The 226470-nt window shown below is 36.0% G+C and overlaps 3 protein-coding genes and 1 pseudogene across 6 annotated transcripts in view; 1 reads left to right on the top strand and 3 right to left on the bottom strand.

Annotated features, from left to right (window-relative positions):
- Positions 1–7056: 7056 nt before the first annotated feature.
- On the top strand, positions 7057–43315 carry LOC149798992 (uncharacterized). 3 transcript variants are annotated; one of them, XM_089957918.1, is made up of 8 exons: positions 7057–7177; positions 9584–9699; positions 10144–10270; positions 27829–27941; positions 38356–38425; positions 38908–39036; positions 39247–39273; positions 42921–43315. In XM_089957918.1, the coding sequence occupies exons 1-8, from the start codon at positions 7150–7152 to the stop codon at positions 43028–43030; spliced, it is 720 nt and encodes a 239-aa protein (XP_089814044.1). In that variant the 5' UTR covers positions 7057–7149; the 3' UTR covers positions 43031–43315. The 3 variants fall into 3 exon arrangements, with proteins under 3 accessions (XP_089814044.1, XP_089814043.1, XP_089814045.1); XM_089957917.1 differs by having other exon boundaries at positions 38356–38470; XM_089957919.1 differs by lacking the exons at positions 7057–7177; positions 9584–9699; positions 10144–10270 and adding an exon at positions 26359–26763 and having other exon boundaries at positions 38356–38470.
- Positions 43316–43843: 528 nt separating this feature from the next.
- LOC149798990 (gamma-tubulin complex component 3 homolog) lies at positions 43844–175316 on the bottom strand. 2 transcript variants are annotated; one of them, XM_089957914.1, is made up of 26 exons: positions 175149–175316; positions 173518–173563; positions 159257–159318; positions 153579–153646; positions 138213–138293; positions 130300–130526; positions 128028–128110; positions 122929–123009; positions 115209–115327; positions 106729–106854; positions 106033–106101; positions 102671–102800; positions 86935–87029; positions 77939–78121; positions 74760–74862; positions 73577–73704; positions 72511–72575; positions 71614–71749; positions 69524–69592; positions 67664–67799; positions 66823–66911; positions 65180–65311; positions 60632–60661; positions 53783–53923; positions 51470–51589; positions 43844–48596 (listed from the first exon to the last, which is right to left on the bottom strand). In XM_089957914.1, exons 1-26 carry the CDS (start codon positions 175231–175233, stop codon positions 48444–48446), a joined length of 2757 nt encoding a protein of 918 aa, XP_089814040.1. In that variant the 5' UTR covers positions 175234–175316; the 3' UTR covers positions 43844–48443. The 2 variants fall into 2 exon arrangements, with proteins under 2 accessions (XP_089814040.1, XP_089814041.1); XM_089957915.1 differs by lacking the exon at positions 60632–60661.
- Positions 163611–168663, bottom strand: LOC149798991 (uncharacterized; annotated as a pseudogene).
- Positions 175317–210317: 35001 nt separating the features above from the next.
- Positions 210318–226470, bottom strand: part of LOC149798989 (uncharacterized) — a 34247-nt gene continuing 18094 nt past the window's right edge. The window contains exons 4-8 of the mRNA XM_089957014.1: positions 214812–214914; positions 213315–213520; positions 212612–212779; positions 211705–211803; positions 210318–211255 (exon numbers count right to left, since the gene is read on the bottom strand). Coding sequence (XP_089813140.1) covers positions 210546–211255; positions 211705–211803; positions 212612–212779; positions 213315–213520; positions 214812–214914 — 1286 coding nt within the window. The 3' untranslated portion in view covers positions 210318–210545. The remainder of the gene's footprint in view (positions 211256–211704; positions 211804–212611; positions 212780–213314; positions 213521–214811; positions 214915–226470) is intronic.

Here is a 226470-nt window from a genome sequence, read left to right as displayed (position 1 = left end):
GAGAAAATGTAGTCGAAGAGGAGAAAGTGAGAAAGAGGAGAAGGATTATAGAAAAGTCGAGGAGGAAAAGGAATTTGGAGAAAGTCGGGAGGAAGAGCAGAAGGAATTTGTAGGAGCAGGATAGAAGAATACACAGATGAGTAGAATACAAGGACAGGTGGAAAGCTATCTCACACTACTAATCAAATGATGCAATAGGCTATTACAGGTTCGAGCGGTAGGAGAATACTTGGGAAATTTGAATCATTTGAATATTGAATTGTCATTAAAGTTGTATTCGTTGAATTTCACTTTTTGTATATTCAATCATTTAATCGTCGGCATTGCTGACTGGGGGCTAGGCGCTTTACATCTATCTTTCACTAATTTAACTTCCAACCAAAATCGAGCCTGGTTGGGACTTCTATAATAATTTAAATAAAATATGGAGAGCACCCCACCCCAACCATAACAACCCTCACAGCTGGACTTTACCTTGTCCAAAATTGAGTTCATTTTTAAATGACCTGAATTGACTTTATTCTGTAAGCAACTAATACATAGGTAAATTATTCTCTATGCGTATTGGTTTAAAATCAGTATTATTATTAATAGAGTAATTATGTTTATTTAGGTCTGAGTTGGAATTTCCTTACTATTTTACATAGTCCAGGTTCCGGTTTTTATTTTGTTAACATTATAATCATTCTAGAAGGTCTCTTCCATTAGGCAGTAGTTGTTTTTAGAATATGCTGATTGTAACCATAGGTCAAGTTGAAAACTATATGATCTTGTAACGGAGAGTATTTTTCAGTCGTTTTTAAGATCTAGCACTTTGAAGTTTTATTATATGTTGTGTCGAGTATTTCATTTTTGGACTGGAAATTTTAAATTTTTCAATTTATTGAATTTAAGTGGATTTTTTTTCTGGAAATACAAAAGTGCTCTGATAAAATTCTTGGATAGAGACATTCGCTGGAATTTATAGTGAATTCAAACCTGGAATTATATTACTGTGATTCAACAACACTCTATAAGCTACCACAGACAAATTATCGCCTTAAGTTTTAGGATTTATTTTCGACTTACACTGAATTTTATTAAGGACTTTAAATTACTAGAATTTGTATCTGTAATTAATGGAATATTCTGGGGATTAATTTGCAATACCGAAAGTTCTTTCTCCTCATTTTCACTTTGTATTCTAGGGAAATAAATTATGTGTTGAATTCTATAAAGCTTATTGTTTTTTCACTCTTTTCTATTACATATTTTAAGGTCATAGGCCCCTCACAATTATCTAGACCAGATATAATCATGTTCAGTACATGTTGAAAAGTACACTGAGAACCTTTCATCCCAAATAGCATTACTTTATATTAATTTAGTCCACCTGGAGTTACGAATGCCGACATTTACTTTGCTCTTTCCTTCAGTGGAATAGGCCAGAATCTTTTCAGAAGGTCAAATTTGGTGAAGTACTTCATCAATGCAGTCATCGAATCTTCGCATGGACATGAATCTGTTTTGGTCACACTAATCACTTTTCTATAGTCAGTGTACTGGCGGAAACTATTATCTGGAATCAATACAAGTATACATGGTGAACTTCAGTTACTTTTACTTGGTTCTGCAAAATTATTGTCCAGCATATAATGAATTTCTTTTTTCAAACATTCTTGTGTGAAAGTGTCCATCCAGTACGGATGCTATTTCACAGGTGTGGAATCTACAATCTCAACGTCATGTTAGATTTTATTTGTTCGTGTTGGAACATCTGGAAACAAGAGTTCACATTGAAGTATCAGCTGTTTTAGTTCATTCCATTCTTGCTGCTGTAGGTCTGAAAGTTTCTGGTTCAGATTAATCATCATGTCTGAATTCCGAAGATTAGTTACACCAAAGTCACTACAGTCTAATTGTATTCCATCGCTTAAATCTTCACTATGTAGGACACGAACAACTAAACTGATTAGCCTGACTATCTCTACCACTTTAACATATTAATATGGCAAAGTTGCTTTTTCTTGCTTCCTAGGCATATTAATGATCTAATTTAAACCACTTACTTTGTTTTCAACTGCGTAAGGACCATAAACTAATTCAAAGGGACTAAATTAAGGGTCTAAAACACGCTGCCCACGAGCCACATACGGTCCGCCAAGCCGTATCCTGTAGCCCGCAAAATGGTGGGCGTTACAAGGTGTCATGAAAGATAACACAGGTGGTGTGGCCCTTGGGCCATCGAAATTGTCTTCATGCGGCCCTCAGGGTGGTTTGAGTTAATGATCACTGAACTAAATCCTAAATATTCTTGAAATGATTCCCAAACAGCATACAACATTAAATGAACACCTTCGTCCCATCCTGTATCGGTAGCAGAACAATATGACCGTATCATAGTTTTCAGAGTTGGATGAGATCATTCTAATGCCCCTTGGATTTAAGGATCCTATGCATAACTTGCTGGAAAATTCCAGATATACAATTTAAATTATGATAATAATTTGAAGATCAGGGCGGGCCATACTGAGTGAAACATTTTATCTAAGCATTTACGATTCTTAGAGTTTTAATATTGCCTCTTGGAGACTTATAGACGAACGCATTTGGTCAACAAGTATTGGTTACCTGACCTGGTCTTAGGAATGGGACCTAAACAATCTGCCGTTATTCTGCTAAATGGTTCGCCAAATGCAGGCATAGGTTGCAGATGAGCCTTAGATACCTTCTGATTGGGGGTTCCTACCATTTGACAAGTGTGACAGCTCTGAAATATTTGAAAACATCAATTTGAATTTTTGACCAATAGAAATGATATAAGATCTTGTGATCCCTAAATTGACCGCCAATGATTGTCGCTTGTCACCCTGATTAAAATAAAAAGAATGTCCAAAACATGTGTCAGCTAAAAGAATAATTTCCTTATCAACATCTTTCTCAAGAGCTTTCTTCGCCATAGCTCTAGTAACTGCACAAGCTGGTTTAAATCGCGGATTTGTTTTTCAATAGGATCGACTTTCTGATCCAAAGCAGGCTTGTCAACTACAAGTGATTAATCACATTCGTAACTCCAGCTATGTCATTGCCTAGTAATAAATTAATATCCTTGATCGGTAAAACATATACTGTTCCGACTGTTACGGATCCTGAGATTAAGTCTGAAGACAAATTAACACAACGGAGATGAACATTTACAAAGCCGCTCTCTACTCTAAGAACACTCTCGTTAGAAGAAGACTTCTCAGAACAAAGGATAATAAAAGACTCTGAGAAGCTCCTGTGTTCTTTAAAGTTTTAATAGAGATAGAATTGTCATAATCACTCAAGAATGGTTCATAATTCTCCATAATAAAATCAAACTGTGGTTTGTTTTACCCAACAAATGTTTTGCTTTCAATACATGACCGTGACCTTGACCTCATAGAAATAACAGCATTTGGAATAGCTCTGTCTTGATTATTATAAATAACGTGCCCTTCCTATTTGCAATAGGTGCAAGTATAAAAAGATAAGGATTTCTGATCGATTTTGTCAAAACGTTGATTCCTACAAGTTGTGCCAGATTGAGATTTCAAAAAGCTCGTATTATACTGATATAGCTTTTTACCATAAGACTGCTGAGTGGAAGACTTACTGTTGAAATAAACTTTATGAACTAAGAAATACTCTTCTGCTGTACGAGCTGCATTTTCTAAAGTTTCACTCTCGTGCACGTCAAGGTAAGTCCTAAAATCGCCATGGACGCAGTTCGTGAACTCTTCGACTAATGAGTAGTCTGAGGTTTTCGTAATCTTGAACAACTTTCTTGGCTAAACATCGCCTATCAAATAATTGCTCCTTTTCTCTTGCACATTGAACGTGAGCTTGTCCAGTTTCTTTTTCATAGTTCCTAAATTGTTGTCGATAGGCCTCGTGTAACAACTTATAACCCTTAAGGATACATTCCTTAACCAGATCATAATAAGTACATTGCCGTATTGACAGGGAAGTGTCGATGTTACGAACTTTGGCAAAAAGTGTACTTTGTAATAATAAAGTCCAGTGCTCTCTTGGACGATTGGAATTTTCAGCAACTTTTTCAAAATGATAACAAATAATTATTCTACTTCTTTTTACTTTAAAAGGGGTACTAACCTAGTATTTTTGAAAACATCAAAACCTGAATTAATGTGTAAAGTGAGAATGTGCTTTTCACTTGACAGCTGCAATTCTTTTAATCTAAACTGAAATTTCCTTTCTTCCTTTTCTCTTTGTCATTGAATTTCTCTCTATCTCTCTCAATTGCAATTTCTTTTTTATCTAATTGCATTTGTCTTTCAACTTTCTTTGATTTTTTGCATTTTTATTTCAATTCCATAACTTTTAAGTTAGAGACAGATGGAGACTAAGTAATCAAATCCAAAGCACCTTTATCCAAAACATTGTTTTCCACCAAATAGTGGGCCAAACAACTTTTTTAATTTCTTGCTACGTTAATGAAACCTTTGTCTCAGAAAGATCATATTTCATGGCGAGCTGGCGCAATTCATCTTTTTTCAAGGAGTCTAACTGCTCCTGGGTAAGATTGAAATAAAGTTCTCCAATCTCGATGACAGTGTAAAAGCTTGTTGGTTTCATTTTAGAATTCTAATATATAAAATAATACCTGGACTAAAAAAAATTCCAAAACAAGGTTTATTTGAATCGTAATCAAATTTTTCTGAAATAGTTTAGAGAAATTTGTACTCAGGAGCAGAACCCGAATTTCTATTTAGACTCTGTTGTCTTAAGTAAAGTAACCAAAAAGAGCGAAAACCAACATGTTTTGCAAAGTATATAAAGCATAAAAAGAAATTTCAGTATTGTTTATCGTGGTATAAACTGTCAGTTGCCGAATCAAACAGAAGATGAATAATTCTTTCTTTAATTATGCTTAAAAAATAAAGCTGTGAAACTCAAAATCTGCTTGTTACAAATAAATTTAAAATATAGGTGAATGGATACGGGAACTTGAAGGAGAGGGGTTCAAATACAAACATTATAGCAATTACATTCACAGTCCTACCTTAATTGTTACGGTGGGGAGGAGAGAAATCCCACTCCTTCCCTGTGGTAACTGTTATGGTCGATGTCTTGCACGGTTTGACTATTGGAGCCTCATCACTATAACCATTTACCAATAGTCTTAATTTCATTTGTAAGTAGCTCCTGAACGTAGCCTAAACTGTCAATGAACACGAAGATAGACTTAAATAAACGAAACTTGATTACTCACGTGCCTGTACAATAACGATTCGGTTAAGTCACAATGAACTCATGAGAGCATCACATCCAAGAGTCATTCGTATGTCAAACAAAACAACACATCCTTTGCTTTGAATATTGAACTTCTGCTCAGATCACATATGCCAATTTAGATAAATGATTAAGACCATGCTGTGCAATGTTAAACACCTTAAATCGCCTACCATTGATAGAATTATTTGTTTGATGCTGACGTAGCTATTACGTTTTAGATGGAGAACCCATGTTCTATAAATATCTACGTAGCAAACGCCTTCAACAAGAATTGATACGCTTAAATAAGGATCTAAACCTGATAGGAAATATCTTTAAAAAGACCATAAAACAATACCAAAAAAAGGTTTTAAGGAATTGCAATTATAAGAGTTTAATTTTATTTTCTCTGAGTTTATCGTGGTATAAACTGTCAGTTGTCGCCTTTTCGTACGTTAGTTGCTGTTTGATTCGGCAACTGAAAGATTATGATAGACTTAGAACAAAATCCATTATACTCTTAAATGATTCTAGAATTTCTAGAACAAGTCCTAATGATGAAAGTTCAGAATAAACTTTAGTGGTATTCCGAAACAAATCCAACGCTGGAAAAAGTGGCTATGTCCTAGAATGGCCTGTGTCGTAATAATGTGCCAACAGTCTTTTGTTGAATCACAAAAATACAATCCAAGAATATATCCTTATTAAATTTCATTATAAATCCAAGTATCTGTTCTCATAATGTTACTATTATGCATATTTTATTTCCAGAGAAGAATAATTTGAATTAAATACTTTGGATAAATAAATTCCAGCCCAAATGAAATTCAGAACACAAAAATAACACAAGTGATTCTGCTCATATCTTAGAGCATGAATAAATACTTTCTAGATAAAAAAGATTATATAAGCCTCTAATTGACCTCAGGTCACAATTAGCATTTTCTACTAAAATAAACTATTACCGATTGGAAAATTTCATTATGGATGCTTCACAGTTATAATCTTATTTGCAATTAGAAAGTTTGTCATTAAAATTAATATATAAAATGTGGTGAACATCAGGTAGACCTGATATTTCATGCGTAGTTTCCAACGTTCTGGACACAGATTGCGATAAACGTGTTGTTTAAAAAAAAATCAATGAGTCAGGTCAGGTAGAAAATGAACTTGATATGGGACAAGGTCAAGTCCAAAATATAATTATTCATAGCATATAATGAATTTAAAAAATACAAATAATCCAAATGTAATATACATAACATTATATATACGTCTGAAACCTTTGGATGAACGTAGCAAGACAATGTTATTAATTTATAATTTTGCTAAGTTTAACATCTGGGGACGGAGTACCATTTTACAACAACAAAAACACCCAAAGAAATGTTTGCATAAAATAGAAAGAAATTGACATGCCAAAGCTTCATGCATACCAGAGGAGTGTATGATTGATGTTTAAAAATAAAATAAAAATAAAATATATTTTCTTTATAATGTATTCATCGCAAGAGAACTACTTGGTGAAAAAATACAGAATAGAATACTGAGGAAAGAATTCTCTAAACAATAACTCTTTTCTTTTGTTCATATCTTTGACTATAAAAACATGTTTTAAGTTTAATTTAAAAAACGTTCTCTTGACAATCAAGACGCAGAACAAGAACATCAATCATCGAAACGTCTCTAATAGAAATTGACGTGAGTCACGTAACTGTCATGTCCATAGATACATATTCTATATCAGACACTAACGATCACGTTACAGGTTTCAGTTTCTCCATTATACAGACCAACGGGACAGTAAGTGCAAAGCTTTGTTCATGTGTGAAGCGTACCGTTACTAACCAAACTGCAATGTTTGTAAAGGTGTTACACAGGGACACATGAATCATTTTATTTCCTTATATCATGAATCGGATAAAAAGACCACCTCAAGGTATGTACTTATTGAATATTTACCAGCAACAATATATATCTGTCATTGTACCCTTAGATCTTCATATATCTTATCTGAATGATTCTATTGGCACCGGGTAGAGCAAGATGTCTACCCACTGATCCCTCATGGTTAAAATGGATGCCTACCCATTGATTCCCTGGGTGGAAATAATGCCTAACTATTTATCCTCGCTTTGTAATTAATATATACTCATTCATTCTAGCAAATTCTAGGTGAATGGCGCCGGTAAAATATTTTCTTGTTCGAACATTAGCATTGTCCAACACTTTCCGATCTTCTTTGTTACGAGTTGTCTGCTACGATAAGGGATACAACCTTCCAAACTACTGTTAGAAAACATGTTTGCTTTCTCAATAATGTGATTATTCCTTATCTGCATCCAGCCTACTATGCCAATCTCTGAGGAATTTGTCCTTCGGTGGCAGCCAGTTTAACTACTTTCTACCCTTATGTTCTTCCTCAACCAGAGTCCCCCTCCATCCATCTCTCTCTCTCTCTCTCTCTCTCTCTCTCTCTCTCTCACACACACACACACACACAAACACACACACACACAAACTAAGAGTAAAGAATCATGTATAGGTGGTGTACATGGGGTTCAAGCTTCAGCACAGTTGACAAACAATGAAGTTTGGGTGAAGACCAAGTTTTCATTTAAGCAATTACACAAACATGTTATTTGTTTTTAGATTAAAAGAAATTAATTATTTTTCTTCAGTTTTTATTACAGTGATTTTTTTTACAGATTTTTACAAATTTGATCCTGGGCATGCGATAGTTCTAAGCAACCTATCTATTGTTTCCCTTGTTTGTGCGTATGGCAATGTTATCTCAGTCTAGGAATATTCGTGTCTTGTATTTTATTTTTAATACATTTTAAAAGATTTTAGCATCTTTACCTTAGATTGCGCATGACTACATGTTTACGTTTATTTTGGATTTATTTTCCTAATTTGTTTTTCAACTTTTACTTTTACATTTTTTGAACTTATCCTTTATTGGGCATATGACTGACGGAAGTGTGCTGTTAAACCCCATACCCAGCTTTTTAAAATTATTTTTTTTATTTTTTTTTACAACATGCGGTTAAATATTATAAGTTCTGAGAATTGATTTCTACTTTTCATGTGTCTTTTACGCTCTTTAGTCAGGCAGGCAGTTTTATTAAGTAAAGCATTCCTCTCTTTTTGGATGCCAGCCTGTTACCTTACATTGCAGTAACTCCTCTTCATGTTAGCTAGCATCTGGTTCATTTCCATTCTAAGCATCCTCATACTTCTCAGCAAGGCGTCCATTGCATGAACCACACAATTTTTATTCGTCTCGTGTGTAGATGGCAGCCTGTTGAATTACTCTCAGTGAATAGTTTTCAGTCTCAGCCTGCAGTTGATTTAATTACCCTGATTACGCTCTTCAAACGCCAGTTAAATTACCCTCTCTCTCTCTCTCTCTCTCTCTCAGAGATAGTCTCAGAATACGTCTCAGAATTAATACGTCGCAGAGCTGATATGTCGCAGGAGCTATTTCCTCCCCTTTGCTTTCAATGTTCCTCGCTTCTATCGCCAAATTTGGTCGTCGGTTTTCCTTCGACAACAGTCCTCTTGGACAACAGTTTTACGAGAGAATTTCTCCCAAATTTCTCTGCGTCTTCTTTACACTTGTTTTTCTCTTGCAGAAAAGCTTAGACTGATTAAAATTTTCAATGTGGGCGATATTAAAACAGAGAAATTTAGTGTGGGTAACATGCACCTTATTTAGCTTAACCAATCAGGATTGATTAAGTATATTTGCCGCCTCTTTCCAGAGGCGCCAAATCTGGGGTCAATTTGACCTTCTACGTTGCGACTACTGGTCAATGGAAATTTGTGACAGTTTTACCATGAAATCAAAGTTTACCGTGTCCCTAATAGTCCGTCTGGCTGCTGTATAAACAAATGCCTAATTTAGAATAAAATTCTCCCCTCGAAAAGACATTACCGATCATGGCAGTATGGCGATTTGATACGCGCCTGTCCCCATAAATCTAATGAATTGTTCTCTGGTCTCAAACTAATGTGTTCTTCATAGATCGCCAGAAATTTGCCCCTTCACAGCCAGCCACTCCATAATATTCATATTCTAAAGAATATACAAATTACTTTAAATCAATACCAAAAATGCGTAAATCTAATTCACGCAGCACCGCCAAATTCATGAAAGTGAAAACATGCTTCAAATAGATTGGGACTTCATTTGTAATACTGACCCATAAGTAATAATTATGACTCCAGTCCACCTGCTCACAACCATAGGCTGTCACTCCTAGTCAACTACACGATAAAACAAGTAAAATTATGACAGACAAGAGGTAATGTAGTTAAATTATTTCCATGTGTTCTGCAGATTTGCTATGCCGATGGTGCAGTCAGTTTGTGGGCGTGGAGAGACGTTTTTGCAGCATATTTTGTGAGTCCAGGTTCTCCAGAAGTAAAAGACGGAGAATCCCACACGCAAACAGGGTATGTTATAGCACTGTGGGGGCTTTTTACGTTTTAATATATCTCTAGGTAAATTTTACAAGTCAGATCAGAATACGCATTGCGAAAACCATTGTTGTGTTTATACCTTATACAATGATTCCCGCACAAATTCAGGTCTTGATTGTATAAATCGTTTATCATATATTTTCACTGTTTGCTTGAATTTGCATCAAATCAATTTTAAAATCTATTAAACTGTTAAAGTGAACTGATGAGCTTGCAAGTTTATTACACTTCTTGCAAGTGATGACAGGACACACACACACACACACACACACACACATGGTATTATTCTCTATACTATATAACACTTAACCTAACCAAAATGTATAAGGACTGAAATATTATTGGAGCAATAGATGCAGTGGGTTTTCTTTCGATAAATAAAATACTTATGTCATATATTGTTTATATGATGCATAGGAGACTATGTCTGCAGACAGAGCTTACGAATCAAACGCAAGAGGATACGAGTACGAAATCAGAAAAGACAATAGATATAGTGAAGAACCGGCCGCTTTTACCTCCGACTTAGACCCACTATTTAGTGGTAAGTGTAAAACCAAAAGTGTCATTATCCTAAACTGGGGGACTTAACATTTGATTTGTTTTTGCTTAAGATTCAAATTTTAACGTTTTTCGAGTTTGAATAATGGTATGCACGTACGTACGTACGTATGTATGTATGTATGTATGTATGTATGTATGTATGTATGTATGTATGTATGTAAATAAGAAAGTACGTAAGGCAAGGTGGATGAAGAATGAATAAATATGAATACGTTTATGGTTGTGTATAAATCTGTATGACAGAGAAAGCACCAGAATGTGTTGTTTCTTTATACTTAGATCTTAAAGTTTATGTTAGTGACGTCTTTTTACAGTCATCATTTATGGCAGACACAGACAGATAAACAGGCACATTGACAAAATGACGGTCAATTGATACGTACGACACTACAATCATTCGTGCTATTTTGCCAGAACGCTATCTGGAAGACTATATTTACTGCCAGTACTGCACCAGACCTCTCGTCAAAAGAGGGTCTAAATACTGTGATAAGGCTTGCGAAAGACGGTATAGAACGTTGAACTGGAAGATAGATAACCTGGGTAAGAACTCACTTCGTCTGTCTGTCTGTCTGTATGTCTGTCTCTCTGTCTCTCTCTCTCTCTCTCTCTGCCAATCCATCAAACACACGTGTGCCTCAAGAAAATTGGCATCTGATTGGTCAATTATCGGCTTTGTTTAAACACCCACTCAGTTTCGAAACAGTATGTTTAAACCTAAATATATAATAAATACTATATGATAATATTTTATTAGAGTAAAAGACATTTAAATAGCAACGTTTCGTCACGTATGATACTGATTTAGTTTTGAATCTCTGCCACTGACGTGAACCTCAGAAACACGACACCGTGCCCCCACCCCACTTCATTTGCATTTCAATATTTATATTTTAATACTTATGTTGTTGTTTCACTTATAAAAGTTTCCCAATGTTCTGATATGAATATTGGCTTTATTAGCTGAACGCAAAGATGTCCGAAGTATTCCCAATGCCCGTGATGTAAGATGGTGAAATTACGTCAATCGGACACTGGGACTGGTACCAACTCTTTCCAACATAACAACGGCTACTATTTTAATAGAAAACAATTACTTGTATACAGAGGCGGCCTCTAGTAGTTGCAGCAACTTGAGCACCAGGTGAACCATGCAATACACCCTACCCCCCGTTAACAATTTCTCCTCAAATTTGGCGCCCGATTGAGCTTTGCGTCCTTGGCAACCTCCTGATTCTCCAAAATGGAGGAGCCATCCCTGCTTATATATTTAAAAGAGAAAGGATAAAGAAAGGTCTAGGGTATAATTGCGGAACATTTAAGAAACACGCAGTGTCCAAGTTTTCAATAATTGCAACAAAACAATGAAAATATTAAAATATTGTGTTAATCATATATTGATGAAAGTAATATGCTTATTACCAAAGTAAATTCTTTAAAAAATTTCGGTGTTCTTTATCCAAATTTCTATACCATTGTAAATCATGTTAAATGCATATATATTTTTAATAATTCAAGACATAAAATGGATACGAAGTCTGTTTCGCTATCTGATCAGTGATTGTCGTGGGCGTGTTAGGGTCACGTTACTGGCAGGTGAAAGTCATTTGATTTGACTCGAGCCTAAGCTTGCAGCACTGTGATCTAACAATTTCTCAAATTAAATATAGGAAACGCTTGGGAATAAAATGCTGGCATATCGTTAAGACTGGTTTTAATTAGCAATATGGAAATAAGTACCGTGAAAGTAACATTTTAAAATGAGGAAACAAACGCAAAAATGAATGGTGTATTGAATGCGAATGATGACGTAATAGTAAAATTATGGAACGCTGCAAACATATAAAAACGTTAAGCATGAGATGCTATATACTTCAGTATCTTAATTTCCTCTTTTTATTTTTCTTCCACAGAACAAAAACCAGAAGATACTGGCAAATGTAAGTACTTTTCTCAGTGACGTTATTTTGACATTTTTTAAAAAACTTTTCTTTGAAAAATAGTCGCAGACAAATTAATTATTTCAGTGAAGAATGATGCATTTGTATAAACATTATGTGTAGCACATACTATACACAGAATTAGAAACAATTTCTATTCATTATGAAATGATTAAGCTTCCAAACTGCCTGCTTAATAGATTAATAGATCGTGCATTTTAATGGTTACTGATATTTATAAACGATATTACAAATACTGCAATCGATGAAGATGCTGGATGATTATGCTGTTGAAAATGATGACAGAAACAGTCTAATAATAATAATAATAATAATAGCAGTTTCCTTATCATTAGTAGTAGCCTCATTAGTAGCTGCTTGTTGGTGTTGTTCTTGTCACCCTTTTCATCAGCAGCAGCGGTACTTTAATGCTTTTATTAGTGTGGTATTGTTATGATGCTTCTTCTTCTTCTTCTTCTTACTATTATTATTATTATTATTATTATTATTATTATTATTATTATTTTCAGTTAAATCTTTTCAAGTAATTGAGAGAAATATATTTCCGGAACAGATACGTCAGCCTTACGTTCCATCCTGGAGAGTGTGAAATGCAGGTTCCACGCGTAAACATTACAGGGTACAGTCTATGCAAACATCAGTGTATACATACATACATACATACATACATAGTCCTATCAAATGATTGTAACACATGAACATTAATAACATCAATGTTATAATAGTCAGGTTACCCTAGCTACTTTTGTAAAATTTATTTCGTTGACGATGAATTAATCAGGATCTCGACTTCAGGAAACTGACGACGAATAAGACATGATATCGACTTCATGAAAGTGACATGACTGAGACTGAAATTTTGGAGATGAAATAAATCAAAAGGTATTAGTGTTACTTGCACAAGTGCCTCCATTTACTACTCTGATAATATAAAGTAGAAAGAAAATAAATCCTCAGACTTCTGAATGTTTTCACGTTAGTGTAAAATGAGATTTTTATTTAAATAACATATATTTTATTCGCTATTTTTATATATTCAATTCCAGCTTGATATATTTGAAATTGTATACGATATTTTTCAATGTATGCAGTTTTGGACTTTAAAAAAGTAATATTTGATTTTTTACTCAAAACTTATTTTTTGTGTTTGCTACAGATTTGCCTTACTGGTAGACAATGCTCTGCAAACAAAGTGAGAAATAGCACAGAAAAGCAGGAAAACGTCGTTATCTGCAGCCTCAGAAACTACTATAAATTTCCGTTCGTCCGAGTGTCCGCTTCCCATACAGTGTCTATTCTACAAATTGCACATGCAAATTATTATGATGCCTAATCTGCCGCACAAACGTTGTTCTATATTCTCCATATGCATGTATGTATGTATGTATGAATGCATGTACTTGTATGCATGTCTATAATCATTTTGTTTAAATATGATTTTTTTCACTACGCAACACATGGAAGACGACCTTTTATTTATTGTCTCATCTTCGTCCAAGATCAAGTATGTAGTAAATGTATGCCATCAATTATAGTAAATACTTCAGTTTGACTATTTTTGTAGCCTTGTAAAATATGTCCTTCTGGATTATGAGTTTCAGATCATATTCTGTCGTGAAAAACATAAAAGATATAGAGGAGATTGATGTTTTTGTTATTTTGGACAAATAATACCAAGAATACTTGGGCCGCCGCCTCTAGCCCACAATCAAAGCATCGTTTTATAATGTGTTATCCTGACCCAAAAGATCGAGCATGTCGCAAAATAAAGTATCTGTACTTCATAATGATTCATGCCAAGTATGAAGAAAACACTTTAAGGGGTTTAAGAAATATAAGCGGAAATAATGAACTATAATAAGGGCGAGCGAGCGTGTTTAATGAATTGATTTAGTACCCTTAATGTTCCAGGCCATAAAAGATCGAAGAATCTTTCTTGGGGGTTTAGGACATATCATCATCATCCATCATTTCTCCCGTAACCTGGCTGATCGTAGTGGGGCCGCTGATGACTTTGCGACAATATCTCTCCATTTTGCCCTGTTCTCAACTATTACTTGGGACTTTGCGAATTCCATTGCTGTCCATTATTAAGAATTATTTCCCCATCTCTTCTTCTGTCTGCCTTGTTTTCTCTCTCCTCTCACTGTGCCATGTAGGATTGTCTTTGACAGGCCAGATGAGCGTGAGACGTGACCATATCATCTTAGTTTGCATTTCTTTAAAGTGATGAGCAGATATTAATGTGATCCAATTGCACTGTGGATTCTAATGTGCATTTTTTCATTTGAAACGTGTTCTAAGTATGAGATTTTCAGGATCCTTCGATAATATCTCATCAATAAGACATAGATTCTTCTCTTTAGTTCGCTGTCAGGGTCCATGTCTCACGTGGGTACATGAATATGGACATGACAAAGGTGCGCATAAGCTTGATCGTAGACCCAAGCGTGACATTGCTGTCCTTTCAAACGGGCTTTAGCCTAGCCAACACAGCTGCACAAAATCCTTGAAAGATCCTTAGGTTTTGAACTTTCATCAGAGGTGATAGCACCAAAGTACTTGAACTTGTCATTGTGTCCAGTTTCTATCCATTGATTCTTATTTCCTTTAGGATGCCAATACCGTTGTTTGTCATTATCTTGGTCCTTTCGTCGCTGATCTCCATCCCATACCTATGTGATGCTTGGTTGATACGGTTAACTAAGGTTTCCAGTTAATCTGCTAAGCCATCCATATCATCAGCGAAACGCAGGCTGGTAATTGTTATTACTCCAACACTAGCACTACCCTCATGTTCTTTCAAGGCATCAAACATGATCCTTTCCAGGTAGATGTTGAAGAGAGTGGGTGAGAGGAGGTATCCCTGTCTGACTCCGAAAGTGGCTCTGAATCGGTCTCTTACATTGTCATTAACGAGAACTGTGCCAGTCGCCTTGTAATACAGGTTTTCCATGGTGCTGATTAGTTTTGCGTTTATGTTGTTGATGCTCATGGTGGCCAAAAAGGCTGCATACCATACCTTTTTGAGAGCCTTCTTGAGGACAATGAAAACGTGATGTAGGTAATGTTGATGTTGTAGATACTTTCACAGATGATTATAAGGTTGAAGATCTGTTATATAGTGATACGTGCTGCTTTGAAATCAGTCTTTTCTTTGGCAACGATGTGCTTTACTTTGGGTTTCAGTGTATGACCAGAGATTGGATCCATGGGATGGGCCATTCTTTTCTTTGCCAGATTTTTGTTGCAGATTATTGTGAGGACATCAATCAAGAAGGTTCCTCCTGCTGGAGCACATTCTGCTTGTATATTGTCTTCCACAACTGAATTTCCTTTCTTTAGTGCCTTAACTGCAGCCTCTATTTCTTCCTTGAGTGGGAAGTTTAGTACAGCTTGGTCTCCAGAAGTCTCCTGGTTGTAAAGGCCTGAACAGTATTTCGTCCATCTGTTAAGGATTTCTTGATCTTCTGTGAGACTCTTACCAGCTTTGACCTGGATTGTGGTAGATGTCTCCTGCTTCTATGTTGTCAGGTCTTTTACTGACCGGTATGCCATTTTACTGTTATTGTAGTTCAGGCTTTTCTCGACTTCCTTACATTGGTCATCCATCCAGTTTTCCTTTGCTCTCATTAAGCTCTTCTTAATCCTATCGTTAATCTCCCTGTATGGTCTGTTTATTCAAGGTATCCTCGCTTCCTTCTCAGTTTTATCCTCACATCACAGAGGTCGATGATATCTGCAGTGATCCATGGCTTCTTTATCATACGATGATTGACGTATTGAAGGTGGGGATCAAAGAGTCAAGGTTTATTTTTTCAGCACCCATAATTATGAACGGTGCAAATTTGCCTCCTAGTGATGCCTCAGATGCTTGTGCCACGCATGGATCTTAAACGTTTTCAAGTTCAAATCTGATACAAACCTTTCTTGGTTTCTTCCTCTTCTTCGTCTTCCTCAGACGAAGTTTGATTAGTCATCATCAGCAAGTCAAGGTCGCTTCCAATGACAGATCCTGGGAAGGTAAGTGTTTTGGCAATGTTAACGCTAGACCGGAAGCGCTTCCTCACCAAGATGTATTCAATCTGGTTGTGGTGCTTTCCGTTTGGACTGTGCCATGTCCACCTTCTAGATAATATTTAGGGGCCGAGAATGTTCTTAAGCACCAGGTTATTGTAGGTGAAAAAGTCCAGGAGCTTCAGTCCTCTCTCATTGGTGTGTTTATTAAGGTATGAAACACAGACTTCCCGCCAGTCTGCCTGTGCGTCTTCTCTTACCTTGGCGTTCCAGTCTTCTTGATAACTAAAATATCCTTCTTGAGTGTCTGGTCAATGAGGGTTTGAAGCCGGTCGTTGAACGTATATACATCTTCGACATCATGGTTAGAGGTTGGGGCATAAAACTCTATGAGGGTGATTTGAAAGGATGGTAATAATTCAGTTAGACACTGGTTGACAACCCATAGCTGCACTCACAATGTCTTTATGTATCATGTCCATCATCATGTCCACTGAAGAAAATCCAGTGTATTTCACCATTTGATCTCTCTCCAAAATTATTCCAGCGCATCTCGCATAGTCCATTGATGAACCATTGGTTTCTTCCATCTCATGGGTTAGGTCCTCGAGTTTTCCTACTGCTCTTAATATCTTGACATTGCACGTTCCAATGTTCATGCTATCTCTTGCCCGTACTTTGATGGTGGTTGCACCAGTAGCAACTTATCGCCTCCGTGCTGGTGTCCAGCGGATGGTAACCCAGGCTGCAACCGATCCTGCATGGAAATCTATTTATTGTCATTTAGTCATCTGGCGTATCATTAGGCAGTTGCAACCTGGGTTGAGAACCCATAGCTGCACTACACCCTCTCCAGGATGTAGACCACAGCCGATATCCATGTTACCGCATAGCTCGTCCTAGTCTCGAACATGTGGCCGTTGAGTTCATTATGGAATCCTTCCACCCTGGTCGTTGACTTCAACTTGGAAGACGTCCTCCCTATGATGTCATGTTACCACAACCCTATTTCACCCATAGATAGGAAGACTCGTGGAAGCGGGAGTGTCTTAAATCTTTCCTTGCAGTTTTATCTTGCCTACTGACTATCCAGTCCAAGAAAGTTCTTAATGCTGAGAGTCAAGCGAGCTGAATACTGGTGCCATTTTTTACATCTTAAGGTGGCTTGGCCGGGATTCGAACCCGAGACCTCTTGCATACGATGCCAACACTCTAACTTCTAGATCGCTGGACATATAAGCAAATTAAACGTTTGACCAAAAACATTAACGTATAGTTTCTATCACTGTAACTTTCGCCTCAAAATAAAAGGAGCAAGCACGCTTGTCGAAGAAAGAATTGCCCTAGTTTCGTAATGAGTCTGGTCAAGGATGATGAAAATCTATTTATGGATGTCGAAAATGTATTCACTTAAAAACCTGAACCAAACCCACTCTTATGTTACGTACATTGGCCATTTTCTTATGCTACAGACAATAGTCCACTCTTTTATGTTGCAGACAATCGTCCACTCTTTTATGTTACGGACATTGGTCCACTGTCATGTTACAGACAATGGTCCACTCTTTTATGTTACGGACATTGGTCCACTCTCATGTTACAGACAATGGCCCACTCTTTTATGTTACGGACATGGGTCCACTCTCATGTTACAGACAATGGTCCACTCTTATGTTATGGATATTGGTCCACTCTCTTTATGTTACGGACACTGGTCCTCTATACTACGTTCACTAGAACCATCTTTAAAATAAAACTAATAAAACTAAATTCAACTAATATGTATCATTAGAACAACCTAACCATGTTTAATTGCCATCTGATGTGAACGAATGGTCACTGATATGGCCTTCACACGTGCCTAAAGAATGTTTGCCGTAATAACATGGCGCAAATGTGGAATAAAAACGGCTCATTGTAAGCTGCGTGGATTTTACGTGTCTTTCCTACCATCTTCAGTTCAAAATAATAAGAGTTAGTGTTGTTGTTGTTGGAGGAGTAGTAGCACCAGTAGAAGTTGTTATTGTTGTTCTTGTTAACAGAGTTGTTGTAGATGATATATTTGTAGTAGTAGCATCATACCGCGGATGTGGAATAAAAATAGATAATTGTAAGTTAAATAGCTTTCATGCAGTCTTAATTGGACACAGTGACCTTTATAATAAACAGTTTTGTTTGTTAGATATAAAGATGCATGAATAAATATCTCTGTAAGTAATCCTGTCCGTCTGTTTGTCTATTTTACCATTCTATGTACTATTACGAATATCTGACTTAATTTAAATTTGATTTAATGTAATTGTGTGTAAGTTTTTAAATCGTTTCATTTTTATTTCATTACATGTTCAGTTATGTAATTATGTTTACTAGGAATTGAAAATTTTCCAAAAATCCGTTTGACCTGACTTTTTTGTCGAAATCACCTAAAAATAGAACTTTGTATCATTATGCTGACCTAGTTCCTGGCCTTGATTGAGAATCAAGTAAACAACTACTCTTTTTTAATTCATTCTTAATGTGTGAATGACAATAGTGAAATCGAGGCTGACTGGGACTACGTGACTTTTAGACGTAAATACTTCTACACTGTTCTCGAAATACTGGAGGGTTGACCCTCATCCGGCAATCTGTTTTGCGTCTCAAGTTACTGCATAACCCTTGTCTATAGAGAAATAATCTCAGTCAGGCGTCTAAACACTGGGACGTAAGGTGTTTTGTTTTTTCTGTTGTGACCAGTTCAGTAATATTTTTAATTTTCTTCAAACTATTCGGATTCTAAAAGATTAATTATTTTTCCTGGAAATATTTGAGTGCACATACAGAATTTTTAGACAAAGACATTTCTTGAAATTTTATTCAAAAATTCAAACACCGGAATATTGTTTGTGAATCATCAAACAACTGTAGACACAACGGCAAAATACTAGCTACAGTATACGTCATCGCCTTCCATTTTGGAATTTTCGTCGGGACTCGTACTTAAATTCATTAGAACATTTCATAACTAGGACTTCTAAAATTTAATTCGTGAATTATTCTGGAATTATTTTTGAATTTGATTCTTAAAACCGTATGTTCTTATTTTTTTCATTTTTACATTGTTTTTTACTTCAGGGAAATAAATTATTTGTTACATTTTTCAAAGCATGTTGTTTTAACTCTTTCTTTGTTACTCTTTATTAGAGCCTAAACACGTAACATAAGAAACTGGGTTGCTCGTCCTCGGGATATTTGAATTTTCGCTAAATATTTCAGAAAACTTTGTTTTTTAAGTTTGGATTCCTCTAGTTTTGAATTTGTTTTTAAAAATTCCAAGTATTCTTTTACAATTTTGAAATCTTTAGTTAAATCGGCAAGCTTTTGCTAAAATGTCATCAAAAGTGGAAATATTTTTTCAAATCCTACCCAGGAACAATTAGATCTTTTCAAATAAGATAAATTAATTCAACTTGCCAGAAAATATGATCTTTCTGAGGCAAAGGCTTCCTCAACGAAACAAGAAATAAAAAAAATTTGTTGTTCAGTATTTGGTAGAAAAGAATGTTTTGGATAAAAGTGCTTTGCTTTCCATCAGTAAGTTTGCATCAGACTCTGACATCAAAGTAAAGGAATTAGAATTAAAAGACAAGATGGAATAGGAGTTGAGAAAGGTGGAACTTCAGAAAGAAAAAAAAGAAAAAGAAATGCAGTTGTAATTGAAGAAAGAGAAAGAACAAATGCAATTGGAGAAAAAGAAAGTACAAATGAAATTGGTGAAAGAGACAGAACAAGTGAAATTGGTTAAAGAAAAAGAACAAATGTTATCACAGAAAGAAGAAAAACAAATGCAGTTACAATTTGAAAAAGAGGAGAGGGAGCCAAGAACGAAAGAAAAACAAATGCAGTTAAAGAAAAACAAATGTAATTAGATAAGGAAGAAAGAGAAACAGCGGGAATATCAATTTAGAATAAAAGAAATGGAGCTGGCAAATGAAAAGCACATTCCCACTTCAAATACAAATTTAAGTTTTGATGTCGTAAAGAATATTAGGTTAGTGCCCCCTTTAAGAGAAAAAAATGTAGACAAATATTTGCTGTATTTTAAAAAAGTTGCTGAAAATTTGAAATCGCCGAGGGGGCATTGGACTCAATTATTACACTGTGTACTTATTGGTAAAGCTACAATGGAGAGAACTCTTGAGGCTGGTAATATAGTTCTGTCTCTCTTGCTCATTCTTCAAAATGTTCATCAGATTAGATTTAAATTATAATATTAGTGCTCCTGGGATCTAAATAAATTATAGGAGTACCAGTATATCAGTATATTGAAAGAGATAGCCAAGATAAACATGCAATTAATTTAGTTGTACCTGTCCCACTCAGTGAAGATTTAAGTGAAGGAATATCATCGGTTTCTACTGATATTGGAGTGACAAATCTTCGGAATTCAGAAATTATGACAGATCTGAGCCAGAAACGTTCACATTTGCAAGAGCAAGAGAGAAATGAACTTAAACGGTTATTAGTTGAATATGAGCACTTATCTCCAGATGTTCCTACAAGAACAAACTTTTCCATGACGTTGAAATTGTAAATTCCAAACCTGTGAAACAACACCCTTACATGAGGAACCCTCTCAAACAGGAATACTTGAAAAAAGAAATTCAGTATTTGCTGGTGAATGATTTCATATAGCCCAGTAAAAGTGATTGGAGTTCACCATGCATACTTGTTCCAAAACCATATAAAACTTTCCGTATGTGCACTGATTACAGGAAGGTGAATAGTGTGACAAAAACAGATTCATTTCTATTACCAAGAATCGATGACTGTATTGACAAGATCGGAAATGCCAAGTATGTCACCAAATTTGACCTTCTGAAAGGATTTTGGCATATTCCACTAACGGAAAGAGCAAAGGAAATTTCGACATTTGTGACTCCAGATGGACTTTATCAATATAAGTAATTCCGTTTGGGATGAAAGGGTCGCCAGGTACTTTTTAACGTCTCATGAATATGATTACCTCTAGTCTAGATAATTGTAATGCTTACATCGATGATGTCATCATCTACAACGTCACCAGGAAAGAACATTTAGTGACTATTCGGAAATTCTTTGACAGACTCACAGATGTAAGTTTGACAATTAATTTATCCAAAATTTAGTTCTGCCGTGCTAGTGTAACTTTTCTAGGACATATCGTGGGACATGGACAAGTTAAACCTATAGATGCTAAGGTCAAGGCTATCTCGGAATTCCCTGTGCCTGTTAATGAAAAGCAACTGATGCGATTTTAAGGTATGGCTGGATACTATCGAAAATTTTGTTCCAATTTTTCTATAATTGCTGAACCTCTGACAAATTTATTGAGTAAGAAAAACAAGTTCCTTCGGACTGAAAAATGTCAGGAGGCTTTTGATAAGTTAAAAGCCATACTTAAAAGCGTGCCAGTTCTCACAGTCCAAAGTTCAGCCAATCATTTAAATTGTCTGTTGATGCAAGTGATGTGGGGGTTGGAGCAAATTTGATTCAAGAAGACCAAAATGGTATTGATCATCCAGTGTGCTATTTTCTAAGAAATTAAATAAGCATCAAAGAAATTATTCAACAATCGAAAAGAAATGTTTAGCTTTGATATTGGCATTACAACATTTTAGTTCTGCTCCTTCTTCGATTATTGTGTTTAGTGACCACAACCCCCTTACTTTCATCGGCAAGATGAAAAATAAAAATTAAAGACTACTAAGCTGAAGTTTTTTGTTTCAGCAATATGATATTGACATCAGGCACATCAAGGAGAAAGATAATTTAATAGCAGATGTACTTTCCCGTGTATAGAATTGTATTATTTCATGTACACTGTGCATAATTTTAAGAGTTCTTCTTATGTATTTTAACCTCATGTATAATTAATCTATGGTAAAAAGAAGCTTTATCATATAAATCTTTCTTTTTCTTTATGGAGGGAAGTGTTATGTATATTTGATATTATTTTTATTTGATTTAATTTAATTGTCTGTAAGTTTTAAAATCTTTTTATTTTTATTTCATTACATGTTAAGTAATATAATTTTGTTTACTAGGAATTTGATATTTTCCAGAAATTAGTTTGACCTTACTGTCTTGTCGAAAACAACTAAAAATAGAATTTTGTATACTTATGCTGATCTAGTTCCTGGCCTTGATTGAGAACCAAGTAAACAACTATAGTTTTTTAATTCATTCTTAATGTGTGAATGAAAAAAGTGAAATCGAGGCTGGCTGGGACTACGTGACTCTAGACGTAAATACATTTACGCTGTTCTCGAAATTCTGGAGGGTTGACCCTCATCCGGCAATATGTTTTGCGTGTCAAGTTACTGTATAACTTTTGTCTATAGAGAAATAATCTCAGTCGGGTTCCTAAACACTGAGTCGTTAGGTGTTTCGTTTTTTTCTGTTGTGACCAGCTGAGGTATATTTTAAATTTTCTTCAAACTATTCGGATTCTACAGGATTAATTCTTTTTCCTGAAAATATTTGAGTGCACATGTAGCATTCTTAGCCAAAGACTTTTCTTGAAATTTTATTTGGAAATTCAAACACCGGAATACTGTTTGTGAATCAACAAAGGACTGTAGACACAACGGCACAATACTAGCTACAGTATACGTCATCGCCTTCTAATTTGGAATTTTCCTCGGGACTCGAACTTGAATTCATTAGAACATTTCATTACTAGGTCTTCTAAAATTGAATTCGTGGATTATTCTGGAATTATTTTTGGATTTGATTTTTAAAACCGAATGTTCTTATTTTTTCATTTTTACATTGGTTTTTTTCAGGGAAATAAATTATTTGTTAATTTTTTCAAAGCTTTCTTTGTTACTGTTTATTAGAGCTTAGACACGTAACACTACCAATATATTAAAGTTATAAATAGCTAGCAAGATGTCCATTCCGGAAAGCTAATTTGCCTAATGTGAATTTATCGAGATAATTTCCATTAACTAAAATGTCGTAAGCACAGTGTGTTAACTGACTCCAACTGTTGCTGTATTCCGAATAATATTGCAAATTCAAGGCCAAACACAAACAGAACATGGAAGAAAAGAAAACATCCTTGACATTCAAAGTTTGGGAAACGTTCATAAGACACCGCTGCGTTTATACACGGATAATATGCTTTGGAAGTAGGTGCTATAATAATACAATGAATACAAAGTATCGTTTTACATGATAACCAGTATTCCACTGCTTTTTGTTGGATATGAACATATTTACACTACATATATTAATGTACATGTTAAACGCTGATTTAGTGAAGATGGAGAGCTGAACTCAAAATCAAGAAAGGCGCGGGTTTTCAATTGTACCCACTTCACGCCACGCTTCTCTCTCTGTCTCTGTCTGTCTGTCTGTCTGTCTGTCTCTCTCTCTACCTGTTCCACAACAACAATAAATTGTGAAAAATATCATACCTTGTTAGTTACTCAGTTACCTTGCCATGAAAACTTGCATGCGACCAAAAGAAAAGTATCCAATCAATACGAATTGCCTATACAATATTTTCTTTTGTCACCCAGTCACCTGGAAAGGAGATCTGGGGAATAGTAGACCTCAAAAGCTGAACGACTGGAACGTAACAAGTAACTGATAGTGTCTCAGTATTAATACAAAGTATGTATCTACTGAATATATACTTTATGTATGTCTTTATCACCAAGAAATTCTCATCGAATCCAATATTCTGATGCATGGAAAATTGTCTAGATAATTTCGATCCATAACCATGCGTAATCTCTCTCTCTGTGTGTGTGTGTGTGTGTTTGTGTGTTTGTGTGTGTGTGTGAGGTCATATGTCTGCCTGTCCATATTTACCATTCTATATGCATTTTTGATAAAGTAAAATATATATCTTTTCTGCAAAGCTGTCTCGGTAGTATCGATTGTCTCGGTACTATCGATTTGTCTCGGTACTATCGATTTAACCAAAACCCTAAATGTGATAAGCATCTTGTTTAAACTGACTCCAGTGTTGTGGCTGTATTGTACAGTGGACTCGGTTACACTAAAATATAGCAGAGCAGAAAAGAAAAGAAACAATCGTTTAAATAAAAAAGTCAAGATGTGTGTATGACCTTAACCTTGTACTGATCATCGAGGCCATCACATGAAAATCATACGTTTTTGGATGCTGCTGATGAAGACTAATTTTTACCCTATACTTTGTCTGGTATATAGCACGACATTAATAGGTCGAAAAGAAAAGAAGAAAAAGAATATTGCGGACAAAGGAAGGTGTTGGTGGTGTCGGGTTTAACGCCATTTTTCAGCACAGGATAGACTATACATGGAGGCCAGTATAAATGGTGGAGGAAGAACCCTGGAAAACCCAAGAAAGAACCACCGACCCACGAAAAGCTCCTGGCAAGCTTTTTCACGTACCCACACTGGCCGAGCCCGAGACTCGAATTCACGCAGACAGTGGTGAGATTGCAGTGATTCGTAACGATGAGCGCTTTAGACCACTCGGCCATTCGGGGCACCACGAAGGAAGGTAAGAGCACTAATACTAGTACTAAGTGGTTTATGTGTCCAACTTGCGATTAGAAAAGGTGTTGTTTCGAATACTACACACTTCACACCATCTCTCTCTCTCTCTCTCTCTCTGTTGTACATGTCCTTTAACTGCCTTATATTTTGAATTGTATAATAGCTTGTCGGTTACTTAATTACCCGGGGCCCCGAGTGGCCGAGTGGTCTAAAGCGCTCACCGTTCCGGATCACTGCCATCTCACCTCTGTCTGCGTGTGTTCGAGTCCAAGGCTCGGCTAGCGTGGGTACGTGGGAAAGCCTGCCAGTAGCTTCTCGTGTGTCGGTGGTTCTTCCCTGGGTTTTCCAGGGTTCTTCCTCCACCAGTTATACTGGCCGCCATGTATAGCCTATCTTGTGCTGAAAAATGGCGTTAAACCCTAGAACAACAACAACTTACTTACCACCCTGCCAACCCTACTTTTACTTGCTATAGAAAATATGTAATGAATATGACTTCCCTGTAAATACTCTGTTAACCTTTCCCTTTTGCCAGCCAGTCATCTGGAAAGGAAAGGGGTACTAATGGGGAAAACACACCTCAATAAGTGTACTATGATGCCGTAATGGGTAGATTTTCAACCTATATCAATCTACTTTTACTGAAGATATTCCTTATTTATGTCTTTATCGTCAACGAAATTCTCACCGATTCCGAAATCAGAAATCATTTTCTGAATTAATTCAGCACACATCAAATTTTCACGTGTCTTGTCCTTGTACTGTAATTTATAAATGAATATATGTCTTTTTTGCCATATCATCTTCAGTTTTAAATAATTTATAAACTTTGTGATTACTAAAAATAGGAGTTTAGGAGGACGTGTATTACTACTGCGACTACTACATCTATATCTTGTTATTTGTAGGAGTCATAGTTGTCGTAGTAAGTTTGTTGTTGTTTTTATTGTTGCTGTTGTTTTTATTTTTTGTTGTTGCTGTTGTTGCCGTAAAATTTGTGGCAGTACTTGTAGTTAGTTGTTGACAAAGTTGATTTTTGTGCTCATTTTTACATCATGGGTGGTAGTATGTTTGTTTTTGTAATAGTATTAACCGCAGAATGTTAACCTTTGATATAAAACCATTGATGCTGGACGAGTCAGTCGATGCTTATATAGCTCCTTTTATTAATTTTATCAAGCTCAAGCAAGAATTTTCTACTTCATTAAAAAGTAAATAAAAATGAGTTGCGTTTTTTATGTCGATGACACAGTTGCATATGTATCTAACACTTAAATGGCGGCGGAAAGAATATGAAGGGCATTTTTCCTTGCAAATATGAGATTATTAAGACGGAAGAGGTGTTAAGATAGCATTAAGACGGAAGAGGTATTAAGATAACATTAAGACGGAAGCGGTGTTAAGATAGCATTAGACAGAGTAGTTGTTAAGATGGCATTAAGACGGAAGATGTTGAAGATAGCATTAGACAGAGTAGTTGTTAAGATAGCATTAAGACGGGAGATGTGTTAATATAAGATTGGACAGAGTAGCTTTTAAGAAAGCATTCAGACAGAAGAGGTGTCAAGATGTCAAATAATGCAGATTCTGCAATTTGGAAACTATTCTCTACATATACTAAAAATGGTAGCACCCACATACTGGTTAAAACTTAGAAGTCCACTACATATCAATTTCTGCAAAACACAAAATATAACTACCAAACAATGCCTTAAATGGACCAAAACGATTTGATTTCACAAGTCAATGTGTTATACGAATGTGCTATACAACCTGTTTAACAGCTCGTACATAAGTGTACATTGATTTCTAGTCTACGTTTTCGTAATGTCTGACACACTGCTTACATCCAGGACACGATTATTTAACGGAGGTTTGATGCCTAGAAGAATCAAAAAGGTTGACGAACTACGAGCAAATCAAAAAATATTTGAGGATAAAGTTTTTGCGTACGGATCCATGAAATCTTCACCTCTAGGTAATGTATTTGTATCTGCTGATGAAACACTTCGATTTATTTAACTATAAACAAATATACGCAAAAATACATACATTCATGCGTACACATGTATACTATAGACAGACAAGTAAATGACATATATACATGCGTTCATGTTGTGCGTGTGTTTATATATATATATATATATATATATATATATATATATATATATATATATATATATATATATATATGTATGTATGTATATGGGCCCCGAGTGGCCGAATGGTCTAAAGCGCTCTTCGTTACGGATCACTGCCATCTCACCTCTGTCTGTGGCGGTTCGAGTCTAAGATTCAGCCAATGTGGGTATGTGAGAAAGCTTGCCAGTAGCTTCTCGTGGGTCGGTGGTTCTTTCCGGGGTTTTCTCTGGTTCTTCCTCCACCATTAATACTGGCCGCCATGTATAGCCTATCATGTGCTGCAAAAAGGCGTTAAACCCCACACCAACAGCAACAGCAATATATATATATATATATATATATATATATATATATATATATATATATATATATATATATATATATATATATATATATATAACATGCATGTTGGTATGGTACCTACCAATAAACGACATGCACACCCAACTATTTAACTATTAAGCCACTTACCTACCTACCTGCCTACTTACAAAAGTATGGTAAACGATTCCGTTATCTTAAGTCAGCATGTAAGTGATTAAACACTAGAGAAGGCAACTATTTCCTGGATCTAAGTCACTTAAGTATGGCAACAGAAATAGTATCGTCCATTTTATTTCCAAAAATTTGCAGGTACGCATGGTAATGAATTTCCCTTTGAACATTTCGTAAATATGTATCTTACACACACTTCCCTTGAACATTTCATAAATGTCTCTCTTACACACACTTCGTTTGGAACTCTTCATAAATATCTCTTACACACACTAACTTGTGAAAATTTCATAAATATCTCTCTTACAAGCTTCCTTTGGAAGATCTTATAAATCTCTTTTACAGACACACCTTTTGAAAATTTCATAAACATCTCTTTCACACACCCTATTTTTTCTGGTCACAGAATTACTATGCAAATGGTGCAGGAGATTTGTTGGCTTCGGAGCCAGCTTCTGTAGCATCGCTTGCCATGCAAAGTTTACCCGGACCCGCCGTAGACGATTGATAACTCTCCGGGTAATTCTTGTATATTCTTCCTTTCTTTCTGTCTTTCTAACAGACAAAAAATACTATAAAAAAAACTATCAAAGCATGTAATAACATCCTAGCCCGGTTATTACAGATCCTTGTCAAATACTACCAAAAGAGACAATACTATCGATTTTAGTTACAAATACAGATTCTTATCACATACTACCAAAAGAGACAGTCCTATCGATTTTAGTTATAAATACAGATTCTTGTCATATACTACCAAAAGAGACAGTCCTATCGATTTTAGTTACAAATACAGATTATTGTCAAATACTACCAAAAGAGACAGTCCTATCGATTTTAGTTACAAATACAGATCCTTGTCAAATACTACCAAAAGAGACAGTCATATCAGTTTTAGTTACAAATAAAATGATATTATGCATTTTGAATTGCAGTATTCTCCAAACATGTTTATCGCATAATTAAAATCTATTAAATGCATTATATAAATTACGCGCATAAAGAATGCTTGATGAACCACGCAAGTTTATCATTTGTGGTCAGTTGTCCTTTATCTGCATATAGTAGATATTAACTAAAATTAATAAATTGGTTTAAATATGTAGTCTTTCATGAATGGGTGTCTTTTATATGGAAATGTCTGAAGCGGACAGATGAGATTTAATTGAAATTTTGCTCGTTTCTGATTCTGATAAATGCTTTGTTAACTTCACCAATGAATGTACAAGGCTAAAATCAACCTTATAATTGTTTTCACATGCATATGCATGTCGACTGATACAAAACAACATTTTTTACGTACTATTTATCGTGCGACATTAAACCCATATCCTACTATTGCCTGCATCATGTTTTTAACAAAAATACTCAAATTTATAATTGTTCATCATGCAGTCGTGCATCTAGAATAAGTTGTATACCTAATCAATGAAATTTATTCAGCCACATATATGCAGAAGTGTGAGACTGGGTGGGACATCATTCTACATGCCTGCGGCATGATGACTCAGTGCTAGACATCACCATAAACTGCCACACTGCAGCCATCGTAGCGATATGACTGAAAAATTGTTAAAGCTACTTTAAAAGTCGAAATCACACACACACACAAACACACACACACACACACACACACAGAGGTGTTAGAGGGAAATGCAACGAAGCATAGAGTTCTCTATTGGGTGGAGGTTACCATGGTTACAGTGAGTGGCATGGTAATAACATCAGCTAGATTTGGTGTTGCAGGAATAGCTACTGTATTTGTTGTTCCTTGGACTTTTAATGGGTTTGATGCAACATTAATATGGTCCATCGGTGTCGATCACAAGCACAGCTTCTGATGTTTGTTCTCACGCGGTGTGTGTGGAGATGACTGGTGAGGCCAATCTGGGCACGGAATTCTCTTCCGCATTTGTAGCACACAAGGGTTGGTGTAGAAGTAGAGGTGTTGACATCTTTGACATTACGATGGGCACGTTTTCTCTGCGCCTATGCAGTGTTCTGCTGTTCTGCTGCGTGGGCGCCAGATGTGATCTTGCTGTGCTAGGAGGGACGGACATGCGCAAGGGTCTCCCATGAAGCACTGTTGATATGCATATTTTTCAAGGACACCTGCAGTGAGTCCTTGAAGCGCTTCTTTAGTCCTCCAACATCACGCTCTCCCTCGCATATATAGGGAAATAAATGTTTGTTTGTAAGATTAAAAGAAATTTAAGGAAAAAAAGAGAAGGTTTGGAGAGTGGCTCCATTTTGTGGAAGCTTACAGCAAAGGTTTCAACTCCGAAGGCACGTTTCCTACAGCAAGGTTACAAACTGAACAGAAAGAGAAAAAAACATTAACAATAGGATCGGCTAAAATGTATCCACTAAAAATAGAAATTTATATTGCAATCGACAGTGGTTTGAAGAATTATGCCAAAGTTCATTTTGTCATGAGACAGACGTAAGCTACTCTCCAGTGAAATATGAAATATAGTCCATCACTGGCTTTTTTGTAAGGACGTGCTACGAACAGATAAGCAAATAATCATCGAACATCAAACAAAAACTATAATCATTTCAGTGAAGCCACAAAGTCAGTATGGGTCATAATGACCTACTCACACATTAAGGGAACACTCGTTCCGATCCGTCCCCTTACCAGCATGCATGCTTCAAGATGGGTCAGTACGTACATAGCACGCAAAACACGTTTGCTCATGTGCTAACGCAAAAACGTAATACAAACCAGCAAAATGTGAAACGTAGGTCGCAGTGCACATGTATCAATAATTAACAGTCTCGACAACTGTACATATACTGTATACAGTGCACATGTATCAATAATTAACAGTCTCGACAACTGTACATATACTGTATACAGTGCACATGTATCAATAATTAAGTCTCGACAACTATACATGTACTATGTACAGTGCACATATATCAATAATTAACGGTCTCAGAATTGATACTATACACAGTGCATCTGTATCAGTAATTAACGGTCTGATTTTATCTCGTTATTTGTTTTATGAGCCTGACAAATTCGTGCATTATCTATTTTTTTATTTATTAAATCAAACCCTGTAAATACATCATAAATTAATTTGGTTCATTTGATTTTCATGCACTTTAAAAAGAACACCAAGCCATCATTACTAATTGTTACCCTAGGAAATCAACAAATCAACTGCACATACTGAACAATGGTTCTCATTCCGAGATTCTCAATCTGTTCACTAAACACAGTGTTGTTCAATGATTTGAAGTCTTTTTTTCAAAATCACCTGCTATCTTTGTTCCAAACGTCTTAATTTAGTTCAGTGTCTTTTACTGGCTTATGACCAAATCATGGAGGTTTGTATGACCCTGATAAACAATGAATTATATTTAACCTAATATTTCAGATTCAGTATAATTTGTTCTTGCCATCTTTATCTATATATTTTCATGATCTTCTTCAACTCCAATCTTGATCACCGAGACTAAAATATAGACTAAAAGCTCAAGTTCTAATCCAGGAACACTGAAAAAATTATCAAGATCGAGTTTAAATCATTAATACTGACATTCCTAAACTCATCAAAACAATTAGCATCACGGTATCCTTTTGACATAATAATCATGTTGCTTGAAGGTTACATGACATTAGAAACATAGTGGTGTTCGTCATTTAATATACGTAAGTGATGAGTGCACAATTTTATTATGTGGTTTAATTGATTCATTAAAGCTTTCAAGACTATCGGTATATTGATGTAGATAATCGAAAGCAGTCAGTATGCCCGTGTCACGTTATAAGTGAGGAACAATAGCCAGATTGCAACATGTATATGCTAGACCCTGAGGCTAATTATTCGCTTCATAAATGTTGCGAGTGTCTGCCTTGCGAACAATGAGTGTCAAAGCGATGTGTACACAGCTGGCCGGCCGGCTTATGTTACGATAGTGTAAGACGACATCAAAAGGACGGGTGGGAAGCCAGTTGTTTATAACATGGCCATAGAAACTTGTTACTGGCGCCTTATTTGGCTGCGTGCGATTCACAGGTAAGTGGCATGAATTACCGGTGTTGGGCTCAAAGGAACATCAAGTGGGGGTCATAAATCCACCCTTGACAGACTGCAGGGGAGGGGGCAATGATTGCTAATTATGTAGACCATGGGTGAATCGACATCCACTCGGAATTGAGCAAGGCGTGGCCACCATTGGAATCGCAAGTTTAAATCTAGTGTCTTGAAACTAAACGTCAGTAGTCGTTAAACCATCTTGCGGGAATTACATAAGGAAGTTATAAGCTTGGGAATTATAAAGGCGCTTCGGAAAGGAAGCTTTTAGGGACCGGAGGAGCTGCTGTAAGAGACAGAGAAGGGAAATACCCTGGTACAGTTGGTCCAGAGTCTCTGGGAGACAAGAAAAGGAGAGAACGAAAGTGGAGGATGTGGAAGGGTGAAGGACGTGGCTGTTGGACTGAAGGGGTACTGGGTACCAGTCAAGAAATTCTACAGATGAGTAGAAACACAGGACAGGAGGAAAATCTAGCACACTAAGTCAGATGATGAAATAGGCCGTCACTTGGTCGAGTGAAAGACGAGTGATAGGGTTTTGAATATTGAATTTCATTTGAGGAAGACTATCTGTAATTGAATGGCATTAAATGTGTTGTTTATTTGAATTTCACCTTTTGTGTATTCAGTAATTTAACTGTCGGCATCGCTGACTGGGGGCTCGGAGCTTTGCATCTCCATCACTACTTCAATTTCTAACGAAAACGAGCCAGGTGGGTCTTCTGTAATAATTAAAGATAATACTGGGAGCACCCATCCCAACCTAAGGTAGTCTACGAGACCTTTACAGCCCGATTGTCATTTTAACACTTATTTCTTTTTATTCATTACTTAACCCATCAACATTGAAATCTTTGTGAAATAAAATATATTCCTCATCAGTGTTCGGTTTGATTTTTAAATCTCCATCTGGATCATTTTAACGAATGTTTTAAGGAAAACATGACTGCCGTAATCGGTAAAGTTATGAATGAACAATGGCATGTGTCGGGTATTTGTAATTAATATTACTTCCATACTTGTCTTTGAAATGAGCATAGTCTCGTACCTCGTGATCTCTCTCTCTCTCTCTCACACACACACACACACACACACAGAGCTGTAATATAGGTTTAACTCACTTGAAATGTTTCTTATCTTCCTCTGTAAACATCAAAGGATTTGCATTTTTGTTCCAATTCTTCATAGACTATTTTTGCAATAGTCAATAATTGAACACAACCAGTGTTTGATATCAACTGCAGATTAATCTTAAGTAACTAGATTGATTTAAGGTAAATACCAAACACTGCTCGAATGTGCTTAGATGCTTGTACTGTCCATATTTCTGCTTCACCGAGGTTATACTATGCACATTAACGTTTCATACACTTCTGCAGCTGTGACGAATTTTCGCTAAACATATTCAACAGTCTCTACGATATATTCTCGTGATTCAGACCTACTGACATTTTTTGGGATTTAACTTGCACATCGTATGATAAATGACATGTTTCTGGATTTAACTTACACATCATAAGATTGAGACCTAATGGCCTATATCATATAGCCCATCGTATCAGGCAGGCTTAATGTCCTTTTCTAGATTTATCTGATACATTTTGTGATTCATTTCTAATGACAATGTTCCTTTCTGGTCCATTGTATCGCGCAGGCTTGATTTTATTGTTCTAGATGTATCTTAAATGTTTTGTGATTTAGACTAATTGACGTGTTCTGGATTTATCTGACAAATTCTTTTAACTAACAAAACATTTTTAACCTGTACCGAGTTTCGAAGCACGGACCTTTCGATCTAAATTTTTGTAATATACACCCACACCAGAAGGACTTTTCAGTTACTGCTGTATGTTATGCAACATGTACTTAGCTGTAAATCTTTGCAGACATTTTATAACTTGTAATACGTCTGGTTGGGCTAGTGAATTTTTATTTTGTTTTTTTAATATTTACGAATCCAAATATGTCATAGAGACATTTTAATTTTGATTTTTTTAAAATATCCCCCATCAGGTCTCTGATAGTCATTAAATTTTTTGGGAGTTGGGGGTGGGGGTGTTGTTGTTATTTTTTAATGTTCTCATATCCATATACGGTATGTAAAAGCAAATAAATGTGACCGGTCTTCTGTCAACTTATTTTACTCCTTGTCTTTATAAAATTTTGATGCAACAACAACCGCTTCTCCTAAAAGTGTTTCATGGACATGTACAAAAAACAGTCAATTTGAGAAGGTCGTCATCATGCACCGAACTGGAAGCTGAACGCCTGGAATCTCTGTTCTGGGAGATCTTAAGAATTTTTATCGGCGATACCGTCAATAAAAAGGACAAGATAAAGACATAAAGTCACATAATGTGAACATAAATAAAAGAAATCAGGTATATCGATTAACAGATTAAAAAACTAATCACACAGGGGGTTGTTCCGAAAATATTTTCTATTGTAGATCATTCCAAGGATCCAGTTCATCACTCTATAATTATTTACTTTCCTTGCTCTTTGTCGTTCTCATTTCATTTACTCTACACATGCAGTCATGTTTTTAGTAACAGAAATGCTTACTGCACACATGCACATTGGAGTCATAAGAAGAAGGAAAAAAAAAAAGGGGGGGGGGTACAAACCATATGCTGCCATGAATTATCGTTAAAGAGCACCTCAGGTATAAAAAAATGGCTACATTGTGCCAATAAAACGTGCAGTTTTAAAATTGTAATTCTAAACAACTGCATAAAACTATATAAAAAAATCCTTCAAAAAATGCAAAAATAAAATACAAGATAAAACATCAAAGGAAAATTTGTTAAAAATATGTAAAAGTTATAAAAAGAAATATACAAGATAATGGTACCATGTAAACTCCTACAAAACCTATGGTCAGAATTTGATATATAATTCACATTCCCTCAAAATATGACAAGCTTTTCTATTGCAGTGTATCATAATAAAGTTTCTTCATCTGGTTCACCTTAAAATACCTCTGCCTTCAATTCTTTGCCTCAAATTATCTGTACCTCTGCCTCAAATTATCTATACCTCTGCCTCATATTATCTAAGTCGATACAATCGACACTGTGCAAGCCATACTTTATTATGGCCTACAGAAAGTTTTTAAAGAATCTTATTCATCTTTTTTCTCTTAAAAATTAAACGTTAATTTTTTATAAAAGTAGTGAAAGTTCATAACATTTTATCAGTGACTGAAGCCTCCAAATGAAAAATTTTGTGCCGCCAAAAGTTGTAGCTGACATATCTTTAGTACCAGTAGTAAAGAAGAAGCAATTCACAACATGACAACATTTCTTATTGTAAAACACGTATATCCATTGTAACATAAAGCTTTAAAAAGAAAAATTTAAATCATCTCCTTATGACATGCATATCAAACATCATATACTTAGGTCAAGCACTCTCTAGTTAAATAGCCTAACAACAATTTCATAACGAAAAGTCTCCGTCAAAACAAGTTCAAAACCTTTTTCAAAAATAATCAAGAGTACCATGAACTGCAATGATAAGCACGACCTGTTTATAACGGTTTCCAAGCAGGCAACAGTAGTGTATTGTTGACCTGATTACTGAAAATGGGTCTGAATTACCTTTGGTCAAAGCATCGTTTTGAACTAAATTTAACGTGCAGAAACAACCATTATTGTCCTATCTGACTTACAATTGTTGTGACCGCTGACATTTAGACCACAAAATCTATATATTTCTGTGCTACTCCAATTGAAAGCTATCCACGAAGTTTTGTCAAAGACGTTACTCTTGAAGAAAATTCAAGCAAAAAAACCATTCTTGCAGTTCCAGTGAGCTTGTCCTTTTGACACCAACGTGATGATGCTTCCTTTTTTACACAACGTGTAAATCATCCACAAACTTTGGTTGGTGAAGATACATGGTCGACAAATCAAACTTTTGTACGAAAACCATTTTCTTCTTTCAGTTGCTGTGAACCTCACTGGAGTTATTGTGCGGAAACCATTTTTCTTTTCAGTCTTCTAACCAAGATCTCGACATGGTCCGTCTTTACCCCAGGTGCAATCTATCCAGAAAGTTTGTTAACGGTAGATGGTGGAGAACTGAAGTGTATTTGTTAAGTCTAAATTGGTAACATATAGATGGATTGACAAGATCATAATATAGCATCCTCCAAGTTATGGTGGGTGTATAAGAAATGCTTTCTAGTGATGGAAATCTAACAAGGTCATTTACATATGCATACAAGCATGGATACCGCGTTTATGTCCACTTTTAGTTGGTGTTTTCTGTATAAGCGCAACAAGAATTTAAAGAAGGTACGAGAAGATTTTTTTATATAGTCATAATGGTATGAAAACACTGGACAACAAATTTTTACAAAAGTCATGTTACTGAAATAAAATTAGTCAATTCTTATCAATTTTTATGTGCTGAACACGAATATGACAGTCAAATTGCAAAATTGGCTCTAGTTTTTTTGTAATCTGCAAGAAATTAATGTTTACATAACGAAATGCATTCCAATAGTAAAAGGTCAACTGTAATAGCCTACCTATAAAAAATCAAGTCATTGACTACATCTTAGATTTCTTTGCCTGTCTCTTGTACAGCTGTTCGGGAGCATCTCTGAGGAGTGTCCAGCAGTAGTCAGCCAGCATTGTAGTGGACCATTTTCCCTGGTATCTTTGTTCCATTGTTGCGATATCTTGATGAAAACGTTCGCCGTGTTCATCACTAACAATACCACAGTTGCTAGGAAAGAAATCCAAATGGGAATGAAGGAAGTGAATCTTTAGAGACATATTGCAGCCAAGTTTCTTATACTTCATCAACATGTCTTCTACTAGTTCCTTATAGTTTTCTGCCCTAACATTTCCGAGGAAGTTTGTAGAAACTAGGCGAAAAGCATTCCATGCTTGTTTCGCGTCACCTTCCAGCAAGTTGTTGAACCGGTCATCTTTGAAAAGCTCTCGAATCTGAGGACCCACAAAAACTCCCTCTTTAATCTTTGCTTCGCTGAGTCGAGGGAATTTTTCATGCAGGTATCGGAATGCTGGCAAAGTCCGGTCAATGGCTTTCACGAAGTTCTTCATCAAACCTAGTTTGATGTGAAGGGGTGGTAGCAAGATTTTCTGAGCCTCAACCAGAGCTGAGTGTTGGATATTCTTCTCTCCAATGGCTACATTCTGCCTGTGAGTCCATTCCTTCCTCATGTAGTGCATTTCCCTTGCTCGGCTATCCCACTCGCATAAGAAACACATGTATTTTGTATATCCTTGCTGCAGTCCCATTAAAAGGGCAACTACCTTCAAATCACCACAGAGGTGCCAGCTGTACTTGTTATACTCAATGGAATTCAGTAGCTGCCTTAAGTTATCGTATGTCTCTTTCATGTGGACAGCATACGCTACTGGAATAGATGGAAGAATGTTTCCATTGTGCAAAAGCACAGCCTTGAGACTCAGTTTCGAAGAGTCCACAAATAGTCTCCATTCTTGTGGGTCATGAGTGATTTTTAAAGCATTCATGAGGCCCTCAATATCGGAACAGAATATCAGATTACTTTCCTTTCTGAAGAAAGGCTCCAATTGCTGGTGGCGCTTTCGATATGCAGTAATTGTGACATCTTCTTCTAGAAGATTCCATTGTTGGAGTCTTGATCCTAGCAATTCTGCCTTGTTCTTTGATAAGTCCAAATCACGAATCAGGTCATTTAGTTCTTCCTGTGTTATTCTGTGTGGGGTTGATGATGCACCACAGTGAAAATCTGGATCACTGCATGCTGATGGACCAGGAGAAGAACAGGTCGACTCACCTTTGTCTTCGTCAGATGAATCAAGAGAATATTCTGCTGGAGGTTCTGGAATAGGAAGTCCCTCACCATGTGGAACTGGTCTCAATGCAGACGGAATGTTTGGGTAGACTATTCTCGACTTCTTTCGCTTCGTTATTCCGCCGGAAAGAGGAGGAACCAAGCAGAAGTAACAGTCATTTAGGTGGTTGCTTGGCTCTCTCCACACCATTGGGACTGCAAACGGCATTGATGACCTTTTGCAATTCAACCACTGTGAAAGCTGTGTTGTACATGTAGCACAGCATATATGCGGAGCCCAAGGCTTGTCTTGGTCACCAACCTTGCATCCGAAGTAAAGATGATATGCCTTCTTCACTTGAGAATTGATACTTTTCTTCTGGTTGGCAAATGTCACTTCCCCACAAATATAGCAAAAATTGTCCGCGGTATTAACACACTTTCGAGGCATTACTGTTCTTTATTGTACGTAAATGGATAAAATAATAAGTTTTATGTAACAGTAGCTTGAACTGTCTCGCACAACGTCTAAAATATTTTAAATGCTGAACCTATCTGATTGGGCTTTATATAGTACACTGCTTACGTCAGCTTCAGCAGCCGCCTGGCATTAGTATAATAGGCCTACACATGTATAGTACACTGCTGACGTCAACTTACTTCAGCAGCCGCATGGCATTAGTATTGCATTGCATCAGAAAATGATGCAATCAACTGTGGATGATGTGAGCATGATGGTATTATGCAATGTTACATCATTATTCCGGATGTTGCTGCAGTCCTACTGGAGAAATTTACACAGTGAAACATAGAAAATGAGGTATATGAATATCTTCAAAACGAGAGCCAATACAAATTTGTCACGGTTATATTCGTGTTCGGCACACCAAAATACTACAGATTAGGGCCTTTTCAAGTCAGTAATGATTTCACTGTTGACCAGTGAAATCTGTCAGTTCATCTATGTGTATACAATAACGCCAGCCAAATTTCATTTGTCTAAGATCTTTTGTGTGTATATACAGGACCAAATGAAGATGGCCCTGCGAATAGTCAGGTGAGTTAATGTGTGTATATTCTATTACAGGACGATAAACAAATCAACACAGAAGTCACAAAGACTCTCAGATCCAACACACCCGTGACAGCCGATTCAGGTTTGGCGACAAAAACGCCAACAGAGTTACAAACGAACACAATAGGTGGATATATACCTACATTCAAACATAAATACATACATGCATGCATCCATCATTTACTGAGATATCTCATATATCTTAATATTTAAATCATTTTACATCAATGATATCTCTGAATGATACATTTGTTTAAATCATGTTACATCAATTATATCTTTGAATGATACATTTGTTTAAATCATTTTACATCAATGATATCTTTGAATGATACACTTGTTTAAATAATTTTATATTAATGATATCTTTGAATGATACATTTGTTTAAATCATATAATATCACTGATAGCTTTGAATGATACACTTGTTTAGATCATATTACATCACTGATACATTTCAATCATATTAGGTAACTAATAACTTGAAATATACATTTGTTTAGATATTACCTAACTAAAAACATGGAATGATCTGCTTGTTCAAAAATACGATACCATTCACAGTTCTTAAGCATCAGTCAAAATACCCGTTTGTTTGTGAGTACTGCACAAGACAACTCATTTATCCTGGGAGCCGATTTTGTGACCGAGCATGCGAAACAAGGAAACGACAACTAATAAGCAAGATAGTTGGTAGGTCTGTCTCGCTCTCTCTCTCTCTCACACACACACACATGTTAAATGACAATGCAATTCACAAAGTTATCTTAATACTTGTCCAGTTCATTGATAAAATTCTCATTAAATGTTCAGTTCATGAAAGTCACTCAATACTTGTTCCAAATACATATTCTGCAGACCAACTGAAAACTTCAAATTTATGTGAATATTTCTTACTTTCAGACCCAGGAACACACAGGAGAAAAATATGTGAGTATGCATACATTTTCGTATAATTTTATGTTAGAATCTGTTATATTAATTATTAATATATAATGATTCAGAAAAAAAAAATATTTACATACATACATACATGCATGCATACATACATACATACATACATAGTTTACATGAATCGTGTCCACTCTCAGTGACACAATGATGAGCATGAATTATCTCCAAAGAATTTGAAATAAGCACATGAAATTGAAGAACAAAATTGTACAATGCTTTTCATGAAAAAATTTCATTAGAGACAAAATCAAAGCATTGTTCAACATTCTCTCTCTCCTCTACCTCTCTCTGTGCTTATACATACATACATACATATATATATATATATATATATATATATATATATATATATATATATATATATATATATATATATATATATATAGACCGAAAAAATTATATAAATGAAATGTAATGCAGTTTTAGCTCATTTATCAAGTTCACAAAATATTCACTTTTCTTGCTGCAAATATTAACTCTGAAGCTATATTTAATCAAACATCCCTTAGTATGAAGTGGAATCTTGCATTTTTGCATGTAATGTTATGACATGTTTTGGCACAAGGAGGTCAAGAATTTAACAAATCCTAATATGACTATTCTGACATCATGGTTAGTGGGATTATGGTCGTGGGGTGACTACTGACAGAAGTTTAAAAGTACTGGAAATTTAATTACTTTTAGCTTCCTTAATTCTGTCTTGTACAGCACAGCAACACAACTATGTTATTTAGTGCTAAGCAAATTGGAGTACAAAGCCTTACCCAAGGATAAACCATGGTAGTTATCCTAAGGTAGGATTCAAACCTGGTTGCAAGTGGCACATAACTGCAGCTCAAACCTCTATTAAGTTCCACTTACAACATATGTATACGCACATTTGGTCTATTCTACACCCATCCTGCTGGTTGTTTGTATTTGTTGTAAGTATTATAAAGTATTCTATTGGTAATCTCAATGCTTATACTACAAAGCTTCGTGAGTTTTCATTATTGCAGCTGTATTTATAATGCATTTCCCAGAAGGGGTATACTTACACAGAAGTAATTAAAATGTCTCAATAATAGCTACTAAATAAAGGATATGCCCCAAAACGAAGCAAGGAGACAAAAAGAAGCAAGCAAATTTTATTATTTCATATCTCCCTGCCTCATATATTGGAGTCGCATGATAGATTATCATGACTAAATATAAATAATTTTCAATTTTGTCATATGTGAATGTGAGATACTAGCCAGTGATCTACATCATAACTATTGAACTTTGACAGTAGGATTTTACACATCTTGTTTTCAAGTTTACCTTGACCTTCAAAATCCTATGGTATACAATGTAGCTGCTGTTAAAGATACTTCTATAAGCAAAGTTTTGTCCAACTAGCTCTATAGTGTTGCATCTTTTCAATGATTTAATTATTGTTAAATACTTAACTGGGGCCCCACGTGGTCTAAAGCACTCATCGTTCCAGATCACTGCTATCTCACCTCATCTGTGTGGGTTCGAGTCTCAGGCTCGGCCAACCTGGGTACATCAGAAAGCCTGCCAGGAGCTTCTCATGGGTTAGTGGTTCTTCCTGGGAATTTCCAGGGTTCTTCCTCTACCAGTTATGCTGGCCGCCATGTATAGCCTATCTTGTGCTGAAAAATGGCATTAAACCCAACAACAACAAATACTAAACTGATGGCAACTAACAATATCAAATTTAATTTATAGGCTATCTTTTACTCACAAATAACCAATTAACAAAACTTAGGTGCTTCGTTTGCTTCATTGGTCTTTACTCTCCAATTGTACTTTTCATTTGACATAAAGATGCCATAGTTTTTATTGTTATAGCAATGCAGACCTCTTAATAAGCAGATTTTGTTTCATGCTTGTCAGAATGGCGAAAAGCATAGATGGGAGTTTATGTATGTATGTATGTGTGTGTGCATGCATGTCTGTATGTATGGATGCATGTATGTATTTAAGTACGAATGTATGTTTGTGCATATGTACATACATATGTATGGATGTCTGTGTGTATGTTTGTGTGTGTGTGTATGTATGTATGTACACTGATCCAGCAAGACCAAAAGTCAAGCATTCTCACCCACCCACCATCTGCCTTAAATGCCCTCCCATCTTCAGCAGCGTACCAGTCTCTCCCCACCACCTACATGAGTTGTCCCCGCCTGCCTCTCTCCAGATCACTAAAACACCTTATTAAATGTATGATTTTATTCATTCTATCTTTTTACTGGGAAAAATGCTATCTATTCCGAAAAGTGACCCTTCCTTCAGAAAACTGCCCCTATTTCCATCCCCTCTGTAAGAAATTCTTGGCTGGAACACTTAAACTGTATGTATGTATATGGTTTAATGGCATGTTAGCATAATCCTGCCAATAAAGTGTCAATTAAGCATACATGTATAGTTCTAAATGAAAAGTGAGAAACTGGGGAGAAACAAGTTAGAATAATAAACCTTTACAAATAAATGTAAAACATCAATCATCAAAGATAAAAAAAACAAAGATCTTAAAAAGATGAAAAATATGTTTAAAAATGCTGAAATCTTCATGAAGACAATCCTGCAGAAGAATTAAAATTAACACTTTCTCGTACAAGATAAAATATAAAAGATGCCAAAGTTCTGTAAAATGTATTTAAAATAAAGCAAAAATAACAAAAAAGTAAAAGCTTAAAATAACAAAATCAAAAATATAACTGCCATCTTTTAGAAAGTCAAAGCTAACTTTTTTGTATGATGTCCTGCCTGCAAAACTGTTTGCCCTTCTAAAAGAATGTAGTTTATATATAAAAAATTGACCCTATGGTTTAAGAATTTTACACTTTTAAACATTTTGTTCTTTTGTAGATATTTTTTTGGTCATCTTTTACCTTTATATATTGTTAAGATAAGTCCTTATTTTTATTTGGAAAGGTTTTCCTTGAGATTTTAGAAATTTTCCCCTTTTCATCCTGAAAGACTAGGCACATTTGCATTTATCTTGTGAACCGGTTTCTTTGCATCTTAATGGGCATCAGAATGATAGAGCTGAAAGGGAAGTCAGTAATGCCAGCTGTGACAGAGCTGAAAGGGAAGTCAGTAATGCCAGCTGTGACAGCTGAAAGGGAAGTCAGTAATGCCAGCTGTGACAGAGCTGAAAGGAAAGTCAGTAATCCCAGCTGTGACTGAGCTGAAAGGGAAGTCAGTATTCCCCACTGTGACCTTGACCACAAAAATATGACTCCTACTATATTATACATAACAAAAATAGTGTAATAGATCAATAACTGAACCAAATTTCATTCTAATTCATAAAAATAGATTCTAGTTTTTGAGTTACAGAATAGAAACAAACCAAAAATTAAAACATAGACTTTTGGCCCTGAAGATGAAGAAATCATCACAAAGTAATGATGGACAAGTGTGCCATGAATCATCAATTTATCTCTAATGGCAAACAAATTATAGTGTTTGGAAAGTGATGAACAAATAATAACACCATTAGGTGGAATGAAAGATGAGCATCAATGTGAATACAATGTCAAACACTTTCATAAAAGGTGGATTACAGTAACATGTCCCTTTTAATTATTTCATAAATGGTATGATGTTTCTTTTTCTTCTCCTTCTAGTCTCATCATTTGAAGTAGTGGAGGAAAATGTGACGAATGTCCCAAATAATTTCAACCCCTATACTCCATCCTGGAATATGCGGACAAAGACAAAGCAGAGGGAAAGATAGTCCTACAGACTACTGCATACTCAATATAAAGCTCACTGGGACAAGAAAATGTATTGAGATGTCCATAATTGTGAAATCTAAGGATCAACCCAATTTTCCTTAATGATCCACAATGCACTGGTAATACTAATGTTGACTTAAGTGAATGAAATGTATCTGCAACATTGAATGATAACAATCAGACAAAGACAGAGATAAACAAATAAAGATGTACAGAAGATCAAATTAGTTTTGTGAGATAATGCACTTTTTCTCTACTTCCAATAAATATTTGCTTCTCATATATACCTTTCTTAGTCTCCAAAGGTAAACAATGTAAATAATCAATCCTATAAATCCATTGTAAATGTTGCAAGGTACCCATTGTTCTTTTCAGTGTAAATGAAGACTTTTGTAAAACAACAACTCATGACCTACTGGTGGTCCCTATGTGAGGGTATTAAAATCCTTTGTTGCCAAAAGTAATTATTTTTAAAACATTAAATTATCATTGTCAAACAATAAAAATCTGAACTTTAAATTATCTTTGTCAAACATTATCTAACTTCAACGAGAGATTACAGTACTTAAAAAAGCCTCCTATTCTTCTATTCCAGAGCGCGAAAATGTTTTTTTTTGTATTGGGAATTTATTACATGTGTACTATAACTTACATTATATATTCACTTAAATGATGAACTGAAATGCAAACTTCACATACCCAGATTTGCTAAAGCATAATGCACCGGCAGATCAGGTTATATGTTGTTTGCAGTTGTATTCGACTTATAAAGAAGTACCTATGGTGCATGAAGAAAACAGACAAGACAGTAATCCAGGTTAAATATCTTTACTTAATAATTAATGTGCTTATTATCTGAAAATTAATACACATCACAAAACAATGACATGCTCCAAAAATATAGACAATGTATCATAATGGTCATTTCGTTGCTTTTCAAGTTTCCACTTCTTCAATACATTACGGATACCACTTGAACACCTATGCCAATTCTATTCTCATGTGAACATTTTTATTTTAAAAAAAAGATTATTTTGATTCCAGCTTATATTTACATTTTCTGCTAAGAAATTTACCATGAAACCTTGAAGATTTTGTAAAGAAAGTAAACAAATTCATAAATTCCATACACTCTTTCCTTTCTTTCACACTCATATATATAGATTTTTCTTGGCTGTAAACTGATAAAATTCAATAGATCCATTTAAATTAATTGGTTTTAATGGCACTTTCAAAACATCATTGGCTTTATCATGCCAAAGAAATGGGAGCTAAGTGCTTTTCCCATGGACACATCATGGCAGTCAACACAGGCTGACCTGGGTTGGTACTGATACCAAGACCTTTGTATTATTAGTCTGACATTGTACCAAACGAGTTACCATGACTCCCTGATTTATTTGAGATTCTTTTCTATCTTGTATTGTGAAAGTAATGCTTCTGTAATAAAATGCATAAGTATCCCAAACCACAGCTTCTAAACTGTAAAAAACAAATCCTATTGCAGCAAAAAACTATATTATAAAGAATGTAAACCTTAGTGGAGAAAAAAAATAAATGCACTATTCTTTTTACTTTCCAAGACATCACAAAACATAATCAGTGATTACTGCACAATTTTGTCTGACAAATATAGTTACTCTGTGAATAAAATAAACATAATTTTGAAAGATTTATTATTAGAACGTGAAAAAAAAAGACTGTAAATAATGTACCATAGACTGACCTGCAGTCAAATAAATATGGTTAATGCAAAAGAAAAATCTGGGTTATACGTATCTGCCTTGCCTGAATTGCTCTGCTTGTTTGTAGCACATAAACAACATCAAAAGTTATACCATGCTGGAGCAATTTGCTATACTATTTGAAACTGTATTGGACTAAACAATGAAGCACTATGCTCTAGCTGGTTTAATAATGAAAACCCTTCACTTTCAAGGTTAATGTATTATGTGACCTAATAAAGGAAAATCTTTACTTTTATCCATCTAAACATGCATACAAGTATAACAAAGGAAAAAAAACCCCCAAAACCCCAAAGTAATTATTGACAGATGCATCAGTATGGGCCCATCTCAACACAATTTGTTCCAAATGGACTTAAAAAGAGGAACCTCTGTTAGAAAACCAAAGTTTGGAGATGACGGGCATGCAAGGGCCACAGCTCATGTAAATAATGACATGAAATGTCTGAAATATAACTCATTCAAGGTCCCTACAAAATAATGCAAGCAACATCCCATGTAAAGATAAGGATCTGAAGTTTATTGATATGAACCATATCTCTGTCGAAAATGGAGAGACACATGGGTCTAGAAAACAATGATCACATCCACAAGAATATGTTTAATGGTTCTTGTACTGTGGTTATTACAGCAACATCCAATGAAATGATATGAAGCTGATCAACAATGCCCACAACTGCAAAATGGTGCAGACTAGACAAAAACCATAAAACACAACTAGGTGAAAAAGACAATTTCACCAGAATAAGTTGAATAGTTTTAATCTATGCGGATTTCAATTAACATTCTTGCAAATAACATACCAAGCTTACATGTGAAGAGTTGAATATGCTTATCAAGTGGCACAACTCTGTTCAAAATTGAGAACCTGAGACTAAGCTCCAAAAAGGTAAACATCTATTAGGGCATGTTCATACCATACTGCATTGGAATATTTTGCATGGCTATTGAACTAAGACGATTACATGCAACATCCCATGTTAAAGTATGAAGTTGACTTTCAAGGGCCATAATTCCATTGAAAATTGAGCTCACAAGGCAAAATACATAAAATTCAGATATAGGACAATAAGACAATACTCATACCTAACTAAATTTAAAGGACCACAACTCAAATCAAAATGGAGAAAATGAGACCAATCCACAAAAAGGCACAGCTAGGTCTACGAGACAAAGTATACATCAAATTGCATGAAAAATGCAAAATGGTTCCTGTGATATGCCAGTTAAATACATTTGCTGCTGGGGAGATTTAAAACGGACTGAGAGGTTACTGAGCTTTAGGGTTTATGATAAGTATAAAGTCAGATGCATGGACAGATAGGTGATTACCAAAAGACAGCATCTAACAGCTCAGTTAAATGTGTGTGTGTGTGTGATTTAGATTTTTAACGTAACTTTAACAATTTTTCAGTCATATCGCTACTGTGTCTGCAGTGTGACAGTTTACAGTGATGTCTAGCACTGAGGTATCATGCCGCAGACATGTAGCATGATGTACCACCCAGTCACATTATCCTGACACTAGGCCGACCAGTCCTAACACTAACTTCTTAATGCTGAGCGCCATTTTTGTAAGTCTTTTGGTATGACTCAGCCAGGGAACGAACCCACGACCTCCGGCATCCTAGATGGACACTCTAACCACTAGGCCACCAGCGTGGTCGCTCAGTTAAATACTTAAACAAAATAAGAAAATAAGGGGATGAAAAGACAAAAATTGTGAATTCACACTTTTGTAAGAATGTAATGTAAAAATTCAATTAGAAATCCACTGAGAAACAAATTTAATAATTATCTGATACTGCAAAGAACTAATACTGGTCTGAATTATTAATCATGTATTATTTCCTGTCTTTTATACAATGTATTCTTCAGTGCTGGTCTCTCAGCATTTACAACAAATAGTGATTTCACTGAATTAAGAGTGGCAATTTAACGTCTATTTGATTAATGGGAGATAACTCTACAAATTAAAATAAACCCAATATTTAGCACTTTACCAATAGAAATGCTAATAATCATTGTCATTAAAACATTTCCAACATCATCAGTTTAGGCACTATCAAAAGCTCTTTAATTTTTCGTAACAAAAAAAAATGGTAATAATTTCAAAATCACTATTAGATTTAAACAGCACTCCTGAAATAAAATTAACATATTCAAGAGGTATCCAAATGTACAACTTCTTGAAATATATTCAAAATATTGCGATAAAACTATTCAAGCCAAAGATTCTGTATGACAAGTTTCCCATGCATACAAAAACTGCACATCATACATAAATACAAGTAGATATTTACATGTGTATCTACAACAAGCAGGGTTTCCCCTACAAACCCAGCTATAATTTACTTACATTGTATCTACTGCATTCGATGTAATATATTGTGTGCAAACAAAATTACTTGGGTAAATTTCACGAAGTTTAAGCTCATCATAAGTGCACCAAAAAAATATGCAAAAAATCTATACTTCCATCATGCATATGTACATGCATTAGAGTTAACTACCATTTGCATTTTTTTTTTAATTTCTCAAAGCTGCAGTGTAAGGTAGCTAGTTCCAAGAAAACTATGAGGTTCTAACAGAGTTTTAGCAGCTGCTTCACATCCATTTGGCATGCCAGAAGCAAGCAAGTGTACTAATAACAACTGTATGTGTTTTGACTAAAAAGGGGCATGTGCACTTAGTAAACCTCAGAAATATAACACTGAACTTTAATGTTTATGCTGACTCAACAATATACAAATCAAACAAATTTATATGTGTATATGCAATCATTTTTTTAAATAAGTTCTTTTTTTCTGATTTTATAGAGTTTTTTTTCCCCCAATTTATATATATATATATATATATATATATATATATATATATATATATATATATATATGTACACTGATACACTAAAAATAAATGAATTCTGAGCATTAAAATATCAACTAAAAAAAGTTGAACTGCATTGTATGAAATAAGTGATTTTTATTACAACTGTATTTTCAATTCTCCATTTGCTCTTCATACCATTAAACTCAATGGTATATTAAAAGAAAATACTTGGCATTATTATAGATCATGCTAATTAATGGTGTAATATCACATATATGATTTTCTGACACCCCCACCCACACTAATGCCTTAAGATCTAGATTGTCGGTGAAAGTCAAATTTGATTTGTGTCATTCTGGCACTTATGCAGACCATTCTGATCAGACAGAAGATCAACATCATGTGAGCTTCTTCACTCTGGTAGTAAGGGGACTGCAATATTTTGGATCAACATCATGTGAGCTTCTTCACTCTGGTAGTAAGGGGACTGCAATATTTTGGATCAACATCATGTGAGCTTCTTTACTCTGGTAGTAAGGGGACTGCAATATTTTGGATCAACATCATGTGAGCTTCTTTACTCTGGTAGTAAGGGGACTGCAATATTTTGGATCAACATCATTTGAGCTTCTTTACTCTGGTAGTAAGGGGACTGCAATATTTTGGATCAACATCATGTGAGCTTCTTCACTCTGGTAGTAAGGGGACTGCAATATTTTGGATCAACATCATGTGAGCTTCTTTACTCTGGTAGTAAGGGGACTGCAATATTTTGGATCAACATCATGTGAGCTTCTTTACTCTGGTAGTAAGGGGACTGCAATATTCTGGATCAACATCATGTGAGCTTCTTTACTCTGGTAGTAAGAGGACTGCGATATTTTGGATCAGAGGCCTTGTAGTGTTCATTGAAATCCAGTCGAAAACTGAGGAATCGAAGACTAACATCATCATGACTCGTGACCATGGCCAGAAACTGCTGTACCATATCCTAGAAATAAAAGGAGGAAAAATGTTTACATCTGAACAAAGTTATAAACATATGCAAGCGAACTTAAGATTCTGCTCACAAAAAATAGGACACAATACATTTTTTGTTGTTTACTTTGATCTGAAGGAAATATTAGTCATTCATGATTTTTTCAGTGAGTTTTTTAAATCTGGGAACTTTGAATCTATCCAATTCATCTTGAAAAACAAAATACCTTAGTGTTTTAAAGTCATACATGTACAAGTAGAATTCAAACAAAAGAAAATTGGTTCCATAAAAAACAAGTTTAATTTAAAAGATCTTTTACAAGGTGATATGCTTGATTCTGTCAAAAACCTCAAAAGAATAAAGCTGATAAAAACGGTAAAGTTTTATAAAGTATGTTTAGGACAGTTTTAAAGAGTATGTCTGAGACATCAAAGACAGTAGTTTTATCGAGTATGTCTGAGACAGTATAGTTTTATACAGTATGTCTGAGACAGTATAGTTTTACAGAGTATGTCTGAGACAGTATAGTTTTATACAGTATGTCTGAGACAGTATAGTTTTATAGAGTATGTTGAGACAGTATAGTTTTATAGAGTATGAGACAGTATATTTTCATAGAGTATGTCTGAGACAGTATAGTTTTATAGAGTATGTCTGAGACAGTATAGTTTTATAGAGTATGTCTGAGACAGTATAGTTTCAGAGTACATAAAAGACAGTAGTTTTTTCGAGCATGTCTAAGACAGTATACTTTTATTGTATGTCTAAGAAAAGATACATAAAGCTGGGCTTGAAATTGGGAATTTTCTTTTCCAATGAGCAAATGATCACCATACAGTAACATTTCAACACTGCTTTGAAAGACTGCATCATAAAAACTGAGATCAACACCACTGACCTTTATTTAATCCTTTGTAACAAAACCACTTGGAAGGATCTGCATGCAAAGTAACAATCATCACTGTTATTAACAAGTGCATCACATAAACTGAGATGAATACCATAGACCTTTATTTAATGCTTCATAAACATGACCAATTAGAAAGGATTTTTTCTAAATAAAAATCACTCTGGCAACCAGTTTCCTTAAATCCACATATCTTGCAGGTAGTGTTGTATGTTACAGACTGTAAACCAAATTAAAGTACATGTCACTAACTGCCACTGTTGTTCTGAAGTCATGTAAATCTCCATTACAATTAACCCTTTGTTCTTCGAAGGAAGCAATAAAGGACATACATAGTCAACTCAGTGGTTTATATTCTTTTTTTCTTTAATAAAAAAACACACAATGCCAAAAATATCATAATGTGGAATCTTCTGAAAGTGCTTCAAGAGCAGTCCAGTATTTCCTTGCCTCTGGAGTCAATCCACAATGCCTGGGGTGAATTAAGTCTTTTCTTTGTCTTTATTAATTGTCTTTTGTTTTCTGGATTTAATTCATACTTAGGATGAGTAAGTGTTACAATAGTGAACTGCGCAATTCTACTACATTTGAACTCTCCAATTCAGGGAGCAGTCAAGTTAACTTAAGGACAAGAAAAATAAATATCACATTAGTTAATTTTCCAATTCATATGCTAAGTATGTATACCGCATCTTCAAAAATAAATGTTAATATTTATGATGGATATATATTTATTGCTATAAAAATTATTCTGAGATGAAATGAATGCAATATTTTAACGTATACTGTGAATAAAATGCATGTACAATAATGGTGGGTATTTTTCCTTTTGAAACCCTGTTTAATTTCGACCTTATAACTGGTCATCTTACACAAATCTGTTATGAATCCATCTGTCTTAAGCAAAGCTGATTTTGTTGTCAGGTCTGGTCTCTCAAGACAGGTTTTACTGTAATAACATTTTTATTCATCTTGCCTGAATTCTACTGATACACACATGCTTTCATATTTCTCTAAATACTCAGTGGAGACAATATACATAACTTAATTCCACATTCCCAAGTCATATTTCAATTATCTGTATTCGTCATCCCAGGAATTTGGTACTTTGTCACTCTCTTCTCTAGACTGTATTTACAAAAGTGCTCATTCTTGTCATCATCAAATTTCTGACTTTTGATGCTGGAACTTCCATATCTTTCCAGTATTCACCTCAAAATACATTGAATATTTTGTGTCAATAATGATCTAAAACTAAAACCTTGTATTCAGCATAACTGTGTATTATATTTATTGAGCCTGCTAACCATCTTTCTTTTCTAATTAGCCAAGGTTTGGTTGTTGTTGTTGTAGGGTTTAACGCCATTTTTCAGCACAGGATAGGCTATACATGGCAGCCAGTATTAATGGTGGGTGAAGAACCCAGGAAAACCCTCCGGAAAGAACCACCGACCCACGAGAAGCTACAGGCAAGCTTTCTAACATAACCACATTGGCTGAATCCGAGACTCGAACCCACGCAGGCAGAGGTGAGATGGCAGTGATCCATGGAAAGCGCTTTAGACCACTCGGCCACTCGGGGCCCCACCAAGGTTTGGTAATAGCCTGGAACCCTGAATGAGTAAGTATCAGCACTGAAACTTGTATGTTGGTCTGGGGTACCAGGCTGGCTGTTACTTATGTATGAATAACACATGGCCATATTTCACCACTAGAATTAAATGTACATTGTCAAATGTAGGGTCTTGGCAGGTACTCAATTAACAAAATAAAGAGATCAATTAACCATGAAAGAGCATATCATGATATGTTTTATTGGATACATGGATAGTCTATTTAACCTATGACAGTGACCAGCAGAAATGCATTTTGATCCAATGGATCTGTGAGGGCTTTTTTGATTGACAAATTTACCTATCTAAGATGAGTGGTTATTTCAAACACTACACGAAGCAAAATCATAATTGGACATAGTTACCTGGTAGGACTGAGCCAAAATGGCAAGCTTAGCACGAGTTGATGGGATAATTTCCTTGAGAAACTCTATTTTCCTGTGTCTCTCTTCTTCCTCCATTTCCTCTGTCAAGCCCCAATCTCCCTGGAAAAACAGAGTCCATGTAACAAAAGCACTGTGAGATAAGGGTGTAACATGGTATTCATCACTATATTATTATACAGGCACATAGAGCAATAGACAGGGTTTAGCTGGAACAGGTGTCACACCTGGGATGTCTAACAAATCAATCAGGCATATTTCACTGCCCTATCAGATAATCCATTAAAGGACTGTTCATTGCAACAATCTCAGAAAACAATGCAGATCAGTTAAACTACTTTACACCAACACCATGTTTGTAACTCAACCACAGAGAAACTGACACAGCTAAATTAATTTCCGTTAAACCCACACCCTGTTTATAACTGAACCAGCTATTTACAAGCTTCTTACCAGCTCCTTTCTTCTGTCTAAATGAGACCACATGATCTACAACACCTAACTGGTGGTATAGAGTCATACTAAATACATGCAATGATCTAAAATTCTTGGACGAGTTGTTTGAAGAAGAATGAAACAATATGCTCTACGAAGTTGAGCAGGAACAATTCATATTATCATTCTCTATAATTCAACATAATTTCCAAAGATGATCAAGACATACTTAAAAAATATCCTGTTAACACATTCTTGCAATCTGACATAAACAGCTTGAGAAGAGTTTATTCACATTTCATACATCACACAAGATTAAGGTTATCATTTCTTTAGAAAATTCATTTTTTAACCTTTCTCATTAATCAATCTTTCTGCATTTTGCACCAAATTATGATCTTGACTATGTAAACAATTCAGCTTATGTCAGCTCCAAGGTCTAACGCCACTCCAGATGCTCATAAACTGAGTAAATACTTTGACGTCTGAATTGAAGAAGATGGAGGAAACAATGCACCAAGGTTTCCAACTGCAGAAAGGCAAGGTTGCAAAATTTTACATGGAAGCTCACTTCCAAGGGAGAAACAGCTCAAAAGGGCAGAAATTTTGACAATTTGGAAGCAAAAGTGATGAACATGACCCAGATAAAAGGCTTTCAAAACACTGGAAATGGGCAGTTTTTACTGATCCCCAAGATGCACTGCTCCTGCTCTATGGAAAATGTACTACAAAACAGAAGAGGTTTCACCCACAAAGTGCAAGAGAGAGAACAAAATTAAGAAACTATCCATGTAGCAGGACTGCCTTTAGAAATTTGGAATATATTGTCCCAATAGAAAAAAATGTAACTAAAATATACCATAGTTTACAAACACAACCATGGGTAATACAAAGCCTATCCCGATAAATGAGGTACATATATTCAAGGTCCAAAAGGGAGGTGAGTAAAAAATCCCAGCATTATTTTACTGTGTGGGTTTTAAAGTGATAGCATGGTACTCAGGGTGCATTCAACATCATCCATATTTCAAGTGCATACAAACTGGTCACACCTGGACTGAGAATAACTCACAACATCAACAAACAAAAACCAAAAATGTCAAAGCTACACCCAATTAGTAAATCAGGAAGAGATAGCAGAATCATTGCATATGAGAGAGTGGATGAAAAATATGTCTGAAATGTGAAACCTACTGAAATCAAAGAAAATGTATCCTCCTCATGAAGGAGACAAATAACTTCAGGATAAAATGTGCTGATTTCTTTCTCACACCTGCACTTGATTTATCACTATCAAATCCACATAATCCCTCAGAAATATCTGTCAACTCCACATAATCCCTCAGACATAATTTTATCAACTCCACATAATCCATCAGACATAATTCCATCAACTCCACATAATCCCTCAGACATAATTCCATCAACTCCACATAATCCCTCAGACATAATTCCATCAACCTGACATAATCCCTCAGATATAGCTTTGTCAACTCCACATAATCCATCAGACATAATTCCATCAACTCCACATAATCCATCAGACATAATTCCATCAACTCCACATAATCCCTCAGATATAGCTTTGTCAACCCCACATAATCCATCAGACATAATTCCATCAACTCCACATAATCCATTAGACATAATTCCATCAACTCCACATAATCCTTCAGACATAATTCCATCAACTCCACATAATCCCTCAGAACCATCGTCACTACTGAAGGTGAGATTAAAAAAAGATAAGTAGAATATCTGCAATATACATCTACAGACCTCAGCTGCCCAACAGAGAAATAATTTCCTCCTGATGTCAAGCAAGTGGAATTGTTCCAGCCAGGGGTAGAAAATACCAACCTCAGTTGTCCTCTTTTCCTGTAGTTTTTTGTAGTGCAGTCTAGCCATCAGCTCTTTGGTGGCTGCCTGATAGAAGTCATCCTGGGCTGTCTGGAACTCAATGATCAAGTCAAATATAGTCCTTAGCTGAGTCAGAATACCCTGAAATGGAATGAGGAATATCAAAATGCAACTGCCATATAGCACATACAAAATGAACAACCTTGTAATTCTTGTGTAAGGCATTACTGATTATTGCTAAATGATACAAGCTGGCATAGAATTCCACGTTCTGTACTGCCAACAACTACACCCCATATTATACGAAAACAATAAGGTCCTTCAGTACTGCAAACAATTACAATCCACACCATAGGCACACAAAGAGGTATTTCTGGCCATTTCTTAATTACCTTATGTATTAGACTGATCTCTAATAGGCCTTACTGAATGTCATACTTCAATATGCTGCAAATCAAGCAAAATGTACACAGTGCATTGTAGCATGAATGCACCTTTCATACCTGGATTTTACAGTGTAGCGGGGTGTAAATTAGAATTGGAAAGAAAATGGTCAATGCACTTTGTTATGTACTGTAATCTCTTACAAAGAATGAATAATCATGCTATTAGACAATTAACAAAAACCATCGATTCTGCATTTGTTATTGAGTAATATTATAGATAAACTGCAAGGTAGATAAAATGCATGTAATATGTAGCCATGATGCAATTTTCACAAAATCCAGAAATATTACAACAAATGATCAAGTTTGTAAAAATAAATGGTAAAACTATTTTATTATAAAAAATAAGTCAATGCTAACTGCAATTTCTTACTTATGAAAATGTTTTATTCCAAGAAAAGCTGTAACAAAAATAGCAGAAGCTTGATACCACAGTAAATAAATTCCTTTTTCAAAATAAACAGAGTGATATATTGAATCAGAATTACCAACTTAGTGCCTGGGATCAGGTTAATTGGATACCTTTCAAGTAAGTGATGATACATAACTTTAAAGCTTTCAATACAGACAATACTATCCATCATATAATTAATACCAACAACAGATTAAGACCAAAATTTCAACATGAATTTGCACTTTTTTGATGGTCATATTGTAAAAACTTTGAACTTTATGTTATTATTAAAAGATATTGTGATATTCCATTGAATTTGAATGCAAGTTTCATTTTTCTTGGTGTTGACATTCCTGTTGAACCATTATCCATTATCAACTTGTGTCTAGTACTCACAAAAAATATGTATAGTCCTCATGTGCAAAAACTTGAAATCCTTCCTTATTTGCATGTATTGAAAATATCATGTTTTATAAAAGTATTGAGCTTCATACGGTACCTGTCCATACCTCTGCAACAGAATAAATAAAACACAGATGGAAAAATAGAATGGCACCAATAAGACACAAGCATATTTGCTCTTTATTTCTTTTACTTTTTAAAAAGAATGAATCTTGCAATTCTTATGCATATAGCATATATACATGTATGTATGTATGTATGTATGTATGTATGTATGTATGTATGTATGTATGATAGATAGAGAGATAGATAGATAGATAAATGTTGAACACAATTTAAACTCCCAATTTACAGCAGTAAAGTAATAGCTATCTCTCACCATGCTGATGTTGGTGAGACACAACACTTTTAATGATAACAATGCTACTGCTGAAATAAGCTAATTCACACTGGTGAGGTAAATTGGTCAATGTATTAATAAGAAAACATACAGATGGAGAAACTGAATAAAACTGAAGTGTTCAATGCTAACTTTACAATGGGATTTTCACACCCTTTGAGATACCTCATATATCACAAACTCATAAACAAACATGTGCATACATAATAGATCTTGGTGTCCAGTGAAGGATGGAAATGATATTCATTAATATATGGCAAACTTTAATGTACCCAAACCACTGTGTTTGATTAATATCTAGGAAATGTGTAACTAACATGTCAAATTCTGTAAAATGCATCTTTTAGCTGTTTAAACTTAATGTATTAACATGAATTGGATCTACCATATTCTGATTAATAAACACTCCTGCCATATTAAATGCTCCTGCCATAATAAACACCCCAGCATCCTGCCATAGTAAATGTTCCTGCCATAATAAACACCCGAGCATCCTGCCATAGTAAATGTTCCTGCCATAATAAACACCCCAGCCTCCTGCCATAGTAAATGTTCCTGCCATAATAAACACCCCAGCCTCCTGCCATAGTAAATGTTCCTGCCATAATAAACACCCCAGCCTCCTGCCACATTAAATGCTCCTGCCATTACAAATTTGTTGTTTTTTTTAATGCTCTTGCAACAGTCAATGCCCCTTCTCTCATTTCATTTAAATATATAAAAATGTCACGTAAATGCCATCTGGTTTTTTTGGTTGTAATTCTACTCAATATGTATTACATTTGGCAGGAAAATTACATCAGCCCATACTGTGTTAAACATCCTGATTTTGTTATTTTTATCCAGATCCAGAGGGGTGCACCTGAACAACTCTGAAAGTAAATTTACCTAAAACAGCGCTCAGAGAGAACAAGCTACTTTGGCTGTTGGGTCTTAAATGGGACAAAAACCCCGACCTGCACAGTTTTATTGTAAATAGAAGGATATTTAGTAGTTTGTGTATATAATCTATCACAACTATTCTTTTCTTTGCATCTCTTGTATTTGCACAAACATTTCATAACAAAAGACTGTCCTGTATTCCGAGATCAAACAGAAAGAACCTGCCCCGAACTTGTTAGCTCCCTTCCATACAAACAGGAAATGATGTCATTTGAGACAATTAACGTATAAAAGTCGTATTCAGTTTGTGCAGCGAACAGTCAAGTAGAAACAAGACAGTTCAATGCATAGCTCTAAATTGTGTGAATAATAGCAGTTCCGGACAGAAGATTAGTTTTTTTCACATTTCCAAAGGACCCTAAAAAAGGAGATCTGTATGGGCGATCAAACTAAAGAAAGAAGGCTTTATGCCAACTCAACACACCAGGCTGTGCCAGAGACATTTTGAGCCTGAATGTTTCTCAAAAGGCCAAAGATCATCGCCATTATCAGACTATGATGAGTCATGTTCATCTTTGTCACATGAACCTGTCTCTGGTTCATACATGTAAGGTTGGTTTTAATGGAATATTCTACTTCAGAAATGTCATCCACATCACTGTCATCACTGACAGTCGCCATAATTTAAACATTTAAGCACAGCCAACTCATAGAACGCTTGACTGCATTATCAACGGTATATGGAGAACTTGCCCCAACGTATCTGGAGAAGTTGCCCCAGAGTGGCTGGAGAAGTTGCCCCAAATGGTTTGGATAAGTCACCCCAAAACTTGTCATACAGAAAACCTATTTAATAGTTATCTTTGAAATAAATAAATTATTTGAAGGATAGAAATGTGTACCTTAGAACAATACTGTTAGCAGTAAAAGATGTTGCCACATGGTGGTTACCGAATTATTTTGAATACACGAATGATGTTTCTTATTATCTGGTATTGACTCTCCTGTAAAAGAAAGCAAACTCCATACCAATGTAACTCCAGATGGTTTCAGAAGAGAAACTGAAATGAAGTCAGACCCGGAAGCCAAAAGAAAAACAAGAAAGAATATTTCACTTGTGAGATATGTTCAAAAACGAAGAACTAAGTGTCAGTTCATTGTTGAATAAATGTTCTAGATCAGACGCTGCAACTGTATCCTAATTCTATTTTATTATGTTTGGCATTCCAACGTGATGGTGCAAAGGTCATCATGACAAAGTGTATACTCCTTTTTGGTCATTTGGTAAATTTTGTTAAGTTCACAGATATATGCAGTGATATCAAAATCACTGTCAAATTTGCTGAGATCCTTTTTTTCATCGGACATCTACTAAAACAACAGGAACACTTGTTTAAAAATATAAAATTCTTCAACCTTCCAAGCTGATTCGGACCATATGATTATGGTGTTGTTATATATAATAAAATAATGTAATCCTGTTTATTGTGCATCAGCAATTTAGTAGTGAAATATTTTTTAAACTTCTTGTTCAACTTTAAAGTTTGTTTTATTGAGAAATAATAAAATTACAAACATGGACAAAAATGAAGAAATAAATTAAATGATGGGTGTAGTACATGCGAGCTTTCAGAAACCATCCGAATTCTGCGCATTAGCCAAGATGTTGAACTCAGTAGCGACCGCATTTCCTGAGTAGGCATCAATGATGCTTTTTATGGAGTTCAAGTATCATTCGTCAATGGTTAGCAAATCTCAGTGAAAAATCAGATTAAATTGTTCAGTTAGAGAGATGATACTATAACCCTTTGGCTTACTGATGGTCAGCACCAATTCAGTCGATTTCGGGTTATAGCGGTCCATGCCATAAAGTCGTCTCAGGATGACTTTGGTTATTCGGTTGGAGCCCTTTGATATATAAAACTGCAGACATCATATCATGCTTACACCCATTCTATTTTTGCAAATAAAATGCATCTGACGATTTGAAGAGCAGAGCAAAAGGGACAGATAACACTTCTTTTTCATTAAGTACAGAAGTGGAGCTGATCAAATGGAAAAGTTGAAAAGTTGCACATTTTATAGATTTAATAAGTTATTAAGTTGAAGAAAACCAACAATAAATAAAGCCTTCAGAACCATGTGGCAGCATCTCAGAATTAGCATATATGATCCTTGGGGTGACTTCTCCAGGTGCAGTGGGGCGACTTCTCTGACCAAAATGGGTCAACTTCTCCTTACACCTGGGATAAGTTCTCCCAGAGCGAGTTCTCCATGGGGCAAGTTCTCCATAATTCATTATCAATAATGCCAGTGTGCACACAGCATCTCAAATGACATCACATCTGCTATTTGTTCAGGGGGAGGGAAGCGCATTGTTCTATTAAGGACGAATCTGGAGAGATGGTCGGTTTTTCATAAATTTCTTCATAACGAGTAAGAATGAAATGTACAAATTTTCAGAAAATGAACGTTATACATACAGCAAATTATATATGAAGTTTGCGCAAATTTCATTTTTGCATGTTTGTCCCCATTAAACAGACAAATTCCTCATTTTCTTGGACCAGGTATGTCTATCCAGCAGTACAAAGTACAACTTTTAAAAAGGGAGAGAAATTCCAAAAACATTATTTGACCAGCAATAAATAAAGAGTGCAGGCTGAGACCTCAGTGTGTGTATTCAAACACTATGGTGAATACTACCACTGTACTGTGTATTCAAACACTATGTTGAATATTACCACTGTACTATGTATTCAAACACTATGGTGAATATTACCATTGTACTGTGTATTCAAACACTATGGTGAATATTACCAATGTACTGTGTATTCAAACACTATGGTGAATATTACCATTGTATTGTGTATTTAAACACTATGGTGAATATTACTATTGTACTTCTTGCAAATGACACAGCTTGAACCACTTCACAATCACAATGACAAGATCACAATAAGAACCTAAACTACTTGGAAAGAAAATGCATATCAACTATTTCAATGTCTGATAAGAAAAGAATTCAGTCTAGTCTCATAAATCCAAATAAACTGTTCCCTTTCAATGTAGGATAAATTTTAACTGTCAGACAAATACAGGACCCTACAAGACACTTAACATGCAATTTATGAAACAAGTTGACTACCAAATGTCTGATTCTATTAATCAATAATAATAATAATAATGTTAAGCACTTTGCATTACTAAGATTACACTGTTCTGCTGCATTGGTTGTTAGGTTACAGCATAACAAACTATTTATATTAAGTGATGGCACAGTATGACATACTGTTTTTATGAAGCAACCACAGTGTTTCATACTGTTTATATGAAGTGATGTTACTGTATATGACATACTGTTGATATTATGGTTGTTGGTTTTAACAGCACTTTTAACTCATTGCTGGCTATATCATGCCAAGGAAATGGGAGCTAAGTGCCTTTCCCAAAAACACATCGAGGCTGCCATCTCTAACGGACCTGGTTGAGTATCAAACTTGTAATGATTGGGTTATGAATACAAACTCAGCTACCACAGAACCTTCTTATAAATAAAATGATGCCACAGTATGACATACCACTGTTGAAGTGAAATGATGCCACACTATGACCTTCTGCTGTTTATGTAAATTGATGTCACAGATGTGACACACTGCCATTTATGTGAAGTGATCATATTATGACCTACTGCTTTTATATTAAGTGATGCCACAGTATGACACACTACTTTTTGTATGAAATGTCACATGCTGCCATTTATATGAAGTGATGTCACAGTATGACATGCTGCAATTTAAGTGATGTGAGTGTGACACACTACTTTTTTGTATGAAATGTTAAAGTATGGCATGCTGCCATTTATATAAAGTGATGTAACAAGAGAATGTTATATGATAACTGGTTTAATTCTGAGACACCTAAAATAAGTTTTTCCAAATATGTGGATAAGAGGTCAGATAAACAAACTAGACTGTATACATATTGCATAAACAGGCTTTTTTGTTTACTCTACATCATCAATAGTAAATACAGAGACATAAAGGAAAAAAACAACATGAAAGACAAATGTGCATTGCGTCTTTTTATGCTACAATGAAAATTGGATGAGATTGAAATTAGGATAAGATATACTTTTTCTAACCCTTGCAAAGCAGTGAAGTAATTTGAAATTGGCAAATTTCATCTTCAAATTTATCATAAATTCTATGTAAACATGTTTAAAGTCACACCTTGTGCTTCTGCCTCAATAAGAATAAATCAACCACCTGACCATTGCCATCAAATGTGCAGTTATGCATGTGGAATGTGAAACATATGCAAACCTGATGTTTAGCTTTTCCATCTGTGCCATCCTGTTAAATTATCAATCAAAAATTTGATTTAGATCTTTCATGCCATTAAAATGATGAGAAATTGTTTGTAAAATACAAGTTGTAAATGTTAACATGTTATTCAAGTAAAATGGACTTGTACAGTACACAGCAAACAAACCTGCTCCAACCTAAATAATTCAGGTAAAAAGTGTCATATCATATGGATTATTCTGGAAAATTCTCTGCAATATTCCATCAAAACTAGCAATGTTACCAAGTATACATATATACAATGTACTGGGTAAATCTTCCACATGAATACAACAGCAATATTCCATCAAAACTAGCAATGTTACCAAGTATACATATATACAATGTACTGGCTAAATCTTCCACATGAATACAACAGCAATATTCCATCAAAACTAGCAATGTTACCAAGTATACATATATACAATGTACTGGGTAAATCTTCCACATGAATACAACAGCAATATTCCATCAAAACTAGCAATGTTACCAAGTATACATATATACAATGTACTGGCTAAATCTTCCACATGAATACAACAGCAATATTCCATCAAAACTAGCAATGTTACCAAGTATACATATATACAATGTACTGGCTAAATCTTCCACATGAATACAACAGCAATATTCCATCAAAACTAGCAATGTTACCAAGTATACATATATACAATGTACTGGGTAAATCTTCCACATGAATACAACAGCAATATTCCATCAAAACTAGCAATGTTACCAAGTATACATATATACAATGTACTGGGTAAATCTTCCACATGAATACAACAGCAATATTCCATCAAAACTAGCAATGTTACCAAGTATACATATATACAATGTACTGGGTAAATCTTCCACATGAATACAACAGCAATATTCCATCAAAACTAGCAATGTTACCAAGTATACATATATACAATGTACTGGGTAAATCTTCCACATGAATACAACAGCAATATTCCATCAAAACTAGCAATGTTACCAAGTATACATATATACAATGTACTGGGTAAATCTTCCACATGAATACAACAGCAATATTCCATCAAAACTAGCAATGTTACCAAGTATACATATATACAATGTACTGGGTAAATCTTCCACATGAATACAACAGCAATATTCCATCAAAACTAGCAATGTTACCAAGTATACATATATACAATGTACTGGCTAAATCTTCCACATGAATACAACAGCAATATTCCATCAAAACTAGCAATGTTACCAAGTATACATATATACAATGTACTGGGTAAATCTTCCACATGAATACAACAGCAATATTCCATCAAAACTAGCAATGTTACCAAGTATACATATACACAATGTACTGGGTAAATCTTCCACATGAATACAACAGCAATATTCCATCAAAACTAGCAATGTTACCAAGTATACATATACACAATGTACTGGGTAAATCTTCCACATGAATACAACAGCAATATTCCATCAAAACTAGCAATGTTACCAAGTATACATATATACAATGTACTGGGTAAATCTTCCACATGAATACAACAGCAGAGAAGTAGTATTTAACTGACTGGTACAATAAAGTGGCTTGAAAGATATAACTAACATTTGATGGTGAAAAAAATATTTACACAAAACTATAACAACCAAGTTATTTTTAGACTAGAATCCTGCTTTTGTAAATCAAATACAGACATGCTTCCCCCTTCTAAACTCCATACTAAAATATGAGACTCTAAGAGTAAGGACCGGCCTAACAGCAAATATCAGTTAGGTATATGCAGTTGTCTTTTCATGTCAAATAAATAACAACATGTCAAAGCTATCATCCAGAAGCTAAGGATTTACACTGGGCCATCGTTAGCTATATGTCTAAATTTAAATTTGCGTTTTCATTCCCAGCAAGTGTATACGCTGTCTATGTATCTAAAATATTTACAAGTGATGACCCGGAGGCTATGTTCCTGGGGGTAGGAATAGTTCTAGGGTATATGTCTGTAACTTATTTTGTCTTTTTATGCCCAGTAAGTGTATTTGTGGTCATAGGGAGCATATCTCAACAGTTTCTATTTTTTGACCATGAGGCTAACTTGCATGTGGATAGGAATGACCCATGTGCATGACCCCAGGATCCCGGTGGGATATGGATTGACAATGAAGTCATAGATCATACATACCAGTTCTCACACATTTCTGACAAATGACTCGAGAGTTATTTGAAATTAATGCAGAATCACTCCAAGTCACCAACCCCTACACCCAGGAGTGATTAAAATTCAATAATGCTGGCACAATCTATACCCACTGGACTATCACTGACCCAAGTTGCAAAGGCCTAGCTATAGGTATGTTGGAGGAGTTCAAGGTCATTACATGTGTATGAATATATGTACACACATGGCCAAGTGTGTATATATATATATATATATATATATATATATATATATATATATATATATATATATATGGATACACTATATCACAGAATCCTGGCACCTTTTTGAAAGTATGAGCATCAAAAGGCCTATAGCTAACAAGATCATTATGGATGCAGAAGTTTATATATCTGCACAAAGCAGTACAAGTCAGAAACAAAATGTTAAATAAAACATTATATCAATGATCTTGAAGCCAAATTTAACAATACCTATACATGGATATACTAATTCATATAATACTTCTTTGCTCTCTGTCACTTAAAATGCAATAATTTGGAATGCATGATATGAAGCATCTCATTTGTAACAATTAGATTCTGTGTAAATTGCCAAAGTGTTTGATATGATACTGAAAAGGCAGTAATTTCAAATGTGAATACATGCTGATAAAAACTGGGCTAGTTTACTGAACTATACTCTTCTATATATACTGTTATTGCAACGTTCCAATATTATGTGCCAAGTAAACAATAAATTCTGCAAAAAATCTAGAAAAGAATCTCATTCTGTGGAAGAAAGTATGTTGTTTAAATATATAAATCCTCATAAAAAGAAGCAATTTTAGTTTTGTCCCCAACTACTATGGTGATTATCATTATAAGTTTCCCATCATGAAATAAATGACCATTAATGTGTACCTGTAAAGCTGCTGAGCAACACTGAGAGTAACCAAGATTCACTGCCCTATCTTAAAGAGTACTAAAGGAAAAGTGCAGAAAAGCGGTATAAAAATGTTTACTGACTTTTATACATAACATAATGACAATGACTTCTAAATAAGACCCTCAGTGTAGTACAAAAAAACCCACCTGTGAAATGATGACAAATATACATGTACCAAATTACATCACTTATTTTTAACAAAATTAAAACTATACTGTGGAAAAGAAGATGTGATGGAAAACAAATAATGAGCTATGACCTTGAAGCTAGGACACCCAGTTGGTACCCAACAAGCTTTTCAGAGATAAGCTTTCTACTGATGATGTACATTTATGCCAAGTTTCGTCCCTTTACCTAAAACAGCTTTAAAGTTATACAGGAAAGTGTGATGGAAACATAAAATACTTAGCCATGAGCTTTAAATTTGAAGCATCCAATGTAACATGCAATACATCCTCTAGTGATGATGTACATGTATACCAAGTTTCATCCATTAATCACCTAAAACTTGTAGACTGAAAGGCAAAATGCAATGAAAACTTGTAGACTGGAAGGCAAAATGCAATGAAAACTTGTAAACTGGAAGGCAAAATGCAATGAAAACGTGTAGACTGGAAGGCAAAATGCAATGAAAACTTGTAGACTGGAAGGCAAAATGCAATGAAAACTTGTAGACTGGAAGGCAAAATGCAATGAAAACATGAAGTACTGAGCTGCATCATTAATTCTGAAGACAGGACCTCTAATATATTCATCTCTATCTCAAACAGCTTTCAAATGGTACAGAAGTTAAAAATTATGGAAAACAAAATATTGAGCTGTGATCTTGATGCTGAAGTTAGCATCTTCATCTGCTACCAGATGAACCTTATAGTGATGGATACACATACCCTTAATCTCCAATGGTTACCAAGTTTCATCCCTACTCAAATGGCTTTAAAGTTACAGAGTAGTCTGGAAAGTGCAATGGAAAACATAAAATGCTGAGTCATAAACTTGAACCTGAAGATGGCACCTGAAATATGGTACACAACACTCCTTCTACTGATTATGAAGAAGTAAAAAAAGTGTCATCGCTTAATTTGTGATGGTGATAAAGCTACAGAGCACTGGGGAAAAAGCTGTGACCTGGCTAGGAACAATGACATCATCAACAATTGTTCTAGTAACAATATATAAACATACCTAGTTTAATCCCTTAATCTCTCAGGCTTTAAAGTTAGAGAGTGAACAGGAAAGTGATAGAAAACATTAAATTCTGAATCCTAATGCTGTCTTTAAATCTCAAACAACTATAAAGCTGCAGAGTGGAAGAGAAAGTGGGGACATCTAGATGTACACACTGCATCACAGATACTATGCCCCCTGCTTGACTTCAAATGGTGTGGAACAATTATATTTGTATTTTTACACAAAGGCTAAGAACTTAAATCATAGGGATACTCACCCTGGACTGTTCATCCAGTAGACAACGTGAAATAACGGTGTCAAGAAAGGTTTGATGTGCCGAGATGATGTGGTCCAGATCTTCTGCTTCAGTAACCTTTGTTAAAAGCTCATCCCAGGAACACTCCAATACCTGCAGTCACAGATTTATACACTTCCAACTTTTTTCATAAAATGGGGACAAGGGTAAAATTAAGAGACCCAAGGGGGCCTGAAACTGCTCACTGGACATACACAACTTTAAAGTTGACCATTCCACTAAGCAGGCTTGTGTAGTACTGTAAGAATAAATCCTATGTAAGCCATCTCCCAACTTTAAATCAAGTTGATTTTACCTATGTTAAAAAATTTTTTTTACCCAGTTTCCTAGAAATTGGATAAGCATTAAAATCTTAAGTATCAGAGAGATATCAAGCTATGGCAATCAGATGCATTAATGTGCACAGTTTTCACTCATGAGAGACCCTGACTATTACAATCATAATATAAGCTTAAGGTGGAGCAAAACTGGACTAAAATGTATCTCCAGGGTGGCAACAATCTCGGTCAGATAATTTCATTAATATGTGTAGATCTCGCTCACAATCAAACATGCCCCATATATTGATAATATGTCTACTTAACAAGTTTAATCAAAATATGATTAGAATAACTAATAATTTTAATCTGAATACAGTGAGAAAAGAAAAAAAAATTTCTGACAAATATTCTACAATTATATTTTTACATTTATTGCACTTGCAGTTATATTTTTATTTATCTTAAATTCAATACCATCTTTTAGATTGTATGCATTTTCTATTCAATTAAAGTATTTTAATAAAACAAGATATCAAAGCATTTATTCTGTTAATATAATACTACCCAAAATGGAAATTTCAACTTTGAAAAATGATTTCCATATGAGCAAACGAATATAGAAACAATGAATGGAAAAGATAAATGCAAATTCAACATGCATTTAAGAGAATGTAAACAAACAAGATGGTAGCTGAAATGACAATGAAATGACTGTCAATGAAATGCAAATGTAGTAAAATTACCTCTTGCAATATATATATATATATATATATATATATATATATATATATATATATAAAAATAATAAACTGACAATGAACAGTGTGAAACTAATATCTAACTAGCCTGAGTGCTTTTGACTCTTTAATGAGTTTTTTTCACAGGCATATACAAAACATAGACAAGACAGACAAACAAAACAGAAAAACGGTTATGTTTGCAAAACTTTACATGGCTGTTTCTACAGAAATTAAACCTTTAACTTTATTATGTTTCAACTAGTTTATTTCAACTTATTGCTGATACTGGAAAATATTTTTATTGACCTAGAAATCTATGAGCCATAACTACATCTGTTATTTTATGTAGATTTATTTAAATGCAAATTATATCCCACATATTTCATTGTTATAGTAATTATAGGCTATTAAGCAAATTTAGAGAATTATTTAAAAAATGTGTTGAAAGCACTCAGGCTAGTTAGATACTAGTTTTGCACCATTCACTGTCAGTTTATTGCATTTATCTTAATCAATCCCTGACACATATGATCCCTTGCTGCATCCAGTGCACTTGAAAGGATTGTTATTCGCCATATGATTTGTATTCTATAATGGAAATTACCTCAAAACTGATATAGTACTGAGTTTGCTGTATAAAGTGTACCATCTTACTTCCCAGGACATGACACTGGTGCAGAATACCTGATAACTCTGTGAAAAGAAAAGAAAAGCAAACAAAAGAAGAAAATAACATTCCCATAGGTAGTATTATTAGTTATATTTAAAACAAAAACAATACTGGACAATGAATATGTTTGCTTTTTTAGCAGTACCACTGAAGTTCAGAAATGTATAACAATAGTTTGACCTGCAAATCTCAACTTTATTTTGCAATGCTTCTGCTACCCAAGTCTGCCTTATTCTTTAGTTTTAATAACTCTTTTCAACTGACCTTTTCACCAGCTAATGAATGTTCTCTCTTTCCCTCTGTTTTAAATGGAAGACTTATTCTCTTTAAAATATATTTCCATAAGTTTGAAATTTGTAAATACAATAATGAATAAACACATTTCCTGTTTGTGTCATATAACAAACTAATGATAATTATATTACTCTTGGCAAGCAAACCTCATCAAGGGAAGTAACTGCAAATATACTGGTCCAAATACTCAGTATTGGCCAAATCAAATATATTGACATGCTATAATATCTGAGCTTTCTTGCAAAAAAGGCTGGAAATACAGTAATATCCTCATTTCCTCAAGCTGTACATCTGCCTAGGTCTGTATTGTTCTTCATATACACAGTGGCTCTGGGAACTAAAACAATCATTCAAATAAAATTAAAAAAATTAAACCGGATCTTTCAAATCCATTCTCAGATCACTGAGCAAATCTGAAACATGGATCAAAAGCATCGAAACATAAATTTAGTTTCTACAACTGACTTTTCACAAAACATACCTGGTATAGCTCGGAGAAACCTAGAATTGGTCATTTGATTCTTCCAGATTAAGGCAAGTATGTATTCCATTCTTTTTGCTCTCCATAGGAAGTTAAACACCCTCAAGTACATGATCATGCACTCTGGAGTAAACACCTATAATGGAATTAATATACACAGGGTTAATAGCAATTTTCTTTCAAAATTTTTAAGGTTTCTTCAAGGTTCAAAATCATGTTTGTCAAGGTGCATTATTACATGAATTTTAAGGGATACATAAATGAAACTGTATGCAAACACAAGTTAATACTTTCTTACTCCAGATGAGGTACATTTCTTGCAAACTTATTTTTAAAAAACAAAAATAAAACATGAAGTCAATAGTTTGATCACTGATATCTTTCCCATTAATACTAAACATCCTACATCTGGACATTAGAATAATGTAGTCACCGAACAAAGTTCATTTTGCTCTGTCTACACTATACTATTTACAAAGTCCAAAATATTTTAGGATGAAGTTTTCAGTTCTTGTAGCTTGTCATCAAACTGTTTTTCAAGAGCTTCAAGATTAGCGATACTGTCCTTTTCACTCTTCCTCAAATTATTTTGATGTCATGATAAAGGGGATTTTCTTATGGATCTTTGTTTTCAATGCATAGTCATCAACAGCAGCTTTCAATTTCTCAATGTCTTTTTAGTACCTACCTTCTACTTAACTTATCCCCATAAACAAAAAAAGTAAAGAAATTTGTTTTTTATATTATCGCTTATTCAAAAACAGCGTATAGATATTTCAAACTATTTCATATTAGATATATTAATATTTCTCTCAGCTTAGCTGTATTTTATATTTTTAAATTTATCATGTTCATTGCAATTACCGTCTGTCCTATTTCCACTCAATGCCAAATTAAGACTATATACAGTTTCTATTTTACAACTTGAATCTCTGTGTTCACAGACATTTCTCTTTCATCAAAATGATTTCATGCTGAAGGCTTCTTGTTTTGCCTGTCTTAAGAGCCATTACAAGAGCTTGTTTTTTTTTTCTAGCTGCATATAACTGTGGAGCACTCTCTTCCACTGCATGCAACTCAATATCCTTCTGGCATAATTTGCATTTTGCAAAGCTCTCTAAGAAAGATCTCACAATCAAAACTTTATATTTTTCTTCATCTAGGCACCAAAGTTGGAATCGGCAGCCAGCCATGTCGAAGCAAATGATTCAAATTTAAACCACTGCTACATCCAGGCTTTGTACAATCGGAAGTTCAAAATGTACGATCGAACAGTGGCCAGATGTGGAAAAATTTTCATGATGGCACAAACTTACAGTGAGATTGTTTTTATTTTTCCCTTTTCTTTATATTTAATTCTGTAAAACAAAAACTATTTATTAATTTCTTTTGGTTTCATGAAAATCAAGGCTTTTCAAGGTACCCAGACAATATTTAGAATTTTCAAGGTCTTGAGGGAATTCATTTTTCAAGGTTTTCAAGGTCCCCTACGGACCCTATATACATGTGACAAAATTACAAAACGTGACCAAAATATGAGGACATGTAACTGTGGAAAAGTCTATGTGGTGTTCTAAAAATAACAAAGCACAAATGGTTCACAATCTAAGATGTAAATATATGTCAAATAAAGTTAAATTTTGAAGGGTGAAATCAATGACCTTTACTTATACTTAAAGAAAACAGAATGAGAATGAAATCACGGAATAAAAATTTATATTATAAATATAGCTCTCATTGCAGGCATTTTTAAAGAAATGCTAAAATGGTCAGTGACAAGAATGACACTGATTACTTACAAATTTCTAAATAACACAATTACACCTGAGATATTTTCTACTAGCTACACATAAAACTCACTGTTCTAATTGGACCATCAACACGATAATCCAATGAAAACACATCCCATCCTGTATCACCAGGAGAAACCTGAAAAAAATATAAATTTGGCTTTCAAGTAGTTTCAGAAGAAACAGGAGACATCTGCTAGCAAAATCAACTACTTAAAAATGTACTAAAACAAAAACTGGTCTATGTGACAAGGATACTCCCATACAAGTTGTCACTAAAAATAAAACTAGATTCAACATGCAGGGTCAAAGTGAGATAGCATCCCTAACCAGGCCAAATCCATATAGAATAAACAAAAAGAAAACACTCAAGCAGTATAATGAATTTTGATGTTATTCCATTTACGTCCTTCACAAACTAATTAATGGAACTGAAACTCTTGATGCATGCAAAACTCCCCATGTCAAATACAAAATTCTGAAAATTAAGCTTGACCTACTAATAATAAATTCAGTTACCAAATAATTTTTGAACCATTATGGTCCTTCAGAAGTTACAGAAATGCAATTAAATTTATGATATACGACAGATGAAACAAAAAGAAACAAGTAACACTTTCCACTCTCCAAGCAATATGATGGAGACATACAACTATAATAACCTGCTTTAAAGACATTTTTGTCTTTTAACTGCACTGACAGAACCTTTGTCATTAATTTTATCCTAGATATTAACAATACTGGTAAAATCCATTATACTGCAATTCATTATAATGCGATGGCAGCATGGCTCCCATTTTATAATTTAAGGTGACCTCTCTTTTTAACATCCTAAATACATGCTCTCGGAAAAGCCGATTATTCGTATCCCTAGAATATTTTTAATCCCCGCACAGCATTTAATATTACCTTAACTTCACCATGCATCATTTCCACTATATTGGCATGTATATAATTAAAAACTAAAGTATATTTGATTAGTAATGAAACCATGCAAACAAAACAAACGATATACAGTATGATCAAGATGTTAGTTAGACCTGATATTGAAATTTCAATGCACATTTTTTATTGGGAAGTTTTTCGAAAAATTTGTTAACACAATCCCGTTTATATCACGGTTATTCTTTGGACCCCGAGCATCAAATTATAACAGGTTTAACCTGTACATTTCAAGTTTATTAGGCCAAGAATTCTTCATTTTCTTTATAAAAAAATGACAGCAATCCATTCTTTATTTGAAAACAATACTTTAACAGAATGCTACGCTTCATGTGCTTGCCATCCCATGATGCACAAAGTCAATATCTGTCACTAATGCAAGACTAGTAAGTTATTGTGACCTCCTTGTTTAGTATATCACTTTCTATTTTGAACATGAACAAACTTATCAATATACAAGAGTCCAAGAAAATAAGCTAAATGTAAAAAACTTTCCATAATCAATGAAGTGTAGACTTATGTTGCTATTATTGCATTTAGTACATTCACTATGAATGTGTTATTAAACATAGGTTTCTCACAGGTAAATGGAATCTAAATTCTTTGACTTTCCTTGACTTTTCTAACACCAATGGTAAATTTTCCTCTACCACATGTTTCAAGTCAAATACAGACAAAACACATATTCTTCTGTTAAACATATAAAATAAATGATATGACCATATTTCATGAAATATAAGATGCAAAAGAAATCAAAAGTTGATGAGATTGGTGGGCAGAAAGCATCAATGCCTCTGTGATATTCCAAGGTAATCTAAACATTCTGCACTGTAGGAAGTCTAAAATCAAGCAAAGAAAAGCCATAGACTTTACACAATACATTTCGATGCATGCTCATCCACTGTAAAATTTCTCCGAGGGTCAAAAGATTTCCTGAATTTCTCTGACTTTTGACAAAAACTTTAATATCAGATGAAAACGCATAAAATTCTCTAAATTTTCTCAGACTGTCTTAGAAACATAAAATTCTATGTCTTGTTTTCAGATCCACGTGAACCCTGTCATGACTGTTTCAAAGAATTAATGTAAGCTGAACATTAGCACATATACCACATATGAATATATCTGCTATTGGTTATAGTGGGGGTTTCTTTACAACAAATTTGTGAGATTCAAATATGTCTATGAAAGACATCAGTGTTTCCTATCCTCACTGACCTCAAGAAGTCGGACATCCAGCCTTGCCAGGATATCCGAGTCATCAAACTGGGCATTGGTGGCCCTTATTGCTGTCTCCAGAATCCCTGTCAGGTTATGGAGGTACAGGTTACTGGCGGGCTTGGCCAGGTCCTCTCTGAAAGTATTTCACAATTACATGTCAAGAAATTTGCTTTCTACAGCAAACAGCATTTTCCTAACACATTTCTAAGTTAGTGATCTCTCCCTAAACCAATAAACACAGCTATATCAATGCCATGCCAAACTGAGGACAGAATAAATAATGCCCAAAGACAGATATAAGCAAATCTATAAACATGAACTTTCATCTGATTATATATTATATAGCATAACAACAACCTTTCTAAACAAACTTATCTTTTGTCAGGGAAAAATTATAGAGGAAATATTAAAGCATGGTGTAGCAAGTCAGAGAAATTATACACTCAATTTCAAACTTATCTATTTACATATGGTTTAATATATCTGATTTATCAGTATGAGATTTCTGAATTTGGTCTCATCATGACAATTTTGTAGTTATAATTATTTGCTTTTGTCATCTGTAGTATAATGAACAGGATCCATAGATCTTACAAGTATTTAGCCTAATTTTTCTGACTTGCTACACCATCCCCTGTCACATTTGTCTTACTGGAATGTGTCTTAATGGCACTGTCTTTTTTGAAAATGTTTCTTATGAACTAAGATATAACAGATTAGAGTTTAAAGAACAGTAATAATAACTAGTGAAACATAACAACCAATATCACAATAAAACATCTGTAAAAATATCTGTAATACATGTATTTGCAATAGCAAAAATATTTCATCGATTACGCATGCTAATATGATCAGACATTAAAATATTTATCATACAGAATCACATACACTTACTCTAGTAAGTCCATGAGGTGTCTAATAAAGTCACCTTGGCCAAGGAGGAGGTATCTTCTCATAGCCTGTTAGGAAAAGGAAATACTGTATAAAAATTGTTTTTCTCAAGAACACATTCCATCTCTTTGTGATTAAACGGAAAGATGAGTTCATAAAATGAAAATTCAAACTATATATCAGGAATCATTTGCTGACTTAAATAAGATTGGGACTGATTATCTGATTATTTTTTTCAACTGTTAAGAAGCTGCCAAAGAAAATACAGGGACTGTATTTTTACTATGTTTGCTTAATTGAGAGGGCATGAGTGCCTGCATAATCCTGAATGTGGAGGGCAATAGTCCTTATGCAATCCATTATCTGGAGGGCATTAGTGTTTGTATGATATTGTATATGGAGGGCATTAGTGTTTGCATGTAACGATTATATGGAGGACATTAGCATCTGAATAATTTGATATATGGTGGGCAATAGTGTCTGACAAGTAAGTAAATGACAAAACCAGTACAAATTTATAGACTGCAATATGTGAAGGTACTTATTACTATATCAATACAAAACAAATTCCAACATTTCAAAACTATTTCCTGAATTCCTGTAAAACTTAAATTATCTTGTTTTGCAACATATTTACATGTTCCCCATGTTTTCTGAACTAGTGATTCCACTCTGTCCTATGACGCCTGTCTCTGAGCACTGCCCACAATGGAAGAAAAAAAATACAACTTTGGATATCTACAAATCAACTTAAAATCATTTTAAATAGCTTGAGGCCTCAACCATAAATGCTGTACAATCTATGCACAATATATCAATGTGGAAACTTTGTGTTGTTAAATTTTCATCATTTTATTGTATTGGGACATCCTGCATTTTAATTTTTATGATTCTGGCACTTGGTAACAGAAACTGTTTCACAAAAACAAAACTCAGAAACTTTCGGATGTACAGGATTACCACCACAACAACAAAAATTACAAGTAATTTGACCAGCGTTACAAATTACCAAGTGACAGATGAATGGGATTTTCAAAAACAAGCAAATGTAAATGAATCAATGTCCTACCTTAAGATGGTCAAGGAACTTGTACTTAGAATGGAGGACATCAAGTAACTGTCGGCTGGTCTCCTTGTAGACTTGGTCAATCATGTCCTGAAATTCGTTACTTGTATCCTGGGTGAACATCCACTGAGCTGAAAAGACAATACTTTTAATACACTATTAAGATACCAAATATACTATTCAGATACCAGATACCAAATATACTATTCAGATACCATATACCAAATGTACTATTCCAATATTTATTCTCCCTTGCTCAACCTGTAACTCTAGCATAATGTTTTCCCTGGTGTAACCTGGCTATGGTCATAGATCCCTTTACAATGGATGATTTTCGTGAAATAACAAATTCATTCATTTCACTTAAATACAGTTTTCTGCTCATTAATATGCATTTTTATATGTAACATACCATGGTAAATGTAATGCCATTTTTCAGCACATGAAAGACTGTACATGACAGTAAGAATATTTGGTGGAGGAACAAGCCAAGAAAAACCACCAAAAACAGGAAGCAAATGGTGAGTTTCTCACATACACATGCTGGCTGAGCTCAGAACCAAATCCCCATGATTGGAAATGAGATGTGAGTGATCCGCAGAGGCAAGTGCCTCTGCCATTCAGTCATCACGGGACTTCAGAAATGCTTTAAATGAACATCCATTACGGACTTTTACTTTCAGTAACTGACACAGATGTTATCAGTGCAAAGAGACGTGCACACAATGGCATACCAAAAATACATCTTCATAATTTTTGTCTTTATTTCAAGTAAACCCCCATTTGCACATCACAGACTCCCAAATGTCTTATTTTACTCCCAGTTCTGACACCAAAGGCTTGTTTTTTTTAATCAATCAGACCCCAACCCAACTTCAAACATGATATATACTTTAAAAATTCAGATTTTACAAGTGTGTGTTTATTACTGCAAATAATCACATGGAGAAGAAGAAATTTCATAAAAGCCTATGTGTCCTTCAATAACCTGATTAACCAAAAACTGCAACACAAAATTCTGACTTTACCACTTGAAGTTTTCAGAGTTCTCTTGAATGCCAATTATGTAGCCTACATGAATGTTCGTGTGTCAAGCAAGAACCCTGTTATTGTTAATTTCACCTCACTAATTACAATGTACTGACTGTTAATGGTTACAGGTAAAGTACAGTGACAAATATCTCACCTTGACTCATGTCCATATTCATGGCAGCCTCCCTCCCCTTGATAGGAGTCCTATCTTGACACACCTGTCTCAGGTAATTAATAGACTTCCCAGTTTTCAGAATCTGGAATGAGTTGGGGCAACTTTACATATACAGTTCTGACTATGGACCTGGGAAGTTTAAACAATATAATAAAACAGCTGATGCATTAAAAACCGAAGTCAGATCAATGTGCGTGTTTTGAATTTTTAACATAGCCTTAACAATTTTTCAGTCATATTGCTATGATGTCTGCAGTGTGGCAGATAATAGTGATGTCTAGTACTGTGGCATCATGCTGAAGACATGTTGCATGACAACCCACTGAGGCAACTGTTAGTACCATTTTTATAAGTTTTTGTTATGACTCGGCCGGGATTCAAACCCGTGACCTCTCTCACATCCATAGCGGACGATCTAACCACTTGGCCACCAGAGCAGTAAATCAGATCAATGCAATGGCATCACAATCCATAACCTCATTTTATATATATATATATATATATATATATATATATATATATATATATATATATATATATATATATATATGTATATATAGATATATAGATATATATATATATACACACACACACACACACACACATCTTGCTCCCTGTCAACTGTGTACACTCTTAATACCTGTATCTGAATGATTTCCTATTTAGACAATCATGGATGAATCCAATTCATCTTAGGGACATAACAAGGTTGTTGCTTTTAATGTAATCACAAAGCATTTCATTTGCCTTTTTGTGAGGGACATTTCATTTGCCTTTGTCTTTGAGGCATTTTGTTTGCCTTTGCCTCCAGACATTTTGTTGATGACCATTCCATGTCTGACCCAGTTCAATGTGCTGTAGTTTGAGGGTTGCACTCCATACTGGGTGTCAATTTGGCATTCTCAAAGTAGGACATTTTCTGCAGCCCATTATCTGATTAGGACATTTCCTTCAACATATTAACTGAATAGGTCATTTTCTGCAGCCTATCAGGTACAGAAATCCAATGTCCATATTTTCCTAGTCAGAAAGTGTTTCATATGTACAAGAAACTTTTGCAAGGTTACTTGTCTGTGGACAAGTAAAATGTGGCCTGTAACTTGAAAGGGCAATAGTTCCTGTTTTGTCTGAGCAATGCTTACACAAGCATATATTGTACATTTATGTAGGGTATGCTGAAATTTATTGATTAGGACTGAAACCAGATGCAGCTTCTATTAGGCGATATCTTGTAATGGTTACATCAGAATGATTTTCATTGACAGGAGGATATGGCTTCCCTGAGGATCTGTTATTCTGAACCAATCAATGGACCCCTTTAAACCATTATTCAGGACTACACTGAATTTTCCCAGGAATGCATCTGGATGGATATTTTTCTAATAAAACTTTGGCTGAATGGTGACAAGTTGAATGAAAAGTCAACAAAACAAGCTCAAATGAAACTGGACTATGACAGGAAGTAAAATTGAAAGAGAAAATGGGAGTTCAAAGATTCTTGACTGTAAGGGTTTCTTTGGCTCTAGGCCAACAAAGATCAAATAAAATCACATCTTGTAATATACATAAGAGCACAGGAGTCTGATTTTTAATTAGTAAAATATGACTAAATATGTGACAACATGAAATAACCATATCTGTAATATAATGCAGGAAATAACCTTATCTGTACATAATTGAGGAAATAAAACCTTATCTGTAATATATAAACAGGAAATAGCCTTATTTGTACTTCAATACAGGAAATAATCTTATCTGCACTATAATACAGGAAATAACCTTATCTGTACTATGTGTGCGAGTGATTTGGATTTTTAACATAGCTTTAACAATTTTAGTCATATCGCTATGATGTCTGCAGTGTGGCAGTTTATAGTGATGTCCAGCACTGGGGCATCATGCCGCAGACATGTAGCATGATGTCCCACCCAGACACATTATCCTGACACCAGGCCGACCAGTCCTAACACTAACCTCTTAATGCTGAGCACCAAGCGAGGCAGCTGTTGGTACCAATTTTGTAAGTCTTTGGTATGACTCAGCCAGGGATCAAACCCACGACCTCCTGCAACCGAGTCGGACGCTTTAACCACTAGGCCACCAGAGTGGTTTTATCTGTACTATAATACAGGAAATAACCTTATCTGTATTATAATACAGGAAATAACCTTATCTGTACTATAATACACAAAACAACCTTATCTCTACTATAACACTTAGTATTACAATACAGATAAGATTATTTTGCATTGTCAGATTTCATCGCATTTTATTGCTACAAAGTCAGACTCATGTGGAAAAAGATACCCCTCAACTGCAGACAAAACCAATGGGTTGTTTGCAGGACAGGTTATCACATGGAAAGACATACTGTTAAGACACCAAAAAAGTACCATACATATCAATTAAACTGTGATGATGAAAATGAAAAATCTGAGAGAGAAAAAGACACTGAGGGTGATTCTGACAGTGATCAATAAATAAAATGTGAGCCAAACAAAGTGTTACAAGAAGCTGTTTAACATGGCAAATGCCAAAGCAAAAAGGAGATAATGTTTTTCATACTGAATTTTTCTGTGAAGTTCAAATCAAAACTGGAACTGAACTTGGAAATGATTACAGAGCTGCATTTAGGGGCCCAAGTGGCCGAGTGGTCTAAAGCGCTCTCCATTACGGATCACTGCCATCTCACCTCTGTCTGCGTGGGTTCTAGTCTAGGATTCGGCAAATGTGGGTATGTGAGAAAGCTTGCCAGTAGCATTGCGTGGGTCAGTGGTTCTTCCCGGGTTCTTCATCCACCATTAATACTGGCCGCCATGTATAGCCTATCATGTGCTGAAAAATCGTGTTAAACCCCACAACAACAGAGCTGCATCACAGCAAACTCTTAAGCATCAGATTAACATAATGCAATGAGAGAACTCCGGCATACTACAGTACAGTGTACTACAGTACAGTGTATTACAGTACAGTGTACTAAAGTAGAGTATTAAGGAAAAAGGCCCTGCCTACAATATTGATACCTAGAATAACTATCCATAATTTCAAAGAAATTTCCACTGAAAATACTGTGAAAATATAGAAATAAAAACTGGTTTTAAAACCTCATCTTGAAGAATTTCTTTTACCATTAATCTTGCACACATTTGCAAATATACCTTTCTAGCCTGATCCATGTTAATAAAAGACGGAATCATTGACTTCCTGAGACTGTACTTGTCATGCCACAATCTGTCATTTTTCACTGTAGGGTCTGCCGCAACAAAGAACTCATCATGTACATCCTCCAATTCACCATCATAAATCCAACGCAGAAGTGTGGCATAAATAGGCTGAGACACCTGTTAAAAAGAATGTAATATTATGTACTGCATATAATCCCTTTTAAGCTCAGTCCAACTATGAACAACATAGACCCTAATCTACTATTATAACACATAAGGGTCTAAGCTATTCATTCCACTGATTAATCCTAACAAACTGCATAGATCCTAATCTACTATTACATAACACATAAGGGTCTATGCTATTCATTCCACTGATTAATCCTAACAAACTGCATAGACCCAGAATCGCCAACCTGAGTAGACTTGTCATAGATTGCTTGATGCATGTCACCAATTTCACACTGACTAGGTAATACTGGTAGTAAGATAAAGATAAATCAAAAGCTTTCTTTGTCAAGCAAGTCTGGAGATAAAAGGTACTTCATTTAAATTTGTTTAAAAGCTCAACCAATTTCCCAAAACTCAAGCACTCACAAGCTGTGTTTACCATCTATTTTTTATATAATAATTACAAGAGACTAATACATACTTACTGGTTGACAAATAATTAAATGAATCAAAAAATAAGTGATGTAAGTATAAACATATTACAAAAAGCAAAGCTTTCAGTATTGCTGATGTAGTTGATGAGATTCTGCAAACAAATCAAAGGAAAACAATAAACTTCACATAATAAAACATTAAAATTAAACAGTTCTGTTCCTGGTTCTCTTTAATTTTTCAGTTCAAGGTCTTTTACCTAAACACCCTTCTATCTGAAAAATGTAGTTATTTCCAAAACCCTTATATATCCATTTGCCTACCTCTAAATATGTCTTTGATATTACAATCATATATGCATTCTAACCCTTCTTTTTATGGCCAGATGTGTTAGGGCTGTTCCAGTAAAACATATATCCCCCCCAGGGATGGCACTTTAAAAAAAAAACTTCTGTAGGAGGTTGTGTTTCGAACTATTTTGATTCTGACAGTGGATGGTTGGTTAGAAAAATCACTTCTGTTGTGGGTTGTGTTAACAAAATGAGAAATCGCTGGTGGGGTTGTCAGAAAGAAAGAAAACAAAAAACCAAATATATATTTAAAATAGCATCTAATCCCCTCCTAGCGATCTAAACGTGAATAAAATATTGGGTCAGAAAATGATGCCAGTACATGTCATTTGTACGAATTCGCGTACTTTTAAAGCAGTGATACGTGTTCGGCAAATTACGTCAACGTCGCGGATATAAAAAAAATATGCTTTGCGCAGTATGCAATTTTTATTAAACTTTTAACTTTAAAAGTGCATTTCATGACGTAATTCATGCTGCCGCAGCTGTCTCACAGCAGCCGATGCGACATCCAGATATCTGGATACTTCGGTTCGACATGAATGGTTGTTAAACTAAATCTGATTGGTTGATTGGCCCTAAAACCAGCATTTTATGGAGTTTTAGCCTTACTTTCATCATGGAAGTTTTACAAATGCATGTTTCCAATAAGGGCCACACAGGAAATCAAAATGGTTGAATCACAACACGTTTTGTCTTCAGACGTTTTCAGTCGGCAAATAATGGCTGGTGATAGCTATGATGACAATGAATTTCATGTATATCGGTCTGTTGGACATTGGGAAAAGGTCACTGGAAATACCAGTGTGGGATTTCGAGCCCATAATTGATGTTGAGTGCGAGTCTGATGTACGTGTTGGATGGACAATATGCCGGTTATATATATTCAAGATACCCATGTCTAAACAAGCAGACTATGGGAATGTTTGACTTAAAACCCTAATACAGCATTATGGAAGAGAAAAATCTGGCATAAGAGGCAGGAAAATACTGATTCAAGGAAGTGAATCTTTGGCAGGATTCATGTTAGTGAAAACTGACAGAGGTCTCGGAAATGCTTATAATCACATGTATTTGGACGCCATTTTTTTTTATTTAGGTGGGCGGTAAAATTCAAAGACTTGCCAGTCCTGCTTCAGTCACCTGCATAGTGGGAAAATGTGTTGATCAGTTAGCTGTGCTGATATTTACAATGACAGAATTTAGTGGTTGAAAGCCCCCCCCCCCCCCCCCCCGTCGTCACCATTATAAGAGTACATCAAAAGAACATGCTGCAATAGCTAAGCGGCAAGATCAAAGGCTTTGACTCACAGCTTGGTGGGAAAATCTACTGATATTTACAGTGCTTTAATTCAGAGGCAGAAATACCCAGAGATGTACATGTAGTCATTTATAACAGTACATCAGATAAACAACTTTACCTTTCATTATTGTGTACATATCCGAGTGTAACTGAATAAGCAGTGCACGTGACCTCGGAATCATGACATGTTGAGACTTGGACTTAAATGAGTATTTTGGGGTTCAACGGCAAACTGACGAAGATTGTGAGATTCAGGAGAGTGCTAAAGTTGCTAGAACTGATAGTTTGGAAGGGACAGTAGCCAAGTGTAAGAAAGTGTGATGCCTAGCTTAGTGCTTTGAATAAGACCTTCCTTGGATCGAAAAAATTCAGACTCACTCTGATGGACAAGCAAAAGCTATGTCAGTGTTATAAAGAATGTAGAAATTAAACTCTATGGCAACCAATAGTTCTTATAATTTGCATATTTTTCTGAGAGGGGACTGCAACTTTTCCTGGTGGGACTCATATTTTTTACCAAAGTGGGAGCCATGGACTCGTAGTTTTAAGATCCTAATGAGACCTCTAGTTCAAAACTTTTCTTTTTGGAACAGAGATATCCAATAGAGATTACCCATGGGGCTATACATGTGAGATGTTGAAAATTGCACAACCATAAAGAACAGTAACTTGTTCAAGCTAGTTATGAACATGCGTTTCAGACAGCAGGCAATTAAAGGAGTTCACAGCACAGAATAATATTCGTATACAGAGGAGGAGGATCATATTAAATTCAGAAATAATTAACAGATTAATGCTCATAGGGAACATCAGAGAATCCTCGTACAACATAATTAAGTGTGTGTAGATCTCAAGTTGGCAGAACCACTGAGCAACAAAAGAATAAAAAGGCAAACTTTTATATCATGCAGATGTATGACCAAATGATGTACATGCTCTCTATGTACAAACATTAAATGACATTAAACATAAGAGACTGACTGATCTGTGTAAACTCAAAGCAAGATGGATAAAATTTGTCCTGTTTGTGTTAGGTTCTTCCTGTGTATATTTTGATCATGGTGGTATTTTCTGCAGACCTTTTGACACTTAGTTCCAAGCCATCATTTGGTATTTGTATTGCAAAATGGATAACTAAAAATGTATAGTATCTAGTACAATACATTTTTAAGCAGTATCATTAACTGATGATGAAATTGATGAAAAAATACTTGATGTCATTCTGATATATGGATTCTTTACTACACTACTAATCTGTTCATCATCATTCTTTTTTTTAACCATCTCCTTTAGTCTTACTGGTACCAGTGCTTTTAATAAAATTGTACGTTCTATTTTCTTGCAATCTAAATATTTGTAATGATGTGTTATTGTCAAAAGGTAAAATGTGCTTAGTGTTGTAAAATCTAAAACTATTAATTAGCAAGGGACTAAAGTAAAAAGTGGACAGAAATTATTGCCATATTACAGTGTTGTTAGAAACAACAGAATAGTTGTACAAGATGTATTTTGCACAAATTTGTAGAACTAGCGCTCGTATTGTCACTACATATTCTACTTAAATAATTCTATCATTATTTCTGTATATTCCTATCAGTATTTTCCCAGTGGTAGTAATTTTCTGATCTGATGTTCATTTCTTGCGCAATTTTTACACATCAAGAATTCTCACTGTATCATTAAAACACAATGTAATCTGCACCAAATTGAGTTATTTGAGAAGAAATTTAATTTTTTAACCCCAAAATCACTGAAGCTACGAGTTCTTGCATTAAAGTCTCACATTAAAAAACATTTGAAGTAGCCGCAATAGTAGTTTAGAATGCAACTGTACCAATTTCACCTTTGGTATATCCAAATCTTGAATGTGATGGAGGAACATAGCTCCAAAATAAACACATCAATTTTAGAACCTGTTCAGTGACTATGAATCAAGTATCCGGGTCCAACTGAATTGCTAGAAATTTTTTAATTCTTTTGACAACATCGTAATTAGCTGTCTAATATGGATTAAGCCTATGGTCTTTATGCCATCCCAACCAAGACCCCACCACAACCATGTGACCATGCCCAATGACATCACAGTAATAATCGCTATACAACTAGAGATGACATCTCTTCGAGAATTTTGATTTCAGTAGAGCTGTAACAGAGTGGAACAGTAAGAAAGAGTGACAGATATTTAAGTGTTAGGGAGATATTTAACAATGGCTATTCCCACCGCCACCACTTGTTCATTGGAGATCACACACACACAAAACATAGAGTACATCCTGAAATCCTGGCAGCATCCCTGCAGAGGAGATAACTTGACTATTCGATTTTATTGGTCTCTGGTTATCCCATGGTGTTTCTGTTACTTGAACATTATCTTACAGTGTGTCCATTCAGCATGGTCGAAACAGGCTTACAACCATTGAGAGTTGTTCAAGGACTCAAATTACTACAGATGTGGAAGAACGAGAACCATACTATAAATCAGTGAAGATAAAACAGAGTATATATGGGTTTGACTGTCCCTGATTGGTTGATAATGAAAGTAAGATTTTAGTAAAAACAATCTTTTGAGAGCTTGTCCTACTTGTAACTGAAAAAAAGTGAGGGACATTGTTTCATTAACATAATTTCCATCCCTTTACAGACCCGAGTTTGGACGACTCATTACTGAAATCAGCAGCTGACTCTTTGGTGCAGTATTGAAAGCACACATTTCAAATCTGTATAGATCCAGAAAATGGTGCGGCTGTTACGGTTTTCTTTTCACAAAAGCTGTCATCATAGATGTGTCTATACTGATATAAATTTGATCATGAGCACTCAAAATTTCAAGTTACTGAATTTTAATATCATGGTGTTTGCACAAATTTATAGTGGGAACTGAATTAGTACAGAGAGTCCTGAATTCTTGAGTTTTGTGCAGAAATATGGAATCCAAGCAGAATACATCCAGAAATGTAGAGGTTTTCAATCTTGGATTTAGTCTCCCCATTGTGTTTCACACTGATATGCATATTCACAGAACATTTGTATAGTAGTAGTAAGTGAGAAATTTAGATGCATATCATAAACAAGACAAACAGTATGTGGGGGGAGAAGATCATAAGAACAGGTTGGAATGGAGAAGTATAATAAACACAATAATGAGTAGAAGTGTGCCTCATTTTTATGTGTGCAACATTATTTTCTTAGCTTCAGTTAGAAATTTCATCAAAAGGAAGACAATAAAGGGCATACAGTTAACTGAACCAATATGAATTTAGCTACTTAAAAGCTGTATCAAATTGATTTTAACCTTCTGGTCTGTTTCTGTCCATTCGGGTGATATGTCCACTGAATCAGTATGGTTGGAAAAAATATTTGGCAAATTTAAAAATTTAAAAATCTTTTGGCAGATTATGATTATACCCTACTTCTGCCTGAGAGATGTGAATAAATTTATTTCTTGGTTTGTTGATTGTGGTTGTTGCTCAATTCAAATGCATCATTGAAAAACATTGATGCATTCTCATACTTTGATACAAATATTTATTACAGATGCATATCTCCAGATATTGGTGAATATAGCTTGAATAAGTTATAACAGTTCTAGTTGGAACAATGAACATTGTTAAGAAAAAATTTAAATGAGCTAAAATGTAAACTTTTCGGCAGTGTGTGATGCAAGATTGCTCAAGACGTTTCCATCTAATATGCTCACCATGAAAAATCCATTTGCATCAACTGATGATGACTTTTAGGTAACTGTCAGAAAGGCATAATTGATGATATTCTAAGGTCTACAAAAATTACTTGAGTCAAAAGTTATAAACTCGTACAGCTGTGGCAAAAATGTTTGACTAGTACCTTTGCTGCTGTGGCCACAGTTGATTAGTTGGTTGATTCAGTGTGGTTTGATTTTGGGTTTTTTGGTGAATTTTTTAACAATATATTAGGTGGAGGAAGAACCCCGAAAGACCACCAACCTAAATTGGTTGATCTGTGACACAACTCACTCTGTAAGATGTTTAAGTGATGTAAAAGCAAGCACCTTAGTACACTTGGGCACATGGAGCCTCTGTTGATTTGACGTTTATCTCCAACAGCTTAAGTCATTTAGACGTGAGATCTCGGGGTTTCAGTAGATCATTATGGCCTTTACACCATTTTCAGATGATGAATATATATATATGGCAGCCAGTTTTACTGCTGAAGAAAATTCAAGTCCTTTTGAGACATCAAACACCACTTATGTAGAACCACTGACCTTCCACAAGTAACTGGCAACATTCTCATTAGCACATTTGAGGCAAGTAATCACACAACAAGCATCTTGTACCACTGCCATGGAAGCCCCTCTGATCTGTATCACAAGACAAGCATCTTATACCACTCTGCCATGAAAGCCCCTCAGGCCATAGGTATAAGTCTCATATGAAAGACTAGAAGTGGGAGATAGAACCTGTGACAACTGGATTGAAAGAGCAGAATGTTACTGCCAGGCCATCAGTGATGATGATGATGCTGTTGACAATACAGTTAACTGCAATGACACTGATTTTATGAGTGCTCTGGGAAAAATGATTCCTTGACTTTTATCCATTTTTTAAAATCTAACTTATGATATAAAAATGATTGACTTGCTATATTTTTTCATAACTTTATATTAGTCTTGCAACAAGGCATAAAAATAAGACATTGGTAACTGAAAAAGATGTTCTTACAAGAAATGATATAGTGTAAAAGTAGACAAATGATGCAACATCACTTCCACAGGCATCATTGGTTTTTGTTCTGACAAATCATATAAGTTTGCCAAAACATTTATTGGATAAAATAATAACATTGAATCATAGAATCTGACCATACATTTAAAGCAATACAAGATTTAACTTTTATTCTAATCAAGAGCAGCATGCCTGAGAACAAAGAAAAATAGCAAGACATAGTTATCACTTTTGGAAACACAGAGTTTAGTAAGGATACAAATTCATGATTTCTGTATTAGAACAGAAATATCTATTATAAAATCTGTATTCATGGATGTTAAATTAGTAGGTATTAAGGGACTGATCAATGACATCTACAAATAATAAGCCACCTTGAAAATTTGTGATTTCACAGTATCAGAGACATACTTGGCTGACAGACAAACAAACAAAAGGACAAAAGACTAATTATAATGAACGAATACAAATAAAAATATGCAGTAGATCATATGATCTATAAGAATTCAGTAGACTACCTCCAGCCAGCTGTCATTTAAATCACTTCTATCCCCAACCCAATATTAAAATCGCTTCTACCGACCACTAACCCATAGCCAGAAATTATGAAAAAAAATATACTTCTGTAGGGGGCAGTGTTTCTTGATTAAAACACATCTGATGGTGGATCATAATTTTTTTTAACTGCTTCTGTTGTGGGTTGGTTGAATTTGAAAGTGCCTTCCCCCCCCCCAGGGGGGGTATATGCTTTACTGGAACAGCCCTTATGTACTGCACTGTGATATATTGTGACTAACATAATATTCAAAACCATGTATAGTGGGCAATATCAAAATATGTTAAATAATGGTGTTTTTAAAAAGGAAAAGATGTAGGACTAAGTTTCACCTTGTTTTCTTTTAATCCTTATTGTGATAGGATTTTGGTCATGGTGTCCACAGTAGTGCCACATTATAACTGGAGGCATGGTCTAATGGTGAATAGCTATACAATCAATATATAACTTTAAGTATTGGCATACAGTTTTAACCTCAAGGAAAGATTAAAAGAAATCAAAAGTGAAATATTCGTAAAATAAGTATAACATTATTTCCTGAAAATTCACATATTTTACCTGAACTTTAACTTTGATGTCATACTTTGGGGCAAGCTCGTAAGTTCAAAAATATTACATCCATAACTTATAATTTTTATGAATTTTAAGTACATACTTTCTGAAAATAATGTTTCTAACCATCAGGTATTATCAAAAGTACTATATTAAAAAAAAATCTGCATGTAGTGGACATAATATGAAATTCTTATTCTTGCTTTTTAGGAAAAACTCCAAGATAAAATGTATGCCTTTAAAACATTGAGTTACCAAAGTAGCCCAACAGTATACAGATGGTATTTGATGCAAACCAATTACTCTTTTCATATAAAGCGGCTACTGACACTTGGTAGCACACCACTTAAACAATATAAATTGGGGGGGGGGGCACTGTTTAATTAACATGTATACCAAGTAGGATGTAACAGTTATGGTGAGACTGATCAACCTTTCAGCTACATTAAAGTCATTTTATTACAACAGTTTAACCACCTGCTGGAAGCTCTGGCCTGCATCATAGAAAATATTGTGCTGAACCTCACACTGCAAAATTTAGTAGGTCAATTGGGTAAAAAACTGCAATTTACTGCTCAGCAGTATGTGAATGAAAGCAATGCACAAATAATAAACTAAACCTAAAACATTTACAAAAACTCTCATGTCTGGGACCCTGGCCCTAAAGTATTAAGGCGGTGGCTGAGTGTGTCACATAACAAATTGTCCTTACTCTGTAATGAGACATTTCAAGTATGACGTTACTATTTGTATAGGCTGAGAAAACATCAGCAAATGCAAAACTTTAACAAAAATATTATTATTACTGGTAATCATGCTGATACTGTCAGAAAGTGACCATTGTTTTTTACTTCAACAAAACATGTAAGTACATGTCAATGTGTCATGGAAGTTTACACATAATAGAAAAGATTAATACATACCATTGTAAGAATGTGTTTAATGAGGTTCCTGATGTATGGATCTCCATGCTGCATGTAGGAATAAATAGTAGAAGCTAATGATCCACCCTTTTTACCTGAAAAGAATATCAGAAATTTACTGAATTGCATGTATTGGTAATTAATATTCATCATTCTGTGGACTTAATCTGAGAAATTTTATAGACCAGGAATCGAAAGTGTTCCTTGTCTCACCACCACACCTCCAATAGGCTTCTTATCCAAAGTGCAAGCCATTTCCAAAGTTAGATCCAAGTCTGTGATAGAAAATTAGTGTTATTGAGCAGCAGGGGGGGCGAATCCGACAACTTTTTCGACAAAATTTGATTGAGGCTTTAAAACGACAAATAGAGCCTTCCTTCGAAATCTCACTTTTCGAACAAAAAAAAAATAAAGTCTCCGTTTGGCAAATGGAGCCTTAGCGTTTTTTGCTCGAAAACGCTATATTTCGCGACAACATCTCGTTGGTGTTTTCCCGTGGTAATCATCGGGCGTCCCGCGTCGATGTCATCGGCCCCCCCTGCTGCTATGATCTTACAAACAGAGTGATCACTAACTCCTCCTCTTGTAGGTCAATTAGGTTATTTGACTGATCGGTAAGTCTGAAATTAATTCTCGTTAAAAATCGATTATGGCATCGCATATAGACCGGATTAATCGGACTCTCAACGATTAAAAATCCCGGAGGGGCTGTTGGTGAAAACGAATAAAGGATATATCCCTGTTGAGCTTGATTTGATTGCTTGGTATCCACCTGGTAACTCCCTTCGATAACATCACACACTAGATTGATCGCTATCACCGATGCGATATTTACGTTGTACGGGGCAATATGCCTACCACCATCTCCGTTATCGTGTCTGAGGATAGTTGATTGACCGAGAAAATCATTAAGAGACTTTCTTAGTTCTGGCGCGTTGTATCCTGGAAACCTAAAATCGGGTAAAACGGCTTCTGTGATATTATACTCGGTTAGGAATTTTTGTTTATTATCATCGCTGTTAGCGGATATTGTCCCGATGATTCGTTCATTGATATATTCCATGTCTGATATAAGTTGATTTAACACCTCAACGTGTTTTCGTTCTTTTGTTTCCCGTAGCTGTTCTAGTTGTAATTGGTAATAATAATCAATCTCGGCAAACATATTAGTGATATTATCTAAATCAATTATGAATGTGGCGCGCGATTCAGGAGTTCCCCTATGCCGAAAATGCCATTGCATGTTATTCCTGTCTTGAAATAAAAACCTGCCGGGTAATAACGCGTTTTTTGCGGTGGACAAAACACCTTGATACCGGGGGATAATTTCATGATACGATTGCGCATTCGTGTGCAAGTCCTCTGGTGGATTCTTAGGCCATCCTAGTATGGTTCTTATTGAACTGTTATAGATATCAACCATATACCCCGGTGTGCTTATTTCAATCGTCGACGATAACGTCGGTTCATGAACCGTAATAGCGATTTTTGATTCTTTTCCTGTGATCGATTTTATCCTGCGCTGAAATTCTCCATTGATTTGTTCTATTTGGTATGACCCAGTTGGTATTGTAACCTCATTCCAGTCTGGGGTCCCATCGGGCTTATTTGTCCACGCAAAAACCAGCGAGTTATTAGGTTGTTGTCCGTTAAATGCGTCCGCTCGGATATTAGGCCAACTGTGATATACTCGCAATTTTGCCAGCGCTATTTCCTTCACTGGAACCGGCGACGGGAAGTTCACACTGAATTCTGGCTTCGTTGACGTTATCGATATCATATTTGTTTGTACCGGAGTGGTGTTCTCCGCGATCCGCTGAAGTAATTGAGACCCTTCGGGGTTCAGCGACATTATTATTATTCGTTGTTTTTAGTGTCTAATTTCAACAACCAGGTGGTTCCGGCTTCCAGTTGAAAATCCTCGATTTTTGACATCGCGGAGCTATACAACTGGACCATCGTGGAGAATTCAACATCGGATATGAACAAATTATCAATCGATAACGAGATCAACCCGGATAATTTCGAGTACGCGTCGGATACTATTTGATGTTTTACTGTATACTCGTCGAGTTTTTTCTGAAAACATGATGATATCTTTTTAGTGATTGCGTTGGCGACTCCAGCAATTGTTGTCATCGCGGAGATAGCGACTGGAACAGCGATCGGGGCTATCGTGGTCACCGTGGATAAAATAACACCGGTACCGGCTACTATACCCGACACCGAGTACACGACCGCGTCGATGGTGGTTATTTTTCTGCGGTATTTTTTTATTTTTGCACGGTATTGTTCGGAAAGCGTTTTCAAATTCACGGAGAATTCTTTTGCGGTATCGAATCGATATTGATGTGACGTCGGTGATACCTCTGATTCAATTACCTTGGTGGTCATTTTTATTTTAAAAGAGCTAGTGTTTTTAATTACTTAGATCCACTACAAATTCCGCATACCATGTGATGTTTGCCCTAAATAGACTGCTATCAACGGCTTTAATTATAAACCGTTCGATTGTATCCTTGTCAATGATTGTTGATATTGTATTGTTAAACCCGGATGAACTCGGCGATGATATACTGAACTGCATCGCCGAAATCAATGTCAATCGATAAATGCCCTTAACAATTGCGGTGACATCTATTGCATTACGCGTAGGAGTCCAATCGAATGATCCGTATTGAACCGTGTATACGCCACTGCCGATGATCCCATGAGGTGTTTTCATTTTTTCGAGTTGCTCTGTCATTCTAGGTAGTCTGTCCTTAATCGCTTCAACATCAGTTTTGATTGTTTTTATTTCCCCTCCATACGCGTCTACATTTTTTTTGTTCGCTTCAATATTAGTTTCGAGTTGCTCTGTTATTCTCGGTAGTCCGTCTTTAATCGCTTCAACATCAGTTTTGATTATTTCTATTCTCCGCAAATTCGCGTCTATATTATTCTTGTTCGCTGCAACATTAGTTTTGATTGTTTCTATTTCCCGTGTATTCTCGGTCATACTTTTTTTGTTCGCTGCAACATCAAGTTTGATTGTTCCTATTTCATATGTATGCACGTCTATACCTTTTTTGTTCGCTGCAACATCAGTTTTGATTAATCCTATTCCCCGCCAATACGCGTCTACATTTTTTTTGTTCGCTTCAACATCAGTTTTGATTGTTCCTATTTCCTGTGTATGTGCGTCTACACTCTTTTTGTTCGCTTCAATATCAGTTTTGATTGTTCCTATTTCCTGTGTATGCGCGTCCATATTATTTATGATCGTTGTAACATCAGTTTTGATTGTTTCTATTTTCCGTCCATGCGAGTCTACATTATTTATGATCGTTGCAACATTAGCGCCGATTATTTCTATTTCCCGTTCATGCGCGTCTACACTCCTTTTGTTCGTTGCAACATCAGTTTTGATTGTTTCTATTTCCTGTCCATACGCAGTGATATCATTTATAGTTGTTGTAATCTCATCCGGTTTGACATTTTTTTTACCAAGGAATTTATCAACGGCGCTATCAACCCTGTTAAAATTTTTTCGTAACGTGTAAAATTGGCCCGACAGCGTTGTAAACTCCGAAATAGTATTTTTTATTGTTGCAAGATTTGGTTCGGTTACCGTCGGGGTCCCAAAAAAACTAGCAGTAGTGAGTTGTACATCGGTGACAGATTTTTTCACCTCGGTAACAGATTTTTTCACCTCGGTGGCAGATTTTTTCACCTGCGCGTCGAGTTCGATCACCAATCCATTCAACCTTATAAAACCGTTCTGGGCTAATGTTACCCTATCCATCACATCCAATATATTTTCGCCCAGTTTGAGTCGTCCGTCGCTGGTATACAGCGCGATAGTGCCCTCGGCGGCATCACGCTGTCGTATTAAAACGTCATCCAGCAACACATTACTGGATTTCAATTTACCCTGGCGGTCTTGAAATACAACTATTTCACCCGGGTCAACACTTGTTAGGTTCAACGTATCGGCGATTTCATCCTCGATTAGTTTTTTTATGTCATCGGTGGCGGGCGTTTCCGTGGATTTTTTCAGCGCCGAAACCGGTCGTCCCCAGATATCAATCATTATTATTGTAAATGTTATTCTCTAAAATCCGTTGAGCTTCTACGACCCCACTAGTGTATTCGTTTACAACCACATGAGGTGGTTTTCGCGATGATGAAATCTCCGCGAGTACGTTCAGTACCTCACGGCCACATATCGGTGGGTCACTTAATCGCTGTGTTGGCAGCGTGGAATAAAAAACCCGGGCTGAACACGCCCGGGCTGAACACGTCCGGATATACCGCATAAACTCGTTCGGCGGGGCTAACCCGTATGAATCAAAATAGACGATCGCACGCGGATCAATCGCGTACGCAACCCAATGAGTCCCCGCTCCGGAGGACCCATCGAGGTTAATTATGCCGGTTTCAATATTCCTTGGTGCCGCCGGTAATTGATCCCTCATAAAAACACCTCTGAAGTTTTTTATCGCTAACGTGTTTGCGGCGTCTATTAAATCAAAATTAGACATAGGAGTCATTGACCTCCGGGTCAATAAACGGTCCCCGGTAGTCTTAGACCCTTTCCCGAGTACCATGAATACGGGGTTCCCGGTAGTCTTAGACCCTTTCCGGCTACGGGTCGTTTTTTTTTATAGCCTTTCCCGGTTGCCTTTTTCAGTGCCATTCCCGCCGCGGTACCAACGGCCCCCAACGCAGCCGCCTTAGCCACTGCTGGGGCCGCCGCGGCAATCAACGCTGGAATCGCGGCTAACAACGGAAATATCCCACCGGTCTTTTCCATGTCTTTGATCGCTGCGGCCGAGAAATCTATTTGAACACCCTTTTTATTCTTCATCGCATTATTGAAATGTTTTATTTGACGCGCCGTCAACGATATCTTATGATTACCACCTGCCATCTGTGACGGCTTCAGCGTTATTGTGGTCCCGCATTGTTTAGCCGACTTTGATCGTAATTTCTTGACTTGACCATCAGTCAACTCTACACTGACGACATTATACGACATTTTATTGTAAACGCGTTTGTGCTTTCAATTACATGTTTTCCACTGGTGCATCAATGATTCTCATTCGTCCACCAACACCTTCCAACAGCATTGATTTATCGCTGAGAATGACAGCAACCGCTCTATATTCGGCAATACCACCAGGACGTTGCACACGAGCTCGGAAGTGTATATCAACGACGGATTGTCTCGTTAAATCGAGATGTTCCAACGAAAAATAATAAATCGGATACAGGTTTTTAAAATCAAGTTGTGATATTTGCAAACCAGTGTCGACGTTTTGATCACGACCCATATATGACAGCAATCGATGATACACACGTGCGATATGGTTGTCACCGTAATTGAGTTGTATATCCTCGGATGGTTCCTGCTGTCCGTTTATTCTCAACGAGACCTCATTGACACCGATTTGATCAAATATCATATGGCTGCGTTCTTGGGAGCCTAATCGCGCCTTATTCTGTAGCGCTACAAATATATGACGCGGGGCTGAAACACCCTGTTTGGATGCCAGGTGCCATGTAAATATACCATCCATATTATCCTCTTTAGCATCAGTGGTTACTGTGAGCCAACTCAACAGTGATTTACCACCTGTCTCCATGAATGAGAGTAATCGCTGTTCTGTGGTGATTGATGGGGTCATTACTGGCATCCACAATACTATATTCTTTATATTGACCTTACCGTCGGCAACACCAGCATCATGCCAGATTGCATCATTATCATTGCCCTTTCGCACGAGTACTACTGTATGCTTAGCCCCATAGATGACTTTTCTGACGTTTCTGCAGAATCCGAATATATGATGCAGTGGAATCGCGCATGAAAACTGTCGGCGTTGTCCTTGCAACATCCCTACTCGTGTTGCAAACCCTAGATTGTAATTAGTAATAACATTTATGACATCGAAGCTCCCAGCTGGTCTTACATACCCGGCCGGTGCTGGATCAACCGCGGTGGCATGTGTTGCCTTTACCCTAGAAAACTGATTGTGTTCAGCGTTATCGGTAGTATCCTTCGCAAACATCATAGACGGACCAGCCGACCTTGTATAATCATCTGAGTATCTCGCTAGCCCGATTATCGTCGTTGCAACATCAACATCGCGTTCTATTGATTCAATTTCTTGCCCGTCAATGAGATATTTTGCGCTCTCAAATAACGCCATTACGCCGTTGTTGACAAAACCAACTCGGATAGCCGGGTTGTTGTCGTATGGTGCATTATCGGCAGCATTTGTCACGAGTTCCCCCTCAATTTCGATAAACGCTTCACATGGCAGAAAGTATCTACTGGTATCTTGGACTTGAAGTTCAATTCGCGATCGTAGATTCGGTTGCGTTGCATAATAAGAATAATATTGATAATCACGGACAGAATCATCCCTGCGCACTGGGGCATCCATATCAAACGCGGGATCAGCGGTTCGCGCAAACATTTTATTATTTATCACGTTGATATTTTCAATTGCGATTTTTTCGTCGTAGACCACTTCCCGCTATCGCGTTCATGAGCGCGTTAGTGGATGACTCAGCCGCCAACGACTCTAGTTTTTCTTCCACGGCGTTATTTATTACTTTACTGACATTTGCAGGCATCACTGTCGTTGATGGCATCACCGGTGGTTTCTGTTTTTTTCTCGAAAATCCCCTGGATTTCACCAACGACATTAGTTTGTCCTTTGCTGCAGAAAGCGCCTTTCCGGCAACATCTCCAATAGCACTAATACCCTTATCACGAATAACATCAATAGCCTTCATTCCTAATTGTTTGGCTAACGGCGCTACTTTTGGAGCCATTCTTGTAAATAACCCCGCAATGGTGCTACCGAGACCATCTCCATAGTACGCGCGGTAAACAGGCAATCGCGAGTTTACCACGTAGACGAGTACTGGTTTATCGTGGTTGTAGTGTATGATCATCTTTATTATAAAAACACCGGTTTTTCAATTAGTGATTGTGATCACCACCCCCTTCCCACCGCCGTGTGGAAAACCGGAATAAATTTTATCAAAATTTCCTGGGGTTTTTGCCCTCGATAAAAATCCGGTTTTTTTCCGGTTTTTTCTTGATTTTTGGTCATTTTTGGTCGTTTTTTGTTGCCTATAGTCGTTTTTTTTTCGATTTTTCAGCAAAAACATCGATTTTCTCTAAATGATTTCCTGGGGTTTTTGCCCTCAAAAACCAACCAAAAACGGTCAAAAAATGGCAAAAAACGACCAAAAACGGTCAAAAAACGACCAAAAACGGTCAAAAACGGCCAGAATTAACAAAAACGATAATTTTTTTAATCATCCACGAGTTCGTCTATGAGCGTTCGATACGCACTAACGTCCATGATACCGCCCGTAAATAACCGCTTGCAAATATCAGCGGCCTCATTGATTATTTCCGGAGAGTTATTTCCGGCTCGTTTTCCTCCGATTAGTACCTCTAGCCGTGATATATCACTGAGAACACTGTTAGGACAGGTAACGCCGTAGGATTCTTTACCAACAGAGTATCCTTTTCCTTTTTTTGGTATTCTACTTTTTACTTTATTGTGGAATGCGTCGTAATCGGGACCATCACTACGTAGTAATACATCTTTATGTTTACTCGCTAAATACACTATTCTTGTCCAATCCTTTAACGACTTTATATTTTTCTCGTAACCGCTATTGATATGCTCCTTATCTCGTATGCTCTTAGCAAAATTGTTGGTAGCAAAATCAATTAATTCTTCCCTCCTGTTGCTGAGGTCTCTAATTTGATCCCTTGTGCTCTTCTTAAGTACATTACGGGGTATATTCCTCTCTTTTTCTTCTTCTGGTATTTCTTCTTCCGGTGTTTCTTCCGGTATTTCTTCTTCTGGTTCTCTTGCGGTAGCACCTAGTTCTTCTTCGTCGGCCATTGTAACATAAGGTTCTTGTGGTTCGGTTATAGCGAGTGGTGGTGGCCTCCGTGTTGTAGCAGCCGCTAGTGTTTCTAAAGACCTTTTTGTTTGTTCGGTCTGAGCCGCTATCTTTTCAAGCGCATCGAGGACGGGTACAGTTGCCGCCGTAACATCTTTGGTCGCTTTAGTTACCGGGGCAAAGAGTTGTTCGCTTCCAACAGTAAAATCGGTTTGTAGTTGCTGCCGCGTTTGAAGTTGCTCTCGTACCCTGTCTCGTAACGGTATGAACTTTCTAAGCGCTGCTAGCCGCTCTCTGGCTAGCCGAGTAGTGAGTGATTCACCTACCATTATTGCAATTGCGAAGCAATTTCTAATTTCCCGCCGAGTGTACCATCGGGGGCTCCACGGAGTTTTCGTCTATAATCCTTCTAATGTTTTTGATCTTGCTAGAAATCTCCCGGCGTCGTTCATAAACACGTCCGAGTTTTTTTCGTATTATTTCAACGGCGGTAAATAGTCCAATGAATGCATTTGCGTCATTGTGGTACAAGTTTTCATTGATCGTATGTTGTAATTGTTTTATAAAAAAATACTCGCGGGCCAGGGTAAAACGCCCCCGTTTCGATTGTTCGTTAATAATTTCATAATCGGATAATATTTTTTCACTGTCGAGACCATCAGATAATTCAATTCCTTGATTTTTTAATTTTGAAATCTCGGCTAATATATTATTGATGTCTTCGATATTCATTATTCTTATAAAACATCTTGTTTTTAAATTAAAAAAAATGAAACCCCCGTGTATCAATTCCGAAGGTGTTTAATAATTCGTTAGACGTGACCTCGTCAGCGCCATAGGCGCCGGTGACCTTGTCACTCGCTGATTTCTGTTATATATGAAAATCGAATTCTATGCCCGGTCTTTTTTGAGATCGCTGAATTCTGTATTCCCTCTGCAACAAATCGTATCGAGGCTCCACAAATGTCAAAATATTTTCCTGCCTCATTCATCGACTGAAATATTTTTTCCTCGTGAGTTGTTGTATCAAATGACTTTACGGGTTTTGCTTTCTTTGAGTATTTACCAGTTTGGCCTTTTTTATTGTTTTCACTCTGAGAGATGGCTTGCAGGTTTATAAGAGAATTATCAGTCTTATTATTATTAATATGATCAATCACAAGCCCATTTTCGATTAATCCGTTGAATGCTTCAAATACAATCCTGTGAACATAATAGTTTTTTCCTCCTGCAGTAAATTGCAAGTATCCCTGATTACTTATGGTACCAACCGGCTTCTTCAGTCTACGATTTCTAACAACGCCGTCGCGAGATACCTCGTAATTAACGAGCACAGGATGCGGCTGAAATTCTTGGTTCATTTGTATAATAATACTACTTGTCTAATTTATTATTTGGTTTAATTATGAATCTTTCAACGTAGTCCTGGGGGGTTTTGATGACGAAGTCTGCGGTAGGGTCAATGACGGCGTTTTTAATTCGCTTGTCATAATAACGTTTTAGTTCCCTGTATCGCTTTCCGCCACAATTGATACACAACTGCGATTTTCCTCTTACACCGACGTGACAAACCAAGCACGGGAGGGGGCCAAGAGAACCATTACGAACGCTTTGTAAATGATACCCGCAGAATTCACCTCTACATGATTTATTGCACGGGGTTGTCGACCCAATCATCAACCATTTGCAGTGATTCATTATACTATATTCTTTCATTTAAATACTTGTTTTAATTATATGGATGAGTTCGAGAGATTAGCAGCAATTAAGCCCTGGAAAAATATTAAGTTCAATCTTGATAGAGTCCTCAAGGACGCACCAAAAGCGTTAATAAACGATAGAACCCTGTTGAGTAAAATACGCGATTGTATCGATGAATTCAAGCGTGATGGTGCATCTCATAGTTGGTCAACATTTCGAATTGATGGCGTTGTTGATGCTACCATGAACGACAACCGCGCAGCAACGATAATATCACAACCTGACGGTAAAAAGTATTTCTTCAGAGTAAAATTCATTGTCCGGGTGGAATCAGGTGATTGGATGATACGTGATAAATTTGAACCAGTTCTCAGCGACAAGAAAACAGTCATTGTTAGCCGCGACTCCAAGCCGGGGTTGTTAACCGGAATTGACAGACCATACTATGAACGAGCGTATCCTGAAACAGCAGTTGTTTATGGAATATACCCGTTAAATAAGAAACCTGATATCGGAAAACTGAAACCAATGAAACAGTCAACGGGGATAAATTGTGTAGCAGAACGAGTAATAGAGCATTTTACAAATGCGTGTCGAGGAAACAAATTGACTGATTTACGACGTAGCAAAATCAACCAGTGGGAGGAGACAGTGCGCGAGCGTGGAGCAACCATCAGCGACATAGCGAGATTAGAAACGTCGTTGAGATTTCCAATAACCGTTACAACGATAACCGGTGAAGTATTATACGAATCGAAGTACAAATCAAATGGAGCCCCAATCAAAATTATTGATCATAACGAACACGCATGGACGCCCGCGATCACAGTGTTTCCACGGGATAGAACAGTAAAGTATATACCCGAAGAATTCCTGGAAGAGAACGGGTTTCTCGCGGAGAGGAAACTATTTGATGCTATCGCTTATTTGTGTAAAAACGACACTGTATCAGTGTGGTTACTTCGCAGCGCTGATACCTTTGATCAGTTTGTAAGACCAACCGGTGAATTATATCGCACTGAAGCATTTCACAGCAGGATGAAAAAAACCGCCATGGAATTTTGAAGAGCATGATGAACAACTGCTAACAAATTGTTTTACGATTCCATCGGTTGCAGCTCATGTTGCAGCGAGGAAAAATGCGTGGAGTCCAACACGCAAGGAATTTCTACCGGATGTACAATCCAGTTGTTTGGAATACTATCACGGTGGACTATGGAACACTGAATACAACCGCGACGCTATGATTTCCGTTGATATGGTTGCCTGTTATCCAGCGAGTTTTCTCGGGTATGGATCCGCCGCTGAGTATTTCAAACGATTTGGACACCCCAGACATGAAATGACTCGTGTTGCTATTAATGGACCACTGCCTGATTTTGATTTAACCGGATTCGCTCGCATAGTATCATTTGAATTCGCGGCAGGACTTCATCGCTGTTGCTATATTTGGATCGGTAGACACATGGCTGAAAAGAAGTGGTTGCCAATAGCGCTGCTACGGTATATGATTGATTGTAGCATGCTTGTATCGTTGATTGTCAGTGACGCGATTATATCATACCGAGCGCAGACTGAAGTCTGGTTACCAGAACCGGAGCGTCTAGATAGCATAATTGACGAGTCCAGAAAACACATCGATGCCGACGAGGAATATATCGTCGAATGGTCCAGGAGGATATTCAACCAACGAAACCGCGAGGCAAAAGATCTCGGTAGAAGAATAATCGGTAAGTTCACACAAGGTGGAAAAAACTGCGATTACAAACGATATTGCTCACGGCTGATTATAGATGACGCAGAATATGATTTCGTAATCAAGGACGCAGTGGCGAAAAATAGATACGTGAACTGCGAAACAGCTTTCTTGTCCAATGGAACAAAGTTGGGTACAGTTGTTACCTACAGCGATGGAGACAGCCCAGCATACCCGCATTTGAGGGCGTCTATGCTGGGTTACGCCGCTATCAATTTATTCTCGATGATAAATAGATTTCCTGACACCGTGGTTAGAGTAGCCGTTGATTCGTTTTATGTTGACGTAGCGTATAAGGAAAACGTAGCCGAGTTTACTAGTCCGGACGAGAGTTGGGGTACATGGAGAATTAAAAATGAAATACGACGCGATTATTCCCCGTCAGCAGATGTCGCCGTTGAAAACAATTACCTACGCGGTGATAAATTGTCAGAATGGTCTAATGCACCATCGTGTTCTGATCCAATTTGTAGACACAAGACGGTTTATTTAAGCGGCTGTGGCGGGTCAGGAAAGACGACTCGGGCAATTGAATTATTTTGAACGCGGGCAAGTATAATCGTGCTTACACCGACCCATAGACTAGCGCGAGAGATAAAACAACGAAATGTTGACGCCGTTACTTATCACAGCTTTTTTCGATACAGCGGCGGCGAGTGGACTCCTGATCGAATGGGTGAAAAATTTATTCCTGAAGTTATCATCTGGGATGAGATATGTACTGTTTCGTTAGACGTTTTACAAATGTTTCTTGAGTGGTTGCTGCGCGCGAATACAGCGGTAATCATGTGTGGTGACCATGGCCAACCACCACCATTTGTCGGCGAGGGTCCACATAATTGGTTGAGCGGGTTCGTGGACTATTATGAAGAAACCGATACTGATTACCGAGCACTTGATGAACAACTGCGCGAGGTTAAAAAATTAATCAGATTACAGCCGGATAGAGTTCAATGTGAAATAATCCGCGAGGTGATTCCGGAAACGCCGTTAAATGAATTCTGGGAAACATGGAGACCAAACGATTTGATTGTAGCGAGTAGAAAGATAGTCAGAGACACACTTCAGCGGAAGTTGTTTACGTTGCATAAGGAAAAGTTTCCAACGCGTCCAGTGCCGTTATATGCTATAGACCCGCGGATACACGGCGACAGAACATTGAAGTTGAAATCCCGGGCCGGACAGCGTCGGGGACAGAAAAACAAATTCTCGTGCTGAATGATATTGTGCTCGTTGATATCAGCGTCGTCGAGGACGCGCTACGTGCTGATAAATCCCCGTGGACGCTAGGATACGCAACAACAATACATTCCTCGCAGGGACTGACTATCACGGATACAATTGTTTGGATGGTTGATAATCGCATCGAATGGTCCAATCTAGTCTATCTTGCGGTGTCCCGAGTACGGAGAATAAATCAGCTTCGAAGAATTGTTATTGACGAAGCCAGTGACGAAGCCGGTGACGGAGTCACCATCGATGCAAGCGTCATTGATAGAAAACTCTCGGGTTACCGCCAACAGGATAAAAAAAAACAGCGGCGTTTTGATATTGATGCCGAATTAATAATCTCGCTACGACAACAACAGAATAATCACTGCGCGAGTTGTAATTGTATAATGAGTTGGCGTTATTCGGATAAAGACACTCGCCAATTTACCGTGGACAGGATCGATAACAGTCTCGGTCATGTCAAAAACAATGTGAGGTTGACTTGTCTTGAGTGTAATAGACGCAACGGCGCTAGTTAAGACCACGCGGGGGTAATTGAGTATCGTCAGGTATCACTTGTAGTTGCTCGCGTGTAAACCCCCGCTGTGGGGCAGTTGAATCCAGTCTATAAATCGGTGGTCTATTAGTTGATCGTATTATCGTTGATATGTTATGTGTGGTAACACTCCAGATAGGATCAGTAGCTCTTTTTTTACCGCCTTCAAGCTCTCCTGGTTCATACAGATATCTAACAGTGACATCGCCGAGAATCGGCTCGGAAACGCTATCTATTTTTGATCTTCCGGGTATATACTCGTATTTAATCGCGTCGCTGGGCTTCATGTTGATTGCTCGGGTAATCTCGTTATTTAACGCTGCAATTACGCCTGGCAACCTTTTGACCCATTCACGAGATCGTTTTTCTTGGATGAATTCCTTCGCGTATTGATACCCAAATAACCGTTCAGCAAGAGTCCGATTGAATCGTTCAACAATTGCCTGATCACGATGTAGCGCAGTATGACCTCGTCGTATCGCGACGCTATGATGTTTCAGCGTTGATAGAACAGCGCCGCGAAATTCACTACCAGGATCAACTTGCAATAGATTTGGCCAGCGCAGAGGACCTCTTCGATAAATTCTTTCAAACGCAGCGGCTACTTCAGTTGCTGACTTTGTTTTTAACGGCTCCGCTTGTTTGTATCGACTCGCAACATCAACTACAGTTAGCGCGTATTTGTAACCGTTGTCATGCGGCAGAAATAGTATATCAGCTTGATGAACTTCATTAGGTACGCTGACATCAAAGCGCGAGAAGTTGATTTGTTTAGGCGGTGGTAGATAGATTTGCCATATAGCCTGTTTGGACAACCAATTAGCCGCAGTGGCCCTCGTTACTTTTGCAGCGCTTGCAAGCTTACCAATTGCGGCCTTTCCCTTCCAGTATCCTCTCGGAGAATAATAGATGGATTCCATGTTGTTATTATAAACGCTAGCGTTTTCAATTACCAGCGCGAGAAGCTCCGCTTCCAATCATTAATTTACCTTTCATAGCCGATTTTACCAACCATGAGGCTAATTTTTCTTTGACGGATTTATCAGGAATAGCATTTAACGCGTGAATTAATTTTACGTCCGCGATATGACGCTGTTGCAGATCGCTACTTTTGTAAGCAACATCATGAGCATGACACGCCTTATCGATAGCATTTATTGGATACTCACCGGGCCGGGGTTGATTTTGATCATCGAGTCTGATATCTAATCGTGTTCCGGGGCCACAGTAGCTATATCCTGGGAGGTGTTTTTCTCCTGGATACTTTGCCCACGGGGTTCCTGGGAGTTTTGATAACTTGGCTGCAATATCACCTCCTCGCTTTTTTTTAAAACATCCCCGGGTCTAATAGAAATAAATCTAAATTTCTTTGTACCGCATTGTACACACTTACCAGTAAGCGCCGATCTGTTATTTCTTGTTGTAACGGTTGTCATATCATTTGTGCCAGTACGCACTCTACACTTTACACAATATAGATCCATAATTTATGTATAGAGACATGAATATAATTGACTTTTCAGCGACTAAAACAAGAGAACCAGTTAAGCATGTTGCAGCGTTACCAAACTCGATCCGGATGATTATCATCGGACCATCTGGATCCGGCAAGACGCAATTGTTACTCAATTTAATAATGAGATGGATGAAGTGGGATAAGTTGTATTTGGTTGCTCCTAGCGTAGATGATCAACGATGCTACGAGGTGTTGAAAGATTTCAACGAGAATGCATCAGCGATCGCTAAAAAAAATGTTATTGAGTTTATTACGGATATCAATGATGCACCAGGTATCGATGATATTGATGGCGACGTTAACAATCTAGTCGTGTACGATGATGTTATGTTAGACAATCAAAAAAACCCAGCTAGGATATTTTCCAGAGGCAGGCATAAAAACACTGACGTGATATATGTCACTCAACGATACACTCAGATTCCAAAAGTAATCAGAGACAACTGTAATATTCTTGCTGTATTCAACGGCGTTGATACACACACGCTACGAAATATTTGGCAGACATGGTGCGGCGGTGACATGGACTTTAATGTTTTTCGAAACTTTTTTAGTCATGCTCAGTCGACCCCACATGGATTTGTAACGATAAATTTACATGATCCTCGGACACGATATCGTATTGGACTTGACCAAATATTCGGTTAGTTGTAGATAACCACTTAGCAGCAGGGGGGGCCGATGACATCGACGCGGGACGCCCGATGATTACCACGGGAAAACACCAACGAGATGTTGTCGCGAAATATAGCGTTTTCGAGCAAAAAACGCTAAGGCTCCATTTGCCAAACGGAGACTTTATTTTTTTTTTGTTCGAAAAGTGAGATTTCGAAGGAAGGCTCTATTTGTCGTTTTAAAGCCTCAATCAAATTTTGTCGAAAAAGTTGTCGGATTCGCCCCCCCCTGCTGCTTATTGCGCAGAACCTTCATTCTCCTTTCAGTCAGTAACTTTCAACATTTATAACTTAATTCAAAACTGAATCAGCTTCTTCCTAACCCCAAAGCCATCCACAACATATATTACAATGAAATACAATTCTGATTTTGACATCAATTATATAGTCATAGTGCTGACCTTTACAAACATCAACAAGTGCAGCTTGAGTCTTTAACCTGGACAGTGGGTCAAATGTCCAGACCACCAATCGTCTCAAGGTCAGACCACCATTAGCCTCACTAATACCCTGGTCCTGTTCCTGCTGAAGCTGTGCAAAGATAAACAAAAGAAGAAACATGTAATCATAATAAGACTTCCAAAATATGTCACATAAAAATAATGCAAGAAGGTGCTGAAGGAACATGCATAACCAAATAAACCAACTGAGCAACTGACCTAAACCAAAACTAACCTGACATATGGACAGACATACAAATAGACAACCAAAAACTTAAAATATCGAGCTGTGACTTGAAATTGATAAAAGGACCCCTTGTGTGGTACATAACATACCAGTAATTGATAACAGTCAAGGTATGGTTCAAAGTGAAAGTGAGGAAAAATGAATTAACATATTGATCCGTGACAATGACCTTGAGAAGAGGAACCCAAATGTGGTTAATGGCACACCTTCTAGTGATGAAATACAACATGTTCCATATCTTTAAAGAAAATAAATGATGGTGAAAAATGACCTTATTAAATGTAAACTGCATAGAAAATTCATCTATACCAAACTTTTGTTTTTAGCACCAGTGTGAGGGATAATTTATCACTTCCTTTTCCACACTAAGCGACTTCCTGATGTAAAGCATCGTCATATTTGTACTTCATCATGTTTGAAAGCAGTAAAAGTCTCTACCATTATATTTCATCCATTCCAGTTTTACCTAAATTTGTCAATTAGATGAAAGTGATTTGATGAAAGTAAAGCATTACAAATGTAAATATTGATGCTGCAAACTCTCTTAAAACAGTCTATTAATATTAATGTTTGAAATTAATCAACAAGATCCTTAACAATGGCAATGGATCCGTTGTAAAATTTTTATGGACAGTCACTTAATACATTAATTCAAGGAAGATATGAAAACTAAAACTGATTTTCCTTAATCTCAGATGTTTTGAAAGTTATACAGCCAAAAAGTATGACCAGAAAAACTTACACTATCTGAGCCATGACTCTGACCTTGAAGATGGGATCCCCAATAAGGTATGCAACATGATATTAATGGTGATGTAATAGTATAAACCTCTTAATTGCAAATGGCATTACACCTCTTAATTGCAAATGGCTTTACACTTCTTAATTGCAAATGGCTTTACACCTCCTATTTGAAAATGACTTTACATCTCTTAACTGAAACTGGCTTTACCACAAATGCCACCCACCCAAAGAAGTATAAATGTAATTACTGCTATTACAAGTGACAAAAAAAAGCATAAGGGTGTAAAAAGTTTAATCATTACATTTATTTGTGCAATTAACCTGATTCTGTAGCTGGTCAAAATTCTTGTGTAAGTGTGTGTGTCTGTGTGTGATTTGGATTTTTAACTTAGTTTTAAAAAAATTTCAGTCATATTGCCACAAAGTCTGCAGTGTGGCAGTTTATAGTGATGTATATATAGCACAGGGGCATCATCCCCCAGACATGTGGCATGATGTCCCACCTAGTCACATTATCACGACAGTATGCCAGCCAGTCCTAACACTAACTTCTTAATGCTGAGTGCCTAATGAGGCAGCTGTTGGTACTGTTTTTCTAAATCTTTGGTATGACTTGGCCGGGGTTTGAACCGCAATCCCCCACATACGGGGTATACACTCTAACCACTAGGCCACCAGAGGGGTAAAAATTGTTGTCACAGAGTGCAAAATCCATACGGATTAAAACCAAGATACAAACACAAAATATACTAACAAATTGTTTATATTCAGCATTCACTTTAACTAATCTATAATCTACATTTGTAACTTTCATTGAAAGATCATGAACTAGAATTTTACAATGAGTACAATCATATGCTCAGTATGCTGTATTATATTACTCTCTTATTCTTCTTCTAAAGTTTGTAAGGTGGTGCTGATTTATCCTTTTCCATCTCTAACATGTTTTGATGTTTGAAAAGATCCATTTGCTCTAACATTTTCCGTCATATAACATCAACAACTCACTACATAAAGTGTTTTGCTTCACATGATACACTGTTTTCATTAAAAGTACACACTGGTCTGTAAAAACTGTGGCAAAGTTCAAATTCGAAGAAACACTTTTATTTTCTTGGAAATGAGTCATATATGATTGCTATAAATAACAGCAAAGGAAAGTACTCTTACGATATTCTTATAGTCGTTATCTTTTTAAGAATATTCTCAAATTTATGAATGGAATTAAAGATATGATGATCAAAATGACAAAAACAACTTTTTGTTGCTTTATTTTTTATTTTTTTATTGTACCTAGAAAGCATAATCCATATGCAGGTGAGAGTAAAATGTAATTCGGTGAAAAAAGCATAATGATTATACCAAAAGCCTAATGGCTGACATGCATGCTTTACATCTCTTAATTGAAAATGGTTTTAATTTCAAACAGTTCTAATGTTATATGGCATTATGGAAAGAGTAATGGAAAACTTAAAATACTGAGACAATGTTTGGCTACCATAATTTGTATCTACTGCATTTTTTTTAACAATTCATTAATTGAAAATGACTTTACATTTCTTAATTAAAAATGGCTTTGCATCTCTTAATTGATAATGACTTCAAATCCCTTAACTGAAAGTGACTTTACATCCCTTAACTGAAAATGCCTATAACCTCTTAACTGAAACTGACTTTACATCTTTAAATTTAAACTGACTTTACATTTCCAAATTTAAAATGGTTTTAAATCTCATAATTACAAATGGCTTTATGTCTCTTAATTGAAAATGAATTTTCATCACTTAATTGAAAATGACCTTACATCTCTTAATTGCAAATCACTTTAGATCTTTTGACTGAAAATGATTTTACACCTCTAAACTGAAAATGACTTTTCAGTTAAAGAGGAATCAAAAGCGTGATGGATAAAAATGCAGATACCATGTTTCCAGTCATTCAAGAAAAGTCTAATTAACTCCTAGGTCATTTCAACCAAGCTGTAAATGTTTTTTCTGATACAGACATAATGTGTTATTAAACAGTTCAAGCAGTTTTTCCATAAAATTATCAAGACTTGCATCAAAATTCTGTTATTTGTACTTAAACCCCAAAAGTTTTCAAATATTTCTACAAATAATTTTTTTTCCTCTAATTACATACTTAGTCATACACAAAAGTACCCATAATTATTTTTTTAACTACACTGTCTGTTTCGCAAATGAGGAATATGCCCTGAAAAATGGTATACCTTTCTCATTCATTAGGCAATTTCTCAGCCAAACACTTTTCTATTCACATAAATAAGTATACCAAATATCATCATCAAATGTATATAAATAAAAAAACATACCTGGGCTTCCAGGACAGCTATAAGTCTGTAATATTCGGTTAATTCCTGGTGTAATGCTGCACAAAAGCTCTACAAGAATCAAAAATGTACTAAAACATTACATCATAAAGTCTGTCAAACCGACCAAGATTTACCGTACTATGGATGGTTCAAAAACAGCTTGTACTTCAAAAACTTGCCCAACATAGATGAGATGAAAACAAGAGAACAGAAGACAAGAAGATGCTTATAGAGTTTAAATATTTATCAAACAAATCAACCAACAAGGTTTTCTTTTTTACCCCCCCCCAATGCAACATACTGTCTTGACAACAAGTGTCATCACCAAGACATAATTAAATGCTGCTGATAGGAAAGAAGGCAGAGTGCTTTGTAATGCGAACAACAGCTTTAACATCAGTACACAACCAAAAGCCAAATAGGTAAGTGTAACCTTCTTTCTCTAAATAGTTCAGAATGATTAAAGAAATAACCTAAGTCCCATTATGCCGAAAGCTAAAAGAAATGACAGGAAAATTGGCTTAACCAGACTAATGACAAAAAGTGTAAAATTCTAATCAATCAGGGTACATTCTGAAGCTATAACTGTCCGAATTTAAGATCACACAATTATTTCAGGTTCAATTGGTTTTTCAGAGAAAAGTCAGGATAATCTCAATATTGGTTTCAACACTGCAGCAAAGGGAGATAACCTACCTGACCCACAAGGCCAAATGTTTTGTCTGCACTTCTTGATTCCACATAGTTCCTTATTTTGTTGTAAAGCCATCCATTTTCTGACAGTTTACTGACCATCTGTCGTATAGATTTAGGGATCCCAACCTATAAAAAAAACAGAAATGTACTTACAGAAAAATTACACTGTAAACAGTCATGGTAACTGGTTAATGCCCAATTACATTCTGTACATTAAAATTATGTGTACAAGTAGGATTGTGCTAAAGATGAAATAGGAACAAATTATTGTGACCAAACATTCTCTCAAAGCAGTATTGCACTAGGATCACAAGCACAGGAGACTTGTGTTTCCCTGTTCTCCAAATTGTGCTTAACACAAAATTTCAATGGTTCAAAGAAAAATATCTGATATTGCTGAATGTTCTTAGGGCTGTTCCAGTAAAACATATATCCCCCCCCCGGGGACGGTACTTCAAAAAAACTTCTGTAGGAGGATGTGTTTCGAACTATTTTGATTCTGACAGTGGAAGGTTGGTTAGGAAAATCACTTCTGTTGTGGGTTGTGCTAACAAAATGAGAAATCGCTGGTGGGTTTGTCAGAAAGAAGATAATACAAAAAAACGAATATATATTTAAAATTGCATCTACCCTCTCCTAGCGGTCCAACGTGAATAAAACATTGGGTCAGAAAATGATGCCAGTACACGCAAGTGCACGTAATTTGTACGAATTTGTGTACTTTTAAAGCAGTGATACGCGTTCGGCAAATTACGTCAATGCCGCGGATATTAAAAAAAGTGCTTTGCGCATTATGCAATTTTTTATTAAACTTTAAAATTTAACTTTAAAAGTGCATTTCGCGATGCAATTCGCGCTGCCGCAGCTGTCTCACATCACTTGATGTGACATCCAGATATTTGGATACTTCGGTTCGACATGAATGGCTGTTAAACTAAATTTGATTCGTTCTTTGGCCCTGGAACAAGCATTTTATGGAGTTTTAGCCTTACTTTCATCGTGGAAGTTTTACAAATGCATGTTTCCAATAAGGGCCACACAGGAAACCAAAATGGTTGAATCACAACACGGTATGTCTTCAGATGAAGTTTTCGTCGGCAAATACTGGCTAGTGATAGCATTGACGACAATGAATTTCATGTATATCGGTCTGTTGGACATTGGAAAAATGTCACTGGAATACCAGTGCGTGATTTTGAGCCTAAAATTGATGTTGAGTGTGAGTCCGATGTACATGTTGGATGGACAATATACCGGTTACATTTATTAAATATACCCATGTCTAAACAAGCAGACTATGGGAATGTTGGACTTAAAACCCTAATACAGCATTATGGAAGAGAAAAATCTGGCATAAGAGGCAGCAAAAACACTGATTTAAGGAAGTGAATCTTTGGCAGGGTTCATGTTAGTGAAAACTGACAGAGGTCTCGGAAACGCTTATAATCACGCGTATTTAGATGCCAATTTTTTTTATTTAGGTGGACGGTAAAATTCAAAGACTTGCCAGTCCTGCTTCAGTTACCTATATAGTGGGAAAATGTGTTGATCAGTTAGCTGTGATGATATTTACAATGACAGAATTTAGTGGTTAAAACCCCCCACCCCACCCCACATCGTCACCATTATAAGAGTACATCAAATAACATGCTGCAATAGGTAAGCAGCGAGATCAAAGGCTTTGACTGGCAGCTGGGTGGGAAAATATACTGATATTTACAGTGCTTGAATTCAGAGGCAGAAATACCCAGAGATGTACATGTGGTCATTTATAACAGTACATCAAATAAACAACTTTAGCTTTCATTCTTGTGTTCATTTCCGAGTGTACCTGTACAGTGGGAAAATGTGTTGATCAGTTAGCTGTGATGATATTTACAATGACAGAATTTAATGGTTAAAACCCCAACCTACCCCACCCCCCATTGTCACCATTATAAGAGTACATCAAAAGAACATGCTGCAATAGATAAGCAGCGAGATCAAAGGCTTTGACTGGCAGCTGGGTGGGAAAATCTACTGATATTTACAGTGCTTTAATTCAGAGGCAGAAATACCCAGAGATGTACATGTGGTCATTTATAACAGTACATCAAATAAACAACTTCAGCTTTCATTCTTGTGTTCATTTCCGAGTGTAACGGAATAAGCAATGCACGTGACCTCGGAATCATGACATGCTAAGACATAGACTTCAATGAGTATTTTGGGGTTCAACGGCAAACTGACGAAGATTGTGAGATTCAGGAGAGGACTAAAGTTGCTAGAACTGATAGTTTGAAAGGGACATTAGCCAAGTGTAAGAAAGTCTGTGATGCATAGCTTAGTGCTTTGAATAAGACCTTCCATGGATCGAAAAAATTCAGACTCACTCTGATGAACAAGCAAGAGCTATGTCAGTGTTTTAAAGAATGTAGAAATTAAACTCTAAACCAAAATGGGAGCCATGGACTCTTAGTTTTAAAATCCTAACGAGACCTCTGGTTCAAAACTTTTCTTTTTGGGACAGAGATATCCAAGAGAGAATACCCATGGGGCCATACATGTGAGATGTTGAAAATTGCACAATCATAAAGAACAGTAACTTGTTCAAGCTAGTTATGCATATGCGTTTCAGACAGCAGACAATGAAAGGAGTTCACAGCACAGAATAATATTTGTACACCGAAGAGGAGGATCATATTAAATTCAGAAACAATTAACAGATTTATGCTCATAGGGAACATCAGAGAATCCCCATACAACATAATTTTGTGTAGATCTCAAGTTGGCAGAACCACTGAGCAACAAAAGAAGAGAAAGACAAACTTTTGTATCATGCAGATGTATGACCAAATGATGTACATGCTCTCTATGTGCAAAAATTAAATGACATTAAACATAAGAGACTGACTGATCTGTGTAAACTCGAAGCAAGATGGATAAAAATTTGTCCTGTTTGTGTTCGGTTCTTCCTATGTATATTTTGATCATGGTGGCATTTTCTGCAGACCTTTTGGCACTTAGTTTCAAGCCATCATTTGGTATTTGTATTGCAAAATGGATAACTAAAAATGTATAGTATCTAGTAAAATACATTTTTAAGCAGTATCATTAACTGATGATGAAATTGATGAAAAAATACTTGATGTCATTCTGATATATGGATTCTTTACTACACTACTAATCTGTTCATCATGATTCTTTTTTTTTTATACCATCTCCTTTAGTCTTACTGGTACCAGTGCTTTTAATAAAATTGTAAGTTCTATTTTCTTGCAATCTAAATATTTGTAATGATGTGTTATTGTCAAAAGGTAAAATGTGCTTAGTGTTGTAAAATCTAAAACTATTAATTAGCAAGGGACTAAAGTAAAAAGTGGACAGAAATTACTGCCATATTACAGTGCTGTTAGAAACAACAGAATAGTTGTACAAGATGTATTTTGCACAAAGTTGTAGAACTAGCAGTTGTATTGTCACCACATATTCTACTTAAATAATTATATCGTTATTCTGTATATTCCTATCAGCATTTTCCCAGTGGTAGTAATTTTCTGATCTGATGTTCATTTCTTGTGCAATTTTTACACATCAAGAATTCTCACCGTATCATTAAAAAACAATGTAATCTGCACCAAATTGAGTTGTTTGAGAAGAAATTAATTTTTTTAACCCAAAAATCACTGAAGCTATGAGTTCTTGCATTAAAGTCTCACATTAAATAACATTTGAAGTAGCCACGATAGTAGTTTAGAATGCAACTGTACTAATTTTACCTTTGGTTTATCCAAAACTTGAATGTGATGGAAGAACATTATGAGCTCCAAAATAAATACATCAATTTTAGAACCTGTTCATTGACTATGAATCAAGTATCCGAGTCCAACTGAATTGCTAGAAATTTATTTTGAATTCTTTTGACAACATCATAATTAGCTGTCAAATATGGAGTAAGCCTATAGTCTTTATGCCATCCCAACCAAGACCCCACCACAAAAACGTGACCATGCCCAATGACATCACAGTAATAATCGCTATACAACTAGAGATGACATCTCTTCGAGAATTTTGATTTCAGTAGAGCTTTAACAGAGTGGAACAGTAAGAAAGAGTGACAGATATTTAAGTGTTAGGGAGATATGTAACAATGGCTATTCCCACCACCACCACTTCCTCATTGGAGATCACACACACACAAAACTTAGAGTACATCCTGAAATCCTGTCAGCATTCCTGCAGGAGATAACCTGACTATTTAATTTTATTGGTCTCTGGTTATCTGATGGTATTTCTGTTACTTGAACATTATCTTACAGCGTGTCCATTCAGCATGGTCGAAAAAAGGCTCACAACCATTGAGTTGTTCAAGGACTCACATCACTACAGATGTGAAAGAACGAGAACCATACTAAGAATCAGTGAAGATAAAATAGAGATATATGTGTTTGTCCCTGATTGGTTGATAATGAAAGTAAGTTTTAGTAAAAGCAATCTTTTGTTGTTGTTGTTGTGGTGGTGTTTAACGCCATTTTTCAGCACATGATAGGCTATGTATGGCGGCCAGTATTAATGGTGGAGGAAGAACCCTGGAAAACCCCGGGAAGAACCACCGACCCACGAGAAGCTACTGGCAAGCTTTCTCACATACCCACATTGGCCGAATCCTAGACTCGAACCCACGCAGACAGAGGTGAGATGGCAGTGATCTGTAACGGAGAACGCTTTAGACCACTCGGCCACTCGGGGCCCCCGCAATCTTTTGAGAGCTTGTCCTACTTGTAACTGAAAAAAGTGAGGGACATTGTTTTATTAACATAATTTCCATCCCATTACAGACCCGAATTTGGATGACTCATTACTGAAATCAGCAGCTGACTCTTTGGTGCAGTATTGAAAGCACACATTTCAAATTTGTATAGATCCAGAAAATGGTGGGGCTGTTATGTTTTTTTCTTTTTCACAAAAGCTGTCATCATAGATGTGTCTATACTGATATAAATTTAATCATGAGCACTCAAAATTTAAAGTTACTGAATTTTAATATCGTGGTGTTTGCACAAATTTACAGTGGGAACTGAATTAGTGCAGAGTTCTGAACTCTTGAGTTTTGTGCAGAAATATGGAATCCAAGCAGAATACATCCAGAAATGTAGAGGTTTTCAATCTTGGATTTAGTCTCCCCATTGTGTTTCACACTGATATGCATATTCACAGAACATTTGTATAGTAATTAGTAGGAAAAGTGAGAAATTTAGATACATGTCATAAACAAGACAAACAGTATGTGGGGGGAGAAGATCATAAGAACATGCTGGAATGGAGAAGTATAAAAAAAAACAATAATGAGTAGAAGTGTGCCTCTTTTTTATGTGTGCAACATTATTTTCTTGGCTTCAGTAAGAAATTTCATCAAAAGGAAGACAATAAAGGGTGTACAGTTAACTAAACCAATATGAATTTAGCTACTTAAAAGCTGTTATCAAATTGATTTTAACCTTCTGGTCTGTTTCTGTCCATTCGGGTGATATGTCCACTGAATCAGTATGGTTGGAAAAAATATTTGGCAAATTTAAAAATTAAAAAACTTTTGGCAGATTATGATTATACCCTACTTCTGCCTGAGAAAGTGTGAATAATTTTATTTCTTGGTTTGTTGATTGTGGTTGTTGCTCAATTCAAATTCATCATTGAAAAACACTGATGCATTCTCATACTTTGTTACAAATATTTATTACAGATGCATATCATCAGATATTGGTGAATATAGCTTGAATAAGTTATAACAGTTCTAGTTGGAACAATGAACATTGTTAAGAGAAAATCTAAGTGAGCTAAAATGTAAACCTTTCGGCAGTGTATGATGCAGGATTAAGACTTTTCCATCTCGTATGCTCACCATGAAAAATTCATTTGCACCTACTGATGATGACTTTTAGGTAACTGTCAGAAAGGCATAATTGACGATATTCGACGATATTCTAAGGTCTGCAAAAATTACTTTAGTCAAAAGTTATAAACTCATACAGCTGTGGCAAAAATGACTGACTAGTACCTTTGCTGCTGTGGCCACAGTTGATTAGTTGGTTGATTCAGTGTGGTTTGATTTTGGGTTTTTTGGTGATTTTTTTTTTACAATATATTAGGTGGAGGAAGAACCCCAGAAGACCACCAACCTAAATTGGTTGATCTGTGACACAAACTCACTCTGTGAGATGTTTAAGTGATGTAAAAGCAAGCACCTTAGTACACTTGGGCACATGGAGCCTCTGTTGATTTGATGTTTATCTCCAACAGCTGAAGTCATTTAGACATGAGATCTCCGGGGCTTCAGTAGATCATTATGGCCTTTACACCATTTTCAGATGAACAGAATCTATATATGGCAGCCAGTTTTACTGCTGAAGAAAATCCAAGTCCTTTTGAGACATCAAACACCACTTATGTAGAACCACTGACCTTCCACAAGTAAATGGCAACATTCTCATTTACATATTGGAGGCAAGTAATCACATGACAAGCATCTTGTACCACTGCCATGGAAGCCCCTCAGATCTGTATCACAAGACAAGCATCTTATACCACTCAGCCATGAAAGCCCCTCAGGCCATAGGTACAAGTCTCATATGAAAGACTAGAAGTGGGAGATAGATCCTGTGACAACTGGATTGAAAGAGCAGAATGTTACTGCTAGGCCATCAGTGATGATTATGATGCTGTTGACAATACAGTTAACTGCAATGACACTGACTTTATGAGTGCTCTGGGAAAAATGATTCTTTGACTTTCATCCATTTTTTTAAATCTATGATATACAAATGTTTGACTTGCTATATTTTTTAATAACTTTATATTAGTCTTGCAACAAGGCATAAAAATAAGACATCAGTAACTGAAAAAGATGTTCTTACAAGAAATGATATAGTGTAAAAGTAGACAAATGATGCAACATCACTTCCACAGGCATCAGTTTTTTTTTCTGACAAATCATATAAGTTTACCAAAACATTTATTGGAAAAAATAATAACAATGAATCATAGAATCTGACCACACATTTAAAGCAATACAAGATTTAACTATTATTCTAATCAAAAGCAGCATGCCTGAGAACAAAGAAAAATAGCAAGACATATTGATCACTTTAGGAAACACAGAGTTTAGTAAGGATACAAATTCATGATTTCTGTATTAGAACAGAAATATCTATTATAAAATCTGTATTCATGGATGTTAAATTAGTAGGTATTAAGGGACTGATCAATGACATCTACAAATAATAAGTCACCATGAAAATCTGATTTCACAGTATCAGAGACATACTTGGCTGACAGACAAACAAACAAAAGAACAAAAGACTGATTATAATGAATGAATACAAATAAAAATACGCAGTAGATTATATGATGTATATGAATTCAGTAGATTACCTCCAGCCAGCTGTCATTTAAATCGCTTCTGTCCCCAACCCAATATTAAAATCGCTTCTACCGCCCACTAACCCATAGCCAGAAATTATGTTAAAAAAAGTACTTCTGTAGGAGGCAGTGTTTCTCGATTAAACACATCTGACGGTGGATCATACTTTTTTTAAATTGCTTCTGTTGTGGGTTGGTTGAATTTGAAAGTGCCTTCCCCCGGGGGGAATATGTTTTACTGGAACAGCCCTTAGTAGTGGTAAAACAACAAAAACAGAAGATAACCTTATATGCTTTGACAGTTTAGCCACCTGAACTTGTCATGTCCACAATGCACCATCTTTTCCTTAGACACTTTTATCATTGTTATATACACTTTATAAAGTGCTCAAGTAATCTATAAAACATTCACATTTGAATTCCTAATGAACCTAAAATGAGCTTCACTACGGAATTTTCCACTCCATATCTTACTCTAATTTAGTTTCAGTGTTCTCTCATGATCTGCCATTATTAAGTATGATAAAACCCTTATTTTTTAAAAGGTTTCTATCAAGGTCTTTAAACTGTTGTTTATTCATCTATAGCTAATGTAAATTCATTTTTACAAAACACTCCTCATGCCTACATGTACCCAAATCCAGTGTAAATGTAAAAGTAAAGTATAATGGTTCTACGATTTTATAACAGTAATACTTCCCAAGATTTTGTAATAGTGTGAAATGGTGAGCTTCTATAAATTTGTAACAGTATAATAGTTTCCATGAATATGGAACAGTATAACAGTTTCCATGAATTTGTAACAGTATAATAGTTTCCATGAATTTTTAATAGTTCGTTAGTGTAAGTTTCCACCATTTTGTAATAGTGTAATAGTTTCCAACATTTTGTAACAAAATCCACATATTCAACTTACAACCTGACACATTTATTCACAAAGTAGTACAAAATGGCAGATGAATACAGTTCATATTAACAGCAAGATTTTACTTACTAATCTGGAATAAAAACATCAAACAAAAAAGTAGAGCTTTCAGAATATTATATATATTTTTTTGTTAATGAGAATCATAATCCACCTTTACCTGCGAGTCTATTCTGTAACCATCTTTGCTAGCATCAAATCTGATCCACTTTCCCTCAATTCCTTGGAATGCGTATACCAGATCCTTTAACAGTTCTGACTCTGGAATCTCAAAACTTGCTGCAATAACAAGAGTATTCAAGTTATGCATGTATGTAAGGATTTATGTTTGCATATATGCATAGGGTTTAAGGGCAAATCAGCACACTCCTGTTTAATAGTGCTGAGTAAGTTAAGGTATCCTGCAAAAGGTATATAAAGCAAAGATAAAACCAAAATAGGAACAAAATCCTTATAATACAATGTCAAAATGAGGTCACTGAACCACAATCACACTTTTTGAAGAAAGTGAGAAGAGGTCAACAGTGGTCAGTCATGGGGTGTGTGCTTTGTGGCCAGTTTCAATGGGTGTGAGAGCCACAGCTGGTCCCTCAAATCCTGGGATGCTACAGAAGGTATCCGACAACCAAAAAGCATCTTCATCTCAAGCACTGCAGCCCTCAAAAGGTTCCTGCTACGGTCTAGTAACATTCTGACATCTCCAAGGTGCCAATTCTCAATCATCCATATGCAGCCAAATAATCTACAACTGAGGACCAATTTTTTTTAATTTTCAAGATGAATCTGTAATTATCTAATTCAAAAATAAAATACATGTATACCCTGTTGTCACTAGACCATTAGATAAGTAACTTTTCAAATGATGGTCAATTTATTTTGTTGCGTATCTAGTATTCATCTTGTACTGAATATATTTGTACTTGTTTTCCCTTCAGTAGCTGGACAAAAACTGAAAATAAAATAGAATAATGTGCTTAACAAGAAAGTACTTAACATGACATTCTGCCTTGTAACAGCACCAGTGTACAATAAAAGAGTTTGTTGTATTTGTGGAGGCTGATGTTTTTTATTGTGCTTTGATAACTTGATGATGCACATATCTTCCAGTGTGGCTGATGTTAATGTCAAGATCACATACTTTGTAATATCAATAAATCACCTGGCCATTCTTGGCTGTAATTTTGCTCATGTGTTCACATTAAGAAACGCAAAGTTAATTAGTTAACTCACTGAAGAAGCCAAACTGATACAGTATGACATGTGGCTAGTGATCAAGACTAGTTTAGGGTACATTTGATTATATGACTATTTGAGTGAGTGTTCACACAGTGACCGAGTACTATATTTCAAACAACACAGAATATTATTACGACTCTATGGTCTTAAACTAAGTAATTGAAATGAGAAAAAAAAAAAAAACAAGTTTTGTAAAATTCAAAAAATTTATTTATTTCCCATGAATACAAAGTGAAAATTTAAAAGAACTTACAGTAATGTGAATTAAATCCCAAAATAGTCCAAAACGTTCCATCACCAGTCCTAATGAAAAAAGTTCTAATCAAATTCCGGCGGTGTTCGAAATAAGATCCAATACTGGAGGTGCTGCTGTGCCTGTAGTGGCCTGTGACATGGTGATGTGACAAGTCTTTTGATTAATCACAATAATATAATCAAAGTTATCCTGGTCTGAATTCACTATAATTCCGAATTAATGTTTCTGTCCAAGAATATTATTGTGCACTTTGTAATTCCAGAGAATAATAATTTAAATATATAATTCCATCCCAAATCAAATTCTGAACACAACAATAAGACTGATTCTGCCAAAAGATATTAAAGCAAGAATATATTATCAAGTCCTCATAGGTCACAATTATCACTTTCTGGAAATACTATGACTTAATGGAATTTTCCATTCTAGAACATTCTGGGTTCTCAACAAGATAAAAGATAAAATATGTAACTAAAATTATAATATAGAATGTTGTAAACATCAGGTAGGCTAGGTACTTTTTTTGGGGGGGGGAGGGGATTCCAATAACCATGACCCAGAGCTTAAAAAATATGTTTACTTCAACTGATAATGATCCTAATATTAAAACCATGCCCCTACAGAAGTATTAGTTATGCATTATTTGTTTACCGAAAGAAAAACATCATCAACGTCTCTAGTTAGGAACACTGTGAACTTGATCTTGGACAAGGTCAAGTCTAAAATACAATTAAACATAACATACAATGATGGAGAAAAAAAAACCTAACAAACAATACAAGTTAAATATACATAACATAATCTTAAACTTGAGGAAATACATAGCTTATACTGGCTGAGCATGTCATCACACAACATGGACTGAGCTTATGACAGTAGCAATAGAATGACATTAGTTAAATTCTGTGTCTAAATTATACCAATAAGATGTTTATCTATGTCTGGGTCTAACGTGACCACAGCTAAATTAGCCATTCTGAAAATTGGTCGTTTTTTCTTGATTCATAATCTATCCATACAAATAAAAAAATGTGTAAAAATTATGGAAATTCACAAAGGTTGTCACTGCCCAGGCAAAGCTCTGCAAACAGCATGCTTGACTTGAAGAGCACATGCCTTGACATGTTCACCACAGCATCCAGCAAGCATACAATTGCTATTGTAGATGATCCCTGTTTTAAGTGACTGAAGGCAGTATCTGAAATGAGATCAGCATGGAGGCAATTATCATTACGGGTTCAAGTCTTAAGCTTCAAAGCCTGTGTGTGTGTGATTTGAAATTTTAACGTAGCTTTAAAAAATTTTCAGTCATATCGCTAGAAGTCTGCAATGTGACAGTTTATAGTGATGTCTAGCACTGGAGCATCATGCCGCAGACATGTAGCATGATGTCCCACCCAGACACATTATCCTGACACCAGGCTGACCAGTCCTAACACTAACCTCTTAATGCTAAGCGCCAAGCAAGGCAGCTGTTAGTACCATTTTTGTAAGTCTTTGGTATGACTCGACCAGGGATCAAAACCCATGACCTCCTGCATCCAAGGCAGACACTCTAAACACTAGGCCACTGGAAAGAACCAAGAAAGAAGCCAAGATTCCAGTCAATATCTACATTTGGGACACAAAGGAGTCCATAGGGATAGGCTTAAGGGTCCAGGCAGGAGAATAAATATGACAGCTGGAGCAAACAAGGTGCCACAGACCACTCCTGCTGCCTGGCAGATTCTTGGTCCCGGGAAATCCGGCACAAGCTCATTAAACATAGTAGAGTCTAGGAGCAGCAGAAGATCTGAACAAGTGCAAGACCCAGAAATCCTCTCCAGACTGGAGAAAATCACAGTGCTCTCAGCCACAAAGGCTTTGGGCACAAGTTATTTACCATTTTATCAAATGTCTTCCTCCACTGACACCCAGCCTGACAGGTGGGGTGGAGCATGGAACTCAAATGAAAGGGATGGCCTGTCACACCTTAGTAAATAAAAGCAACTGCATTTTCCATGTAACCATGATAGACTTGTATTTCAGTCACTTAAAACAGGGGCAAGCCAGCATATTGGAAAAGTAAATTGTTTTGGTTTCGTAATGATTAATGCTAAGTGTGAACAAATTGCATCCAGCTATTTAGGATAAATGTCCAAATGAAAAACTTCAACCAAAGCCTTAACAAACTAATGATGTAGATGCCTTTTGCTGTCATCAGAAGTGTGAATGTTCATCTCATTTTCATGCTAATGTGGACTCAACAGATTGTTCAACTAAAGAATATTTTCATTTTGACGCAAACGTGCCCTTGCATGATGGTCAGAGGAAAGGTAGAGATACAAGGATATGAAATGGCAGAACTTCCTAATTCTACAGTCCTCATATGACAACTATTCGTCACAGGATGCATTAAACTTTAACCAAAAACTTAACTGAGGTTTCCAAATGACCTTAACCATGCATGATGGTAAGAGGACAGGTAGGCTACAGGAATAATAAAGAGTACAGATTCCTGATTCTACAGTCCAAGTGTGATACCTATTCATTCTTGGGCTTAAGACCATACAGAAAAACTGTAACTGAAAACTTAACCATGCTGTTCAAATCACCATGACCTATCCCAAGGCCAGAAGAGGATTTTAGTGTGTGTAGGTGAAAGTACAATGCTTATCAATTGTATGGTTCACATATGAAAGCAATCTCATGAAAGGGTTAGGAACTACAGCCAAAATATTTAAATGACTCTGCCCTTGTATAAGAAGCTAAAGGGAAGGAGTTGAATGGTAATGCTAACCGATTCTACAGTCCAAGAATGACAGCCATCGCTATCTGGGTTTTGGAACTTATGATCAAAGCTGTCAATGGGTGCCAAAGTACTCAGGTACTCACCCATTTATAATTACACAGGTAATAAAATGAGCCATAGGGTACCTGTTTAGCATATACAAGTTTTCTGCCAGTGCTTGTTAAGGCAGCACTCTTTGTTTTCAAGTTGACAATTCTTATGACTGAGCCGTGAATATGTGTTCATTTTCAATGCCAAGCAGAGGTGTGACTCTTCCACTAAATAAATAAAATCCCATAGCATGATGGTTATTTGATCTTGCCACACAACTGACATGTGTTCAGTTGCAAGTTTTAATAGATATCACAAACTGTTTGATCAAAGTGTTACTTACAAAGCTCAAGCTCAGTCTTTAAATACGCAATCACATATGACAGTGAGGCCAAGGAATGGGAATTTATATTTCTAATGACTATATAGACCACAACGATGTACAGAAAAAGGAATATTTCAGAACTGTATCAGGCAAAAAAATAAGTTTTTCCTATTACACTGGTTTCAAAATTATTTTTTTAAAGATTATATATATTTTAATTATTAGTATACATATTGTACTAATTGCTTCAAGTACTGGGCAAAAACCAAATGGATGCACAAATCATTTTCGTGATTTTTTTAAAATTAAAAATTGTAACCCTGGGGGAAAAAGAGTGCTAGGGTCGGCAACAAAAAACGGGCAGTTGGCCAACTGGAAACATATTTTTTGGGCTAAAACAATGAGGATGAATTCTTGGACTTTGTAGCAGATGACATTAGAAGGAGATATATATCAGATACTGTGAATTTTAAAAAATGCAGACTTAATTTTAGTTTTGTATGCAGTTAATACACTTTCCCTTTCATAGGGTACCTGGGTAACTTATCATTAGGATTGATGGGTACCCAGTAGACATTTTCTAAAATTTGGACAGCTCTACTTGTGAACACTAAGAAAAACTTCAACAAGATTTTTAAATGACCTTGACACTGATTATGGGTAGGGGTCCAACAAGTTGTAAGGGAAATGCTTTCTGATTGCAGACCTGCCAACCCTGACAAGTTCGTTTCGGTGAGACAGCTGATTTTTTTCCGTACGGCTGACCAGTTTTCAGTAAGGTGTAGTAAAATATCAATAACTGCTATTGTAAAGCTGGAAAACGTAATTAAAAGTTCGCCCCATCGACGATAAACATTATGTTCAACTGGAAAAAATTGTAAAGTACGAGTAGGCTTTATTTACCACTAGTACAGTTGCACAAATGCTAGTTCCAAACCCTATGTAGCTCAATGGTTTGTTGCTATCTCTCAACTTGACGTAATTCTTCGCAATTCTTTTCCATTCACATGATGATGGCAATCATATCTCCCGCCAAGAGACATAATCAAATTGGCATGTGATGTCCAATAAACGTAAATTTTGTCCTTTCCAGCTTTTATTCACATGAATCTGTATACTCCTTTGTATTCTTCTGTGTTGATTATTAACACTTTTCTAGAAGCTCATTTTCCCTTTTGACTTAAACATGCATCACTTTCTGGATGCCATTTTTAAAAACTCCATAATCAACAGTTTGATCATGCAGATGCTTCACATGAACAAATAGGTGCAGTTTAAAGCATCTGGGATGATGCTGTAAAGTTAGTCTGGTTCCATGACTAATTTAACTAATTCTAAGATGAAACCCAGAACCAAATAAAACAAGAATGAACCAATTATCCAGATTTTTTTGGAAATGATCATTTTTCTGTAGTTTTTGCTAGTATGCCATAAATCTGTATTTTAAGGGTAATTTTTGTAAGACTTACGGCAAAACCGTAAGAGTTGGCAGGTCTGTGATTGTAGTGTTAAGTATGACATCAATTAATCTGAGGGTTTAAATTTATGGCTGGTTGTTGCTTGTTTTTAACAGTACTTTTAACACACTGCCGCTATCATACTGAGGAACATAATAATTCCTTTCTCGAGGACACAAAGAGGTAACCCACCTTGACTGGCCTGGTATGTCTTTTGAGCTCATGACCCTTGGATTACGTCTTCAATGCTCAACCAACCGAGCAATATTGGGAGGCTGCTTGTGTGTTGCGATAAAAGACACCAAGGACACAAGTGACTCCTATATCTCACCTATACCTAAGCAGGCTAGACAAAAAATGACACAATCACACAAACTGTTCATCTTGCATCATATTGCGATACTGGGGTGGCCATATGATATCTTGTATTGCCATGAAAATACTGATGCCTACTGCTGTAGCATTACAGCTCAAGTGATTACAGGTCCAAAGGTTGTGACTGAACTGTGTGGGTTCAGAGCCCATCATAGCTGCCGACCCCCCAATCAAAAGTACAAACTACTGACTGCTTATGACAAAAATTCTAATTTTCAGAAACAAAAACTGATTTAAAAATTTGTTATGCTTATGTAACTATGTACAACATCTACAACAATCATTAGAGTTGGACAGTAGCTTACTTAATTATTTAATGTCAAAGATGCACGTGTTGCACCCTTGCACCTTCGGAATGGGCACCCTGTTCCATTTGGCTGCCCATTTCATACAACACATGATTCCAATGTACTGTAACTGATGATCTGAATTCTGTGTGATTTTCTTACAGAACTGTTTTCATTCTAGCACACGAGTGATCCTTTATGATTTTACTGTCTAGAAAACGTGTACAAAATAAATAGCCAGCAACACTAGCAACTGAAAGAGGAAGGTTCATTTCTAGACTAAATTTAATAAACTGAATTTCGGTCGAATTACATGAAGGCTCTCTCTGGTATTTATATATAGCGTACATTCTGGCTGAGTTGTTGATGATGAAGCAGCAAGATGATGTTTATTAGCTTTTTCATGATCATGTATGTCATGGGTGGCTCCATGCCCAATAGCGAAATCACATTACACAATTTGCAAAATGTAATTTATTCTCCTTTACTAGATGGTTTCACAAATCTAAACAAGGCACAATTGTCCTTCCAGTTCTGTTTTTTTGTCTTTCCTGGAGAAAAATTCTGAATAGTCTGCTTTTCTTTCTGACATGATTAGAAGCTGAATATTACAAAGATGAGATACAGTGATAGCGGCAACTGTTTTTGAAATCCAATATGGCAGATAAAGACAGGCATGGTAGCCTCAATTTTGAATGAACTGATCATATTTTATAACTCTATTCCTATAGACATGCAATACATTTCTAACAGAAAATGGAATGTGTGCCTGTTCTAAATAGAAAATTACAAGGACATTTTTTATTATTTTTTAATTAAAAAGGTATTTTTAGCAAGAAAAACACACAACTGTATTCAGGTCCAAAATACAGGAAAAATGGGATGCTTGGCAGCTATGCAGCCTGGATTCTTGACGTTTTATTGGGAAAGGCAACTAGTTCCCATTTCCACAACATGATACTGCCAATACTGTTAAAGTGTCATTAAAAACCAATCAACCAACCTTGTATGGAACAAAGATAATTTCTGTCTTTATTTTTAAAAGTTTGCTACAGAGGTAGATGCAAATTCAACCAGGTCCTGGTTTTTATACAACACCTGAATTTGAGTGGGTGCTACTCACTATTTTCTCCCTGACGCACTGTGATGGTCAGTTTGGCAGACCCTGGGCGATTTGGCTTTGGAATGATGGAGATCTCATTCCCTACAATGCAAAGCAGCAAAAATAAACACAAGTTTAAACTAGAGGAAAGTTGATGGCATGCCACTGCAAAATACATACATGCTTTTTGGAAATAGTACATGAGTCTGACTGAATGCAAATTAAAGCAGTGCTGTTTCAATAGCTTGTCATAGCAAATCCCTACATCTATTTCCCAACAAATAACCACCAGATAAATCAACTATTAGTCTGTTCCAACATTTTTTTCTGCAGAAAATAATGACTATTACATGACTGTCATCCTAAAAAGATGAGTAAATCATGATTAAATATCACAGATGCAGCAAGCCATGTCAACTAAATGACTATTCCAGAGATGCTGCCAGGAATTTTCTTAAGAGGGAGGGATCCCCCACACCTATCTCCAGAGGGGGTGAAGAAAGCCGTGATCCCATGGCCTGGCAGCATCTCTGTTCATATATCTATGTGATGTTCATAGCTGTTTACAATCATGAGAATATTGATCAGTCAAACATTTAAACAAATACGATGGAGTCGCTCTCAAAGATCTTTAATTTGACACCTATGATTACATGTTTTGGTCCTAATGCTTTTGTTTTTAACCCTATGGCAACCTCACCCCATTAAGTATGGGTACTGACCGCGAACAACATGCTATATGTGTAATATGTCTTGAGTAATTTAAGAACAGTACCAAAATGAAAATAAATATAATTAACAGTAAAGCAGGATATATTTCTGACCTTTATCCCTCCCATTACAGAAATTTTTTGAAAACTTGTTCTGAGTCTAATCACATAAGGAAATTCTCTGGCAAGGTTGACTACTCCATCATGAACTGAAAAATGTTTTGTGTTCATAAGATGGATGGATGGATGGATATAAGGAAAGACACCAAGATGAAACAAATATACCCCTTGTTTTCCAAAAGTTAACCTGTGTTGTAAGGATGGGCTTGTCCATACTCCCCTACAGCACTGCTCCTGGATTCGTAACTCGCAAACTACTGAGATCCCAACCCAAGGGACCTGCAGTGGCCCAGTAGTTAAAACAATGGATGCATGAAAGTTGCAGGTTTACTTCCCACCATCTGACCAGCTCCTGGATCCTCATTAATGTCCACAGATCTGACTAACTTACCCAAGATCTTATCTATAAATCTGATCAAAATCTGATGAGAAATATGACCTCTAGAATGTTCACAGATTCAACCAATCAGAAGCAAAATCGCCTCGCTAAAGTGCATGGATGTCTCTCGTAACTAAACTCAACATAGATTCTGATGATATGAGCCTATATTTCAAATATGACAAGAAATATGGCTTCTGCAGTGTTCACGATCTCTGTTAATTAGATGCAAGATCACCTCATTTAATAGACTTAACTGAACTCACTTGATATCTAGAACAAGCTGTCACATATGAGCAAGTTAGCACTCAAGTCTGTATTTCTTATCTTATTTTAGTCAAAAATGGAGGGGCCCCAAGTGGCAGAGTGGTCTAAAGCGCTCTCCGTTATGGATCACTGCCATCTCACCTTTGTCTGGGTTCGAGTCTCGGATTCGGCCAATGTAGGTATGTGAGAAAGCTTGCCAGTACCTTCTCGTGGGTCAGTGGTTCTTTCTGAGGTTTTCCCAGGTTCCTCCTCCACCATTAATACTGGCCGCCATGTATAGCCTATCGTGTGCCGAAAAATGGCGTTGAACCCCACCACAACAACATCAAAAATGGAATATATGCTTATCCCATCAAGATCTAAAACAAGTTTAATAATGGCCAATATACATACATACATACTCATGGACAAGCTCAATAATGGGCAAGATACATGTACGTTCATGGACTGGTTCAATAATGGGCAAGATACATGCATACTAGAGGACAAGTTAAGTAATGGGAATGATACATGAATACTCATGGACAAGTTCAATAATGGGCAAGATAACGTGCATGCACATGGACAAGTTCAATAATGGGCAAGATAGATGCATACTAATGGAGAAGTTCAATAATGGGCAGAATACATGTATATTCAGGGACAATTTCAATAATGGACAAGATACATGCATGTTCATGGACATGCATACTAAGGGACAAATTCAACACTGGGCAAGATACAGTGTGACCCCTCTGTAACACGGTAGTAGGGAGCCATAGAACCCGACTGTTATACACCGAACTGTGTTACAAGCAACCAGGTCAGTTAGCTGAAGAAAATGATGCATGCACACACAAAAATTGACAGGAAGGAATAGGTAATAAATGTGGGTGCAAAATACTTGCTTCATTGGCACAGTTACCATCTTAAATCAATGTGTATTAATGAGAAATACACCTGAAGTGAAAACTGAGAAAGCATATATAATATTTTACTTTATTCAGAGAACAATGCATTGGTGAATATTGTTTATATATACATGTCTAATGTATAGCATGAATAGAGTATCAACACCATGTACTCACCACAAACACTGAAACCACAATTCAAGTAACTCCATCGAAAATATGCATACACAGAGATTTAAAATATTCAATAATTTTGTCACGGGTCATATAGGTCTGAAATCAATGGAAATAAAAAGCACAATCACATAACGAATGATGAAGCATATTTACTTTTAAGTATGTCCCAAGTTGGTAAAATTTAGTTTGCATTTTAAGCCGCTGTTGGTAACATTTGTAAGCACAAACTTTTTCCCACAAAAAGAAAACTTTCATAGCACAGTAAATATGTTCCAGTCATGTTGGAAAATGAAACAATCCATCAGATTCCATTGCTTTCATTTAAGTTTGGTATTGACTTCCTTTGAAGAAAGGTTCTTTGTTTATATTGAAGGTTGTAGTTGGCTTTCTTTGATGATGGGTGGAAGTGTTATTGAAGTCACCATTAAAGGACAGCTTAGGAGAACCAAACAAATGCCCATTTCTTATTATGGCGGCAACATCAAATAATTGTATTGCATGATTGAGACTGATTTTTTTTCCATTTGCTTAGTATGTTTTCATAATAATCAATGCTTCAAAGGTAATGTTTTCTTTGATGTTGTTGTTGTTGTTGTTGGGTTTAATGCCATTTTTCAGCACACGATAGGCTATATATGGCGGCCAGTATTAATGGTGGAGGAAGAACCCGGGAAAACCCCAGAAAGAACCACCGACCCATGAGAAGCTACTGGCATGCTTTCTCACATACCTACATTGGTTGAATCTGAGACTCGAACCGGCGAAGACAGAGGTGAGATGGCAGTGATCCGTAACGGAGAATGCTTTAGACCACTCGGCCACTCGGGGCCCCTGTTTTCTTTGAAATTTCAGCAAAATATTTTATTAGGGTACATTTTAAAAAAGGAATTGGCCGTCATTTGATCGACTGCAGATATCACTGTTCCTCCCTGCCTAGTGAATAGACCCACAAGATCTTGTTTGGGGGGGGGGGGGGCTTAAAAATTTTTAAAAATACATTTCTGGTAACGGAGTGATGCTGCCTTCCACACATGCATCAGAAATTTAAAAAAGGGTCAACAGATGATAGAGACGCAGGTGTTCTGGTCTGATGACAGGGATTACTACAGAAAATATGAGTGTTCTGAAGGATTTAATTCTGAGTGAAAAGAAGAGGAATTTTACTTACCATCCAAATACAAAAGTCACTCTATGTAAATAAATTTATTAGTGAGCGGCCAATAATCCATTGAAAGAAAGATTATGAAATAATGCCTCGGATGGTTGATCTCCGATACCAGTAATATCACACACACACACACAAAAAAAAACGGATATCCCACAGCATACAGTACTCATGCTTGATGTCAGCATAAGCAGATTATGATCTAACAATACAATATTAAGATGGTTTGTCAATATGGACAAAGAATTTGTTTACGTAACAATGTATAAAATTCAGTGATGTTATATCAAGTTTGCAGCTTCCTTTCATGGGCCCTCTGAATTTCTCCACTCCAATCCAATGGTTGTATATACAAGTTTAAACAGCCAACAATGTCCAACAAAAAATACAAAAACAAAAATCGCTATATGGTATATTTTGCCGCCAATAAGGAAAAAAATTGCAATAATCAACATTGGCAAAGATCTGTGAGATCCCTCAATAAACCATTTACATATTATTTTTTGTACTTTAAAGAAGAAAAATCTTTATTCGCAAACAAGAAAAATACATAAAAAATTTCAGGAGCCAAGCCACAATTGTATTTTATATTCATATGCGATCTCTTCCACAAAATGATAAACATTTTACGTTTTTTTTGCATACTTTTAAGAAAGATTTTCTTTGTGCATGAGAAAAATACATGTGTATGAAATTTCAGGAGCCACGCCATGACTGTGTTATATCCACATTTGTGTTATAAGGAGCATGCTATAGCAGGGTCACACTGTACATGCATATCAATGAAATCATGCTTCATCTGAGTCCTGAGCATGTCTGCATTCTGGAAGCCATATTTCTGATCCAAATTTTAACAAACTCAGATTATATGTCTGTTTCATCAAGCTCTTGGATCAGTTCAGTAATGAGTGGATCAAAAATGGCCTCTAGTCATAACATGCAAGTGTTGACAGCTTCATGGTGGGACACATGGTCATTCTGTATACACACTTGGCATTAAAGTTAGGTAAGCTAAAAGTCAGAACTGATACTAACAAAAATAAATGAATACCACAGTATTATGAAAAAATACATCCAAGATCAATTATTCACATGCATAAAAGTTTTCATCAGAAGTTCTATTGAAATACAAACACATGATGTGGTCAACGAAATGTGATTAGTTAGTAACTACGACATTTGATGGTGATGAGTAGGTCTCTTCATGATAACCTTAAACACCCAGTTTCAAGACCAGTATTAGAAAACATTCAAGAGACAGAAAAACGAACAAAATGTTATAAGAATTTAATATCATAGGGAAACATATAAATAGGATAATCACACTACTCCTAAATTAAGCAGGTCATACTCATCAAGATAGCTTCTTGACTGTAAATGCTAAAATGCCATCTGAACAAAAGCTAACGTACCTGGAGTTTCCATCCTGGATAGAGTTCCTGCCAACCGTGATCCCAGGGGTCGAACAACATCACTAGATTGTATGAATGCAGTGCTAAAAGAAGGATTTGTAATCTTTCACATAATCTGTATAAGATAACAATTTTAAAATTATGATTTTAACATATTTTCAAATTCAGTAAGAAGGTCACATTAATGTTTTGTGATCTGTCCACTGCATACATGTGTTTCTATTACTGCAAATACATTTTTAAAAATTATGTTATGCTAAATTTTCAAATTCTTGATACCTGTGAACAAAAATCAGATCTACATCATATAATATTGGAGACTGATCCAATACCTAAGGTATTTCAAACTTACAGAGTAAAGGTTTACTGGAACCAAATCTACACTGTCAGCAACTCAAAGGTGACTCATTGATGAAAACTCAGTTCTTTGTATATGGGCAAAGCTCCAAGTTAAACAGGAGCCAAAAATTAAATCAAATTTCTAAAAAAAACGGAAATCAAACTGACAAAGGTTGTTTTCATATAAAGACTCAAAACAAATTTGATTTCAATCCATTACGTCCTTCTTATATCACTGAGCATATATTAAATTCATGACGGACACAATGTAAAGAACAGATGTAACACCATGCAACCCTCTAAAAGACACTTATGTGATAAGAAAATACACAACACGCTTGTTGCAAAATAAACCAAAAGCAAAAACATTCATCCTGAATTGAATAACAATTTTTAAAAATAATATAAAGATTGGTCTGAATTGTCAAACAAAGAAGTATTTTATTAAGGTATAAAAAAAGAGTTTAAAAACTTTATGTGCTCAACTTTTTCTAACAAAAATATTCTACCAGGAAAAAGAAAATCTTCACAAACAACCAGCTTACAGTTAACATAGCCTTCCAGTGTCTGGTACCAATGAAGCAACAAGGCAGACAACAAATATTTAAGTATGCTATAGCTAAAATAAATACCAAATTTTCCTTCTCATTAGTTTTGAACAATGTTTAAATATTTGTGTAAATATTTGTTGATACACTCCATGCCACAATACTGATAACACTCTAACTCAGTAATCTAAATCTAATTAATAACATTTCAAATTAATAATTAAATGAACACAGGTGCCCTCTTCGCTGTTTCTCTTCAAATTATGTAAAAATTATTACTGAAGACAGACAAATGGTAAGCTGTAAATTTCCATTTCAAGAATTTTGTAACTATGATAGACATAACAAGTGATTTAAAATAATGTCTTAAAGCTGGTTTTAAATGCTGATATAAAGAATCATTACCTTTATTTAATTTTATTTTTCACAATTATGTGCCTAATACAAGAATTAAATTTGGAAACAATGAATGTTACATAAAGGCTTTGTTGGCTTTGATATGACCCCTGTTCTATAAGATCATTCAGCTTGCTGTGCAAGACATCTTTTCAAAAGTGCCTTTATGAAGGGAAATTACTATATTTAGAGCAAATGGACTATTAAGAATTCTGTCACTTTGATTTCCTTGTGAGTGGTTGAATTTCAGTTGATTAGTAAGTCTGAACTTGTTCCATTGTAAATTCAGCATTGCAGAGTTTACATATTTATTTGTTTTTCTACAAAATGATGCCAAACAGCAGAGCTAAATTTGGATGCAGGTGTTGCTTTCAATATGTAAACAAATAAATATTAAAAATACTAATTTTCTTATCAAATATTTTGTAAAAACATGTTCTGATTCAAATGTTCAGCTCTATAGCAATCTGTTCAAATGTACTGGATGCAAGCTACTTAAGCATGACAATGTATTCAAAAATGGCATTGTCCATGAATAATACTGAAAATATCTCTGACCAAATAAAATTAATAGTGGTTCAGTCATGATGAACCATTCATTGATCTTTGCATTTCAACCAATTCCCATCAAAACTCTTGAATATGCTGACTGTACTAAGTCAGTTAATTTAACAACATAGCTTCAAACCTATTTCTGCAATGGATGTATTCATTATATTTTCTTCTATTCTCAAGACATGCCCATAAATAATGACATCGGGTAAGTTACTATTTCAACAAATTTTATTTGTAATTGAAACTGATTTTTCTGTTGTAAAATCCATAATGAATCCAAAGCATAGTTTTAAATGATCAAACATACAAGGGACCAAAAAAATGATATTAAACTATGTCAAGTTTGAAAAATATGTTCAAGCAATCATGGACGTTCACGTCAACCCTATTTGAGCCAAAATGATTCTACTCTATGTACTGAAGTATCTGAGTACCTTGGCAAGAATGACTGTGGTACTGGAGTTGGGTCCCCACTACAGACCTCACTATGAATACTGCTGATTCCACTACTGGCTGAGCTCTGTGTGATAGACTGTAGTGTAGTGCTTTGAGACACCCCTGCTGGGGTGTTCAAGGGGTATTTTTGGCCAAAATTGAATGGAGTCGAAGTGGCATAACTTGGAAGTCCTCGAGCAAACAAAGAACTTCTATACCCTGCAGACTGCAAACAAACCAATAAGGAAAGCACTTTAAGATAGGTATTTATAAGTTAACAAGTAAGTATTTATTAAAATTTTGAAAGATACCTCATGACAGCTGACTAAAAACACTTCATATTATTCCAATTTTTTTTATTCATATTAAAGCCAACTGAAACTTCAAGGCTGGCAATATGGTCTATTGTGGAAAGGAGAAAATGACATGGTTGGTTGCTTGGTTTGATCTGAATAGCAACTGTAGCACTTTATTTCACTACATCATGCCAAGAAATGGGAGCTAAGTGTCATTTTTCAGCTAAGTGCAATATCAACATATCTTACCCAATGTGAAGTGCAAATATCATTATTATTATTATTATTATTGTTTTGAACAAAATAATGTATCAGCCATGGGTTGGAAGGGCAAGTTAAGTCATACTTGTATTGCACACTTTTCTTGTCAATTAATAGCTCTTAAAAGAAAATTGACTTGTACTAGTTATACCTTCTCCACTAAGTTTAATCACGGCATATACATTTTGCAAGATGTTTTATTTAAGTGAAATTGGCAAGCATTTACACTGGGTTCAAACAGATCTGAAGAGCTGAAATTCATTGAATTTTCAATGACCAGTTTCCAGTTTTCAATGACTACTCATTGTATCAAGTGTTCTGCTTCAGTTACAATTTAAATACAAGAAACAAATACAAATACAATACAGAAATAAATAAATGCAATATGAAAGAAAAATGATATTTTAAAAGAAATTTATTGTAAACCGGATGTTTACCACTGCCCTTTAGCTTCTATACTTTCGTCTCCAGATGCACTCCAGTGCTTTCACTTTAGAGATGCTGCCAGGATTTTATCGGGAAAGGGGGAGGGGACATTTGTTATGAAAATAAGGTGGGAGTACTACAAAATTGAGGGAGAGGATGAAATGAACATAGTTCACAATATACCTAACACTTCAATATCCCTCTTTCTTTCTTCCAGCTACACTCTGTTAGAGTCCTATTTAAATCAAAATCTTTAAAAAATATGTTGCATCTAGTTGTATACACATTAATGCTGATTATTTTTAGCTTAATCTGTTCCTCACAAGTGTATTAATAGTGCTCAGATGCCCCTGCTGATGGGGCATATAAATAACTAGTTCAGCCAGCTGGAACAAGTTTGGAAACTGTTCTTTATGTTTATTATATACATTTTATTATATACATTATATACATCACTGCTCATAGGTAATGTCTTTGGATACTTTGGCTCCAAAATAAGATTTTTCACTAACATTAGCTCTACTTAAGTTTCACTTTCTTGAATCGGAGCTTTACTGACTAATATGCCAGACTTCCCATCTGTTCAATAATGCCGTTATTTGGATTTGAGTCCATTAATGCCATGGTTTGCTTGTTCAGACTGTAGTATTTTGATCAAACAAATCTATGCACTTCCTAATTTAACTTTTAGATTATTTATTAATTTTATCTGAACCCTTATATGGCTACATGTAGCTATGCTCAAGGTATTTTGAAATAAGAATTTTTAAAGAACGGTCAACTCTTTTAGAGTTACCCTCATTATTACATACATAGTTTTGTTTTGGTTTGGGGGTGGTCTGTTTTTTATGTTGTTTTTAATTCACTCATAAACCTCAAGATATTACGTCAAAAGCTGACTTAAAAACTGAAATTCAAAAATAGCATGTTGTCACAATTTTTCAAACTTTGGGAATTTGCAAATATGTCAAAAATATAAACAATTTTTAGAGTACTCTAAATTAAATATATGTATGACTGATATTCCAACATTTCTTCAAGTGAATTAAAAAGACAGTGAAAACATATATCGCCATGTTCTTCCTAACTAGGATAATTTGGTGGTAAATTGTCCCAAACTGAACATCAGAATTCACCTTGCATTGATTAACTCTGAAAAAGAAACAATTCTGATGAATCAAATAATATAAATCCATTGTTTCAACTGCACTCATTCTTGTACCTGTAAACTGTGTAGTAAATTAAATATCCAGACAATACCTTAAAATGCTCCTCAAGAATAAGGAGTTAATATGTGTTTATATAAGCCCACAGACTGGTGCTAACAATCGCCAAATGATTAGTACAGAAGTTTACACCTCTTAAGCTGGTGATCAGACCTATTAAAATTACATATCTTGTGTTTGAAAAGTTACGAATTTGGTATATGGTGTACAAAGATTGGTCAAAAAGCTGACATACATTTCCAGTGTAACATATTTATGAGCTTTCAAAATGGCATTCTGGTTTTGATTATATGCATGACACACTCAATTCAAAGCTGAATTTCAATCAAGATGCATCAGCTAAAATTCTTACTCTTAACATTTTTCTAGCTTCAATAATCTGATATAATTCATAGCTTTAACATAAATTGCCATCAATATCATCAGCCAGTAGACCTATTTGCCTAACTGAATTATCTAACTTCGCCGAGATTCAGCCCTTCTGGATTGTTTAGGTAGCCCGTATTTTAAACATGCATTTGTACACCTTCCTCATATGCATGGTTCAAACTAGGACAGAAAGTATTATCCAGGACCCAGTGTGACAATGAAACTTAGTGAAGTCAAAGAGTGTTAATGACATCATGTCAAAGGGGCATTAAGTGTGATATCTGTTTACTTCACATGGATTACGATAATAGTGGAATTGCTAGCATATAACAGAAAATCAAACAGTAGTTCTAATTGTTACACAACATAAAATAAATGACTTGAAAGTAAAATTTTCAATCACTTTTTATTTTTTAAGCAAAATCTCTAAAATTCAATGACTTTCAATTATGTTATGTGTTTAGGCTCTAATAAACAGTAACAAAAGAAAGAGAGTGTGTGTGTGTGATTTGGATTTTTAATGTAACTTTAAAAAAAAATTTCAGTCATATCCCTGTGATGTCCACAGTGCAGCAGTTTATAGTGATGTCTAGCACTGGGGCATCTGGCTGCAGACATGTAGCATGATGTCCCACACTGTCAAATTATCCTGACACCAGGCAGACCAGTCCTAACACTAACCTATTAATGCTGAGCGCCAAGCAAGGCAGCTGTTAGTATCATTTTTGTAAGTCTTTGGTATGACTTGGCCATGGATCGAACACATGACATCCCGCATCTGAGGCAGACACTCTAACCACTAGGCCACCGAAACAGTCACAAACAAAAGAAAGAGTGAAAACAATAAGCTTGGAAAAATTTAACAAATAATTTATTTCCCTGGGGAAAAAAAACAATGTAAAAATGAAAATATAAGAACTTACAGTTTTAAGAATCAAATCCAAAAATAATCCACAAATTAAATTTTATAAGTCCTAGTAAGGAAATGTTCTAATGAATTCAAGTTCAAGACCCGATAAAAAATCAAAAATGGAAGGCAATGATGTATGCTATAGCGTTTATAGTACAGATGTGTCTACAGTTGTTTACTGATTCACAAACAATATTCCAGTGTTTGAATTTACAAATAAAATTTAAAGAAATGTCTTTGTCCTAGTAATCTGTATGAGCACTCAAATAATTCCAGGAAAAAGAATAATCTTTTAGAATCCAAATAATCTGAATAAAAATTAAAATGTAACTCCAAACTGGTCACAACGAAACACTTTCCAGTGTCCAAGGTAAAAGCCCAACTGAGATTATTTCTCTATAGTCAAAGGTTATACAGTCAAATAATGCGCAAAAGAGATACCCATATGAGGGTCACGTGATCACATTCCAGAAGAGTTTAGAAACTATTTACATATCTAAGGTCACATATTCCAGTACAGCCTCGATTTCACTATTATCATTCACACATTAAGGATGAATTTTAAAAAAAAGATGTTGTTTACTTGATTCTCAATCAATGCCAGGAACTAGGTCAGCAAAAGATACAAAGTTCGGTGTTTACGACTAAATAATCAGGTCAAACTAATTTCTGGAAAGTATCAAATTCCTAGTAAACAAAATTACATTACTTTGACATGTAATGAAATTAAAACTATAAAGATTTTAAAACTTACAAACAATCAAATTAAATCAAATATAAATTAAATCAACTATACATAACACGTTTACCTAAGTGAAATATCAATGACTTTCAAGGCCTTCAAGTGAGGTGTTCATTTTTCAATGACTTTTAATGACCTTTAATGACCGTATGAACCCTGTTACTAGTGATGGGAATCGGTCAGAAATTCATAATCGATAATCGGTTCCACTTAACCAACTGATAATTGATTATAATCGGTTACTACGAGCAGATTTTAATTTTTGTTTGTTATACAGTTATTATCTTTGATCAATAGTTCAAGATGTTAGTAAATGTACAGGAATTATCTCTTAATGACATGTATACTTTCACCTGATAATAATATTACATTTTTGTATACTGTGTTGTGTGTTATTTTTGTTCTACAACTTTGTTAAATGAACGCAACTTTGTATGGCTGATAAGTCATATGCAACTGAAATACTGCTACAATCTCCCAAAATCCTTTCATTCATATGTGATGTGTCTAAAATTTTAAGTGTAGAAGGACATGGTTTTCTTGTTTGTCATTGTTTACAAATACTACAAATAATGTTGCATTTAAACCGAAACAAATCATCAAAATATGTTTAAATTTATTAACTCAACAATTTAACAACTTGATCATGTAATAATGGCTATATGTTCCTACTTATGAAATTTTGCACCTATGAAATATTCTATGGTTTTATATTTGTAGTTGTGAAGGAAATTAATAGATTTCAGGTCAACTTTAGTGGCTGGGAGTTTTACTAACCTTTGTGCTTTGCATACAACTAAAAAGTAGTCTCCCTTTACACACAATCAATTATGGAGTTCACAATCGATTGGTTTGCTCAACCAACTGATGATCGATTATAATCGATAATCGGAACAACACTACCTGTTACATTCGAGAATTTTAAAAAAATGCCATGATCTAAATAGAATTTGATAAATGAACAACAGCTCTTGGTAACTGTAATTTTAGAAATATGACTCCAAACTCTTAAGTTTAGACTGTTCTGTATATCCAAATGAAGTATGTGTTTTTCCCAATAATGGCAATGTTTAGGCATAGACATGTCATGTGAATGGACATCTATACATATCATGTTTATATTCACTGTACTCAAGTCAGCTTTCAACTGGGTAATCTGTACATTTGAAGAATTTGTATCATGTCATAATAGTGCTTAGAAAAAATCTGCTGTTGGAGCAAATGATCAAGATAAATCGTATTCCTTAACCTAACCAACACTCATTTTACCCAGAATTTATTTCAGTTTATCAAATCTGACCTATTCAACGATTTCTCTTGTGATTACTGTATACTAATTTTGTGGACCAAGATCCAGGTAAGCTCTTCCTTTGCATTACATATTGTTTATAATGTGAAATATCAAATTTAGCATTCAAACACTGCAAAATAAAAATGAATGGATAGTTACACTGTACATATCTGATCCTCATTAAAAATCCATCCATCTTTGAGGCATTTAATCAGCAGCTTACTCATTTTAATCCAAGAACTGATAATGAACCGACACTGTAGTCACTATTTCATGTAAGATATTATTTCTCCTCATCCAACTTTTTTGTGTGCTACATAGCCTTACAGTTCTCATGTCCTGTAAAATTTACAATCAGTCAATCAAATATGATACTCTATTAGTTCAAAATTTTAATAATACTATGCATTTTTTAGAACAAAAAATGATCTGAGGAAAAATTTATGCAAATTTGAGTTATATATATCATGGGAGATATGACCACTGATTCAGCTTAAAAGGTCCTTGTAAAATGGGTGCCCTGTTGATCATTAGTTTGACATTTCCTATAATTTATCTCTGTCTTTAACTTCCGAGACAGCCAACTCCAGTTGCAATATACCAGTAGCTGAAATAGCTACATCCTGCATAAGAAAAAATGTACTACATAAGAAGCAGACTGAAGGAAAGCATGAAATAAGGAAATTCTGTAACAAATTATGTATCTCTGAGAATAACTATCTAATCACATTAACATTATGGGAAAAAAATTGTCTCCCACCCAAAATGACCTCTAACATTTATATCACAGTAGCATATATCAAGGGAAGTAACTCTTAAAAATTATTTACCCTAGTTCCCACTTGGTAGTACTCCATATACCATACGTTTACCAATTGAAATTGTATTGGCTTTGGTTTTGTAAGGTCTAACACAATCTTTCAGCTCATGAAGGCTATGCATAGTGACAAAGTTATTTGGTGGAAGAAGAGCACGGGTAGAACCCATGACCCTCAGCAAGCTATTGGCAAGCTTTCTCACATGCCAACATTAAACTGAGCAAGACTTTAACCCATACAGACTGAGGTGAAATGTACGAAGTGTAAAAGCTAAAGTCTTAGATCACTTGACCAACTACGGCACCCAATTTAAACCTAAGCTAAACCAGCATCAAGATGCTCACATTTGCGAGGAAGGGTAGGAATGAAATGGCAGTAATATGACCCAGACAAACATAATTTACTCAAAAATTTCCTTTCCCTATGGAATGCATTACCTGCCCACAATGAACATTAGGAGAATAGATGAGAAGAAAATCTAAGAGAATCCAACTTCAAACCAATTCATGCCTCTTTTCCAAACATGAAGGCAACACAACCAGATAACTTAATAATGAGCAAACCAATTCAACGATATCCATATTGGATGTCCAGGAAGCACCATTTTCATTCAGGACAAAACCACACAATGGAATAATTGTGATGCTTCATGGCAATCATCCAAGTAGCAGCAGTAACAAACTTGTGCTAACAAAGGGACTTATAACAGACAACACTGAATGTGAGATCTGCTCCATTTTCATTTAGGTCCAACTAGGCTTTTGGTGAAAAAACCATGTTGAGATGATTAGCGATAAGAATTTTAAGATGTCCACTGTGATGACCATATTGGATGCCTGAGCAGCACCATTTTTGTTTAGGATTAACTAGACTTTGTGATGAATATGTGTTTAACGTTTTAGGGCAATCCTCCAATTAGCTTCGGAGGAGTAACAAACAAAAGACCATCCTATAAGCTCTTCTGGTCTGTAATCAAAAGACCTAATCAAGACATTAAAATCAATAATAAGAATAACAGGGTTGGAGTACTATATTTGTTCAAATAACAAGTTTGAAAGTCAAACCTGTAAAAATCATATGTGTTAAGATGCACATTTTGTCCTTTTCCTTAGATGGTTGGCTATAATAGACTGCACTATATTTGAAACCTCCAAAATTGACCCCTTAAAAAAAATGAATGCTCAGATTACTCAATTGCAGGTCTATTTCTTTAAAACAAATCCTCTGAAAATTTCAGCAGTGATTTTAGCAGGACAATTAATAATATAATATACTTTTGTTTGAAAATTATTGAAAAATGTTCTGCTTCTCAAAGAGTTCAAACTGTGCATGTTACTTATCAATTAATTCTATCCAAATGCGATATTTTGTTGGTCAAGCTTTTGTCTGGCCACCCACAACCACGTCATAATGATCTTACACCGTGGCAGCAAATTAATTACTCAATGTCCATTGGAATCATTGTTATCAAGGGCTGATGGCCCAATATTTCCAACAGCTAAGGGGTCAATTTTTACATTAATGATTATGGCCTTTAAATCATGAGACATTCTTTCATACTAAATTTTCTTACCTTCTCACCTTCATTTTTAACATCAACATCACTCAGTGATAAAAGCAAGTACAGAACTGCCCATCTGTTTTTCAGCAGACCCTAATGTAAGATTGAAAAAAGATATGACTTTATTACAAAAATGCACTCAAATACAATAGGCATACAGCCTTATTAAAATAACATGCCATCATTTACTATACAAGATGTTTTTAAATGCCTAATACATGGATTAAAATTGATTGTAATAACTACTTTAGTATATTGTTATAATCAACTAATCAATTTATTTGTTTACCAAAAACATAAGTATACACAAAATTGTGGCAATTGCTGGCATGAAAAAATACATGCCATGCACAGGCACTCGATACCGGGGTAAGCTAATGTGTACACTCACCAATTAACACAAGGTAACTAACTCTTGCCAGTCACAATTTGACACCTCGATGACACAGATCTAATTTTCCAATACTATCTGCGCATTCGGCCATGCATAACGTACACCACTGTAAAGAAGACACTCCACACCTTTCATCCATTATTATTTAACCTTACTGATTCTGAAAGGCCAATTTTGTGAAAAGTTTATCTGTTGCTTTGTGTATTCCACACACTGATAATACTTCCATGGCTCAACTTCCGGTCTACTTCGGAGTGAATGCGATTTAATTGTGATTGCTTCAGTCACTGGTTCTTTAACTGAATTAGCCTTTTCAAACATCGCTTTCAGTCGATACATCTCTGCTTAACCCGGCAAATATGCAATCGGAATATCCATGGTATTTGCTGTCAAGTCGTTTCACTGTTTCGATTGTTACATGTGCTCAAGACTATGTCACATTTTCTGGGAAATTATTTAACATTTCTTCACATGTTGAATTTTTTCTAAGCGCTTTCTGAATAGCTATATAGGTGATCTCTGGTTGTGCGTGAAGAAAGATTTTTTAAAATAAATTGTAGACTTATTTAATTAATAGTTAAGTAATTACCCGAATTTCAACTGATGTTATCTACATAATGTTACAGATTGCTTTGTAAACATTTCTATGTTAAATACTATCAATCTTATATATGATTTACACTGTCAAGAAAACTAAAGGATTAACTTGGTTAGTTCTTGTGTAGTTATTTCTCACCATTCACAAACACAAAATTGAATCTCATCTAGGATTTACACTGTCAAGAAAACTCAAGGATTATCTTGGTTAGTTCTTGTGTAGTTATTTGCATACCCAAACACAAAACTGAATCTGATACAGAATTTTACACTGTCAAGAAAACAGAAGGATTAACTTGGTTAATTCTTGTGTAATTATATGCCACTAGTTTACAATATCCATAGACAAAATTTTATTCAAAATGTACACATGATATGACCTGTATAGCTAACGGCACTTAACCAACCACATGAGGTAGGTGATTGGATTTGGTTATGTAACCATTTACTCTTTGTAAATGAAAGCTATTTTATTTTGGTAAACTTCACTTGTTTACGCACTGTATGTGTGTTTTGAATGTAAAATGAATAAAGCACAATTGTTTGCTGTTGAAAAGGCTGTTAGAGGGCCAGAATATAATTTTTTTAGGCCAAAGTGGGACAGGCAAAAGTTTTGTGGTTAAGAAAATACAAAAGAAACTGTCAGCAGCAGGTAAAAATGTCAGTGTAACTGGCACAACAGGCATTGCAGCACTGAATGTGAAATGATGCACAGTGCATTCCTGGTCTGGGATTGGTGATGGTAGATATGACAGTGATGAACTATGTAGAAAACTTCTCACTGACAAACATTTTAATTCATATAAACAAAATACTTTGAAAGCAGACTGTTTGATATTAATGAAATTTCAATGCTTTCACTGAAACTTTTTGAACAAATTCAATATGTATGTAGAATGATTAAACATTCAGATTTATATTTTGGAGGTATACAAGTTATTGCCAGTGGGGACTTTTTTCAGCTTCCGCCTGTACCTGACCCATTAACATCTGATTCTGGTGAATATTGTTTCAAATCCACCATTTTTGCAATGGTATTTGGGCATAAAATTGTCCTTGATGAGGTCATAAGACAAGATGAATTAGAGTTCATAAATGCTATCAATGATGTTTCAAAGGAAGAGATCCCTAAGATACCAAAAACTTGATCTTCAGGCTGCAGATACCCCCCCCCCCCCCCGAGATGACCCAATAAGACTTCGTGGATGTAACTTTGACTGTGAAATATACAATGCATCCAAACTAATGGAAATGGATGGTGTATCAAAGTGTTATCAGTCAACAGATGAGAGTGACAATAATCAGTGCAATATAATGTGTGTTCCAAAAGTGTTACACTTGAAAATTGGATGTCCAGTTATGCTGGTCAAAAACTTAAGCTCAGCACTATTAAATGGTTTACAGGGAAAGGTTGTGGCAATGAAGGATGACTATGACAGTTGATTCTGAAAATAATTTAGTTCAGTTGGGAAGAGAAAATTTTACTGTTTACAGTACCATTAATAAAAAGATTGTAGCACAAGGCATCAAATTCCACTCATTCTCTCTTCCAGCATTACCATCCACAAGGCACATGGATTGACTTCACATACAGTTGAAGTTGATGCATCAAATATTTTTGCACCAGGTCAGTTAGGTGTGGCAATGGGGAGAACCAAATAAAAAGGGACTAAGGGTTATCAGTTTCAATTCCAACTCTGTAATTCCACATAGATCTTGCATATATGAATTCTAGATTACAAGTTTTGTACAATTTTATTCAAGTTTAGAATGCTGTAGACATTCTGTTTCTTTATTAGAGAACCTCAGTGTTGACTTTGATTATGAAACAGGTTCTGATTAACTTTTAGAAGTTGATGAAATGTTATCCATTGGGGAAGACATGCCTGCTTCATGTAGTGACCAAGGATGTAGGTTAACCACAGTTGACTGACATTTTAAAGCATCATGTTGACCATACAACAATGAAACACCTTATACCAGATAATGCAATAACACCAGATGAAATGAGACTAAAAGTAACAGAAATCTTCAAAAACCCACTGGAAGAGTTGAATACATTTTTTGAGATATTCTACCCAAAAAAATCAAAGTATCTTTAGTACGGTATGTGGTAATATAGAGGTCAGAAAACCAGATTCAAAGACATGGACTGAATATTATTCTGAAGTTTAGCAGTTTTCAGTGTCTCAAGAATGCATCTAAATTCTTGACAATTTCTTGAATTCTGTGCCAAATGATGATAACTTTTTGCATTTGGAAAGATTTTTTGAAAGAACTTGTGAAATTGTTTTGGACAAAAATACTACTGACATTTTTAATACCACACAAGTTCCACGAAAACCTTCCATACTTGTATCAGAGCCAGGACAAGGAAAATTAAGGTATACTGCAGGTAGATGTATTGCAAAGAGTAGATACTATAAAAGGAAGAAAGGAAAGAACAGCTTGTACAGAACGGACAAAATTAACTTAGTCGGTCAATGTTTCTTACAATTAAAAATGTTAGACCACCTTACAACTTCAGCTGTTGATTTGGAAAACAATAGCAAGTATAAACAGACCTTGCATGAGAAAACAAAGAAGACAGAATATCATCCACGGTCTTACTAACATCAAGGACTCTGTATTTGAATTTTTCTTGCAAGTTGACGATAAAAGGAGGCAGTATCAACATGTAGAGGCATTACTTTGGCATGCTGCTGGGAGTTTACAATATTGTAAGACTGTAATACTTAAGGATGAGACACTGTTTGAAAATTGGAAGTTGCTGTACATAAAGATTGATCCCAGTATATGTGTCACACATGTGGACAACACCATGATTGCTTCATGTATCAGAGATCTATATGATTTGATAGGTCGTTACAGTAGAATAGAGTCAATTCAGAAAAGATACTATTTCCAGTCTTGGAAAACTGAAATCAGTTTGAGAAAGAGGGTGGTCATGAGATCAAAGCACAAACATAGTAGTGATGCAGTAGCCTTGGACATGAAATATATATTGGAAGATCAGTCAGAAAATAAACTGTATTCTCACTTAAACCTGAAATCACAGATTTATGATCTGAAGGCTGTAGTATTTACTAGCTTCTTGAAATCGGAACTGATTTTGCTATGTAAAGCCTATGGCATAGAAGCAGGAAATGTACAGAAGACGGGTCTAATTAATAAACTATGTAAAGTAATACCTGCTTTGAATGAAATGCCAATGCCATATGTTTTAGTACAGAATAATCCTGTTGCCAGTTATCTGAAAGCTAGTAGTAATCGAGACACTTCCATCTGTAGCAAACTTCAGCCATGTACTAGAAAAAGAACTATAGTGGGAAAATGGAATGGAAAGGGCAAAGGAAAGAAGACAATGGAAAAATATGACAAAAGTAACACTGATAATTCAGTCTGCTCTGTATGTAGACGTCATTATGCAGAGGGTGAGTTGTGGATCCAGTGTGATTTGTGCAACGGTTTGATTGGTTTTGTCATGGCATAGATGAAGAGACATGGAGTAGCACAGAAAATGAAAACTGGTTCTGTACCAAATGCTCTTAGAAAAAGAGTCAATGTTATATCAGACTTAACACATATAAATATGGCAATATTGTCGTATTTTGTCATTGTGCTTTTGGACTTTGGTTACATACAATGAACTCACATGCACTTGTTTGTATCAGTAAAAAGGGAAAAACTAATGACAATTTGATCCTCTGCTAAGTTGACATGTTAATTGTGAGTAAGGGATGGTGTTATCATTAGTTTTCCCCTATTTAACTAAAATGTACTGTCTCTAGTTTGCATCACCCTAAATTAGGGTTTTGTATATGAAGGATAATTGTTCAAGTTTCTATTTTAATTTGTAAATAATTAAAAGGATGGCTTCAACAAAATGTAGCCTCTTGTCCTCATGCTAATTACTTTGGCTGTCCTTACCAACATTATTAACCCACTCCTGTATTACATATCGAATAGGGCAAGGTTGCCTGGCTCATACATTTCTTTATAGTATTTTTTCATACATTTTACGAGATGAGATTGTGAACTGACTCAAGTGTACTAATATATGTATATATATATATATATATATATATATATATATATATATATATATATATATATATATATATATATATTTATTCTAGTGATATTTTACGAATATTAAGAATTGTACATGGACAGAAGATAGAAGAATGACATTACCTTTCAAAAGTAAACAATCCAGAAATGCGTGGTAAGTGACCAAGATTAAATGAGATTGAGAAAGAGAAAGATTACAGAAGTGGTACAGATAGATGGGCATATCTCTCCCGTTTGTGTAGTAGGTTGTCAGAATGATACCCACTGTCTCTGTCACAAGCTAGAAATATTTCCAATCCCTACTGCACTATCTCAGGAAAATAACAAAAACATACATATATTTTCCAATGAATTTCTCTTATCTGGATATGACATATTTAAATGACAAGATAGTAGCCAGTAATATGATGACTACATATTGTGAACATGAAGTTTAAGATAAAAATCTACCTGTATTCATTAAGCCACTAGTATGATGAAGGACTAGGTATTGTGAACATGAAGTTTAAAATCAGTTTTCCCATGCCATATATTTTTGTAATATTAATGTTGTTCCACATTAACCTCCCATGTTAGTATTTTGTAGAAAAAAGCTCAGTGTCTTAGTTTTTTATTCTTTGTAAATAATTAAAAAGGTGGCATCAGAAAAATTTAGCCTCTTGTCATCAATTTTTGTCTTAATTTTTTATTGTTTGACCAAGACAATTACTTTGGGTATCCTTACCACCATCAGAACCTCACTCCTGTATTCAGTATTAAATAGAGCAAGGATTGTATTACCCATACATTTATTTTTAATTTTACAATATTTGATTATGAATTCACATAAGTGTACTAGTATATATATATATATATATATATGTATATATATATATATATATATATATATATATATATATATATATATATAAAACGTTAGTGTTTTGGTAATGCAAATACTCTAGTGAAGTTTTACAAATATTAACTATTTTTATCTTAAATATTACTAAGACATTTATACTTAATCATGATATAATGATTCAACTGTATTATGTAAAGACATTTGTGTGATTCCTGTCTGTGTTGGCTATGAATTTTGATTAGTATTATCAACTGTACATGGACAGGTGATCAAAGCAATTACATTACCTCTTGAATGTAACAATCCAGAAATGTATGGTATTTGTGACCAAGCTTAAATGAGATTGGGATAGAAATAGGTTGTAGCCGTTGGAACAGATGCAGATGGGCATATATCTTCCCATAGTGGAGTAGGTTGTCAGGGTGACACCCACTGCCTCTGTCGCAAGTTATAAATGCTTCCACTTCCTGCATTGCCTTAACAAGGAAATAACAATAACAGAGATATACTTTCCATGAATATATATTCCTATGTATGTGACATATTTAAATGACAAGATATAGCTGAAAAACTACTTACTGCAAATGTGATGTTTAGATAACAATCTACCTAATATCAGTAAGCCAGTAGTCTATATATATATATCTGTGTGTGTGTGTGTGTTTCTTGCAATTTTCAGATTAAAATTATATATTTTACTAAAAACTATCAATTTAGGTTTTTCTTTCTGGAGGAGTGGTGATATAAGGTTCTAATTATTTACATGATTTCATGAACTCACATCCTCTCTCTCTCTCCTTATGGGATGAAAATAGATCATGTATGTTGTCTTTGTCTACATAGTGATTTGGTGAAGTAATTAATCATTGAAAAAATATAAAGGTTATTATGGCATGAAAAAATAATGGCACAGTATCCCCAGAAATATCGATATGAATGATCTTTGTCTACTCCTGTATATTTTGCCAAATTAAGGACACAATGTATTTATTCAAGAATAATACAAGTCCAAACATGTACACTTGTGCAATATTGAAATTCGGGTGATTTAGCTTAAAAATACATTAAAGTCATATTCACATGCATAGGAATAGCCATATCAAATACATGATTTTATCTCAATCATGATAACTATACTTTGTAAAAAAAAAAAGGGCCCGGTCCAAAAGTAAGTGAATGAAGATATAATTGTTCATATATCAAGGCAAGAAATATTTTTTAAAACTGTTAGAAAACTTGAAATTTCATTAAAAAAATTTGAGGGCCTTATCCCCAATCGTTTTTAAACACAAAATTAATAACATTTGTATACTGGCATTAGATTCGAGGGAGGAGAATAATGATAAACCAATTAAGTGGTAAGTGTGTTATCATTAGTTTCCTCCTGAATCAAGTACCTGGGCATTGGCAGGGATGGGAGGGGGGTATGAACCTAAATACAAATGTCTAGCCATAATATACCATGTAGTAATTGTAAATTCTGCCATTTTTGACAGTATTACACTAGTGGTTTTTTTAATTATACTTTGTTGGTGCTAAATGAATGGTCACATCTGTCCCAAGAAAAAATATTTAGAATTTCCCTCTTGTCGTGAAATATCTCATTTGGAATGTTTCTTATTTTATCTAAATGTATAAGGCTCATGACCACTATGATATGTGTACAATATAGTAAATGAGCAGATTTGTTGAGATAATGTTCCAAATGAAAATAATATTAATTTTAATATGGATTGTTCTTATTTTCGGTATTCTTTGTTTGTATACGTAATGCCCAAGAGTCGCATTCACTCCGAAGTAGACCGAAGTTGAGCCATGCCATGGAAGTATTATCAGTGTATGGAATACACGAAGCAACGGATAAACTTTTCACAAAATTGGCCCTTCAGAATCAGTAAGGTTACATAAATGGTAATGGATGAAAGGTGTGGAGTATCTTCTTTACAGGGGTGTATGTTATGAGTGACTGAATGCGCAGATAGTATTGGAAAATTAGATCGGAGTCATCGAGGGGTCAGATTGTGACCAGCGAGAGTTAGTTACCTTGTGTTAATTGGTGAGTGTACACATGAGCTTACCCCGGAATCAAGTGCCCATGATGCCATGTCCCTTTTAATTGCTCAAATTGTCCTTACTTTGAAATGGAGGGATTATTTACCCTGCGCCCTTTCAAAATTCTGTTGCAACACACATGCGGAGTGTATTTTTGGCAAGGTGAAAGCTTCTTTTACCTAAGACTGAAGCTTTCTATGGTGTGAAAATTGCAGCATCTTTTTCTTTTCCTTCTGTTACGGATATCTGTATCATCTATTTAATTTATAATAGCTTTTATTTAACTTATTTGGGTTTATGACATTTACATTTTAAACTCCTTAATTCAGTGGCTGGCTAGTACTATAGTAAAGTACATGTACAACGTGTATAAAATTCTCATTCACAAATCATGACGGATTGCCTAGGTTAAGTAAACAACTACAGTGTGACCCCGCCATAGCACACGCCATTATAACAGAAATTCAGATATAATTCAGATATGACACGGTCGTGGTGTGGCTCCCGAAATTTCATATATATATTTTTCTTGTACATGAAAAAATTCTTTCTTAAAAGCATTTTGGGGAAGAGATCACATAAGAATAATACAAGATGATCATGGCATGGCTCCTGAAATTTTATAAGTATTTTTCCCGTACACAAAAAATTGCATTTTCTTCTTCAAAGTACAAACAATAGCGTGTGAAACGTTTATTCAGGAATCATGCAGGGCTTCACCAATGTAGCAAATTGTGATTTTTTTCCTTATTGGCGGCAAAAGATATCATCTGGCAATTTTTTTATTTATTGGGGACACTATTGGCTGTTAAACTTGTACAGTGGAACCCCGCTATAACGCGCCCCGCCATAACGCGAATTCGGATATAACGCGGTCGTAGCATGGCTCCCGAAATTTCGTATATTCATTCACACATGGAGAAAAAAAAATTGGAGAAAAGTAAAAAAAAAACAAAACAAGAAATTAACTTCATTTTGGGCATGAGATTAGTTGTGACTTTTAAAATAATATGATCGTGGCATGGTTCCTGAAATTTGAAATTCATTTACGTGTATTTTTATCGGACCGTGAAAATATTTGTTTAACGTACGAGAAATAGTGTGTAAAACGTTTATTATAATTTGGTGGAAGAATTCGCGTATGACTTTTAATAATAAACGATCGGAACTTAACAATTTATCCAGGTTCTTTAAGTGATTTTGGAGAAGTGATCGTGTATGAATTCTAAAATAATACGATATATATAACGTACGAGAAATAGTGTGTACAACGCTTGGCTTCTGAAATTTATCAATTTGAACAGGTTGTGGTGAAGCTCCGTATTCTACTCTAGAAGAGAAAACTGGTTTCATTAGGTTTTTGAATTGTTAAGCCGAAGTAAACATTATCGGAAGTGTTACTTATTACGGATCCATGAGTAAAGCCAGTAAATCGTCTTTGTGATTGTCTTCCATGAATTCTGTATACAGTCGTTGCTCAAACAATAGCCGACATGGGCTTCTTATTTAACTGCAATCACAGCCAAGCAGCAGACAAAGCTGTGGTTGATACAAGAGTCGCACAATTTAATAAACATCAAAGGACGAAAGCCGCCAACATGTATGCTGTGCTTGGCGGTGTGATCAAACAACAAACAGTTGAAAGTAAATAATATCCACTTTATTATCTGTAAATTAAAAGGGTATGAAATTGTACATCCGTTCAGCTTAATTTTGTTTTATATAAAAAGTGATTCGTAACCATTGCAGGCCTTCATTACTTAGTTACCAAGCTTTAACTGTGTACGTTGTTTGCTTATATAAAAAAATATTTTACTGTTATGGAAAAGCAAGTTCAAAAACGCAAGTCGTTTTCTGCTAAAGAGAAACTGTATGCCCTAGATCAACTAAAGAAGGGCAAACAACAAACTCAGCTTGCCAGAGATCTAGGAATCAGCAAGTCCACTTTGTGAGGGTGGAAAACAGATGAAGGAAAGCTCCGTAGTCTACCCAACATTCTTGAAGAGGAAACTGGTTTACAGCGTAAAAGGGTTACGTTAGCTAATGACAATGTCCTAGATTCAGCTTTGTACCAATGGTTTGTACAAGCTCGCTCAGAAGGTGTTCCAATTTCTGGCCCAATTCTGAAAGTCCAAGCAGAGAAATCTGATCGCCGTATCAATGGAGATGATTCCAAATTTAAGGCGAGTAATGGCTGGCTAGACAGATTCAAGAAAAGGCACGCTATCAGCCAAGTTCTTGTGTCTGGGGAAATCTGCTCTGCTGACAAAGAGGCTGCCAATTCCTACCCGATTGGGCTTATAAAGTTGCTGGAGGACGTTGCTACACAGCCGACCAAGTTTACAACTGCGATGAGACTGGTTTATGTTATAAAATGTTACCCGATCGCACCCTTGCAACCAAGACTGACAGTCACAAACGAGAAGGTTTCAAGAAGAGGAAGGACAGAGTGACTCTCTTATTTTGTGTTAACAAGTCTGGCAGCCACAAAGTCAGACCTCTGATGATTGGAAAATCGAAAGCTCCCAGATGTTTTCATCATGTAAATATGAAGGCACTTCCATTTCAGTACACTAACAGCAAGAATGCTTGGATAAATAGCTCCATATTTAACGACTGGTTTCACAAAACATTCGTTCCAGATGTTCGGGCTCATTTACGAAAACTCAAGCTGGAGGAAAAAGCTCTCCTCCTGCTGGATAATTGCCCTGCCCACCCCCCAGCAGAAAATCTTGTCAGCAGTGATGGCAAGATCAAAGTTTCGTACCTCCCGAAAAACACTACGTCAGAAATCCAGTCACTTGACCAAGGCATAATTTCCGTATTTAAACAAAATTATCGCCGTGAAATGATAAAGGGAATGGTAGCAGATAATAACGCATCCGTCGACACATCATTGGCATTACTCAACTTAAAAGAAGTATGTCACCTTGGAGGTAAAGCCTGGGATGCTATCACTGCACGCTGCATTGAACGATGCTGGATAAAGGGTCTTGGGCCAGCTTTTACGCCCTCGACACAAAATGATAGTGACGATGAACTTGAATTTACAGGATTCACTGAAGACGACGTACGTTTAGCAGAAGAAGCACTCAAAAAATACGAGCACAGTCATCATGATATTCTTAACTGGTATTCAGTAGATGACATCTGCCCTATATACGAACACATATCAGATGACGAAATTGTTACAAATGTCAGCAGGAAGAATGAAGCTGCACAATCAGAACCTGAAACCAGTGACGATAATGATAACGATGACGATGGCACCCCAACTCCCCCCACCAAAAGTGTCTGAAGCAGTAGTACATTTAGAAGCAAGTTTAAGGTGGCTGGAAACACAAGATGTTGACAGCGTCAAAGTCCTTCAATTAAGAAACATTCTTGACTTTGCTAGAACCCAACAGTTCGCGGCAAAGAAATGATGAAATTTAAATTTGGAACCACACTGACTTTGCACTTTGCGCAACGATTAATTTAGCAGTTTTCACATGTTTCTTTTGATGTTCACAAAATCTGAAATAAAAGTTATTTGCACGCTGAAATCATGCGTTGATTGTTAATTATTCTTGCAGTTGTCGCATATGATAAAATTTTAGCGGTATGAAATTTGTACAGACACCGTATGTAGACCCGGGAATAGCTGCATGCAATGACCGTACGATATCAGACGGCAAGTAAATGGTTTCAATATTTTGTTCATCCTATATTTTACACGACGAATTCAGACTATTACAAAATTATTGAATATTTTAAATCTGTACGATTTTCAATGAAATTACATCCATTATGGATGAACTACATGCCACGACGGCACAGTAGCATACGGTGTTGATACACTTTTCATGATATAGCGATAGTCTGGTATTATCGGTCAATCTGTATTATCGTTCAAACAAATAAAAATTAGTAAATGTTTTTAATGCACAGCAATAACCTATAAATATATTAGCCATCGATTATTTTGAATATATCTTAATTAATGCATTCCAGTTAATATTCATCTGATGATAAGCCGACTTTTGATCATTGTACATGTATACACGTATATGTTCTCGGAAAAAAAGTTAAATATTGTAAAACCCCGCATTAACACGACCCCGCTTTTAACGCGATCCGATTTTATGGACCCCGATCATCGCATTATAGCGGGGTTCCACTGTATATACAACCATTGGCTTGGGGTGGAGAAATTCACAAACTTGACATAAAACGTACTGAGATGTATCTATTATTACATAAACAAAGTCTTTGTCCATATTGACAAACCATCTTAACAGTGCATTGTTATATCACAATCCCTTTATGTTGACATCAAGAATGAGTACTGTATGCTGTGAGATATCGTTTTTTTTGTTGTTGATATTTCTGGTAGCAGAGATCAGCTACACAAGGCATTATCTCATAATCTATCTTTCGTCAGATTTTCAGCTGCTTGCTAGGAATTAATATATTTACAGTGACTGAGATTTCTTTTCACTCAGAATTAAATCCTTCAGATTGCTCACATTTTCTTTAATAATCCTTGTCATCAGACCAGAACACTTGCTTCATCCGTTGACCCTTTTTAAAATTTCTGATGCATGCGTGGAAGGCAGTATCACTCCACTACCACAAATGTAAAACATAAATAATAAACAACGAAGAAATATGATCTTACTTGTTCGTCTATTCAACAGGCAGGGAGGAACAGTAACTACAATCACCAAATGATGGCCAATTCTTTGTTTTAAAATGTACCAGAAAAATAGTTTGCTAAAATTTCAAAGAAAACAGATTACCTTTGAAGCAACGATTATTATGAAAAGGTACTAAGCGAATGGGAAAAAAAAATCAGTCTCAATCATGCAGTACAATTATTTGATGTTGCCATCATATTAAGAAATGGGCATTTGTTTGGTTCTCCAAAGCCTGACCTGCCAACCTTGACGAGTCCGTATCAGTAAGACAGTTGATTTTTTTCCATAAGATTGAACAGTTTTCAGTAAGGTTTAACATAATATCAAAAGTTGCTATTGTAAAGCTGGAAAACGTAATTAAAAGTTTGTAAAGTATGTGTAAACTTAATTTACCACTAGTACACTTGCACAAACTCTAGTTCCAAACCCTATGCAGCTCAATGGTTTGTTGCTATCTCTCAACTAGACATAATTCTTGGAAATACGTTTCCATTTCACATAACAGCAATCATATCTCCTACCACGAGACATACTCAAAGTGGCATGTGATGTCCTAAAAACATAATTTTGTCCTTTCCAGCTTTAATTCACAAGAATCTGAATACTCCTTTCTATTCTTTTGTGTTGATTATTAACACTTTTCAAGAAGCTTATTTTCCCATTTGTCTTAAACATGCATCAATTTCTGGACGCCATTAAAAAAAATTATATAATCAACAGTTTTGATCATGCAGATGCTTCACATGAACAAATAGGTGCAATTTAAAGCATCTGGGGTGCTGCATAAAGTTAGTCTGGATCCCTGACTAATTTCACTAATTCTAAGATGAAACCCGGATCCAAATAGAACACTGATGAATCAATAATCCAGATTTTTCGATAACGATCATTTTCTATAGTCTTTGCTAGAATGCCGGAAATCTGTATTTTAAGGGTAATTTTTGCAAGACTTACGGCAAAATCGTAAGAATTGGCAGGTCTGCAAAGCTGTCCTTTAGTGGTTACTTCAATAACGCATACACCCTTCAAAGAAAGCTGACTACAATCTTCAATAAAAACAAAGAACCTTTCTTCAAAGGAAGACGGTACCAAACTTAAATGCAATGGAATCAAATGGATTGTTTCATTTTCCAACGTGACTGGAACACGTTTACTGCACTGTGAAAGTTTCTTTCTGCAGGAAAAAGGTTTATGCTAACGAATGCTACCAACAGCAGCTTAAAATGCAAACTAACTTTCACCGACTTGGGACATACTGAAAAGTAAATGTGCTTCATCATTCGCTACATGATTGTGTTATTTTTTTTCTACTGATTTCAAACCAATATGAACTGTGACAAAATTACTGAATATTTTAAATTTGTTTATGAGCATATTTTATATGGAATTACTTGTATTGTGGATTCAATGCATGTGATGAGATTTGCTGGTGAGTACATGGTGTTGATACTCTATTCATGCTATACATTACACATGTTTATATAAACAGTATACACATATATGTACCAATGCGTGGTTCTCTAAATAAAGTAAAATATTATATATGCCTTCTCTGTTTTCACTATGGATGTATTTCTCATTTAATATGAATCGATTTAAGATGGTAACTGTGCCCATGAAGCATGTATTTTTGTGCCCACATTGATCACCTATCCCACCCACCCCAGGCAAATTTCTTGTGGTACATGCACCATGTTCTTCAGCTAACCGACCTGGTTGCTTATAACAAGGTTTGTTCTATAACAGGGTCTGGTTCTATGGCTCCCAACTACCATGTTATAGTGAGGTCACACTGTATTTTGGTCAAGTAAGCCATGTATTTAGTGAATGGAGGTCATGTAACATCACGTGAAACAAGGAGTGCATTTGCCCTGTTAAAGTTATCTTGCACACCATAGTTGTTGATTGTTTCAATAGTATGAGAAGGTCATAACATGACTGAGTTATTCTGAAATAATAAGATTTAATTTCCTAAATCTTTTAGTAAATCAGATTCCATTGATTTGATGTTTATATAGGGAATATAAAATGAGAATACACGCATTACATATTCCATTGTTCAGTCTATGCCAGTTCTGTATGAGTTGTTGAGAAGAAATAGTGATATATTTATATTTGTTCCTTCGATTAGCAGATGGGAAAATCTTGAATTTAAATAGACAGTACCTATCGGATTTTGTGAATTTATTCAAGGACATGAACATTTAAATAATTCCAATGGAACATACTTACAAGCATAAGTCCTTGTAAGTTTCACATATGAAACTTACAAGAACTTAATTGATATTCTACATTCACAGGATTATTTTGAAGTAAAAACATTTTGATTTAGAACCGTGATTCTTCATTGGTGCTAACACGGCAACACATAAACACATTAGAACCATCATTCTGAATACTCCAGACAGTTCCTGGATTAGTAAGAAATCGATAGTACAAGATAACACTGTAGGAACTCGTACACTGTAAGTTATTTTTTCATTCTTTCACTTTGTTAGATTTTACATTTTAGGGAAATAAATTTATAATTTGCAAAACCGAATGCTTGTTGGATTTACCTGGTCTTGTTACTTAAGTTTAAGCCCCAAGACATAACATTTTAGGTGCTCAAATGTGTTCTTGCTTCAAAATGGAGAGGTCATTTACCCATCAACCTTTTCCAAATATGTTGCAACACGCACACACACACATGCATGTCCTAAAATACACCACATTTCTGACACGGTTAAAGCTTCTTTTACCTGAGACTGAAGCTTTCTATGAAGTTCTGTGAAAATGGCAGCATCTTTTTCTCTCCCTCGACGAACAACTGCAAGATATATAAAAATGGTAATAAACTGGAACAATATTTCAACCAGGTACAAAACTGTATTACCAACCACCTTAAGGCATTATATTTAACACAAATTTCTTTGCAACAGGAAGGACTGTCACGAAATTGTATAAATCATATTATTATTAAATACATGTACTCAGGTTTCGTTTTTTGTGTACAACGATACCCGAGGGTGATTTATGTATATTGTACAAATATTTCAAAATATTGAGTTCAGTTCATCCTATGCCGCACGTATGAAGTGTTTTTGATGGGAAGAACTGAATACTTCCAATGCACAGACATGTATTGTGGCATCGTCCCGTGTATAAATGCCTCACCGTAAGACAAAATCTTTACATTACGGAAAGTCTCGTCAGTGAGCGGTCAACTTTAAGAACTTGCACATCGTCAGCTGTAGAGGCATGGTAGTTATTTATTAATTTATTGTGTATAAGTTATAATTATTGTACTACCACGTTTTATTTTATATTTTCTATGTAGCTTCGATTTACGTAGTTTTATGCAAATATTTTCTATTCCTGTTTTTGACTTAGCAAGATTTATATTAGCAATATATAAAGTTGTATTTTTAAGAAACGTTTAGTACCGTATGATTCTTGCTGCCACGGTTAGGTACACTTCTGAACTTGAGTATTTTGTATTATTGTGCCGATAATGTAATCTGTGTAGTTTAGCGTATATAATGTCACTACGTTTTATCATATGTGCCCATGTCATGCATAGTACACAGTGTTAGATGTATTTTCAACTGACCAGTGTGGTCGGACTGACCAGAGTGATGAGAGTGGTCGGACTGACTGGAGTGATCGGAGTCATTGTGGTACAAGCTATAGAGCTAACCATAGGAACTGACCGTAGCAGCTATGAAGCTGAACCACTGCAGCCGTAGAGCTGAGTAAAGTGTTGCTGGTCAAGTAGCAGGTGATCGGGTGTTGCTGACCTAGATTGGTGGGCACTGATTGCTTGATTGACCAACCTGGAATACTGTCTGCTTGATGGACCAGTGTGACTGGTAGCCATGTGTGCTGGTGACGGAGTGTGTAACTCCATAAATGTAATCTTTCAGCCATGGGCTAATCTTTGGGGTTTGTAATACCCAGTGTGCTTTTGGGACTGTAAAGATATTCTGACCATCTGTCCCTTTGTTTTCATCATTTTCACTATTGGAATGCATACATTTTTACTATACGAGTAAAATACCAGTTTTTACTATTTGAGTAAAACACATGATTCTTTCATTGTGGAATCACGCTGAATCATTCACCCCTTGTGCTTGTACCAGTTTTTACTATTTAAGTAAAACACATCATTCTTTCGTTGTGAAATCACCGTGAATCATTCACCCCTCGTGTTTGTACTGTGTAAAGTTATTTATTTGTATTTTTATTAATTAGTTCGTGCAGATTATTTTAATTGATCCAATATTTGGATATTATATTCATATGCATGAATCAAAATTATTTGCTCATTCAATTCATTTATCACTAAACACTATATTTGTTGTGGCTGCCATATATAGCCTATTGCATGCTGAAAAAATGGCGTTAAACCAGACAACAACAACAACAATCACCATCAAAAAAGTGTTCTGTTGTAAATCTGAAATCCACAAGTTATTTTGTTACAAGAACTAATAGATCAGAAATTTACCAGTCCTGCTTATTCTTCACTAGTCCCTCCCACAAAATAATGTTAGGCAAAAAAAATGTGTGCTTCCAGTTAGCCGACCATCCCCGTTTATTGTTGCCTAATCTAACACTCCACCCCCAGTAAAAGTTGTTTTTCAAATAAATTACAAAATAAATCAGAAAAAAAAAGAAGAAAAAAATTGATTTGTCCACCGAACTGATTAATTGAGCAGGTTTAGCTCAGTATTTAAAGTATTTTGTACATTATATATACTAATCATTATAATATACCTGTTTAAAATAATTTTTTAACAATTTAAAAGCTTCCCAAAATTATTTGGTGCATATAATTGAGCTAGTTTAGCCCAGTACTTGAAGTGCTTAGTAACGTTATATAAAAAAAATCATGATATGGTAACAAACACCTACCTATCTTAATTTTAAAACCGGTGCAATAGGAAACTTATCTTTTTTAAGGCCTTTAACACAACTGAAAATTTACTAGCCATGAAAATAACTACTTGCCCTAACTGGAAATGTACTAAGCTCAATCTGGCAGAGTACTAATTTTCTAAGCTGCTATAGTTATAAAATTCATTCCATGCACTGATAAATAGTGTGGTTATCTACTCAAAGTGGAAAATGGTCAGATTAGCATAACTTAGCATATCTTTTACGTCTCTGATTTTCAAAATCCATTGTATGTCTTAGTAGAAAATATAGTCTTCTGAAACAATAAGCATGGGTTTTAAAGCATGAGAATTCAAATAAAGATTTTATGAGTTTTTATTTGGTACCTTTATGTGGCTGAAATAAATGGCAAATTCCAAAGAATTATATATATATATATATATATATATATATATATATATATATATATATATATATATATATATATATATATATATATATATATACCATGTTCTGGGAAACCAGAGATATATAATAATTATGGACAAGATCACTTAAACTGGAGTACATTACATATAAAACTATTGTTTATCCAGTAAAATGGAATACATAATCATACCATTACCATACTGGGGATAGAGTTATTCTGAGGTGCCTTATAACATGGGACTATATTATTACCCTCATCCACCCACCCACCCCACTCACCAACTCTGACCATATATATATTTGGCATCCACTATGTATACATCAAGGTTCGGTCGGAAAAGGATGCCACTGTACCAGCAATTGACATTTTTGTAAAACTGACAACTGACCCCTCACAGAGACTATCAGAAGAAACCAAGAAAAATACATTTCTTGTACATGGTTACTATATGGACCAGATAGGCACCAAATTTCATGCTATTCCATCCAACAGTAGAAGATCTGGTAATTGGTCACATTTTAGACTGGATTCTTCACAGACCTGATGATAACATTCTATGGTCCTCCCTGGTATCCCATGACCTTGCATCAGATCATCTCTGCATTATATGCCATCTTCACGTATCAGTCCATAACCCTCCACCTTTATCTGCTACTAAGAGAAACCTCCGTATGATAAATAGAACCGAACTAATGCACAACATCCAAGCAAACCTAACAACTTGCTTACCTCCTACAGCAGAACAACTCGATAACTGCCTGCGTTCATTGCTCGACAAACATGCCCCAGCTACCAAATGCAGAGTATCAATTCAAAAGTGTTCTCCATGGCATACCAGTGTTAGGGACCAGCTTCGCACTGCTAAAGGAGACCGCCGTAAAGCTGAGAGGCTTTGGCTTTCCACCAGACTCACTATTCATAAGCAAATCTATGAAGCCGCTAAGAAGAATGTCACAAATATAGTCCATGTAGCGAAATCAGCCCACTACACTACTAAGATCATAGAAAGTTCCAGCTGCAAAGAGCTCTTTGAGATTACTAACAAACTAATGTCAAGGAACAAATCTACACCACTTCCAACTACCTTTTCTCCAGTCGACCTTCCGGACATGTTTGCAAATTTCTTCCATGACAAAGTACAAACCATTAGAGATAAGCTTGACACCACAATTTCAACTGACTCGTTGTCACCATACAGATGGGATATAGAATTTGAGCGGCAACCATTAGCAGCATTTGAACGTGTCTCTATGGATTTCGTACGTACAATCCTGATGAAGAGTGCACCAAAGTCATGTGAACTTGATCTAATTCCAACATCACTGCTGCTTGAGCGCTTAGATCCAGTATTGCCTTCACTAACTGATGTTATTAATACCTCTCTCTCATCTGGGGAATTCCCATCATTTTTTAAAACTGCCACTGTAAAGCCTCTGCTGAAGAAACCAACACTAGACCATAACGATTTAAACTACTGCTCAGTTTCTAATCTCCCATTCATATCAAAATCTTAGAAAAGGTTGTTGTTCTATCCCAGCTTGTATCTCATCTGAATTCAAACAGTCTTTTCAGTAATGTACAATCTGTCTATCGCCCTTGCCACAGTATTGAAACTACTCTTCTAAAAGTAGTTAATGACATTCTCTCCGCGTTGGATAGTGGAAAGATTACAGTCGTCACCTTCCTTGATTTGTCTGCAGCATTTGACACAATAGACCATGATATATTACTTCACCATCTCCAGCACGTATTTGGCATTCATGATACAGCCTTACTGTGGTTCAAGTCCTACTTGGTCAACAGGACACAAATTGTATCTGCAAATGGAATACACTCCAGTCCAGTTGATCTATGTTGTGGTGTTTCACAAGGGTCTATTCTTGGACCTGTTCTCTTGATTCTGTACACTCAGTCACTCTCAAGTGTCATAGATCATCATCCAGTGTCCCACCAATTGTATGCTGATGACACCCAGATATACAAATCTAGCCACCCAACTGAAGTTGATGCTACCATCCAAGGTGTAGAGAGGTGCATTTCTGATGTGAAATCATGGATGACATGTAACAAGCTGCAGGTGAAGGATGATAAAACTCAGGCCATTCTGGTCACAACACAAAGACTTTCTCATTCACATCCTTTACCTCAGACAATAAATATCAGCAACACCAATATTAAATTCACACAATCAGTACGAAATCTAGGTGTTACTCCGGACAGTACTCTCACATTGCACCAACAAGTCATGAACATATGCAAGGCTGCATATCTTGAGCTGAGACGCATCAGCTCCATTCGCAAATATCTTTCAGCTGATGCCACTAAAACACTTGTGTGTTCATTAGTGCTTTCAAGACTGGACTATTGAACTCAATTCCGTCTAGTTCATCTCAATATCTGCTCCAGAACTTCAAAACACAGCCGCTTGGATCATACTGAGAGTATCACGATCAGAGCACACCTCCCGGCTGTTCCGTACCCTACACTGGCTATCCATTCGATCCAGAATCAAACACAAAATGTGTTCTCTGTGCTACGTTTCACTGTCGGACTCTAGTCCAACATACCTATCCGACCTCACCCATGTTTACACACCAGCAAGATACTTGCGCTCCTCTTCTGACAATCGTATACCCATTATTCCCACTATGAAAACAAAGTCATATGGACGGCGTCCTTTTGCATACTAGGGCCCAGCAACGTGGAATGAATTGCCCACTGAACTTAGACACAAAGACACAGTGATCCCATTCAAGAGTGCTCTCAAAACTCACTTATTTTGACTGCAAGAACAAACTTAAAGACCTAATACTGTTTCCTACCTTAAATATTCTCAGCATGTTTTTTTTATGTTTTCTAATTTCATGTTGTTTGTTTTTGTAATCATATCATTATATGTTTTTTATCTTATAGGTGTTGTCTAATGTTGCAAAGTGCATAGAGCTTCTAAAGATTAGGCACTATACAAAGTCCTCATTTTTATTATTATTATTATAATTGATAGATGAGCATAAGGTATTGCATTAACTAGAAACTGAAGGAGATTGCCAATAAGCCATTTTAACTCAGTTAAAAAAAAAAGGAATGAAACTGAAATAATGTGTTACTTACGTTTTCTATTGATTTTCTCTGCAATCTGAAATTCATCTGCTTCAAGTGAAGTGTTGAAATTGCTGCAATAATGTGTATCATACAGGGCAATTAAATCAAAACATCATATGTCTATATCAGATTTAAATACATGTCTATATTAAATCAGGGGTCTCGAACTCAAACCACAATGAATGCCGAATGAGGGTATTTTTGATGGTCCAAGGGCTACACTGCCTTTGTTATCTCTCATGACACTTTGTGATGCCAATCATTTTGCAGGCCACAGGATATGGCATTGTGGGCAACGTGTTTGAGACCCCTGATATAGAGCAATTAAATCAAATCATACTGGGCCAGTAAATCAAAGATCATATATATAGCTGTCAACCCTTCAGACTCGCAACAAGTGAAAAGATGAATGAAAATTAGTGAATTTTGAACACAATTAGTGAAAAATTATACCATGACACTAGCTCCATCATGGTCAGTACCACATTACAATAATAAAATTAAAATAAAACTTACTATTTACACTGATTACATGTACAAATTTATTTTGCAGCCAAATTTACTGATATACACAAACTTCACCCTATTTGTCATGATATGGTGCTGTGGCAGACTTCTTCGGCTATGGTAAATTTGTTTCCAAAACAGTTCTGGATTCTTGCCTGCTATTTAATCTTGAATACTAAAATTGTTGCAAATTTTCAGCACCAAAGGAGCCACTAAAGTTTGTCTTATTTTTCTGAACGATAGGATATGCTCTTTCACTGTCTCTGTTGCTGATCTCCAACTGAGAAAGATAGGTTATATTTGACAAGAAAACTCACAAACAATGCTTCAGCATTGGTAGCTTGTAGGACTTGAGTAGGTGGCTTAAAGTACTCCAGAGCTGAAATCTGCTGTGGGTGCTCTTAATTTTCCCAATATCTATATGCTTTTTGCTAGTAGTGTGCTTTTTCACATCATTCTGCCACATGCCTACATATATATTATTAGACAGTACATGTATGACAGGTAAATTGTAAGCAACGAGACGAGCCCCTATGCACATTCCCAATTCTAAAATTCGCGGCACACTAAAGTGCGAAAAGCATAATGTTCATCAATGTTTCATTGCTGACTGCAAGGACACTTTCTGGTGCATTCCAATCTATACTTCACTTTTTGTGGAATACATATCTTTTCCCTTGGAGATAAAAACATTTTAACTATAGTGTAGCTTAATTACGAAAGAATATTAATCTAGAAGATGAAACGTTGAACAATTAACGATTAGTGGTGTCAGCACGTGTGGCAAAATATTAACTCAAATTACAATATATGCTAATCTTTCAATATCTCAAAAATTCCCACACCCAAAAAATCTGTCTTCATCTAGTATTTATTTTTTTAAAAAATTACATTTGCTATGAGTATGTACATGTGCCATTTCTTTATAAAAAAAATCAGTTGGTTCTTGGGTTTTTTCACGAGCGTTTATAAAACTTGTTCTAAATATAGATTATATACTATGGCAAACTGTAACAACTGGACATAGTTCTACTAACATCGAGGCAAGCAATATGGGGCTGTTATTTGCATCAGTGACCACTGCTGCTAGTTTGACTAGCACTTAACAAAATAAAGTTATTTCATTCCTGATTTAAGCCAAGTGAAAATTCATGAATTCGTGAGGGTTGGCAGGTCTGCATATAGGGTAATTTAATCAAATCATACAGGACAATTATATCAAAACATCATATATGGCAAATTAAATCAAAACATACAGGGCAACTGAAACATCAAACGGGGCATTTAAATCAAAACATTAACTACAGTAGTTAAATCAAAACATCATACAGTGCAATGAAATCAAATCATGCTCAGCAGTTAAATCATAACATTATACAGGGCACTTTAAAAAAATCATACAGGGCAATACATAGTTCCCATTGTTTGCCTGTGAGCGGATATAGTTTCTGGTCGCTATTTTGTGGGTCAAACTCATTGTGCTGAAGACTTGCTGCCAATTCACATTATCCTAACACCAGGCTGACCAGTCCTAACACTAACCTCTTAATGCTGAGCGCCCAGCGAGGTAGCTGTTAGTACCATTTTTGTAAGTCTTTGGTATGACTTGGCCAGGGATCAAACCCATGACCTGCTGCATCTGAGGCAGACGCTCTAACCACTAGGCCACTGGAGTGGTTTGGTAAGAAACTGATGTGCACATGCTTTCCCTTTTTGACAGAACTGTAATCTAGCCATTAAAGTAGTTAGACCAAATCTTAATTTTCTGTTAATCAGCAAAACTTAATATTGAGGTGTATCAATTTATGTACTGGCAATGAATTTTAGACCGAACCTTTGTTTTTTGTTAACAGGCAAAACATAACATTGGGGTGCATCAATTTTATGTACTGGCGACAATTTTTGTGCGTCAAATCATTAAAGTATTTGATGCATGACACATGGGTAGACAGAACACTGTCCTTGTATATCTGATAAATTTAGTGGTATTTTTATTTAACCATGGTGGGTGGTGGGTGCTAGGGTTGGCAATGAAAAACAGGGATGGAGGGGAGTCTGTAAACACAATTTTTTTTCTTATGCAGATGTTGCAAAAGTTTACATATGCATATATTTCGTTTAAAAATGCTCAAAATAACCGAAGAACTAACTGGAATTCTCTCTGCATTTTTAGGTATGACACTCACAGCATATGAATGATTGCATTAAAACCATGGATAATTGCAGAAAAAATGGTTATTGTTGAGGCAGCCCATTGTGATTGTATGGCCAAGACATTACTGTTACTGTAGAACAGGTAAAACATGCAGAGAGGCTCACTTGTGGACAAGCTGAGTGTAAAGATTGGCACCGGCTAAAAACAGGAAGAATAACAGCATCAAGAATCAAGGCAGTGTGCACATTTCCAATGATAAGCCATCAACTGCCACCATAAAAGACATATGCTACCCAGGGAAATTTTCTAATAAGGCAACAAGGTGGGGATGCCAGCATGAAAAAGATGCAGTGAAGGCCTCTCCATGACAATCTCACAGTTGTTGATTGTAGTCTCATAATCAACCCTGAATTTCCCCGCATTGGAGCATCTCCTGATGCTCATGTATTGTGTAATTGTTGTGGATAGGGAACAGTGGAAGTGAAGTGTCCATACTGTTTCAGAGATACTGAGATTAAAATGAAAATATTTCATACCTGGACAAAGACAACCAATTATGCCATTGGTATTATTATCAGGTGCAAACATAAATTTTTTTAAGTAAAAAGAAGTTTTGTGACTTTGTTATCTGGACAAAGAAGGAAATATCTGTGGAAAGGATTCTACCAAACCCTGAGCCATGTCAAGATATAGAAGCAAAGTCAGCAGCATTCTTCACTTATGTTATTCTGCCTGAACTGACAGGAAAATGATTCACCTGACCAGTCAACAAGCACTGAACCTATTGCACAAATGGAAAGGAAGCACCATGCATCTGTTTTGCAACCCTGTCACCAACAATCATGGACAGACTGTGTCAGGAAATAACAATGACCTAAAAAAAATTACGTCAATTGCCCTATGATGAAAAATTTGATGATGTCGGTTGTGATAATGAAAAATGCAGACTGAAATGGCTTCACTTTAGGTGCATTAACATGACTAGAGCACGAAAAGGATCATAATATTGTCTAGAATGTCATCCAGTGTATGGCAGTAAAGCAAAATAGCCTAAAAAGTGTCAGAAGGCCATTCTCAGGACATCTGGATGTAAAAAAAGACATGATTTAATATACATGCACATTGTGGTGCTTGTACAGTATGACAGTGTCATGGGGGGGGCTAAATATTGTGGTGAGTGTACAGTGCTATCTAGCACATTCTTTTTAAATTTTCATGCATGCTTATATATTAATTAAAAGCGAAAAACTCATTCCCCTGTACAAATGTGTTTTCTATTCTATTTGTATTCTATATGTCTTGCTTATTCTATAGCACACATCTATGCAGAGTAGTAATAACAAAATTTTCCACAGTGGCAACCATATTGGCTGTCTGAGAAGCACAAATTCACTAAGACCAATCAGTCCATTGGATGAATGTGTGCCTAACATTCAATGACAATCCCCCAGCTTGTTTATGACGAGTGGCATAAACCAACTAATGGTAACAGATAGACCAACTATCCATAAGATCTTTTCATCTACAACCAGCAGAAGTAAACTAAAAAAACAACATTAGCCAGAAAGTATAGATCTAAGAACACAAGACGATTCGTTACTGACAAATATTTAATGGTGACATAATTTTTAAGAATATACAAAAATAAAGACCAAACATCATATATATGTAATAAATCTATGATTATTTCACAAATCCTTACTAGTCAAATGGAACAACAGACTCGCACATATTTGTAAGGCAACATTAACAATTTTTTCAGCAACTGGAATTTCTCCTTTGTCATTCATGAGGAAATCAACTGGGAGCTTTCCGTGAAGCATGGAGTACTTTTTTTGCACCAGACCAATTACACGTTCCACATGATTTCGCAAGTGTGCAATTTTTCAACTATTTTCTACATCAACAGGAGACAACTGTGATTTCCCCTTTGCAAAACGAGGGGTAATAACTTTAGCACAGTACATTCCAATACTGTCTGAAATATTAAATCCCCATAGAGATCTCGGAAACGCTTAATTACGCATATCTGGACGCCAATTTTTGATCTGGGACACAGAAAATCACTGTGGCAGGAGTCCTCTGAACACATGTAATAGGTGTACGGCAAAATTCAAAGACTTGCCAGTCCTGCTTCAGCCACCTGCTTTGTGGGGAAAATGTGTTGATCAATTAGCTGTGCTGATATTTACAATGACAGCATTCAGTGACTGAATGACCCCTTGATGTACATACATGTTGCCATTATAAGAGTACATCAAAAAGAACATGATGCAGTAGCTGGGCGGCAAGTTCAAAGGCTTGTATCTGGTGACCAGATGCGAAAATGTACAGATATTTACAGTGATTGAATTCAGTGTCAGAAAGACCCAGGGATGTATATGCGGTCATTTATAAAAGTAAATAAAATAAACAACTTTTGCTTTCATTATTGTGTCCATTTCCGAATGTATCGGAATAAGTAGTGCACATGACCTCAGAATCAAGACATGCTGAAACTTAAACAAAATGCCATTCGTAAATTTGGATAAGTATTTTTGGGTTAAACAGCAAACTTACGAAGATTGTAACAAGATTCAGAAGAGTGCTAAAACTGCTGAAATTTATAGTTCGGATAGGACAGTAGTTAAATGTAAGATAGTGTGTGATGCCTAGCTTTGTGTTTGGAATAAGTCCTTACTTGGATTGACAAAATTCAGTATCACTCTGGTGACGAACAAGAGATATTTAAAAGGTACATTGACTGACCATACTTTTTTTAAAATGCCCCTAGCGTTAGCCCGGTTAGTTCTAGTGTTGTAGCGAAATGTTCTCATCAAGACATCAGTAGCTAGTCCTAGTTTTGATATCAATTACGTTAACAAACAAACAAACTCTTGCCCATTCATAAGCATATGTTTTGATAGCTGATTGACCATGAACCCTTTTTCCGAGTAAGGTAGTAACTATCAATTTTCTGCATGATATCCCTTGATAATAAAACATACAAACATGTGTTTTAAGATCAGAATTGGTGATCTGGATATATATTAACTGCCTCTTATACACTATTTCATCATAAAATTAGTTTGAAACTGTAAGTGAACCAGTAGGCCTAACGGGAAATAACGCTAAGTTTGGGATGTACCAGTTTATTAGATTGTCTGTTTTCATAAATCATCGGGCAAATATTTTCAGAAAAATATACAAATAACTGAAAGCAAAGACAAGGTAATATTTTATTACAGATTGAACTTTAAAATGCAAATTATGCAGGTCAGAAACGTATGGGACAATGCTATGTTGTGGAATTTGTGAGATACGCTTTAAGGTCTAAGTTGTTTTCCAACTTTACACGTATTTGCGAAAATACAGGAATAAAACAGCAAATCAGATACTATTTAACCATTGCCTAAAATTACTACAAGGAGGTAGACAAATAAATAAACCATAAATTTGCAATCCTGTCAATGGACCGTTGTAATGAAGCTATATTAAAGTGAGTGATTACATTACAAAAACCTCTCCATCTAAAAACAGATGCACTCATGTCTGTGTTGATTCTGTAAGAAGGGACTGCAACTTTTGATGGTGGGACTCTTATTTTTACCAAAATGGGAGTCCTGAACTCCTAGTTTTAAAATCCTAGCGAGACCTCTGCCCTGTCTGCTAACACAACATCTCCAGTCAATAGCTGATAAAAATCCAGTTTTCAGTTATGTATTTGTCACTTGCCCTACATTCCATGCTTTTGAGAGAAAAGAAATAGATCCCTGAGGTGTAATGCCAATAAGAAATTTTATGGTGTTGTGCTTGTATGATGACCAAGTCTGAGCTCATGCCATTAAGCTTTTAGGTCTCTGTATAAATATTTAAAAACAGTCAATAATGAAAGCCACTTTTCCACCAAAGTCTTTCCTAAGTTCCATGGACATGGTAAGCTGAAGCTCCTCCCTCTCAGGCCATAACAAAAGAGGCTTTAATCTAATATATAAAACATGAATAACAATGTAAAATGTACTTGACACGGTTGATGTTGATACCTGAAATCTATATGCAATATCTTGCAAGGGGAACTTGAGCTTAAGTCTCATTAGTGTCATTGTCATTTTTTCAAACTTCCCAGCTTCTAGTCCTCTACTGGTTAGAATGTATAGAGCAACAAATTCATGCAGGGTCATCAAGTTCATGTAGCTCTGCATTCCAGTCTAACATTTAACTTCATCTTCATTATCACAAAATGATTCCTGATTAATTTTGTAGCTGCTTAATTTATCTTTAAGCAGTGTATTTTCAGCAATCAGGTGTTGAATTTCACTGTCAACTACACTCAGGCTAATGGAGTTAGTCTTTGGTGTTAGTTCCTGATCTGGTTCAATCTTTCCCTTGACTGTAAAAGAACAAACAGAGTTGCCCCTGTGATCAGCAGATTCATCCCCTTCCTGGGCAAAAGATGTTTCTTGAAAATGCTGCAAATCCAGCAACACTTCTTCTCTGGTCTTCTGTCTGTGTTGCATTCGGTTGCACCTGTAATTTAAAAATGTTTATGCATGAAGCTCTATCAAATAGAATATAGAAGAGTATAACCATGGGCATAGTGCTGTGGGAATGGCGTTCCCTTGTCTATTTAGCACTAAACCATTGATTATAAAAGATATAAACTTTTTTTTTACACATTTAAGGAAAGCATAGGAAAGGCAGCTGTTTGTTTTATAAATGGAGTATTATGGTTCACCACTCCCTCAATAACTCACGAACCTCTTTATAATGTGGAGTCAGGTGTGGATCCCACATTTTAATCCAGAAAATACCCCAAAAACTGATCCCTATTTGATGAACTTGAAGAAAATTGTGATCAAAATTGGTAATCGAAACTTTGATCTATTGCTCGTTTTATAGTCAAAAACAGTAGATAGGACCTAGAAATTTTAATCAACAATACGAAATATCAAATTTAAAAATAGGGCATACAATTTTTTCATTTTCTTTCCAAACGACATTCCTAGTACACCACAATTAACAATATGTAAGGAAATTTCAATCAATGAAAATGCCACTCACGCCGAGTGGAGGCAGTATTTGTGTTCTTGCTCCATCTTTTAGTTCCTTTTAAGTGTAAGTGTCATAAATGTAATTAAATGTAAAATGCGTCAATCAAACAGCTATGTCTGTGAGTGTTTCTCTGAGAACCTAATTAAGTGCCGACCTTGTTTTGATAACTGACTTCCGGAAGTATTTTTTGTATTGTTGCACTGAATGAAAAGCTGGCCTCCTTTGTATATCACGTTAATGATGTCTTTTGAATCAAATAAAGGAGGTTGAATAAAAAGAAAAGTTAAAAGGCAAGAAAATCCTACAAACTTAACATCTAGCAGTCCCGCTCGTATGTTGGATGAATTCACTTCATTTGATCAAATAAAACACTTATAAATGTTATTGTGTATGTAACATAAACTACCTTAAATTAACAGACTCTTTCATAACTGTGATCAAAGATAACAAGGCAGCCAAGTGAAACGAACACTTCATAAAATAAAGAGATTGATTTCGTAGATATGGACCATTGTGCAAGCAAGCAAGTTTCAGAGAATTCTTGAACTGGCACTTAGGGATATCCTCAAGGACGATAAGAAGTTTCATTATTAATTCCAATTAATTAATTCACGACATCAATATTGTACTAACTGAGCAATAAAAATTGAGTTTCAATGCAGATGATTGTCTCACGAAATAAATGTCGCATGTTTTTGAAAAAAAGGAATATTGTTTGGTGGTGTATCAACAGTTAGTCTAGTTCCCTGCTCTTTGTCTCCCAATTTGACAGGATAATATTAAACACCACTATGGGAACCAGACTCATCAAGAAAACAAAAAGCATTCATGTAATACACAGATTTTTTTCGCGTACATGTGATGGTTGTTGAAACCAGTTGAAAGTATCTTTCATATGTTGGACATTTTGAAAATGTTTTTTAAACAGAATAACGAACAACTTCATTAGAAAGAGCGTTATTAAAGATTATTATGACATGATTGTAAAATGAGGATTCAGTCAATAAACAGCCCAGTTCCCTAACGCTGCCATCCCCCCCAACGGCTTTCTTAATGTCAAAGCATTTTGTTTCTTCAATTTTTGGAGGTCCCTCGGTAACTCGCACCTCGTTTATAGTGTGGTCTATGTTTGTGAACCACTTTGTGCACGAGTTATTGAGGGAGAGGTGTATCTTAAATAGAAAACAAAACAAAACTTAGTAAATAATTCAAGGTGCCTAGATACATAACATATGGTATTGATAAACACCTGATTGCGTATTTGAATTATCAACATAATTTTTTTTATAGAAAAACACGTAAGAACTGTAGTTCACATGCACTTCAAGATTTAAAACCAAGCGAAACCGGCCACAAATTTCTAACGTTTCTGTGTTATTCACTGTAAGAAACATCTGGTATATATACTACTATTACTACTAATAATAATAACGATAATAATCTGTGCAACATATCATGAAAGTACCTTGAATAAAGTGGTCTGAGCAGATTTTTTAATGCTTCGACTGCAGGTCTTTTCTGTTGATGTTGGCCAACCATGTCCGCTGTTGCTCTTCACTTAATGTCTTCGTTTCCTCTCCAAATTTCCTCACAACAGGTATAGTTTATAAAATAAAACTTTAACCCAGCATGTATTAACCGTTGTGCGAATGCAAATTCTGTTCAGTGATGAACAGCCATGCAAAACAAAATCACTGACCTACAAAATGGCGGGTGACCTTATGGTGCCCGTATGTAATGACGTCATATGTATTAAATGAAAACTCTCACATGGCATCAAATCAATGTGACAGAGAATGACTTTGTGATTTAGCTCTCTTTAGAACACCTCAACCCCAAAAATGTGTTTCCTATTCACTGGTTTTAAAATAAGGTAGGCAGGTCACTTTTTCTTCTAAAAAACAAACATTAGATATATATTTAATGTGATTTGTTTCTTGTTTTTTTTTATATATATTCTTTTACCATTGGGGAAAAAGTGCTAGAGTTGGCAGTGGGAAACTGTAACAGCTAGCCGACCGGAAACGCATTTTTTTTTGGCTCGATATAAAAATGTTTTGAAGTAAATAAAAAAACAAATGAACACCTAACAGTTTCTACTTACTTTACAACTGTCTGCATAGCATTAATAGTAATAATAGTTTCAGTTCACAGCAAAAATACCAAAGGACCAAATATACCAATATCAGATAAATAAAGAACAGTGGTACTTCATTAAAAATGAACAAATTCTCAACTAAGTGTCACCGCTGCAAAAATCACTATCATTTGAAAGACACGTGTACAATGTATTAAGATCAGGCAGAGGTCTCACTAGGATTTTAAAACTAGGAGTCCAGGACTCCCATTTTGGTAAAACAGACGAGAGTGCATCTATTTTTAGATGGAGAGGTTTTCGTAATGTAGTCACTCACTATAATATAGTTTCATTACAACAGTCCATTGACAGGATCACAAATTTATGGTTTATTTATTTGTATACGTTCTTGTAGTAATTTTAGGCAAATAAATAGTATCTGATTTGCTATTTTTTTCTGTATTTTCGCAAATACGTGTCAAGTCAGAAAACAGCTTAGACCTTAAAGTGCATCTCGTGAATTCCACAACATAGCATTGTCCCATACATTTCTGACCTACATAATTTGCATTTTAAAGTTAAATCTTTAATAAAATAATACCTAGTCTTTGGTTTCAATGATTTGTATATTTTTTCTGAATATACATGCCTGATGATTTAAGAAAACAGACAATCTAATAAACTGGTACATCCCAGACTTAGTGAAGTCTGCCATTATTTCCCGTTAGGCCTACTGGTTCACTTACAGTTTCAAACCAATTTTATGACGAAAAAGTGTATAAGAGGCAGCTAATATATGTCCAGATCACCAATTCTGATCTTAAAACACAAGTTTGTATGTTTTATCATCAAAGGATAGCATGCAGGAAATTGATAGTTGCTACCTTACTCGGAAAAGGGTTAACTGTCAATCAGCTATCAAAACATAATGCTTGTAAATGGGCAAGAGTTTGTCAACATAACTGATATAAAAACTAGGCCTAGCTACTGATGCCTTGATGAATACATTTTGCTACAACACTAGAACTAACCAGGCTAAGGTGAGGGGCATTTTAAAAAAATATGGTATGGTCAGTCAATGTACCTCTTAAATAATCACAGAGCAAAATCGTTTTCGCTTTCCTAATAGAAGAAGGTGAAGTTTACAGTTTTAGGCGACTTGTCACCCACTTACGAATGGCATTTTGTCTAAGTCTCAACATGTCTTGATTGTAAGGTCACGTGCACTGCTTATTCCGCTACATTCGGAAATGAACACAATAATGAAAGCTAAAGTTGTTTATTTGATGTACTTTTATAAATGACCACATTTACATCTCTGGGTCTTTTTGCCTCTGAATTCAATCACTGTAAATATCTACACTGTCCCACCCAGCCGCCAGCCAAAGCCTTTGAACCTGCCGCCCAGCTATTGCATCACGTTCTTTTTTATGTACTCTTATAAAATGGCAACATGTATGTATCAAGGGGTCTTTCAGTCACTGACTTCTGTCATTGTAAATATCAGCTTAGCTAACTGAACAACACATTTTCCCCTAACTGATCAACACATTTTCCCACAAAGCAGGTGGCTGAAGCAGGACTGGCAAGTCTTTGAATTTTGCCACACACCTATTACATGCGTACGGAGGACTCCCACCTCAGTGATTTTCTGCATCCCAGATCAAAAATTGGCATCCAAATAAGCGTAATTAAGCGTTTCTGAGATCTCTGTCAGGTTTTGTCTTGAAATACCTGGAAGTTACACATACATTTTAAGTTAACTGACATGTCTCAAAATTGCACAACCATAGCAACAATTGGACCCACAGGTCAAAATAAAAAGTATGTAAGGTTCAGGAATGAATGTGATAAAATCTGGAGGATAGTTTGTACAATTTTTAGTTTACTGCCTTTTTATCCAGCTTGTGTTAGTCCATGTCACAGTTTCCAATGTAAAGTTGCTGGTTCACATGTGACAAAAATAGGCATACCGTATATACTCGCGTATAAGCCGAATAATTTAGGGAAAAATAAAGGCCTAGAAGATGGGGGGGGGTCGGCTTATCCGTGGGCCAATGTCTCAACTTGACAGTTGTTAGGTCTTTTTGTTGACTACTGTAATGGATCTAAATCTTGTGATACAAAGCAATAATTTCTTCCGTGTCCTAAGACATAGGCATGTAAAAAAACAAACTAACTTTTGGTGACCCGACAATTACTAAACTTTATAAAGTACTATGATCAATCTTCTTTTTATTTTGCACGTGCATATTTTCTGATTTCTCCAACATGAAGTTAAATACAGACTTCATAATTCGCTAGCCATTTGAGTTTACCAGGGAGACCATTTTGAACTATAATGTACAGTACTTACACAGTGCAAAGCGTGCATAGCGTCAATTAAATCCTTACTTATTCCCAAACATATTAGATGCAGATTTTGCTTTATTCATTGTTTCAACCAAATGGCATTCTTCTAGATTAACATTTCAGCCAGTCCTTAATAGCTGTTTCATTTACATTGAATCACACGCTCACGAGTTACTCATTTTCAATGATATAAGTGATCCTACAACTTGAGGTAATATTTTTAGAAAGGTATGCACGTTTAATTGTACAAGGCACATAACCATCATAATTTACATGTTCATGAAGAGTGGTAATAATAAAGCCTAAATTCTCATATAGATCAACTAAGATCAACATCAATCAATTTTAGTTTTGTGTTTCAGCTGAGCAAACATAACTTTCCACACAATGGAAAGCTTAATGTTTCGGCATCTCATAATTGATAGTCAGTGAATTTGTTTTTCATTTTGCGACAGCAGTACAAGCCAGTTAAACTTTAAAACCCTGAAACGGGCTTGTGATAAGAGGGAATTTGTTCCGGTAACTATACCAATACAGAGGTACCAAAATAGCCAGCCTCATGGTACCGTACATGTGGCAGCTATTTTTCCCCTCTTTGTAAATCCGACCTTACTCTCTTATTGTCAGCTTGTAAAGCATTTAGTATTGTTTATTATAAAACATGTATTCTGAATTAGTTTTTTGAGGACACATTTGCTGTGTGGTATGTATTTTCATTCCTTCTTTTAATTTAATGATGGTAATTAACATTGGTATATAGGGTATAAAAATGTCAGATGTTCACTCGTGTAAGTTTCTTTTGTGGGAATGGCGCTATAGCATTTGGAGTTACAGCATTCGCAGTGATCATTATTGGGATTAAAATTAGTTGTGGATGATTTTATTGTTGTGGTTTTTTCTTTTCTTTCTGGTTTATATTTTTATTTTGGTATTATTGTAGAGGTAAAAAAAATAATTTATGTGAATTATGTTTAAACTTAAGATTCTATTTAGTGAAGAAGCTAATTCTTTATAGTGAAGTAATTATTTCGTCACAACAATAATTCACATGTGTTACAACAGAACATGTAGGACTTTCCTTGTTTAGAAGAAATGAAAATCAAAGACATAATGTAATAATCAGGAGTTCTCTGCAAAAATTGGGAGGCTGGCGTGCAGCGACCCAGAATATTGGGAGTTTTTATTCCCTCCCGGCGTGAAAGTTGACAGGTATTATGTAAGGTCGCTTACATCAAAGCAAACTACAACTCAGCTTTTACGGTATTAGCATAATTTTCGAAGCATTATTTCTGAACCTTTGTTATTGTATTTTGGAGATACCATTAAAGTTTAATGCAATAGTGCCCATGATTCGACTCCAATGGATGTACTTAATTCAGAGATTAATCAAACCTACAATGTACATACGGTGATGCCATTATGTAAATAAGTTCAGTAGCCTAATTGCGAGCGTTGAATTGAACCGTACTGTTTGTGCGTTGTGTTGTCATACTGGGATTACATTTTAATGAGTAAGGTATATACAATTTCAAAGCAGAATAAAAATGTAATTACTGGTGGATTGATATAAAATGTCCAATGCAAAAATGCATAAATGAACAATAATCGAGTCAAAAGGGAGAGGTAGTGTTACAGCAACTCACGATTGCTAAATTCTTGTCATCTTCAATCAAATTATACACAAATCTAAATTAGGCAGAAACAATAAGAAAACAGAAAATTAAATTGCTTTATACCATTTCTTTTTAATAATCATGCATGCCAACCTCGAGAAAAGTATAAATGCATTGTTTTAAATATAAGTTTGCCTAAATAAATGCATTTAGAACTTACCTCGTGCATCTTTGGATGTATCAGAGTTGTAGGTCAGCTTATACGCCGGTCATGCACTTTTTAGTGTTTATTCCTGTTCAGTTTGGGGGTCGGCTTATATGTGAATGGGTTTATATGCGAGTATATACGGTAATAGGTATTATTAACTTTCGTTTTTTACACACATAAAGTTCTAAGTCAGGGCCATCAAAATAGGGAAAGCAGGATTTTCTGAAACAAATTTTTCTTTGGCCTGATCATCGTGTTATAGCACCATTTCCCTCTATTGATTTACAGCCAACTGTTATGAATGCAATCATAAATGTATGAACATACCTTCCCAGTATCCTAAGAGAGTGCTGTAAATAGGGCAAAACAGAATCTGCAATTTAAAAAATATATTAAAATACTACATTTGTCAGGGTTGATTAACCAATGTAGCGGATGGGGCTTTGAAGACCAGGATTTGGGTCACAAAATGTAAAGGATGAATCACTCTCATTATATACACCAGCCTTAAAAATGAATTCAGAAAGTAAAACTCCCCAGCTCTTGGGTTCTATGGACTCCTTCAACAGAAAAGATGTTTCTTATTTACTTTGTATAAGACACAAGTAATCATGCATAATACACATATCACAAACAACATCAGCTACTTTTATCATTTTCGAGTTAAATACATCATTGTATTTGCAAAGTGCAATTACCCAAGTTGCTTACTTATTTTTATTCTACCATACCTCTGGCTTATAACAAGGTTTATTTGTCTTATGCTGCAAGTAGTTTCAATGTTAACACAACAAGAGTTAACGTTAAATATGTTTAACTTCAATTATATAGCATTGAAAATTTACCAAAATCAAACAAGTCATAATACCCCAAATACTTCATTTTTAGCATTCTACCATCTTGAATGCATGGTACAAAGTATGTTTATTAGTTACAAACTTATAAATCACTGGTTATCCTAGTCCTATATGTAAGACCTTGATGTTGATATTTATGTTGTGGGCATCAAGGTATTACAGCCTAACTAACAGTGCTGTGTAGCGTATTTTGATGTCGACTAACATCGTTACAAAAGTAAAATTTTCAGGAATATTTCACACAACTGACAACTAAAATAATGACGTTTTTCTACAAAGTAAAGTCATAATGTTTTAGTCAGACTTTACTTACTCTGATGTCTTTTCTCTAAAAAATTCAAATTCTCACAAAAGAAATGGACCTGTTTTCAAGTTTCGTTGGCCTACAGTTCAGTTGGCTGGAACACGATGAAAGCCAAGAATGCCAAAATCGGGTTAAGTTTAAATATTATTCTTTAACGAAACGAGTACAAATATATTATGCCTATTGGAACTGTAAGCAACAGTTCATTTCATTCAAGAAACATATCCCCAACATGTACCTACTTGAACTTACTTCAGCATACATCGACTAACGTCGCATTGCAACAAATTCAAATACAAGTCAACGGAACGTGAAAATGCATCCATTTGCTAGTATCATATTTTCATTCCGCCAGTATAAAGACAGCACAGTAAGTATATTAATTACACATAAATTAGTGGAAGAGTGTTAATATAGGTTGCCAAGTGTGCGAGATGTTCCTGAAACTTTGATTACTCATTCCGATGTCAAGGACATCTAAACAAGCTATACAAGGACGTTATTTGGAAAGTAAGACACAGCACTGAAACAGAAATAACATGTGCTATGTCTTACATTGTAGGACTATGGTTATCCCTAACCTTACTATGAAGAAAGAATTTCAAAGGCATGCGACTAAACGTACTCCTCAATCAAATATGAACCTCATGTCGGTAAAACAGCTCTTTCAGAACTAGTGTTTGTATGTATATTATCCAAACCACCGACGTCAAATTTAAAAATAATAATTATATTTTGCTCCTTTCATTTGCCAGAAAAATCTCCAAAAGGAACGTGGGAGGTATTTGCAAGCATACCCTCAGTCAGGCCTGTTATCTTGCAACAAAGTCTGCGTAATAAAAGTGCGGGAGATCCACTATCTCCACTGCCTCTAGCAGACATCTTTATTTCACTAATGGATCTGCTTATGTCTGCTTTCACATCGGTGTATTGTTTTGTGTTTCGAGGGAAGCCATTTTTATTTTACCGCGCACGCACTGAGCATGTCTGTGAAAAGTTAGCAATACTACGATAGATTCGTACTTTGGTCCTAGCTAATAATAAGTCTAAGTTAGTGCTCCGGATTTTTGCTGTGGGGGGGGGGGGGGGGGGGGCAGCTTGATTCGTAATAGTCTCCTTTATAACTTCGTATGAAATCCTGCCGCAATAATAGAATAGTTTAGGCTTTCGAAACAAGTCAACTGATTTTTATTTAAAATTAGCACATATCTTTAAAAATATATAAACACAAGGTCAACTGAATTTTCACTATAAATTAATTATTTAAATAAGCAGCAGAGAACAACCTCTAATTGACTTACTCTCAAATCGTAAAAATAAGCCTTCCTGAAAATCGCAAAAAAAATCGCAACGAAAGGATCGCGGAGGTTGGGGGGGGGGGGAGGGCTGAGACAGCGCCATCGCTGCTGCTATAATTAAATAAAATTATATAAAATAATGTCACCAGCGTTGGAGTCTCATTCAGCTAGATTAGCTCGAGAACGACTGGAGGCAATTAAGAAATTTCTTCCTGTTCGTGATTCTGTTCGACAAAAACTTCAAGAACATCAAGAATCTCAAGATGAATTCGCAGAAGGTGCAGAACAATTGTTTAGACCTGTTACAAAAGTTAGTGAAGGAGTCGCAACGGCCATTAGGGAGGGGATCTTTTTCCAGTATCAAAACAAACCGCTGAGCAAACTGCAGAAATAGCAGAAAGAACTTAAAAAAAAAAAAAATAATAAAAAAAAAAAAACAGATTTTACGAAAACTTCCAACTGATATAGTTGCAGCTCAACCTCCTTCTGTTGGTGAAGAAATACTTGAGAATATTCGTACTGAAATCGCCGGTGTAAAACAAAAATTTACACCTAAACTTACACCTAAAAGAAAATATTAAACTGATTGCAAAATTTAACGAAGGTGTTATTAAGCAATTAAAAGAAATCGAAGAAAAGTATTTAGCCGCTATGACATTGGAAGGTATTGCTCAAAAAGACAAAGTTTTAGAACCAAAGTATGCTACCGTAACCGATGATACTTTCATCAGGTGCATATATCGTGTATATTTCAACAAAAAACAAACCAGAAATACTGATCCAAAATTTATAGGATTTGTTGAAGAAATACGAAGAATTTATGATAAAGAAGCAAAGCAACATAAATCACAACCTCAAGGACCACCACCTCCCTATTCACTACCGTCACAAGCCCCTGAGCGACAGCCTTCCTATCAACTTCCTCCACCGCAACAACAGATAGAACGACAACAACAACAACAACAAAAAAAAACCACAGCAAAGGCATGGAAGGTAACCGACCTAGAAGTATATTTACTGATAATGCTCTTGATGAATTTAAAAATCGGGATTATTTAATCAGTGTTGCTGCAAGTGGATACAAAACATGTCAAAATTATTTAAAAAGTAATCGCAGCATACTCCTGTGGTATGTGTTGCTGCTAAGGATTTACCAATTAATCTACAAGATCCAGGATACCTTGAATTTAAACAGCAAGTAGAAAACAGAAGAAAAGAACTAAAACAACAACCTTCTCGACCACATTCTCCAGAAATATATCACGATGCACCTACAGGGAGCCGCTTTTCTGCTCAAGGAAATGGTCTTACTCCATGTCCTAACAATATTCTTTCTGACGTGCAACGACTAGAAGTTCTTATAGGAGGAAAACGTGCTGGTAATAATTCTCCGGAAATAATCAGTGAAGCAGCTGATATTTGTCGACGATTGTTTCAAGGCGGTATCATTGATATTAATGTTTTTCGATCTCTTAATGGTGAAATCGTTGATGACTACTACAGTGATTAGATAAATGAATAATAAATAAGATGATCATACACAACACTCAACGCAGACCTGTAATGGTCACAGCAGTAAACTCACGACTACTCGTTTACAGCGCGGTTTACGGAGATGGACTTGGTGATGTTATTCAGGGATTATTTAGAAGGATGGCTCCAAAAGCAGCACCAATCGCAATACAATTATCAATGAAAGCTATTGACGTTGTTCATGAAAAAGCTCCTGGTACAATCGGCGACGTTGCTGTATAAGCATTCTCGGCAATCAAGGATAGGCTAGCACGATTAATACGACGAAAACCACAACCAGTGAAATTATCAAGCACTAAAGTAATGCCTGCAAATGTCAGTAAAATAATAAATCAAGCCGCAAATCAAAAACTGTCAGAGTTGGCTGATGAAGCAGAAAAAAACATTGTCTCAAACTTAATAGCGGGAAGTGGGTTTGGCAGGTTTGCACGATCATGATTTAGATCAACACGGTTATAATAAAATGTTTAAACGCGTATCCGACACAGCATTTGACATGGACGTGCCAGTCCACAAGGATGAATCAGTACGTGATTATGAGTTTTATTCTTATGAAGCACGACTGCCAAATCAACGCGGTAAATTGATCTACAGGTTTATGATACAAGTAGATACTTTTTACCAGCTGAGGCTTTTATTGAAATCGAAGGTGAAGTTATAAAAGCAGACGATATTGAATACGCGGTTGGTGTTAACATTGGTTTTGTTAATAACGGTATCATGGCGTTGTTTGACAGCGTTACATACGCGATTGATGGAAGAAACATCGAGACAATTCAAAAAGACGTCGACGTTGCCACAACAATAATAGGTTTAGCAAGATACTCTGACGATTACACAAGATCAGCTGGTCCAACAATGATGTTCTTGAAGGACATTACCAACTCTCCCAACGACGTTCCGTATAATATAAGACGACCAGGAAACTTCGCCGACAACGCTGACGCCGATGTGTGGCCGATAGTTCACGGCGCTGTTGTTGTTGTTGTTGAGTTTAATTATAGTGGCGTGCGCACAATTGTGCATGTGCCACTTTTTTCTGACTGCACCGCAGCCTGCTAGTTGTTCCTGGGAAGGGAATGGTTTCACCTCCCCCAGGCTTTTATGGGTTCAAGGAACCCTGATAGTTTGGCCTTAATCTGTGGGTCCATAAAGGTTCCTTACAGTTGAATGGTTGGCTGTCATTAGCGGGAAGGAGAGCTCGGGAACGGTCCTGGTTGCTTCACATCGCTGGTTTATTGTTGCATTTTCCTGCTGTTTTTGGCGTTTTTTAAATAATTTTTTATATTTTTTATTTATTTTTTTATATTTTTTTTTCAAAATGTTCTAAAAAGGGGGGTGGGTGTTCTATGCTGTTTATAGAGTTTGTTAGTAGAAATCATGTATGAAGAGAGATTTTCAAGGTTATTATGGTATTACTAGTCGAGGTGTTTAGGGTGTGCTTGCTACGTTATGTTATTTATAAGTTTTCAGATATTGCCTCTTTAAGTTATTTATTTATTAATGTTTTTAGAGATTGAATGTTATTTATACTTTATTTAGCAAGAGACTGGAGTCCTAGCCGATTACACGGTTCGTTAAGGACATCTAGGACATCCGATTTTGCGGTTTCCTTAGTTTTTGATAGGTGCTTCGTAAGTGAATTATTTATTAATATTTTTATAACATTGAATGATATGTTATGGGTTTTTATGTGGGGGCTTCTAATTTTATTTAGCTAGTTACTGGGTCTTTTGGTTTTGTGGGGATAGTAATTATATTTTCTTCCTAAGTCCTGCTGAGTCTATGAATTTATTTATATTTCTGTATGCTGATTGTTTATTTTTATTAGAGTCCATAAGTAACTCTGGGTATGTTTGTGATGATCCAATCTCTTTCAGTGGTGTAAATGGTAGTCAAGTAATCTGGATCCCGTTTGTATATTGAATTCAGGGATGACTATTGCTGCTGCTGTTCTTGGTGGGTTGTTTGGTTTTGATCCATCGGTATATATTTTAACATAGTCCGGGTATTTTTGGTTGATTTCGTTTACCAGTACAGGTTTTAGTAAGTTTTCTTGTCCTTCTTTATTGCCTAATTTGGATGCTTCAATGTTAATCCTTGGTGGTTTTTGTAACCATGGTGATTTGTTCTGGTCTGTATTGTTTGTTACCTGTTTTTTAGTAGAGGTATCTTTTCTCTTAGTTCAAGGATTACTTGCCACTTGGTGTGGTGGGTATGATTTTGGGTTTGAAGGCAACTTTACATTTGTTTATAGCTATTTTGGTGGGATGGTTGTCTGGGTGGGTATCTAATCGAATGGAGTATCGGAGGAGCAGTTCTTGCCTACGTAATTTTAAGGGTAATTCTCCTGTTAGTGTGTGTAGTTCTTCTAATGATGTTGAGGGGAGTGTTCCTGTGCATAATAGTAAGGTTTTTCTCTGGATAGTGTCAAGTTTTTGTAGTACAGGTTGCTTAGCCGAGTTATATGCTTGGCAACCGTAATCCAGGTTTGATCTAATTAGGGTTTTATATAGCGTGAGGAGGGTTTCCTGGTTGGATCCCCAGTCAGTCCTGTGATGTTCCAGAGTAAATTGAGATCGTTGTTACAATTCTGGGTGAGTTGTTCAATGTGCTGTTTCCATGTGAGGTGGTTGTCAAAGAACATTCCTAAGAATTTTACTACTGTTACGTATTTGATTAATTGATTTTGTATATAGAAGTTTGGATAGACTAGGTTGTTATTTCGTTTGGGGGTGAATATGATTGCCACAGTTTTTTCATGAGATATTTTGAAACCCCATTTGTCCACCCATCTCCCTATGTTGTCTAGGCTCTGCTGGATTTCTTTAACTACTGTTTTATTGGCAGGATTTCCATTCCTCCATATGCCACTATCATCTGCAAATTGTGACAAGTTTATTTTTGTGGAGGCTGCATTGAGGTCAAGGTCGTTTACCATTAGGTTAAATAGTAGGGGACTTATTACGCTGCCTTGAGGTGTTCCATTTTCAAGTGAAAATTCTTCCGAATGGGTGTTACCTATTCTTGTGGTAATTTTCCGGTCTGTGAGGAAATCGCCAATCCAGTTGAACAAGCGTCCAGTTATTCCAAATTGGTTTAATTTGGCCATTAGTCCATTGGTCCATACTAGGTCGAACGCTTTTTCTAGGTCTAGAAAAACCGCTATGAGGTTGCAATCGGTTTTCCTATGAGCGTTAAAAGCGAGTTTGATGTCTGTTTCCAATCTGAGAAGTTGGTCAGTGGTGGACAGTTTGTTCCGAAAGCCACAATGATTTATGGAGAGTAGGTTATTGGTTTCTAGATGGTGTTTTAACCTATTTGCGATTATTGTCTCCATTATTTTGCAAATATTGATTGTAAGGGAGATGGGTCGGTACGAATTTATGTTGTTGGGATCTTTACCTAGGTTGGGGATTGGTATTACTATGGCCTGTTTCCATTTGGTGGGTAGTTGGCCTTTATCCCATATCCTGTTAAAGAGTTTGATTATGGCTATCGTTATACTGATAGGTAGTTGTTTCTCTTTTATAGATAATGTAACCTAACTGATCTTTACCAGGAGATGTTTCGTTTTTGGATCGTGGGGCTATCTCCCATTCATGTACTGTGATGTCGCTATTTAGGTGAAATTCTTTTGTTCCTTAGTCTTGAAACATTTGAGGTTGGGTTTCCTCCATTAGTTTTTTGTGTTCTTGAAAGTTTCTGGTGTGGTTATTGTTGCTATTCATGTTCGAAAAATGCTTCGCTACAAGCTCTGCCTTATCTTTATTTGTTACGGCATTTTTAATTTTTGGGGTTGAGGTAGTTGCTTTCCCTTTTATGGCTTTTATCTTGTCCCATATTTGTTTTGAGTTTGATTTTAGACTCAGTTTAGTGCAAAAGGTTTGCCATAGATTAATTTTAGCAATTTTCATAGTTTGTTTTAGTGCTTTTTCTTTATCTTTATATTGCTGGAAGTAGATAGAATTTTTGGTGCGTTTATATTTATTTAAGGCCCTTTTTTTGTCTTTATGTGCTATAGTGCACTGTTTAGTCCACCATGGTACAGGGTTTTTATTTTGGATATTAGTTGTCTTTGGGATGCATCGGTTAGCTGCCTCTATAATTGTGTATGTTATGTTATCATAATAGACGTCAATATTTTGGCTTATCTGGATTTACTCTAGCTAGTAATAATTGGAATTGGTCCCAGTCTGCCTGTTGGTACCTCCATTTAGGTGGGGTTTCGTTTGGAATGTGTTGAGTTTTTGTTTGAATATTGATTGTGATGGGGAAATAGTCACTTCCTAACGTATCTTCTTGATCCACCCACCAATTTGTGATTTGATCCAATTTTGGGGTAGTGATGGTTAGGTCTATGGCTGAGAGAGTGCCATCCTCAGGGTTTAATCTAGTATTCGACCCGTCATTTAAGATGACCAGATAGTTATCAGTTATCTATTTTTCAACTATTTTCCCTCTTTGATCTTTCTTTTTACCTCCCCATAATTCACTGTGTGCGTTGAAGTCGCCACAGATAATTATATTGTTGTTCTTGTTATTAGTGATTGCCCTTAGTGAGATTAGGTTGATAGGACAGAAGGTACCCCCTGGGTCGTATGCATTTATTATTTGAATGTTTGTGGTTCCTATATTTATCATTACTGACATTATTTCTATGTTCTTATTGATGTTTAGGTTAGGGGGTACTTCTGTTATTTCATAGCAGATTAGTGTATATATCAAAATAATTGCTAGTCCACCCCCTTTCTGCCCCTTGGGCCTATTTTTAAAGATTCCCTGGGTATAGCCTTGTAGTTTGGGCAGGCGTTTGTGTTCTTGTGTTATGAGGATTTCCTGTAGGCAGATTACGTCTGGTTGGTTTTACGACCGTATTATCCAGTTTGTTCTGCAGTTGTTTGTTTTTAAAGATTCCTCTGCAGTTCCATTGCCAGATGGTTCACGGCGCTAATACAGACTTTAACCTAGGGTTTGCAACGCGCAAAGCAATGTTGAGTGGAACCCGTAGATTTTCATGCGCGAATCCGTTGTCTCACATATTTGGGTTCTGCAGAGGCGTCAGAAAAGTTATCTTTGGGGCCAAACACATAGTTACCCTTGTAAGAAAGGCTACCGACGACGACGCTATCTGGAGATTCGCAGGTGATGGTGATAAAGTAACACTGACAAAACTTTCGCTGTGGATGCCGGTAATGAATCCAACGATCGCCGAAGAACAGCGACTACTGTCTTTCATGGACAAAGGTGGTAAATCATTGCTGTCATGGTTAACAGTAACCACGGATAGTGTTCAATCTAATATCAACAGGCAGTTTACATGGCATATAGCTTCTCAGCAAGGTGTTTCTGCGCCGAGATACATATTTCTTGCTTTTCAGAATTATAATCGAGAAAACTCACAGACTCACTCCCATATGATATTTGACCGACTTGGAGTTACTGAAGTTTCTTTACGAATAAACGGACAAAGAGCCAGAAGAAAACATACTACTGAATTATGACCAAAATCAAATAGCACGGGAATATCACCGGTTAATGACGTTTATGGGGCGCGACCAAAACGTGGACACTGGTCTGCAGATTTCCCAGTTTGATTTTAAAAACCTATATCCGATTTATTACTTTTCGCTGGAGCATCTTGATTTATCCAGGCAATCTGTTGTTGATATCCACTTCAGGGCCATACTAGCAGGGGGTGCTGATTACAGAGCAATCGTGGTTATACTCAGTGACAAAGCAATGTTACTCGAAGGCGCAGGCGGACGAATGAGGGTCGTTGATGCCCCCGTGGAACAAATGTAACCAGTGATTTCAAAATACGAGCATTATCATAAATGACATCATGTCATCATGTTAGTGTCAGTCTGACTCATGGTTAGATTAAAAAACAACAATCTGCGTCAGTGGAAAAAAAACAGGAACCACAATAACGTTAAAAAACAATCAAATCACAGGCGGTGAAAATAAACTGTCTTTGATGGAACGTCAGCTTAAACATCTTAATAAAGCCAAACAATCCAAGACCGGAATACGACTTAAAGTTTACATCGGAGCCATCAGCGCCGCCGTTAAGACCGGAGGTCTCTTTCCGTTACTCGCGGAAATACCAGCACTGATAGCCGATGCTGCACCAGCCTTTGCAAAAGCAGCTGAGTTAGGTGCTGTTGCAAGATATTTACGGAAGATGCCGCAGTGATGCTACTAAGAGTTTAAAAAAGTTCGACGAAATAGATTTGTCAAATTACGCGACTAAAGACGAACTCGCTGATACCATGAACCTCTCTGGAGTTGACCGAGATGACGTTTTTGTTTTTCAGGATAAATACATCGATTTAAAGACGAGCAATATCAAATGGAATGATCTAATTCGTAGAGTTCTCGGTGCTACCACGGATAACATCCCTGTGTTTACTGACGGTGGTAGAATCAGAGAATCAAATATAACCATCAGAGATGAATTGCAAGAAGCGTTGCTAATCGCTTCAAGAATACCGGCGACACACTGACATGTCAATTCAACATGAACGGAAATAAAATAGTCGTGCTAAGAGATCCAACATCCGACGAAGATGCCGCAACAAAAATTATGTAGAAGTTAACTACAGCACCGTTGATGGTAAATTATCCACGTTGCGTTTCTCACAAGTATACAACGAAAGTAAAAAAATATCGAAGACGTGCAGTTCTCATTGATGTTGCTGTATACTCGGTATCTACACTCGTTGCGTCCACCGACGTAGTGTTATCAGCGCTAACACCATTAACGTAGCAGTAGCAACGATATGTGTTTGATCATCAGCAACAATTGCTGGGGTTTTTAATATTATCGTGAAAAAGATATCCACGTGCACGACCAGAAAATTGCATGATTATGATGTGCGATTACATACGGCAATAAACGCGCACTCTAAATTATCGTCGCTGATATCATCAAGCCTTGACGATACGACAATATCAGATTCTGAATTTGATATAATGGTTAAGACATACAATGAAGCAGTTGATTTAGAAAACCATGATTTGAAAAATCAGAGTTTAAATAATGACAGAACTACCTCAGTAGATAGCCACAAACACAATCCCGCTGAAAACCACGATATCAGTTAGCTCAACCAACCCTGAATTCAGTATTAATTTTCCAACCGCGATTCCTGTAGAAGAAATCGCCCTTGCGCAGTTGCGAGTATACTACAGTTGGCCAGATATCAGGTCAAGATCTTTCGGCGGTCTACAATCGAATAATTCGTTGGTATTTGCAAATAAAAATAAGCCAGTTGGAACACCTGACTGGGTAGTTGTTGGAATACCCATGGGAACTTATCAACTCGAACAAATCAATGATGAATTTCAACGTTGGTGTTGTTGTTTTTGTGGGGTTTAATGCCATCTTTCTGCACACGATAGGCTATACATGGCGGCCAGTAATAATGGTGGAGGAAGAACCCGGGGAAAACACCAGAAAGAACCACCGACCCACGAGAAGCTACTGGCGAGCTTTCTCACATACCCACATTGGCTAAATCCGAGACTCGAACCGGCGCAGACAGAGGTGAGATGGCAGTGATCCGTAACGGAGAGCGCTTTAGACCACTCGGCCACTCGGGGCCCCCGAATTTCAACGTAGAATTAAATATGTTTGCGTAAAGAATCCAAGATAGCTATAACAGTCCATGAACCAACGCTATCAGCCGCGATAGAAATAAACTCTCCCGATTAACCGTTGATATCTATCAGTCAACGATCAGATCAGTGTTATGATGGCTTGAAGTTGCCCCGGAGGCACCAACGTCAATACCTGAGCCTACACGGGCTGATTTTACGACGGATAAACAATCATACTGGGAAACTACCACATCATACAAAGAACATTTACTTGCTATAAAAAATGAAATAATGAGTAGTAATTTTGGCTTCACTAGTAAGGACTATGTATTTTGGTATTTCATTTTTAAACGACTCGCTAGAGGAGGAAATAAATCTATAACTATTCGCCTAGATCAAATTATTGAATATTTTGAAATCATTAATCAAGAACATAAAATATAACGAGAAAAACTACAGCAAAGTTTCACTCAATATCATTTTTATATAGCAAGTTCACGCAAGGAAATCATTAGACAAATTGAAATATTAAATCAGCTTGTATATGATCTTGAATATATTAACCAAAGAGTTATTTAGGCAACAATTAATGATACAGACAACATAAATCGCTATAAACAACATTTTTTAAATGCATACTCGATAACAGAATCTGATCTACCAAACTATAAATTTCCCTGGTATAACGCAGACGAACTAAAAAAAAATCAGCCAGTGATATCATTGATGAGCTTTTTCCTAAAATAATTGAACGCCGGCAAGTATTCTCAGATACAACAGTAATCAACATGGTGAAGGCCATCATATTTCTACGGGAATTGTAAATATAACCTCAACGATCGCGGTCAGTCTTGTATGTGACGTAATTGATGGCAGCTGTCAGACAAACAAAGAAATATCAAATCAAGTGCAGCAAGGATATATTCTGTATATTTTTATACCGAAAGTCCCACCATGATATTTGATTGTGCAAGAGCCGATCAATCCGGTCTATCTAAGATGTCATAATCCATTATTATCGCGAATAAATTTCAGACTAACTGACCAATCCGGTAACTTGCTTGACTTACGAAATGAGTCTGAATTTTTATGTGAAATTTTAAAAATCTACTATTTTCGAGGTGTTTTAATCGTAGAGTGTTGTTCCCCCTTGATTTTATCAAGGATAGGGGAACATCACATACCTGAAAAATGCCACTGACGAGTGATAGAGACCAGGCACATTAAAAACAGTATAAAAAGATAATTCCTTCTTTGATCCTTGACTCTGTCTTTGATTTTATCAAGGGAGACATTTTTTACTGTCAAATCAACTAAAATCAGTGAGAGAAAGACTAAAATCTGACATACTTTCACTTTCATTTTCACGAAATGACTCTAACTTTCATTTTCATTACCACTGACAGTTTCTGAAATAATCCTTCTTAATTGTCTTATGCGAGAGTTAATTGTCTTTTTTGCTTCGTATTCACGACACAGTTCTAATCTAATTATTTATATTGTGCGAGAGAGAGAGAGATACGAATTCCCCTTCTTCAGTTTCTTTTACTGTAGCCAACGATTGAAACATGGAACCCTGAATTCGCTTTACAAATTTGTATTCTGATGGTAGTGTGTATTCCCCTGCAAGTTTACGTTCTTGTAATGTTTCACGATCAGAAATAATGTTTTTCAGGATTTAGTTCATCAAATATATTTATGCCATCTTTTTCTAATTTTTTAGTAGAAGAAATAATATCATTGATATTTTTGCAATTCATTATATATATATATATATATATATATATATATATATATATATATATATATATATATATATATATATATAAGAAAAATAGGGTCATTGCTGACCCTTCTTTTGTTTTGGACGGCACAATATATATAGCATATGTCAGGTAGATATAATTTTTAAGACGTTTCAGGTATATATAATTTTAAGGACGGCACAATACATATAGCATATTTCAAATATATATAATTTTAAGGACGGCACAGTACATATAGTAGCATATTTACAGCATTGTATTTACAGTATATACAACTTAATTTTAAGGACGGCACAGTACATGTAATATCATATTTACAGCATTGTATTTACAGTATATACAAACTTAATTCAATGGACGGCACAACATACAATCTTAATTAACTTAATTTTAAGAACGGCACAATACATCAATCTTTTTTTAACTTATTTCTAAGGACAACACAACAAACACGGGAGCCATTCTCTACGTTCAACAGATTTTTGCACCCTCTCCTCCATAATCAACCCCGGGAGAATGCAAAAGTGCATTCACCACGTGGTGACATGGCGGGAAGGTGTATTTGTTTGTTGAAGATCGAGCAATCAGAAGAGGACTCCCAATAATAAAACGGGTCATATAGTATATAAGGTAACGCGATGGGCTGTTTGTATTTTTAATTTTTCTTAATTATAATCGCCAAAAATATATAGATGAAACAGGAAATCCGACGGATTCAGTAAAAAGAGAATATTGTTTCTGAAAATAAAATATAATTTATCCTTAATAAAACATTAGACCTACCTTTACTAACAGTCCCCGATAAAATCCTTGATAACATCAAGGGTAAAAGCAACGGAGACAACTGTCAGCACTTCAGGTAGATACTTCCTTGAAATACAATGCCAACCGCTCTTTTAAGATCGTAGTCATTTAATTGCGTGTTTGTCGAACTAACATTACAGTAATAGGTGTTTATCAATTTTTTTGTTTTCCAACCATTAGATTCTGCGACTTTAGGAACACCTGACCTCCAAGAAACTCCCGAAGAGAGAATTAACCATAAAAAATATTTATTTACAACTTTACTGAAATCTATCCCTGTTGACAGAGTAAAGGATAAAATCAAGGGAACTACAATAACTCTATCAACCACATTACATATCCGCGGCAGAGCTATCTACGTTGATTTTTTTCAGCGATGTGGTCCGTATCTAATACAAACGGGAGGTATACAATGAAATCCATTGTTCATACTTGTAAGAAAAAGCCAAATTGGTTATTTTGTCTGCTACTTATTGAATCCCCCGTGGATTGATACTAAACGACTTACCAGCCGCGGCCATTGACTGATATATTATTTCTTTACCGGTGTCAGTATTTATGGATTTAACTGCCCTTCGAATCTTTTTATGCTTTCCAGAATTTCCGAATGTACAATTCTCACTCTACTCAATAGCCTGAAGGTTGTGTAAAGAGTTATTGAGTTTTTGTCCGTCAATATATTCGATCACAAGACCATTTTTGATCCCCCGTAAAAAGGTTTGTATACAAACCTATGAAAGTAATAATTTTTTTCCCAGTGGTGAACATGAGATAACCGGCATTAGCAGCACAATCGACTGGTTTTTTTCGCCGACAGTTTCTGATTACACCATCACGAGATGTTTCATAATTCTTGATGATAGGATGTCTGACACATTTTTTTGCTCCATTATATATAATATTATTTGTCTAAATTATAATTTTTCTTTACAAATCTAGCTATATATTCTTCGGGGGTTCTTATAACTTTATCAAGAGCAGAGTCTTTGACGTTGTTATTTTTTTAAATCATAATATCGTTTTAGTTCTCTATATCTTTTACCACCACGTTGCAAACACAACTGCGTTTCCGCTCTAACTCCAACACCACACCGTAAACAGGGTTTCGGACCAAAACTTCCTCGACGCACCCTTTGTAAATGTTGTCCGCAGAATTCATTTACACAGAATTTGTTACAAGGAGGTGAAGACCCTATCATCAACCACCTTGATTGATTCTTTGTTTGGATCATTGTATATATAATATTTTTAATTTAAATACTTGTCTAAAATATAATATGGAAGAGTTTGATATATTTTCTGCAATTAGCCTTGGAAAACTTCGTTTCCTGAATCCAGATTCGATCTTGACAGAAGAACCGCTGACTTGCGAAGGCGAGCTTTGGTTGATCCGACGAATGATCTGATTAATAATATTCGGAATGCTACAAGAGAATTTCGCGACGATGGGGCATATCACGTATTGTCAACATTCAAAATTATACGCAAAGACAAAGTCATCGACGAAGTCATCGGCGCTACAATGAACGATGAGCGGGCGGAAAAGATTATCAATTATCTCAACGATCAAAGATATTTTTTCAGAATAAAGTTTACTGTGCTGGCAGAAACAGATTCCGCTGAGTGGATTATCCGTGACAAACCTGACCCTGTCCTTGCTAATGGATTGTTGTTGTTGTGGGGTTTAACGCCATTTTTCAGCACGATAGGCTATACATGGCGGCCAGTATTAATGGTGGAGGAAGAACCCGGAAAACCCCGGAAAGAACCACCGACCAACGAGAAGCTACTGGCAAGCTTTCTCACATGTCCACATTGGCTGAATCTTAGACTCGAACCGCCGCAGACAGAGGTGAGATGGCAGTGATCCGTAACGAAGAGCGCTTTAGACGACTCGCCACTCGGGGCCCCCCTTGCTAATGGAAAAACCACTGTGCTAAGTAAAAATTTCAAACCAGGAATGTTGACTGGTGTTGACAGACCATATTACGCTCGAGCGTATCCTATGACCGCGGTTATTTATGGAATTTGTCTGCTAAATGATAACCCCAACATTAATGATCTTGCACCAATGAGATTTTCATCGTTGACTTCGTCAAGACTAAACTGTGTAGCCGAGCGAGGAATCGAAAATTTTACAAACGCGATGCGTGGAAATCGGTTAACGGATCTACGACGTGAAAAAAAAAAAAACAAATGGGCTGAATCTGTTAGGGATACCGGAGCTACAATAAATGATGTCGCCGAGTTAGAAGTAAATTAAAATGTCCAATAATGGTAAGAACGATTACAAAAGAGATTTTATACGAATCAAAGAATAATTCGAAGGTAGCTCCAATTTAAATTCTTGATCATAATGCGCACGCTTGAACTAGCGCAGTAATAATATTTCCACGAGATCGAACCGTAAGATTTTATCCTCAAGACTCTTGGAGAAACATGTTTGATTTTATTCACGAAATAAGTAAAAACGACCCTGTATCATTATGGCTGTTTAAGAGTTCCGATGCTGAAAAATATGATCAATTTGTACGACCTAACGGCGAAATATATCGTAAAGAAAAATCTTGCGAAAATGTTTTCAACAGAGAATACTGAGCAATTATTAAATAATTGTTTTACAGTTCCATCTGTTGCAGCTCACTTTGCAAGAGGGGAAAATTCGTGGAAGCCAACACGATTTGAATTTCTCGAAGACGTACAACTAAGTTGCTGTGAATACGGACACGGTGGATTGCGGAATGCCAAGTATGACCACAACGATGTTATCTCTGTTGATATGGTCGCGTGTTATCCGGGAAGTTTTCTTGGTTACGAAAGTGTTCTGGGTATTTTAAAAGATTTGGACACCCCACACACAAGATCACAAGAGTATCGATAAACGGACCCCAACCCGATTTTACTCTGACCACATTCGCTCGTATTATATCATTCGAGTTTGCCAAGGGTCTTCATCTGATCTGTTATATTTGGTTTGGTAGGCACTTTTCAGAAAAACGTTGGGTACCAATAGTTTTATTACGATATAGGATTGATTGTAAAATATTAATATCGTTGATTGTAAGTGAGGCAATTATATCATGCCGTCCTCAGAACGAAGTTTGGATACCAACACCTGATGATAAAACCGCAAAGGATCTCGGTAAAAGAATAATCGGTAAATTTACTCAAGGCGGGGCATATGATCATAAACGACATTATGCACGATTAATCATGGATGATGCTGAATATGATTTTATAATCGCAGATGCAATAAAGAGAGATATATTTGTAAGTCGAGAAAACGCCTACTTGTCTAACGGAACATGATTAGATAAAATTGTTGTTTATATTGATAGTGAGTCACCTCAGTTTACTCATTTGAGATCCTCAATCCTCGCTTATGCTTCTATAAATTTATTATCGATGATAAATAGATTCCCTACCACTACAATCAGAGTTGCAACGGATTTATTCTATATATAAAAAATATACAGAATTACTGACTCAATTTACAATTACTGATGCATGGAGAATAAAACAAGAAATGTTATATAATTATTCTGAATCCGCAGATGTTGAAATCAAAGACATTTATTATAAAAGTAATCAGATATCAGAAATATAATCTGCGGCATCTGTGTCTGATCCAGTATCCAGACACAAGACGGTCTATCTAAACGGACCGGTTGGTTCTGGTAAAACAACGCGAGTTATTGAATTATTTCGGAGTTCGGATGATATGGTTGTTTTAACACCTACACACAGACTTTCAAGAGAAATGAAACAACGAGGAGTGCAATCATGTACTTATCAGAGATTTATCCGATGGAAGGGAGATACATGGACTCCTGATCGAATGGGAGATAAATATATTGCAAGGATCCTCATTTGGGATGAGATATGTACAGTGTCGCAAGATACATTAAAATATTTCTCAATTGGCTGTTATTGAAAACTACAGCTGTGATAATGTGCGGCGATCATGGTCAACCACCACCGTTTGTTAGGTTATCTCCGCACGGGTGGCTAAAGAATTTTGTGGATTATTAAGAGGAGATAACTGACGATCATAGATCTCTTGACGTAGAATTAAGGGAGTTAAACAAATTAATCAGACTACAGCCGAATAAAATTAAGTGTGAAATAATGTATGAAATGATTTCAGAAACTTCTATGAACGACTTTCTACAAGTGTGGAGACCAAATGATTTAATAGTGGCAAGTAGAAAGGTAGCTCGTGATACACTTCAAGAGCGGTTATTTCAGTTGCATAAAGAAAAGTTTTCAGATCTACGTGTACCACTGTATTATAGACCAGCTGATACACGACGACAAAATATCGACGTTGAAATATCAGGACAGACTGAGAAACAGAATCTGGTATTACATGATCTTGTCGCAGTTGATGTCAGTGTTGTTGAGGATGCGCTGAGCGCGGATAAGTCTACATGGACACTGGGATACGCAATGACAATTCATTCATCTCAAGAGTCAACCATCTATGATACACGAGTTTGGATTTTCGATGATCGTGTCGAATGGTCAAACTTAGTTCATCTCGCAGTGGCTCGAGTCAGAAGAATATCTCAGCTGCGGAGAATTGTCATAGAAGCTACACAAACCATCAATGATGTTATTGACAGCGATATAGTAAGAAATAAATTAGCTGGTTATAAACAATGTGACAAAAAAAAACAACGAGACTTTGATCTAGATGTTGAATTTATCATAGCGGTGAAACAACTTCAGAATAATCATTGTGCGAGCTGTAATACAGTAATATTATGGCAGTACTCGAGTAATAATCCAAGACAATTTACCGTGGATAGAAAGGATAGTAGTCTTGGTCATACACGCGAAAAATGTGATCCTGACCTGTCTTGAGTGTAATCGACGTAGGGGTGCTAGTTAAGTGATCGCGGTGGTAATTGTGTGTCTTCAGGAATTACTTGTAATTGTTCGCGTGTTAATCCACGTTGAGGAGCAGTTGAATATAATCTGCAGATTGCGGGTCTATCCGTGGATCTTACCACACTGGAAATTTTATGTGTTGTAATATTCCAGATAGGATCAGTTGCTCTTTTTTTTTACTAACTTCAAGTTCACCGGGTTCATATAAATATCCTACAGTCATATTACCCAATATTAGTTGTTTTGAAAAATCACGTCGTTGTACGGGTATATGTTTTTTTGTAATTGCATTGATTGTTTTCATCGCATTTGTTCTAGTAATTTCATTATTTAATCACACTTGGTAATCTTGCAACCCACTCGCGAGATCTTTTCTCTTGAATTATTTCCTTCGCATACTGATATCCAAATAACCGCTCAGCAAGTGTTCGATTAAATCGCTCAACAATTGCCTGATCGCGATGAATTGCAGTATGTCCTCGTCTGATTTGGACGTTATGCTGCTTCATCAACGATGATACTACACCCTGAAATTCTTTGCCAGGATGGACTTGTAGCAACTGTGGCCATCGTAGACCACCAAGTTGATAAATTCTTTCAAACGTAGAAGCTACTTCAGTTACTGTCTTTGTTGATAGTGGCTCTGCATCGATCTACTTGCAACAACAACGACAGTTAACCCATATTTGTACGTTAATCGACTTCTACCAATTTTAATAGTATCGTGTGGTAGAAATAAAATATCAGACTGATGAACTTCATTAGGAACGCTAACATCAAAATGTGCATACTCGATTCGTTTAGGCGGTGGTAGGTATATGTGCCATATTGCCTGTCATGCTAACCATTTTTCAGCAGCAACACGTGTAACATTTGCTGCTTCAGCGAGCTTGCTAATCGCTGGTCTACCCCTCCAGAATCCTCTTGGGCTATAATAAATCGACTCCATTACAATAATTATCGGTTGATTAATTACCAGCTCCTAATACAAGCTTACTTTTTATCGCAGATCTCACCAACCAATTAGCTAATGAGTCTTTAAAAGATTTATTTTTTATGGAATTTAACGCATGAATTAATTTTACATCTGCAATATGTCTATCTTGTAGGTTTTTACTTTTATAAGCTACATCATGAGCGTGACACGCTTTATAAATGGCATTTACTGGATACTCACCAGGCCTTGGATGATCTTAGTTATCAAGTCGGATATCAAGTCGGGTACAAGGACCACAATAATTATATCCTGGAATGTGTTTTTCTCCTGGGTACCTAGCCCATGGTGTTCCTGGTAACTTTATAAGCTGCGAGGCAATATCACCTCCTTTTTTTAAAACTCCGCCTGTTGAAATAAACTTAATTTTTTTGTACCACATCGTTCACACTTACCTGTAACCGCTGATCTGTTATTTTTTGTTGTAATAGTTGTTAGTCCACTTGTGGGGGTACGCGTCCTGCATTTTACACAATATAAATCCATATTATTTATTATATTTCTACAACATGGATGTAATCGATTTCTAAGCGACACGAAAGCAAGAGCCGGTCAAGCATCATACTGCACTACCAAATTCTATCCGAATGATCATAATAGGTCCATCTGGGTCTGGTAAAACGCAACTGCTGCTTAATTTGATAATGAGATGGCTCAAATGGGACAAGTTGTATTTAGTAGCTCCGGCTGTAAATGATCAGCGATGCTATGATGTACTTAAAGACTTTAATGAAAACGCAAAGTTGTTGGATGAAAACGGTGATGATGTTATTGAATATATTACTGATATTAATGAAGCGCCATGTGATGATATTGATGGATTTATTAATAATTTAGTTGTATACGACGATGTAATGCTGGATAAGCAATCAAATCCTGCTAGAATATTTTCACGCGGTAGACATAAAAACACAGATGTAATTTATGTTACTCAGCGATATACACAAATACCAAAAGTGATCAGAGATAACTGCAATATTTTAGCTGTATTTAATTGTGTTGATACACATACTTTGAGAAATATTCATCAGACTTGGTGTAGCGGAGATATGGACATAATTAAGTTTAACAATTTATTTAGTCAGGCTCAGTCAACCCCGCATGGATTTATAACAATAAACGTACATGACCCACAAATACCCTACATAGCAATCCTGCTTCAGTTTTTATTTCTAGATAGATACAATTACTGGGTGGATGGGTGACTATTACTATCTTTCAATAACAATATGCTAATATATTAAATGCGTTAAACATTCACATAAAATCAAAAGTTGATTACTGGATTGTCAAATAGCTATGAAATTGCTGTGAACTATCGAAGTTTTGTTCGCAATGAAACTAGAGGTTTTAATTCTGATTTTCAAGTCATTAAAAGAGAATAATTAGCTAAAGGCATAACGGCAGGAACGGGAAAGAGTACATGCTATGTAAAAATAGATGGTGCAGATTAAAATGTAGGTTCCAAAAATATAAAGATAACAAAATTCTCCAACTGAGTTTCTTTTCGAACTGAACTAAATGAAACAACGGCGCATCTTTCGGCATATGTCACATTCATGTCGTTAGACTGTTACCACTGCCATTGATGCACATGCAGTCTTACCCCATGCTATAGGAAACATTTTCTAAAACAAATGGAAGGAAGATATTTAAAAATTCCTTTTGAATCTTCCATGACACAATTGTCGACAATTACGAAGGCAGTAGCCTAAGCATCGTCTGTCGTCCATCTTCAGTTGTCATCTAGCGTCAACATTTAAATAAATTTAATATGGCTATATATAAGATTAGCGATGAGTAACCAAATTAGATATGCTCTTATATCTGTCTTGTGTGATGGTAAAAGACCCCATGACGTAGCTAATGACACTGACGTTGTACAAGACAATGGCTTATGTCCGAGACATCCGAATTAACTTTGATCATTTCACAGCACTATCTTGTGGTTGTACTGAACCAAGTAGGTGCACATCACTTGACAAAATTTTGTACTGGCGAAATGCTTATATCTACTTTTTGTATTATTCTTGTCTGCCACTTTTATTTATTTTAGCAGCAGAGAGGATGAACATACCTTTTGCTGAAATGTCAGTTTTGAAAAATAAGACCTCAAAAGAAAAAAATGAAAAATATAGCGTAATAACGCCAAACCAAAACCTCTAACTTATCGAGAGTTTTTCTAACTGGGTTAGTTTTTTTGTGTTATTTTATCTTTGTCGTTTCTGTTTTCTAAATTTGTATGTGTGTTTTTCGTTTACCGCGGAACATTTCATAGAGGTAGCACCCTCTCTGCTGCTATAATTAAATCATTATTACCAATAATGACATCGGGCACGGAGTCTTACACGGCTAGATTAGCTAGAGAAAGATTAGAAACAATCAAACGTGATATAGATTTTAAAAGATGAGAAGAGGAAATATAAAAAAGAGATGAGAAAAACTAGAAGCACATGCAAGATTTTATAATCATCCAGATAAATTGAAAAATATTTTTTCGATGACACACCTCCTAGCGCCACAGTGATCTAGGAAATTGTCTTGATAGTGTTCTTGCCGATGTTGACCGTTCGAAATTCTGATCGGAGGAAAACGTGCAGGAAATAATTCTCCAGAAATTATTCATGAAATATCAAATATTTGTCAAAGATTATTCACAGGCGGTGTTATGGATCGTAACATTTATAATTCTCTTATTACTGACATTGCCGATGATTATCAAAGCGACTAAAATAACTAATTAATCAGCATGTAATTTAAAAAATGGTTTTACACAATGCTCAACGCGGGCCTGTAAATGTCAGAGAAGTAAATTCACGATTGCCAACTTACAAAGCGATTTACGGAGATGAACTTTGTGATGTCATTATGGGTTTATTGATAAGGATGGCTCCAAAAGCACTACCGACTGCAAAACAGTTAGGGATGAAAGCTCTTGAAAGTATTCGCGATAAAGGTATTGGTGGTGTTAGTGATATTTCTGGTAAAGCTTTTTGATCCATCAAAGAAAGATTTGCTCGATTAGTACAAAGAAAACCACAGCCAGTAAAATTACATAGCACTGAAGTAATGCCTGCAAAAATCAGTAAAATATTAAATCAAGCTGCAAATCAAAAACTATCAGAGTTGGCTGATATACCACAGTCAGTAAAAGAAAATATATAACAGGAAGTTTAATAGAAGGAAGTGCTACAACAATAATAGGTCTAGCAAGATATTCTGATGATTATACAAGATCAGCTGGCCCGACAATGATGTTTGCTAAAGACACTTCTGACTTTCCTGACAAAAGACAGTATAATATAGGACGACCATTGAACCATGTTGGCAACGACAACGCTGATGTGCAAAATGTAATGATTAGCGTTAATCACGCTTCAACTTACGCTTTACAACACATGGTAATAGAAGATTTTCATGCGAAATTCCACTGTCAGTTATGTTTAGAGCCAAGCATACAGTTGTACTTGTAAGAAAGGCTACTGACGATGATGCTATCTGGCGAGAAGTTGTTCGCGTTGATGCTGGTAAAGCATTGCTAACAAAACGTTCGTTCTAGATGCCGGTAATGACTCTAACGATTGCCGAATAACAAAAATTACTCTCTTTTGTGGAACAAGGCGGTAAATCATTATAATCATGGTTAATAACAACTACAGACAGTGTTCAAAGTACCGTTAATGGTTTATTTACGCGGAATATAGTATCTCAGCAAGGTGTTTCTGCGCCAATGCATATTTTCATTGTTTTCAAAATACTGAACGGGTAAAATCGCAAGAAGAAAGTTCAATGATACTTGACAAACTTGGAGTTTCTGAAGCTTCACTGAAGATAAATGGATATCAAGAACCAGCTGAAGATATATTATTAAATTTAGAATTAAATCACGTAGCACATGCATATCATCGGCTAATGACAATTATGGGACGTGATCAAAATATAGACACTGGTTTGCAAAGATCACAACTAGATTTTACAAATCTGTATCCGATTTATTACTTTTCGCTTGATCATCTTGATTTATCTAGACAATCTGTCGTTGATATTCACTTTCAAGCTCGAGTAAATAGAGACGCTGGAGCTGTTACTAATTACAGGGCAGTTGCTGTTATACTCAGCGACAAATCAATGTTACTTGAAGGTGTTGGTGGACGAATGAGAGTTATTGATGCGCCGCTAGAAAACATGTAATTAAATCACTGACGATATTTATAATGTCATATCATCATGTTAGCGTTACTCTGACTCCTGGTCAGATTAAAAAGCTTGAATCAAATTCAGTAAAGAACTGCGGAATAAAAATATCAGGTCAGAAAGATCAGATCACAGGTGGTCAAAATAAACTATCATTGTCAGAACGTCAACTCAGACATTTCAATTGCACCAAACAATCAAGAACAGGCGTTAAACTCAATCGTTCCGCTGGTGCGGTTAAAGACTCAGTTAAAACAGACGGTATAATTCCAATTCTTGCAGCTTTGACAGCGTTATTAGCCGCTGTAGCTCCAGCTGTAGCAAAAGCAGCTGTAATTGGTGCTGCTTTAACTGCTGCTGGAATGGGGTTAAAGAAAGCAACATGAAAAGGATTTTTAAAAAAGAGGAAGACGCCTGAGACTTTCAGGAACTCCTTATCGATACGGAAAAGGTTTGAGACTTTCAGGAACACTTCATTAATTCGTCCAATGTCAAATTATGATTTAGTTGATTTAGCTCATACACTGAAAATAATACATTTTTGAGGAGTTTTTATTCTCGATCAATTACCAGAACAACCAAATAATATTGAAACAGGAATTATTTATCTTGAAAATAATTCTGGGCCTGGTACTCATTGGGTTGCATACACATTTGACCCGCGCGGTTCTATTTATTTTGATTCAAATGGGCTACAACCGCCAAAAGAATTTTTAAAATACGCCAAAAACATTCCATTTTGGTATTCAACATTACCAACACAAACACTAACTGATCCAATAATAAGTGGTCGTGAAGTAATTAATGTACTCAACGCAATATCTTCATCAACATTACCAACTCATAAAATCGTGCAAGAATATACAATTAGCCGTTAATAGTTTTAAACAGATCTTAAATTATAACGGTTGATATTTACGGATGATCTTCTTCTATCAAAGACAAGAAAAAGATGATACTGATTTTTCAAATTACGCGACTAAAGATGAACTTGCCTATATCATGAACATCTCTGGAGTTGACCGAGATGAAATTGTTATTTTTCAGGATAAATACGGTGTTTTAAAGACGAGTAGTGTCAAATAGAACTACATAATACGTATAGTTCTCGGTGCTACTGAGGATAACATTCCAGTATTTACTGACAGTGATAGAATCATAGATTCAAGTATATCAACTGCAACTATTAGAAATGAAATTGGAAAAGGTGCTGCTAATCGTTTACGATCTACCGGTGATATAATGACAGGTGAACTCAGCATGAATGGAAATGAAATAGTTGTTTTAAGAGAGCCAACATCTGATAAGAGGCCTCAACAACAAAAAAATACGTAGACAATGAGTATAATACAGTAGATACTAAATTAATTACGCTGCGAGCTGAATATGACGTTCACATAAATATGTCTTCAAATTTTAGTAGAAACTTTCAAAGACTCAGTTAAATCTCGATATTAAAAAAGCTATTCAGATTTTGAAATAATTGATAAATGATTAGGTGTTATCAGAGATCCTAAATCATTTTCAGAGTTAATCATGATAGCTCAGAGTAATATCGATGATTAGAAAAATACTAGATGTTATAAGAGGAATTCCTGATATCGTAAAACAAAATAGACCTGATTAAAATTTCCCAAAAGCAGATTACCAACGTGGAATATACAATAGCGTCTGACCAAGCATTATGGTCACCACTCAATAAAACCATTAAACATCGCGCTGAGGTACAGGTATATACAGGCTTTCAGTACTTGGTGTTGTAACGTTTATAATATCAACCACAATTTCACTTCCTTCTCCATTGACTCCGTCAGGTGGATCTTCTGGATCTAAGTTAGTGATGTTAGATCTAAACGACGAGGAAACATTTACTGTGGAACCCGAAGAAGAAAAAACCTCGGCTTGTTTTATCATTGGTGTCTTGAATTAGTAGCTAAATTCCCACCTAATTAAAATATAATGAGCATTCCGATCAACGTTCAACGTGTCAGATACAATCAAGAACGTGAATAGAAAACAAAACTAAAAAATATCGTTGACGAGTATACTGTAAAAGTAATAAATATCATAGTTGCCCAAATATCAGAACAAAATCATTTAGTGGATTACCAGCAAGCAATTTGCTTGTATTTGCAAATAAAAATAAAGACGATGGAATTCCTGATAGGCAGGTTGTTTTAATACCAACAGGCATTTATCAAATTGAACAAATCAATGAAGAATTTCAGCACAGAATAAAATCAATCTATCCAAAATAGCTATAACAGTTAACGAACCAATTTTATCATCGTAATTTAAATATATTCTCCAGATTACGTTGTAGATATTCCGAAATTTCAACATTGAAGCCTCATATTGATGAAATAACTGTTCTATCATAATTAATTAATTACTGAATGATGACAAAAATATTAAATGTTAGATAATATAATATTAGAAGAAGTGGCATAACTACTTAATGACCCTACCAGAGAGTCATAGAGTTATCTCCCGTCAAGAATACTGAAATGTAATATTTTTATTTATATTTCTTTGAAAAAGCGAATTTGGTTATATGTTTGGCGACACACTGAAATATCAAAATATTTGCTAGCTGCGTCCATTGATTGAAATATCATTTCATCGCCAGTATCTTTATTTGTAAATTTAACCGACATTTTTGTAATTGTTTTACATCTACCAGTATTACCAGATCTACAATTTTGGCTCTGAGTAATAGATCGTAAATTATCTAAAGAGATATTGAGTTTTTATACATCAATATGATCCATCACAAGACCGTCTTCGAATACATCGTGAAAAGACTCGTAAATAAATTTATGACAAAGACACAATTTATTTCTCCCGGTACTGAATTTGATACATCCAGTCTAAATGACATAACGACTGTTTCTTTTTAGTTGATAGTGTCTGATTATACCATCACGAGATGCTTCATAATTCTTGATAATATAATGCTTTATAAATTCGTTTTGTTCCATTTGTATATAATAATATCATTTGTTTAAATGGCTATTTGTCTAAATAATTATTTGAAAATCTAGCTAGATTGTCTACAGCGTTTCTTATAACTTTGTCACTATTGTCAATATTAATATTTTATCATAATATCTTTTGTGCTCTCTGTATTTTTTACCACCACATTGCACACATAACTGTGTTTTTCCTCTAACTCCAGTACCACATATAAGCACGGTTTAGGTCCTAAACACCCTCTCCGTACACTTTGTAATTAAAATCTACAGAATTCGTTTACACAAGCTTTATCACGAGGAGTTATAGGACCTGTCATAAGCCATTTACATTTGTTCTTTGTTTGAGTCATTGTGTCTATATATATATATATATATATATATATATATATATATATATATATATATATATATATATATATATATATATATATATATATAATATCAATTTAAATATATATTTGTCTTAATTATAATATGAACCAATTGACAGAGATTAAAATTAAGCCTTCCAAAAATAAATATAATCTTGACAGGATATCCCCCGACTTAACGATGCGACCTCTGGCCGAATACAAGTTTGATTAATACTATTCATGACGCCAAGATAGAATTTTGGAAGGATTGTGCATCTCATGTGTGGTCGACGTTCAAAATCATATGCAACACCGATGGTGTCGACAAAGTCGTCGATGTAACAATGAATTTAAACCAGCGGCAACGATAATTAATTATCTCGGCGATCAAAGATATTTCTCAGGGTAAAGATTTTTGTATTAGCAGAAACACACAATACTTGGATTATCAGTGACAAACGTGACCCGGTCGCTCATAATGAAAACATTGCCGGATTAAGTAAAAATTCCAAACCAGGAATGTCGATTGGTATTGACCAACCGTATTATGAAAGAGCGTATCATGTAACCGCGGTTATTTATGGAATTTATCCGATAAATGATAAACGCAGCGTCAATAATCTAAAACCGATGACATTTTCAAAAATAAATTGTGTAGCCGAAAGAGTAACGGAACAATTTACAAACGCGATACGTGGAAATTGTTTAACGGATAAAAGACGTAAATAATAAACCATTGGGGAGAAATAGTTAAAGATACCGGAGCATCTGTCAAAGATACCGCTGAATTAGGAAAGAAATTAAAATTTCTAATAACATTAAGAACGATAACCGGGGAGATTTTATAAGAATCAACATATAAATCGAAAGGTGCTTCGATTGAAATTATTGACCATAATGCACATGCGTGGACTAATGCAGTAAAAATATCTCCACGAAACCGAACTGTTATATTTTATCAAGGAGATATGTTTGATTTTATTAAGGAAATAAGTAAGAATGATCCTGTATCAGTATGCTTTTTTCAAAGTTCATATAATGGAAATTATGATCAGTTTGTACGGCCTAATGGAGATATTTATCGTACAGAAACTCTCCATGAAGAAATAAAATATCTTGCGTTGAAATATACCAATAACGATACTGAACAATTACTGAGTAATTGTTTTACCGATCCTTCAGTTGCTGGCCATTATGCTAGAGAGAAAATTTCGTGGACACCAACACGATCGGATTTTCTTGAAGAAATACATCGCAGCTGTGTCGAATATGGACACGGTGAATTACAGAATACTAAATACGATTATAAGGATATTATTTCAGTTGATATGGTTGCATGTTATCCGGGAAGTGTTCTTGGATTGGAGAGTGTTCTAAGTATTTTGAGCGATTTGGACATCACACACACGAAATGATCATAGTATCGATACATGGACCATTACCGGATTTTGATTTGACTGGATTTGCTTGTATCGAGTCATATAAGTTTGCCGAAACTCTTCATCCGATTTGTAGTATCTGGTTTGGCACACTTTTTCAGAAACAAATGTTGTCACCAACAGTATTATTACGGTATATGCTCGATGTATACTGTTATTGTTAACAGTAAGTGAAGCAATTATATCATATCATCCGCAGAAAGAAATTTGGTTAACAAAAGAAATATTCCGATGATAAAAATCTCGATATAACTGATTTTGAGAATAAAATAGAGTTGCAAAAACAGAGTGAAGAGCGAGAGAGACAACGGCAAATGCAAAGAGAGAATAATGAAAGGGAATTTCAAATTCGGTTGAAAGAAATAGAGCTGGCAAAGTGAAAACACTCCCCTACCATTGATGTTTTAAGAAATAATAGGTTAGTACCAACTTTTCTGGAGGAAGAAGTAGACAGATATTGTTTTACGTTTTGAAAGGATTGCTGAGAGTTTTAAGTGGCCAAGAGAGTACATGACTCTATCATTGCAACGTGTACTCACTGGTAGAGCTCGTGATATTTACATTTCACTATCACTAGAGCAGAGCGCTGACTATGATATAGATAAGGACTATCTTGATGGGTTATGAGTTAGTTTGCGAGGTTTATCGGCAAAAATTCAGAAACTATAAAAAAAAAGAAGCTGACTAGACCTATGTCAAATTTGCGTGGGAGAAAGCATGACAATTTGATAAATGGTGCTCTTCTAGAAAGGTTAATAAAGATTACTAAAGTCTCAAACATCTCATATTGGTTGAAGAGTTTAAGAACTGTGTTCATAGTGACATTATAGTCTATCTTGACGAGCAAAAGATCGAAACCTTGGAAAATGCTATTCATGCCGCTGACAATTATGCCTAAGCTCATAACGAATCTTTTGTAAATAAGACTTCTGCTCAACAGTCTTTCGACAGAAAAGTATTTCAGCCTAATACAAGCCCTTCTACAACTCAAACTGGCACAACTTCTAAAAATCAAACTTCGGAGAAGTTTGATTCAAGATCCTTGTCTCTTCCTACGTGTACCTTTTGCCAAAAGATGACACGTTATTTCTGATTGCTACAAATTGAAAAATAGGCATCAGAATCAAGACAGACCTATTACAAATGCTCTTATTTCTAAGAGGTCAAGGTCACGGTATTGAAAGCAATACATGTGTTAGGTCTAATAAACCCCAGTCTGATTTGATGATGGAGAATTATGAACCATTCATATCGAAGGGTTCTAATCACTCTTGGGTGATCGGCCAATCCTATCCCAATTAAAAGTTTAAGGGACACAGGAGCTTCTCAGAGTCTCAGAGTCGGGTACATTGCCTTTTTCTAAGAAGTCTTCTTCTAATGAGAGTGCTTATTCAGGGAATAGAGTGCGGCTTTGTTAATGTTCTTCTCCATTGTGTAAATTTTTCATCAGACTTAGTTTCAGGACCCGTGGCAGTCGAAACACTCTCTGTTTTACCCGTTGAGGGCATTCATTTATTACCAGGCAATGACCTAGCTGGAGACAAGATTGTGGTTAATCCAGTTGTAACTGACAAGCCTTGCTTGGATCAGAAAGTAGATCCAATTGAAAAAGAATTCACTGATATATTTCCTGTTGCAGTTACCAGAGCTATTGCAAAAATGCTCTTGAGAATGATGTTGATAAGGAAAGTATTCCTTTAGCTGACACATGTATTCGTCAGGCTTTTGATGAGGTCACTTTCACTCCTTGTTTGGATCAATCAGAAAGTATTGATCACAGTGATCCTCTTTTAGCGACTCATTCTCTTTGTTCTAATCAGGGTGATAAACGACAATCACTTCTCGTTGAACAGGAAAAAGGATCCTGAGATCTCCTGTTTGTTTCAGAAATCCATTAGTGAAATTGAAGTTACTGAAGTTCCTATCTGATATTTCATTAAAAATGGAATTCTTATGATACAATGGAGACCTCCCTATGTACCTGCTGATGACGAAAGGTCAGTGAACTATCAAATTGCAGTTCCAAAACCTTAAAGACAGGAAATACTTAGCCTGGCCCATGAAACTCCATTGGCTGGTCATTTAGGGATCAATAAAACTTATCACAAGTTCTTAACTCACTTCTATTGGCCAAAACTCTAATGTGATGTTGGTAAGTACTGTAGATCTTGTCATACCTGTTAAATGTTAGGAAAACAAAATCAGAAAATTTCCAAGGCTCATCTACAATTTTTTCCTGCCTATGACGAACCATTGAATAGAATTATGGTAGATCGTGTTGGTCCCTTACCTAAAACCAAGTCAGGTAATCAATACCTGTTGACCATTATGTGTGTGTCAAGAAGGTCTCATGAGGCAATTTCCTTGAGGATTATAAAATCAAAAATAATAGCAAAAAGTGTGAGAAAGTCTTTTACTCAGTTTGGCCTTTCCAACTCTATCCAATCGCGTCAAAGGTCAACTTTTAGGTCTCGAATTTTCCAGTCTATTATGCTTGAATTAGTCATTCAACAATTCAAGTCAAAAGTGAAGTTATATTTGGACAGAACTTTAATGGAGAGAACTTGTAAGTTTTGTAATAACGGAGTTCTGTCTCTCTTGCTCATTCTTCAGATGTTTCTTCAGATTAGATATTACGGCCCTTACAAGGTTAAGAAGAAAATGAATGAGTTAAGTTATACTATTAGTGCTCCTGGGATCTAAATAAATTATAGGAGTACCATTATATTGAAAGAGATAGTCAGGTTAAACATGTAATTAATTTAGTTGTACCTGTCCCACTCAGTGAAGATTTAAGAGAAGGAATATCATCGGATTCTACTAACATTGGAGTGACGAATCTTCGGAATTCAGAAATTATGAAAGATCTGACCAGAAGCTTTCACATTTGCAAGAGCAAGAAAGAAATGAACTTAAACAGTTATTATTTGAACATGAGCACTTATTTCCAGATGTTGCTACAAGGACAAACAAAATTTTCCATGACGTTGAAATTGTAAATTCTAAACTTGTGAAACAACACCCGTACAGGATGAACCCTCTCAAACATCAATACTTTAAAAAAGAAATTCAATATTTGCTGGAGAATGATTTTATAGAGCCCAGTAAAAGTGACTGAAGTTCACCATCCATACTTATTCCAAAGCCAGATAAACCTTCTGCATGTGTACTGATTATAGGAAGATGAATAGTGTAACAAAAACATATTCATTCCCATTAACAAGAGTCGATGACTGTATTGATAAGATCGGGAATGCCAAGTATGTCACCACTTGATCATTCCCCCAGGCTATTATTTTAGTGGTCAACATTAGGTGAGCACCATTGCATCCAGGTTTAATGTCGTATTTCTTAAAGCTTTGGAGAGTGTCAGAAAAAGTGTCACCTTTGAATACAACAAAGTAGCTCGTCGCTTCCTGATGCAATTTGAGGGGTGGGTGGGTAAAATGATGTCTATTTTATTTTGTCCTGAATTGTTTGACATCTTGGGCGGGGACATGGAGATGAGAAAGAAAGTAGAGGAAAAAGGCGAATTAGCAGTTATTTCCGACAACGATTCTTTTGCCAAGTTATTTCGTTCCCCAGTAGAAATGAACCAAGGACTCAATTTGATCTTTGTGTACTCCGATGTGGTGGAGTACAATGTTGTGGGACACACCTCCGTACCGTTACTTCGTGTCATTCCTTTCAAAGTGGATTCTGCCACGGTCACTGACGAGGAAGGTGGAAACACCTATCACGTTCACCGCGAATTTGTATATCCTCATTATTTGCCCGTCAGTAAGTCGTATTTTGACACCGACAACATTGCAATAAAAGGAGATCTTGGACAAAATATTTCATTCACCAAAGGAAAAGTCACGGTGAAACTCCATTTTCGGAAACGATTCTCTAACGAGTTGTAAATCATGTATCCAGTGTACCGATGTGTCGCTCGACAGCGAGGACATGGTTTAGGAGATAAGTTAAAATCGGCCTTTCGTTCTGTGGCTCCAGTGTTGCAACCGATGGTGACACGAGGATTGCACGCCTTGACAGATGCCGCACTGACGTAATGCAAAGAATTTCTCCAAAATGTTATCATCGACAAACAAAACCCTAAAGAAGCTTTCTTAAGAGCAGGCAAAAATGTCAGGTTGCAAACAGGCAAAGACATTTTGGGTCGACGAGAAACTCCTATAAATGCCCTGATCGCTACTGAGTCAGGCATTCCCGCTTCCGTGACTCCACAGCAAGGACACGGCAGAAAAAGACGACGAAGAAAACACCCCTTCAGAAGGCTCCATACACGTAAAGCTAGAAGGACTAAAAAAAGAAGAACTGCTCGAGACTTAGACGTTTATGATTATTAAATTATTGAGAAACAGAAAAATGATGCACCGAGAGTCTTGCACCTGTTCCAAGTCGGAACTGGATCTGTTTGCCATGCTACCCACCATGATGACGATGCAAGAATCCCAATGGGTCGAATTTCATCCCCTCTCCTCTTTGATGGATTCAGCTCCCATTGAGTTTGATATCAAAGGTCAGCTCGAAGATTGCATTGATCTGAATAGTAGTTACCTGTACTTGAAAGTCAAAGTGATTAAACGGACAACACTAATCCAGGAGCCGATGCTAGAGTAGCTCCTGTCAACAATTTCATGCATTCCTTGTTCAGCGAAGTGGAATTGTACTTGAATAACAAACTGGTCAGCAGCAGCATGGATACTTACACTTATCGAGCGTACCTGGAAAATCTCTTGACGTACGGAAAAGAAGCCAAGAATACCCATCTGGATGCTTGCGTGATATGGAAACCTGACACAGCGGGTGAGAACGTTTAACGACACAGTCCTGACAGCAGATGACGATCCTCACAATGTGGGTTTAATGACCGTCGTAAGAAAATTCTGCAAGGACGTAGTTTAGAACTGTTGGATCGTTTGCATTTGGACATGTGGTTACAAGAAAAGTATTTGCTGAACGGAGTGGATATCCGCCTGAGACTGAATCGTAGTAGCGCCGCTTTCCATTTGATGGCCAATGCCAACGAATACAAAACTATCATCCAAGAAGCCAGGCTCTACGTGCGTCGTGTGGAAGTGTTACCTAAAGTGGGAAATGACATCAGTCACACTTTGAGCAGAACGACCGCCAAGTATCCGATACGAAGAGTGGAAGTAAAAACTTTCACTATTCCTGCTAGACAGCGATCCATGATCGAAGATCATCTATTCCAAGGACAATTACCCAAACGTTTGATCATTGGCATCGTCAAGAATTCAGCCTTCAATGGATTTCACAACGAAAACCCTTTCCAGTTTCAACATTACAACGTAGCCTAAATCGAAATCAGTCGCGATGGCAAGACACTGTGTACCAGACCCTTCGAGCCTAAGTTTGGTGACAGGAACTATTTGAGATCGTACTTGTCCCTGTACGAAGCCACCGGACAGATTACGCAGGAGGCCATGCTTTGTGGGCTTTCGATTTCACCCCTGACCAAGGCAGCGACGAGGGTCATTTCCACCCCTAAAATCCGGACAGATTCGTGTGGAACTTCAGTTTGCGAATCCACTACCCCCAGATAACACAGTGAACGTCATCCGGTATGCAGAATTTGACAATACGATATAAATCAACAGTTTGAGAGAAGTCATTCTAGACTATTAGAAGCCATGGAAGACTGTTATCCCTCTTTACATAGTGGAGAAACTTTGGATATGGAATGTGAGGAGACCATGAAAGTAGAACAACAAACAAAGATGAAGAAGTCCAGATGGTCAGAACAAGAAGAAGATTTAGTCTCCTGCTTTGCTACATACCTGTCAGAAAAAAATAAGGAATTGATCAAGAGAGATTGCTATGGATGTCAAAACGATCATCCCAGTCAAATTCAACACGACAAATATCTGATGTTGAGTCAAGAAGAAAAATTGGACGAATATCTGGACGAAGCTTGGAGTCTCATCTCGGAAGAAGACGTGTTGCAACAGTGGTATAAAGGCTTGCGTGAACATTCGTGTCCTTCATTAACAACTCTAGAGATCCATCGCATTGAAGCTCTCTTGGCTCAGAGCTGGGAGACAAGGCGAAGAAAGGGTTACTTGTCAGACATTTTCAAGCAAAAGGTCAGGATCGAATTGATCACTTATCATTACCTGTGAAGAAAAAAAACCACAAAAATGGATACCTGGGAACTTTATTACCTTTTGAACCTCAGTTCGTACACTGCTTCTTGGAATCCTGTTGTGTGTGCAAAAGATGAACTACTTCATCGCAAACCTCAAGACCATCAAGCTTGTGTGATCAACACGGACGACAGTCATCTCCCAGGAACCCACTGGGTAGCCGTCTACTTTCCTCAAGAAGGATGTATGGAGTATTTTGATTCGTATAGATTGCCCCCTTTGGAAGATTATAGCATTGACTTTATGAGAAGAAATGCTCAGACAACACGATTCAATAATGTGAAATTACAAGGCACAGATTCATTGGTGTGTGGACAATATTGTGTGTATTTTCTGCATCAATGCAGTCTTGGATATTCTTTAGAACATTTAGTGACTTATTTTGATCGTCATTCTTCTAGAAACGATAGAAAGTAGATCGATGGTTTTGTTATGGTTATCTTTTGTCTCTAGCTAGAAAACGTAGTGTACATCGATGGCCCAATGACTTCCAACAGTGGAAATCTCAATTTAATTCACAACGTTGTCAAACATGTCCAAAATAGATAGTTTTTGAAATAATGTTTATTGTTGAATTGAATGGTTCATTTTTTTAAAAAATTTGTTTTTTTTATTTGAATAAAAATTTTGTGTTTTGAAACAAATGCGTTTGTCGTTTGTTTTTGCCATGGGTATCATGAACCATGCTTTTTGACTTCTCTCTATCCAGGATATTCTAGTATGGTTCCTAGAACCTGTTTGAAAAAATAGTCGGCAAATTGACGAAATAATGTTTAGTTAGAGCTTAGATCATAGATAATTGGTACAGCACAGAGGTTTTAATTGCCCGCAGGCTTAGTAATTTTCCTACCTTGAATGTTTAAAACGAGGTGTTAAATTTCCTACTGTCTGCTAGGCTGGCTGCTTATCTGGTTTTCCTTTGTTGAAAATGACGGCTATAGACAGTTTGATGTTTGCTCCTTTGTTATATCCTCTTCCTTCCTCTTGGTTTGCGAGTCTATCTGCAGGATTTGGCGGTTAATCAATTTGTACAGCTTTGATGAAACACAACCTTCCATCTAGGCGGACAGCGTGCCTAGATAGGTATAACGTGGCGTCTGATCTGGTGGTCTTCTCCCTTCGGCGTTCTTGAGTTGAATCCCCAGAGTCAGAGATAAAGAAGAAGAAAGGAATATTAGGAAAAATTAGAAGATGGCTGAAGAACTGGAGAAAATAGAAGAAGAAGCAGAATAAGCCAAAGGCCCTTTTCAGGGCCCCTCATAGGGCCCCTCATAGGCCTCGAAAAGAAATTACTTTCTTGCCTCCCCCAAAAAAACAATTACAAACCCAATAGTGCCATGTTCAATTCCCCTTGTCGCTATAGTGGCCCAGGTGTACTTCAAAGTCTTGTCGCTATACAGGTCCAAGGGGGTCTGGTAATGCTAGTTCCCATTGTCGCTATAACTTTTGTCGTTATACAGGCCCAGAGGGGTCCGTAATGTATTTTCCCATTGTCGCTATATCGCCCACATTCACTACTCTCCTTTAAGATCTTAAATTTATTTCTATGATGAATTAGTAACTGGCAACTGTGAATAGGTCATTGACTGTATTTATTCGAAGAAATTGCGACTGAGAAATTTGTTGATAAAATTGTTGAATACATTTGATATATTTTATTAATTGCTATACCTTTCAACTTGAGTTATTTATACACCTTGACCGCATTGCTGACTGGGGGCTCGGAACTATTTAAATTTTGATTGGCCACCTTCTCCGTAACATGGTGGTAGCACGTGTTGCAAGCAATAGCTCATTTAAATTGTTATTCTGTTTTTCAGTGATAATTACAGAATGATTTGCTGCCTAACCCCAACATCGGGTATTTTCTAGTAGACAAATTACGCTTATGTGATGTGTAAGTAATAAAGTCAAAACAATAAGCTTACTTCAGTAGAAATATATTTAAAATTGTATTTGTAGTTCCTGAGATAATAACCGCCTGACAAAGGCAGACATTTGTATGATGCAAAGATCATGATAATTCAGTTATCTACGTAAGTGTGGAGTATCCTTATTACATGGAACGCCAAACTCAATTGGATAAACAATCACAGTCACTGATAATAGCGCACAGAACGTGACATAAACACGTGCTATGTTTAATGGTAACTTAACAGAGGAGCTGTTACATTGGAAATTCGGTCATAGTTTTACTGCAAGCACTTATGTCACCGGATTGATGGTCACTCTCAAAAGGTATTCCGGCGAATCTTTCCTGCATGAATTTCTCATTTGGTAAGACTGTGAGTGTATTGTTTAGGTTTACAGGTAGTGGATATCTAGAAATATCCAAAAGCTTAAGTAGTTTCTGCAGCTGGAAAGGAAGATCAACATTTTGAAGTTTTGCGAAAAGATTCGATCCCAGTCTTCTTCTGATGAAAATTCTACAAATATTCTGTAGCGAAGTAGGAGAATTTCTCCAACTGCGTATTAAATGCACACACTCTTGAAAATTTTCGTTGTCAGAAGTGACCAAGTTTTCAAACCATTTTTCCCGCCTCCAGTCAATCCCACAATGCAACAGCAAGTTGAGCACACGTGGATCTTGGTTTCGAAATGCATTTTGTAGCGCGGTAATCCCAAATGGACAAGACATGTTTGGATCAGCGCCGAATATCAACAAACCCTCAATGCAGTCATACTTATTCAGACTAATAGCACGGTAAAGAGGTGTCTCCAACGTTGAGTAACCAAAGGTATTAATGTTTGACCCCGCCATGACAAGAACTTCCAAGATGTGACGGAATTTCCTCCAGTCATTCTCCATGTGTTTGGCTACAAGTAGATGTATCAGTGACATTGTGCCAAATTGAGATAGTTTGTCAACATCACAACCTAAAATTGAAAAGGAAAAGGAAATATACTTAATCAGAAAATTAGCAAATATAAATGATAAAAATATGAAATTTCGAAGAATTGTATGAATTATATACAAATAGAAAAAGACTGCTAAAATATCTTCATCGCGATCATACAGAAATGCTGCTGTAAACATAATGTGGCATAGTTGCTTTGCTTTCCTGCTATACATGTAATGCCATCTACTATTATAAATTTGACTATATATATATATATATATATATATATATATATATATATATATATATATATATATATATATATATATATATATATATAGTCGGTAAATCCAACTTCTTTCAAACAACAATCAGTTATCATCCAGTTGAAAAGAGATTGAATAAGTGACAATTGAAATCTAAGGTTCTGGTGCACACAGTGTTCTGTATTTCAATGGACTCTCTCTCTCTCTCTCTCTCTCTCACCTGCTGAAACAAGCGCCTGTATGACATCTAGCTTCCCGCCTCTAATAGCCATGTGGAGTGGACGTTCCTCGAATTTATTCGGATAATATACATCACCTCCTGTCCAAACAGAATATTTTATGTGTTTTATTTAAATTTGTCTGATAATAAAACTAAAAATTTGTATTTCAAACAGCTAAATAAGTGACGACGTGGAAAAGGTATTTGAGCCTGCTGATTTCTTTCATCTTGAGGACGGTGGATCTGTTAATGCTCACAATAACTCCATTATAGGCCATGTAGACACACTAAACTAAAAATATTAAAATAAAAGAAATCACAAATTTTCAAATACAGTTGAAACAAAAAAATTGTTCTGTTCAATATTATGACACGAACTATCAACCTTAAAACAAAAGAATAATAAACATTTATGCATAGCCGGTGGAAGGAAGGGGATGGGGGGGGGGACAACTCAAGAATATACCTACTCAGGACAGATCACATTCTGACGTTTTGACCACCAAACCAATGTCATTTAATGTGTGGTCTTCTTGTATTCATTTTGTTTCTCATTTTAGTTATTTTATATTTTGGAAATTTACTGGCACGAACTATTTTAAGTATTCTTGCATTGAATACTAGTGCTTATGTGAAAGTTCAACGGTTGCCTGGAAATTGCTGCACATAATTTCAACAAACAGACCTATCTACACACACGCGTGTACATTCATACATACATACATACATATATACATACATACATACATAACACTAACATACATACATACATACAAACAAAGATACATACATAGATACATACATACATAGATACATACATACATACATACATACATACATAACTACATGTAGCCATACATATATACATACATACATGAGCTGAGTGAAAGCGGAATAAATAATTTACCATATTCTACAAGAATATCAAGAACTTTCTTATGTCCAAGACGAGCAGCATAGTGAAGTGTTAGATTACCCCTGTCGTCAGGTGCATTGACTTTGGCTCCCGATCTCAAAAGATAATTGACTGCTTCCATGTCGTTTTTCAACACCGCAATATGAAGAGAAGAAAGTCCTAGAAATTTAAAAACAAATTATGTTCCAAGTAAGTAATTAAACTTGAAATATTATATGATTTTCCTAAACACTGAGAGATGTAGAATCGAAATATTGTTCCAAGGAAAGCTTAAAGATCGACGAAATGGTTTCTGTAATTTAAACTTGTCAAGAAACAGGTTGATTCTGCGTTTTAAATTAAAAATCAAATAAATTCACAGCATTACCTTCTTCAATATAAAGTTGTTACGGTCTTGAATGCATGATACAAATTTCAAATTTCATCGCTCTGTATAGTTTATATCATGAAATGAAAACGCAGAAGTGGTAATGAAAGCTGTCAGTTGAAAAACTGGACACAATTAAGCGTATCAAACTGAACAGTTGAATAGTCGATGTGGCACAATATAATATGATGTGATCGATTTAATATCTTGAAGCTACTTTGGCATGGAACCTATAAGGAAGCATTAACTTTGGCATGGTTGACCTTTGTTTGTTTTGTCAGCTGTTTCACGAGAGAAAACAAATGATACAATATGGCTTTAACTTACCGTCTTTATTTTTCTTATTGACATCAGCACCCCAATTGATAAGCAAAGACAGAATGTTATGGTGCCCATACTGGACAGCTAATGATACAGGAGAACATCTACTTCCGGTCCCAGATTGATTTACAGATATACCATGGTCCAATGCAAGGTATGCCAGATCACTGTCTCCCACGATAGCAGCCAAATGGAGTACTGTGCCGACAATTCTAATAAGAAGAAAAAAATGCAAAAAAAAATCGTAATGTGAAAATTCGCAACGTCGGCTCTGCGGTTCAAGGGAGGTTAAAAAACTCTGACAGAAGGTTTAAAAAGGTATGGAATAAAACAATGTAAAATAGGCCTCCTGAATACAACCTCCTCTCTCTACTGGTTGGTCAATCAGTATGTCAGTTTCCCCACTACGATAAAAGTTGGCAGACAAACCGACCAAAATAACAAGATGTGGGGGGGGGGGGGGTAAATCACTTTTATAGTCAGTAGCAATAAACAATGCTCGCCATGCAATGTTTGTAGCGCTCTACTTTCTGAGCAAGAGATAGATAGATAGATAGATAAAATTGTGGCTGTGGTTTTAACGTTACGTTCCAGCACATGATAGGTTATACATGACGGCCAGTACAGCTGTTGGTGAAAGAACTCGAAGGCCCCTGCAAAACCAATGATTCACGGGAATCTATTGCAGGGTTTCTCGTACGTTGGCTGAGCTTGAGACTCGAACCCACGCAGATAGATGTGAAATAGCAGTGAGTGGTAAAGGCGAGCACCTAAGACCACTCGGCTATCCGGGGCCCCAATATATATTTAAACAAACTTTTAAACTCAAATCCTAAGCAACTCTTTTTTTATTATTTTGATCATCATGAATGACACTTAAAGCTCAAAATGGAAGCAAATTAACATTTCCACAAGGACTGTGGATAGCTATTATCCCTTCCGAACTACACGCTTGGAAGGGATGCGAATAATTAATTCCCTCAAAGCAATATCCTGTAGTCAATCTTATACTCCTCTGGATTATAAGTATGGGTATTTTTATACGATATAAATAAAATGCATAGGATATACTCTGCAAGTCTATTTTCTTTTTAATGAACAATATACAGATTGTGGTATATAAAAGATTACAGCTTATATATATATATATATATATATATATATATATATATATATATATATATATATATATATATATATATATATATATATATATGTATGTGTGTGTGTGTGTGTGTGTGTGTGTGTTCCGATGAGATACTGAAATATATCTGTGGCGATATCACTTTTGAAACTTCTTTCCTTTCCCATTTAAAAAAAATATACCTGACCTTATATATCGTTCATAAAACTATTTCCTTTCTATAATTGAAATATTCCAGCTTCGGGTGTGGTGTCATTTATCAGATCATACAAAAGCTTGGAGTTGAAATTCTAAATCACTCAACATACACCCCAGATTTTGCTATCACGTCACGTTATGTTATGTGTCCTAATACTTACGGATGAGACTGACAGATGTCCACACCGGAAGTAAATAATTGTTCTAAAGCGTGTGTATCACCAAGCAGTACGGCGTCTATAAGGGAACCGGAACAATTTCCACCTGGAAGATAGATATGAGTTTTAGTAGGTGTTGAGGCCCATAAAGTGTGTATTGCATCCATATAAAACTCATGCGGGGACATGATTAGCAAACCAAATAGAGTATCAAGTCCGTTTTAATTAGATGAACGAAAAAATGCAAATCATTATTATGAAATCCATAAATACTTCTGTACAATCACATACGATTGTATTTTATACAATTGTTCTGAACATTAGTGCGCTGTAAAACATAGTTCTTTATTAGCGAACAATATATCAGTGCACCCTTCAAAGTAGTCCCCATGCAACTGTCCCATTCAGCCACTCGATTATTAAGTGTCATGGTTTATTCACTTTGACATGTTGTTTGTACGCTGGAAAACTACACTTTCAACCGCATGGGTTTTAAGTCATCTACCCCTAATATTACGGGAATCAGCCAGAAACAACTTGGAATTAAGTTATGGTAGTAAGGATCGTGTGGCAAAGTTTGAACGTCGTGTACCACACGTTTTGGCAACACTTTGGAGGCATAAACCTTTGAAGTGATATGTGCATATTTAGGCACAGGTATATGGAATACCGGGACTTTTACACACAAATAATGCCTACACAAACCCTCTTGACAGCCCAATTATGGCCGGCGAATGTCAGTCTCTGAACATTTTCTCAGATCCAAACATTATTTTTTACTTCAGTCGGGTTAAAAAATGTAAATTCATTTTTTTTACCTGTGATAATCTTACTCAAATGTCTCTGTTCACTTTTTCATACGTGGCTAGTAGCTGATTGTCCCTTTCAGCCCGAATTTCAGTCGTCAGACGTAAACGGTAGGTCATCTTTTAAGTCAGGGTGATCCAGCATCTTCAACACTGAGGGCCACACGCAGGGGCGGATTAAGGCTCACTGGTGCCCTAAGCACTGACAAATCTTGGTGCCCCCCTCCTTTCCACGTACACCTGGGAAGATAACCCTAGGGTGCACCATGATCAAGAAACAGAACATTATGATCAATTTGCACTAGTTTTATCAAATTTTTTTTACAAATCTTCATTCGTTTTTTCTTTTCTTTTCACCATTTTCTCAACTTTATGGTGCCCCCTTTGGCCCTGGTGCCCTAAGCACGTGTTTAGTCTGCTTAATGATTAATACGCCCCTGGCCACACGGACCAAAGATGTATAAAGTTCGTGGGACACACACACACACACACACACACACACACACACACACATATATATATATATATATATATATATATATATATATATATATATATATATATATATATATATATATATATATAGTAATTGTACTATAATTATAGAAGTGACTTTTTATTTGAGTGCGGGCCACAACAAATGTGACCTGAAGGTCTATAGTTGGGCCACTCTGTTTTAAGTCTATCAAATTTACATCCCTAGTCGTTCAACTTGATTTTGAATCTACATCAGTCTGATCTGCATGTCGATAAAACGTTCTAATGGGCATTTGGTGTTCCCGAACTAATTTCTTTGGCTGTGCATCAGGAATCGTATTATCTGCAGTAGATTGTAATTGTCCCCTACCTCTCTCTGGATTAATAATTGAAGTTGGATCAGAAGAACTGGCATTACTATAATGAGTTTAATTTTTTTCTAAAGTGTTAATTTTAGACGGGATATTTTAATCTGTTGTGTTAATTTTTGTATCAGTATTTTGAAGACCTTCAATTAATATTTTGAGATCATCAATTTGTTTCTCAAAATCTCATCTTGCTTGTCGTGTAGCTTGTTGAATGGTATTCTGAATTACAGTATTAATGTGACAGTATTAGTATGACAGTGTTAGTGTGACAGTATTAGTGTGACAGAATTATTGTGACATAATACTGTGACAGAATTAGTGTGACAGAATTATTGTGAATGGTTTTGATAACACTGATAACCCTATTTTTGAAATGTAACCCTAACCCTAATTTAACATTCTGTGAACTCCAGTCCTCATAATCATCCATGTGAATAGGTACGGTACTAGTCAGACCAATCAATCTAATCAAAATATCTCACTTACTCTCTGGGTTAATGCTTTCTTGCATTGTTCTAATATACCAAGTACTATATCTTAAAAATCTTTAACATTATATACTGCGTCAAACATGTCTAAGGGTCTCAATTCATTTTCGAAGAATTGATCTGGAGTAATCACCGGACTGTTCGCGGTTGACCAACCCCATTGAAATAACAAACTAGTTACTGCTTGAAGCAAAGCGGTTTGAGTACGTGAACCTTGTGTTAACACATTTGAAATCCACCCCAGGCATCTCTTTCAACGCTGTGTAAATTAGTCTGTACTTGAATAACTCAAGCATCCTGACCTTTCGAAAACTGATCTTGAGTAACTACTATCAATTGTTGAAGCTATATCCACTTACTGCGGATTGTTTTTATCTTGATAAGTTTTGAAATCATTATTTTGTTTCTGCAAAGTTTGCTTTCCTTTTGTAGCTTCACACTGAATATTATATGTTACTTCCTTTGTATTATTCAATGATTGATTGATGTGCAGCGTGTAAACTATTCAATCTTTTGTCCAGCCGATGTTGCGAACCATTTATCTGAGTTGTACAATAGCGAATATTGGTGCATGAACGAGCTTGTTGAAAGTATCAAGAAAAATGTATATGCTCGTAATGAAGCTGTCTACGGATACCATACCAATATTCTGTTATTACAACCGCATATCATATTTTCTACAAGTTCTAACATGCCCATTAAAGGATCATCAAATTCAGCAATGAGAAAGATAATCTCGACTCCAAAGTTTGTTCCTTAATAATTAATCAACCTAAAGGTCATCATCGACTCCCCAGCCTCCATCGCGATTGGCAGGCATTTTGTCTGGTTGAAAATAAGCACTAACATAAGAAAACTTCATGCTCTGCATGAATTGTTACCGTCACTTGTTGCTGTAACTGTACTAAGCAAGATCATAGCAAATGTTGCATTGAACGATTCTTTGTAGCTGAACGTTGTTGCACCAAAATATCATGGAGGACAGCAGTATACATTTCCTGTTGGCATCGTACAGAAATATACTTAACGGATGACTAACTTCATTAGGTTCGTCTTCAGTAAATTTGTTTGCTATAATCTAGTACAATCCTCACTTAATCCCATATATCTGGATTCAAAAACAGTACACGGTTCAGTAAAACTTATATGAGCATTCAGAGTTAACTCGAAACAGTTTGGCTCATTTGCGTACATGGTTCTACTGGACGACAAATTACTTCGACCGCGGTAGCAACTGTTTCTAATACATCTTGTCTAGGTGATCTTATGATATCAGATGTGCTTGCATATACCATTCCCCGACGTGAAGTAGTGTCATAATGGGCGTTTGTATATTTGTTACTGACCTGAGTCACAGCCTCTTCATCCCCATGACGTTTGCTTATAGTGGCAAAAAGCTAGTGTGCATGTGCAACCCAAGTATAATAATCAGTGAAAGTGATGTGTCCAAAGAAGAAGACACAGTAATGTGGAATTGAGGCTGTGACCCAAACCATTAACCGAACAAACCCCCATAATGACACTATTACATGGTAGACACGACTATTTATTTTGATAATGCTCCGCACGAAGTTTTTAATCAGGCCTGTATATTTTATTGCAACTAGACGGCACACAACAAATTGCTTGGTCGCAATCGTCTGACAGAGCAATTTAACAGTTATGATAATATTTATGATAAGCTTTCACAAAGTAAAATTTGATAATGATATAAAATGCCGCTTTCCGCCAGTGATAACATGGAAGACGATGCAATGCGAAGCCGTAAAGCTGCTCGTGAACATCAGGAGCTGATTCATAATATTACAGCAGGTCGTAAAAGTGGTCAAGATATGTTACAGCCAGCACAGGCAAACTGCATGAGAAGATCTCATACCAGGCTTTGAACAAACATTTGCACAGCTGATTAAACCAACAAAAGAGATTGCAGCAGCGGCAAAAAATACAGCAGTGGACACCACGCTTACCGCATAAGCTTCTATAGAAGCATCAGAGGCTGCTAAGGAAATAGCGTAAGGTGTTTAAAATGCAAAGGCCACGTGCTATAAAAACCAAGCCAAATAATGCGGTCATACTAAGACCTAAGAGAACAAAATACGAGCTTATAAAATCCCAAGGATTTAGACCATACACCGCATACAAATCAACTGACAGAACAAATGAGCAGGAAGAACTTGAAACAGTACCAGAAGATCTCGAGAGACAACCACCATCTCAATTCTTTACCGATGAAACTCGAAATGTGATTTTAAATAACCCCATACGTATCGTTGTAAAAAGACCTTTTAATCTGGAAACGGTATTGCAGAACCCGATCTAAAAAAACGAAACAAAAAGACATAGATACATTGAGACATAATGCCTTAAAATGGCATTTAGGGAGATTATGGGAAAGCAACAATCCAGGGCTGTAAAGTATGATGGTTCTGCAAATACCGCTGTAAAATTCAAGACAAGGGATTCTGGTTATGCCGCTAAAATATGAAAAATTATGTTGATAAAGATAAATACCTTCAAAAAAACACCCTCAATAAAGTATTATCTGCAATGTTCAAGGAGAAGACATTTGAGGACCATGTGACCCTAACGAACTTGCTAAGTGATTGAAGAAAAACAAATTGTGGGATCAATTCGTGTCCGTAACAACGCACCAAACGACAATAATGAGACCACGACGACTTGTCCGCGGCTGCTCAGCAATGACATCAGGACCAGACACAATATGGCCAATTGATGCATGAGCTTGTTGTAGTCACCAGTGGTGTATATAACGACACCGATGATGAGTTGTCAAGAGATTGAAAATCTCCGCGTTTTACAAGAAATCTATAGGGCTATGAAACGCGTTGTTGCAAATACAACCCAGAGCGTTGCCTTAGTGGTCGTAATCACATCAGCTAAACCGGAATTTAGTGTGACTATTTATATACCTGTTAACGCCGGTGAATCACGCACACTCAAGACCGCATTAGCATCAATGATAATTTATTACAATTGGCCTTATATCCGACCACAATGGTTTAATGATCTTGGTGCAAATATCTAATCGTATTTTCATCAAAAAGACGCGTGCGACATATAAGCGATCAATGAAGACACTCGACGAATAACCGCACTGTTGACTGAAAAAGACTCTAAAATGTATATACTTGCCAGTCAGTGTTAACCAACAAAGACTCTAAAATGTATATACTTGCCAGTCAGTGTTGACCCACAAAGATTCTAAAATGTATATACTTGCCAGTCAGTGTTAACCAAGAAAGACTCTAAAATGTATATACTTGCCAGTCAGTGTTGACCGACGAAGACTCTAAAATGTATATACCTGCCAGGCAGTGTTGACCGGAAAAGACTCTAAAAATCTATATACATGTCAGTCAGTGTTGACCGTCAAAGACTCTAAAATGTAAATACTTGCCAGCACACTCAGTTCTGTCATCGCAATCAAATCTGAAACGTAAGCGGTTGATAATGCACGGTCGTCAATAGACCAAATCTCGGTTGAACTTTCAGAAAACAAACGATTTTTTCGTATGGGCTATTATATTGTGCCCGAATTGTCAGTTTTACCTCAACGATTCTAATCAATTTAACCTCTGATGCTATCAGTGGCAGTTATGAAAGTGGGTCTCGGACGACAGGCATAGCTTCCCTGGGTTCCATACTGTTTGGTTTTGACCAACTGTGGAACCGGGTTGTTTGATATCGGTTACTTCCGCATCGCCTATGAATGGTCATGCCATATAAATGGATTGACACATATTCGTTTTACCCTTGTGAATCCAGACGGGAACATTGTTGGTCTGCACTGGAAAGCACTGACGATACTACTGTACATTAGAGACTGATTTGATGTTTAATATAATGACAGTCGTACGTGGACGTGTGACACAAGTGCGTGTCTTAAAACGTCAGAAACCCAAACAGATTATGAAACTGGCCTTGGTGATGTTGCTTGTAGATTGGTACTTGCGGCCTTATGATCTCCAGCCGCACCACTGGCTAAACAAGTTGCAAAGATAGTCGTTGATAGTATTGAAATATTGCTGTTGATCGATTAAATGGCTTGGGATTGCGTTAGATTGAATCTAATCGAGATCGACTACAACGATTAGTGCATCGAGCACCATCAAAGAGATTGCACTACCATCGACAAAAACAATGCCGGCTACTTTTGGTAAAATTATTAATGAAACAAAGACGTCTGATGCAGTAATTTTAAATATGGCAATCTGAAGTGGATTACGGCTGTACACGATCAATAATGTATAAAAGTAGCCCAATACAAACTTACATCAGATCATGCATTTGATATGGGTGCGTCTGTGTTTTTGGATTGAAGCAAAAGAGATTTTCAGTATCATTCATACCCGGCCAGGGTCCTTGGTAAAAAAAAGTAGAATTACGAATGCAGGATACGTCTAGCTTTTTACCACGTGAGGGATTCATTGAAATTAGGGTGGTGGCGTAAGAATGGCTCCAGCGGTACCAATTATCCAGCCAATACTCCATTTGGTTTATTAACAAGATCATGGCTTTGTACAACAGTGCACGTTTTTTTCGTTAACAGAAAGGAACTAGAATCAATTCTTGACAATACTGACATTGCCGCGATAAGTATGGGACTCGCCAGATACAGCGATGATTACACGAGAATAGCTAGTCTAACCATGATGAATACGAAGGCTACATCTGATAATGCTGATTCTCAAAAGTAGACAGCTGTTGTTGCTCTGTGTTGTTTTTGTGCCTCCCTTTGCTGATTACACTTCCGTAGCACTAGGCGATAACAACGCTTTAAAAAACTGGAATCTTACTGCGTCACGAGCAACTTCATGGAGCCTCATTACAATTTTCGTGAACAATTATCCTCAGTCAAATATTTGGGTTTGTAGAAATGGTCGCATGGTTATTTTGGGGGCCAAAACCAGTAAGAACAACGCGAAGAATGTAATTTGGCATGGCGAATATTGTGGATGCGTGTTATCACCTTCGTTTACTAATCAATCACATTAGTTGTCGCTTTTTTTCAGTCGTGTGCCGTATCAACTGTGCCAATTATCGCGTATACAACAGATGCGCACTCACCAAGTTCTAATCAGGGACATTTTACATGGCAAATAAGTACTCAACATGGCCTTACCGCACCAAAATGTGTGAACATGGCGTTCCAAGCTACAAATCGAGATAATGGCCAAACCAGTAGTAAGATGATATATGGCAGCTTAGAAGTGACTAAAGGTTCTCTTTGGTTACACGGTCATCATGAAACTTTTGAAGACGTTTTGCTTGACTATACAGAAGCCAATCATACCACACTTGCATATCACAATCTGTGGTTGTATATGAACCGGAATCGAAACGTTGACACTGGTTTATAAAGTTCCATTTTCATTTTTATTACACTGTCTCCAATTCATTACTTTCTATTGGTACACCTGGAGTTCTTCAGGCAACCCAATATCGACAAGTATTTTCATGCACATATAGGTAACGCTGGTGGTGGTTATCAAAGTTATGCCGTGCTTAAAAAATCAAAAGGTATAAATACTGAAACAATCTCAGAGACGTTTACCGTTAGTAGTGTCATGATGGGTGTTTTGTTTGGCTAATGATCTTGGTTACAGCCTCTGTCCCCCATGACTCTGTCTTTTTGTTTGATCGCCTCATTTTCACTGACTTTAATCCATCGGTTGCACATACACGCTTGCTCTTTGGACAATATCAGCAAAAGTCATTGGGGCCAGAGGCTAAAACCAAATTTTAATTACCAAATACAAAACGCCCATTTTGACACTACCCGTAGCACGGTTAATATAATATCCTTGATTTTTCGCGTGACGAACTCTAGCCCAGGGGGTCGGAACTGGCCTGTTGTGAGTTCAGTGTTGCGTAATAGTCACCACGATCCAATTATATGTAGTGGTCTTTGTACCTCGGTTCGATTAGCATCTAGGTAAAAGACTCAATCACGATCACTGCTGTAAATTAAATTACGAAATTACGTGCTAAAAAGTATTCCACAGAGCATTTTTTAATCATTTTCTTGATCACCTGTGTTGCATGAATGGCTTCAGCAGACCCCATTGTCGGAAGAAGCTCTTGTAGATGTCACTGGTCAGCAAGTAAGGCTTCTATCCAATTACGCGCATTCAACACACTAATGGGATATTTGCGATCACTGTAATCAAAATTGTGTGTGAAAGTAACTTGCTCCTCGTGCGACAACTAGCTATAATCAAACATTCCGTTCATGTAATCCACTGTGCAGTATGGTCGATTTTGTTAAGTTTTCAATTTTTCATTACATACAGCTCTCCACTCGTAGGCTAAATCCAAAAGGGTCCGTTTAAAAATAACCATTTGCTTGTTTCTTATTGTTATTGACATCAAAAATATCAAACCGTTCTTTACTCTCCACCGTGCAATGAAAAATGGTGATCTGAGTCAGTGAGAATGTTAAATGTGATCGGATCTGTGAGAATGTTTAATTTGACATGGATCTGTGACAAGGTCCAATTTGACATGAATGTGTGACAATGTCCATTTTGACCTGGATCTGTGGCAATGTCCATTTTGACCTGGATCTGTGGCAATGTCCAATTTGACCTGGATCTGTGACAATGTCCAATTTGACATGGATGTGTGGCAATGTCCAATTTGACCTGGATATATGACAATGTCCAATTTGACATGGATCTGTGACAATGTCCAGTTTTGACATGGATCTGTGGCAATGTCCAATTTGACCTGGATCTGTGACAATGTCCAATTTGACATGGATGTGTGGCAATGTCCAATTTGACCTGGATATATGACAATGTCCAATTTGACATGGATCTGTGACAATGTCCAATTTTGACATGGATCTGTGACAATGTCCAATTTGACATGGATCTGTGACAATGTCCAATTTGACATGGATCTGTGACAATGTCCAATTTGACATGTATATGTGACAATGTCCAATTTGACATGGATCTGTGACAATGTCCAGTTTACAGTGTGGAGTAAAGTTGCTGGTAATAAGAGCTGCATTTACAGTATTACATTCATCTTGGGTACTGGCTGCATTGTAATAAATATATTATCAACGGATACAATGTCACTATATATCAAAAAGAAAGATTTCATATATGCATGTTGTTAATATGGATATTAATAATCACGCGATTTTGTCAGTAGTCAGTAGAATAAATCTAAAACCGCACTTGGTTGGAACTCATGGAACAAATGTTACTGCTGACTGATAGTACAGACAGTAAGTATTAAATACGTGACGTCTAGTAGGCAATACACGATATAATATACCGTCTTGGTTTATAGCATTCTCTTTATTAATAGCCTTCCCTCCTGCACCTCAACCCCTACAACAAAGTCGTCGCTTATGCCTAATAAGAGGTTTAATTAGAAGCTATACAGTATATTGTGCATTACCTACTGGAATCCATGTATTAATACTTACTGGCTGTACAACATTGAACCATGTTACCCAAATCATTTGAGCGTCCATTCGTTCTTCTTTATAACCGGAATACGTTACTAATCTTTGTCCGATACAATATAAATATCTTTGTGCATCGAGCATCTTCGTCAATTGTCCCACCACAGCAGAAACTTTAAACATTTGGCTCACCGATCGCAGACAATTTTGTCTTCCATAACGTGGGTCATCTTCAAGGGATTCAAGCCATCTATAAAGTTAGCCAAACACCTTGAAATTTGCACTTTATGACAGAGACCTGCATCAGCCAGCTTTGTCCAAGTTGGCATTGAGATAAAGTCCGAGAGAACCCGAAGAGCATCCTGATTTTATAATATGATCTTTCCACAAAATCACTATTGTTCTCCTTCTGATAACGTCCGTTATCTAAGCTGTGTGATTCGGCACATAACACTTTATACGACGATAAACGCAGAAAAATCATTACTGTTATAATTGCAATTCTTTATAATTTTTATTAATTCTTTTTTTATTTTGCTTTATATAAAATACTTCGTGTTAGTTTTAGAGCCTAATATCAGCCTATAAATACTTGTCGAATGCATTTGGTACGGAGCTATTTACAAAACAGGACATTCTCTATAAAAACCATAGTTTCTACGTCAACATCAAGGAAGTAATTTCAACAATGGTACTTGATCAAAGGTTTTGAACATTCCACAGCATGGTTCTAATATTTTAAATAGATTGGCACATTTACTCTGTCCAGAAGATTAATGGACATATAAATGCTTGATGCTTTCGACTGGAGTTGGTCAGTACAACCCATCAGCATGCTTGCGTCAGCAATTAAAATCTAAGGTCAATAGTAACTGGAGATACATGTGTTCTGTTCTGACTGGAATTAATACAAAAAGAATGAGTGATCTGAAAGATTTAATGCCATGGCTCAAAAGAAGAGGGATCATACTTACCGCCTGCATATAAAAGTTAGTCGAAGGAAATTTATTAATTAATTGTGACAGGCCCGATGATCAGCCTGAAGGGCAACGCTGACTCTCCATCACAAATGCTGATTTAGATATTTGTTCTCCGCCACCAGTAATGTCAGAAAAAAAGGCGGGGAACAACATTTCTGGTCTAGGATATCCTGCTGTTCAACTAGCAACTGACTAAAGTTTGAGTGGTGCTTTCGGAATGCTTGATAATATAGCTAGTGAAACATTGTTCACTTCAGAAGGCATGTCAGAAATCGTGTTTATGTCTCCATGTATGAATTTAGCTGATATAGTACACTTAGCGTGAATTGTCAGAATTCTGCCGTTTCGGACACACCAGTAACACGCAGAATACCGGCAAGACTACAGACCTTGACTTATTATAGATATAGGCCAAAAAGTTCTTCTAGTCCTTTTTCTGTCATGACGGTTATGTCAGGAAGAAAGTGGCGGAGAACAACTTCTTGGTCCAGCGTACAAGCTGCAGATCATGCGGCTGAAATGGCAAGGAAGATTCTCTGAGACGTAAATTACTTCCACTACGGTTTCTAGCGAGCATCCGTCTTGCCCGTTGTGTGACAGAGACCTATGACGATATATCGTACTTGTAGTGCAGAATCAATGCAATCAGCTGCAGCATCTACAAGTCACAAGACTACAAGGGTTGGGAAGATTCTCTGAAAGACAAATACTTCTACTAGTGTTTGCTGTCAGCATTTGGATTGACATCATTTATAAACAGTGAAAATGATAGTACATTAAAAACACAACCATTCATGGGTGTCCGCAAAAGAGGGGGTGTGGGGCATTTGTACTCTCGCGTCATTATTATATATAACTGTCAGCCTACAATGAGATTCAAAGAAACCCTGAAATATTAAAGCACCGAGAACATGCCTGTTTCCTTGGTATCAATTTGAAGGCTTGTCCATTTGATTTTGGCCTTGCTGTCTCCACAATATATTTCCTGTGGAGTCCAAAACAACCTTCCCTTGTACGACGATTATATTTAAAAATACGTTTCATATATTTCGATGCAAAAAACGATGATTATAATGTAGTGAATGCAAACTGATTAAAA

Source organism: Sinohyriopsis cumingii, chromosome 5 (assembly GCF_028554795.1).
Source record: "Sinohyriopsis cumingii isolate HCF-2022 chromosome 5, ASM2855479v2, whole genome shotgun sequence".
NCBI lineage: Eukaryota > Metazoa > Mollusca > Bivalvia > Unionida > Unionidae > Sinohyriopsis > Sinohyriopsis cumingii.
The sequence above is the reverse complement of the archived record's forward strand: the minus strand, read 5'-3'. Positions and strand labels throughout refer to the sequence as shown.

What these genes read in the sequence shown, in the direction of transcription:
- LOC149798990 (XM_089957914.1), bottom strand. Translation starts at nt 175,233, where the DNA reads ATGTCTGCTAGAGGCAGTGGAGATAGTGGATCTCCCGCACTTTTATTA. An exon ending in TTAAAAATGAAGGTGAGAAG is followed by an intron (nt 130,527 to 138,212) that starts GTAAGAAAATTT and finishes GTTTGTTTGCAG; the next exon opens with TCTGCAGGGTATAGAAGTTC. An exon ending in AGTACTATATCAGTTTTGAG is followed by an intron (nt 65,312 to 66,822) that starts GTAATTTCCATT and finishes CTGTGACTGCAG; the next exon opens with GTATTGGAGTGTTCCTGGGA.
- LOC149798992 (XM_089957917.1), top strand. Translation starts at nt 7,150, where the DNA reads ATGAATCGGATAAAAAGACCACCTCAAG. An exon ending in CTTAGACCCACTATTTAGTG is followed by an intron (nt 10,271 to 27,828) that starts GTAAGTGTAAAA and finishes TTCTGGTCACAG; the next exon opens with AATTACTATGCAAATGGTGC. An exon ending in GACGATTGATAACTCTCCGG is followed by an intron (nt 27,942 to 38,355) that starts GTAATTCTTGTA and finishes ATTCTATTACAG; the next exon opens with GACGATAAACAAATCAACAC.